The sequence below is a fragment of the Tachyglossus aculeatus genome, chromosome 19 (assembly GCF_015852505.1).
Source record: "Tachyglossus aculeatus isolate mTacAcu1 chromosome 19, mTacAcu1.pri, whole genome shotgun sequence".
Classification (NCBI taxonomy): Eukaryota; Metazoa; Chordata; class Mammalia; order Monotremata; family Tachyglossidae; genus Tachyglossus; species Tachyglossus aculeatus.
The window spans coordinates 20,099,251-20,346,540 of NC_052084.1; the positions used below are offsets into that span (position 1 = coordinate 20,099,251).

General features: G+C 42.8%; 1 protein-coding gene and 1 non-coding gene across 2 annotated transcripts; one reads left to right on the forward strand and one right to left on the reverse strand.

The window, feature by feature from the left end:
* The first annotated feature begins 85,280 nt into the window (after positions 1 to 85,280).
* On the forward strand, positions 85,281 to 243,492 carry LAMA4 (laminin subunit alpha 4). Its single transcript, XM_038761015.1, has 38 exons — positions 85,281 to 85,785; positions 137,340 to 137,441; positions 151,299 to 151,423; positions 156,182 to 156,262; positions 156,876 to 157,090; positions 162,784 to 162,879; positions 164,341 to 164,492; positions 166,629 to 166,739; positions 171,122 to 171,233; positions 175,717 to 175,884; positions 177,888 to 178,081; positions 181,714 to 181,830; positions 182,420 to 182,568; positions 185,863 to 186,004; positions 189,432 to 189,528; positions 192,394 to 192,510; positions 195,675 to 195,854; positions 197,657 to 197,796; positions 199,453 to 199,626; positions 201,921 to 202,066; positions 203,426 to 203,588; positions 206,882 to 207,015; positions 208,366 to 208,537; positions 210,783 to 210,914; positions 213,242 to 213,384; positions 217,788 to 217,926; positions 220,561 to 220,698; positions 223,640 to 223,773; positions 225,708 to 225,872; positions 227,968 to 228,121; positions 229,984 to 230,171; positions 233,017 to 233,206; positions 234,016 to 234,177; positions 235,025 to 235,184; positions 236,239 to 236,369; positions 238,425 to 238,518; positions 239,822 to 239,941; positions 242,913 to 243,492. The coding sequence occupies exons 1-38, from the start codon at positions 85,609 to 85,611 to the stop codon at positions 243,056 to 243,058; spliced, it is 5,460 nt and encodes a 1,819-aa protein (XP_038616943.1). The 5' UTR covers positions 85,281 to 85,608; the 3' UTR covers positions 243,059 to 243,492.
* LOC119941056 lies at positions 208,844 to 208,982 on the reverse strand. Its single transcript, XR_005455094.1, has one exon. It is a non-coding gene; the product is annotated as a small nucleolar RNA SNORA7 (small nucleolar RNA).
* Positions 243,493 to 247,290: the final 3,798 nt, after the last annotated feature.

The following is a 247,290-nucleotide window of genomic DNA, read 5'->3' on the forward strand; positions in this document are numbered from 1 at the left end:
AAACCCTCCTCGGGGGCCCTGAGGCTGTTCGGGGCCCTCCTGGGCCCCTTCCCTCCCCTCTAATTCCACCAGAGTTCCCTGCGGGCGGCCCAGCCCCACTGGGGTTGGAGAGGAGCTAGGATCAGAGACTTGCAAAGCTCTTCAAAGTTCGGCTTTTTTTTTTTTAAATTGGTCACTTTAACAATTGGTTTCATCTATTAAAGTAACCGAACATACAGAGCTCTTTGTAGTTGGCGATGCAGATAGGCAGCATTGCTCCGGTGGGTTTTTAAAGTTCTTCTGGGTTTTCCAGAGGCCGAGGAACACTCTTGAATTCTAAATTCTTCCAAGAGGGTTACGGCCACCTTATCCTCTACCTTCTCTCCGAGGTTCCCCAGTCTGCCTCCCTCCCCCAGCTGCTCACGGGGGACAGAAGGGTACAGCTCAGCCCTGAAATGATGCACTACCAAGGCCTTTCACCCATCAACCCCTCTGGATAATAATACTACTAATAATAGCATTTATTAAGCACTTACTATGTGCAAAGCACTGTTCTAAGCGCTGGGGAGATTACAAGGTGATCAGGTTGTCCCGGGGGGGCTCACAGTCTTAATCCCCATTTTCCAGATAAGGTAACTGAGGCACAAAGAAGTGAAGTGACTTGCCCAAAGTCACACAGCTGACAAGTGGCAGAGCCGGGGTTTGAACCCATGACCTCTGACTCCAAAGCCCATGCTCTTTCCACTGAGCCTCCCGGCCACAGCCTGCCTGGCGTTACACAGAACGATCTGAAACCGTCTCTACACAATCAATCAACCAATCAATCAATCGTATTTATTGAGCGCTTACTGTGTGCAGAGCACTGTACTAAGCACTTGGGAAGTACAAGTTATAGAGACAGTCCCTGCCCAACAGTGGGCTCAGAGTCTAAAAGGGGGAGACAGAGAACAAAACCAAACATACTAACAAAATAAAATAAATAGAATAGGTATGTACAAGTAAAATAAATAAATAGAGTAATAAATATGTACAAACATATATGCATATATGCAGGTGCTGTGGGGAAGGGAAGGAGGTAAGATGGGGGGATGGAGAGGGGGACGAGGGGGAGAGGAAGGAAGGGGCTCAGTCTGGGAAGGCTTCCTGGAGGAGATGAGCTCTCAGTAGGGCCTTGAAGGGAGGAAGAGAGCTAGCTTGGCGGCTGGGCAGAGGGAGGGCATTGCAGGCCCTGGGGATGACGTGGGCCGTACACAAAACTTCTAGAGTTCAGGTTCCCAAACCTTCCTCAACGCGAAAACCAGAAATGCCCATTTTGTGTTTTCACTGCACCGCTCCTCTCTCCCACATTCTGGGGCAGACGCCTTGGGGGGATATGCTTCTGCAATGATACAGTCTACACATTTATTCATTCACTGATTCAACTGTATTTACTGGGCGCTTACTGTGTGGGGGTAGCGCACTGTACTAAGTGCTTGGTCTCCCCCTTCTAGACTGTGAGCCCATTGTTGGGAAGGGACCGTCTCTATATGTTGCCACCTTGTACTTCCCAATCGCTTAGTACAGTGCCCTGCACACAGTAAAGGCTCAATAAATACAACTGAATGAAAAGTGCTTGGGAAAGTACAATACGACAATAAACAATGACATTCCCTGCCCTCAAAGAGTTCATAGTCTTTCCCTGGGAAAGTGCAATACAACAATAAACAGTGACATTCCCTGCCCTCACCGAGCTCACAGTCTTTCCCTGGCAAAAGATCTCTCACTGTAATATTCCCCACCTGTGAAACTGTCACTTGTATGCTGTGTGACCTTGGGCAAGTCACTTCACTTCTCTATGCCTCAGTTCCCTCATCTGTAAAATGGGGATTGAGACTGTGAGCCCCCTGGGGGGACAGAGATTATGTCCAACCTGATTAGCTTGAATCCACCCCAGTGCTTAGTCTGGCACACAGGAGGCTATTAAAAAAACCCACAATTATTGCTGCTATCATTATTATTAACTGTTCTGGACATAACCGCCAAACATCAAACTATTTCCCTGTGCTGTTGTCCCTGTCCCCTCTAGACTGTAGACATCTATGCTGCAAGACTCAGTCAATTGTATTTATTGAGTACTCACTGTGTGCAGACTTTCCTACGAATTGTCACCTTATCACAGCAGGAGAGTTTGCATAAGTTGATGCTTAGAGCTGTGCCATATAGGGTTACCCATAATGGGAAGGTCAAGCCAAATCGTCAGACCAAGTCGATTCACTTGTGCTGAGCAGCAGCGACACAGGAAAGTGTCATAGGCAGATGACCGAGTGATTGAATCGTTGCTCAAAGACCATGTCAGAGACTCAGGTTTTCAATGAGAAGCAGTGTGGCTCAATGGAAAGAGCCCGGGCTTGGGAGTCAGAGGTCATGGGTTCAAATACCGGCTCCACCAATTGTCAGCTGGGTGACTTAACTTCTCTGTGCCTCAGTTCCCTCATCTGTAAAATGGGGATGAAGCCCCACGTGGGACAAACTGATCACCTTGTATCCTCCCCAGCGCTTAGAACAGTGCTTTGCACATAGTAAGCACTTAACAAATGCCATTATTATTATTATAAGTGGCAGAGCTGGGATGAAAATACACTTTTCAGTGTTTCTCACTCTCTAGAATGTAAGTTCCTCCTCCAGACTAAATTCCTTATGGGCAGGGAATGTATCTACCAACTCAGTTGCATTATTATCATCATTTATTATTATTATTATTATAGTTGTTAAGCACTTATTATGTGTCAAGCACTGTTCTTTGTGCTGGAGTGAACACAAATTAATCAAGTCGTACACAACCTCTGTCCTACGTGGAACTCTGTCTAAAACCTTAGTACAATACTCTCTCCAAATTTAATGAGTAAATGCTCAATAAATACTACTGATTAATTGTTTGATTTGCATGTCTGACAGCTTCAGCAGAAGCTCTCAGCTGAAAACAGCACACGACTGGTGGTTTGGGCAATACCAGGTGTTTGTATAGCTTCTCCTTTGGGGATTTAACAGATACGGGTTGAAGGAGTTTGTGGAAGGATAAGGGGCAGGGAGAAAATAACTATGAAAATCCATGGAAATATTCCACATGTTTCTCTAAATAAACCACCACATCTTGAGAGTTTCACTCCATATTAATACTTTATCTCCAACTGCCATGTTGGGTTCAAGAGGTTAGAGAGTGATTCTTAATATGTAAACCCTGCTAATGTGGAGGAAAATATTTGGCCTATGGGGAAAGAAGGATTCTTAGTTGTCAAGACCAAAGACCAAATTTATGATACCCCAGGAATCCTAAATCCCTGAAAGAATTCTAGAACCAAAATAGGCATTTCCTTTCTCTTGTCCAATTCCATTTCTCAGAGGAAAGCAGTCCATTTGCTCTTTTGATGATAGTGTTCAGTGAATTCAGAGAAAAATCTCACTGCATCCTAGAACACATGGATTTCATTTCCAGAGCTATCAGGGAGGCTTAGTGGATAGAGCAGAAGGACCTGGGTTTTAATCCTGGCTCCACCACATGTCTGCTATGTGACCTTGGTCAAGTCACTTCCTTTCTCTGGGCCTCAGTTACCTCATCTGTACAATGGGGATTAAGAGTGAGAGCCCCATGTGGGACAGTAACTGTGTCCAATGTGATTACCTCGTATCTACTCCAGTGCTTAGAACAGTGCCTGACATACAGTAAGCACATAACAAGTACCATAATTATTCATATTATTATTATTAGGAAAAAGATTTTCTGTGGGTCTGGGCATAGGCAAGGGCTGGGGTGGGAATGATTTTCCCCTGGCTCCATCAGGCAGGTGCTGATACAACCGCTGGCTTCCGTCATTTCCGGGAGCATCTCAAATTATTTGTGCATCCCTGCTTAAGTTAAACATTGGTTCATTCATTCATTCAATTGTATTTCTCGAATGCTTACTGTGTGCAGAGCACTGTACTAAGCGCTTGGAAAGAACAATTCGGCAGCAGATAGAGACAATCCCTACCCAACAACGGGCTCACAGTTCAAAGTCAGTTCTGTTGCAGATATGGGTAGCTGCCCCGGAGGACTCAATCAATCCACCAGGTGTTTGTTGACCGCTTATAGTGCTCTGTTTGCAGAAAACTATACAATTAGCTTGGTAGAGTAAAACACACCAAGGTTAGTAGACACAATTCTTCCCATCAAGAAGCTTAATTTCTCTGTGCCTCGGTTTTCTCATCTGCATAATGAGAACTAAATATTTGTTTCCCCTCTCCCTTTGACTGTGAGCCCTATATGAGACAGGGATTATGTTTGTTCTGATAATATTGGTTCTACCCCAGTGGTTTGGGACACAATATTACCCAAAACCCACAATTATCATTATGACTAGTTTATGCCCAAAGGAAAAAGCAGACAATACCACAATTATCATTATTATTATTTCATGTACTGAGTGTATTATGGAGAAGAAAGATCAGAGCTGTCAACAGTGATTAAATAATTCAGCGCTGGAATTTTAATCTGCATTTGGGAGTTTGACCAAGAGGAGAAAGGTGCATTTTTCCATAATTGTAAATGAGTTCCTGTCCAAAAGGCAGAAGGGGAAATAATGATGCCAGTGCTCTTAGCACCCATGGGAATTAATTTGGGATTCATTCAAATGTCAAGAGATCCGAATGTTGAAACGCGTTCATTCCATTTTAAGTCTGAGGTCATTCATTCCTAACTTGAGGGGTTTGGGTTCTAAGAGAAAAGGTCCGAAGCTTTCAAAGATGTTTTGTTCTTTGGAGAACTACAATTACTCTTGTCTAATCATTTTGAATTATGTGCACATAAATCAGAAGTACAGGGATTGGTTTTATCATTATTACTATTTTTATTTTTTCCTTAGAAGAAGAGGAAAGGAAATGCTTTGGTAAAGCATACATTTTGGGTCTTGCAAACCCAAAATGGAAACAGGAACTCAAAACGTGACTGCATTCACCCACATCAGTGGTTAATTATACATGCTAACTTTAGAATTATTAAAACACAGATTCTGGAACCATTTTGAAAAGAGTTGCAAACATAACACTTTTAAGAACTGTGTTGTCTGTCTTGCTTTGACACAAACCTAAAATGTAATTTTCACCCTTTGCAATTTCACTTATGCAAATAGCAATCCCAGTCCAAAAGCATGCAGTTTCAGTGAACCTAGACTGCTACTGGTTAACAAGGCCACAGAATGTCCCAAAGGGAAAATCTGTAATCTTGCAGGTTCTGGATTTGCTGTCTCACAAAGCAACACTAAATTGTTTTTCACTAAGAATCTGCTGAACTTCGAGTTAATTCCCTTAACTCCCCTGTGCCTCAGTTACCTCATCTGCAAAATGGGGATTGAGACAGTGAGCCCCACTTGGGACATGGACTGTTTCCAACCTGATTAGCTTCTATCTACCCCAACGCTTAGTACAGTGCCTGACACATAGTAAGTGTTTTAACAAAAACCATTAAAAATACATAACTAGATGGTATTACTTATTCATTATTATTAATTAATTTGTTATTAAACAAATAATTAACTTATATTAATGCCTGTCTCCCCCTCTAGACTGGAAGTTCCTTGTAGGCAGAGAATATGTCTACCAACCTCTTGTATTGTACTCTCCCAAGAACTTAGAACAGTTCTGTGCACACAGTAAGTGCTCAGTAAAGAGCAGGTCCCAGTTCCTCTGACTCCCAATCCTGTGCTCTTTTCCCTAGGCTACACTGTATCCCATCAGCTCTGTAGAGGAAATATTTACTGAACTCCCACTTGATGTGTGGTATTGAACAAGGCAGATGTAAAACATAGAATAATGAATTGATATGTTCCATGCCCAAAAGGAGCTAACACTTCAAAAGGAAAGACAAACATTAAATGAAGGTAAAATAAATAAATTGCTAGGGTGCATGTACATGAGTGCTGAGGAGGGTGAAAATCAACTCTACAGTTGGCTAGAAGGATGATATATACTAAGGTGATGGGAAATTCATCTGAAAAGCTTGTTGGAGTGAGTTTTTAGGAGGGATCTGAATGTGGGGAAAGCTGCTGTCTATCTAATATTCTACAACCCATTATATTGTACTCTCCCAAGCACTTAGTACAGTGTTCTGCACATAGTGTGTGCTCAATAAATTGATTGATTATTGATTGACGGGGCCTCTGTCTGCTAGCCCTTAAACTCAGTGAGACTAACTTAAACCTAGACCTCCTACTTTTGTGAAATTCAAGTCTATTTTTTTCTTTAGAATATTGTTCTGGGAGTCGTTAAAACTAAAATACCCAGTTGTTTGAAAACAAACCCACCTTAAAGAATTCAAATTTTATAAACTATCCCTATGCTACTAGGTACTCCAATTTCTTTTGACTATACCTTACGTTGGTTTAGCATGCTAACCTCAGAAACTGCACGCTTTTTCACTTTTCAACTAATGCGAAACTACTTGGAACTGGAAAAGCTCAAGGCAGGCTACAGAGTTAAAGTGATTATTTACTGGGAAACAGAATTATGTGATAGGCTGATCCCTTAATAGCAAAATTAGACTAAGAACCAGTTCTTCTTAAAAAGTTAGTATTGGTTTGGCTCCCATCTAGAGAAACCCATCTAATATGGTAGGACAGTTTGGCCCAGGCATCAAAGAGAGAAATACTTGGATTCTTTTTACTCCAAATTTTTTACTTTAAACAGTGGGTTTGTGTGACTGAGCTGTTATGAATACTGATGTATGCAAAAGATCATAACTCTTTCATTCTCTCAATCAATCCATCAACAGTAAGTACTTGGGTGAATACAATCCCTGCCCTTGAGGAGCTCAAAATCTAGTAGGATAAAGAGGATCTAAAGTACATTATAGGTAGGGGAAGGAAACGAGTACAAAAATATGGATGTAAGTGCTGTTGAGGATGAGGGATGGAGTGGGTATTTAAGTATTTGGGAAGTAGAACCTCAGGTGCAGAGTAGTAATACAGAAGGGCGGAAAATAGGGTGGGGAGATGAGTCAGAAAAGCCTCCTGAAGGATCTGTGATTTTAGTAGAGGCTTGAAGATGGGGTGAGCAGGGATCGGTTAGATGTGATGGAGAGAGGTCCAGGCAGGTGGGAGACCGGAAAAAAGGGGTGAGGGAGACGAGACCGAGACCCGCTGAACAGGTTGGTATGAGAGGGAAAAAGTGTGGGGGCTGAGTTGTAGAGGGTGAAGTGTGATTGTTGTAGGATAGTACCTCTTAAAGTGGCTGGAGATGAGTTTTCAGACTAGTAACTCTGAGTCAGAAGAACCTGAGTTCTAATCCTGGCCCCACCATCTGTCCGCTTTGTGACCACGGGCAAGTCACTTAACTTTTCTGTGCTTCAGTTTTCTCCTCTGTAAAATGGGGATTGATTGTGAGCCCTGTGTAGGTCATGGCTGTGTCCAACCTGATTAAGTGGTATCTACCCCAGCACTTAGTACAGTACAGTGTAAGCACTTAACAAATATTGTGAAAAAATTAGTCTCAAGAGGATATCAGTGTTTCAGTGTATCATAAATTTGTCTCGTCTGGAGCCATTTCATTCCAGAATTTAAACTTGATATAGAATCTTTCACACCGGAACTGGTGGCCTCACTCTCCCTCACCTCAAACCAGCTGTGGACAACAGGGCCAGTAGACTCACTGCCCCTCACCTTATGCTGGATGTGGACAATGGGGCCAAGTAACACAGTCAAGGGGAACAGAGTCCCATGAGTTTGCTTGCCCCCCATCTGATGCTTAACTGGGCCTTACTCTGATGTGGTCAACTTACCTGGACTTAATATGTACTAGTGATTGCAAAGTTGGAGATGTTGGTCAGGAAAGTTGACTTTGGAACATGAAACTTGATTCAGAATCTTGGCCATCATGAACAGGCAGTCCCACTGTCCCTCACCTCCTGTTGGATGTGGACAGACCTGGGATTCAGGACACCTAGGTTCTAGTCCTGAATTGGCCACTTCCCTCCTACATCACCATGGGCAAAGAATTTAATTTCTCTGTGCCTCAGTTTTCTGTAAAATGTTGATTCAATCCCCATTCCCCCTTCCTTAGACTGTAAACCCTGTAGGGAACAGGGACTGTGTCCAACCTGCTTATCTTGTGTCTATCCAGGGCTTAGCACAGTGTTTGACACATAGTGAATGCTTAAGCAACTATCATTGTTATTATTCACTCATTCAATCGTATTTATTGAGCACTTACTGTGTGCAGAGCACTGCACTTGGAAAGTATAATTCGGCAACAGAGACAATCCCCACCCAACAACAGGCTCACAGTCTAGAAGGACTATTATTATTGTTATTATATCCTAACTTTTCTGGGCCTCAGTTTCCTCAGCTGCAAAATGGAGATTCAGTAGCTGTTCTCCCTCTTACTTAGACTGTAAACCCCAGGTGGTACAGGGACTGTCTGAAGTGATTGTCTAGTATTTACCCAGCATCCTGTACAGTGCTTGACACAGAGTAAGTGCTGAACTAATACCATGATCATTATTATTATTAAATTGATTCTAGTGATGATGGTTTGGTCATCACCCCTGACACTCCACCCTGACATGCAGAGAAGCAGTAAGTCATAGTAGATAGAGCATGGGGCTGGAAGTAAGAAGGTCATGGGTTCTAATTCTGGCTCTGCCATTTGTCTGCTGTGTGACCTTAGGCAAGTCACTTCATTTCTCTGTGCCTCAGTTACCTCAACTGTAAAATAGGGATCAAGAATGTTAGCCCCATGTGGGACGGGGACCATGTCCAACCTTATTAGCTTGGAGTCCACCCCAGCATTAGTACAGTGGCTGGCACACAATAAGCTCTTAATAAATACAATAATAATGATAATTATTATTATTACTAATAACTCTCTTCCCTACCTTAATTACTAATTTTGGTGTATTTTATTCATATTAATGCCTGTCTCCCCCTCTGGCCTGTATGTTTATTATGGACAGGGAACGAGTCTGCTATTTCTGTCATATTGTACTCTCCCAAGCACTTAGTACAGTGCTGTGCACATGGTAAGTGCTCAATAAATATGATTGATTGATTGATTGATGCCAGATGTGTACCCCCTGGGGCATGGAGAGCCAAGAGTGAACAGGCAAGCAGGGATGCAGGGCTCAAAATGGCTCGTTATGTGCAAAACTTCTTGATGTCCTCAGTGACCACAGCATATTTGCCATGGTCACTGCTGCTATCTTTGCTGCCCACTTTCAATGAATCAATCAAACCATGGCATTTATGAGGACTTACTGTGCACAGAGCACTGTGATGGGCTTGGAGGGGTACACTACAAAAGAGTAGGACTAGATGATCCCTGCCCACAGGGAACTTAGTCTCAGGATTCCCACTCAGACTTTGGAAAATCATACACGAATCTTTAGTCAGAAACTTTTCCCACAGTCAACATCACCCAGGCAAGCAGAACCAAGACCAGGACAGGACTCCCTATCCTCTCACTGGTGCTTTTTATGTTCCACCAATAGTCAGGGCATAATGTTCGTGCATACACACTGACTCCCCTCAAAGACCCCTTATTCTATAAAGAAACAAATAAATACACACAAAACAACATGGCCGAAAAGAAGCAGTGTGTCCCAGAGGATGGAGCACGGGCCTGGGAGTAAATGGACTTGGGTTTTAATCTCGGCTCCAGCAGTGGTCTGTTCTGTGACCTGGGGGAGATCACTTCACTTTTCTGTGCCTCAGTTTCCTTATCTGAAAAATGAAGATTAAATTGTCCTCCCTCCAACTTAGACTGTGAGCCTTTGTGTGACAGGGACTGTGTCCAACCTGATTATTCTCTATCTACCCCAGCACTTAGAACAATACTTGACACATAGTAAGTGATTAGAAGCATGGTGGTTTAGTGGCTAGAGCACAGGCCTGGGAGTCAGAAGGACCTGGGTTCTAATTCCAACTCCGCACTTGTCTGCTGTGTGACCTTGGGCAAGTTACTTCATTTCTCTGTGCCTCAGTGGCCTCAACTGTAGAATGGGGATTAAAACCAAGAGCCCTATTTGGGACAGAGACTGTGTTCAACCCGATTACCTTGTATCTACCCCAGCAGTGAATACAGTGCCCAGTAAATTGTAAGCACTTAACAAATACCACAATTGTCATTATTAACAAATACCATGAAAAAAAATCCAAACCTAAAAGTCCAAACAGGCAGACATAACATACTTTCATTCAGCTAGTTTCGAGCCTGATGTTACCTGAGATCTCTTTTGTTGGGACACTAAGGGGACAAAGTGATAAGAGGACAGAACAAGTCAGAAAGAATCAGGGGGGTCAAAAAGAAGGAATGAAGATCAATGTTACATTATACCTTGACTGTGTAATAATAATAATAACAATGATGGTATTTGGTAAGCGCTATGTTTAGTGTTTGTTTACTATGTGTCACACACTGTTCTAAGCACTGAGGTAGATACAAGGTTATCAGGTTGTCCCAAATGGGGCTTACCGTCTAAATTCCCTTTTCCAGATGAGGTGATGGAGGCACAGAGAAGTAAAGTGACTTGCCCAGAGTCACACAGCTGACAAGTGGTGGAGCCGGGATTATAACCCATGACCTCTGGCTCCCAAGCCCATGCTCTTTCCAGTAAGCCACTTAGTCATCATTTCAAAATCACTTTCACTTCACTAATCTCATCTTTACAATGCCTGAGGGAGGCAGGTAGTACTTGTCCCAATTTACAGATGAGCAGTCTGAGGCACAAAGAGGTTAACTGACTCGTCCAAAGTGACAAAGCAGACGAGTGGAAAGGTGAGGACTGGATCCTGCATCTCCTGGCTCCCAGACTTATGTTCTTGTCCCTAAATGCCACTGCCTCTGTATATCTTCCAGTTTGCATTCATTCAATCATTTGATCGTATTTATTGAGTGCTTACTGTATGCAGAGCACTGTACTGAGCACTTGGGAAACTACAGTACAACAATGAACAGTGACATTCCCGACCCACAACCAGCTTTCCTCTAGGCATGCACACTTGCACGCACACACACATAACTCAGACACACATATCCAGATGCAAACACACACAAATAAAAATCCCCCTGCTGCTGCCCTAAAAATTCCACTTCCAGGAGATGGTCACTGCAGGCCCTGGCCAGGAGACAGTCTGACCATGATAATGAGCCCCCTACTTTCACCTTAACTGGGCCTGAAACCCCTTAAGAACCTTAATATTTACCTCAGTCCCACAGCACTTACGTCCATCTCCTTATATTCTCCTACTTCCTCTATCCGCAATTTATTTTATTGTCTATCTTCCTCACAGAGGGTTAGGTCTCTGTGGATGGGGCTGTGTCTACCAACTCTATTACACTCTTCCAAATACAGCGCTCTGCAGAGCAGCGTGGCCTAGGGATAGAGCACGTCCCTGGGGGCCCGGAAGACTTGGGTTCTAATCACTGCTCCGCCAATTTTTCTGCTGTGTGACCTCGGTGGGCACGTCACTTAACTTCTCTGTGCCTCAGTTACCTCATGGGTAAAATGGGGATTAAGACTGTGAGCCCCATGTGGGTCAGGGACTGTGTCCAACCTGATTAGCTTCTATCTACCCCAGGGCTTAAAACAGTCCTTGGCACATAGCAAGCACTTAACAAATACCCTAAAAAAAATACCATTGATTGATTGATTGCTTATGCTTATTATTACTCTATTTATTTGTTTATTTATTTTATTTGTACATATCTATTCTATTTATTTAATTTTTTTAGTAAGTTTGGTTTTATTCTCTGTCTCCCCCTTTTAGACTGTGAGCCCGCTGTTGGGTAGGGACTGTCTCTATATGTTGCCAATTTGTACTTCCCAAGCGCTTAGTACAGTGCTCTGCACATAGTAAGCGCTCAATAAATACGATTGATGGTGATGATGATGATTATGCTTCAGGCAGGACTCTGAATTCAGTATGGACTCTGAATTAATAAGCATAGTAATAATTATGGTATTTGTTAAGCTATGCGCTAAGCACAGTACTAAGCAAATCAGCTCGGATACAGTCCTGGTCCCACGTGGGGCCCACAGTCTCGATCCCCATTTTGCAGATGAGGTAACAGGCACTGCGAAGTGAAATGACTTGCCCAAGTTGACACAGCAGACAAGAAGCAGAGCCGGAATTAGAAACCACGACCTTCGGACTCCCAGGCCTGAGCTCTATCCACTAGGCCATGCTGCATATCACTACCTGGGCTGGAAGGGGCAGCAGGTAATGGCCAATGAAAGCGTCAACAAATATGACCACCAGGCTGCCGTAAAACTGGCCTTCCCAGGTGGAGAATGGGTTTACACTGTAGCCAGGTGATTTTTTTTTCATTATGTCAGCAAGTCACCTTCCTTGTCTGGAAAGGCCCACTGACGGCTACGACTCTGGCCATCCCAGGAGGGCAGTTCCATCCTTTGCACCCCTAATGCTCTAGGCTGACAGGATGTGGGCAGAAACCCTACAAAGAGAATTGGCTCACTCTGGGGATGGGGGGAGGGCCAGATCCAGCCCAACAAGGTCCCAAATTAAAATTCTCTCATCTCTCATGTTTATACTTTTCAACTGGTGGCCAGGCCAACTAAAACTGGTTTAGCCAATTCTCCCACCAATCAGTAGATTCAGAGGAAGGTGCCACTTGGGTTGGTTCCAAATGGGAAGATCTGACAGTTTCACTTGCCTGTGAAATTGCTTTTTTAACCTACCCTGCTCCTCATAGTCTGATGTTCCTTTTCTGGATTTGGGAGGGCAGAAACCGATTGACAACCTTTGGGTTTTCCTGAAATAGGGTTTAATCATCTCCTAGGTTGGGGATGTGACCTTCAAATATTGCTTCTGATGAATTGAATGAAAATTACCTTCCGTTGGCCCAAATGTAGAGACCAGGAAATACGCGTAAGCAGTCACATCCTAGAGAGAAAACAGGCGGTTTGGCCTCGAAAAGTCAAAATATGCTTATCCCTGGAAGCAACCTGTTCATTATTCCTTGAGGGAGGCAGTCGTAAATTGTCAGGTTGAAAGGGACAGAGAACTGAGCCCTCTTTATGAAAATGGTGAGACGGAACAGTAACTATTAGCTAATTTAAGTTTGCAGCTCTGGAGTACTAAAATTCAGTGGCTTCAAAACCCAGAAACTGCTTAGGGCTGGATCTCAGCTATGAAGATCTCATGGCAAAGAAATCTCAGACCTGGTTTTAAACTATCTGAATTACAGATGCCACCCCTCTAGTTGGGATGGTACCCAATTTTCCATCCTCCGATCTGTACCCTTCTCCTTCCCAAATGGACACCTGGGATAAGAAATGACAGCTCTAAATAATAATAATCACAGTATTTGTTAGGTGTTTACTATGTGCCAAGCACTGTTCCAAGAATTGGGGTAGCTATAACATAATCAGGTGGACAGAGGCCCTGTACCACATGGGGCTCACAGTCTTGATCCCCATTTTACAGGGGATCCATTAGGCCCCTCTGCTTCTTTTCAGATGGCTTGTTGGCATTCTGATCTTGGCAAAAATTTTGCTCAAAGAGAAGAAGACCTTCCTTGGTAACTTCCCTTCAATGACCTTTCAGCCATGTTATTTAAGACTGTGCTTCACTATGCCTTTAAAGTGCAATATATAATAATGATGGTATTTGTTCAGCACTTACTATGTACCAGGCACTCTACTAAGCACCAAGGAGGACACAAGCACTTTGAGATGGACATAGTCCCTGTCCCATGTGGGGCTCACTGTCCCAATCCCCATTTTACAGATGAGGTAACTGAAACCCAGAGATGAGAAGTGATTTACCCAAGGTCACACAGCAGACAAGTGGCAGAGCCAGGATTAGAACCCAGGTCCTTCTGACTCCTAGGCCCATGTTCTATCCACTAGGCCTTGCTCTTTCTTAATGAAAACAGCAATATATATATACATATATTTATATATACATATATGTATATATACATATAAATATATACATACATGTATATATTCAATTGCTTGAGACTGAGTAATCTCTATCAACATTGTTTGATCCAGAGAGCACAATTACAAGATATTAATAATTATTATGGCATTTGTTAAGCACTTACTATATGCCAGGCACTATCCTCACAGTCTCAATCCCCATTTTACAAATGAGGTAACTGAGGCACAAGACAAAGTGACTTCCCAAGGACACACAGCGGACAAGTGGCAGAATCAGGATTAGAACCCATGGCTTTCTGACTTCCAGGCCTGTGCTCTATCCACTAGCCATGCTGCTTCATGTCAAGATGTGACAGTACGCAAAGCAAAGATGTGACAGTAAGCAAAGCAAAACCAAGACAGCACTGTGGGCTAAATACCTTATTGATTTGAAATTACTGTCATCTGTAGACTTTTAGACTGTGAGCCCACTGTTGGGTAGGGACTGTCTCTATATGTTCCCAACTTGTACTTCCCAAGCGCTTAGTACAGTGCTCTGCACACAGTAAGCGCTCAATAAATACGATTGATTGATTGATTGATCTGTCATTTTAAACCATTTCACAAATCGGTGCACTCACCATAAAGAGATGAGTGGATAATTTGCTGTTTTCATTGCTCACGGCCCACTGTGGCTGAGAGCTCATTTTGCCCCAAATGATTGTCATTATGGATCATCTCTCTAAGGGCACTGGTGTCAAAGAATCTCAGAGAAGCAGCATGATCTAGTGGATAGAGCATGAGCCTGGGAATCAGAAAGACATGGATCCTAATCCTGACTCTGCCACTTGTCTGCTGTGTGACCCTGGGCAGGTCATTTCATTTATCTGTGCCTCAGTTGTCTCATCTGTAAAATGGAGATTAAGACTGTGGGCCCCTTGTGGAACAGAGACTGTTTCCAACCTGATTTGCTTGTATCCGTCCCAGGGCTTAGGTCAGGGCCAGGCACATAGAAAGCACTTAACAGATTTATCATTATTATTATTATTATTATTGTTGTTATGATTATTATTATTATTATTATTATTATTATTATTATTATCTACCTCCTACCAGGGGGCCAGTATCCCCACCTGCGGATAATCAGTTCCCACTGTTGAAATTTTTGTTACCGGAGAGTCAAAATGAAAAGAGTTGTTTTCACAGAGCTCTTCCTAGGGGTTTAAGAGGGGTTTGGTTAGTCACTAATCCTTCAATAAAGCATGACATCCCAAAGAACGATCATTCTGGCCTCTTCCCATATTGTACAAGAGAATATATGAATACAGCAAAAAGAGAATTCCCAGAGAAGGCCTGGAAACCCTTCACAAGTTCTGCTTGTGATTCCAAATTACTCCCTGACAGCTGTCCCAAGAAATATCTATAACCTTGAACCAAGGGTACAGGATTATGACAATAAAGCATCCAATTGATTTGGTTTCTCCCTTCCCTATGTAATCCATTACTCATCCTTTCGGCAAGCACGTTTCTTGTTTCTTTTCCAGGCTCTGTTTTAGTTAGCTGAAAGTGCTGGAGTAGCTTCATTAGTGGTATCGCATGTCAGAAAGCACCTCTGAGAGATCTTATGTCACTTGAGGGAGTCTCAAATGGAATGCTATCAGATGCCTGTAGGCTCCATTAAGTTCCCATGGAAAGGAGAAAGCTACAGCCCTGTTGCTTACTGCAATTCTCTGTATTCATGCACCTCCGTCTCACTATGTGACAATTAAAGGGAATGGACAGGGGAGGCATGGTGTCAAACAGAAAATCAGATCTTGTCTCTAGTCTGTGACGATTCTGGACTTCGAAAGGTTTTTGCCATTTCAGAGGGGAAATGAATAAAAACCTGAGCTCGAAGGAAGCATTGCCCATGTAGCATTCTCCCGAAAACACAGATCCTGACAGAAACCAGGCAAAAACCAAAGCAGAGTCTGCTGGGTCCAGGCTTTGAGACCAGACGTTGATGGTCTGCTGGGGTCACTTCATCTGTGAATGAGTGAGTGAGTAAAAAACCCTCTGTCAGCACCTAACCATATACTTCACCTCAGACTGCCTCCTCTCTCACTGCATGCCATGCTCCATCAGTCAATCAGTGGTGTTTATTGAGCGCTTGCTGTGTGCAGAACACTGTATTAAGCACTTGGAAGTGACCACTACAATAGATATGGTAGACATAACCCCTACTCTCAAGGGGCTTATGGTCTACAGGCATAGGAAAATGAGTGGCTGGGGTGAGAGAGTGTGAGTGGCAATCCCTTGGCGGTAGTATTTTAGTGCTTATTGTGTGCAGGGCACTATACTAAGCGCTTGGGGGAGTACAATCCAATAGATTGCATTGTGTATTACAGTAGGTAGACTGTTCTGTTGTATTTTATTCTCCCAAGCGCTTAGTACAATGCTCTGCACACAGTATTGTTGATTGATTGAGTTGATAAACACAATGCCTGCCCACAAGGAACTCACAATCTACAAACTGTAGAAACATGTAGGAATATCTCCTCCAAGAGGCCTTCCCTGACTAAGCCCTCCTTTCCCCTTCTCCCTCTCCCTCTGCATCATTCTGACTTGCCCCCTTCATTCATCCCCCTTCTCAGCCCCAGAGCAGTTAAGTACATATTGGTAATTTATTTATTTACATTAGTGTCTGTCTCCCCTGACCCCTCTACCGTAAGCTTGTTGTGAGAAGGGAATGTGTCTGTTATTGCTACATTGTACTCTCCCAAGTGTTTAGTACAGTGTTCTGCACACAGTAAGTGCTCAATACATATGACTGAATGAATGAATGAACGAATGAATGAGAAAGATAGAGTGGCACTGCCCACTCCCTCAGCACTATAATTAGTTCTTATACACAGGAGTGTCATCTACTCACTTAGCTCTGTACTCTTTAGGCACTTGTATTCCCCACACTCATGCCCAGAGTACTTTTGCACATATCCATAATTTATTTATTTCTATTAATATTTCCCCCTCTAGACTGTAAGCTCCTTGTGGGATAGAGATGACTATGGGCAGGAAGAAATCTCCTAGTTCTGGTGGGCAGGCAATGTGTCTACCAAATGTGTTTTATTGTACTCTCCCAAGTGCTTAGTATAGTACTCTGCACACAGTAAGTGCTCAGTACATACCACTGACTGAGTTTTCTCAGTGGGTAACAACAACCAGACCTAGTATCAATCAGTCAGACATTAACAGTATTTATTGAACACTTACAGTGTACAGAGTGTTCCTGTAATAGTATCAGGGGTTTCAGAACTTGAGAACAGACATAGCCACTTGAAATCTTAAGGAATTGGGGAAAGAGGCATCTAATCGAAACAGCATTGCCCACTGGATAGAGCACGGGCCTGGAAGTCAGAGGACCTGTATTGTAATCCCGCCTCTGCCATTTGTCAGCTGTGTGACCTTGGGCAAATCACTTAACTTCTTTATGCCTCAGTTACCTCATCTGTAAAATGGGGATTAAGACTGTGAGCCCACTGTGAGCCCCATGTGGGACAGGCAAAGTATCCAACCCAATTTGCTTGTATCTACCCCAGCAGTTAGCACAGTGCCTGACGTATAGTAAGAGCTTAGCAAATGTTATCATTATTATTATTATTGTTACCTGATCCTGGACAGGATTCAGGCCAGCTAAATGCCAGACAATATCATTAGAATCGAAAGAATATCCCAACTAGGGTTAGGGTTCATCCAGTAAGTCAGATAAGATGTTAGATCTGAGGAAAAAAGACAGGTCATATCACTCCTCCTCATTTTGAGTCAGAATTTCTGAATTGTGTTGGTGCTGTCTCTTTGCTATTTATTAATCAATCATTTATTGAGCACTCAGTGTGCACAGAGCCCCATTGTAGGAATTTGGGAGAGTACAATGGAATTGGTAAATGTGATCTCTGCTCTCAAGGATCTTACAATTGTGCAGGGGAGACAGACACTAAACTTAATTACAAAAAGAAGGAAGAAGGAAACGAGATATATGCCGTATCTATTTTAAAGGTTCTTCTTAGAAAGGCAGCTCTCTCTGGACATCATTTGTGCTTTTTTAGTTTGAATTGACAGGGTTGTTTTATTTGTAGCTATGTTCATGGTGATGCGATAAGTATAAAGGAAGCTGAAAGTAAAAATGAATTGAATTATCCTCAGAAAAGAACTGGTCATTCCCCTCTGAAATCAGAGGAAGCATTGTATTAAAAGTTGAAAAGCATTACTGCATATAAATGGGAATCTAAGCAGATGAATGATTTGTTTCATCATTTGGAATTTTACTGGGTCACCAGCTTTTGATCTGGTTTCCATTAATAGCCAGAAGAACCTGGGGTCTAATCCCGGACCTGCCATTTGTCTGCTGTGTGACCTTGGGCCAGTCTCTTAACTTCTCTGTGCCTCAGTTCCCTCTTCTGTGAAATGGGGATTAAGACTGCGAGCCCCATGCCATACAATCCTGTACCTGCCCCAGCACTTAGTACACTGCCTGGCACATAGTAAGCACTTTACAAATACCATTAAAAATCGCCAAATTTATTTTTAAAATTACAGATTCTCAGGCATAGGAGAGACTGAGGCATCCATCTATTCCATCCACCCAGGTCATCACTCTGATTTAGTCTAAACAGACAGAGGAAAACCTCTTCGTTTCAAAAGACCTGAAGAGAAGGAAAATCTATAGCCTCTTTAGTAATCTGACCATTTGGGGCTTTATTCTTTGGTTCGAAACTGCTCTCTCTTTAAACATTTCCATTGATTTAGAGTAGTGAAGAGCCCAGAGTAGGTGCTTTCTAAGTGTGAACATCATCATCATCATCATCATCTTCACCATCAACAAGAGCATTTAGTGACTACTTACTGTGGTCAGAATACTGAACAAAGTGTTTGGGGAACACTCCTTAAGATAGCTGCCAGTTTGAGCAGAAAAGACAGGCACACATAAATAGAATTACCTATAGCTGAGAGAGTGAGGAGATATGCATCAATAATAAATGTGGGTGGATAAATAAATCCATAAATCCCAAGATGCTGTACTGCCCGAGACGCGACTAGGAAGGGAGGAGGATTTATTAGGGAATAACACATGGTGGATGTGATTTTTTTTTTCCAGAAAGGCTAGCATTTTCTGTTGGTAGTCAACAATACAGCTTCTTAGGCAAACACCTCAAGACCCAAGCTCCAATTTCTAAGATCAGACTATTTAGGAATTTACTACTGCACTTGCTACATGACAACTAGATTTGTCAGATAGATCCAAAACCCTTCCTGTTGTAGTTGAAGCCTTTTTGCTTATAAAACAGCTCATTTTATGGCTGTTACTGACTCCAGCGCTTAGAACAGTGCTTTGCACATAGTAAGCACTTAATAAATGCCATCATTATTATTATTATCCTTCAGCCACCTTTTCTCAAGTTGGATCTAACCAAATGGCTTTACCTTCCCAACCCTCCAATTGACCTATGTAGAATGCATTTATTTATATTAAAACTTGTCTCCCTCTCTAGACTGTAAGATCTTTATGGGCAGGGAATGTGTCTACCAACTCTGTGTATACAATAAGCATTCAATAAATACACAGCTCTGCACAGAGAATACACAGCTCTGCACAGCTCTGCACACTGTAAATGCTCAATAAATAACACGGACTGACTGATTAGTTGATCATAGTGAATTTTTCAGGACACCCTAATTCACTTTGCAGTGTCGAGATCCCTGACTTGTCGATGTATCAAAATATTGGGTGAGGCCCAAGAACTGAGGTGCTTTGCTATTGCTCTCCATACTATTCCTGTATCTGTCTCTGCAAAATCATATCCGCTCTGCAGTCTTGGGTCTGACACCTGACATTCTTGCCTAAAGTCTGTTCAGAAGGATTTTGCTGCAATGGAAAGCAGAGATAATCTCCCTAGCTTCTGGAGTGAGTGCCTCTTCCTTGTCTCCTTGAAAATGGTGATTCTGGTGGCATATTTGAAGTTTTGCAACATCTCCTGCCTCTTCCATATGTTTATAAAAAGATTATGCAGATATCTGAGGATTAGGGTCCTTTCATGCTTGTAGAGTTCTGATGGAATGTAATGAGATCTGAGTGTGTTTCCATTACTAAGGGGGTGCTCTGATGTTCGGTCAGATTTTCTAGTTGTAGAATCAACAGATCGAGCAAGTAATCCATCAAAAGCATTCATTAACCACACTGAAGAGCACTTGAGAGAGTACAAAACAGTTATTAGACGTGATGCCTGTCCTCAGCAACTTCATGATCTATCAGGGGAGGACACAAAATTATTACAGAGAGGATGAAATAAATAATGGAAAGGTGGCTATTGATCAATCAACAGTATTTATTGAGTGTTTACTATGTGCAAACATGCTAATAAGCACTTGGGAAAGTTCAATAGAGGTAATAGACAAAGCCAACCTGTCCTCATGGAGCTTAAAGTCTTACAGAGGATCAAACGATCAGTCATATTTATTGAGCACTTACTGTGAGCAGAACATTGTACTTGGGAGAGCACATTATAACAGAGTTGGTAGACATGTTCCCTACCCACAACAAGCTTACGGTCCAGAGGGGAAGAAAGATATTAATATAAATAATTTGCAGATATGTGCATAAATCCTATGGGGCTGAGGGTGGGATTGGATAAAGGGTGCAAATCATTCATTCATTCATTCAATCATATTTATTGAGCACTTACTGTGTGCAGAGCACTGTACTAAACACTTGGGAAGTACAAGTCGGCAACATATAGAGGAGGTCCCTACCCAACAACGAGTTCACAGTCTAGAAGGGGGAGACAGACAACAAAACAAAACAGGTAGACAGGTGTCAAAATTGTCAGAACAAGTGCAAGGGTAATGTAGAGCAGAAGGGAGTGGGAGAAGAGGAAATGAGGTCTCTTAGAGGAGATGAGCTTTTTAAATAAGGCTTTAAAGGTGAGGAGAGTGATCGTCCCTCGGATATGAAGGTGGTGAGAGTTCCAGGCCAGTGACAGAGAAACTAAAATCATTTGCAGAGAACAGAAAAGAAGAAAAATGGTGATGTACAAGAGGGCATGCAAGATTTGTCAATAATAAAGAAGCAGCATTGCCTAACAGAGCATGAGGCTGGGAGTCAAAAGGACCCGAGTTCTAAACCAGATCGACCACTTTTCTGTGTCACCTTGGGCAAGTCATTTCATTTCTCTGTGCCTCAGTTACCTCATCTGTAAAATGAGGATTAAGACTGTGAGCCTGATGTGGGACATGGCCCGTGTACCACCTGATTACTTTGTATCTATACCAGTGCTTAGTTCAGTGCCTGGAACATAGTAAGTTTTTAACTAATACCATACAAAAAAAGAGAAAAAAAAAAGGAAGAGTAGTACAGAGTGTGTAGGATCTGAAAGGGAAGGGAGTCCAGGAGGGAGGGAGGGTGTGAAGAAATGGAAAGCAGCAGGAGAGACAAGAATGAGCCAGTGCATTGATTTATTTGAGAGGAAGGAGTATTTCTAACTGAGATGTAGGGGAGAAGAAACCAGGTAGGTAGCAGGGAGAGAAGTTTTAGGGGTTTTTGTATGACACTTGTTAAGCTCTTACTATATACAGGCAATATACTAAGTTCTGGGGAGTCGGTTTTAAGCCCCATTTTACAGATAAAGTGACTGAGGCAAAAGAAGTTAAATGATTTACCCAAGCAGCCTGGTCTAGGTGAAAGTCAGAGGGCCTGTGTTCTAATCATGGCTCCGCCCCATGTCTGCTGTTTGACCTTGGACAAGTCATTTCACTACCTCTGTGCCTCAGTTACCTCATCTGGAAAATGGCGATTAGGCCTGGGAGCCCTATGTGGGCCATGGACTGTGTCCAACCTGGATTATCTTCAATCAACCCCACTGCTTAATACAATACCTGGAACATAGTAAGTACTTAATGGATACTATTTTTTTTAAAAAAAAAAAAGGTTCACAAAGCAGATGCTAGATTAGAGAAGCAGCATGGCTCAGTGGAAAGAGCCCGGGCTTGGGAGTCAGAGGTCATGGGTTCTAATCCCCACTCTGCCACTTATCAGCTGTGTGACTTTGGGCAAGTCACTTTACTTCTCTGTGTCTCAGTTACCTCATCTGTAAAATGAGCATTGAGACTGTGAGTCCCATATGGGACAAGCTGATTACCTTGTATCCCCCCCAGTGCTTAGAACAGTGCTGTGCATATAGTAAGCACTTAACAAATACCATTATTATTATTACTATTATTAGAATTCAAGTCCTCTCACTCCCAGCCCCATGCTCTATCCTTTAGGCCACACTTCTTGAGAGCTGGCTCAGCGCCTTGAAGCCCTGTGGTTAGGATCCTCTGCTTTATGCAGAGGGAGAGAGGATAGGAAGGGGTGGAATTCCGGCTGCTTTGGGCTGAATTTTTCTGCCCTGTAGATCTGCCCATCTGATCTTCAGACCTGGCATCCCCAGTGGGTACAGCTGGGTAGAAGCAGCAGCAAGCGGTAAATGGTCAGTGGCTGGTCATTTGGACCTACCAAACTCAGCCTTTCTGGGATGAACGCAGGAGTTTTGGGCACAAAGCAGAGCAGTCTACGCCAGATGCTCCCGTTCTTAGCCCAGAAAGACAGGGTGTCGATGGTCATGGCACAGACACAGAGTGGTCTCTGACAAGGAGTAGTAAGTGTCCTCCACTGATATGTCTGAAACTGCCACCCAACAAGTGAGAAATTCTGTTTTGCCACTATGCTCTAAATGGGTGACACAAAGCCCCAGAAAAGTGGTTGGCACAAATTATGTGCTTAACAAATACCATGAAAAGGTTTTAGGGGGTTTATTTTTTCTTTAAATCATGATCATTCTCATCTAGTAGTAAAAGCAAGAGCCTGGGAGACAGAGAATGGGTTCTAATCCCATCTCTGCCATGTACCTTCTGTATGACCTTGTGCAAGTCACTTAACTTCTCTGTGACTCAGTTCCCTCGTCTGAAAAATGGGGATTCAGTGTGCTTTAAAAATCAGCGTGGCTTAGTGGAAAAAGCACGGGCTTGGGAGTCAGAGGATGTGGGTTCTAAACCCGGCTCTGCCACTCTTCTGCTGTGTGACCTTGGGCAAGCCACTTCACTTCTCTGCGCCTCAGTTACCTCATCTGTAAAATGGGAATTAAAACTGTGAGCCCTAGGTGGGACAACCTGACTACCCTGTATCTACTCCAGCGCTTAGAACAGTGGTTGGCACATAGTAAGTGCTTAACAAATACCATAATAATACTAATAATAACAATCACCCCCCAAATGAAGAACCCTAAGGAAGCTAGAAGACGGTTATTCCATTTCTGTAACTTGCTTTTTGCTATTGCTGTATTACAGATATCCAACAGCAGAGGTCTCCCTTTTACTCCAAAATAGAATGAAGAAATGTAAAGTAGTAAAAACATTTATTAAGCTCTTATTGGGTGCAAAGCACTGTACTAAGCGCTGGGAGAAAACACACTCATGGGAATTAGACGCGGTCTCTGGCCCCTCATGGGGCTTATAATTATAGTCTCACAGGGCTCAGTACAGTGTTCTGCACATAGTAAGTGCTGAATAAACACAATTACTACTACAGGATAGCCCTTGTGCGATTTCCAAAGCCTTAGTGGTTCTCCATCGAGCCCATTTCAAGGTCTCTGGGACTCAGAATTGCAAATGGTCCTACTTCTAAGCTTGCATCTCCCTGTCTTGCTTGATCTTTGTAACTCAGAGCTACAGCTTGGCCTCATGGGCACTCTTTTCTTAATTTTTTTTAATGGTATCTGTTAGGGTATTCACTCACTGTGAAAGATACAAGTTAATCAGATCAGACACAGTCCCTGTCCCTCATGGAGCTCAGAGTCAAAATAGGAGGGAGAACTGTTGTGGATTCCTCCCTTTCTTCTTCCCCTCCTTCCAGCCCCACAGAATTTATGTACATATCTGTCATTTATTTATATTAATGACTGTCTCCTCCTCCTGCTAGACTGTAAGCTCGTCGTGGGCAGGAAATGTGTCTGTTTACTGTTGCATTGTACTCTCCCAAGTGCTTAGTACAGTGTTCTGCACACAGTAAGTGCTCAATAAATATGACTGACTGACTGACTGAATGACTGAATGACTGACTGAATGAATGAATGAATGAATGGCATAGTGAAAAGAGCATAAGCCTGAGAGTCAAAGGACCTAGGTTCTAATCCCCACTCCAACACTTGCCTGCTGTGTGACCTTAGACAAGACACTCAACTTCACTGTGTCTCAGTTACCTTATCTGTAAAATGGGATTGAAGATTATGAGCCCCATGTAGGGCATGTACTGTTTCCAACCTGATTATCTTGCATCCTCCCCAGCGCTTACTACAGTGTCTGGCACATAGAAAGTGTTTAACAAATATAATTTTTTTAAAAAGTGTGGAATTCCTGTTTTACAGATGAGGAAGCTGAGGCACAGAGAAGTTAAGTGACTCGCCCAAGATCAGACAGAATGCAAGTGTCAAAGGTAAGATTAGAATCCACATCCTCTGACTCCCAGATCTATGATCTCTCCCCTAGACCTTGCAACTCCTCTGGCTCATAACCCACTTCTACTCCCAATTTTGTAGTCACCATCTTCCATAATTTGTTCTCTCCTAAGGAGTGTTCACTACCACACTACTGAATTTCACCATTTGCGTGTCTTCTCCAAATCTTAATTTGCCTTCTGAGGAACTACTGAGCGTTCTAGAAAGTCAAGCAACTCAGTGAGGTCACTAACAGGGCTGATAATTACCAATTCACCCCCAGCTAAATCTTCCTAGCTATCTGCATGAAAGGGAGATAACATGACTAGAAGAAAGACCATGGTCCTGGAAGTCTGAGGACCTGAGTTCTAATCCCAGTTCTGCCACTTGCCTGCTGTGTGACCTTGGGCAAGTCGCTTAACTTCTCCATGCTTCAGTTTCTTCATTTGTAAAATGGGGATTCAATACCTATCTTCCCTCTGGATTAAACTGTGAGTCCCACATGGGACAGGGGACTGTGTCCGATATGATTAACTTGTATCTAACCCTGTGCTTAGTACAATGCTTGGCACATAGTATTGCTCTTTCCAGGCTTTCACCACGGTAGAGCTGTGAGTTTCAGGATGCTTCTACCACAGAGCCCCATGTGAAGAATTTTGCCGTAGCAGTGTATCCCTGGGATGCCACAGCCTTTCCCCGCTTCCCCTCTCTCCTCTCCCTGACATCTCCTTCCCCTCCCCAGCTCCAAACCACAGTGTGGGGAGAGAGATTCAAGCCCCTTTGATGCCTCCATAGCCCAAAGTGGCTCTGCAGCGCTCAGAGGGGGCTCCTACCTATTAACATCATCCCTCGTCACTTCTTGACTTTGGTGCCTGCCGAGGGCCTCAGCCACATCAGAGCCCCTCTGTGGGGTGCAGCTGGGGTCTCTGTGCCTGTCTGAGTTTTTGCCCACCCCCAGCCAGTCCCAGGGCCTTGCTCCACCGTCTGACGGCCTCCCAGGACCCCAGGACTAACGCCTTTTTCCCTCACACCAAATTGTCATGGCGTGTCCCCTGGCCCTGACCTCCAACCCCTGCCTCTCACAGATTGGCTCCTCATCTTTCCCCAGTGCCTTGGTATTTTGGGGGTGCCACCTGTTCTCCCCCTCACACCCTCTTAGGCCACATGACTCCAAGATGGAAGACTGGGGCCCCGAGGTGGAGAACAACGGACCGTTGGAGGAGGAACTAGGAGAGATGAACAGGGACCATTGGAGAAGGGGGAGGCCAACGCCCTGCTAAACCACCAATGAAAAGCCCCGGAACCCGATTGACAGCACCGGGACTTCTGGAGGGCCAATGGGAGCCGAGTGTCTCAGCGGGGGTGGGCTTATGCAAATGAATGGTTGTGTTAAAACCCGCTCCCATGAACGCGCCTGTGCTCAGTACCAGAAGCGGAGGTCATGGTGTGAGTCCTCCTCCAGGAAGGCATGGGATCGAAGGTGTTTGACTTGGAAGAAACTGTTGCCTTTGCGTTTGCCACGCTGCACCTCTCTGGGAGTGGTAGCAGGAAGCGATTAACCAATATCCCCCAGAAGAAAAAGAGCATCGATTATTTGGGCAGCTCTCAGAAGAGGAGAGATCCTGTCATGCCCTCAGAGGGCCAGGCCCATCAGAGGCCACAGAGCCTCGGGCCCTACCACTCCCCACCTCCATCCATTGAAGTCTCTCCTCTTCCCTATTCCTTGCCCTCCCTCTCCCGACCCTACGTGGGAGGAGGGAGGGCCGGTAAGAGAGATGGAAGAAAACTTCCAACCGTTTGGAATGTTGGGAGGAGCCTGATGGTGTGTCCGTTACTGGTCAGGAAACGGAAGGAGTGATTCATCTTAACGAGCAGCACTCGTTTAGATGTCAATCTGTTGTCGTTTATTTTTCTTTCTGTTCGCATTTCTTCTTAGATTGAGCTCTGGTGAACTGATTGCAATAATCCTTAATTCATGTTTTCTGCAAAATCCCCAGATATTTAATGCGACTCTATGTGCATTGTTGGTCGTCAAAAACCAATTCAAAATAAGTGGTGTCTTTCAAAGCTCAATTTGGAGTCCTCCTCTCTTCTTAATCTATGTTTGCTTGCTTTCTATGTGCCAGATTAAACTACCTCTATGTGCAGATGACTCCCAAATACATCTCACTAGCACCGACCTCTTTCCTTTTCCGCAATCTCATATCTGCTCTGCCTCCAGAATACCTCTCCAAAGAAGCACCCCTGGCCCCTCAAACTCAACATGTCCCAAACTGAATCCTTCATCCTCTCTCTGAACTACCTCAACTATCAAAATGAACATCACCGCCACCCTCCCCGTGTCTCCAGCCTCTAACCTTGACATTATATCCTGGACTCTGCCCTCTCTACTGCTGTATTCCGTCTGCCACTGTTTTGGGCTTCTCTACAGCATCACTAGACTCCATCCCTTCCTTTCCACATAAAGCAGTGCCAAGCTAATCCATGTATAATCCCAACTTGGCCACTATATCGGCCTCCTTGCAGACCCCTCTGCCTCCAGTCTCACCCCTCTCCAGTCAGTACTTCACTCGGCTGCCTGTATTGTTTTTTTAAAACATCATTGTTTGTTGCATCTCCTCTCTCCTAAGAAACCTTCAGTGGTTGTCCTCTCTCCACATCAAACACAAATTCCTGATCACCAGATTAAGGCACCAAAATCAGTTCCCTTTCCACTATTTATCTCCTTACTGCTCTTCTTCCAAACTCCAACCTACACGCTTCATTCCTCTCAAGCCAACCTGTGCCTCATTTTGGTCTCTCTCGCTACCAACCTTCCTACTCCAGCACTAAGAACAGTGCTTGGCACATAGTAAGTGCTTTAACAAATACCATCATTAACAAATAGCATCATTACTCCCTGGTCACATCTGACAAGACCACTGCTCTCTCCATCTTCAAGACCATCTGAATTCATATCTCCTCCAGGAAGTTTTCCCTGATTAATTTCTCATCTCCCCACCCATTTCCTCCCCAACTGTCACTTGAGCACTTGTGTGTTACCTAAGAACCTAGGCATTCAAGCCCCACCTTTGTATTTTCCATTTATCTCTATACTTTATTGCTTCCTCTCACCTGTCATTTATTTTATTATCTGTCTCCCCTTCTAGACTGTATGGTCTTTGAAGACAGGGATTATGCCAAAAAATACCCCTACTGTACTCTTCTCTGCACGGAGCAACAAATAATATTGAGTTAAGGGGGTCCAGGAAGTTCAAGGTTATTCATATTCTTGTGGCACATGGGAGGAGTTATTCATCTCAAAATAATGATAATTGGATCTGCTTGACTTGGTGTCTTTCTGACTCTAGGAAACATCTTGGAGTGGAAAAGAAAACTTGTTTTTCATAGACTTAAGTTGGGCTCCCTGGACTTATTTCAAATCCCCGGTTATTTTCATTGGGCTTTGATCAAAGATGGGCTTGAAAACGTCTTTTGAGCCCAGGTTAGAATTCCCTGTATAAAACTGCAATGTGAGGAGGATGGGGGAGTTGTAGTTTGAGGTTGCAACCACAGATTTACCAAGAATAGACCACCAAGGCCAATGGTTAAACAAACAAAGAAAAAAAGCCAGAGAAAACTCAGAGCATACAAAACCCAGCACCCCACAGTATACCCCTTGCCCAAACCAAATTATTGCTCCTGGCTGGGATTCTTGAAATTAGGGTGGGAAAGTGGGGTACAAGGGGTAGAAGCCCCTCAGTTTTGGTCCACTTTAGTCTCCATTGGCTGCTCTAGCTGTGGCCCACCAGCCAACCTCCTCACGCTTCCTGCCACAGACATGCTGAAGGGATCTGAAGACAAAGCAGAGATGTTCATGTCCCAGGAAATAGTCCATATTTCCCATGACCAGCTGCTTCAAAAATCCATACAGGGGTCACCTATTGCCCTTAAGGTGAGGGGAAAATACATTATTTCAGCAACATGAAACCAAACATCTGATGGGAAGAACTGCTCAGCTCCAAGCCTTTGGGGGTGATCAGAGAACCATGAGGGTTGTGGCCAGCCATGGGGAGCAAATCGGGCAATTTGGGGTAACACCACCCTAGGCTCGGGTCTACCTCTTTCACCAGGCCCTCCTTCACCTGTCCCCTACTCTGTCCCAACCCTCCACTTCCAAACATGCCTCAAAGACTTCAGGTCCATGAAGGATGAGATCAACATTTCTTGGTTTCTTGGTTTGTACCATCTCACTGCAGCCAGCCATTTGGGGAAATCGGTGCAGTAAGCGAGCAGACAGAAGTGAAGAAGACTACCAGATGCAAGCAGTCAGTTTGTGTTTACCAAATAAATTTCTGAACAAAGTGACCACACTGCAGAACAGTTTCTGTGCCGTGAAACCCTAAACCAGTAGGGTAACAAGGGAAAGGGGTATGTTAGCAGCCTGAGGAGCCAACGGTGGTCCTCGCCACCAATGGTAGCCAACTATTTTCAGGATTCCTACTGAACCCGTCAATCAATCAATCAATCGTATTTACTGAGCACTTACTCTGTACAGAACACTGCACTAAGCACTTGGGAGCATACACTGTAAGAGAGTTATAGTAGACACGCTCCCTGCCCATAACGAGCTTGCAGTCTAGAGGGGGTTCAGACATAAATACAAAAAATAAATTACAGATATGTACATAAATGCTTTGGGAAACAAGATGACCTCGGGGAGTGCTAAATTTGGAAACCTTTCCCAGTGGCCAGCCATGGGGAGCAAATCAGGCAAAGTGGGGTAACACCACCCTTGGCTCAGTCCACCTCTTTGAAGCTCAGTGAAGCTCAGTGAAGGCATGGCTCTGGGGGGTTTTCCTCCTTTTTTAACTGTCTCACCACCACACCATGGAAAAACATAAAAGCTCCTCGGGAAAGAATGATGAATTTATGTATGTGAAGGAGGGGAAAGGGGCTAATGAATGGGAATGAGCATGAGGGAAGGGGAAAAGGAGGAGAGGAGTAGAAGACACCCTGGTATTGAGGGATATCCATGAAGACGTCCAAATTCCAAAGATTGGAAGCATCTTTGCTATATTGGAAGTTCCATTACTAGGCTGAGAGGTTCTCGAGGGCAACCAACTCTAATGATGGAGGTATTTGTTAAGTACTTACCATGTGCCAGGGTGGGGTGGATATAAGCAAATCGTGTTGGACACAGTCCCTGTGCCACATACGGTTCACAGTCTTAATCCCCATTTTACAGATAGGGGAACCGAGGCACAGACAAGTTAAGTCACTTGCCCAAGATCACCTAGCACACAGAAGTGGCAGAGCCAAAATTAGGACTCCTCCTGGGCCTGTGTTCTATCCACTAGGCCATGCTGTTTCCATGCTGAATACATGGATTGAGTGATTGATCCAAAGAGGACTCAATAGAGAGGAGAGGATGCTAAGAAGGAAGATGGACAGGAAGGTTTAGTTGAGAAGTAAAAGATAAATGAAGAGCAATGGATGTGGAGAGGAGGGAAGAGCAAAAGAGAAAAAGTAAGCAAATCGGGAGAAGCCAAAAACAGGTTAGGGAATAAGGTAAAGGCTGCGCTTTTGTCTTAGCTGAAGCTCTCTAAGAAAACTTCATCGAAAACCTCAATTCTATTAATACCCTTTAAGAACTTTCAGGTTAAGTGTTATCTATGGCAAAGATGATACTAATATAATTTAAAAGGTTTTCAGTACTGTTGTACTGGTCCTCAGGTGACTCAGTGCTTAGTACAGTGCCTCAGTGCTTAGTACAGTGCCTGGCACATAGTAAGAGCTTAACAAATACCATTTTTATTTTTATTATTATTATTAAAGAGAGAAAAGTGAAGATGGTTTAGAGCTCTCACTTCCTCCACCATTACTTACTACAGGCTCACACAATCTTCTCTCTTTCCCCAGATGGCCCCATCTCCTTCACAGCTGTCTGGGTCTGCTGGTGAGAGGTTGTATGCTCTCTCATCCCTCAACTCATTGGCTCTGTCCAGACACAAGATGGAGTCCTAAATTGTGGAAAAAAACTCTACTCCTGACCCTCTCTGCCTCCGTCCACACATGATGAAGAGGTAGCTTGGAAGGAGGACCAGTCTTGAATGAATTTCAAGGGCTCAGTTGTGTTGCCTGTGTGGATACCCAAGCCCATCTTGTCCATTAATGCCCCCCCCCAACCCGTGTCCTCCACAGCCCCCCGTGGACCAGCAACGTCACCCACCAGAAACAGCATGGTACTAGGAGTCCTGAGACTTGGGTCCCAATCCTAGCTCCGCCAATTGCCTGCTTTTAGACTGTGGGCAAGTCACTTTACTCCTCTGAGCCTCAATTTCCTCATCTCTTAAATGGGGACTGCATACCTCTCTCCTCGATTGTGAGCTCCACGCGGCACGGGGACTGGGTCCGATCTGACTAACTCGGCACCCAGCACAGTGCTTCGCATAAAGAAGTGCTTAATAAAAACCGGAATTATCATTGTTGAGGTAAAGGGAGAGAATCGGGGACAGAGCCTCATTGGATTTCACAGCTCCTCTGCCCCAACACAGGGAAAGGAGAATGGCAGGGCCCTCAGATGACAGAGGAAACCCCAGTGAATGACAGAGGCAGCAGTGCCCTGAGAAACAGTGTCTGATGCCTCCCAGACAGAAGTGGCAATCCTGGAGGATCTAGCTAGCGAATGAGTGAACCACTGGGCAGCCATTGGTCTGGGATGGAGGCAGGAGTCTGAACTGGACTGGGCGGCCCGGTCAGCCCAGGTCTCTGAGTGAGAGTCGGTGCTGCTGACGTGTACAGCGGCATAATAGCTGAGGAGTCCTCAGCTCCAGGAGGACAAACCAAAAGGGCTCAGGCACCGGGAAGGGTCAACGTAGGTCTAGGGGAGAGAAAGATGGGGATAAGAGAAGTAGGACTCACTCCGGACAACAGCCATTCCAACTCCTCTTCCTGGATTTGTGCCTGCCCAGGCAGGGAATCAAGGTTTCTCATCACCCCCAGTGGATGGACCCATAGGTCTACTTAGTTTTCCCAGTATCTTCCTGCCCACAGGAACTGGTTCTCCAAGACCCCAGTGGGTACCCCATTCAGCACTGTGGAGAAAGATGAAAGGGCTGATAGAGGGCCTTCTCATACTGGGGTCCCACCCTTGATGGCGGGGGTTGGGAGAGGAGGGAAGAAGTCCGAAGAAACAATGTTCTTGTAATGAAAGAGACTTCAATCTCCCTGGTCCGGGCCGCCACCCTGGCCACCCACATCCATCCACTGCATCCTTCTGCTGCCTGATGGTTGAGGCAACTGGAAGAAGAAGCGGGTTGGCCCTCAAAAGGGAGGAAAGAAAAGATTGGGACCTCTACTACTGAGCCCAGTAGTCTACAGATCTGCCTTCAAGCTGATGGAGCCAAACTCAAGGCTAAGTTTGGCCCTTCCCCCTCCCCCTACTGCAACCCATTCACCCCTTCCATCCAGGACAAGGAAGATGACCACCAAGAGAGAATAAATGAGCTACAGCGGGTTCTTCACAAGCTGACCAACTCAAGCCAAACCCCTCAACTCGCAACCCCATTCAGAAATTCCTCACTTCCTCCACCACTTCACTTCACTCACCATACCACCCTGCAAGTCGAGAGGGCCATAGGAAGCCAAGCAATGCCCTGAATCACAAACCCATTGACACCCAAGGACCCATTTCACATAGGAATCACAAGACAGGAATTGGGATTGGGAGAGGTCATCGGGGGTGATACGTTTGAGTCCCCAGAGCACAGCCCAGTGTTCTGCACCTCCTTGCCCCTCCCCGTCTCCCACAAAATCGGGATAGACTTAGTCCTCCTTTGTCAGCCCATGGCTGATTCTAGCTTCCTTTGCTCTTGAACTGAGTGGAAAATTCTGTGTTACAGTGAAATGATAACGAATATCATACTGAATGACTCCTTGGGTACAGACCTCTTATGGTTGAATGAAACCCCTGGAGTCTCCTTCCACTTTCCCCCCAACCCAGCCAGAAGGCAAATTCAGGATCTAACTTTGGCCCTAGGGGCTGGCAGTTTCAAAGTGTCACTTCTAGATGGCTTAGAATATTGAAACACTTGGGTTACAAGAAGGCCATGAATAACCTAAGCAACAGTACCAAGTCAGGATTAGGGCAGGTGCTAAGTGGGTTGAAGCCCAAGGCCTCAGGTTCAGAGAGTCCCCAGCCGCTCCCCCAAAATCCTGCCTCCCCTCGATCTTAACCAACATGGCCGATGCTTGGGACATAGAGGTGATGGTTTGGAACCATGATATCACAGGGTCAGAGAATGTTTATGCTGACATTGGCTGACAGTCTCCTCCCTCCATTCTGACAATGATGGCATGCACTTGGCCATTTCAGTTTTCTCCACTCTGTTGCAGAGAGGGCAGCTGATGGGGAAGTGGGAGAGTGGGGAGATTCCGCTGCCTCACGTTAAGCACAGTCCAAGGGACAAAGCGGCCCACACTGACCTCTTGCCTTTCTGAAGCCTGTGACTGGCTATTACATGGGATTTGCCCTCATTCCCAGCTTGGAACAGGCTGAGGGTAGGTAGAATTCCCCCTTCAGCCAACTCTCTTTCCCCTACATGGCTGGCCTAGATCTACATCCGTTGTCCAGGATGGCATAGACACCAAAGTTAAAGTCTTATCCTCCCTCCACATCCCGTACCAGACAGTGTTTGGTTCCTTGCAGTTCTCAATCACCCCACTGGGATATTGATGAATTGGGTTGCGAGACCTTTCAGATCTGCTAGCACTATCTCCCCACACACACCTTGTGAGCTGATCCAACAGCTTGTTTCTGAAGAGAAAAATGGGATATGGCATTAGGGACCCCATTCATTTTGCCTTTTATCCTTCAGAGGGCGTGATCCGGGATGGGGTAATCCCAGATATGTCTAAAATAAACAGGTTGGATAGAAACCCATGTCAAAATTGGAAGAGTTCAAGTCCAGCAGTGAAATTATTTGGATGGAGAGCTCTTGGTAAAAAAAAAAAAAAAGCTGTGTTTTTTAACATGTGATTGTTTGAAATCCTATTCTACATTTGGCACATTTTTGTTCCTAGTCAGTCTTAGAAATTAACAGATTGGATTGGGCTTCTTTTGTTTTCAGCCCAGAGGGAGTTTGAAGTGAAAAGACTGTTATTTGGTTGTGAGGGGGTCTGGAAGGAAAAGGGAGTAGTGAGAGAGGGAGAGAGGAACTTTCGGGCCCCAAAGCTCAGGGTCTCAAAGCTGCCAGGGCCCAGTATCTCTGAGCCTACTGCTCCAGTCAAATGGTGCCATTCAGCACTGGGCCCTCCTCCACCACGGTGCATTCCATGTGGCCTCACTTTCCAATGGCATGTGTCCCCGGTTATGTGGCCCAAGGAGCCCTACAGCCTGCTGGGCATTATTGGAACCTTCCCTGCTCTGCTATGGAACAGAGTTAGGGTGGGAACCATGGGTGGCCCCCGAGGAGGAATCAGAAGAGGATCAATGGCAGCTCATTCCAGTCGGTATGTGGCAAGGATTGCACTCGCCCACTGGATCCTCCTTCACCCACCTCCTCCCCTGGGAAGCCTAGGCCCTCTTCCAGCATCTTCTTTGTTCAAGTTCTTCCCCAGTCTGGATCGTTTCTGAACTGCTGCTTTGGTCCAAATCTCGCCTCCCAACACGCTCCACTGACTCCCTTCATCTCTCCACTTCAAAAAAAAAAAACCTCCTCAAAATCAGCTCCGAGGCTGTTCCCTAAACGTGGCTGGCTCACCTGCATTGAGGGCAGTAAGTGATCACCATGCCACTGGCTCTGCAGAACAGACCTAGGAGATGAGCAAAGGAGGATGAGAAACTCGAGCTGAGGTTGCATGGAAAATGGAAAGGGACGCCAAGCCCACCTTTCTAGAGAGACACCGGCCCCAGTTTCATCCAATTTATAGGGTGAACCTATCTGCAAGTCTGCCCTGCTAGGTGATAAAGGGGCACTTGAATATAATGCAAACCCATTATCTCCATCCAAAGATCCCTCTGCCATCTTTGGCCTCTTGCAACTTATCCAATACGTTTCTCAAAAGGTATTGAGCAGTCATTCTGTTGTAGCTTTATTTGAATGGTCACCGCCATGGAAATAGCCAGTGGTTCTGTGAGGTCATCACTGCCCCGTGAGGCACCTGGGTGGATGTTGGAAGTTAGGTCATTTGAGCTAGCATGATAGGATCAGTTCTTTCACATGGGGAATTGGTGTCCCAGAAAGTTTTGGGAGAGCACAGTTCTCGAGGTCTGAGCACTGAAACTCTGTTCTGAGAGGTGGTAGTCCAGTGGCCATTTGTCAGTGAGCTTCCCTGCTCCCAAACACTCAGAAAAGTGCCCCTGGGACTATTCTCCGAGCAGTGCCCTGACTGCTGGGCCTCAGCAAAGCTTCACAAATCAAGAACCAGAAGCTTCTCCTGGGGCCAATGCCCCAACAGGCAAATAAACCCTCTTCCACAAACACTAGAAGAGACAGGAAGTCCCAGGTTTAAGACATTTTGAGTTAAGAGGAACAGTAATTAAAGCATTGTTAAAAACTTCATCCTGTTTCAGCTTCACATCTAATCAGTTTTGACTTTACAACACGCTCCTTTCTCTACCACTAGCTCTTGAAGGTGGGACGTGGGGAGCCGGGGGACGGGAGACAAGGAGATATGAGGAAATGGGTAGACAATTTGAAGAGCTGCAATGGTTAGTGCGAAATTTGCTAACAGAGTAGTAATACCACTGCTGCAAAACACTATACTTAAGGGCTGGAAAATCATCCATGGGTGAGCTTTCTATTCAAGCCCTAGGCCCCAAGGGACCCTGTCCCCTAAGTGTAATGGGGGAATGGTAAACAACAGACACATGAGGAAAGATTAATTGGTAAAAAGAAAAAAAACTCCTATAATGGACAAGGGAAATAATTGAGTCCAACAAAACAAAGATGTAACTTCGGCTAGAGTTTCACGCTCCCATAATCACAGCTGCAAGCCACAGCGACTGTCACTGTCTTCCCAACAGGCTTAAATTCATGGAGGCCTTTCCTGTCACTGGTTAAGGCCCCCATGTCACCAGGATGATGTGATGGGGAGATGGATGGTGAGGGATCCTGGAAAGTTTGCTCGATGGTCTGATGGTGAGGGTGGGGAAGACAAGAGAGGGTTTTTTATTCAATATTGGGGTGGCGTGGGGTGGACTGGAAGAAGCCAGTTGAGGGGGGAGATTAGGTTTACCTCATCAGACACACATCATCATATCTATTTTATTCCCAATAGGGTAAACATTGTCAGTGAACCTGCTGTAGGAACTTTCTGTCTCAAAATAAGATCTGCATTATCTGTTGTTGATGGTGCACATCGATCCTGGGTAATTTTGGTCAAACTAACATAGGCAAACTGGTTTCAAGAATCAATCCCCCATTCATTACATTGTGTAAATGAGAAATTTGGTTCCACTTTATAACATTATTAAAATTAAGATACATTTTCTGGAGTCAGCTGGGTTGTAATTCTGAAGCAGCCTGTACTAGGAAAATAAGCATTGTTGTCAATAAGTCATGAGGGAGAGTGGGCATTTGGAGAACCCAAGATGAAAGGAAGCCCCTGAATATTGGAGTCTATCAAAGTGTATGAAAAGGTAACCTTGACAGCCCACACATTCAGATCCCTGTTACTCTAACACAACAGTCAATTTTTTTTCTTCCTGAGCTCTAAGGAATGTACTCTTTTCTCCATCACTGTACCCCCTCCCATTATGCTTCAAGGGAAGTGTTTAACCCTGAAAATACTTAAGAATTTTCCTCTGCCCTGTAAATTGTGAAGCCACTAATTGTCTTAGAATGGCAGACACGGAGGTTGTAATGGTAGTTATGAGGCTGATAGATAAAGTAGGGGGTCCTGTTGGACCATGAACCCCATGGAGGCCAGGGATTGTGTCCAACATGATTATTTGGTAGAGTAAACAGTTAACAAATATAATAATAATAACAATAATACTCAAGTGGTATGTGTGTGGGGGGAAACACTGGAAGGGCCAGGAGGATGGTAGGGGACAGTTACGGGCAGTTGCAAAGGAATGAAGGAGGCACAAAGGGAAGAGGGATGATGAGATCAGGACAGCAACTGGCGACATTGGCACTGCAAGGAGAATCACAGGGGCCAATCGTCTCCACGAAGGGCATCGAAACCCCGGATGCAAAACAAAGAGGGGAAAGCTGAGAGGGAATGAGCAGCAATTGTGGGGGAATAAGAAGACTCCCCCACCTTGGGGATGATACAAGTCTGAGGACGACCTCAGACCACCCAGAAATGAAGTCAGAGGGAGGAAACTCAGCTCCAGGGAAGGACCGGAGAGGGGTGAGGGATATTGGGAGGGGAAAATAGGGGGATTTGGTTGCTCTAGTCCTTGGTGGGGTTCTCGTGGCCCTGTTGGATGGAGGGGAGCTGTGATCTGGGGGTGCCAGTGGAGGATCCCGGCTCCAATATCTCTGGGCCCAGTAAATGGCATTGCTTCAGCTCCCTTGGCCTCTCAGCTCCCCATTTAGGGTAATGTGCTGGGATATTGGGACCGGGAACTGGTCACAGCTTTTCAAGGGGTTTCCTCTCCCAGGGGCTCCAGTAAGCAGTCAGAAGAGGTGACGAGGTGAGCCTGGTGGTGGGAGGGGAGAGACAGAACTGGGCAAGGCAAGGGCTGATCTGGGCCTCCTTCCCCCACCTCAGCCCTGTCCTGCCTTAGATTAGGCCTCCAGGGGATCTTGGCTTCTCAGAAGAGGGAGTCTGCTCAGGTGAGTGAGGGATTATCTCAGCCACCAAACCCTGAGCTCCACATATTTTCTCTCAACTTTACTCTGCCTGCAATGGGCATCAAAAGCAGCAGAACAACCAGTCGGAGAGAGATGGAGTGAAGCAGCCCACCCTGGTAACTGAGCTGTGATGGAGGCTGAGAGTCTTTCTTGGGCCCGCACTGGGCTCAGCTTTTTGGAAAGATGACCAGACAGGTGCTGAGGAAGGAGATGATTAAATATTTGAATGCCAGATGCAGCTGCTGGATTGAGGGGGTGTAGGGTGTTTCTCTCGAGACTGTGAGCTTGTCATGGGCAGAGAATGTGTCCACCAACTCTGTTGTATTGTACAAGTGCTTAGCACAGTACTCTCTGTATGCAGTAAGCACTCAATAAATAAGATCGATTGATGGATTGACTGGAGTTAATCGGGGAATATTTGCTGAAGGAGATGGGATTTTAGGAGCTCTTTGAATGTGTCTGAGCTGTGGTCTGTCAGATTAATGCGGAAGGGAGTTCCAGACCAGAGAGATATTGGTATATGTGTTTGAGGGAGGGAGTTTGGTCGGCAGTTTGGAAAGACCCTCTGTGAGACACAAGAGGACATGAGAAAAGCGGGTTTGGGGGGCTGCCAGAGACACAAACCAAGAATCCCTCTATGCTCCCTCTTCCCTGCTGCTGCTCCTCTGATCAGAGGGACCCACTAGGCAAATTTTTCCACTAATCAGATCCAGCCTAGATGTGGCAAGCACTCAACAGACCCACCAACCATATCCTTCATGAGGAACCAATCGTCTGGAAGGATGGGTCGCAAGTGACCATAAGCTCGCTATGGGCAGGGAAAGTGTCTATCATATTGTTATATCGCACTCTCCCAAGGAGTTAGTACAGTGTTCTGCACATAGTAAGCATTCAAGAAATACAATTGATTGATCGAGTGAATGTTTTATCAAGGAATCTGAACAAGTGTTCCAATTTGTTGTGTAACTTAACAGGGTGCCAGCCAACTGGGGGCCTGCTGTAGTTTGATGCAGGGAAACACAGGAAGCCTGTGGAGTGGGGCTGCGAGGGCACAGATAGCAGCCATCTTTTTTCAGAGCACAGAGTGGAGTTCTGCTACAATCTCTAGGTAGAGACTAAGCAAGTCTATGTTGGTCCTCAGGCCTCAACCTCATGGAAAACACGCTGCCACTCCTACATAACAATGAGGCTCCCATCAGCCCCTCCTTCAGTCAGGGAAGGACTTTACCAGCAGCAACTATGTCAGCCATCTACCACCGCCCCTACTCCTGACTCCTGGGGCCAGGCAAGCTGAAGGGACACTGCCCCTTCCTCATGACCTCAGAGCTCCCATCAGCCCCTGCTCTGGCCCAGGGGAAGATTCAACCAATGGCAGTGTGAAGCCTCCTCAATCTGATGACAATAAATTTGCCAGGCATCAAGATAAAAGTAAATAATATTAGAACCAGACTGGTGAGAGATGTGGCAAGCAGGCAGGCATTCAGAGAAGAGAAATGGGCATTTCACTACTGCAAGAACACGACTGGAGAGCAAGAGATGGTGAAAAAGTGGCCTATCAGGAGGGGATGACTTTAATAAAGTGAAACAACACAGGAGGGAGGGCGGTAGAAATGTGACTTAGGAACAAGGCTGGGTTAATGCAGGGGCTCATGGGGCTTAAGCCCCAGGCCCTGGGCTCCCCAGGGCCCAGTGGGTTTGGAATGGCCATCCTCCAACGTTCAGGAAAGAAATACTGATACAGCTGGTGCCACAAGAGTGCCCACTTCCACCTTCCACCTGCTACATTCACACCCCATCTCCACCAAGGTCTGGGGGCCCCTTGCTGTGGCTGCCATTGCCATCTTCCACTTCCATCATGCCTAAGGTGCCCTGGATTGTCCCCCTTGCCACTTCTGCTCACTTCTCCCAGATCACTGACACCACCACAGGTTGATAGCATTGCTTCCAGCCACAACCCAGGGAGCCTCTTCCACACTCCCCGATGCTGAAACCACCACTACTGAGAGTGAGTGAGTGAGTGTGTGTGTGTGTATTTATTGTTTCATAAGTTTTTAGAAGCTGTGGAGAGCCTGATGGATTTGAAGGGAAAAGGAGTCACAGGTAAAATGGAGAGTTACAAAATGGCAAGGTGATGAAATCCTTGTGTCTCTTCTCCCACTCCCTCTACTTGGATCTGCTCTCTTTATTCACCCTTCCCTCAGCCCCACAGCACTTATGTATATATCTGGAATTTATTAATTAATATCAATGTCTGTCTCCCCTTCTAGACTGTAAATATATTGTGTGCAAGGAACATGGCTACCAACTTTGTTACACTGTTATATGTTTTTTTCTTTAATGGTATTTGTGAAGTGCTTACTATATGCCAAACACTGTTCTAAGTGATGGGGTAGACACAAGCTTATCAGGTTAGACACAGTCCATGTCCCTCCTGGGGAGAATATTGTATTCTCCTAAGTGCTTTGTACAGTGCTCGGCACACAGTAAGTGCTCAATAAATATGATTGATTGATTATGCAACATGAGTGATTTCATCACACAAAGGTATGTATTACCACACTACCCTAAGGATGATGGGTTATGTAGGGGCTTCGTAAGATGAGCCCGCCTTAAACCCAGCCCTTCCCGAGAGTTGCCTTTCAACAGGCTTGGAGTGGAAAGGAGGAGAAAGGCGGGTAATAAACCTGTGTGTGGGCCCCTTTCTATAGGCCAAAAGCAGGGTCACCTACAGTCAAGACCGCACATTGGTGAGGAGGTGAATGGAGGCAATTTGTCAAAAAACAGGACTCAAAGATACATTTCAAAAGGTCATGCAACTTGGACCAGTTGAACTGACAAAATATTGGTCCAGAAGAGGGTGATAGCCAACAGCTGGATGTGGGAGAGGTTGACAATTCATTTGGCTGTGTGCCCCTAAAGCACTTTGACATTCATTTCAGCTCTGCAGCACTTAGGTAAATATCCTTTTACTCTACTATATCCCCTAACTGTAATTTATTTTAATATCTGTCTCCCCTTATACACTGTGAGTTTCTTGTGGGCAGGGATCATATCTACCAAATTTTGTTATTTTGTACTTACCAAAGTGCTAAGTACAATGCTTTACATAGAGTTAATGCTCAATAAATACCATCGATTGATTAATCGCTGGACAGTGGTGGTTCCATTTGGGAGAAGGGTGTGGAGGAGGGGCACAGACTCTTCATGAGATGTAAAGGTCAAAGAGGTTATAAAAGGATGCTAAAATGGAAGGAGATTTTGTTAAATCACTGAAAGGCGGGAGATTTTAAAGATGGATGTTCGGAAGATCATCTGATGGAGGGCTTTAACAAGGTATTTTAAAGAAAAAAGGAAATATCTGTGGAATAGATTTTAGATGCGATAGCCAATGGCACCAGGACTGGGTAAGACCAATACCAAATAAGAGACCATAGAAAACATCTGAGGAAGGTGTTTGAGGGGAAAATGAAGAGCCAAAAAGTGGAAAGACGGGCAAACGCAGCAGAAGTGCCTCTCACAAACCATATTAGAATGCGCCCAGATGAGCAAGGAGGCCTAGGGAACGGTGTTCTGATGCATTAAGAAGACAGCAGAAGATGAACTGTAAATAAACCCTGAGCATCATTGTGGGTTTTTCTAGAACTTTGTAGGTGAAGTGTGGAAGCTGCCACAGGAGAGGCTAGCATGGCACCTACCCCAAAGTGAACAGGCGGAGAAACTCGAAGAACAGATATCCTAAGGGAAGTGGCTAGTGTGGTAAAGGAGCTAAATAAAGGAGGCACCCCAGGTGCAGATGGCCTGAGGACTTTTAGCAGGAGTGTGGGGAGATATTGGGTGACTTCCACTGGCCACAGCTTTTAGTTTCCTTGGCTGGGAAGGAGGGACGCAGAGGGGAGAATCTCAGCTAATCTCTAATGTCTACTGTGTGACCTTGGGCAAGTTATTTAACTTCTCTGGGCCGCAGTTACCTCATCTGGAAAATAGGGATTAAGATTGGGATGAGAGGACTGTGTCCAACCCGATTAACTTTAATGTACCCCAGTTACCCAGTTCTACCATAGAGAGCCAGGGCAACCACTTAACTGGGGTGTAAGGAGGAAAGGGTGAAATGGCACAGCCCACTGAAACCTTGGGCAAGTACAAGTACTGGAGAGTACTAGTGAAGCCTAGTGGAAAAAGCACTGGCCTGGGATTCCGGAGACCTGGATTCTAATCCCAACTATGCGATTTACCTGTTGGGTGACATCAATCAAGCCACTTAAATTCTCTGTGCCTCATTCTCCTCACCTGTAAAATAGAGATTCAATATCTCTTCTCCCTCCTACTTATATCGTGAATCCCATGTGGGACAAGGGCTATGAGCAACCTGATTAAATTATACCTATCCTAGTAGTTAGCACAGTGGTTGACACACAGTAAGCACTTAAATTCCAAAATAATTGTAATCATTAAAAGCTTGCTATCCACCCACTCTCCTCAGTGCCCCTGGAGTCAGCAGAGTTTTCAACAAGCCTAACAGAAAAGCTGGTAGAATTGGTCTAGAGAAGGCCAATTAAGAAACTGAATGAGGAAATAATAATGTTACTTGCTAAGCATTTACTATGTGGCAAGCACTGTTTTAAATGCTGGGATATATATATATATATATATGATGGCATTGGTTAAGCGCTTACTATGTGCAAAGCACTGTTCTAAGCACTGGGGAGGATATGAAGTGATCAGATTGTCCCACATGGGGCTCACAGTCTTCATCCCCATTTTACAGATGAGGTAACTGAGGCACAGAGAAATTAAGTGACTTGCCCAAAGTCACACAGCAGACAGTTAGCTGAGCTGGTATTTGAACCCATGACTTCTGACTCCCAAGCCCGTGCTCTGTCCATTGAGCCACGCTGCTTCTCTACCTACACGTTAATCAGGTTGGACACAGTCCTTGTCCCAGTCTTAATCCCCATTTCCCAGATGAGGTAATTGAGGCCAGAGAAGTTAAGTGACTTGCCCAAAGTCACATAGCAGACATGGGGCAGAGCCAGGAATAGAAACTAGGTAATTCTGACTCTCAGGTCAGTCATCTATTCAAGGTCAGCAATAGGCAAACCCTTAATCATTGGGTACTTGTCCATACCAATAATAATAACTTTGACATTTGTCAACCACTTTCTATTTGCCAAGCACTGTACTAAGCAATGTGATAAATAAGATAATTAGGACCCACATGGGGCTCACAGTGTAAGTAGGAGAGAGGACAGATGTGAAATCTTTCTCCTCAGAACTCTTTGAGCGAGTTGTCTACACCCTCCGTCTCAAGTTCCTCTCTTCCAATTCTTATCCAAACTGGCTTCTGTCCCCTTCACTCCATAGAAACCACCCTCTCAACAGTCACAAATGTTATCTCGCCTACCTCACCAGTGACCTCTTGCCCACATCCTACCTCTGGCCTGGAACACCCTCCCTCCTTGTATCAGACAGACAATTGCTTTCCCCCACTTCAAAACCTTATTGAAGGCACATCTCCTCCAGGAAGCCTTCCCTGACTGAGCCCTCCTCTCCTCTTCTCCCACTCCCTTCTGTGCTGCTAATACTTGCTCATCCTCGCTCCCTTCCACACAGTATATATGTGTATAGCTGTATATATCTTTAATTTATTTATTTAGTTATCTATTTATTTATTGATATTGATATCTGTCTCCACTTCTAGACTCTGAACTCACTGTGGGCAGGGAATGTATCTGATGTTACACTGTACTCACTCAAGCACTTAGTACAGTGTTTTGCATACAATAAGTGTTCAATAAATAAGATTAATAATAATAAGAAAAATGATCTCCTTTTTGCCAAATCCAATGGCCTCTACTCCATCCTAATCTTCCTCGACCTCTCAGGTGCCTCTGGCACTGTCGACCATCCTCTTCTTCTGGAAATACTACCCACCCTCAGCTTCACTGACACTGTCCATTTCTAGTCCTCCTTGCTACTCATTAATAGTTAATAATAAAAACTGTGGTATTCATCAAGTGTGTTATATTAAGTGCTGGGGTGGATACAAGCAAATTGGGCTGGACTTAGTCTCTGTCCCACGTGGGGCTCAGTCTCAATCCCCATTTTCCAGATGAGGTAACTGAGGCCCCGAGATGTGAAGTGACTTGTCCAAGGTCACAAAACAGACAAGTGGTGGAGTCAGGATTAGAACCCATGACCTTTTGACTCCCAGGCCCATGCTCTATTCCCTACACCTCATTCTCAGTCTCTCATTCACAGGTTCCTCCTCTAACTCCCACCTCCTAACTGTGGGGGTACTTCAAGTTTCCATTCTAGGTCCCTCCATCTATGCCCACTCCCTTGGGGAACTCATTTACTCAGATGATTTCAACTACGACCTCTATGAGGATGATACTCAAATCTACATCACCAGCCCTGATCTCTCTCCCTCTCTTCAGTTTCAAATTTCCACCTGCCTTCAAAACATCTCTACTTGGATGTCCTTCCATCACCTCAAACTTAACATATCTCAAAGAGAACTCCATGTCTTCTCATCACTGTAGGTGGCCCCACCATGCTTCCTGTTTCATGAGCCTGTAACCTTGGCACTATCCTTGACTCCTCTCTCTCACTCAACCCACATATTCAATCCATCACTAAAGCCTGCTAGTTTGACCTGCACGACATTGCTAAAATCCTCCTTTCCTCTCTATCCAAACTGCTACCACATTAATCCAATCACTTATCCTATCCTGCCTCGATAAGTGTATCAGTCTCCTTGCTGATGTCCCAGCCTCCTGTGTCTCCCACCTCCAGTCTCTGCTTCACTCTGCTGTCTGAATCATTTTTCTACAAAAACATCAAGGTCATGTCATCCTGCTCCTCAAAAAACTCCAGTGACTGCCCATCCACCCCGGCTTCAAACAAAAACTCCTCACTATTGGTTTTAAAGCACTCAATCACCTTGACCCCTCCTACCTCACCTCACTACTCCCCTACCACAAACCCAGCCCTCACACTTGGCTCCCCTAATGCCAACCTTTCTCACTGTACCTCAATCTCATCTATCTCACCACCCACCTCTTGCCTACACCCTGCCTCTATACTGAAACACCCCCTCTCCTCATACCTGACAGACAATTACTCTCCTGTACTTCAAAGCCTTACTGAAAGCACATTTCCTCCAAGAGGACTTCCCAGACTAAGCCCTCTTTTCTTCTTCTCCCAGTATCTTCTGCATCACCCTGACTTGCTCCCTTTATTCAACACCTCTCCCAGCCCTACAGTACCTATGTTCATATCTGAAATTTATTCATTTATATTAATGTCAGTGTCCTCCTCTAGATTGTAAGCTTGTTGTGGGCAGGGACTGTGTCTGTTATTGTTATATTGTAATATACTCTCCCAAGCACTTAGGACAGTGCTCTGCACACAGTAAGCGCTCAATAAATACAATTGATTGACTGACTAAATCTCCATTATGCAGATGAAGGATCTGAGGCACAGAGAAGTTAAGTGATTTGCCCAAGGTCATATATTAGCCAAGTGGAGGAGCCAGGATTAGAACCCAGGCCCTCTGACTCCCCAGGCCCATGCTCTTTCTACTACATCTTGCCACTTTCTCTATTTGCTATCTCCGTGTTGCTAGAAGGATAAGGTCAAAGGAAAGATTTCAGGAGAGAGGTAGCTAAAGCTTTGCCCCAGTATACCCCATAATTCTGAGAAGTACCAAAATAATTGTTCATTGACTGGCGGACACATCAAGGGGGTACAGTTCCCAGGAACGCGAGCCAGGAGATCTGAGTTCAAGTTCTGCCTCCACCCCTGGGATACCATGTGACCTTAAGCATGTCACTTATTCTCTCTGGGCCTGAGTTTCTTCATCAGTCAATAAATGATATTTATTGAGCCCTTACTATGTGCAGAGCACTGTATCAAGTGCTTGGGAAAGTAGTGCTTAGAACAGTGCTTAGCACATAGTAAGTGCTTTATTACAACAGAACTTTCAGACATAGTGCCTGCCCATAGTGAGAATAATAATAATAATTATTATTATTATTATGGTATTTGTTAAGTGCTTACTATGTGCCAGACACTGTACTAAACTGGGGTGGATACAAGCCCATCGGGTTGGACACAGTCCCTATCCCACATGGGGCTCACAGTCTGAAGCCCCATTTTACAGATGAGGTAACTGAGGTCCAGAGAAATCAAGTGACTTCTCCAAAGTCATATAGCAGACAAGTGGTGGATCCGGGATTAGAACCCAAGACTTTCTGACTCCCTGACGTGTTCTATCCACTACTCCATGCTGCTTCTCTTTACAGTCTGGTGGGGCGGGGGGGGGGGGGGGGGGGGGACAGACAGTAATATAAATAAAGAATTATCATCTAAAGATATGTACAGAAGTGTTGTGAGATTGGGGGTGAAGCGAGTATCAAAAGTCCAAGTTTCAGAGATCAGAGTGCCTAGACGACGCAGAAGGGAGAGAGAGCTGGGAAAGAGGATGTAATCGGGGAAGGCCTTTCAGAGATTGACCTTAGTAATATTTGGAAGGTGAAGAGAGTGGTGATCTGGTGAAGGAGTGGGAGAGAGATCCAGAAGTTCATTTGTAAAGTTGATTTATGGGACAGGAAATGTGTCTGATTTCATAGCCATGTCCCTAGCATATAGCAGTCGCTTACTGAATGCTATTGTTATTAATAATAATGATGATGGCATTTGTTAAGTGCTTACTATGTGCCAAGCACTGTTCTAAGTGCTGGGTTAGATTCAGGTTAATCAAGTTGTCCCACATGGGGCTCACAGTTTTAATCCCCATTTTACAGATGAGGTAACTGAGGCACAGAGAAGTTAAGTGACTTGCCCAAGGTCACACAGCCAATAAGTGGTGGAGCTGGGATTAGAACTCACAACCTCTGAATCCTAAACCCGGGCTCTTTCCACTGCTGCTTCTTCTAGTTACAGCATCGATATATCGTGATGCTCCAGTTAATCAGTAGTCATTGTCTTTACTATGCACTGGGGTAGATACAAGATCATTTTTATTTTTAATCATTTCCTTACTTAGTTCCTTTAATTATATCCTGCATTTTGTGTAGTCTTTTTAAATATTCCATTCTGGATAACAAACTCAGATTTCTCCAGCCAACGTAAAGCTAACAACTGCTTTGCTTTCCACAGCCTTCTTCAGATACGGTCAGTGCCACAGTCTTCTCAGGGATCTTTGCAATCTGGGATGTGTAATCAAAGAAAGAAAGAAAAAATAATTTGGATCTCAAAATTTTCCCTCCCACCTCTACCCTCGGGACTTTAATATTGTTGACTACACTAAGTACAATAGGACAAGGCCTTGTTACAAATAGCAAATCAATTTGATTAGTGGGATGGGATTAGGACAGGAAAATTAATCTTACTCCATGATGATTTAAACTCTACTGCCAGAGAACAATCACAGCTCACATTTTGCATCTGATTTTAAAGGCAAATAAGAGAAATCTGAGCAAGGAAGTTAAACAAAGAAGCAGCAAGGCCTAGTGGATAAAGCACAGGCCTGGGAGTCAGAAGGACCTGGGCTCTATTCCTGGCTCAGCCACTTGCCTGCTGTGTGGCCTTAGGAAAGTCACTTTTAATTTATCTGTGCTTCAGTAACCTCATCTATAAAATGGGAGTCAAGGCTGTGAGCCCCATGTGGGACATGGACTCTGTTCAAACTGATTACCTTGTATCTACCCCAGCACTTAAAACAGTGTCTGGCACACAGTAAGCACTTAAAAAAAACAATCAATCAATGGTTTTATTGAGTGTTACAGTGGGCAGAGCACAGTACTAAGTGCTTGGGTGGGTGCTGTGCAATAATGGTGGTAAGCAAGATCCCCGCCCTCAAGGAGTTTACAATCCTAGTGAGGAACTGGGATGGCAATTGTTGCCCATCTATTGCCAAATGAATCAGAAACTTCTCACCATCTGCTCTAAGGCACTTAAACAGCTTTCCCCCTCCTACCTCACCTCTCTGATCAATTACCATACACTTCACTCCTCTAATGCCAACCTATCGCTGTGCTTTGATCTTTCATTCATTCATTCACTCAATTGTATTTATTGAGTGCTAACTGTGTGCAGAGCATTGTACTAAGCGCTTATGAAGTACAAGTTGGCAACATATAGAGACGGTCCCTACCCAACAATGGGCTCACAGTCTAGAAGGGGGAGACAGAAAACAAAACAAAACATGTTGGACAGGTGTCAAGTCGTCAGAACAAATAGAATTAAAGCTAAATGCACCTCATTAACAAAATAAATAGAATAGTAAATATGTACAAGTAAAATAAAGAGAGCAATAAATCTGTACAAACATAAATACAGGTGTTGTGGGGAGGGGAAGGAGGTAGGGTGGAAGGGATGGGGAGGGGGAGAGGAAAAAAGGTGCTCAATTTGGGAAGGCCTCTTGGAGGAGTGAGCTCTCAGTAGGGCTTTGAAGGGAGGCAAAGAGCTAGCTTGGCAGATGTGTGGAGGGAGGGCATTCCAGGCCAGGGGGAGGACGTGGGCCGGAGGTCGATGGTGGGATAGGCGAGAACGAGATTCAGTGAGGAGGTTAGCTGCAGAGGAGCGGAGGGTGCGGGCTGGGCTGTAGAAGGAGAGAAGGGAGGTGAGGTAGGAGGGGGCAAGGTGATGGAGAGCCTTGAAGTCGAGAGTGAGGAGTTTTTGCTTGATGCGTAGGTTGACAGGCAGCCACTGGAGATTTTTGTGGAGGGGAGTAACATGCCCAGAGCGTTTCTGCACAAAGATGATCTGGGCAGCAGCGTGAAGTATAGACTGAAGTGGGGAGAGACAGGAGGATGGGAGATCAGAGAGGAGGCTGATGCAGTAATCCAGTCAAGATAAGATGAGAGATTGAACCAGCAAGATCTTGTCTATCTCACCACCAAAACCCTTGTCTATATCCTCCCTCTGGCCTAAAACTCCCTCCTCCTTCATGTTTGACAGACCATCATGCTCTCCATCACGGTCCCCGCCTTCACAACCCTCCTAAAATTACATCTCCTACAAGAAGCCTTCCCTGGTGAACCCTTTGGTTTTTTAATATTTGTTAAGCACTTACTATGTGCCACACACTATACTAAGCACTGGGGTAGATACAAGCTAATCAGCTTGGACAAAGTCCGTGTCCCACGTTGGGCTCCCCGTATTAATCCCCATTTTAGAAATGCAGTAACTGAGGTGCAGAGAAATTAAGTGACTTGTCCAAGGTCATACGGCAGACAAGAGGCATAGCCAAGATTAGAACCGAGATACTTCTAACTTCCAGCCCATGCTCTATGCACTAGGTCTTCTCTTCTAATAATAATAACTGTGGTATTTTTAAAGTGCTTACTATGAGTCAGGCATTGTGATAAGCACTGTGGTGTAGACAAGCAAATCGAGCTGGGTACAGTCCCTGTCCCACATGGGGTTCACCTGTCTCAATCCCCATTTTAAAGTTGAGGTAACCAAGGCCCAGAAAAGTGAAGTGACTTACCGAAGGTCACACAACAGACAAGTGGTGGAGCGGGGATTAGAACCCATGACCATCTGACTCCTATGCCCTGCTTCATTTCCCCTGTTTGCCTTCCCTTCTGCATCACCTCTGTGCTTGGATCTGTTTCCCTTAAGCACTTGATATGTACTCCAACCCCAGGCCCTCAGAACTTATATATGCATCAATCAGTCGATCGATGGCATTTACTGAGTGCTTACTGTGTGCAGAGGACTGTATTAAACACTTGAAAGTTCAATACAAAAGAGTTAGTTGATTCGTTCCTTCCTTCGAGGAGCTTAAAGTTGGGGGGAGACAGACATTAATACAAATAATTAAATTGTGGATATGTAGATTAATTCTTTGGGCCTGAGGGTGGGGTGAATACCAAATGCCCAAAGGGAAAAGGTCCAAGTTCAAAGGGAGTTGGGGGAAAGAGCACTCAATCAGAGAAGGTCCCTTGGAGGAGATGTGACTTTAGTAAGGCTTCGGAGGAGAGGAGAGTGGACGTCTGCCATATATGGAGGGGGAAGATAGGGGCAAGGGGCCGGCAGAGAGAGAGAAAAGATCAAGGTACAGTGAGATAGAGTAAATAAATTGACATTAGAGGAGAAAAAAGTTTATAGCCTTATTCATGTCCACTAGCATGGCTCAGTGGAAAGAGCCCGGGCTTTGGAGTCAGAGGTCATGGGTTCAAATCCCAGCTCTGTCAAATGTCAGCTGTGTGACTTTGGGCAAGTCACTTAGCTTTTCTGTGCCTCAATTACCTCATCTGTAAAATGGGGATTAAGACTGGGAGCCCCCCATGGGACAACCTGATCACCTTGTAACCTCCCTAGTGCTTAGAATTGTGCTTTGCACATAGTAAGCCCTTAATAAATGCCATCATTATTATTCTGTGGGCAGGGAATGTGTCTGTTTATTGTTACATTGTATTCTCCCAAGTACTTAGTACAATGTTTTGCCCACTGTAAGCGCTCAATAAATACGGTTGAATGAATGAGTTCCTGACTATCTGTAATTTATTTGGATGTCTTTCTCCCCCTCTAGACTGTAATCTCCCTGAGAACAGAAATTGCATCCATCAAATACCCTCCTGTGCACTCTTGTAATGATAATGATAATAATAATAATAATAATAATAATAATAATAATAATGGTATTTGTTAAGGGCTTACTATGTGCCAAACAATGTACTAAGCACTGAGATGGATACAAACAAACTGAGTTGGACACAGTCCCTTGTTCCACATGGGGCTCACAATCTCAATCCCCATTTTACAGACGAGATAGCTGAAGCCCAGAGAAGCAAAGTGACTTGCCCAAGGTCACACAGCAGACATGTGGCAGAGCCGGGATTAGAATCTAGGACCTTCTGACTCCCAAGGTACTCTCCCAAGTGCTTAGTACAGTGCTCTGCACACAGTAAGTGTTCAAAAAGTACCACTGATAGATTGAAATCTGGTGATGGAAACATTTCGGTGGGCAAAATACTAAATGTAAACGGCAACCTACATTCTGGCCTATTTAGCCATAACTTAATAAAGCTCTCACCCCTCTGTGCTATTTCACATGTGGATTTCTCTCATGCAACAGTCAACGCAGATTAAAATATTTTGCTTGCACAGAGTTTTCTGCAAGAGTTTCTGAATTCAATATGACCAGAAATAGTTCACCAATGTGTAGTACAGCTGTTTCTGAATAAGCCAAGAATTCAAGATATCCTCTAACTCATTAAACCACAGGATTTTTTGGTGGTGGAATGGTTTTCCATCTTCTTGAATTTTTCCATACAGCCGAGGATCATATAGTTCTGTTCACAGCTAGATTTAATGGAATTATTCTCTGAGTAAGCCACAGAATGGGTTCATTTACTGAGACTCTTTTCTTTAGAATTGATTAATTTAATCCTGACCCCAGTGATTGTAAAAGAGAAGAGAAGCAGAGAACAAGTCATATGAAAAGAGAGAGAAACAGAAACACACAGGTACATGTCATAGTTATTGTGGTATTTGTTAAACACTTGCCATGTGCCAAGCCCTGGGATAGGTATAAGACATACAGATCAGACAGGGTTCCTGTCTTGCAGGAGTTCCACATTCTAAGTGGAAGGGAGAAAGATATTTAATCCTGATTTTGCAGATGAGGAAAACTCGGGTGCAGAGATGTTAAGTGATTTGACCAAGGTCACACAGCAGGCAAGCCTTAGAGCTGGAACCCCCCCACCCTCCTCGGAAGCATAGTGGCCTACTGGAAGGATAAATGGGCCTGGAGTCAGAAGACCTGGGTTCTAATCCCAACTCCACCACTTACCTCCTGTGTGACCTTTGGCAAGTCACTTCTCAGTACCTCCATTCCCTCATCTGCAAAATGAGGATTCAGTCAGACCTGATTATCTTCTGTCAATCTCAGCACTTAGTAAAGTGCTTGGCAGATAGTATGTTCTCAACAAATAGTATTGTTATTATCATCATTATTATTTTTTGGACCTCAATTTTACAACACTGTTCCTAGGAGAAAATTGGTTCCACCTTAGTTTTGATTTTAGGTGCAGTTTTTAGGAATCAGCTGGGGCTGAGAATTTCCCATCTGCAATTGCTAATCCATCACACACTGAGGGCTAGTTTAGATAGTTCTTGGTCGTGCTACAGTTCTCAACTGCCAGCTCCGCATGGGCTGGGAACATTTCCTACCAACTTCACTGTACTGTACTCCAGCAAGAGGCTGGTGTAGTACGCTGCATGCAGTAAGTGCTTAATCAATACAATTGATTGATTGACTAGTTGACACTGTGTTGGCCGCTTGAAGGACCAGTTACTGTTTAAGGAATTTTATCTTTACACCCCATCGTCCTAAAACCTTGCTCAAAGATAGCAGTAGCAGGGAGCAGCAGCAAGAATAGTAGTGGCATTTAGAAGGGTGGCACTTAGGACAGTACTCAGTACATAGAATGGTGTTTGACACAAAGTAACCCTTAAGAAATACCATAATTAATTGCATACTCACATGTTGCAGTGGTACTGAACCAGATACTGCCTTCAAACACGCCCATGTCTCTCCCATCCTAAAAAAAAACCCTCTCTTGACCCCACCTCACCTAGATATCACCCCATCTCCCTCCTACCATTCCTTTCCAAACTCCTTGAACGAGTCGTCTACACGTGCTGCCTTGAATTCCTCAACACCAACTCTCTCCTCAACCCCCTCCAGTCTGGCTTCCGTCCCCTACATTCCACGGAAACTGCCCTCTCAAAGGTCACCAATGACCTCCTGCTTTCCAAATCCAACGGCTCATACTCTATCCTAATCCTCTTCGACCTCTCACCTGCCTTCGACACTGTGGACCACCCCCTTCTCCTCAACACGCTATCCAACTTTGACTTCACAGACTCCGTCCTCTCCTGGTTCTCTTATCTCTCCGGTCGTTCATTCTCAGTCTCTTTTGCAGGCTGCTCCTCCCCCTCCCATCCCCTTACTGTGGGGGTTCCCCAAGGTTCAGTTCTTGGTCCCCTTCGGTTCTCGATCTACACTCACTCCCTTGGTGACCTCATTCGCTCCCATGGCTTCAACTATCATCTCTACGCTGATGACACCCAAATCTACATCTCTGCCCCTGATCTCTCCCCCTCCCTCCAGACTCGCATCTCCTCCTGCCTTCAGGACATCTCCATCTGGATGTCTGCCCACCACCTAAAACTCAACATGTCGAAGACTGAACTCCTTGTCTTCCCTCCCAAACCCTGCCCTTTCCCTGACCTTCCCATCACTGTTGACGGCACTACCATCCTTCCCGTCTCACAAGCCCACAACCTTGGTGTCATCCTCGACTCCGCTCTCTCATTCACCCCTCACATCCAAGCCGTCACCAAAACCTGCCGGTCTCAGCTCTGCAACATTGCCAAGATCTGCCCTTTCCTCTCCATCCACACCGCTACCCTGCTCGTTCAAGCTCTCATCCTATCCCGTCTGGACTACTGCATCAGCCTTCTCTCTGATCTCCCATCCTCATGTCTCTCCCCACTTCAATCCATACTTCATGCTGCTGCCTGGATTGTCTTTGTCCAGAAACGCTCTGGGCATGTTACTTCCCTCCTTAAAAATCTCTGGTGGCTACCAATCAATCTGCGCATCAGACAGAAACTCCTCAACCTCGGCTTCAAGGCTCTCCATCATCTCGCCCCCTCCTACCTCACCTCCCTTCTCTACTTCTACAGCCCAGCCCACACCCTCTGTTCCACTGCCGCTAATCTCCTCACCGTGCCTCGTTCTCGCCTGTTCCGCCGTCAACCCCTGGCCCATGTCATCCCCCTGGCCTTGAATGCCCTCCCTCTGCCCATCCGCCAAGCTAGCTCTCTTCCTCCCTTCAAGGCCCTACTGAGAGCTCATCTTCTCCAGGAGGCCTTCCCTGACTGAGCCCCTTCCTTCCTCTCCCCCTCCTCCCCCGTCCATCCCCCCGTCTTACCTCCTTCCCTTCCCCACAGCACCTGTATATATGTATATATGTTTGTACATATTTATTACTCTATTTATTTATTTTACTTGTACATATCTATTCTATTCATTTTATTTTGTTAATATGTTTGGTTTTGTTCTCTGTCTCCCCCTTCTAGACTGTGAGCCCACTGTTGGGTAGGGACTGTCTCTATATGTTGCCAACTTGTACTTCCCAAGCGCTTAGTACAGTGCTCTGCACACAGTAAGCACTCAATAAATGCGATTGATTGATTGATTGATTGATTGACCTGGGTTCTAATCCCAGCTCAGACACTTGTCTGTTATGTGACCTTGGACAAGTCACTTCACTTCTCAGTTCCTCAGCTACTTCATCTGTAAAATGGGGATTAAGACTTTGAGCCCACAATAAGGATTGTGTCCAACCTGAATATCTTGCATCTACCCCAGCACTTAGAACAGAGCCTGGCATATATTAAGCACTTAACAAATGCCATAAAAACATTTTTATTCTTAGAATATGTGCCCCTTGTGGGTTAGAGGCCTTGTCTAGTTTTCACCCGTGGCTTCTTTCCCAATGCCCTCAACTGTAAGCTCGCTGTGGCCAGGGAATGTGTCTGTTTGTTGCTATATTGTACTCTCTCAAGCACATAGTACAGTGCTCTGCACACAGTAAGCGCTTAACAAATACCATAATTATTATAATTATTTTCTGTCAATCTCTAAATGGCCTGATGACATTCTGCATTCAGTTCTCTAACGTTGTTGTCCAGCGAGCGTAGCAGAATACTTTAGAGCATTCAGTTTGCCAACTTCAAATCAGCAGAATTTCCATGAGTCCTAAGCTCTACAAGCACTCAGTTTTGGGGGGATTTTTTTGTTTTGTATAATATTTGTCAAGCGCTTACTATGTGCCAGGCACTATACTAAGCACTGGGGTAGACACAAGGTAATCGGGTTGAACACTGTCCATGTCCCACATGGGAATCCAAGTCTTAATCCCCATTTTACAGATGAGGTAACTGAGGCACAGAGAAGTGAAGTGAGTTGCTGAAGGTCACACAGCAGACAAGTGATGGAGCCAGGATTAGAACTCAGGTCCTTCGGACTCCCAGGCCCAGGCTCTATCCATTAGGCCACGCTGCTTCTTTCAGTCATTCAATCATATTTATTGAGCACTTATGTGAAGAGCGCATCTAAGCACTTGGGAGAGGAAAATACAACAATAAACAGATATATTCCCTGCCCACAAAGAGCTTACAGTATAGAGGGGCAGGGGAGACAGACATTAATGAAAAAAATAATGTAAAAAACAAATTTCAGATATGTACAGAAGTGCCATGGGGCTAGAGGGATCAAGTCAGGGTAATATAGAAGGAAGTGGAAGAAGAGGAAAGTAGTCAAGGAAGGCCTCCTGGAGGAGATGTGCCTTCCCCCTTCTAAACTGTGAGCCCACTGTTGGGTAGGGACCATCTCTACATGTTGCCAACTTCTACTTCCCAAGTGCTTAGTACAGTGCTCTGCACACAGTAAGCGCTCAATAAATACGATTGATTGATTGATTGATTGATTCAATAAGGCTTTGAAGGAAGGGAAAGTATCTGTCATATTTGAGGAGGGAGGGCATTCCAGGCCAGAGGCGGAATGTGGCCAAGCGGTCAGTGGAGAGATAGGTGAAAATGAGGAACACTGAGAAGGTTAACATAAGGTGAGCAAGGTTTGTGTTTTGGGGTGTAATAGGAGAGCAACAGAGGTGAGGTTTTTGTTTAATGCAGAGGTGGATGGGCAACGCCTGGAGGTTTTTGAGGAGTGGGGTGCCATGTCATAAATGTTTTTGTAGAAAAATGAATGGGCAGCAGAGTGAAGTATGGACTGGAGTGGGAAGAGGCTCATGTGCAGAGAAGTGAAGTGACTTGCCCAAGGTTGCACAGCCGACTTGAGGCAGAATCAGGAATAATAATAATAATAATAATGGCATTTGTTAAGCGCTTACTATGTGCAAAGCACTGTTCTAAGCACTGGGGGGATACAATGGGTTCAAGTTGTCCCACGTGGGGCTCACAGTCTTAATCTGCATTTTACAGGTTAGGTAACTGAGGCTCAAAGAAGTTAAGTGACTTGCCCAAGGTCACACAGCAGACATGTGGCGGAGCCGGGATTCGAACACATGACCTCTGACTCCAAAGCCCGTGCTCTTTCCACTGAGCCACGCTGCTTCTCTAGAATAGAACCCATCATCTTCTAACTCCCAAGCCTGTGCTCTATTCCGTGCTGCTCCCCATGACAGGAGAGAGGGTTCCCCAGGCAGTCTCCACAGGCCTATTCCTTGGAAGAGTTTCCTGAGGGATTGGAAGCCTATTCTAACACCAAAATTGCTGGTCCCTTTTTTATGGCATTTATTAAGCGCTTACTATGTGCAAAGCACTGTTGTATGTGCTGGGGAGGTTACAAGGTGATCAGGTTGTCCCACGGAGGGCTCACAGTCTTAATCCCCATTTTACAGATGAGGTAACAGGCACAGAGAAGTTGTGACTTGCCCGAAGTCACAATTGGTGGAACCTGGATTTGAACGCATGACCTCTGACTCCAAAGCCTGTGCTCTTTCCACTGAGCCACACTACTTCTTCATCCTCAAACCTTCTCTAACTTGCCTGTGCAGAGAACAAGTCGACTGGGACTGGACCTCTCATAGTGCTCTGCTTTACTCCCCTGGATGCAAGAAAAAGATGAGACATGGCCCTAGCAACTCTAATCTGGTTTACCAATCAGTTAATCAACTAATCAATAATGGATATTGAGCGCTCACTATATGCAGAACACTGACCTCTAGTCTATAAGCTCCTTATGGGCAGGGATCATATCTACTGACTCCATTACACTGTACTCTCCTTTGTGTACAATAAATATGGTTGATTCTAGAGCAGCAGCATGGCGTAGTGGATAGAGCACGGGAGTCTGAAGGTCATGGGTTCTAATCCCAACTCCTCCACTTGTCTGCTGTGTGACCTCGAGCAAATCATTTCACTTCTCTGGGCCTCAGTTTCATCATCTGTAAAATGAGGATTGAGATAGTGAGCCCCACGTGGGACAGGGACTGTGTACAGCCCAATTTGTTTGTATCCACCCCAGCATTTGGTACAGTGCCTGACACATAGTAAGTGCTTAACAAGTACCATAATTAGTAGTAGTAGTATTGATTGATTGATTGACAAGTGTTTGGGAAAGAAAAGTTGAGTTGATAGATTTGATCCCCACCCTCACCGTGCTTTATTACCATAGTCTAACCAACTTGGCAAACTTCCCAAGCAACCAAATCTCCTTAGCAATTGCTAGAGATCGATCAATCATAATTATTGAGTGCTTACTGTATGCAGAGTACTATTATACTAAGTGCTGAGATTCAGTAACGGGGTTGGTTGGTTTTATAAATCGGGGAATACACTGTAGAAAACTTGCCTTTAATCCATGCACTTCTTCTTTCTGGTTAGCCCTTGAGAAACTTCAGTACTAGATAAACAACATATTTCACCCGTTTCACATTTTCTTGGTGTCAACGAAGCCTAATGGAATGGAGGAATAGGAGGAAATTGCCAGTTTAGGCATATTCTGTGTCCCACATTGCTTTCAGAGATTTTATATGCTCAAGTGTGGCACAAAGTATTTTACTAGGTTGAAAACAGCTAACATCAGAAGGAAATCTGCATTCATCCCCCATATGGAAATGAAAATCATGAACTCACATGACCAAGCAGTCTTAATTTAGCTATATTTGTTAGTGACTGAACTGAAACCACAAACAAACATGAGCAGAAATATGGGCTGTTTGTTGTTCTAATGCCTTCCTGGAAAGGAATAAAAGGAGATTGTCTTCACATGTGAAAGCCTGGAAGTTTGTTTTCTCCTTGTGGAATGCAACATGGAATTTCTTTTGATGTAGAGAGACATGAAGACAATTTCAAGAAAAGAATTAGGGGAAAAACATTATGCAACAAGGTCACACTCTAAATTCTAAACCAAGTCAAGAATGATTTGTTTGATCTAAATTATTTAATATAATATAAACCTGGCATGATCTAGTTACTTTTAAAGGTCTCTTATGCTTGTGGAAGAGAAGGCGCTTCACCAAAATCTCCAAAGCAGTTCCTGCATCAATCCTACCAGTTATCTGATGGTACAAATTATTGTGTGTTTGTTAAACCTTTTTAATGCCCCAAGCACTGTACTAAGCACTGGGAAAGAGAGAAGATAATCAGATCTGACACAACCTCTATCCCATATGGGGCTCAGAGTCTAAATGGGAGGGAGAATGGGTATTGGATCCCCATTTTACAGATGAGAAATCTGAGGCACAAAAAAGTTGAATGACTTTACATAGATCTCATCTATCCCACCACCTACCTCTAGCCCACTTCCTGCCTCTGGCCTGGAATGCCTTCCTTCTTCACATCTGACAGAAGATTACTGTCCCCTCCTTCAAAGTCTTAATGAAGGCAAATCTTCTCCAAGAGACCTTCCTTGACTAAACACTCTTTTCCTGTTCTTCCTCTCCCTTTTGCGTTGCGCTCACTTGCTCCCTATATTTATCTCCCCTCCCAGCCCCACAGTGCTTAGGTACATATTTGTACTTTATTTATATCAGTGCCTGTCTCCCGTTCTAGACTGTAAGCTCATTGTGCACAGGGATTGTGACTGTTACATGGTTGTACTGTATTTCCCAAGAGCAAAGTGCAGTGCTCTGCACACAGTAAGTGTTCAATAAACATGATTGATTGATTGATTGACAGAGGTGTCTTCTTCAAATACAACAAGAAGAGGAAAGCAGTGTCACCTAGTGTCCTGGGAGTCAGAAGGACATGGGCTCTAATCTTGGCTCCATCACTTGTCTGCTCTGTGACCTTAGACCTCTGTGTCTCTATTACCACATCTATGAAATAGGGATTAAGACTGAGCCCCTTCGGGGACATGGATGATGTCCAATCTGACTATCTTGTATCTACCCTAGTGCTTAATACAGTGCCTGGCACATAATAATAATAATAGTAATAATAATAATAATGGCATTTGTTAAGCGCTTACCTAGTAAGCGCTTAACAAATGCCATTTAAGAAAAATGCAAAGAACAACTATGCCCACCAGACGGGTTTCCTTTAACTCTTTCTAGTGATGGAGGATATAGAAAGAAAACAAAGAGAACACTTTTTTCTAATCTATTCTCTTAAGGAGGATTCTTTCTATAGATTCTAAAAACTCAATAGCACTTTCACCCTTACCAAGCATTTTCTCATGAAACCATCTCTTTCTTGGATTTTAATTTCCTTCCTCAGTTCCACTTGGACATCCATCCCATCATCGAGGTGTCTAGAGTCTGCCACTTGTCTGCTGTGTGACCTTGTGCAAGTCACTTCACTCTCTGGGCCTCAGTTTCCTTATCTGTAAAATAGGGATTGAGACCGTGAACTCCCCATGGGACAGGGACCGGGCCCAAACCAATTTGCTTGTATCCACCCCAGTACTTAGCGTGGCTCAATGGAAAAAGCCAAGTGCTTGGGAGTCAGAGGTCCTGGGTTCTAATCCCGGCTCCATCACCTACCAGCTGTTTAACTTTGGGCAAGTCACTTAAATTCTCTGTGCCTCAGTTACCTCTGTAAAATGGGGATGAAGACTGTGAGCCCCCCGTGGGACAACCTGATTACCTTGTATTCATTAATTCATTCATTCAACTGTATTTACTGGGCACTTACTGTGTGCAGAACACTGTACTAAGCGCTTGGGAAGTACAAGTTGGCAACATACAGAGACGGTTCCTACCCAACAGCAGGCTCACAGTGCACCAGCGCTTAGAACAGTGTTTGGCACATAGTAAGCACTTAACAAGTACTAGCATTATTATTATTATTATTATTATTATTATTATTATTATTATTATTATTACAGTGCCTGACATATGGTAAATGCTTAAAAATTCCACAATTAGAGTTGGTCTGGATGATGGTAATAACTGAATGGTGAACTGTGGAAGTGTGGAATAATCAAAGATAAAATTGTTCACTCCTGCAAAGTCATGGGGTTCGTAATCTGGTGCAGCCAACCTGGAGAGAGTGAGGGGCCAGAGAGAGTGTCTACAGTGCTTAGCACAGTGGCCAAGTGGCCTACCCCGACTGTTTCCATTCATTCAATTGTATTTATTGAGTGCTTACTGTGTACAGAGCATGGTACTAAGCACTTGGAATACAGCAGTACACTGGTCCTTGACAGAGAGGCTGCTCTTAGCCCTTGCCCTCTTGGGAGGGGATATATCTCCACAGCTCAGCTTTTTGGGCAAAGCAATAAAAACTGAGGTATTTATTAAGCACCTGCCCTGTACTACTACTAATAATAATTATAGTATTTATTAAGTGCTTACTATGTATCAAGCACTGTTCTAAGAACTGGGTTACGTACAAGATAATCAGGTTGGACACAGTCCCTGTCCGAACTGGGACCCACAGTCTTAATCCCCACTTTACAGATGATGTAACTGAGGCCCAGAGAAGTCAGTAAAACTAATAATAATTATGGCATTTATTAAGTGCTTACTATGTGCAAAGCACTGTTCTAAGCGCTGGAGAGGTTACAAGGTGATCAGGTTGTCCCACAAGGGGCTCGCAGTCTTCATCCCCATTTTCCAGATGAGGGAACTGAGGCACAGAGAAGTTAAGTGACTTGCCCAAAGTCACACAGCTGACAATTGGCAGAGCCGGGATTTGAACCCACGACCTCTGACTCCAAAGTCCGGGCTCTTTCCACTGAGCCACACTGACTTGCATGAGGTTACACAACAGACAAGTGGTAGAGCAGGGCTTAGAACTCAGGTCCTTCTGACTCTTATGCCCGTGCTCTATCACAAAACCAAGCTGCTTCTCTAAGCACGGGGATAGAAAAAATCCAGTGAGATCAGACATGGTCCTTGTCCCATGAATAGTTTTCTCCTACTTTTTCAGTTCTCTCTCCAGTGATTAATTCAGAGATTAGCACATTATAGTGATGCTTGAATTTGATTATTATTATTATCATCATTATTATATGGGGTTTTGTGGGGCAGGGGTGGTTATGGTATTTGTTAAGTATTACAAACAGTGCCAAACACTGTACTAAGTAAGTACTGGGGTAGATACAAGCTAATCAGGTTGGACACAGTCCAAGTCCTACATGGGACTCACAATCTTAATCTCCATTTTCCAACTGAGATAACTGAGGCACAGAGAAGTTAAATGATTTACCCAAAGTCCATAGCAGACAAGAACATGTCTGTCTGGCTCCCAGGCCCATTCTCTACTCACTAGATCATGCTGTTTCTTATTCGTTAAACTCTTACTGGATGCCAGGTACTGTACTAAGCACTGGAATCGACATAATGATAATAATAATGATGGTATTTGTTAAGCACTTACTATGTTCCAGGCACTGTACTAAGTGCCAGGGTGGATACAGGCAAATTTGGTTGGATACAATCCCTGTCCCGCATAGGGCTCAGATTCTTATTCCCCATTTTATAGATGAGGTAACTGAGGCACAGAGAAGTGAAGTAACTTGCCTAAGGCCACACAGCAGTTGAGCGGTGAACCTGGGATTAGAACGCATGACCTTCTTACTCCCAGGCCCATGCTCTGTCTATTGCACCATGCTGCTTCCCACAGCTGCAAGCTAATCAGGTTGGACACAGTCCCTGTCCCAAATGGTGCTCACAGCCTAAGGAGGAGGGAATGATATATTGACTGTGATGATCACTATGGGAGGAGAGCAAGGAATGGAATTTCCTTCTTTTGAATGAATTTACATAAATTAATATTTTCAGAAAGGTCAGAGATAATTCAGCTTAACTCCCAAAGCTTTCTTCCATCTCCTTCTTCTGCGCTGTTTTTTCTGATCCAGTCTTTCTCCCTTTTATGAACCTGAAACCGTCCCCTTGTGTTATCATTTCAGTGCACAACACAGGAAGAAAAATTAAATAGCCAAACCACAGCTGCTCCTGTTTACAGCTTAGTAAGGATTTTATACACATATTTTATTTATCACTTAACTTTATTATGCACCATAAACCCTAACCTTCCCAAAGACCTTCAAGATAAAAACTATGTGTACTGTAAACTAAGTCATCAAATATTTTCATGTGCTATGTGAACCTTTGGGAACCATTTTCTCCTAGCCTTAATATGAAATAAAAGTTAGCTAAAGAAGAAAAGCCCTAAAAATAATAGCAATTTGGCTAACAGTACTTTCCAAACATTTTTCAGTTAGTTTGTTTCTGCCATAAGAGCTAATCACATTAGCTTAATATGAAAATGTAATAACATTAGGTTTCCCTGTGAAAATTATACTTTCATCTACATTCTTTCCTTCTCTAACTTCTCTCTCTCTCTCTCCCCTCCCCCCCACCTTCCATCCTTATTTTCTTCTCTAGGGGAATCCTCAAATCATTTGGAAATCTGTGTCTCCCTTTACACAAGAGTGGAGTATGTTGATCTCACAAAAGTCTGTTCCATTTCCTTTCTGTTTCACAAAGACCTGAGAATCCATTCCTCATGTGGCTTCAGTTTGCTTTTCTACCAGTCACAAACTAGCTGCTTCTTAAGATGTATCCTGTTGATTGTTTGAATTATACCATTTGATTAAAAATATCTGAATCATGAAATTAGGATCAGCCAACTAGACTGTGTCTGGGCAAATAGGCTTGATGAAATAAACTCCAAAACAGATTTCCCCTAAAGGGGGAGGGGATATCCTTGGATGAGAGGGGATAAAATATTCTTGACCGCAATAAACCGCATTAACATTTACAACAAAACTTCTGACCTTTCCAGTGGATGGCTAACTGTATCCTCAAGGTCAAACCATTTGTTTTTGGCAATTATTTCAGTTTGTTATTTTTATGTGAACAAAGTATTCACTCCCCAAACTAAGTGCCCATCTCTTCAGAAGAAACAACCATTTGTTAAATGACTTTAACACTTCATTTAAAAAAAAGTCTCAACTGAACAGCAGGAGAATCTACAACAGATCTCATTCTGCTGACTGTCAGCAACTAAAAACTTATTACTTTGAGCTTGTGTAACCAAAGATGAGTTTGTGGATAGGAAAAGCCCAATACAACTGGTTTGTGATGATGCTATGTGGCTTTAAATATAAATTGCCGAAATGCTTGAAAAGCATTTTCTTTCCTAGGGTCTCCTTCTATTCTGCATCTATACCCATTTCTTAGAGAACTCATTACTCCCATGGCTTCAACTACCATCTCTACGTGGATGAATCCCAAATCTACATCTCCAGTCCCGACCTCTCTCCCTCATTCCTCCAGCCTGCCAACCCCTCAAACAAAATATTTCCAAAACAGAACTCCTTATCTTCTCACCCAAGCCTTGTCCACCCTGTGCCATTCCCATCACTGAAGACAACAACATTATCCTCCCTGGCAAATCCATTACCTTGGCACTCTCCTTGGTTCATTTCTCATATTCAACCCACATATTCAATCTGTCACCAAGTCCTACCTTCCAAACATTGCTAAAATACACCAATTCCTCTTCATTCAAACTTGCATTATGCAGATCCAAGCACTTATATCCCACCTTTATTACATCAGTCTCCTCTCTAACCTCCCTACTTCCTGCCTCTCCTCACTCCAGTACATAGTTCACTCTTCTGCCTGGATCATTTTTTTTTAATCCACATCTCCCCACTCCTCAAAACCTCCAGTGATTGTCCATTCATCTCGCATCAAACAGAAACTCCTTACATTCGATTTTAAAGCTCTCAATCTGTTTGCCCCCTCTGATCTTACCTCACTGATTTCCTACGACAATAAGCCAGCACACTTCACTCCTCTAATGTCCAGCTACTCATTGTACCTCGATCTTCTCTCTCTCACCACCAACCCCTTGCCCAAATCTTACTTCAGGCCTAGAGCTCCCTTCTCCTTTATACCTGACAAACCACCATTCTCCCCTTCTTCAAAACCTTACTAAATTTATATATTCTCCAAGAGGTCTTCCCCAACTAAACCCCCATTTTCCCTACTCCTTCACCCTTGCATGTCACCTTCGTACTTGGATCTATTAACCTTAGTCACCCCACCCTCAGCTCCACAGCACTTAAGTACACACCACTTTTTATTTTAATATCCATCTCTCCCTGTAGGCTCTAAACTTCTTAAAGGCAGGGAATATGTCTACCAATTCTGTTGTTTCGTACTCTCCAAAGCTCTGAGCATAGTGCTTTGTTCACAGTATGCGCTTAATGAATACGACTAATTAACTGAGTAAATGACTGACTGAAAACTATCTAAAAACCCATTTCATTCCTCCCCTTTTGAAAGGCATATGATTGCACACATTCTCACGTATCTACAGGAGGAAAATGATGACATGTTTGGACTCCATTGAATAATTATCTTTGGTGGTTATAAGCCTGTAAAGCAAACTGTCAGGCACAGATGCGTTTACTTCAGGCCTTTGGTAAAAATCTGATTGTTTCTGGGTTCAGATCCAGGAGACAATGTGACTTCATAAATGAGATGCAAGTGAAAAAGCAAGTCTATTTTAAGAAATCAGAGTAAGATCCTTAAGCGCAGAGTTGGTGTTCTTTATTTCTAAACTCTCCCAAGAGTTTATTGCAGTGCTCTGCTCAACGAATGTTTCTGCTTTTACCAATGGTGTTGAAAGAATATTTTTTTCCCCAACTGGCCTAATTTTCTGTCTCCCTCATCACGTATCAGGTGACAAACAGCAATATTCATTACTAATCTTGGTAAGAAAAAATTGCCTGCTGCAAATTCAAGTACTCTGTATATTAACAGATATCATCTACCACAAAATAAATTTGAAAAACAGTTATCCTTTACCTCAGAAGAATGATTCCTCATGTGCAGATCTGAACTGTGGTACTGTTATTCTTAAATTTTTCATTGTATATCAACATTAAATAAAAGCCTGTCTCAGAAAAATGAAAATTCATACTTGTATAGGGCCTTGATTAATTCATAAATCAAATGACTGTTATAAGAAGATAAAGGTACAGTTCTTAGATCCATTCCAGTCTCTCAAACATTGGAAGTCAGATACTCCCAGAGTTAGTGCTGATTTTCTAACTAGCAGGTGTCTGTTTTCCCATTTAGCAAGACCCAGAATGAAATATTCAGGGGCACAATTATTCATCTTCCTATTATCCTTCTCCCTTCTCCTTTCTCCCTCCTTTCACACCACCTGAGGGCAAAATGTTCAATAAAGATGGAAGTAGAATTCCCTTTTCCCATCCACCTGCCTCTCCACCACCTCCAAAAAAGTTCTCTTTGTGAAGTTTTTTTTTGTGTGTGTATGTCTTAGCTCTTCAGTCTGACCTAGTGCAAAGAGCATGGGCTTGGAACCCAGAGGATCTTGGTTCTAATCCCAGCCCTGCCACTTCTTGCCTTTTAGGTGACCATTTACCTTCTCTGTGCCTCAGTTTCTTCATCAGTAAGATGGGGGTTCAAAACCTGTTCTCCCTCTTACACTGTGAATCATATCTGGGACAGGGACTCGATCCGACCTGATTAACTTGTATCTACTCCAGTGCTTGGCAAAGAATAAGTGCTTAGCAAATATTATTATTACAATCATTATGATAATGATTATCATTATTACTATTGAAAACCCTTCATCTTGACTTTGATTCAACTGGCATTGTTTCCGCAAAGCTGCATTCTTTTTATAAAACTACAACTGATGACTGGTTGTTTGCAAATTTTGGGATAGCGTGTTAAAAAATGAGTTTCAGGAGCTTTTTCCCTGGCAAAAGCTTTATGAAAAGCCGGGCTGAGGAATCTCCATGATTTATTTTTATTGCTTTTTCAAGAAGAGGAGACCTCTCTGCTGTAAGCCTCTACATAAAAATAATAACTGTAGAGTTTGTTAAGTCCTTACTAAATGTCAAACATTGTACTAAAGGTGGGGGTGGATACAGGGTAATCAGATCAGATGCTCATGGTTCACAATCCGAGTAGGAGAGAGGACGACCTCAACCTCATATTCCCATCAGACCCCCGGATCCCAGCCAGGCTCTTAGGTGCAAGAGTAGACCAAGAATCACCTGGGCTGCCCCAAAGACACCTGGGAGTGGTTAACCCCTTTGAAATCAGGCCCCCTCTTGTATTCTCCCTCCCAGTAAGTTGTAAGCAAGGGAGCAACCTAAGCTTTCTGCACTCTCAGAACCCCATGGTTCAAATGGTTGTAGCACTGTGCTAGGCACTGAGATAGATACAAGATAATCAGGTTGGATCCAATCCCTGCCCCACATAGCGCTTACGGTTGAAGAGGGAGGGAGAACATACATTTAACCCCTATTTTACATGACGGGAAACAGAGAGACAGAAAAGTGAAGTGACTTGCCCAAGATCACATAACAAGGAAGAGGCAGAGGCAGGATTAGAAACCAGGTCCTCTGATTCCTTTATCTGTAACCTTTCCACTAGGCCTTGCCGCATCCTGAGGCCTTGCTTTTGTGACTGTTGGACTCTGAACAGCCCTGCATGAACTCCGAATGCCTTGAGTCAGAGCATTATGTATCGCCTATGGTATTTGTCCTCATCCCTGGCCTTTTATGGTGCTTTTCTGCATTTTATTGTTAAATCTTTTCTTGGGCATCCCTTGCCAACCCTCTCACCCTAATTCCTAGATTTTGAGCCTTTTTAGGGCCAGGGATGATGTCTAATTTTCATTTGTTTACTTTCTTCTGATGCTTAGTACAATGCATCGCACACAATAATCAGTCCGTGGTCTTTACTGAGCTCATATAGTGTGCAGAGCATTGTCTAAAACACATGGGAGAGTACAGTACAAAGTTGGTAGACACATTCTCTGTCCACATGGAAATTATAGTGTAGAGGAGACGGACATTAAAATAAATTATGGATATGTACATAAGAACTGTTGGGGCTGAGGTTGGAGTGAATATTAAGCACTGAAAAGGTACCGATCCTTGGGTATGGATGGCTCAGAAAGGAGGGGGTAGGGAAAATGCCGCTTAGTTAGGGAAGGCCTCTTGATGGAGATGCAATTTAAATAAGGCTTGGAAATTGGAAAGGTTGGTGGTCAGTTGGATAAAGAAGGGGAGGGAATTTCAGCCCAGAGGGAGGGTGTAGGTGACGGGTTGGTAGTGAGAGAGACAAGATGAATATAGTGAGTAAGTTGGAGTTAGATGAGCAAAGTGTGAAGGCTGGGTTGTACTAGGAATGAGCTAGGTAAGATAAGAGGGGGCAAGATGATTAATAATAATTATGATGGTATATGTTAAGCACTTACTATGTGCCAAGCACTGTTCTAAGTGCTGGGGCAGATACAAAGTAAACAGTTTGTCCCACATGGGTCTCACGATCTTAATCCCCATTTTACAGATGAGAAAACTGAGGCACAGAGAAATTAGGTGACTTGCCCAAAGCCACACAGGCTGACAAGTGGCAGACATGGGGTTAGAATCCATGACCTCTGACTCCCAAGCCCATGCTCTTCCCACTAAGCTACACTGCTTCTCGTTTTGATTGAGTGTTTTGAGGCCAGAGGTAAGGCATTTCTGTTTGATGTGGAGGTGGATGGGCAACCACTGGAAATTCTTGAGGAGTGTGGAGACAAGGACAGAATGTATTTTTAGAAATCTGATCTGGGCAGTGGAGTGAAGTAGGAATTGGAGTGGGTAGAGACAGTAGGCAGGGAGGTCAGCAAGGAGGCTGATGCAGTAATCCAGGCTAGATCAGATAAGTGCTTGAAATTTAGATTTGGGAATCACCTGTGTAGAGGTGGTAGTTAAAGAATGGGAGCTAATGAGTTCCCCAAGGGAGTGGGTGTAGAGGGAGAATAGAAGGGGACCCAGAACTGGAGTCTTGGGAGACCCCCACAATTAGGGTGTCAGAGGCTGAGGAGGAGCCTGCAAAAAAGACTGTGAATGAGCAGCCATAGAGCTAGGATGAGAAGCAGGAGAGGTCAGTGCAAGTGAAACCAAGGTTAGATCACCTTTCAAGATGAAGAGTGTAGTCCACAGTGTTGAAGACAGTTTAGAGAATGAGGAGGATCAGAATGGAGTACAGGTTACTGTTGGATTTGGTAAACAGGAGCTTATTTGAGACCTTGGAAGGGCTGTTTCTATGGAGTTAAGGGAGCAGGAGACAAATTAGCAGCAGTTCAGGAGAGAATTGAAGGAGCGGAAGTGAAGGTGGTAGGTGTGCTCACTCACTCAAGGAGATTGGAGAGGAATGGTAGGAGGGAGATGGGGAAATAACTGGACGGAGCCGTGGTACATGTTTGAAAGTAGTGGGGAGGAAGCCATTGGAAAGTGAACAGTTAAGGATGGCAGTTGCAAATACAGTAAGTTCCTGATCTCCCACTCTTCCGGGCCATGTATCATTTTCAAGGGGGAAGAGGCCCCAGGTTTAAAGGGAAGTTTTCTCTTTTTCACACTCTTTGTCTGTATAAGTAATTGATTCATCAATTATATTTATTGAGTGCTTACTGTGTGTAGAGCCCTGTACTAAGCACTTGGGAGAGAATGATACAAGAATATTTACACTTGTTCTTTTTTTCACCTCTTTCAAGTCACCCCCTAAACTTTCCACCTCTAATTCTCTGGCTGCTTCACATGATCAGTCCCTTGGAATTTTGTGGAATTTTATTTACTTGGCATTAAGTGCTGGGGAATGAGAAGATCTGTGAGCTATGATAAGATTGTGAGCGACTGAGAAAAGTAGAGGATCAGATGAGATCAGGATGAAAGAGCAAGAGGCAGGGAGAAGAAATAAAGAAAATCATGACATTTAACCCTTGCTTTTAACCTTAAGTGATCCTTTGTCTCATTCCCAAGCAAAGATTGTTGATATTTCTTTGTAACTGAGTAGAAAACTCCACCTCCCTCTGTGTGTTTGTCATGGGGAGATTATCTTTCTATAGTCTCCACCAAATCCACGCTGGAGAATGGAAAGAGCACAGGAATGGAAGTCAGGAGATTGCATTCTAATTCTGCCTGCTGCTCGACATTGGGCAAGACATTTAACTTCTCTGGGCTTCCTCTAGACCATAAGCTCATTGTGGGCAGGGAGTGTGTCTGCTTATTCTCCCAAGTGCTTAGTACAGTAAGTGCTCAATAAATATGAATGAATGAAAGAATAGATTGTGATTCCTAAGTGCGACTGAGACTGTGTCCGACTTGGTTGTCCACCCTAGCTCTTAGTACCGTGCTTAACATATCCTAAGGGCCAGAGAAGTGATGTAATTTCCCCAAGGAGGAGAGGGGACATTTGTAGTTCAGTCAGTCATATTTATTGGACACTTACTATGTGGAAAGCTCTGTGCTAAGCACCTGGGAGTGTACAATATGATGATAAACAGACACATTCCCTGCCCACAGTGAGTTTACAGTCTAGAGAAGCAGCGTGGCTCAGTGGAAAGAGCCCGGGCTTTGGAGTCAGAGGTCAGGGGTTCAAATCCCGGCTCCAGCAATTGTCAGCTGTGTGACTCTGGGCAAGTCACTTAACTTCTCTGGGCCTCAGTTACTTCATCTGTAAAATGGGGATTAAGACTATAAGCCCCCCGTGGGACAACCTGATCACGCTGTAACCTCCCCAGTGCTTAGAACAGTGCTTTGCACTTAGTAAGCGCTTAATAAATGCCATTAGTATTAGAGGAGTGCTAGACATATAAGGAGAGAAAAACGTGAAACAAAGCACTAAGACAACCTAAAGACCAAATCAAAGATCAGAAAGGTGTTGCAGCTAGAGGAGCAGAATTTCTGGCTCCTCATGACTCTGAATCCAGTTACAACTGCCGCACTGGGGTTTCAGCAGAGAACCAGTGGCAGTGACTACCTCCATTCATAAGACCACTCCCTTACTCATCGCTCTGAGAAAGTTACACTAGACATCTCAGAGAGGGGAATACTGACTTTTCAGAATTCCCAGAAAACTATAGCTACCTCAGCTCTATACCCAGGCCTACCTTCAGTAGTACTAAGTACTAAGAGTATTTATTAGGCCCTTACTATGTGCAGAATTCACAGTACTAGAGACTGTAAGCTCACTGTGGACAGGAATTGTGACTGTTTATTGTTGCATTGTACTCTCCCAAGTGCTTAGTCCAGTTCTCTGCACATAGTAAGCACTCAGTAAATATGATTGATTGATTGGATACATAGGTGGGAATTAAACACTGTCCCTGTCCTACAAGGCACTCATAATCTGAGGAGGAAGGAGAACACTTACATATGAGAAGATTGAGGCCCAGAGAAGTTAAGTAACTTGTCCAATAGGGAGAGGAGACTGGAGAGAGAGATATAAAGAGAGAACAAACACTAAACACTAAGGGAAGCAGCATGGCCTGGTGGATATAGCACAGGCCTGGGTGTCAGAAGGACCTGGCTTCTAATCCTGGCTCTACCAGTTGTCTGCTGCATGACACTGGGCCTTAACTTCCCTGTGCCTCAGTTCCCTTATCTGTAAAATGGGGATTAAAACTGTGAGCCCCATGTGGGGCAGGTACTGAACCCACCTGATTAGCTTGTATCTACCCCAGTGTTTAGAACCGTGCCTGGCACATAGTAGGTGCTTAACAAATACCATAAAAAAACTAAGATGACATGAAGACACAAAGATCAGTAGGGTGCTATGGCTAGAGGAGCAGAATTTCAACCACAGTGACTGCTCCAGTAGCAGCCGCCACAGTCTTCCCGAGTACCTGTGGTGGTTTTTCTCTGTCCTGCCGGGATAGTAGGATGTGGATCAGGATGGAGGATTCTGAGGGACATGGAGGAGAGAGGGTGCAGTATCTCAAGGAGGCTGCCCAGCTGGCCAGGAAGGGAGGACTCTGAGGGCCCGAGGAGTCACAGTAGGGTGGGCAAGTCTCAGGAAGAGTCATGTAGCCATCTGGTGAAGAGGTCCAGGGAGCAGTCAGTGGAAGCTTAAGTCTGGGCGGGCAGCCCAGGGGGCACAAGGCTTGCTGGGAGCAGAATGCCATGAGCCATGATGGAGAGGTGGCAGCCGACTGGGCACCATCGGTGGAAAGTTCTCACAGGCACAAACAACCTTCCCACTGGCATTCACCTTGAGGGTGTAAGTATGTGCCAGACAATTCAAACCCCAATGGACCTAAAGTCTTTCCATAAGACACATATTTATTTCCTAAGGATCACAAGCTTTCTGGGATTTAGCAGGCTTTCTAAAATGCTTTGCTTTCCTTGGTGAACTCCCTTTGCTCAGAATTTTTCAGAGCCCTAGAATACTTGGGAAATTCCTAACTTTCTCAACTCACTGTTGTTGGTTATCCATAGAGATTCAAAACAGAAAAAGGCAAACAAAGCACCGTCATAATGAAAATAAATATTACCTCCAGGGGTATAAATTACTGTATGTTCAATGTCAAGCCAGAAAGCTAGGAAAATATTTTAATTGACCTGGAAAGATTAAATAAAGAGTTATTTCATATATTCAGAAAGACTAACTCTTTAACACCCCAGATGAAAGAGTTACTGTCTTTTTGAGTTTTCTGAAATGATTCTCAAGTACTCAGATTAAGTCCAGACAGTTTTCCTGCATTTCTTTCCCCACCCTGCCCCCTCCCCCTTCTCTCTCCACTACCCAGGAATTTAGCAGTGGGGACAGTGTGAAGGAAATGATTTCATCTGGGAGGGGAGGAAACCAAGATGTATTACTGTAGTCTCCCATGGTAAAAACACAATGTAGTGAATGAGAAAACAGCTGTTGGAGAAGCTGAGCCTTCTTGAACAGCAATGTCAAGGTTTGGGAGCATTTCTGAGAAGGCATTATTTTAGAGTGGAGCCTTGAGGGTGAATCAGCCAAGAGTCTTTTACAAGAAGGAGTTTAATGCTCATGATAGTTTTCACTTGTCCAAGATCTTAAGTTGTTATGGGCTTCCTCTTCACCCTGATTAATTAATTATGGTATTTGTTAATTAATGAATTAATTAATGGTGGTTTTTGTTAAGCACTTACTATGTGCCAAGCACTGTTGTAAGTACTGGAGTAGATACAAGGTAATCAGGTTGTCCCCCATGAATTCCCATTTTACAGTTGAGGTAACTGAGGCAGAGAGAAGTTAAGTGACTCACCCAGTCACACAGCTGACAAGTGGCAGAGGCAAGATTAGAACCCATGACCTCTGACTCCCAAGCCCGGGCTCTTTCCTCTAAGCCACGCTGCTTCTCAACATGCTGCTACTACAGAATTGACTAGAAAAAGTCCTTTCTTTTGAGTTTAGAGTCCTAAATATGACAACTTATGACTGTCACATTGTTCTTGGACAAAAATAGAAGATAATAATAATTCTCCAAGGGAGTGGGTAAAGATGCAGACTAGAAGGGGACCCAGAATTGAGTCTTGAGGGACCCCCACAGCTCAGGAGTGGGAAGCAAAGAAGAACCCCACGAAAGAGACAGAGAATGAGTAGCCAGAGAGACAGGAGGAGAACAAGAACCAGGAAAGGACAGTGTCAGTGAAGCCAAGGTTAGATAATGTTTCTAGGAGAAGCGGGTGGTCTGCAAGTGTTGAAAGTAGAAGAAGATTAAAGGAAACAGGAGATCTCCTTTTGAGATATTTCTGGAAAGATGGGAAGGTACAAAAAAGGGTCAGAAGGAGGGAGCGGTTGGAGAGGAGCAGGGGAGATTTTAGGGAGATCATGCCTTCTGGTTTCACTGTTCAATCAGTCAATCAATCAATCAATCACTTTAATTGAGGGCTTATTGTGTGCAGAGCAGGAGGGCAATTGAGCTTGGGAAAAGTTGAAGCCATGGGAGCAAATGATTTCTCCAAGGGAGTGGGTGTACATTTAATGTGGATGTCATTTTCTCTATAATGTACGAAGCCAGGTCAGTAGGAGCAAAAGATGAGGAGGTGCGGGGAGAAGAGGCATGGCTTAGTGGATAGAGTATGGGCCTGAGAGTCAGAAGGACCTGGGTTCTAATCCTGGCTCCGCCACCTGTCTGCTATGTGACCAAGGTCCAGTCACTTCACTTCTCTGTGCCTCAGTTACCTCATGTAAAATCGGGATTAACATTGTGAGCCCCACGTGGAACAGGGTCTGTATCCAATCTGATTTTCTTGTGTCCACCCCACTGCTTAGTATGATGTCTGGTACACAGTAGGAACAAATACTGCAATTATCATTATTATTATTATCAACAATAATAATAAATACCATTGAATGATTGTATGCTAGGGAAGAATATACAAATGCAAATTAAATATGGTTCATAGCCCTTCAGGGCAGGGATGGGGAGGAGACTAAAGGGCAGATCTAGGAAACTTCTTGGAGAAAGAATCTGTATGATTTTTCAGTCTATTAAATGTGAGAGATGAATGACAATAAAGTGACAGTTGAATTTTAGGTTCAGTGGAACTTCCAAGTAGAAATGTCTCGGAGGTAAGAGGAACTAAGATGTTGAATAGCAGGGAAGAAGTCAGGGCTAGAGATACAAATTTAAGATTCCACATAGAGATGGAATCGGAAGGCAGATGAGGGTGAATGAATGTAGAGCACAAAGAGAAGGGAACTCAGAACACAGCCCAGAATTAAAGCATGAGAGATGGAAGAGGAACCAGTGAAAGAAACTGAAGAGCAGCTGGAGAGCTAGGAGGAGGATCAGAAGAGTACTCTGTTGCAAAATCTAAGTTATCAATCCATCGATCACTTAATCGATGGTATTTTTTGAGCTCTTACTGTGTATAAGGCATTAGTAACCTAGCGGATAGAGCCCAGGCCTGGGAGTCAGAAGAGTCATGGGTTCTAATTCCAGTATCTGCCACTTGTCTGCTGTGTGCCTTGGGCAAGTTACTTCACTTCTCTGTGCCTCAGTTCCTTCATCTGTAAAATGGGGATTAAGACTGTGAGCCCCATGTGGGACAACCTGATTACCTTGTATCTACCCCAGCACTCAGAACAGTGTCTGGCACATACTAAGCACTTAACAAATACCATAATTATCATTATTATAGCTTTCCCAAGAGAAGGGAATTGTACCATATTGTGCTTCATCATTTGCCTGCTGCTTCCATTTGCTGCCTCATTATTATTAGTAGTAGTAGCAGTAATATTATTATCATTATTATTAGAGCAACAGCAACCTTGATTCCATCATTACTCAGCATCTTTTCCTCCCTCTCTCCTTCTTTCATGGTAAAGCGATTGTGATTCATTCATTCATTCACTCATTCAATCATATTTATTGAGCGCTTACTGCGTGCAGAGCACTGTACTAAGTGCTTGGAAAGTACAATTCAACAACATAGACAATCCTTACCCAACTAAGGGATCACAGTCCAGAAGGAGTGCAACAGACAACAAAACAAAGCAAGTAGACAGGCATCAATAGCATCAATGTAGATAGAATTATATATAAATAAACATCATTAAAATAAATAGAATAATAAATATGTACATATATACAAAAGTGCTGTGGGGCATGGAGGGGGTGGAGCAGAGGAAGGGAGTCAGGGTGATGGGGAGGGGAGGAGGAGCAGAGGAAAAGGGGGGCTCAGTCTGGGAAGGCTTCCTGGAGGAGGTGAGCTTGTGATGGAGCAGCAGACAATGTCAGATGTGAGTTTGCTCTCCTTGAGTAGTGATGATGGGGATTTCAGGAAACTAAGAAACAGACTTCCAAGTTACAACAGCCATTGCAAGTGGCAAACACTTCAGTACAATAAAAATCACCAGCAAGCAAACAAGAGGAATAGGGACAGTCCTATGAACTCCCCATTCAGGGCGTGGCTTGCGATCTCTTTGTAATTTGATTTTACTCAGATTTGGGAACATGGCTAATTCAATCAAAAATTCAGGGATCCCCCTGAAAAATGAGGTCACTGGAGGGACTCAGTAAATAGCCAGATGTACTGGTGACCCAACTGAACACTTTTCATTTTCACACCTATTACACCTAGTTTTTGTGTTAAGGAGGAAAGGACAGATTCATCCACATTCATTCAGTCATATTTATTGAGCGCTTACTGCATGCAGAACACTGTACTAAGAGCTTGGTAGAATATAATAGAATAATGATAATAATAATAATAATAATAATAATGGCATTTGTTAAGTGCCTACTATGTGCCAAACACTGTTCTAAGCACTGGGGGGGGGGGGGGGAATACAAGGTCACCAGGTTTTCCCATATGGGCTCACAGTCTTAATCCCCATTTTACAGATGAGGCAACTGAGGCCCAGAGAAGTTAAAAGTCTTGCCCAAAGTCACACAGCTGACAAGTGGCAGAGTTGGGAGTAGAACCCATGATCTCTGACTCCCAAGCCCATGCTCTTTCCACTGTCACGCTGCTTCTCTAGCCATGCTGCTTCTCTACATACTCCATAAAACTGAATATTCCTCAGTGTATGTTGACTGAAAAGCTGAGAAATGAATGGTTTGCGTTGGCCTGGTTTAAGAAAAAAAAATTACCATCCCATAGTCATTCCCCTGTCTTGAGAGGGAAGTCCTCCCCAAAAACCCCTATTCATTCAATCATATTTATTGAGCACTTACCATGTGCAGAGCACTGTACTAAGCGCTTGGGAGAGCAAAATGCAACAATGAATAGACACATCCCCTGCCTATAACAAGCTTAAAGTCTGGAGGGGGTGGGGAAGAAGGAAGGATGGACATAAAAACACACACACACACACACGCACAGACACACAAACACACACAGCACAGCCCTGGGCCAGAGGACACATGCTGTGGGCAAACATGTGTGTTTATGCATGTGTATGTATGTGTCTATGCATGTTCCTGTGCTCACTTATGGATCATTCATGAGGCTGAGGAGCTCTGAGATACACACCTGGAGAGGAGTCTCCCCCATCCTCCTGCTGGCTACCCCACACCGCTCAAGACTGTAAGCTCACTGTGGGCAGGGAATGTGTCTGTTATATCGCTATATGTTCTCTCCCAAGTGCTAAGTACAGGGCTCCAAGCACAGTTAGCACTCAATAAATTAAATTGACTGTCTAGACTCTATTAAGATCCATGGCTTTTGCTATCTTTCAGTATCTTCTTTCTGTTCTCCCACAATTTGATTGTGAGTTCCTTTAGGGTAGGGAACAAATGCCTTACCACTGCAGAACTCTCCCAAATGCTTAGTATCTGCACAGAGACAGTGTTTCATAAATACTATGGAGAGGTAGCATTGCCTAGTGGATAGAGCAAGGGCCTGGAAGTCGAAAGGACCTGGGTTCTAATCTCAGCTCTAACTGAGATTGTTAGACTTGTTACACTTGTCTGTTGGCTGACCTTGGGCAAGCGACTTAACTTCTCTGTGCTTCAGTTACCTCATCTGAAAAATGGGGATTAAGACTGTGAGCCCCAAATGGAATATGGACTGTGTCCTACCTGATTAGCTACAGAGAAAACCTGCAAATGCGAAGTGAGAGAAAATTGTTGTCAAAGCTCTGCCAGGGATTTTATTTTTTTTTTTAAATCAAGAGGGCGGGGAAGAAAAGCAGGAATTCCACTTAATCCCACCTAAACAAAACAATTCAAATCCTGCCAAAATAAGCTATTCCTGCCTAAACAGAAATCATTCTCAACTTTGGTTCCTGGATCGAGTCCATCTCATGGAAATATTAGGCTGGAATTTCATATGGGTGCGACAATACTCTCCCATACCAGGCAAATTGTGACCTGCAAAAACAATCCCGTCACTTTACCTTTACAATGCCTTTGGGAGAATTCTGCTCATTTGGCCATTAGGGATGGACAAAACAGTCTAAGGGAAGTGGTGAGAATATTGATTCTAAGAATCGTGCAAACATTGAACTGAAGGAACCGGCCGAGTCTGTGGAGGGAGGGGTTGATGACTTTTCCATCTCCAACTAGCGTGATTCTCTGAGCTGTTGTTCTAAAATGAGAATCATGGTATTGATGGAGTTGCTAATGAGAGAGGTGAACTGGGGTCAGAAGGGAAGACTAATTTCCAAATTCCTTTCCTTATGTGAAGCCAAGCAATTCCATTACTTTCTGGATAACGGTTTTCCATTTGGCTATGATTCTTATTCAATTCTCTTTTCTTCTGGCCTATGGGTCCTAGCAAACAGCTAGAGTTCAGGATGTTGCAGGGAGAGAGAGCTGTGGTTAGGGGAGTGGGAGAAGCAATCTGAGAAAGCCAGTGGGGGATTGAGAAAAACAAGGAAGAAGAAATAGGACCTTCTGCCTTACTTCAGGTGGAGCAATCGTGAATATCAGTGTTCATTCATACATTCATTCATTCAGTCAATCATATTTATTGAGCCTTTACCGTGTACAGACCACTGTACTAAGTACATGAGAAAGTACAATACAAGAATAAACAGATACATTCCCTGGCCACAACGAGCTTATAGTCTAGAGGCGGGAGACAGACATCAATACAAATAAATCAATTACAGATACACATATTAGTGCTTTGGGGATGGGAAGGGGGCAGAGCAATGGGAACAAGTCAGGGTGATGCAGAAGGGAGTGAGAGAAGAGGAAGGCAGGGGTGGGGGTTTAGTCTGGGAAGGCCTCTTGGAGGAAACATGCCTTTAATAAGGCTTTGTAGTGTGGGAGAGTCATTGTCTCTGGGATTTGAGGAGGGAGGGCATTCCAGGCCAGAGGCAGGACATGGGCCAGGGGTCGGTGGCGAGACAGACAATACTGGAGCACAGTGAGAGGACTCACTAGAGGAGAGAAGTGTCCAGGATGGGTTGTAAAAGGAAAGTAGTGAGGTGAGGTAAGAGGGGGCAAAGTGGTGGAGTGCTTTAAAGCCAATGATCAGGAGTTTTTGTTTGTTGCGGAGGTGGATGGGAAACCACTGGAGTTTTTTGAGGAGCAGGGAGACATGTCCTGAATGTTTTTGTAGAAAAATGATCCAGGCAGCAGAGTGAAATATGGACTGGAGTGGGGACAGACAGGAGGCTGGAAGGTCAGCAAGGAGGCTGAAGCAGTAATCCAGGAGGGATAGGATGAGTGATTGTATTATTGTTGTAGCAGTTTGTATGGAGAGGAGAAGGCAGATTTTAGCTATACTGGGAAGTTGGGACTGACAGGATTTAGTGACTGACGGAATATGTGGGTTGAATGAGAGACAGGAGTCAAGGAAAATGCCATTACAGGCTTGCGAGACAGGAAAGATGGTGATGTCTTGTAAAGTGATGGGAAACTCATGGGGAGGACAGGGTTTGGATGGGAATATAAGGAGTTTTGTTTTGAACACGTTAAGCTTGAGGTAACCAGAGGACATCCAAGTGGAGATGTCTTGAAGGTAGGTAGAAATGCAAGACTTCAGAGGGGGGGGCGGTGATCAGGGCAGGAGATGTAGATTTGGGTGTCATCCGCATTAGAGGTGATAGTTGAAGCCATGGGAATGAATGAGTTCTTCAAGGGAGTGGGTGTAGATGGAGAATAGAAGGGGACCCACTGAATCTTGAGATACCCCCACAGTTAGGGGGTGGGAGGCAAGCAGAGGAGAAAGCAAAGAAGGCAGAGGAGAGAAGTCATGCTCTATTCCACTACTTAAAATAGTTCTGGAGAAACAGCGTGGCTCAGTGGAAAGAGCACGGGTTTTGGAGTCAGAGGTCATGGGTTCAAATTCCAGCTCTGCCAACTGTCAGCTGTGTGACTTTGGGCAAGTCACTTAACTTCTCTGGGCCTCAGTTACCTCATCTGTAAAATGGGGATTAAAGCTATGAGCCCCCCATGGGACAACCTGATCACCTTGTAAGCTCCCCAGCGCTTAGAACAGTGCTTTGCACATAATAAGCGTTTAACAAATACCATTATTATTATTATTATTATTATTATTATTATTATTATTATTATTATGGCAGCCCACTGTAAGGCCATGCTTTGGCTTTGGGTGACAGGAGGACAGTATTTTTTTTTTTAATGGGATTTGTTAAGTGCTTATGATTTACCAGGCACAATACTAAGCCCATACTATGCCCTGGGGTAGATACAAGCTAACCAGGTTGGACACAGTCCATGTCCCACAAGTCTTCACAGTCATCTCAGTCTTCATCCCCATTTTAAAACAGGCAAGTGGTAGAGTCAGGATTAGAACTCAGGTCCTCTGTCTCCCAGGCCTGGGTTCTTTCCACTAGCCATGCTGCCTCTTATGGCAATAGTGTGGTAGTAAGGAGGAAGAAAAGAGAATAAAGTAATAATAACCAAGATATTTAATAATAATAATAATAATAATGGCATTTGTTAAGCACTTACTATGTGCAAAGCACCTTTCCAAGTGCTGGGGGGATACAAGGTGATCAGGTTGTCCCACGTGGGGCTCACAGTCATCATCCCCATTTTACAGATGAGGTAATGGAGGCTCCAAGAAGTTAAGTGACTTGCCTAAAGTCACACAGCAGACATGTGGCGCAGCCGGGATTCAAACCCATGACCTCTGACTCCAAAGCCCATGCTCTTTCCACTAAGCCACGCTGCTTCTCTATTTGTTAAGCACTTACTACACGCCAGGCACTGTACTAAGTGCTGGAGTAGATGCAAGCAAATCAGGTTGGCCGCAGTCTCTGTCCCTCGTGAAGCTCACAGTCTCAATCCCCATTTTACAGATGAGGGAACTGAGGTTCAGAGAAGTGAAGTGACTTGCCCAAGGTGGCATAGCAGACAGACAAGTGGCAGAGACAGGATTAAAACTCATGACCTTCTGCCTGCCAGGCCTGTGCTCTATCTGCTACGCCATGCTGCTTCCCAAGAGAAGTTGCTCATTTATTGAGCACTTACTATCTGCAGGGAAGGAGCTTCCAGGTGGACAGTGGGGATAGACTCTAAAGTAAATTTCGGGTAGAAACTCAGTGTCTGACTGCCCCCAGCACTAGACTGTAAACTCCCGGAGGGGCAAGATTCATCATTATCAGTGTGCTTACCATGTGCAAAGAATCCTACTAAGCACTTCATAATCCAACAGAATTGGTAGAACCCACAACCTCTGACTCCCAAGCCTGTGCTCTTTCCACTAAGCCAAGCTACAACCCTCTGTTCTCAGAGGACGGTGCCTGAAGTGCCTTTCATTTTTGTTCTTTAGCTCACTTTCATTCCTTCCTGTTTTAAAAGGTTTCTAGACTGTGAGCCCATTGTTAGACAGGGGTTGTCTCTAATTGTTGCTAAATTGTATTTTCCAAGAGCTTAGTACAGTACTCTGCACGCAATAAGCACTCAATAAATATGATTGAGTGAATGAATGAAAAGGTTCCAACCTCAACACCAAATTATTCCCTTAAACTACTCAAAATACAAGAGCCCCTGAGAACTTGACATGTGCAAGCATATCTTTTTTTTATTATGTGGAAAACCCATTCTGCATTTATTAGGTCAGGGAAAAGCCAATTAAAGTCTGGGTGGGGTTTGATGAGACAGAAGGGGACAACCAGAGAGCAAGAGGAAAAGGGAGGGAGAGAAACATTAATAGATTAATGAGAGAAGTTAAAGATAAACCCATGAGCTCTTTCCCAGTAATTAACAAAACAAGGGACAGAGAAATTCAGAGATAACCTCTGTCTAATAGGAGAGTTGGGCAACACCCATCTGCAGCTGAGAAAAGATAAAGAGCTTTGCTTGTTGTTTAATAACCCTGCTATGGCTTCCTAAATGGGCAAACATGGATACTGAAATTACTGCTTTTCCCATTTAAACTATTACTGAACTCAGAGAAATGCTTATGCACTTCACTCACTTTCTCGGTTCAGAGAAACTCTAAGGCAAGATTCTCCAAAGACATATGCAAAAAAATAATTATTTCTGAGAGGCAAGTGCTCTGAGAAGCTCCATGTGTCTAGAGAAGCAGTGTGGCTCAGTGGAAAGAGCATGGGCTTTGGAGTCAGAGGTCATGGGTTCGAATCCCGGCTCTGCCATATGTCTCCTGTGTGACCTTGGGCAAGTCACTAAACTTCTCTGAGCCTCAGTTACCTCATCTGTAAAATGGGGATGATGACTGTGGGCCCTGCGCAGGACAACCTGATCACCTTGTATCCCCCCAGCGCTTAGAACAGTGCTTTGCACATAGAGAGCTTAACAAATGTCATTATTATTATTAATAATAATAACAATAATTGTCACGGTATTTGTTAAGCACTTATTGTGTGTCAGCCACTGTACTGAGCACTGTATACAAGATCATCAGGTTGAACACAATCCCTGTCTCACAATGCACTCTATGTAAGCCTCACAGTCTCAATCCCCGTTTTACAGATGAGGAAACTGAGGCACAGAGAAGTGTAGTGATTTGCCCAGGGTCACACAAAAGACAAGAGGCAGAGCAGGAATGAAACCCAGGTCCTTCTGATTCCCAGACCCGTGTTCTATCCACTAGGCCAAACTGCTTCTCCAAGATTACCAACTCAGTTGTATTATACTCCCCCAAGCATTTAGTACAGTGCTCTGCACACAATACTCAATAAATAGCACCTGGGGAAGGACAGTGATCAGAGAGTGGTGGAATTGTCCCCCTCCTGTTTGGAATGTGGAGGATTGGTCTGGAATTTTTCTAACTGAGCAAAGCATGGATATTCAAGAAGGAGAAAGAAGAGATACATTGAGAGTTCCATGTTTTGGACACTACATTTAGATGAATTCCATCATATTCCACAATAGAATGGTGGTGTGTTCCTCAAAAATGTACTTAATAATTGTGGTATTTGTTAAGTTCTTACTAGGTTCCAGGTAGATGCAAGATAATTGGGTTGGGCACAGTCCCTGTCCCTCACGGGGCTCACGGTCCAAATCTCCATTTTACAGACGAAGTAACTGAGGCTCAGAGAAGTGAAGTGACTTGTCCATGGTCACACAGCAGACAGGTAGCAGATCTGGGATTAGAACCCAGATTCTCTGACTCCTAGGCCTATGCTCTATCTACAAGACTATGCCCCTTCTCATCTAATGAATGGCTATGTTTTGGGATGTTTATTTCCATAGACTAATTTGGAATGTGTTAGGGTCCATTCTAGAACCGGCCCAGGTATGATGATTGCACCCTACTGGGAAGGAAAAATTATACAGCCAACGGTAAGCAGCATGGCCTAGTGGATAGACCACAGGTCCAAGAACCAGAAGGACCTGGGTTCTAATCCCAGCTCCACCACTTGACTGCTGAGTGACCTTGGGCAAGTCACTTCACTTCTCTGTGCCTCAGTTCCCTCATCTGTAAAATGGGGATTAGGACCGTGAGCCCCAAGTGGGACGGGGTCTGCGTCCAACCTGATTTGCTTGTATCCACCCCTGGACAGGGATGGGGGAAGGTGAGCTCGATCTAGCTGCTCTTGTGGGGGGCTCTGAGGGGTGGCCCCTGGAGCTTTTAGTCATGGCCCTGTGGGCACCTCCTATTTAAAGGGCGGCAAGGGGGTTTCTGTAGCTTTAAGCAGTGCTCTTCTGACTTTCAGCAGCTGCAGAAGCAGAAAGGGTATCCACAGTTTATCTTTTGAGAAGCAGCCTGGGATAGTGAAAAGAGAACAGGCCTGGGAGTCAGAGGTCATGGGTTCTAATCCCTGCTCCGCCGCTTGTCCGCTGTGTGACTTTGTGCAAGTCAATTAACTTCTCTGTACCTCAGTTACCTCATCTGTAAATGGGGGATTAAGAATGTGAGCCCGACGTGGGACAATCTGATTACCTTGCATGTACCCCAGTGCTTAAAACAGTTCTTGGCACACAGTAAGCACTTAACAAATACCATCATTATTATTAGTATTATTAGTTCACTTTTCCTGGCCTCAGTTACCTCAACTGTAAAATGGGGATTAAGACTGTGAGCCCACGTGGGACTGTGTCCAACCTGATTTCCTTGTGCCCATCGTGACGCTTAGTACAATGTCTGACACATAGTAAGCGCTTACCAAATGCCATAATTATTATTATTATTCATCCATGGCAGCAGGGGCTTCCGTGGCTTTGAGTGGGGGTGATGATGGTATTTGTTAAGCACTTTCTATGTGCCAAGCACTGTTCTAAGCACTGAGGTGAGGCCTCCCAGAGTTTTGAGTGGCAGAGGTAAGTGAGATTTAGAGTGGGTTACAGTAAGGACACTAGGCAGGTTGCCAGATTGAAAACAAGGGGAGTGGGGAGAGATAAAAAGGAAGGCAGAGTTCAAGGTGGAGGAACAGAAAATCTGTGAGGGGAGGGAGGTGCAGGGAGGGAATTTGCCTAACTGCAGTGATTGCATGTAACATCATGGGGGAGGCTTAAGAAATCCAGGGTTATATCAGTAGAGTGTTGGGCAAATCTCCAGATTCTAGATGTAGTGGGGTGTTCAGAATTTAGGGTACCTTCAGATAACAATAATAATGGTATTTGTTAAACACTTACTCTGAGCCGAGAACTGTTCTAAACACTGGGATAGATAAAAAGTAATCAGGTTGTCCCACCTGGAACTCACAGTCTTAATCCCCATTTTACAGATGAGGTAACTGAGGCACAGAGAAGTTAAGTGACTTGCCCAAAGTCACACAGCTGACAATTGGCAGAGCCGGGATTCGAACCCATGACCTCTGACTCCAAAGCCCATGCTCTTTCCACTGAGCCAGGATGTGCATTCTAATTCTGCTCTGCCACTTATCTGCTGTGAGACCCTGGGCAAGTCACTTAACATTCCTGTGCCTCAATCATTCCATCCAGTCCCCCGTGGGACAAACTGGTCACCTTGTAACCTCCCCGGTGCTTAGAACAGTGCTTTGTACATAGTAAGCACTTAATAGATGCCATTATTATTATTATTATTCCAAGTCCATGTTCTTGCCACTAGACCATGCTGCTTCCCAGATATGTTCAGAGGTGAGGCAGCAAGTCTTACAAAGGAAATTGTGGTGCGGCGATTTTAGAATCATTCCTCTGGGGCTGAGGTCAGTGTCCTTTGTCAATCAATCAGTCATGTATATTGAGCACTTACTAAGGGCTTGGAAGAATAAAATATAACAATAGAACAGATATATTCCCTACCCATAAGGAGCTTACAGTCTAGAGGGCCAAAGAGGCATACAAAATGGCATCACTCTGAACAGCACAAAATGATGACATCACTACTTAGGCTGCACCTGGAAGTCATGACCACGTCATAACAAAGGCCACTGTGGCCAATGTGGCTTACTCACGTGAAGTTACCCCCATTCTCCACCTCACAACCTGGGCCCGATCTGTCCCTACCCTTAATCGCTGGAACCGAGAAGGAGATCATACTCTCCCAAGAGCTTAGTACAATGCTCTACACACAGCTCAATAAATACAACTGAATGAATGAAATGCCCACATAAATACTAGTGATGGAATGCTTGAGTTACATGATCATACTCAATTAATTTTGGCCTTCGCACTTGAAATGCTAAGAAAAGAGCAATATCGAACGGCAACAGAGATTACGAGCTGAGGTGTGACGTGGGAAATAGAAAGCTGGAAAGCAGTCAATCGAAGGTATTTTTTGAGTGCTTCCTCTAAGCTGAGCACTATTCTAAGTGCTTGGGAGAATACAATACAATGGAGTGGACAGAAAGAAAATGGAGAGCTGGAAATTAATCAATCAGTGGTATTTATGGAGTGCTTCCTTTATGCAGAGCACTATTCAAACTGCTTGGGAGAGTACAGTACAATAGAATGGATAGACATGATCCCTGCTCACACGCAGCTTATGGTCTAGAGAGGAGGAATCCATTTCCCCTTCTATCTGTTTCTATCAATCGATCATATTTATGAGCATTTTCTATATGTACAACACTGTACTTAGAGCTTGGGAGAGTGCAACAAAATTAGCAGACATGTTCTCTGCCCATCTATAAAATGTGCAGATTTTTGGACACTTATCAGGGGTGATGAAAAAATGAGTGACTGTCTGATTGTCAAGAAATTCAAATAGCTAGAAATTCAAATTGTGTAAATATTCATTCTTTCGTTCAAGTGTATTTATTGAGCATTTACTGTGTGCAGAACACTGTACTAAGCACCCGGGAGAGTACAATATAACAATAAACAGATGTTGCATCAAGAGAGTCTGATAATCACTCATTCAGAGAAGCCGCATGGCTCAGTGGAAAGAGCATGGGATTTGGAGTCAGTGGTCATGGGTTCAAATCCTGGCTCTGCCAATTGTCAGCTCTGTGACTTTGGGCAAGTCATTTAACTTCTCTGTGCCTCCGTTACCTCAGCTGCAAAATGGGAATTGACTGTGAGCCCTCCGTAGGACAACCGGATCACCTTGTATCCCCCCAGTGCTTAGAACAGTGCTTTGCACATAGTAAACACTTAATAAATGCCATCATTATTATTCAGGCTTTATGCAGAAGAATTTCAAAGGTTGGGGTATAGGATCAATGAAAAGGAAAATACCGATCACAAGAGGCAACTGCCGACAGTTAACTGGGGTGGACTCGGGTAGAATTGTACCCTAACTTTTTCCAGCAATTTTGGAAAGGTTACATTACTTAGATGTAGTCTTCATGAGATTCTAAGCAAAAACTAAGAGGTCAGCTGCAGGCAGTGTATTTGACAGGCTTTCATACACTGCAGGCCTTGTTCCTAGTGTCTCACAAAGCACCTCTTGAGGAGAAAAACAAAATTCTCTTTGTAAATTAAAGTTCATGCATTTGAGTAATGAAGTCATTTTCTGAGGCTGCAGTGAATGATATTCTTTTTAAATGTGCTGGGAGAGGAAAGGAGTGGCTCCCTGGAGCAAGAAGGATGGCTGGCAAACTTTAAGGGAATAAATTTTAAATATAGCTAAAATGCAATCATGTTTTGAAGACTGCCAGAACTGGAAAAACTGTTTCTCTCTATGATCTATCTCTACTCTCTACCCCTCTCCACTCGCCACCCCCCCCCCCCAACATCCTCTTCTTCCTAGTTTTCCCCTCCCTCAACTACTAGACACCAGTTTGTGGGATTGTGTGTTTTTTGGGTATTTTTCATTTGTTTTAATGCATCAGGCACCTTGCATGATTAAACTGGAGGTGCAAGGAAAGCTATTCCAGGAGTAAAATAATCAACCAGAACTTTGGGACTATCGCCTAATAAGAACAGGGTGAGGAGCCAATTTGGTTTCAGTGATTGAATGGCTAGCTCTAAGTGGGAGGGGTCCCAGAGCCAAAGGTAAAAAAGGGAGGGATGTGATTATGTGAAGGAAGCCAGAGCCACGATTGAGAGTCAGTCTGTATCCTGACCAAGGGAAGATAAGGAGGCTGGGGAGACTGAATCTTCCTGGAATACAATCTGCATTTTGACACTCTCTGTTTAGGCACTGCCCATCTGTATGTATTCAGGCGGAGCCTCTACGGAAAAGAAGAACCAGAGAGAGAGAGAGAGAGAGAGCGCAAGCAAAAGAGAATCTCTTTTTGTATGGGGCTGGATAAACTGCTTGGAAGTACCACATCTGGAAACTGCAAACCGAGAGAAAGTTAAAATAACTGAAGCACCATTAAACCAAGGGGGGTGCTAACTGAAGAAGAGGGTAAACAATCACTAGGAATCTAGAAGAAACGATCACTGCTGGATGTAAGGGAGAATAATGGCTTTGATGTCAATCTGGTCGCCAGTTATTCCTTTACTACTTTTAGGATGCTTCTCCACCTCCAGCAATGCTTCAATGGAGGGTAGCGCTTTTCATTTTGACGTTGAAGGAAACTCAGTAGCCAGCAATCAAGATTCCACTGGAACCAGAGGACAGCAGTCGCCACTAGCTTCCGTAAGTCTGGGAACTCTATCATCAATTTGTCTCAAAGCTTTCTCCTTTTTCATCTGTTTTGTGCTTTTTCTCTGCCCCCCCCCCCCCCCACCACCCATGATGTTGTTTTCACCTACTTATAATTTGCTTTGAATCTTTAACTGAGTGTAGATGGACATCAAATGGAAATGTGCATTTTGTTCAATCTCCAGCAGTATTAGAAATTATCATTATTGAGACTTGAGGATATCTCTATGCCCTGCTTTCTCAGAAAAAGCAGCCGGATTAGTCTGCTACCAAGGACTATCTGCCTTTTTCTAGCCAGCTTTTCCAACATGATTGACCTGTCCCATACACTAAGTAGCTTTTATCAAAGTAAATTGTCCCGACATTTGATATGCATGGCAGATAACCACAAACCTCCCATCGCTCAGATGGGAAACTCACTGTGGCAGAATCGATTCATTTGTCTCTTGTATAACTTTGCAATTGGAAACAGTACTTTGTTTTGCAATAAGGGAAGATAGGAGGCTAAAATGTTAAGGGGTGGGGGTGGAGGGGGGAGTAAAGAAACAAACGAAATCAGAAAACTGCAAGTATACACTTGCCATGGTACAGACACCTTTCAAAAACTAAACTCCAAACTAAGGTGACGCAAACAGAAAGAAAGGCAAAGAACAATGGAATGCTGTTGGTAAATGTTTATAGAAATTTCCCTATGTGTGCAACAATCAATCAAAAGAATTTATTGAGTACTTACTGCATGGAGAGCACTGTACTAAGTGCTTGGGAGAGAACACTACAACAGAGTTTGGTAGACATGTTCCGTGCGTATAATAAGCTTCAGTCTAGTAGGGGAGAGAGACATTAATTTAAATAATTTATAACGTGATTTATAGATATGTACATAAGTGCTGTGAACTAAGCACATATCAAATGCCCCAAGGTCACAAATCCAAGTGCAAAGACAAACGCAGAAGGGAGAGGGACCTGGGGACAATCGCAGAAGCCCACTTGGATGAGGCTTATCTCATCAGATGGTCTTATTTAAGGAAACAACCCAGGTGGAGGAGGAAAGGTGAGGGAAACCAAATTCAAGAGACCGTTATTGCCTATCTCTCTGAGTCAAAGAACAGTATCCAACACAGGAGAGATGCCAAGGAGGTGGTGAATGAAGTCACCCAAGGTCATGGGAAGGGAAGGCAGGATGTCCTAACAAAGCATCATAAAATAAAAAGAAAACAGCCGTGGGAGGGCAATATATCGAGTGTCAAGGAAGCCTGATCGGCCGCACCAACAGACTTAAACCTGAAATAAAGATCCTGCCGGTAGAGCCCCTGAGGGTGAAGGAAAAATACTGTCAGAAGCGGGAACTGTGATCTGCACTGTCATGAGCCGGGATCGACCACCCCATCAGCACTGTGTGATGCGAAACGTGACCTACGTGAGAAAGTAGCAAGCCTGAACTCTGGACAACTCCCCAGGGGGTTGGCTGGAACTTGGCTAGAATCCACCAAGTGGGAAGGGTCCCTCTTCTTCTGAGGCTTGAAATGAACCACTGGGAAACATTATCTCCACCTGTTGCTCACAAAATGGAAAGTCCCTGAATGAAATGTTTGACAAGAAGCAAATGTCCTGCATTTTGGATCTTGCTTCCAAGAACAAATGGAGGGGGAAAAAAAAGCTCTAGAACTTTTATAAAAAAAACCTACCAAAATCATGGTGTCCTGGGCATAATGCAATTGCACAATTAATTAGCTTTGCATAAACAAAATCACTTTTTTTTTAAATGGCATCTGTTAAGTGCTGTTGGAGTGTGTTCAACCTTTACTCGTATCTACCCCTGCACTTACTACAGTGCCTGGCATATAGTAAGTGCTTAACAAACGCAATTAGCAATAACAGCTAAGGGCCAGACACTGTACTAAGTGCTGAGGTAGATTCAAGGTTGAACACGATCTGTGTCCCACATGGGGCTCACGGTCTTATTCCCCATTTTACAGATGAGGTGACTGAGGTACAGAGAAGTTAAGTGACTTGCCCAAGGTCACACAGAAGACAAGTGGCAGAGCCAGGATGCTATTTCAACCTCAGTGGGCCTTACTGCTTTCTTCGAGTCATTTGTTTGTAGCGACTGTTTGTTTTGTTCTGTTGGTCTCTTTCTCACTTACTTTCAACCAGAGAAATCCCTCTAGAAAATTTACTTCAGTATATGTCTCAGTTGATTCCTTTACTTCTTTAAAGGAATGATTCCAAACTCTGGCTAGAGCTCATGGGCTGTCTGGAACAGACAGACTCTGTTAGTCATACCCAACTGAGCCAAATTACACGCTGTATAAAGGGCATGATTGTGGTAATTCTGTTACCGCCACATAGTTTCACATAAGGAATCCTGCTAGTCTGTGATACCACTGAGAAAAGCCAGGTTCCACTCTTAAAATTTACCCACCTCCCCATGCCAGTTGTACGCATCTGATCCCAGGACATTCCTGATGTGTACTAGTGTGAATAATTTGTACTAAAGAAATTGTTTCTCTATAAGTTGTTCATGGAAAAAGGATTTGAATAGTAGATAGTGGAACGGTTCTAGAAAAAGACTCTCTCTCTCTCTCTCTCTCTCTCTCTCTCTCTCTCTCTCTCTCTCTCGATTTACATTAATATGACCTAAAGCCATTCAAATGTGGAAAGTGGAGTGGTGGGAAGCACATGGCATGAATGCCTTTTTCATCCTCCATCTTTTGCTTTTTCCAAGGTTTTTCCCTTGTTAGGAAGGTCTTATCCCTAAGGAGAGATTCTATTAACTAGCCCCAAATTTAGGCCCTTTTGAAAAGAACCCAAGCTTGCATAAAGGTGCACTTCATTGATCGGTAATGTTACATTAATAATAATAATAATAATGCTATTTATTAAGCGCTTACTATGTGCAAAGCACTGTTCTAAGCACTGGGGAGGTTACAAGGTAATCAGGTTGTCCCACAGGGGGCTCACAGTCAATTTCCCCATTTTACAGATGAGGTACCTGAGTCCCAGAGAAGTTAAGTGACTTGCCCAAAGTCACACAGCTGACAATTGGCAGAGCCGAGATTTGAACCTATGACTGTGCTCTTTCCACTGAACCATGCTACTTCTTGTTAATACCTTAAGGACTAGATTAGTCCAGTGTTTTCATCAATAAATATTTATTGAACACCCAAAGTAATATAATACTGCTAAGACCAAGAAAGTCCTACCCCCACAAGGATCTTATTGATCAGGGGCAAAGCAGGCATGTGATCGATAAATTCATAATATGTAAATATTATAAATATATTATTAAATGTATGATGTGTAAATATATGCACATGATATATACATATATTTCACTTGAAAGAACAGGTAGAAGGGGAGTAGTGGGTCTCAAGGATTTGTTCCTACTTTTGGTGGATCCAGTCAAATAGGTGTGTTTGTCAAGCCTGGCACAGGTTTCAGCTCTTTCTAGAGGAAAGATAGGGCCAGAATGCTGGATAACTAGGAGCCATGCATTTCTAATTTCAAATATAAGCACCTAGTACAGTGCAAGCACTTAATACAGAGCTCTGCATACCGTAGGCGCTCAATAAATGTGATTGAGTTGAATGAATGAAATAAGCCCAGCCTCCTAGTTTCCTATATCTTTAGTCACTTTAGAGAACAACTATCTACCCTTGTATGTAGTAGATATCAGTCAATACTGTGGTGTACAAAGCATTGTACCAAGCGCTTGGGAAAGTTCAGTTGAGTGAGTCATCATCTTATTCAAGAAGCAGGAGGGGAAGCACTGTGACCACATGGAAGGAGCAAAGGACTGAGAATCAGCATGGCCTAATAGAGCACAGGCGTGGGGGTCAGAAGGTCATGGGTTCTAATCCTAGCTCTGTCACTTAGTACAGTGTCCAGCCCTTAGTACATGGCCTGGCATATAGTAAGCACTTAACAAATACCATCATTATTATTATTGTTGTCTGCTGTTGGACCTCGGGCAAGTCACTTCACTTCTCTGGGCCTCAGTTACCTCATCTGTAAAACAGGGATTGAAATGGTAAGCCCCACATGGTACAGGGATTATGTCCAACCCAAATTGCTTGTGCCCACCCCAGCACGTAATTCAGTGTCTGGCACATAGTAAGTGCTTAACAAATACCAGAATTATTAATATTATTATTGTTAATATTATTATTATTAATCAAGAGACCTAAGTTCTAAGTCTGGTTCTGCCAGTTCCCTGCCATGTGACCTTGGTCATATCACTTAACTTCTCTGGGCCTCAGTTTCTTCACCTGTAAAATAGGGATTTAATATCTATTCTCCCTTTCCCTTAGACTGCGAGCCCCATGTACATCAGGAATTTTGTCTGATCTGATTACATTATATCTACTCCACCACTTGAAACACAATAAAGATTTAATAAGTATTATTATTATTGTTGTTATTTTTGTCGATTATCATTACTATTATTATTATGTTATAATTATGTAATATTATAGTTGTTGTTGCCCTTAAGGAGTTTACAATCTCACAGGGGAGGCTGACAGACAAAAGCCATCCACAAACAGTTGGAGGAGAAAGAAACAATATGACAGCTTCTTTAAGTAGGACTGTGGAAGGATAAATAAATGTAAATGAATGTAAGCCAAGACTATTCATACCTGCTAAGGGCAAGTGAATACACATTAATGCTTAGGGCAGGTGTTAGACATGACCTGAGAAGGCAGAAATTTAATCCAGAAATGTCTCCTAGAAGAAAGTTTTCCAGAAGCCTTGGTAATCATTAAGAATTCCACCCTACCCTGAATGTCACTGCTTTGAGCTTCTAACCTGGGGTACCTTTCATAAGAAAACCTCATTCTCTAGACTTTGTCATTTTGGGCAGGGAACATATTTATCAAGACTGTTATATTGTACTCTCCTAAGCACTTACTACAGTGCTCAATACACAATAAGCACTCAAATACAATTGCTTCATTTCCTGCACCCACACAATGCCCTCCAGGGTGTGACTGTTCTAGAAAGTGCTACACAGCACTGACCTAAGGTTTGCGGGACAGATGCATGTATTTTGCAGAAACTATCAGTCATGAGTTCTAACCCAGCTCTGCCACTTGTCTGCTGCGTGACCTTGGGCAAGTCACTTCACTTCTCTGGGTCTCAACTTCCTCACCTGTAAAATGGGGATTAAGACTGTGAGCCCCATATGGGACAGGAGCGATGTCCAATCTGATTTGCTTGTATCCATCCCAGTGATTAGTACAGTGCCTGGCACATAGTAAGAGCTTAACAAGTACCATAATTATTATTTTTATCAGTCAACGGAGTGTTTGTGCACAGGTCTTTTAAATAGAGATATGCAATATTGATGGGATGTCTGAGATGGGAATTTATTTGAAGATTTGGCCTTGAAATGTTATGTCTAATAGATGACCATTTGGGGTGAACTGATGACTTTCCATTCCTACCCAACCCAGTGATCTGTCAGCCCATAAACCTTCTATACGATGTAAGTACTTGCTTTTTATGGACCTCATTCATGCTATTTAATAGGGATATATTCATGAAAATGTCACCTACTTTAGAATGCAACCTCCTCAAAGCTAAGGCCAATCAATATCTGACTAATATTCTTTGCCCAGCATTTGACAATGTTCCATAACTAGGTGTTCCCTAAAAATGGGCTATTGCATGATTGAATAAGTAGAAAAAAAGACCAAATTCATCAGCTGGCTGGTGTAATGCATCTGTTTTTATCAGACTTCCTCCTCCATGGAGCAAAAATTTCTAAAGTTGTTTTTTTAAGCATCAAGAATCCCCTCTGTCTAGTGATCTTATAGAGAAGTTGAAGTAGAAGAAATACTTTACTTCCAACCCAGGAAACTCTAGACACTTGGTGGTGAGAATTCCAATTCTCATCACACTGTCCCCCACTTTCTCCTTCTGCCTAAACTTAAGGCAGGGGCCTTGTGAAAGAAGGACATGTTGACATTTCTGAAAAACAGGAGAACTGAATATTCTATTTATTCTTTCAATTGTATTGAGCCCTTACTGTGCAGAGCACTTAATTAAGCACTTCTGAAGTCTCCCACTGTCCCACCCACCCAACCAAAACCCTCTCAGATTGGGGTGGCTTCCACAGCTAAATTGATGTAGTAGGAAACTGGCCGTCTTCCTAGTGATGGAGGTAATTGTATGTTGGAACATAAGCATATTTTGGAATTTATATTCATTCCTTGCCAAATAGTTCTATTGCAGGCACCATTCTCCCCAACTCCCCACAGTTCCTGTCTGGTACCAGATTCATCTGGCCAGCCCACAGTGAAGAATGCAACTTTTTTCAACCCCAAGGAAAAGTGGTATATAAATTTGGAAGTCGTTCAAAAATAATGAAGGCGAAGTCTTGGGTCTCTGTCTCCTTCTTAAACCTGATTTCTTATCAGGGGCCTATGTCAAGAAAACAATTTTTCATTGTCTTATGTGGTTAAAAAAAATACAGCAAAGGCAACAAAACTAATTTGACCCCTTGTCTGATGGAAGGGAGCTTTTAATATCTAGAGTAAAATCTTAACAGTTTTAAAACACTTAGCTCAATCCCCCAGACTTCTGGAATGCCCTAAAAACAATATATTTTCAAAACCAACAAGAGTGATGTGTAATTAGGAGAAATTGTATGCCTTGCCATACATTTGATATCTCCTCATGTATTTATGAAGGGGTAGGGACTTTTCAGCTGCTGTTTTCTGGTGGTGTGGGCAGTTAAATTCTGGGAAATGGTTTTTTGAAGGGAAGTTTAACTGCAGATGTTTGTAATTCCAACTTATGTTTTTCATCAAGGTTCTAATGGATCTCAGCTGCTAGCAGCTCAGCCATGAGCCTTTTTATCATGAGAACATGGAAGAAGTAGCCTCCCTAGGCTTAAGAGTGGTGGGAAAATTTACATATTGAAGACCTTATTGTGAGAGTAGGGAAAAATCATAGTGGAAAAAATTTCAGCCAATGATCCATTAGAGCAACACAAGAAACACTACCCAGGCACCTAGGGAATACTGCACCATGGATTGGATTTCAGTAAAGTCAAAGATCATGTATTTTCCAAGTGGAGAGGAAATAACTGCCTTTATGTCTCCTTGAGCATTAGCTAGCAGAATGTCTCTTGTAATAACTGCAGCTGGTTTTAGGAAAGAATTCTCTCTCGGATTTAGCAAATCTGTACAGTAAACCAAATGGACTCCAAAGTCAGTTATCCACTGTTTATTAGTATTCCATTGTTAAATGGTGTCTTTGGGTTCATAATCAATGGTATTTACTTAAAACTGAAACTGTACTAAGCTCCTGGAAAAGTACAAGACGTTCCCCACCGACAACGAGCTTACCATCAGGACTGGAACTTGTATCTATTCACTCTGCTGTCCTTATTTTTGTAAAAAGTCATTCTGCATTCATCTTCCCATTTCCTAAAAGCCTCCAGTGGTTACCCATTTCTTGCCACCTCAAGCTGAAATGCTTGGCCATTGGCTTTCAGGCCCCTCCTTCCTACTTATCTGCTCTTTTCTACGATTGCTCCTCAGTTCCCACTCCTTGATTCTCTCAACCTAACCTAACCTACTCACTGGGCATCATTTTTATCCTTCTTGCAGCTTACCCTTCACACCTGACAGACTTTTGTCTCCCCATCTTCAAACTCCTTCTGAAATCACATCTCCAGCTGGTCTTGCCTGGTTAATTCCTGATTTTCTTGATTTATATTGCTCCAAGTGCTACGTTGGCATTTCTGTGCCACTTAAGCACTTAAATACTTACAAGCACTTATGTACATATTTTTCATGTCCTATCCCCTAATCACTATCCACAGTTCATATCTTAGCCGAAAAAGCCCGAGCTTGGGAGTCAGAGGTCATGGGTTCCAATCCCGGCTCCACCGCTTGTCAGCTTTGTGACTTTGGGCAAGTCACTTAACTTTTCTGTGCCTCAGTTACCTCATCTTTAAAATGGTGATTAAGACTGTGAGCCCCACGTGGGACTACCCAATTACCTTGTATCTACCCCAGTGCTTAGAACAGTGCTTGGCACATAGTAAGTGCTTAACAAATGCCATTATTATTATTATTATTATTATTGAGCACTTACTGTATGAAGAGAAATGTACTAAGTGCTTACATAGATGGAGAGAGCCCTTGTCCTCTTATCTGTGATAATTTTAATGTCTGACTCCGCCTCCCAAATGTAAACTTCTTGAGGGCAGAGATCCATGTCTAGGAATTCTATTGTGCTCTCCCAAACCTTTAGCATTGTGCTCTGCACCCAATAAGCACTCAATAACTACTATTGACTGAGTAATTGAAACGTACATCTCAGCCCAGTAAAGCTCTTTAAAGAATAATAATATTAATAATAATAATGGCATTTATTAAGCACTTACCATGTGCAAAGCACTGTTCTAAGCACAGGGGAGGTTAGAAGGTGATAAGGTTGTCCCACAGGGGGCTCACAGTCTTAATCCCCATTTTACAGATGAGGTAACTGAGGCCCAGGGAAGTTAAGTGACTTGCCCAAAGTCACACAGCTGACAAGTGGCGGAGCTGGGCTTTGAACCCATGACTTCCGACTCCAAAGCCCATGTTCTTTCCCCTAATACATGCTGCTTCTCATATTAATAATAATCATGGCATTTGTTAAGTGCTTACTATGTGCCAGGCATTGTACTAAGCACTGTGGTGGACACAAGCAAATCAAATTGGACACAGTCCCGGTGCTACACAGTGTTCACAGACTCAATCCCCATTTTTCAAATAAGGTAACTAAGGCACAGAGAAGTGACTTGCCTAAGTTCACATAGCAGACTGAGCCCCCTTTTTCCTCTCCTCCTCCCCATCACCCCCCGCCCTACTTCCATCCCCTCCCCACAGCACTTGTATATATTTGTACAGATTTATTACCCTATTCATTTTACTTGTACATATTTACTACTCTATTTATTTTATTAATGATTTGCATATAGCTATAATTCTATTTATTCTGATGTTTTTGACACCTGTCTACATGTTTTGTTTTGTTGTCTGTCTCCCCCTTCTAGACCGTGAGCCCGTTGTTGGATAGGGACAGTCTCTATATGGTGCCGACTTGTACTTCCCAAGCACTTAGTACAGTGCTCTGCACACAGTAGACACTCAATAAATACGATTGATGAATGAATAAATGAATGAAGTGGCAGCATAGGGGTTAGAATCCAGGACCTTCTGACTCGCAAGCCTGTGCTCTATCCATTATGCCATGCTGCTTCTCCATGGCACAGCATTCAGGAGAATGGCATGCAGGAGATTCTGGGCAATTCAGGATCATGGAGAAAGGAGAAGTAATCACTTTAAATTACTTACTGGCCAATATTCTGTGTTTCACTAGATAATGAACTCATGTGGGTCGAGAGCCTGTCTTACCAATTCTATTGTTTTAGAATTTCCAAGCACTTAGTACTGCTCTCTGCTCACAGTAAGCACTCATTAAATATCATTGATTAATTGAGAATCAGAGGACCTGAGTTCTAATTCTACCCTCTGTCACTGGCTTGCTGTGGGCCCTTGGGCAATTCCCTTAACCTTTCTGTTTCTTGGTAAAATGGAATAAGAAAACTGTTCTCCCTCTTAGTGTGACCTAATGGATAGAACATGGGTCTGGGAGTCAGAAGGGCCTGGGTTCTAATCCCGGCTCTGCCACTTGTCTGGTATGTGACCTTGGGCAAGTCACTTCACTTCTCTGTGCCTTAGTTACTTCTTCTGGAAAATGGGGGTTTGAGAATGTGAGCCTCAGGTGGAACAGGGACTGTGTCAAACCTGGCTTGTATCCACCCCAGTGCTTAATAAAGTGCCTGACATATACTAAGTGCTTTACAAATACTGCACTCATTATTATTATAATTATTATTATCTTCATCATTATTATTATCTTAGATTGGGAGTCCCTCGTGGGGCATAAACAGTGTCTTATCTAGCTATTTCATATCTAGCACAGTGCCTGGCACATAATAAAAGATACAGAAATGTCATTATTATCATTCAGAAACCCTGTCATTATTAAGGCACGGACTTATATTTTTTTTCCTGGAAATCTGCAGATTGCATGTAAACTAACCATCTGAAATAGATTCTGAGCCATCCAGTCTCTGTGTTCTGAAGAGTGGACTAATTGTTCTTTACAGGCGATACTAATCTTGAAAATTTTGTTATCGTCAATCATGAGCAGAATTTTTGAAATGATAAAAAATGTCCCAATGTCCTTTCTACATAAAACAACTAGAGCTTTCAGAGTTCATTTTGCAAATCCTGATACATTACCACTGTGCTATAAAACATATCCTGAAACCCTCTAGCTCAATCAATCAGTGGTAATTACTGAATGTTTACTTTGCGCAGGCAGGGTACAGTATGAAGATCTTGGGAAAGTCGAATAGAACAGATAGACAGGATACCTTCCCTCAGGGATTTGCAATCTAGCTTTTGAGACATTAACATAAATACAGTTTAGCTGTACCCATTTATAGACAAAAGAGTCCAGTGTTCGGTCTCAGTCTGTAGGCTAGTTTGGGAAAATCAATCAGTGATATTCATTGAGCACTTACTATGTGCAGAGAGAACTGTACTAAGTGCTTGTAAAACAGCTGAAGATTGGATCACCTCTCTGAAGCTTGTCCAAATTCCTATGTGTGAAAAATAGAAGCTAGAAATCTTACATGGAAAGAGATATTCCCCAGCTTCCTTTTCCTCATCAGGCTTCTCAGGTACTATTTCTGGGTCTTCCTCCCCTAGGATTTACTATTTAGAAACTTCTGGTCTTGACAATGACCTGAGAGAGAAGAAATATGAACTAGAGAAAAAGCAGCCTTGCATCAGCCTTATAAAAATTGGTCGGAACAACTTAAAAGTTGCCATAATTCTGATTTCTCTCAAGTCAGCACATCACCATCAATAATGCCTTCCTTAACCTGGGACATAAATCAGATCTTCCTCACTCCATTCTGAGCTGGATCAGTAAAGAGAAGCAGCATGGCTCAGTGGAAAGAGCACAGGCTTGGGAGTCAGAGGTCATGGGTTCTAATCCCGGCTCTACCACTTGTCAGCTGTATGACTTTGGGCAAGTCACTTAACTTCTCTGTGCCTCAGTTCCCTCATCTGTAAAATGGGGATAAAGACTGTGATCCCCAAGTGAGACAACTTTGATTCCCTTTTATCCCCCCCAGCGCTTAGAACGGTGCTTGGCACATAGTAAGCACTTAACAAATACCAACATTATTATTATTATCAGTCCCCTCCGACCTCCCCGGAAAAAAACAGTTCATCCCAGCTGTTTCTATAATTTTCTGAGCAGCACTAGTTCCTTGAGGAACACTAGTGGATCACAAATATTAGCTCCCCTTAAACTGCAAGTAGTAATGGTAGTAATAGTCACTATTTACTTAGCTCTTACTGTGTGCATAGCACTGTACTGAACACTGGGAAAGAGAATTAAACATGGAACCTGTCCTTTGGGGGGCTCACAATCTAGGAATAAAGATTGAGGAGAGGACTTAAGACAGACACATTAGGAACAATGGAAAGTTAAAACAGCTTAAGAGACAAATACATGAAATAAAAGTACAAGTCAGAAGGAAGCTCAGTTTCAGGCAACTCTTAATTCAGGAACAATGGCACAGCCATAACAATGGCTTATAGTGAAAAGGGAAGAGGTTCCCATATCCCTGTCCTTTGTCTAGACAGTAGCAGGTGAAACAAAATTAACCCGGATTGTTGTTTTCCCCCCTTACTGCTCAGTGGAAAGAGCATGGGCTTTGGAGTCAGAGGTCATGGGTTCAAATCCCGGCTCCATCAATCATCAGCTGTGTGACTTTGGGCAAGTCACTTCACTTCTCTGTGCCTCAGTTACCTCATCTGTAAAATGGGGATTAAGACTGTAAGCCCCCCGTGGGACAACCTGATCACTTTGTAACCTCCCCAGTGCTTAGAACAGTGCTTTGCATATAGTAAATGCTTAATAAATGCTATCATTATTATTATTATTATTATTATTACCAACCTTTGGATAGTCATTTCAGTCTATGCCCTCTCAAACAGTCATCATTTCTGAAAACAAACAGTTTGGCTTGATTCATTCATTCAGTCATATTTATTAAGTGTTTACTATGTAAGAAGCACTTGATGACAAGGTATTTAAGTGTCCCGCATAATGATATCCTGGTGAAACTTTAATAGTTCAGGAACTCTTAGACACCCCTTTAAAATGGCTTTTCAAATTTCACTTCTCCAGTGAAATGATTATTCATTAATACTCAAAGCTCAGTAGGGTTGGGCAAAGGATTCATTTTTCCCCAAGATGCCTCCTTGTTCTCTGTTCTGTCTGTGTGTTCTAGTTATGTCTTTAAGGTTTCTAACCTTTGTGTCTGCATTTGGAGACTCAAAGAATTGTTTCCGTATATGTCTTGGGTTCCTATGGATTTGTGCTTCAGTACATGATGTTTTCAGGATCCATTAAGCTCCGTTACTTTGAAATAATTTACTCCAAACTAGGGACTTTTGAATGTTTCAGGTTAGAGTTTCTCATCATTTTTACTCCAAGTCAAAATATATATTAAAAGAAAAAGACCTTTTAGAAAATGATAGCTGTACTCCAAAGGAAAAGGATAATAATCAAAAGATGATTGTAAAAGTCCTAAGAAGATTTATATAGTTCTTGCAAACAGATAGTTCACTCATCGGTCCAAAATTCACCTTGGGTAGCTGGTTCCATTTTGCAGTGAGTCAGCTAAGACCCAGGAACTTAGTGCTTTGTACACAGTAAGCCCTTAATAAATGCCATCATTATTATGACTAATAATCAATTGATCAGTAGACTTCATTGAACCTCTATATTATGTACAGCGCTATTCAAAATGCTTTCAAGAGAACAGGAAAGCAGACATGATGCCTGCCCTTTTACACTGCTCTAAAATTATCTCTTCTCCTAGTTCTATCAGGTTATAACCATTTAATTCATTATCTTCTGTTATACAGATGAACTCACTGAAATACTCCTACATATACTCCCCCAGATACTCCTACAGATGAAATTTGCATTTCTCAAACTACTAATACACCGCTTAATTCAGTGCCTGGCACATAGTAAGCACTTTGATCTCCCATCCTCCTGTCTTTCCCCACTTCAATCATACTTCACGCTGCTACCTGGATCATCTTTGTACAGAAACGCTCTGGGCATGTTACTCCCCTCCTCAAAAATCTCCAGTGGCTACCAATCAACCTATGCATCAGGCAAAAAGTCCTCACTCTTGACTTCAAGGCTCTCCATCACCTCACCCCCTCCTACCTCACCTCCCTTCTTTCCTTCTGCAGCCCAGCCCGCACCCTCCGCTCCTCTGCCACTAACCTCCTCACTGTGCCTCGTTCTCACCTGTCCCGCCGTCGACCCCCAGCCCACGTCCTCCCCCTAGCCTGGAATGCCCTCCGTCCCCACATCCGCCAAGCTAGCTCTCTCCTCCCTTCAAAGCCCTACTGAGAGCTCACCTCCTCCAGGAGCCCTTCCCAGACTGAGCCCCCTCCTTCCTCTCTCCCTCCTCCCCCTCCCCATCCCCTCCACCCTACCTCCTTCCCCTCCCCACAGCACCTGTATATATGTTTGTACAGATTTATTACTCTATTTATTTTACTTGTATATATTTACAATTCTATTTATTTTATTTTGTTAACATGTTTTGTTTTGTTGTCTGTCTCCCCCTTCTAGACTGTGAGCCTGCTGTTGGGTAGGGACTGTCTCTATATGTTGCCAACTTGTACTTCCCAAGTGCTTAGTACAGTGCTCTGCACACAGTAAGCGCTCAATAAATATGATTGAATGAAGGAATGAATGACTTCCATCATTATCATTATTGCTAACTATCCTGGCTTCATATGGCCCCAAAGTGTTGTAAAGTTTGAATTCCTTGATTTTCCAAGAAAATCTGTCCCCACTCCACAAAAACTGCAGGCTGCTAATCCTCTTCTCCTTGGAAATGGAAAAATGTGTTCTTTTGTTTTTCCCAGGAACTGGTACATTTAAGACCCCGTCTTCTGGAAAGCATTATTTAATTTCACAAATAATGTCAATTCTTAAAGTTTCCAGTGCACTCAAGGGAATGAAGGGAAATTAGAGTTAAGCCACAGGGAGCTTCACAAACTATAAAGCATTTCATGATGTCACCCTACCACTACTGTGCTTTAAAGTTTGGAGTAAAGTTAGGGCAAAAACAATTCAAGCACATGTCCTACTAGTGGAAACCCTAAATTGAAATCCTCAAAAACATAGTGCTGCACACAGTAAGTGTTCAATAAATATGACTGAAAGAATGAATAATCCTTCCTTCTGAAGGAGAAACAGCATTTGACAGGCCACTTCTTACCCTGAATGTTTAGGCATCGGAAAAAAGTGCCCTGAGATATATTTTAAGGGTACTGTGTGCAAACAGCATGGCCCAGTGGAAAGAACAAGGGGTTGGGAGTCAGAAGAGTTGGGTTCTAATTCTGGCTCTAATTCCGTAATGTCTGCTGCTCATTACGGGCAGGGAATCATTATTATCTGTCAGCTTGTTGTCTAGACTGTAAGCTCGTTGTGGGCAGGGAATGCGTCCATTTATTGTTGTATTGCACTCTCCCAAACGCTTACTACAGTGCTCGGCACACAGCAAGTGCTTAATAAATTCGATTGAATGAGTAATGAATGAAAGTCACTTAATTTATCTGTGCCTCAGTGCTCTCATCTACAAAATGGGAGAGTCAATAACTCTTCTCCCTCCTATTAAGACTGTCAACCCCATGTGACAGTCAGATCTACCCCAGCCACTTAGTACAATGCTTGAGGCATAGGAAGTGCTTAATAAATACCACAATTAAGTGATTTCCACTGAGTGATTTACACATGAATGCCATCTCTACTCCTCACTCCTGAATGTGGGTGTGACTCCCTTCTCAAATCTGTTTACAGCAATCAGTTAATGGTAATTATTGAGCACTTACCCCGTGCCAAGCATAATACTAAGCACTTGGGAAAGGACAATACAACAGTTAATAGATGTGATTCTTCTCAACCAGGGGCTTGCAGTCTACATGGAGAGACAGGTATTAAAATTGATTACACATAGGGGAAGTGTAAAGTATAATAATAATAATAATAATGGTATTTGTTAAGTGCTTACCATGTGCCAGGCACTGTACTAAGCAGTGGAGTGGTTACAAATAAAGTAAGCTCTTTGTGGGCAGGGAATATGTCTGCTTATTATTATAGCATACTCTCCCAAGCATTTTGTACAGTGCTCTGCACACTGTAAGCACTCAATAAATACAACTGAATGAATGAATGAAGTGGGACACTATAATTACGTGTCTTGGGTCTAGGGCATCAATAATAATAATAATAATAATTTTGATATTTGTTAAGTGCTTACTATGTGCAAAGCACTGTTCTAAGCACTGGGGAGGATACAAGCTGATCAGGTTGTCCCATGTGGGGCACACAATCTTAATCCCCATTTTACAGATGAGGTAAATGAGGCACAGAGAAGTTACGTGACTTGCCCAAAGTAACCCAGCTGACAAGTGGCGGAGTGGGGATTTGAACCCATGACCTCTGACTCCCAAGCCCGTGTTCTTTCCACTGAGCCACACTGCTTCTCTACAGTAAGAGGTACACAGCTAACTTCATAGTTGACTCAGAGGAAAGAGCAGATAGGGGAAATACTGCTTAAATCAGTGCTCGGCACATAATAAGCCTTTAACAAATAACATTATTATTTATTAGTTTTATTAACAATAAAAATGATAATGATAAACAAGGGGTTTATTCTGGGAAGGCCTCTTGGAGGAGATGTGCCTTCAATAAGGCTTTGAAGGAGGGGAGAGTAATTGTCTGTCAGATATGAGAGGGGAGGGCATTCCAGGCTGGAGGCAGGAAGTGGGTGAGAAGTTTGTGGCAAGATAGATGAGACTGAGGCACAGCGAGAAGAGCAGAGTGGGCAGGTTTGGTTCAGAGTAGGAGAGCAGCATAGCAAGGTAGGAGTGGGGGGGCGAAGTGATTTAAGGATTTAAAAGCAAGGAAGAAAACCTCCTTCGCTATTCATGCATTCAATCATATCTATTAAGCTTTTACTGTATGCAGAGCACTGTACTAAGCGCTTGGGAAAGTACAGCAGCCCGCTGTACTGTGTGCCTACAAAGTTAGAAGGAGTGCAGGAGGCTGCAGAAGCCTGACATGATTTTATGCTAATTATTAGGGTTCCTGATCAGTCTCCGGAAAGGGAACCGTGTCAGAAGATTCCAGAGACATTAGTCTAATTTCCCTGGACCAACCCCTGCTAGTGTCTGCTGGCTATTTAATAATAATGGTGGTATTTATTAAGCACTTACTATGTGCCAACCACCGAAGGACACTGCCCACCCCCTCGGGCCGGGGACTAGGCCTGTCTTGCCCCCCAACACCAATAAAGGTGAATAACAATCACCAGAGAAGCAGCGTGGCTCAGTGGAAAGAGCCCGGGCTTTGGAGTCAGAGGTCATGGGTTCAAATCCCAGCTCCTCCACTAGTCAGCTGTGTGACTTTGGGCAAGTCACTTCACTTCTCCATGCCTCAGTTCCCTCATCTGTAACATGGGGATTGACTGTGAGCCCCCCGTGGGACAACCTGATCACTTTGTAACCTCCCCAGCGCTTAGAACAGTGCTTTGCACATAGTAAGCACTTAATAAATGCCATTATTATGATGATGATTACACAGATAATCAGGTCAGACATAGTTCTTGTCTGGGCTTGCAGTCTAAGTAGGAGGGAATATGGGTATTTAATCCTCATTTTACAGTAGAGGAAACTGAGGTATAGAGAAGTGACTTACCCAAGTTCATACAGCAGACTAGTGCAAAACCTGGGATTAGGATCTAGGTCCTGAGACTCTTCAGCCCTGGCTCTTTCCACTAGGATATGCTGAACATAAAGGTGAGATTGTCTGAGGCAGTTTTAGGATTCTATCAAACAGGTCGTGATTTGGAACCTAGGGTTGCTTATTAAGGTAAACTGAGATGAGAAGAATTTGGGAAATGAGGCAGAAAACAGTTTTTCATGCCACAGCTGTTTTCAAATAATACATTAAGACAAGCTGGGAAAATGGTTAGCAGTTTGGAGCCATTATTTGGAGAGAATGTCTCATCTGTGTTTCCTGCAGTTCTTTTGCATGATGTCAACAAGTGTTGAGCACTTTTCAAAGAGCAGTATATAAGGATTCCACCCCACTGTCTCTCAGCAGGATCTGTTTATTGTGGTTCAGAAAATCCAAAATTCTTCTTTCCTTTAATGTACGCTGATAAATATTTGGAAATAATTTCTTATCAAAGCCTTAGGCCAACACAGCTTTTCTTAGAGTTCCATTCAAAGTTTCTGAGGAGTTGAAGGTTGCTTTGGACACTTTAGATCACTTCTTCCTCTGGGAAAGGCTACTGAATCTTTGTTTCACCAACTCATTTCTCTCCTGGTAGTCCTCTATCCTCCTTAGCAGTGTTTTCTCCATCTCTTAGCCTTTCTCCTCTTCCGCTATCACCCCCTAACTGTAGGTGTCCTCCCAAGTTCTGGTCTGGGTCAACAATCCTCTCATTTCATCCCCGCTCAGACAGCTCATCCATCTTCAAGGCTCCTGAAACACCACCATACTGATGACTCCAAGTCTTTCTTGCTGTACTCAACTTCTCTTCCCGTCTGTGATCTTCCATTTGATAATAATAACCATAATTGTTACTTAACACTGGGGAAGATAGGAGCTCATCAGACCAGACAAAATCCCTGTCCTACACAGTCTAAGTTGGAGAGAGAGGCAATGAATTCCCATTTTACAGATGAGGGAACTGAGGCACAGAAAAGTGAATTGATTTGCCACAGCCGGCAAGTGGCAGAGTCAGCTTTAGAACTCAGATCTACAAGTCAGTTCACTTCTTTTTGCTTCAGTTACCTCGCCTGTAAAATGGGGATTAAGAGCGTGAGCCCCTTGTGGGACATGGACTGTGTCAAACCTGACTAGCTTGTATTTACCCCGCTGCTTAGTACAGTGCCTGGCACAGAGTAAGCACTTAAGAAATGTCTTAAAAAATGGGATTGAATGAGTTCTCCAAGGGAGTGGGTGTAGATGGAGAATAGAAGGTGACCCAGAACTGAACCTTGAGGAACTCCAACAGTTAGACTCCCAAATAAAGTAAAAAACTCCAACATCTTATCTGCTTCCAAAACCTACAGTGCTTGACACTTTGTTCTACTTCAACTCTCAAATTTAATGCGTTGTCAAATCCTGTCAGTTTTTCCTTCGCAACATTTTCTACATCTGCCTCTCTATCCAAATGGCCACTCTCCCAGTCCAGGAATTTGTCATATCCTGGCTTGACTAATTCATCAGCCTCCTTGCTGATCTTTATGCTTCTGGTCTCTTCCCTCTCCAGGCTACACATCCCTCTGGAGTTTAGGTCACCTTTCTATAATAATAATCATAATGGCATTCATTAAGTGCTTACTATGTGCAAAGCACTGTTCTAAGCATTGGGGAGGCTACAAGGTGATCAAGTCCCATGGGGGGTTCACAGTCTTAATCCCCATTTTACAGATGAGGGAACTGAGGCCCAGAGAAGTTAAGTGACTTGCCCAAAGTCACACAGCTGACAGTCGGTGGAGCCGGGATTTGAACCCATGACCTCTGACTGCAAAGCCTAGGCTCATTCCACTGAGCCATGCTGCTTCTCTGTAATTCACCATTCCTCCCCAACTCACCTCCTTTTCCACTCTTAATTAATTAATGGTACTTACTGAGCATTTACTGTGTTCCTAGCACTATACTAGACACTTGGTTGAGCTGCGGAAGCTGTGACCTTGGACAAGTCATTTCACATCTCTGTGCCTCAGTTCTCCTGTTTTCCCTTTTACTTTGACTGTGAGCCCCAGGCAGGACAGGGACTGTGTCCAACCTAATTGACTTGTATCTACTCCACTGCTTAGAACAGTGTTTGATGCATAGTAAGTGCTGAATAAACACCATAAAGCAAACAAAAACAAAACCACAACTCTTCCCACCTGCAAAGTCCTTCTGAAATCCTACCTCCTCCAGGAGACTTCCCCATTTAATTTTCTTCTTCCAAGGTCCCAATCCCCGAGTATCATCTCTATATTTTTGAACCCACAGCCTCTTGGAAATATCCATACACGTACATGCAATTCTTCTTAGTTGTAAATGATCGCATGACCCTGAGGACAGGGATACAGAAGCAGCGTGGCTCAGTGGAAAGAGCCCGGGCTTGGAAGTTCAGCGGTCATGGGTTTAAATCCCGGATCTGCCACTTGTCAGCTGTGTGACCTTGGGCAAGTCACTTCACTTCTCTGTGCCTCAGTGACCTCATCTGTAAAATGGGGATGAAGGCTGTGAGCCCCACGTGGTAAACACTGATTGCCTTGTATCTACATCAGCACTTAGAACAGTGCTTGGCAATAGTAAGCACTTAACAAATACCAGCGTTATTATGTCTTCCCCCTCTATTGTACTTTCCCCAGCATTTAGTAGGCATACAATAGTTGCTCAACAAATATGACTAATTGAAACCTCAACAAAATTTGGAGTGGGCGTATTTTAGGAAGGTTTGGTGCCACAGTTCCACAGATAATTGGCCTCACCTTCTATGCTAAATTATGGACAATATGGCATTTATGAGCATACTCCAGGCCCACGAATCTGTCCTAGATTTTGACCTAAACTAGCCTCAACTTTGGACCCTTCAGCAGCAACAGGTATTATATTTCCCCACTTTCTCCTCCCAAGCTTTTTGAGTGTTGGCTCTAGATGAGCAAAAATGCCCAACTCCCCCAAGCAAAGTTTATGCACAAATGACATAAATTTCCCCAAGTCCACGCAGTTGACCAAAGAGTCTCCCTATTTTAGCCTGTCCAGACAGCATTTCAAACCCAAAACCAGTCAGTTTGGACACGATACCCAGAGACCTGAAAAAGTTGATACAGCTTCCAGAAGTGTCTCACGTACTATGAGGAAAATCTAGCTCCAAATATCCCCAAGCTTCTCTGTGAAGGGAAGTGAAGAATCTCTGCATACATATCTTTTAAGTCAATAGACCTAAGGCTTAAGGGATACATCCAGCCATTTTCCAAGACATCAAGTGTTTAGTACAGCACTAGGCACACTGCAAGTGCTCAATAAATACCACTAATGGATTAACTAATTGATCATGGAAAACCCAGCCCCAGGCTAACCCGTTGTGAATCTTTACCAGGGAGAACACTTCATTCATTCATTCATTCATTCAATTGTATTTATTAATAATAATAATAATGATGGTATTTTTAAGTGCTTACCATGTGCAAAGCACTGATCTAAGCACTGGGGAGGTTACAAGGTGATCAGGTTGTCCCACGGGGGGGACTCACAGTTTTAATCCCCATTTTACAGATGAGGTAAATGACGCACAGTGCTTACTGTGTGCAGAGCACTGTACTAAGCACTTGGGAAAGTACAATGTAACAACAAGCAGACACATTCCTGCCCACAATGCAATGCACAACTTCAATGGAAGAGCACAGGGAATACCAGGGTCAGAATCAGAGATGAGTGCATCTGGAAGTGTCAGTAGGATGCTTAGGAGAACCATGTGATGATGAGAATATACTGGTGATCCATCCTTTTTCCTTCACCACCTAACATGGTGGGTTTTGTTGGCAGGGGAGCAGACAGGGGGACAGATAGCAGGTGCCAGGGTGACAAAAGTTGTCACCACTCCTAACAGTCACCCCTTTTGGTGTGGAGGTGACTTGGACCTTAAAGAGAAAGACTGCCATGTTGGAAGGGTCATAGACACCTGCTTTAAGCAATTAAGAAATCAGAAAGTATACAGATTCAATTGTTCATTCGTATTTATTGAGCACTTAATGTGTGCACAGCACTGTATTAAGCTTGGGAGAGCACAATATAGCCATAAACAGATGCACTCCCTGCCCACAACTAGCTTACAGTCTAAACAACAAGCCTACAAATAATAATGATGGTATTTTTTAAGCGCTGACTATGTGTCAAGCACTGTTCTAAGCACTAGGGTAGATACAAGTTAATCGGTTTGAACACAGGTCTTGTCCCACATGTGGCTCACAGTCTTTATCCCCATTTTCCAGATGAGGTAACTGAGGCACAGAGATGTGAAGTGACTTGCCCAAGGTCACACAGCAGACGAGTGGTGGGGCTGGGATTAGAACCCAGGTCCTACTGACTGGCAGGCTCATGCTCTATCCATGCTTCTCCCCAGCAGATGCTTCAGTACTCAGGGTTATCCAGAAGAGGCATGTCCTGCAGAATTGGATGTAAGCACAGAACACCCACACTCCACTGACTGATTTACACATCTCCAATGACATGTTTAATCATATATGATGAATAAATTAACATCGCCTCTTTCCTTAACTGCTAGGCTGGAGATCTTTTACTCTTCTCTGTGGCGGAGAATGCCTTTTAAGCTAAGGCTTTGTCTTTCTCACTGTATATGGAAAAATTGACTGTGTACTTTTATGGGAAATGCCTAGCTGAGAAATGTTTATATTGGAACCAACCCCATCTCTAAATCTGGGTCCGTTGCTGAATGGTATTTTGTTTTCCTCTTGGATAAAGGAAGCAGTCTGGAAACATCTGTAACTAAAGAGATTTTCTGAAATCAGCCCAATTTTTTCCCCTCAATTGACAGGTTACAGAATTGCTTTGTATCAGCCATTATCAACTTTCATTAGCCTTTCCCTTTCAAAATACGTGAGTTATTTTGTTGAAATTAGACTGTCAAAGTACACATAACAGACCTTGCGAAAGACACTGACTGTCCCAGGTACCTAAGTCTACTTTTTAATTATTTACTTTTTCAAATGGTAGAAATAATTTTTCTTTAAACAAGATCAGGTTGGTGAGCTGAAGAAGAGTAATAATAATAATAATAATAATTGTATTTGCTAAGTGCTGACTATGTGCAAAGCACTGTTCTAAGTGCTGGGGGGGGATACAAGGTGATCAGGTTGTCCCACATGGGGCTCACAGTCTTAATCCCTATTTTACAGATGAATTAACTGAGGCACAGAGAAATTAAGTGGCTTGCCCAAAGTCATACAGCTGACAAGTGGTGGAGTAGAGGAAATACTTTTAAAGTGCTTCTTAAGACTGGGCCTCCAATGGAAAATTATCCAAAATTTCAGCCCCCTTCCCCCTCTCCATAATAATAATTATAATAATGATGGTATTTCTGAAGTGCGTACTATGTAACAAGCACTGTTCTAAGTTCAGCGGTAGATACAAACTAAGCAGGTGGGACATAGTTCCTGTCCAACATGGGGCTCACCATCTTAATCCCCATTTTACAGATGAAGTAACTGAGGCATAGAGAATTAAAATGACCTGCCCAAGGTCACACAGCAGAAAAGTAGCAGAGCCGGGATTAGAACCCAGCACGGGTCCCAGGCCCATGCTCTATCCACTAGGCTAGGCTGCTTTTCACTTCCCCATGCTCCACAAGCTGCCACCAAACACACACAATGCAAGACTGTAAACTCACTGAGGGCAGGGAATGTGTTTGTTATATTGTTACATTGTACTGTCCCAAGTGCTTAGTATAGTGCTCTTCACATATTAAGGGCTCAATAAATACAACTGACTGACACATGATTGGCATCAATTTCTTGTAATAATAATATCATTATGGCATGTGTTAAGCACTTAACTATGTTCCAGGCACTGTACCAAATGCTGAATAATAATGATGGTATTTGTTAAGCGCTTACTGTGTCCCAAGCACTGTTCTAAGAGCTGGGGTAGATGCAAGGCAATCACATTGTCCCACATAGGGCTCACAGACTTACTCCCCATTATACAGATGAGGTAACTGAAGTATGGAGAAGTTAAGTGATTTGCCCAATGTCACACAGCTGATGCGGCGGAGCTGGGATTAGAACCCACGACCTCTGACTCCGAAGCCTGTGTTCTTTCCATTGAGCCATGCTGGTTGAAAATTAGGTTCAATTGGACAATATTTCACAGGGTGTTCTCTGGCTTGATATCTCTTTTGGAAATAGAGGGGGCAAGAAACCCAATGCAAACTGACATGGGGATGCAAGGAGTCCTGTCCCTTTCTTTATCATTTGAATCATTCTAAGAATATAAAATATTTCTCCTGAATTTATTGGTGAAACAAAGTTCAGAGTGAAGAAATGTTTGGAAAAATCTGAATCTATTGTGAGTTATAATTGTCTTTGGGAAAATTTTTTGCCTTGTTGGTGTCTGGAATCTGACACCAGTTCAATAAATCATCCCTCCAAGTGACTTTAATGATCACTCAACCCTTACATGTTTGTTTATTTATGGAGCATTTGAAAATGATCCCAACTTTAAAATATCTGAGCATACATGTGTATGTATATTCTTTCAGTGTTTACCAGTAGGGCTGGGGACCGTCTCTATATGTTACCAACTTGTACTTCCCAAGCGCTTAGTACAGTGCTCTGCACACAGTAAGCGCCCAATAAATACGATTGAATGAATAAGTGAATGAATGACAATCTACTGTACTCAGTTTTACAGATAAGAAGGTTTGAAGTTTGGGAACTGAGACATGGAGAAGGTAAGTGACTTGCCCAAGGTCACACCAAAGGCAAGTGGCAGAGCTGGGATTAGCGCTCCACTAACTACTAGACTCTTTCCACTAGGCCATGCTAAGGAGAGTTTAAATGAATTAAATGAGAAGCAACCTGGCCTAGTGGGAAAGAGCACAGGCCTGGGAATCAGAGGACCTGGGTTCTGATACCGGCTCCACCACTTGACTGTTGTGTGACCTTGGGCAAGTCACTTAACTTTTCTGTGCTTCAGTTACCTCTTCTAAAATGGGGTTTAAGACTATGAGCCCCATGTGGGGCATGGACTGTGTCAATACCGATTATCTGTATAATCTGCATCTGTACCTAGCACCTAAGTAAGCTCTTAACAAATACCATTAAAAAAATATTCAAATCTACACACAAACATTCAAAAATAGAGTCAGGACTCAAATCCACAGGCTAGTATTTTAATTGCATATCAGCACGTCCTAAAAAAATATACATGGTACTACTAATTCGACCAAGAGCACATAACAAGTATCAGATCCGCTGGCCCTTTTCCCTTCTTTGACATGTGTCTCTCATTTTTCAAAAAGCACTGCTATATCACTGCCAAAGTGTGGTGAGATTACAATCAGGTGAAATGGATCTGTTTTGGATTTGTACTTTGTACAAAATAACTACAATAGTGATGATGAGAAATTTAATTTGCTGCATTTTTCTTCTGAAGAGCTCAAAGCACACTCATAAAAATTCAACTGACCTTACCAAAATCTCTATAAATTGGAGTGAGCTGACTAATAGTCTTTCCTTTTACAGAAAAATATTAAATCCCAGGGAAGTTAAGTTGGCTTGCCTGAGAAGATGTGACAATTGTGCAAGCTTCCAGATTCTCAAGTGGCTCCAAAGCTCAATTCACCAGGTGATAAAGCCTCTTTTCAGGAGGACACATGAGCCTCAGTCAATCAACCAATCAATTGATTGTATTAATAGTGTGCTTACTGTGCACAGGGCACTGTACTAAGCGCTTGGGAGAGTCAACACTAGAGTTCACTGCCTTTCATCTCCCTCCTACCTCTCCTTCACCTCCCTCCACTCCCTCCCTCAAGTTCTCCGCAGTTCTGCGTATCTCAAGATATGCAGGCTGTGTAATAAGCTCCCATCAGGTTGGTTCATGAATGGCCCTCCTCTTGTGGCACTAACCCTGGCTTCTTCAAAGAGTCGAGGCTGTTTTCAACTCTACTCTGGTGATTTCCCAAAATGGTGTTTAGCTGTGGAGAGTTTCCCAAACCTCCCAGATATAATATTCGATGAAATGAATTGGGACGTGATTTACATTTGCAGTGTCATTATTTGGAGATAGTAGTGAGTAAGGAAAGCACTGGGCCCTAGTGGAAAAAGCAGGGGCCTGAGAATCAGAGGACCTGGGTTCTAATCCCAGCTCTGCCACTTGTTGGCTGTGAGGCTTTGGGCAAATCACTTCACTTCTCTATGCCTCTACCTCATCTGTAAAGAGGGATTCGAGACATGTTCTCCCTCCTACTTAGACTGCGAGCCCTATGTGGGACAGGGACTTTATCCAACCTGATCTACCAGAGTTCTTAGAACAGTGCTTGGCACATTATAAGTACTTAACAAATACCACAGCTATTATTATTAAATGAATGTTAGTTTGGGATTATTTTTGTTTCCATTGAAGTTGCTGGCATACCTATTGTTAGCAATAAAATTATGGTATTTGAAAAATACTTGCTATGAACTTAGCACTGGGGTAGTTGCAAGATAATCAAGGTGGACAATCTCTGTCCCACATAGAGCTCCCAGTATAGCAGCGAGGGAAATAGTATTTAATCCTCATTTTCCAGATGAGGAAATGAAGTTAAATGACTTGCCCAAGGTCGCACAGCAAGCTAGTGGCTGGGCAGGAATTAGAGCCAGTTTCTCTGATTCCCAGTCCCCAACTCTTTCAACAAAGCCTTGTCAGAGGTTAAAACTCTATTGTTGCAATTCATGGGTCACCATTTCCCCTGGTGCTTTGGCCCAAGCTGTTACTTCAGAAATGTTTATTGTTCACGTTGTCTGGGCCAACTAGGGTATATAGATCTATTTTTGAAAAAATAGGGGGAAACACCTGAATTAGATCAAGAATTCCCCACACAGGCAGCCTTTTCTAGAACCACTTGCCAAATTCCTGTTGAGACAAAGAGAACTGAAAGCACACAGATACACTGGTCCAGTATCTGATAAGGGTGTCAGCTTTCCTATTTAGAAAATCCAATTCTCCCTTTATTATAGACGAGAGATTGGAGGGTGTCTGGGCTTGCCCAAGAGCAGGAGAACACATCCTTTGATCCATATACAATGAATGATAAATGACATTGATTAAGAACTTACAATGGCAAGACAAGAAATGACAGTTGGCTGAACTGTCAGTCAATCGTATTTATTGAGCTCTTACTGTGTGCAGAGCACTGTACTAAGCATTTGAGAGAGTACAATACAACATGGGTAGGGATCGTCTTTATATGTTGCCAACTTGTACTTCCCAAGCGCTTAGTACAGTGATCTACACACAATAAGCACTCAATAAATACGATTGAATGAATGAATGAATTAATTAATTAATTAACAGACACATTTCCTGCCCACAATGAATTTACAGTCTAGAACTGTGGGTAGCTTCCCCAAGATCCCAGAAATAATAGTTTCCCCTTCAGGATTCTTTCTTGTAAGCCACCTAAGGCTTATATTATTCTGGCCCGTTCTCCTCTTTTCTCAGAACATCTCAGGTTTCAGTTTAACCCCTTACGAGTTCCCTGGGTGCCAAGATTCATGGCTTCCATTCTTCCTGATCTTTTCTCCCAGTCAGGGGTAGAAGCTTTGTAACCTTTGGACCCCAAACTTTCTGGGGGCCCAGAATTTTTCAGAACATCAGTCCCAATTTCACAAATGAGGTCTGGCTTCACTGTTCCACAAAAAGCATTAATTAAGGGATTGTGTATGCTTGGGAAGTAGGGTTGAACAATGAGTTGCACAGTTTGGCTAGTTATAGAGTAGAAAACACCAGCTATGAGGTTCCATTCCTTTACTTAGCAGACAGAATAATAATCGTGGTATTTGTTAAGCACTATGTGCCAAACACTGTACTAAGCACTGGGGTAGATACAAGATAAGTAGGTCTCATGTGGGGCTCACAGTCTAAGTAGGAAGGAGAACCGGTAATAAATCCCCATTTTGCAGATGAGGAAACTGATGCAACTAGTTTAGTGGCTTGCCTAAGTAACACAGCAGGGAAGTGGTGTAGCCAGGATTAGAACCCAGATCCTCTGTCTCCCAGACCTGGTTCTTTCCAGTAGGCCATACTGCTTCTCGCAGTGGCTTCCCACTTCAGTAAAGCCTAAATAGACAAGGCATTTCTGAAGTAATAGTAGGGGTTTTAATGATATTTATTATTTCTTTATAATAATAATGATAATTGTAGCATTTGCTAAGTGCTTATTGTGTGTCAGGCACTGTACATTAGTACAGTGGGGTGAATACAAGTAAATAATAATAATAATGATGGTACTTGGTAAGCGCTTACTATGTGCCAAGCACTGTTCTAAGCACTGGGGTACATACAAGTTAATCAGGTTGGAGACAGTCCCTCTCCCAAATGGGGCTTATACTCTTAATCCCTATTTTACAGATGAGTTACCTGAGGCCCAGGGAAGTTGTTACTTGCCAAAGGTCACACAGCAAATAAGTGGTAGAACCAGGATTAGAGCCCAGGTCAATGCTCTAACCCCTAGGTTATGCTGTTGTTAATGGAGTGCAATACAGTCTGCTAAGCACTTGGGAAAGTATAAAAGAAACATAAGGCATTCTTCCTTCCCCTCGAGTAGCTGACTACCTAATGAGGTAGTCAGCCCCATACTGAGCTCCCTTTTTCCTCTCCTCCTCCCCTTCCCCTCTGCCCTACCTCCTTCCCCTCTCCACAGCACTTGTATATATTTGTACAGATTTATTATTCTATTTATCTTACTTGTACATATTTACTATTCTATTTATTTTGTTAATGATGTGCATATAGCTATAATTTTATTTGTTCTGATGATTTTGACACCTGTCTACATGTTTTATTTTGTTGTCTGTCTCCCCCTTCTAGACTGTGAGCCCGTTGCTAGGTAGGGACCGTCTCTATATGTTGTTGACTTGTACTTTCCAAGCACTTAGTACAGTGCTCTGGAAACAGTAAACGCTCAATAAATACGATTGAATGAATGAATGAGGGAGTCAAAACTTCAAGTAGTCACAAGCTACTGGAATCAGAATAATTGGATTGAATCAGGTGTACATATATGCTCAAGTGCTGGGGATGGGGATAGATAATAAAGTGTCAGAGTCGGTTGTTGGGTTGGGATTTTGGGGTGGCAGTGAATTAGTGAATTAGCACTACAGAAACAGCATGGCTCAGTGGAAAGAGCCCAGGCTTGGGAGTCAGAGGCTGTGGGTTCTAATCCTGACTCTGCCACTTGTCAGCTGTATGACTTTGGGCAAGTCACTTAACACCTCTGTGGCTCAGTTACCTCATCTGTAAAATGGGGATTAAGACTGTGAGCCCCATGTGGGACAACCTGATTACTTTGTATCTATCCCAGAGTTTAGAACAGGGCTTGGCACATAGTAAGTGCTTAACAAATGCTATTATTATTATTAATGGGGGAAAGATTGTTGGGAGGAAATGGGGTGGTAGGAGGGAATTAGAGGTGGGAGGATTGAGGTCTGCTGGTTTGGGGAAGTAGGTAGGCCCAAGCTGTGAAAAAAGCACAAGCAATGTGTTAGAGGTGGGCAAGAACAGAGCAGGAGATAGTTAAGAGGAGGCTTGGAATAGGCAGAGAGCATAAACCAGAGAGTAGTGGGAGAGAAGAGTGGAGAAGCAAAATGGAGCTAGCTGGAAGAGAGCCTGGAAGCTCTGAAATTCTGTATTTTGCTGGTTTTCAGTATTGTGTCACTGATACTAAAAACTCCAATGAACCACTGAATAGAATACATCTAACAGTTACAATGACTAAAATTAGCCTGTGAAAGTCAAAACTAAACTTAAAAGAAAACATTTAAAATCAATTTCCTCAGATGATTTTCAATTATTAGCAGGTAATTTGTTTCCAACATAACCTCTGGCCATTCAAAAGGCTATTGTTTTCTCCTAGAAGAATAGTAACCCTCTGAGTTTTTGAGGACACTCCTAAGTACACAGCTCTGCACTTTGCCCTGAGGGAATTGGCAGAAAAGGGTAGAGATATCATCTCTGTTCTGAGAGGATTACAGTCTAATGAGGATAAAAATAAAAATAAGAAAACCGTTGAAGGAGGGGAATGTGTCTGCCAACTCTGTTTTTTTCTACTCTCTCAAGTGCTTAATACAGTGCTCTGCACATAGTTAGTGAACAGTAATACCAATGATGATGAAAAGAGCCAGAATACTAATAATGATTGTGGTATTTGTTAAGTGCTTACCAAGTGCCAAGCACTGTACTAAACTCTGGGATAGATAGAAAATAATCTAGTCAGACATGGTCCCTATCCCACATGGGGCTCCCAGCCTAAGTAGGAAGGAAAACAGCTTTTAATCTCTATTCTGCAGATAAGGAAACTGAGGAGCAGGGAATAATAATAATAATAATAATGACATTTATTAAGCTCTTACTATGTGCAAAGCACTGTTCCAAGTGCTGGGGAGGTTACAAAGTGATCAGGTTGTCCCATGGGGGCTCACAGTCTTAATCTCCATTTTACAGATGAGGTAACTGAGGCACAGAGAAGTGAAGTGACTTGCAAAAGGTCACACAGCAGACAAGTGTCTGATCTGGGATTAGAACCCACATCCTCTGGCTCCTGGACCTGTGCTATTTCCACTAGGAATAGCTTGTTCTATACTTTCCAAGTGCCTGGAGCAGAGATTTGCTTCCATTAAGGCCTCATTAGCCTACTGTGATTGTAGGATTAAGAAAGAGATATTTCTAGGGTAGAGTAGGCAAGATTTGGTGACAGACTGCATGTGAGGAAAGCAGCAGGGCCTAGTGTCAAAAGTAAGGTTATGGGAATCAGGAGAAGATCTGGGTTCTAATCCCGGCTCAGCCACTTGCCATAGGCAAGTCACTTAACTTCTCTGTGCTTCGGTTTCCTCATCTGTAAAACTGTTTAAATGCCTATTCTCACTCTCCCTTAGACTATGAGCCCTGTGTGGGACAGGAACAGTGTCCAATTTGATTATCCTGAAGTCTAGTGCTTGGCAAAGAGTACATGCTTAAATACAACATCATTATCATTATTATTATCATTATCGTTATTATTAGATGCACGAGGAAGAGAAAAAAACTTGTATGGGAAGATAAGAAATTTCATGTATCAATCAGTGTTATTTACTGAGTGCTTACTGGATGCAGAGCACTGTACTACACACTTGGGAAGCAGCATGGCTTAGTGGATAGAGCACAGGCCTGGAAGGCAGAAAGTCATGGTTTCTAATCCTGCCATATGTCTGCTGTGTGACCTTGAGCAAGTCACTTCACTTCTCAAACCTCAGTTACCTCATCTGGAAAATGTGGATTAAGAGTGTGAGCCTTATGTAGGACAGGGACTGTGTCCAACCTGACTAATTTGTATCTACCCCAGTGTTTAGAACAGTGCTCGGCACATAGTAAGAGCTTAACAAGTACCATAACAAATAGCATACAGTGCAACAGAGTTAGCACAAGTTCCCTACCCACAGCAAGTTTATAATATAGGCAATGATTTTCGGTGATGGTAAAACAGTAAAAAAAAATTAATCTGGAGGACAGGAGATAAGATGGATTTGGAGACATAGATTTGTAAATTATTTGCTTAGAGATGGTGATTGAACTCACATTTGTGGTTATCCCTCCTCATATCTGACAGACAATTACTCTCGCCGCCTTCAAAGCCTTATTGAAGGCCCATCTCCTCCCAGAGGCCTTTCCCCACTAAACCCTCCTTTCCTCTTCTTCCACTCCCTTCTGAGTCCCCCTGACTTGCTGCCTTCATTCATGCCCTGCCTCCCAGCCCCACAGAACTATGTATATAGCTGTAATTTGTGTATTTATATTATCATCTGCCTCCTCCTTCAGACCGTAAGCTCGTTGTGGGCAGGGACTGTATATGTTTATTGTTGTATTGTACTCTCCCAAGAGCTTACTACAGTTCTCTGCACACAGTAAGCACCTGATAAATATGACTGAATGAATGAACGAACAAGAGGGTGAGTATAAAACAAGGGAAGTAAAGGAGAGAGACCTAAACTTTGAGGAAACCTCAGTGGTAAATGGTGCAGGGAGGTGGAAATGAAGCAAGAGGAGAGCCAGTAAGGAAGAAGGAGAAGGATTAGCAAGAGAAACAAGAGAAAACAGATCTCCAAAGGTGGACTGTTGTGGGTGATTTCTTAAATAGCCTCATGCTAAGGAAAGGTCACAGTGGAGTATGCAGGCCACACCTAATTGATTCTTCTGAAATCACCACACATTCCATCCAGACAGATGGGCATGGTAGGGAGGCAGTCCCTTAGCTCCTCTAGCAGAGTTCCTCCCAAAAAGTATAATAAAAAAGATGTGCTAAGTGGGAGTGCTGGTCACCCCAACCAGCCAGCCTCACATTCTGGAGGGGTAGGTGGACAATCAGATGCACTCCTAAGTAACAGTCCCTGAGGGAAAATTAACTGAGCAAATATTATAATCTTATGTGAGAGTAACTTCAGGAAGTAGTGAGGTCAGCGGAAATAGAGAAGCAACATGGCCGAGTGGAAAGAGCATGGGCTTGGGAGTCAGAGGACCTCAGTGCTAATCCCAGCTCCGCCACTTGTCTGCTGTGTGACCTTGGGCAAGTCACTTCACTTATCTTTGCCTCAGTTTCCTCCTTTGCAAAATGGGGATTCAATGCCTGGTCTCCCCTCTACTTGGACTGTGAGCCCCACGTGGGACTTGATTGTCTCCTATCTACCCCAGTACTTAGTACAGTGCTTGGCACATAGTAAGTGCTTAACAAATACGATGATTAAGTATTGGAATGGGGTCTCATAGCTGACATTTTTTAATAATGACAATGATAATTATTGTGGCATTTGTTAAGTGATTTCTACTTCATAATCATCCAAACTGTGCAACCCACAATTGGGTCTGTTCCTGCTTCCTTAGCATACATGATCCCTTAATTAATTCTTTTGCGGGACAATGAAGCCAGACCTCATTTGTGAAATGGGGAATGATTTCTTGAAATTCCTTGTAAAAGTAAAAATCTAGGACAAATTTACATGCCAGGAAAGTCCTGACCGTCTCATAAACTTTGAAAAATGCTATTTCTTAGTGGAGAAATAGAACCAGAACATTTAGCCAACTCTAGACTGTAAATTCTTTATGGGCAGGGAGTATTTTTTGCCAACTCTAATGGATTGTTATCTCCTAAGCCCTAGGTACAGTGCTCTGTATACAGGAATCATTCAATTAATTCCACTGATTGAAATTATTTTAGTTCTAGAGGTTTTTAAACGTGGACTTCTGGAGTGAGGACATTAGCCAGAAGGTCTTAGAAGGACAAATTGATTTTTACATTTTTTTAATGGTATTTGTTAAGCTTGGTATTTGGTATGTGCCAGGCTCTATACTAATAGCTGCAGGTAGATACAAGCTAATCTGGTTGGACACAGTTCATGTCCCACATGGGGCTCACAGCCTTAACCCCCATTTTGCAGATGAGGTAATTAAAACACAGAGACTTATGAACATTGCCTAAGGTCACAAAGCAGAAAAGTGGAAGTTGGGATTAGAACCCAGGTCCTTTTGATTGCCAAGCCCATGCTCTATCCACTAGATCAAGCCGTTTGTTACGAGAACAGTGTTAGGCAAGCATGAAAATAAAGAGAAGCCTTAATTCCCATTCCAGCATTTATTTCTTCAGGTTGCAGTAATCCTGACATGTTACTGAAAATCAATGAAACAGAAAAATTTTAAGTACATTTCTTTTCTTCCTTTGAGATTTCCAGAATTGCATAACTTAAAACTTGACGTAATGAGACAACTAGGATTCCTGTCAAATTTAGTGGATGGGAGTGGCATCTCTAGCCTGAATACAGAACTATCTCAGTTTTCCTTCACTGAACGTTTTTGTGACTTGCAATCAGGAGGCTTTGGCCCTAGTCCCAGCTCTACTACTAGCCTGCACCGTGACCTAAGGCAAGTTACTTAATATCTCTTTCTTTTTTTCTTCAGCTGTAAATGGGATAAAGTACCTTCTCTCCTTCCTGTGAGCCCCATGTGGGACATGAACTTCTCATCCTCCTATCTAAAGCCTGTCCTCCCCCTGGTTTTCCCATCACTGTAGACAATACCACTATCTTCTCGGTCCCACAAGCCAGTAACATTGGCATTATCCTCGACTCATCTCTCTCATTCAATCTACACATTCAATCTGTCACCAAATCCCATCAGTATTACCTTCACAACATAACTAAAATCCCCTCTTTCCTCTCCATCCTAAAGGCTACCACACTGGTTTTAGCCCCTATCCCACCTTGATTAACTAGTTAGTCAATCAATCACATCTACTGAGAATTTACTGTGAGCATAGCACTGTACTAAGTGCTTGAGAGAGTACGATATAATAGAGTTGGTAGACACATTCCCTGCCCACATCGAGTTTACAGTCTAGAGAGGGAATCAGACATTAAGTAAATAAGTTACTGATATGTACACAAGTGCTGTGGGGCTGGGAGGGGGGGATGAATAAAGGGAACAAGCCAGGAAGATGCAGCATGGAATGGGACAAGAGGAGAGGAGGTCTTAATCAGGAACAGTCTCTTGGAGATGTGTCTTCAATAAGGCTTTAAAGGAGGTGAGAGTAATTTTCTGTCGAATGTGAGGAAGGAGGGTTTTCCAAGCCAGAAGCAAGATGTGGGCAAGAGAGCTCAGGGAAGATAGATGAATTCAAGGTACAGTGAGTTGGAAAAGGTTAAACCATATACTGATTGTACTTTTTCTTGGTTTTCCTTCATCTATTCCCATTTGAAAGTAAATACATTCTTCCCAGATAGTACCTTTCGATTTATTTTGTTTTCTATTATCATTGACAGAAAGAAGGGTCTCTGATAAGACACATTTACAATCTGCCCACTTCCTATCCAATTATCCTATTTCCATTAATGAGACAACTGAAATAGCAAACTATTCTGTCACCATGGACTTTATTTTTAAAGTGATTATGGCAAGCATGTACTATTTCTACTACAGAAGAATATTTCTGTCCTCAGAGAGGATGAAAAACTATTCAAAATCTAAACAGAACTCATCTTCTCTCCTAAACTTCCCCTTCCCAGTTTTCCCACTCCTGTCAACTACTCCACTACGCTCCCTGTTCCAGATGCTTGCAATCCTAGTGACAGTTTTTACTTTTCTTTCATTTACCTTCCACATTCATCCTAAGTCTAAATTCTGCCAGTTTTCCTCTAAAATAACTTGGGCCCATGCCCGACCAGTTTCTTTCTCAAGAATTGCTATTTCCTAATTCTTGGACACAACATGCAGAATTTCCCCAGAGGGTAATTTTTTTTGTTTTAACTTACATTTTCCAGAATTGCAAAATCAAAGTATCAAAGTATCTAAGGGCATCAGAGAAAAATTTAATATAAAATCAACAATGTCTACCTCATCTCCACAGAGGCTAATCCATCAATGAAACAACAAATCAGTGGTATTTATTGAGCATTTACTCAGTGCAGAACACTGTACAGAAAGCTTGGGAGAGGTCGAGACTTGTCCATTCTGTCTCCTTTGGTAGGCAATGGGCTTTAGGATATTTAGGATTGTCCAGAGGCATGTGTCAGAATAGGCCTGGTGAATAGGATGAACCATCTGAATTATTTAGGGAAATACCTCTCAACTGTTAGCTCACTGTGGACAGGGCATGTGTCTACCAAGTCTGTTGTACTGTGCTCTCCCAAGTGCTTAGTAGAGTAGCACTTGGGCAGGTACACTGAAAAGGGACATGGTGTAGTGGATAGAACATGGGCCTAGGAGTCATAAGGTCATGGGTTCTAATCCCTGCTCTGTCATTTGCCTGCTGCATGATTTGGGCAAGTCAGTTCACTTCTCTGGGCCTCAGTTACCTCATCTGTAAAATGGGGATTGAGACCGTGAGCCCCATGTGGGACAGGGACTGTGTCCAACACGATTCACTTGTATCCACCCCATTGCCTTAGTATAGTGCCTGGAACATAGTAAGCCCTTAACAAATATTATAATAATAATTATCATTATTACTCTATAGTGATTCAGTCAATAGTATTTCTTGAGCAAGCACTGTACTAAGTGCTTGGGAGAGTACAATGTAATGATAGAATAGACACATTCCCTGCCCAAAACAACCTTGCGTTTAGCATTCAATACATACCATTGATGGTGAAATCTGGAAATTGTTTCCCCCTCTAGCCTGTAAGCTCACTGTGGGCAGGGACCTTCTGTGGGTCCTTCAGGCTACGAGCCAATCAATCAGTAACAATGGCATTTGCATTGTACTCTCCGAAGCACTTAGTACAGTGTTCTGCACATAAGTGCTCAGTAAATACCATTTATTGATCAACTGATTAAGGACTGTGATAGGTACAATGCAAAGAGAGCATACAGAGTCCATGCCCCATAGTTGAAGGGGGAGGAATAGCTGGTGTTGAATCCCCATCCTATAGATGAGGAAACTGAGTCCCAGAGAAGTTGAATGACTTGCACAAGGTCACAGAGCAGGGAAATGGCAGAGCCAGGATTATAATCCACGTCTCCTAGCTCCCAGTTTGTGCTCTTTCCTCTAGGCAACACTAATTTTAATAGCATTATTTGGACACCTATTCTATGGAGAGCACTGACCTTAGCTCTTGGAAGAGTAAAATCATTATTAGACATGATCCCTGCCCTCAGGGAGTATATCATTTATCAGGGGAGACAGGCATTAAACTAATTTGCAGATAGAAAGAACAAGGAAAAGTGGATATGACATAGTGCTGAAATAATAGGTCATCCAAATTATGTACAGTTGGTCATACTTGTTCTTCCTCCTACTTGGACTGTAGGCCCCATGTAGGACAGGGGCTGTGTCCTACGTAATTAATTGGTATCTACACTAGCACTCAGTACAGTGCTTGGCATCTAACCAACATCATTAAAAAACAAAGACAACTGTGTGGTTGTTACAGAACTGGTAGTTGAAGGGAATATAACCTGGGAAGGAAATTAAAATGTTATGCAAATGTTATGACATTCACCCAGGCTTGTGTCCAGATACGTTCATTCCGCATGAAATCTTCCCAGGGAATAGTGTCTTTTTTAATAGACTTCTTGTTACCCCTTTCAACTAATATCAGGGAGGAAAATGATGTGAGAGAAAACAAAAGGCCGAAATCTCTCCATCTGTGGTTTTGGTTTCCTTTCACAGTCAATTGAATAGTAGCATTTTATAATTCAGAACTATTCTCCTTTCCTGCCTTATGTTGTCCACCTTTAACAGCATACACTTGGTAATTTTAGACACAAAGCCCCAAAACCTCTTCCTAAAAGCCCTTACGGCTCAAGCATGAAGCAGGTTGGGGTAAAGGGTGGGGGGAGTTGCAGAAAAAGTTATCTCCAAGGAGATGGGAATTCAGCCTAGTGGCAGTTTAAGCAGGGAGAGAAGTCTCTTAATGAAGACTCTTAATGATGCCACACAGCTGCTCATGACAGATCTCGCTTCTAGAAACTCTTGACTAGCTACAGCCATGCAAAAATAACTACCCAATGTCTGGGAAAGTATTCTATTTACTTTGTTCATTTGTTTTGTGACTAAGGATGAATCCTTTCAAGGGCAGCAACCTGGGAAACTGTGGAAATACGATCGAGTCTCATCTAATTTCCAAGGCCACATTAGTCACATCTTGGAGGTTGTTCAGAGAAAGAATAAAGTATTTTTTTCCCAAACCAGGTCCTGAGGAGCTTCATATCCTGTCCCCAGATATGGCCTAACTCTTCAGGGATTCAGAGGAGGTTGAAATCCTCCTCTCTCTCTCTCTCTGTCTGTCTCTTCTTCCATACTTTGAGCAACAGTCAGATCTGCCATGATAATAATACTAATGATAATTGTGGTCTTTGTTAAGTGCTTATTATCATCAAGCACTGCCCTAATCATTGGGGAAGATACAAGATAATCAATTCAGAATGCCCTTATTCATTCATTCATTCATTCATTCAATCATATTTATTGAGCACTTACTGTGTGCAGAGCACTGTACTAAGCGCTTGGGAAGTACAAGCTGGCAACATATAGAGACGGTCCCTACCCAACAATGGGCTCACAGTCTAGAAGGGACCCGGTTCACAATCTAAGTAGGAGTGAGAATAATGATTGAATCCCCATGGTACAGATGAAGTAACTAAGGCACAGAGAAGTTAAGAGACTTGCCCAAGATTACACATCAGGCATGTAGCAGAGCTGGAATTAGAACCCAGGACCTCTGACTCACAGGCCTGTACTCTTTCCATGTAGCCATGCTGCCGTGATGAATGCATGTGGAAGATAAGGAGAGAAAGGAAATGACCTCCCACAGGGTCAATTTCCAAACTGAATCTTGAGTCATTTTGAGGTTCATAAATAACAGGGCAACATAAAGTGGAAGACACCACCTCTATGCGGATGATAGCCAAATCTACATCTCCATCCCTGATCTTTCTCCCTCTCTGCAGTTTCGCATTTTCTCCTGCTTTCAAGACATCTCTATGTGGAAGTCCTCCTGTCACTTCAAACTTAATATGGCTAAAACTGAACTTCTTATCTTCCCACCCAAACCCTGTCTTCCCCTTCACTTTCCCATCACTGTTGATGACACCACCATACTTTCTGTCTCACAGGCTCGTAACCTTGGCATTATTCTCGTCTCCTCTCTGTCATTCAACCCACATATTCAAGCCATCCCCAAACTCTGTCAGTTCTACCTTCACAACATCACTAAAAACAGCCTCTTCCTCTCCATCCAAATTGCTACCACATTAATATAAGCACTTATCCTATCCCACCTTGATTACTGTATCAGCCTCCTTGCTGACCTCCTTGCCTCCTGTCTTTCCCCAGTCCAGTACATACTCTACTCTGATGCCCAGATCATTTTCCTTCAAAAATGTTCAGACCATGTTCCCCCTCCTCAAGAAACTCCAGTGGGTTGCCCATCCACCTCTGCATCAGTCTAAAACTCCTCATCATTGGCTTCAAAGCACTCAATCACCTTGCCCACTCCTACCTCACCTTGCTACTCTCCTACTACAGCCCAGCCTGCACACTTCATTCATCTAATGCTAACCATCTCACCGTACCTCGATCTCGTCTATCTCACTGTCAACCTCTCGCCCACATCTTGCCTCCTCTAGCCCCGAATGCTCTCCCTCCTCATATTAGACAGATAATTGCTCTCCCTCACTTCATTTACTCATTCATTCAATTGTATTTATTGAGTACTCTGTGTGCAAAGCAGTGTACTAAGGGCTTGGGAGAGTACAGCGTGGCTCAGTGGAAAGAGCACGGGCTTTGGAGTCAGAGGTCATGGGTTCGAATGGCAGCTCTGCCACATGTCTGCTTTGTGACCTTGGACAAGTCACTTAACTTCTCTGAGCCTCAGTTATCTCATCTGTAAAATGGGGATTAAGACTGTGAGCCCCACGTGGGACAACTTGATCACCTTGTATGCCCCCCAGCGCTTAGAACAGTGCTCTGCACATAGTAAGTGCTTAAAAAATGCCACCATTATTATTATTATTATTATTATTATTACAAGTTGGCAACATATGGAGGCGGTCCCTACCCAACAACAGGCTCACAGTCTAGAAGTGGGAGACAGACAACAAAACAAAACATGTGGATAGGTGTCAAGTCCACTTAACTTCTCTGTGCCTCAGTTAACTCATCTGTAAAATGAGGATTAAGACTGTGAGCTCCCCATGGGACAACCTGATCACCTTGTTGCCTCCCCAGTGCTTAGAATAGTGCTTCTCACATAGTAAGTGCTTAACAAATACCATTATTATTATTATTATTATTATTATTATTATTATTATTCTTTGTGCACAATGAGCTCTTGAAAGCCTTACTGAAGGCACATCTCCTCCAAGAAGCTTTCAATCAATCAATCAATCAATTGTATTTATTGAGCGCTTACTGTGTGCAGAGCACTGTACTAAGCGCTTGGGAAGTACAAGTTGGCAACATACAGAGACAGTCCCTACCCAACAGTGGGCTCACAGTCTAAAAGGGCGAGACAGAGAACAAAACCAAACATACTAACAAAATAAAATAAATAGAATAGATATGTACAAGTTAAATAAATAAATAAATAAATAGAGTAATAAATATGTACAAACATATACATATATACAGGTGCTGTGGGGAAGGGAAGGAGGTAAGATGGGGGATGGAGAGGGGGACGAGGGGGAGAGGAAGGAAGGGGCTCAGTCTGGGAAGACCTCTTGGAGGAGGTGAGCTCTCAGTAGGGCCTTGAAGGGAGGAAGAGAGCTAGCTTGGGAGATGGGCAGAGGGAGGGCATTCCAGGCCCGGGGGATGACGTGGGCCGGGGGTCGATAGCGGGACAGGCAAGAACGAGGTACGGTGAGGAGATTAGCGGTAGAGGAGCGGAGGGTGCGGGGTGGGCTGTAGAAGGAGAGAAGGGAGGTGAGGTAGGAGGGGGCGAGGTGATGGACAGCCTTGAAGCCCAGGGTGAGGAGTTTCTTTCCTTAACTTAGCTCTCTTCTCCTCTTCTCCCACTCCCTTCTGCATCACCCTGACTTGTTTCCTTCATTCTTCCTCCCTCCCAAACCCACATCATATATGTAAATAACTATAATTTAATTATTTATTTATTCATTCATTTATTTATATATATCAATAGCTGTCTCCCCTCTAGACTGTGAGCTCATTGTGGGCAGGGAATGTGTCTGTTGTAATAATAATTATGGTATTCGTTAAATACTTACTATGTGCCAGGCACTGTTCTAAGCACTCTCCTAAGTGCTTAGTACAGTGTTTTGCACACAGTAAGTGCTCAAAAATTACGACTAAGTGAGTGAATGAATGAATGAATGAATGAATGAATGAATGAATGCCCTACTTGTTCTTTCTTAGTAGAAAGCTTTATTTAGACTGGTAACAGTGATTGCAGTCAACTGGACTATTTCATATCTATGCTAACACTTATTACCATGCTTGGCACAGAGTAAGTGCTTAACAAATACCACAACTGTTATTAAGAAGCCACATCTGCGTATTTGGAAGCAAACAGGAATCCCAGAACAATTCAGTAGGCTACAGAGAAACTTAGTCATTCCCTTAGATGCATCAAAATGGCAGCCATTTTCTCTCTCCAGCAGTCCAGACTAAGAAAATGAAATGACATTCAAGCCTGGTTATCCAAAGGAAAGACATGTAGCATGATAAGCACTGAGTGGTGGTGGGCGAATGTGACTCAGAATAGAGACGACACAAATACATTCCTATGGAACCACAGCCTTCCTCTAGATAAAGGTCATTAGGGGGCAAGAGTCTCTGACCTCCAATCACCTTATCTTATCATTACTCCCACAGCCCAGATGTCCAATCTGTTCTTCTATGGACTTGGTTTTCAGTAAATGGAATTTTACTAATGAATTTTTCAGATTCATAAACTTTTATATGAACTTGGAAGACAAGTTACCTTATGAATATTGCTACCTTCACAAATTACTAGCATCTACCCTTTCCTCTCCATCCAAACTGCTACTATGCTAGTCCAAGAACTTATCCTATCTCATCTTAACTACTATGCCATCCTGCTCACTGACCTCCCTGCCTCCTGTCTCTCCCCATTCCAGTTCATACTTTCCTCCGCTGCCTGGATCATATTTATTTATTTTATTTGTACATATTTATTCTATTTTGTTAATATGTTTTGCTTTGTTCTCTGTCTCCCCCCTTCTAGACTGTGAGCCCACTGTTGGGTAGGGACTGTCTCTATATGTTGCCAACTTGTACTTCCCAAGCACTTAGTACAGTGCTCTGCACACAGTAAGCACTCAATAAATATGATTGAATGAATTAATGAATATTTCTAAAAATGTGTTCAGTCCATGTCTCTCCACTCCTCCAGAAACTCCAGTGGTTGCCATTCCAACTCCACAACTCTTTACTATCGATTTTAAAGCACTCAATCAGGTCACCCCTTCCTCCTTTACCTCTCTGTTCTCCTACTATAGCCCAGCCTGTACACTCTGCTCCTTGGTGACGGCTTACTCACTGTGTACTGATCTTATCTATCTCTCCATTGGCCCCTTTAATGCATCCTCTGCCTAGCCTGTAACTCCTTCCCCCTTCATATATCATAATAATAATGGCATTTATTAAGCACTTACTATGTGCAAAGCACTGTTCTAAGTGTTGGGGAGGTTACAAGGGGATCAGGTTGTCCCATGGGGGGCTCACAGTCTTAATCCCCATTTTACAGATGAGGTAACTGAGGCACAGAGAAGTTAAGTGACTTGCCCAACAACATCACACAGCTGACAATTGGCAGAGCCAGGATTTGAATTCATGACCTCTGACTCCAAAGCCCGGGCTCTGCCAGACCACCCCTGGCATTTCCACCATCAAAGCATTATTAAGGTCACATTTCCTTCAAGTGCCAATTAAGCACTTACTGTGTGCCAGGCACTGTATTCAATGCTGAGCTGGATACAAGCAAATCAGGTTGGATACAGTTCCTGTCCCGCATGTGGCTCACAGTATGAATCCCTATTTTACAGATGAGGTAACTGAGACACAGAGAAGTGAAGTGACTTGCCCAAGGTCACAGAGCAGAGAAGTGGAGGAGCCAGGATTAGAACCCATGATCTTCTGATTCCCAGGCCCGAGCTCTATCCAATATGCCATGCTGCTCCTTTAAGTCCTCTTTTCCTCACCCCCCTCTCCCTTCTGCCACATCTATGCACTTGGATCTATACCTTTGGGAATTTATTTGCCCCACCCTCAACTCCACAGCACCTATGTACATGTTTTAAAATTATATGTTATAAATTATTTTATTTATATTAATGGCTGTCTCCCCTTCTAAGCTGTAAACTCCTTGAAGGCAGGGAACCTTTTGGCTAACTCTGGTGTACTCTCCTGAGTGCTTAGTGCAGTGTTTAACATAGAAGTGCTCAGTAAATACCACTGATTGATAAATGCCATTGTTTTAAGGCAGGGAGAGGCATTGACAGACCACTGGTATTTTTCAAAGAAACAAAAAAAAAAACCCTGTCTTTTTCTCTTAAATTATATGCATTAAGAATTCACTGTGGGCTAAATGCTGAGGAGAATACTCCATTACCTGGTGCCTGCCTGTTGGTATTTCCTTCTGTCTGTATCTCAGTCTCTTTTTCAGGTGGTCTCTTTTTGTGTCTGACCACCCAGAAATCCTAGGCATTTGATTATCTTCAACCTTTGGCTAATTGACCAATCCTGATAGCGCATATGGAATTGTGTCTTAAGCTGTGGAGTCATCTCCAACCAATAGCAACCCTATGGACACATCTCTCCCAGAATACCCCCTCTCCAACTGCAATTAGAAGCAGTGTTGCTCAGTGGAAAGAGCACAGGCTTGGGAGTCAGATGTCATGGGTTCTAATCCCAACTCTACCACTTGTCAGCTGTGTGACTTTGGGCAAGTCACTTAACTTCTCTGGGCCACAGGTACCTCATCTATAAAATTGGGGTTAAGATTGTGAGCCCCACTTAGGACAACCTGATCACCTTGTATCCCCCCAGTGCTTAAAACGGTGTTTTGCACATAGTAAGCGCTTAACAAATACCATCATTATTAATTATTCTAGCAGTGGATCCACAAAGTTTTCTTGGTAAAAATAAGGAAGTGGTTTACCATTGTCTCTTTCTGCGCAGTAAACCTGCCCTTGACTCTCTCCCATGACACTCCTGCCCAGCATAGGTGAGTTTTGACTTGTAGCAGATTGAATACCAGACTGAAAAATGTTTGACCAAATGCACGTCTCTCACAAACCTGAACGGTTTCTCACTCTTGAGTCACCTTCATGAGAAGAATTTTCTTCTGATACTTTAGGATGTTATTCATCATGGTAGAACTCAAAAACTTGAGCTGATGCAAGTAGGCTTTTTTTTTTCCATGAGCTTACACCATCACGTGTGTTTCCTGATTGGCTGGGAGTATGCCTGATTGGCAGCTGTTGCCAAGGAATTTCAGTGATTTTCACTACACTCACTGAGGAAATGAAGGACAGACTTAGAAGGGAAAATTAGTATTACATGATTCCAATAACATCCATTCTATTTTCACAGTGTAATCCCTGCATATACTAGGACAAGGTTTAAGGTTGTTTGACCCAGGTTGAGTCATTAAAAAAATAGAAATTTCTTCAAGAAATGTCCTTTCCAAAAACATGCTTTGCTCCATCATGACAAGGCTAAAGAGGGCTTTTAGGAATATAGTTTAACTCACTGGCAAATGGTTATAAGAAGACTAGTGGCTTTATCAAGGGCAGGAAATGAACAAATCAGTGAAAACAAATAAAAAATGATTCTAACACTCTAAAAGATGAAAAGCAGGCAATACATTTTCATTTATCATCAGTAGGTCCTAGGAAATATGTTATTTTTCCAGCTAACATGGTGGTGAAATTAAGGCATTGATGGGATTATAATTGTTTTATCCAGAATGTGGCCACCCTAATAACCGACTGAAAAAAAAAACCTATCTTCATTTATATGATACCAATCACAGAAATGTATTTCTTCTTCACTAAAAGCAGCTATATATCTTACACAGGAGGGCTTTTACTTTTGGCAGGATATTCTCCGTCACTCTTGAGAAGAAATAAGTCTTTGTGACTGTAAGAAAATGCTTTGAACTGGATTAACGTCTAAGGAATTTGAAACCACCCTCCCTCCAGTCTCAGGGAGAAAGTTGGGCAAGCAAAGGGAAATTTTCTCTGGGATCCTAAAACCAAACGTGGCCTGTTGAAATGTGTGGAATTTTAACTGGGCAAAATAGAGTTCTGTATGTACTAATCTATAACATGAATGTTCCTTAATTAATCACTTTATTCCTGTGCATCTAAATGCTTATTCTGTACATATCAAAGTCCAGGATTTGGGAGATGAGAGAAGCAGCATGGCTCAGTGGAAAGAGCCCAGGCTTTGGAGTCAGAGGTCATGGGTTCAAATCCCAGCTCTGCCAATTGTCAGCTGTGTGACTTTGGGCAAGTCACTTAACTTATCTGTGCCGCTGTTCCCTCATCTGTAAAACGGGGATTAAGACTGTGAGCCCCATATGGGACAACCTTGATTACCTTGTATCCCCACCCTCCAGTGCTTAGAACAGTGCTTGGCACATAGTAAGCGCTTAACAAATACCAGCATTATTATTATTATTATTATTATTATTATTATCTATTATGTTCTTAATGTTCATTCCATGCCTTCTACTACACCAGATATGTTAGATTTGGTATTTATTAAGTACTTTGTGCCATGCCTTGTGCTAGCCCCTGGAGTAAATATAAATCAATGGTATCTACTAAATGCTTACTGTGTGCAGAGCACGGTACTAATAGCTCGGAGAAGAGACTACAATACAACAGAGTTGGTAGATGTATTCCCTGCCCACAACGAGTTTACAATCTAGAGCTATATCTCAATATTACATTATAAAGATATGTGATAGAACAAATGTAAGAAATAAACAAAGCAGTGTCACATATGCAATCCTTGTTCCACAAGGGGCTGACATGCAGCATAGAATGTATCTGCCAAGATTTGAAGCTGCAATGTAAATCTGGGAACATGTGGACTAATAATCCTCAGTAGAGGGTCAGGAGAATGCTGGTTGGGTTCTAATGAGCTATAGAGAGCAATGAAATGCCACTAACTTGGAAACAATCAATTTGAAATACCACTTGGATCTGTGATTTTTAGACATTTGATATTCACCTCACCCTCAACGCCACTGCACTGAAGCCCATACCTTTAAATTATATATTATAAATTATGTATTTATTTATTTATATTAATGCCTCTCTCCACCTCTAGATTGCAAGCTCCATGTGGGACAAGGACTGTGTCCAACCCGATTTGTTTGTATCCACCCCAGCACCTAGTACAGTGCCTGGCACATAGTAAAGAACTTAATAAATAACACAATTATTATTATTACTCTTGTTATTACTATTATTATTTTCATTATAGGCAGGGAACGGATACGCTAATTCCATTGCATTATGCTCTCCCAAGATCTTAATACAGTGTTCTGCACATAGTAAGCCCTCAAAAAGTATCATTGATTGATTGACTCTTCTTAGGGCCCTTTTCCTATCAGGGAAAGTTGTATATTCCGGATATTCTAGAAGAGAGCTACTGCTCCTTTTTCTGCCACAGAGCAACCTAAGCTATCCTGAGCTGTCTATCCACAGAGGAATTTTGATTCCGTTTTCCCACCTTACATTGGGTTTTTTGTTGGTTTTTTTGCTTGTTTGATTTTGGGGTGGTGGGGGGGTTGGTATTTGTTAAGCTTTGTGCTAGGCAGTATGCTAAGCACCAGGGTAGATACAAGCTAATTGAGTTGGACACAGTCCCTATCCCAGTTTTACATATGAGGTAACTGAGGCACAGAGAAGTTAAGTAAGTCGGCCAAGGTAACAAGCAGGTAAGTGGCAGAGCAGGATTTAGAAACTAGAACCTTCTCACTCCCAGACCCGAGTTCTATCCACTAGGGCATGCTACTTCTCACTGGGTCTTAAGGTTGAGTTGTTTTTTGGCTCTTCTCCCTTTTTGAAGTTTATCAAGATGCTATGACTACTCCTGAAGGACATCAGAATTGGATTAACCATATCAGATCCTTTTCCCATCACCAAGTGAGGAAATTGAAGGGTGTGTCCTAGGTCTATTATTGCTCAACCTATTTTTGCCAGCTCTGTTTGAGAATGCAACCCAGAAGATAGAATGAGAAGACATTCCAATTTCTGGGAAACTCTTTCAACCAAACAGGGTTACAGCATTACCCAAAATCCCCAAATCAGTCCTCTAATCATCATTGTCGGCATTTATTGAGCGCTTACGGTGTGCAAAGCACTGTACTAAGCTCTTGGGAGATTACCACAGAATTGGTAGACATGTTCCCTATACACAACAAGATTACAATCTAGAGGGGGAGACAGACATTAATATGCATAAATAATTTATATCTCCAAGCAAACACCCAAGAAAACATGCATATCCTTTAAGAACTACTTGTCAAAATCACCAAACATCTCCCTCCGGACAGACAGTGAAGCCCCATCTCACCCCCCAGATTTCACTCTCTGAAATCACTATTTACCCAATAGCCAAGTCCAATGGACTCAATCAATCAATCCATTATGATAGTTACAGAACACCTACTGAATTTTAGAACACCCAGGTCTACAGATGGTGTCTCTAGACTGTACGCTCACTGTGGGCAAGAATTATGTCTACCAATTCTGTTATATTGTATTCTCCCAAGCATTTAATAGAGTGTGCTGTAATATGCTCAACAGATGATTGATTGATAATAATAATAATAATATAATTATGGTATTTGTTAAGTGCTTACTATGGGCCAAGCACTGTTCTAAGTGCTGAGGGAGACACAAGGCAATCACCTTCTCCTTCATGGGGCTCACAGTCTTAATCCCCATTTTACAGATGAGGTAACTGAGGCACAGAGAAGTTAAGTGACTTGGCCAAAGTCACACAGCTCTCAAGTGGCAGAGCTGGGATTAGAGCTCACGATCTCTGACCCCTAAGCCTGTGCTTTTTCCACTGAGCCATGCTGCTTCTTGCTTTCAGTGCTTAGTACAGTGCCTGGCACATAGTAAATGCCTAACAAATACCATAATTATTATTATTATTGTTGTGTGAGAGCTATAGGTGTCTTTATGGGAAGGTATGGTAGAATTAGTAGTCAGGATCCCTGACCTCAATAAGTTTACACTCTAAGGAGGAGAGAGGCACTAAAGTTAATTACTTATATAATAATAATAATGATGATGGCATTTGTTAAGTGCTTACTATGTGCAAAGCACTGTTCTAAGCACTGGGGGGATACAAAGTGATCAGGTTGTCCCACATAGGGCTCACAGTCTTAATCCCCATTTTACAGATGAGTTAACTGAGGCACAGAGAAGTTAAGTGACTTGCCCAAGGTCGCACAGCTGACAATTGGTGGAGCCGGGATTTGAACCCATGACCTCTGACTCCCAAGCCCATGCTCTTTCCACTGAGCCATGCTGCTTCTCATGGGGGGAGTATTCTAGTATATAAAAATGTATAATACATGTAGTATATATATATATATATATATATATTATATATATGTAAATATTGTTATATAAAATGCTAGAGGAGACTGGGAGAACTTAAAAGCTTAAGTGGCATAGAAGTGTGGAAATGGCATCATGGAGGAAATAAAGTGTGTGTTGCGGTGAGGAGGGAAATAGGAAGCAAAAAAGGGTATGCCTCAGAAGAGCTTTGAAGTCATGGAGAGCTGCAGTCTGCTGGATGTGAAGGAGCTGGGAGGGTGGGTTTGAGCTAGAGTTTGGCAATGAGAAAGATGAGAATGAATCATAGTATGTTACCTCGAGAGAGCGCAAGCTGGGATGTAGTGGGAGAAGAGAGTGGATAAGTAGAAGGGAGAGAGGTGACTGAGAATGGATTGAGAGATTGAGAGAGCAGAATGGAAGATTTTGAGGAATGGGGAGATGTGTGCAGAATAATGTTATAAGAAAAGGATCCAGGCAGTAGAGTGAAAAAGAGCCTGGAGAGGGGTGAGGCTGGAGGTCGGGATGTCAGCAAGAAGGTTGATGCAGAACTCAAGCTAGGATAAAATAATAACAATCGCGGTATTTGTTAAGCGCTTCCTATGTTCCAGGCACCGTACTAAGCGCTGGGGTGGATACAAGCAAATTGGGTTGGACACAGCCCCCGTCCCACATGGGGCTCACGGTTTCAATCCTCATTTGACAGATGTCAGTCAGGAAATAAGCCATTAGTATTCACTGTTACCTAGACTGTTCTAAGTGCTTGGGAGAGTACAGTAGAGTTAGATCGTTGCCCTCATGGAGCTAATGATGAGATGGATTATCCCCTTAGTGCAACTTTCCTCTTAATCCATACAACCTTTAGGCAGAATGAGAGGTCAAAAGGTCGAGTAGAGTGTGGGGGACCAAGAGTTCAGCTGTTTGTCTAAACGAAGCCCATGATTCAAAGCGTCGCTTGTGTGAATCCCTCTGAAAATAGACATCGATATCCAAAGTGAGCGTTGCCTGGCAACAAGAACAATAAAGACCTTAGTTGGATTCACATTCCCAACTCCCTGGCAGGGAAATGTTTTCAGACTGGGGTGGCATTCTCTTTCTTACTCACAATGTCAAAGAGCAATTGCCAGAATATGTTTCAGTAGAATACAGTGGTCAGGTTTAAGCCTTATGCGTCACTTTTCAAATGAATGTGTAGGATCCCACAGCATTAATAATCATGGTATTTATTTAGTGCTTACTATGTGCCAAGCAGTGTGCTGAGCCTCGGGGAAGATACAGCATAATCAGGTCAAACCCAGTCCCTGTACAACATGGGTTTCATAGTCCAAGAGGGAAAACTAGTATTTCATCCATATTTAACATGACAAAGCTGAGGCACAGAAAGCTTAAGTGATTTTTTTATGGTACTATATACATTTTTATATTGTGCCAAAGACTGTACAAAGCACTGGGATAGGTACAATATAGTCAGATTGGACAAAGTCTCCAGCCCCAACATGGCACTCTGAGTCTTGGTATGAGAGAGTAGGATTTAATCCTCATTTTACAGATGAAGAAATTGAAGCACGGATAAGTGACCTCCCGAAGGTCACACAACAGGCAAGTGGCAGAGCCGGGATTAGAACCTAGATCCTCTGACTCCTAGGCCTGTGCTCTATCCACTAGGCCACATTTCTTACAAAGCTAGAAGAGTTCTCAGAGTGGGAATCCAGTACACAAATATTAAGAGTGGAGGTTGCACTGAATGGGAAATTGTGACAAACAGGGAAGGCTTCCTGAAGGAGGGCTTTAAATATGGGGTGGGTGGTAATTTGATGGATTTGAGCTGCGGAAGGGAGATCCATGCTTGGGGGAACATGGTAATCGAGGGGTTGAAGTTGGGAGGGTCAAAAGCAAGGTCTAGATAGAAAGAGACATGTGGAGGAGCAAAGAGTGAGCTGAGGTGTAATGGGAGAAGAGAGCAAATATTTCAGATGGAGAGAGCCAGTTGATAACCATAAAGCCAATGGTAAGGAATTTCTGCTTGATTCAGAGGGAAATGGGTAACCCTATTTGCTAAATAGAGTATATGAAATGATACTACTAATATGGAAATACTTTGGAAAAGAGAATATTCAATACAAACTCAAGGTATCATTAGTTGTTTTGGGATCAGAGAGAGACAACCATGCGGCCTATTGAGAAACAGTGTTTCCTAGTGGAAAGAATATGGTCTGGGGTGAAAGAGAGCCTGGCCTTTAATCCCAGTTCTGCTGCTTGCTTGCTCTGCGACCTTGGGCATATCACTTGACTTCTATGTGCACCAGTTTTCTCATCTGCAAAATGAGGTGCAATCCTTCTCTCTTCTACTTAGACAATGAGCTCCATGTGGGAACTGGCCTGTGTCTGACTTATTCATCTTGTATCTACCTCACTGCTTAGTATTGTACTTGGCACATAATAATAGTCAGTAGGCCTAATAATTGTATTTGTTGAGTGCTTACTGTGTGCAGAGCCTTTTACAATAAAACTCAGTATAACAGACACATTCCCTGCTCACAGAGACCTTAGAGTCAAGAGGGGGAGACAAACATTACTATAACTAAATATATTACAGATATGTACATAAGTGCTGTAGGGCTGGGAGGGGGGAAGAGCAAAGGGAGTAAGTCAGGCTGATGCAGAAGGGAGTTGAAGAAAAGGAAAAGAGAGCTTAGGGAAGGTGTCTTGGAGGAGATGTGCCTTTAATAAGGGTGTGAAGTGGGGAGAATAATTATCTGTTGGACATGAGGAGGTAGGGCATTCCAGACCAGAGGAAGAGGTCGGCAGCAAGATAGACGAGATTGAGGTACAGTGAGAAGACTAGCAGTAGAGATCAAGGTACAGTGAGGTTATCATTAGAGGAGCAAAGTCTGTAGGAGAGTAGCAACATGAGGTGGGGGGGGGAAAGGTGATTGAGTGCTTTAAAGCCACTGCTGAGGAGTTTTTGTCTGACGTGCAGGTGGATGGGAAAATATGGCCTGAACATTTCTGTAGAAAAATGATTCAAACAGCAGAGTGAAGTATGGACTGAAGTAGGGAGAGACAGGGGGCTCTGGGAGATCAGCAATGAGGCTGATACAGTAATCAAGGTGGGATAGCATAAGTGATTGGATTAACATGATAGCAGTTTGGAAGGAAAGGGCAGATTTTAACGATGCTGTAAAGGTCGAACTGACAAGATTTGGTGATGGATTGAATTTGTGGGTTGAATGAGAGAGAGGATTCAAGGACAAGCCAAGGTTATGGGCTTGTGAGACTGGAAGGATGGTGGTGCCGTCTACAGGGATGGGAAAGTCAGGGGGAGGACAGGGTTGGGGTGGGAATAGCTCATAAATATTATAACGTGAAAAGCACTATATTATTCACTTATTTACAAATAGTATAATCAAGATAAACCATTTAACATACAATTGAATAAACATTTATGCAAATATGCTGAGGTTGGGAATAAGAAAGTTCATAAATGCTAGGGTTTATATGATTTAGAGTGCCGGAAATTATATAGTCATCACTATTACTATATGACAAAATGGTCTATCTACTTAATATTCTGAAAGATCTGAATAGTGTAAATTTATTATTTCATAGGTACCCATGTTTTGGAGACTAGTAATAGCTCATCATTGAGGCGTAATGATCTCATTCAGTCTGAGGGTAAAGCAAAGATTTCTGTGAGTGAAGGAAACCCTCTTTTACCATCTCCACCCCCTCCGTCCCCAACGTTGGTTGCCCCCTGCTTCTATTCAAACTCAGAATGTTGGGATAATGTTCTAGAGGGGAGACCTTGGGAAAAATCAGAGGACCTGGGTTTGAATCCCAGCCTGGCCACTCTGTCTGCTATGTGAACTTGGGAAGGTCATTTCACTTCTCTGTACCTCAACTACCTCATCTGTAAAATGGGAATTTAGACTGTGCCCTCCATGTGGGACATGGACTGTTTCCAAACTGATATCTTGAATCTACCCCAATGCTTAGTACAGTTCCTGGCACGTAGAAAGCTTTTATCAAATACCATAAAAAGGGAGGTGGGGAACAATAGTTCTAAAGGAGAGGCAAGATAAAGACCATAAAGGGAAGAAATTCATTACTATACTTAAACAGCATGTTGCTGATCAATTTCAGTGTGATTTTTTGTTTGTTTGTTTCTTCAGTCTTTCACAGAACCTATTTTGATTTTTTTTTAGACCGTCATATAACTGTGAAGCAGCATGATCTATTGGAAAGAGCTTGGTGTAAAGTCAGAGAATCTGGGTTCTAATTCTGACTTTGGCACGTCCCCGCTGGGAGACCTTGGGCAAACCACTTAATTTCTCTGTGCCTCCATTTCCTCCATTGTAAAATGTGGTTAAAACCTGTTCTCTCCCCTGAACTGTGAGCCCTATGTGGGTTAGGGACTGCGTCCAAACTTATATCTTGTCTACCGCTGCCATAATTTAGTGCAATGCTTGACACATAGTAAGTGATTAACTAATACCTGAATTATTATTATTAAGTTAACCTTTGGAATAATATTGTATTCATTTCAGAAATGCGAAACTGGATATTTTTATTCTACATCTGGAGAATGTTTGCCCTGCAACTGCAACGGGAACTCAGATGATTGCCTGGATGGTTCCGGAATCTGTGTGGTAAGTGGTATTCCCCTTTCCCCAGTGTCCAATTCATCCTTGCTTTTTATTTCAGAGAGCAGGGTTTCATCCTACTCATCTAGTATTGCCTGCTTAAAAATGAGCTCCATAATGAAGTCCTTTGCTTTCCCTTTTCCTGCAGAGCACATCATGCAAACCAACGTGGCTCTTAGCTTATCTCTCCCCTCCTCCAGAAACCTCCAGTGGTTGTCCATCCCTCTCAGCATCAAGCAGAAGTCCCTCCGCCTCAGTTTTAAAGGTTCTAATCCCAGTTCCACCATTTGTCTGCTATGTGACCTCAGGCAAGTCACATCACTTCTCTGTGCATCAGTTACCTCATCTATAAAATGAGGATTGAGATTGTGAGCACCACATGGGACAGGGACTCTGCCCAACCCGATTTCTTGTTTCCACCCCAGGGCTTAATGCAATGTCTGGTACATAATAAGCACTTAACAAATACCATAACTATTATTATTAGACAATCAGCTCGCTTCCTCTAATACCAATTTACACACTGTTCCTCACTGTCCTCCCTCACGCTACTGACCTCTCGATCACACCCTCCTTCTTGCCTAGAACTCCCTCCCTTCTTAATATCTAGCAGACCATTACTCTCCCCATCTTTTCCATGCCCTATGAAAATCACACCTCTTCTAGGGAGCCCTCCCCAACTACTCTCTTAGCTCCCAACTCTGTTATTAAGCTTTTGGGTACTGACTCCATTTTCTCCCCCACACAGTGCTTATGTAAATATCTTTAAACTCCGTTTCTCCCCTACCTGTTATTTGTTCTCAAGGTTTGTCTCCCTGACTAGATTTAAATTCCTTGACATTAATGATTGGAAGTGGTTTCTACTGACTGTGTGGTAATGCTGACTCAGCTCAAAGCTCCTGTTCTGCTTGATGGAAATCTCAAATGAAACCATCTGGGATAATTCATCTGAATTCTATAGCAGTATAATGGTTCTGATCTATGCTCAGCATTATTTCTTATAAACTAATATGAATACTAACTTCCACTGGCCTATTTATCAAAATGAGGCCAGGGGATGAGATGTTACTCAAATGCTGAGGAAAATGTTTTTTTATTTATGTCTGTCTCCCCCTTTAGACAGTAAGCTCGTTGTGGTTGCTGACTCTGTTGTATTGTACTCTCCCAAACGCTCAGTACAGTGTTCTACACATAGTAAGCACTCAAGTGCTCCAGAAGCAGTGTGGTCTACTTGATAGAGCACGGGACTGGAAGTCAGAAGGACCTGGGTTCTAGTCCCGGATCTTCCAGTTGCCTGCTGTGTGACCTTGGGCAAGCCAAAGAATTTTTCTGCACCTTAGTTACCTCATCTGTGAAATGGGGATTAAAACTAGGAGCCTTATGTGAGACAGGGACGGTATCCAACCTGATTAGCTTCTATCTACTCCAGCACTCAGTACAGAGCCTGACAGGTAGTAAGTGCTTAACAAATAAACTAAAAAACTAATTGTAAAGGAAGTTTCACAATTGTCCCTCCCTTGAGACTGAAGTGTTCATGAGCAGCATGACTTTCCTCAGTGAGGTCCAACATAGCATTTACAGAGATCAGAAGAGCTTTAATTATGAAGGACAATGGTGAGCATTTGTTTCTCACAATTCATCAGTAGTTTTTTATTGAACACTCCTTCTGTGCAGAGCCCTGTACTTAGTACTTGGGAGAGCACAATACAGTTAGTACAAACAATCCCTGCCCTCAAGGAGCTTACAATCCAGCTGGGGTGTGAAACACTAAAATAAATTACAGGTAGGGAGAGGATTTTAGAGGGTCTTTAAAGATTAACATGAATCTAATTGTCTCTAAGGAAATATGAATATTCAACCTCCAGTTCACTAATTGAACTCAGAAGCAAGTCAACTGATTCATCTATTTTTATGCTGTAAATCAGTCATTCTCTTGAGTACAGAGGACAAGCAACGGAGCTCTTCCTTCTCCGTCTTCCCTCCTCCTTTTCTCTCTCCCAGCTGCCAATAATATTCCATTCCACACAGGATGCTCTCTGCTATTGTGTAGCCTTATGCAGCTGTCTAAGCCATCCCAATTTAATGCCTCCATCTCCGGTTTCCTGTTCTTTTAATCCTGGTGATTGAAAACAAACCCTCCTGGAAGCCCCGGAGCAAACATATAACTCTGGTAATTGTGCCATTTCAGGGTTATGTGATTTGTAGTTCAGTGAAATTATTGCTATATCAGAGGTCAGTAAGCCCTGGTGAAGGATCACACTCTAACCTGCACAAATATGAATGATCTTCCTCCTCCTCCTTTACCCAACCCCACCCCAGGAAACATCAGGAATGAAACTGGAGAAATGATGCTTCTCTAACCAGGTGCTCTGTCCTGCAGATGGGAAGGACATTTACTCATTCATTCAATCATATTTTTTCAGTGCTTACTGTCTGCAGAATACTGTACTAAGCGCTTGGGAGAGTGCAATATAACAATAAACAGACAGATTCTCTGCCCACAGCAAGCTTAGAGGTAGAGACAGACAATTAATATAAACAAATAAATTACTGACATGTACATAAGCGCTATGGGACTGGTATGGGAGAGGAATGAACAATTATAAAAATAATAATAACTATTACTACTGTTATGATATTTGTTAATTGCTTACTATGTGCCAGACACTGTACTAAACACTGGCATGGATACAGGCTAATCAGGTGGGACACAATCCCCGTCCCACATGGGGCTCACAGTTTCAATCCCCATTTTACTGAAGAGACAACTGAGGAACAGAGAAGTGAAATGACTCGCTTAAGGTCACACAGCCGACAAGTGGTGGAGCCGGGATTAGAACCCATGACCTTCTGACTCCCAAGCCCATGCTCTATCCGCTATGCCATGCTGCTTCCCAAATAAAGGGAACAAGTCAGGACAACACAGAAGGGAGTGGGATAAAAGGAAAGCGGGATTAAGGAGAGGCCTCTTGGAGGAGATGTGACTTCAATAAGGTTTTGAAGAGGGGGAGAGTAATTGTCTGTTGTATTTGAGGAGGGAGGGCTTTCCAGGCCACAGGGAGGATGTGGGCGAGAGGTTGGCAGCAAGACAGGTGAGATGGAGGCACAGTGAGAAGGTTAGCATTAGCAGAGCCAAGTGGGACAGCTGGGTTGTAGTAGGAGAGTAGTGAGGTGAGATAGGAGGGGACAAGGTGACAGTGCTTTAAAGCCAATGGTGAGGAGTTTTTGTTTGAAGCAGAGATGAATGGGCAACCACTGGAGGTTCTTGAGAAATGGGGAAACATGTACTGAATGATTTCGAAAAAAAATGATCTGGCAGCTGAGTGAAGTATGGTTTGGAGTCAGGAGAGACAGGAGGCCAGGAGGTCAGCAAAGAGGCTGATTCAATAATCAAGTGGGGAGAGGATAAGTGACTGTATTAAGTGGTAGCAGTTGGATGGAGCGGGAAGGGCAGATTTTAGCAGATGCACTCTACCTGAGTGCATCACGTAGGACAAATTCTGCCTAAATATAGAATGACTAGTTTCAAAGCAGCTCCACACTACTGGAAGGAGCATGGCTTAGTGGATAGAGCATAGGCATGAGAGTCAGAAGGACTTGGGTTCTAATCTCAGCTCCATCACTTGTCTGCTGTGTGACCTTGGGAAGTCACTTTACTTCTCTGTGCCTCAGTTTCTGCATCTGTAAAATAGTTAAATCCCTGTCTTCCCTCCTACTTAGACTGTGAGTCCCAGTGCTGGAAACCTAGTAAGCACTTAACACATACCATTTTTATTAATATACAAGTTTTTCTGATTTCAAATGTGCTTCCTTACCCAGAGGCACATCCTCTTGAGACAACTATAAAAGAGTTCTTTATGTTTCTATGGCATTTGTTAAGTGCTTACTGTGGGCCAGTATGACTTACTATGGGCCAGGCCCTCTGCCAAGCCCTGGGGTAGATACAAGCTAATCAGATAGGACACACTCCCTGTCCTACAAGGGGTTCACCATCTTAATCCCCATTTTACAGGTGAGAGAACTGTGGCAGAGAGAAGTTAAGTGATTTGCCCAAGGTCACACAGCAGACAAGTCTCAGTGCTAGGATTAGAACTCAGGTCTTTCTAACTTCCAGGTCCATGCTCTATCCACTAGGCTACTCTGCTTCTCACTCTGCTCATTTGAAGATTTTTGTAAATGTCTATGTTCTATGCTGTATTCCCAGAAACTATGAGTGAAAATGTCTAATGTCTTTTACCTGAATAATCCTATGAAGATCAGGACCCAAAGACATCAAGCAGCGAGAAGCAGCATGACTCAGTGGAAAGAGCACAGGCTTTGGAGTCAGAGGTCATGGGTTCGAATCCCAGATCTGCCACTTGTCAGCTGTGGGACCTTGGGCAAGCCACTTAACTTCTCTGTGCCATCTGTAAAATGGGATTAAGACTGTGAGCCCCAGGTGGGACAACCTGATCACCTTGTATCCCCCAGTGCTTAGAAAAGTGCTTTGCACATAGTAAGCACTTAACAAATACCATAATCATCATATCAACATTGTCAGCAGTCAGGAAAGAGGTGGAAGAAGGAGTTCAGTTGACTTCCAACTCAAATGTCTACAGTTCCTTCAATGTGGGAGAGGAAGTTCTTCCAGTATAATGAACTGAATAAGGTTATTTTTTTTCAAAGACAATTAAAGCTATTTGGGCTCCAATTTCCCCAAACATCAGTATTTACTTAATGGTTATGGTTTTCAAAGTGTTTTCATCATTATTTATGAGACAAAAATTGATCCCTTGAAGTCTGTGCCACATGAACTATATCTGATCAGTAAATGAACCCACTCATTAGGTGAGCTGGGACAGGAAATAATTGCTTCTCACAAATTCTTTCCTCTTTAACAGGCAACTCTAAAATTGGAGTAAAGATCAACCATACAACCTTTTCACTGAAACTGGACAGATACTCAGTCTATTGCTAATGTGGAAATACAGATTTTCCATTAGGGGCAGAAGACAAATTCATCTAAGCACAAGTTAAACTTTGACTTCCAAGTTAGAATATAAACCACACTTAGATTTCATGCAAAACTAACTTTAAGGAGGAAATGTCACCCTGGGTCAGATTCATGGGCCAGGTATTCTATCTCCAGCTTAGTCACCAAAAAATTCTTGGAGAGACAGGGTAGTATTCTGGCTGTCCTTTTTATCATCCAAACAATCAATCAATCAGTGGTATTTATTGAGGTCTAATGTGTACAGAGAACTGTTCTAAGCACTGAGGAGTGTAAAATCAACAGATTGGTAGACACATTCCCTGCCCACAACAAGCTTACAGTATAAATAAATTATGTATGTGTGCATAAGTGCTGTGGGGCTGAGGGAGCAATGAATAAAGTGAATAAATAGTCCAATTGCAAGAAGAAGCTAAGAAGCTCCTACTTTGCATTACATGTTTCTGAAAGCATATTCAACTGCAAGGCTCTTTATCTCTTGTGTAACAGACATATACACATTACAATATGCCATCATTCAGGAAGCACTCAGGTTTTGATAAGAATGATTGACTATTCAGTGTGAGATCTCCTCTAAAGTTAGAATTGCCATTTAAATATCCTATTTGCTGTGGAAATCAGCAGCCGGGAGCCATACAATTGAAGAGTAAGGGTAATACTAAAGTGTTTCTCCATTCTGGAAGATTCTTTGACAACTGGCAGACTGAATAGTTTTGCAGTATACTGAAGGAAGAGTCGTTGCATGTAGCCTTTTCTTGCTAGCTTGTACATGACTGCAGAGAATTTGTGGCAGTCTCAGATTTAAAATGTTCTACTGTAGATGACTAGAGTCCATTTTCTGCCCCATTAGTGACAAAATTGGGTAGCACATGTCAACCGATAATCAGCTTCAACCCGGATATTCATTAAGTATATGCATTCAGCAAACATTGTACTAAACCCTGGGGTGAATTCATGGTTATTGATGAAGAAATGGTCTCCAGGCCTACAAAGATAGGTTCTCTACCCTAAATGAGGTCCAGCAGGCTTAGAGAAAATTGAAAGAGAATTATAAGATAATAGGTGAAATTTAAGAGGTCCAAAGCAAACAATACAAGAAAAAAATAGAGCAGATCATTATTGTTTGGCCCTTTGACTCTTTCTCACTCCAGATTGGGCTGTTCATGAGTCAACCATTCAATAAACCAATAGTATTTACCTGGGACATACTAGTTTAATCATAATAATAATTATGGTATTTGTTAAGTGCTTACTACGTGCCAAACACTGTTCTAAGCACTGGGGTAGATACAAGGCAATCAGATTGTCCCACGTGGGGCTCACAGTCTTAATCCCCATTTTACAGATGAGGTAACCAAAGAACAGAAAACTGAAGTGAGTTGCCCAAGGTCACACAAATGGTGGAGCTGGGATCCACATCCTCTGACTCCCAAGCCCGTTCAGGGCATAGCATTGAGAGTATGGGAGAGTACTATAGACAGTTGCAAGAGACACAGCATCAACAATACTGACAATGAGGAGAAGCGTGGAAAGTGCGGAGAGAATATGGTCCAGTGAGTCAGAGGACCTAAGTTCTAATCCCATCTCTGCCGCATTCATTCCTTCATTCAATCATATTTATTGAGAGCTAACTGTGTGCAGAGCACTGTACTAAGCGCTTGGGAAGTACAAGTTGGCAACATATAGAGACGGTCCCTACCCAACAGCGGGCTCACATGTCTGCTTGGTGTCCTCGAGGAAGTTATTTAGCTTCTCTGTGCCTTCGTTTCCACATCTGTAAAATGGGGCTTAAATCCTACTCACTTATACTCCAGGAGGGATAGGGACTGTGTCTGATCTGGGTATCTTGTATCTACCCCAGCACTTAGTACAGTGCTTGGCATATAGTAAGCACTTAACTAGTTATCATAATTATTACTAGGAGGCAGAAAGAATGGGGCAGGTGCCAGTCAAGAATGAAGAGGGGTTTACTAATGGTAGAAATGGCACTCCAATGATTGTGAGTAGGTGGGATTAGAGCGTTAGTGGGTGGAGAGAGAAGGGCATGAAAAGTGGAAACAGGATGCATAGATGTGAGATTCCAGTGGGCATTGTTAGGAATGGGTCATTTGGGATTCCTGCCACAATCTTCTCCATGGTCCAAGAGTTGGATAATAATAATAACTGTGGTATTTGTTAAGGGCCTTCTCTGTGCCAGGCACTGTACTAAGCACTGTACAAGCAAATCGGGTTGGACAGAGTCCCTGTCCCACATAGGGCTCACAGTCCCAGTCCCCATTTTACAGATGAGGTAACTGAGGCACAGAAAAGTGAAGTGACTCTCCCAAGGTCACACAGCAGAGAAGAGGAGGAGTCAGGATCAGAACCCATGACCTTCTGACGAGCAGGCCCAGGCTTTAGCCACTATGCCATGATGGCTTCTGTCCATTTCTACCCTGGTAGACCAGAGGAAATGAACCACGACAGGTCATTAGGACTCACACTGATGGGGTACTTGACTAGGTGATTCTGAATGTCTTAGGTTTAGGTAATTTTTTTATGGTATTTGTTAAGTGCTTACTAAGTGCCAGACACTGTTCTAAGCGCCGGGATAGATACAAGGTAATCCGGTTGTCCCACGTGGGGCTCACACTCGTAATTCCCATTTTATAGATGAGGTAACTAGTGCTCAGAATTTAGAACAGTGCTTTGCACATAGTAAGTGCTTAACAAATACTATTATTATTATTATGCGGCTTGCCCAAGGTCACGCAGCAGACAAGTGGCAGAGCTGGGATTAGAACCCACGTCCTCTTGACCCCCAAGCCCGGGCTCTTGCCACTAAGCCACTCCACTTCTCCCATCATATCATTTGCTGTGAAGCTGATTGGTGATGGTGACACTTGGCTATGTTGTTAGTTATTCCATATCCCTCAAGTGAAAATGTAAACCAATTTCTTGCTATGACGTCTTAGAACTTTGATACCTTAGAGTTGAAACTGAAGAGTCAAGTCTCTTCATAATTGTTGAGAAGTTTTTTAAGGAGCATTAAAATTGTTCCAAGCAGGGACTCTGGGCTAAACCTAATCATTGCAAATATGTTTGCAGAAGGGACCTATCAACATGAGCAGCCGTAGGGTGCATATTTAGCAGGAATAAAATAAGAGATTTTTTTTTTAAAGAGATTTTGGTCTCTTCTACTTGTTGGCTTCCGTATAAGCAGAGTATTAAACCATCCATTCTACAATTAATTTAGAAATCAAGCAGTGGCATTAATTGAGTGTTTATTCTGTGCAGAGCATTGTATAAAGTGCTTGGGAGAGTACAATAAACTAACTAGATGTGATACATCCCCCTCAAGAAGCTTATGATCTAGCCAGGGGGAGGGAGGGGTAGACATTAAAATAACTTACAGAGGGAGGTAATTGGAGGTATTTGAGGATCGGGGAGACAAATGCAAAACAACTTTTTTAGAAAAGAGATATGAGCAGTAGAATGAAGAGGGGAGAGGCTGGAGGCTGGGAGGTCAGAAAGGAGGCTAATGCGATATGTGACAAGGACATGGTCATGATTTGGATGGAATGGAAGGGGTGGATTCTGGAGATGTTATGAATATCAAACTCACATGGTGTGGTGACTGACTGAACATGTGGATAGGAGGAGAGGGATGAGATAATGAGATAATACCAAGGCTGCAGACTTGTGAGACAGGGGTTTAGGGGTGTTCTGAACACTGTAGATTGAGAGGTAGATCTGGGAGACATCTACTTTGAGATGGAAGTTGAAACTCCGGGAGTGGATGATCTCCCCAAGGGAGTAGGAGTAAATGGAGACAAGAAGGGAACCCAGAAAGGAGCATTCAAAGCTCAGATACTTTAATGGCCATATGTTTAGAAACTCTAGGGTGAGTTAATATCTGTAACATCATGGTTCTAGACACAATTCTAGAAAGTTATCCCCTTAAATACTAAGAAACAGAATCCTACCTTGTTCTGTCTTGTCTATATTTACGCTCACATGGAAGAGTTGATTCACTTTACATTTGCCTTAAAGCATTTCAGGGCTTTCTAGATGGTTATCTTTACACAAATAAAGTCTGTTTGACCAAAGGTAGTTTCATTCATGGGGAGAACTCTAATATTTAGAGACTGGAGAGGCAAAACACTCGTGGAGATACTTAGGAGGATATTAAGGCCTCTCAAGGAATCTTCCAGCAAAATTTTTGGTAGGAAGATTTGGGAGGGAAGGGACTTGGTGCTTAGGCATTGAGAAAATCTGAAAACTTGGATGGACTTTTGGTAACTCTATCCTTGAGGGTAATTGTTACAAATGAATATCAAGGCTGTCTTGGAGGTACAGTATGGAATCTATAAACATCCATCAAGCAATAAGGGAAGGGGACAGCTAGTTGGCTGAGTTTTGTAGTTTATTATGTACCCCAGAAATGAAATATGAACCTATATTTTACAATTCTACTTTACAATTGATCTGTTTTCTTCTGCACAGATGGGATTCATTTGTCTGACAATGAAGCAGGCAAATTGGAATCCCTTCTAGCTCCTCTGGCCAACTGCCTTTAGTTCAGTTTAATGGTGAGATGATTCAGACAAAATGTCCTGAGACAACTCTGGGCTGAAAGAGTATCACAAAGTTTGAGCTTTGAGTGGGGTTTCTATTCCCTCTACCTGTGTCCTGGAGTCTGCTATGTGGCCTTGAGCAAGTCATTTCACTTCTCTATGTCAGGGACTAAGGCCAATCTAATTATCTCTAATCATCTTGTGTCTACCCCATTGCTTGGTAACAATAACAGTGTTACCCCATTGCTTAGTACAGTGCTTGGCAGAAAGTAAGTACTTCACAAATGTTGCTATTATCATTATTATTATTATCATTATTATTAAAAACCCATTTTACAGAAGGGAATTTTCAGAGAGAAATGAGAGCACTCAAAAGTTTTCAACCCTCTCTACTGTCTAATCAGAAGGTCATGAGTTCTAATCCCGGCTCTGTCACTTTGCTGTGTGACTTTAGGCGAGTCACTTCACTTCTCTGTGCCTCAGTTACCTCACCTGTAAAATGGGGATTGAGACCCCACGTGGGACAGGGACTATGTCCAACCTGATTTGCTTGTATCCACCCCCGTGCTTAGTACAGTTCCTGGCAGATAGTAAGTGCTTAACAAATACTATTATTATTCATTATCATTACATTTCTACAGCTGGACCTTGTACTATTTTGTGTTTACACATGCTAGTTTGTTCCAAGATGTGTTTCAAGGGGTCAAGGCAACGACCTCTATTTAACAGTGGAGGTTGATTGATGACATTACATCTTGACCCACGATACATTTTGACCCAAGTCCTTAAATAGATTCCTTCACCAAGCATTCCCACTTTGGCCCCTCAGATTATGCTAATTGACCCTCTAAATTTGTATGTTCAAATGTCTTTCCTCCTGCTTTCACCTCTGCTCTTTTGAGTAGGTGACAAGATTATCTGGCTTTTCCTTCCCATCCTGTTGGCTACGCTAGGTCAGAGAAGGGAGTCAACATTCTGCAACTTGGTAATCACACTCTTCTCTTTCTTCATGCATTCATTCATTCATTCAATTGTATTTATTGAGCACTTACTGTGTGCAGAGCACTCTACTAAGAGCTTAGTACAGAAGGCAAGCAGCATGACCTAATGGATAGTGCGTGGGCCTGAGAGTCAGAAGAATCTGGGTTCTAAACCCAGCTCCTCCTCCTGTCTGCTGTGTGAACTGGGGCAAGTCACATAACTTCTCTGTACTTCAGTTACCTCATCTGTAAAATAAGGATTAATACTGTGAGCTCCATGTGGGACACAGACTGTGCTCAAACTAATTAGCTTATACCTAATCTAGGGCAAAGTACAGTGCCTGGCATATAGTAAGCACTTTACAAATACCATAAAAAAATGCAGTTAAGTACAGCAGAGGTATCTGGGCCACATGAGAATTAATAATAATAATGTTGGTATTTGTTAAGCGCTTACATGTGCCAGGCACCGTTCTAAGCAGTGGGGTAGATACAAGGTAATCAGGTTGTCCCACGTGGGACTCACAGTCTTCATCCCTAGATGAGGTAACTGAGGCCCAGAGAAGTTAAGTGACTTGTCCAAGGTCACACAGTTGACAAGTGGCCAGGATTAGAACCCATGACCTCTGACTCCCAAGCCTGTGGTCTTTCCACTTGAATTTAGACTGTAAACTCTTTATGAGCAGGGAACATGTCTACCAACTATGTTATATTGTACTCTCCCAAGCACTTAGTATAGTGTTCTGCACAAAGAAAATGCTCAATTGATACAACTGATTGATTGACTACCAGCTGACCTAGAAGAGATTTACCTCCCATCATCTCAAAAGTACAACCTCACACCTCTAACAAATTTAAATCATATATAGTCAACATTGCCCCAACACAGATAAAATTCTCGCAGGCTGACATAGTGTTCAGGATTAACCCTCCCCACTTTCAAAGCCTGAATGAAGGCACATCTCCTCCAAGAGGCCTTCCCTGACTAAGCCTTCATTTCCTCTTTTCCCACTGTCTTCTGCATCACCCTGACTTGCTCCCTTTGTTCATCCTCCCTCCCAGCCCCACAGCACTTATGTACATATCCTTAATGTATTTCCATTAATATCTGTCTCCTTCTCTAGACTGTATGCTCACTGTGGACAGGAAATGTGTCTGTTACAATAATAATAATAATAATTATGGTATTTGTTAAGCATTTACTTATGTTCTAAGCACTGGTGTAGATAAAAGATTATCAGGTTGTCCCATGTGGGGCTCACATCTTTAATCCCCATTTTACAGATGAGGTAACTGAGGCACAGAGAAGTGAAGTGGCTTGCCCAAGGTCACACAGCAGATAAGTAGCGGAGCCGGGGTTATAACCCACGTCCTCTGCCTCCTAAGCCTGGGCTCTTTCCACTATGCAATGCTACCTCTCATATTCAATTCCTTCAATCATATTTATTAAGCACTCACTGTGTGCAGAGCACTGTACTAAGCACTTGGAATATTGTTGCATTGTACTCACCCAAGCACTTAGTACAGTGCTGTGCACACAGTAACCACTCAATAAATACTGATTGATTAACTCAACCAGAAGTCCCATCAGCAGCAGGAGCTGGATTTATCTGAGTCTCCTCTTTTATCTTCAGCAAATACTGGAATTTGAGATATGCCAAGTCCCTAAACTGAGAAGTTATGAGAGTTGACGTCAGATCGGATCAGATCAGATGAGATCAGTTGATGTTTTAGAGTTGATGTCAGATCAGCTCAATATAACTCTTTCATCCATCTTCTATAGCCAGTATGTACAGACCCTAATATTGAGCCCCAACCTTCCTGCCGTCATTGCACTGGAATGTTCAGATTTATCAATGAGGCAGCAGTGTGACCTAGTGGACAGAGCACTAGTCTGAGAGTCAGAGGTCCTGGGTTTTAATCCTGGCTCTGCCACTTGCTGCCATGTGACCTTAGGTAAATCATTGAACTTTTCTGTTCCTCGGCTTCCTCATTTGTAAAATGGAAGTCAGTAACAGTTCTCCCTCTTACTTGAGTCCGTGTGGGACAGGGACTGTGTCCAATCTGATTATACTCTATCAGGCCCAGTGCTTTGCACATAGCGAGCACTTAAACACAATTGTTATTATCACCTTTGACTCTTTTCTTACCTCAACCCTAACCAAGAGTGAGGAATGTTTGATTTCCAACTCTCCAATCTATTCCATTCCTCCAGACCAGAAAGAAATAAACTCCTAATCCACATCAGTTTCATCTTTCACTCCACGCACAATCCTATACTGAATGAGGTACATTCATTCTTTTTTATATTCTCCAACCGTTCCATAAGCCGCAACTCGGGCAACTTGTTTATTTTTCATTCTCTGGTACCTTCTTTCAGTCAGATCCACAAGGGAATCTTAGAATTTTCAGCCTTACATTTGTATCCCTGTCTCTTGCCTCAAAATCAGATAATTCCAGTCATCATTTGTCACATGTTTTTCATTCCGTGCAAGTAAACTTCAGACTTAGTGAAGACAGCAAACGAGCAGGAATCTAGACATGGGGATTCTAATCCTGACTCTGCCACTTCAATCCAATTAGTGGTATTCAAATGTTTGTCTCGCCCTTCTAGACTCTCCCCCTTCTAGACTGTGAGCCCGTTGTTGGGTAGGAACTGTCTCTATATGTTGCTGATTTGTACTTCCCAAGTGCTTAGTACAGTGCTCTGCACACAGTAAGTGCTCAATAATTACAATTGAATGAATGAATGAATGAATGAATGAATGAATGCAGAACCCTGTGCAGACCACTTACCTGCTGTGTGACCTTGGGCAAGTCATTTATCTTCTCTGGGCCTCAGTTTTCTCCTGTATAAAATGGGGATTAAGTACCTGTTTTCCCACCTCCGTAGACCATGAGCCTCAACTGGAACACAGACCATGCCTCATCTGATTGTGTCGCATCTTTCCCAGCGCTTAGCAGAGTGCTTGGCAAATGCCAACATCTATTATTCATAATAGTAGTATTACCACAAGATCAGATCAATCTGTGTGGTGGCACCTTTCTGAATACGGGCCCCCTGAATGTGTCATCTCCTGCTACCCAGAAGGCCCTTGCACAGATTTTGTGTGGGTTGACTTGTAGGAGAGTAGTGAGGTGAGGTAAGAAGGGGCAAGAGTGCTTCGAAGCCGTGGAGACGAGTTTTTGTTTGGTGCAGAGGTGAATGGGCAACCACTGGAGTTTCTTGAGGAGTGGGGAAACATATCTTTCGTACAGTGTTTGGTACGTAGTTACAGGCATAGCTAGGACTTTGTCAGCAAAGCGTCCCTCTAATACTGGTCATTCTGTCTTTTAGGGCTGCCAGAGGAACACCACTGGAGAGCGTTGTGAAAAATGTCTGGATGGCTTCTTTGGGGATGTCATTCGAGGGGCACCAACCTCGTGCCAACCTTGCCCCTGCCCTTTGCCCTACCTTGCCAAGTAAGTTAAAAGGGAATATCATTTATTTTCCCACTCATTCCTCCTTTGCTCTTTTGTTTGTCCTTTAGGATTTGGGGGGTTTCTTTTGGTGCCAAAAGCAACAGAGCTCATTTGATATCATGAGAGCCCAGAGAGAGAAACCTAAAAGTATTGTCTCTACTTTCTTCTTGTCCTTAATTGCAAATTGACATCAAAATGAAATGTTCTTGTTAGCTTCTGATCTTTCTGTCCACTTATTCTAAGGAAATGGAATATTTAAAGTATCTATCAATCAATCAATCGTATTTATTGAGTGCTTACTGTATGCAGAGCACTGTACCAAGCGCTTGGGAAGTACAAGTTGGCAACACATAGGAATGGTCCCTACCCAACAGTGGGCTCACAGTCTAGAAGGGGGAAACAGAGAACAAAACAAAACATATTAACAAAATAAAATAAATAGAATAGATATGTACAAGTAAAATAAAGAAATAAATAGACTAATAAATACATACAAACATACATACATATATACAGGTGCTGTGGGGAAGGGAAGGAGGCAAGGGGGGAGGGATTGAGAGGGGAAGGAGGGGGAGAGGAAGGAGAGGGCTCAGTCTGGGAAGGCCTCCTGGAGGAGGTGAGCTCTCAGTAGGGCCTTGAAGGGAGGAAGAGAGCTAGCTTGGCAGATGTGGGGAGGGAGGGTCTAAGTATGTGCCTACGTGTGCTTAGCTATATAAGTTCTAGGAACAAATGCCTGAAAATTCCCTGAGGTCACAGGCAACTGGGGAGGTAGAAATGAATGGGTATTATTATCTCCATTCTACAGATGGGGAAACTGAGGGCTTGACAGGTTAAGTGACTTTCCCAAGTCCATACAGCAGGACAGGGGTAGAGCTGGGAATAGAGCCAGTATCCCCTGATTCCTGACTCTGTTCACTCCACTACACCAGGGGATCTCCCATATCAGTATTAAAATTCAATAGGGTTGTCATGAAAGAAAAGAGAGAGCATTACAATGGGTGAACTCTGTAACTGCAGGGCTTAAAGAGAACAAAGGCAGGTGGGAATTTGAAGCAGGGAGGGTAACAGAAATATCTTAAAAATCCAGTGAAGCACAGTTTCCACACAGTGAGGCATGACCATGGCAGTGAGGAAGAGAAGCAGAGTGGCTAGTGGAGAGAGTTAGGCCTGAGAGTCGAAAGGAGCTGCATTCTAATCCCAGCTCCACCTCTTGTTTGCTATGTGACCTTGGGCAATCACCTAACTTTTCTGCGCCTCAGTTACCTATTCTGTAAAATGGGGATGAGGACTGTGAGCCCTGTGTGAGACAGGAACTGTGTACAATCTGATTTATTTCTATCTGCCCCAGCACTTCGTACGGTGCCTGACACACAGCACTTAACAAACACCAAACACCACACACAAAAAATTACATAGCATACAACTGGGACCTCCTTTTTCTTCCTTTATGGTTGGCTTTCATTTCTTCCTACTGGTTTGTTCACCCTGTTAATTCTTAAATCATGTTTCCCGAAGCCTGGAATCGGCCCTCAAACTGACACAGAAACATTCCAATATTCAGACTTGTTTTATGTACATGGCTATCCAACTGGCATTTTGTACCAAGTTAGTTGTTCAAGTCAGCAACGTTGGAAGTACAAAGAAAAATACTATTAGTTTGTTTTTCTCTCGGGTGCCTCAGAAGCTCATAAAAATGGATAGCTCCCATAGAGTAAATGGGGCTTTGTGTAGAATTTGAAATGAGCCAAGTGAGGCCTTCTTAACTGGAGAAATGAATGTCCCTAAAAGGAAAGAAAACAGTGGATTCAAATGCTAGCTATATCCCTGGTCGACAAACATTAAAGTCACATTTCTCAGTGTCTGAGGCCTTTAGTCATATAGTTGTCCCTGGGGTGAGTTTACACAGAACTTTGTTCTTTGGGACTGACCAGACATGTTCCTTGCCTCCTCTGGGAACAATGGTAGTCGTTTCAATTAAGGGAAAAGTCATCTGTTTGAAAGCAGGCAGACAAACGTAAGACAAATTTGTCCAGATGCTAGCAGAGGTTATAAGACTTCAAATCCAAGTGAGTGTATGCCTATATGTGTGTTTGGGGGGGGCTGCATTTGAATAAACTTTGAAAAAAAGATTCAGGATGTTTTTGTTCATGTGTTCTACACCAAAGAAGTATTTCTTAAAGTATATATACGAAAGAGTAAGAACAAGTTAAACAAAGTGTCAAGGTCACAGGATTGTAATGGAGTTGGAATATTCTTACCCAACAGTTCCAGAAGATAAATTGGGGCTATGGCTCTTCACCAGGAATCCCATTTTGCATTCTGCTTGGTTTATAAATGTCTCCAAACAAGGGAAACAAATCCATTTGCTCTCTTTCAAAAGGCATTAACTCAGAAGTCCAGCTGCGAGAATGGTTGGGGGGAACTTTGCAGATACACCGTTGCCTGAGCATTACTTAAGCCAAAAATACTTTTCCTAAAATAACCTAAGAAATATTTCAGTAGTTCTATACTCATCCTTGATGTGTAGACAGTGCTAATTGTTATCCAGAAACAAAGTGGGCGCCACCACCTCCCGACAACCAGTCATATTTCAGATTACAACCCAGCCTGTACATGTCGCTCCTCTAATGCTAACCTTCTCACAGTACCTCAGTATCATCTATCTCGTTGCTGACATGCCTCTGACCTTGAAAGCCCTCCCTCTTCATATCTGACAATTACTCCCCCCTCCTTCAAAGACTTGTGGAAGGCATATCTCCTCTAAAAGGCCTTCCCTGACTAAGCCCTCCTTTCCTCTTCTCCCACTTCTTTCTGCATCACCTTGACTTGCTCCCTTTCTTCATCCCCCGTCCCAACCCCATAGCACTTACTACTTAAATGTAATTAAGTAGTACAAATGTAATTGTATTTATTTATATTAATTATATTATATTAATATCTGTCTCCTCATACTCTGCTGCTTCCCGTCTGTAATTGATTTTAATATCTGTCTCCCCTACTTGATTGTAAGATTCTTGAAGGCAAGAATCATGCCTACTATATTGTATATTGTACTCTCCCAAATGCTTAGTATCATCAACAGCCACATCAATGGTATTTACTGAGACCTTACTATGTGCAGGGCACTGGGTTATGCACTGAGTACAGTGCTCTGCACAGAGTAAGCACTTGGAAGCAACATGGCCTTGTGGAAAGATCACAGGTCCAGGAGTCGGAGCACCTGGCTTTCAATCCCGACTCTGCCAATTGCTAGCTGTGTGACTTTGGGCAAGGCACTTAACTTCTCCGTGCCTCAGTTTCCTCAATTGTAAGATGGGAATTCCATGCCTTTACCCCTCTGACTTGGTCTGTGAGCCCCATGGGGAACAGGGACTGTGTCCAGGCTGAAGAATGTAGCACTTAGAGCAGTGCTTCACCCACAGTGAAGTGCTTAACAAAAATAATAATAATAATTAATAATCACTGATGGATTGATTCTTCCCACCTCGGAGAGGAAAACTGCCACTGAAAAGGCCACCCCTAAGGGCACTGGTTTTACTGGTCTAATTTTTTCAGTGAAGTGTCCTACTGATATCCCACAGATCAAAGTTAACCTGCTATAGCACAATTCAACAAAAAAATCCTTTTCTCAGTAACATTAAACCCAGCCCATTAGCATATCCCAACCAATAATAATGGTGGTATTTGTTAAACACTTACTATGTGCCAGGCACTGTACTAAGCGCTGGGATGGATACAAGCAAACCAGGTTGGATATAGTCCCTGTCCCACATGGGACTCACAATTTCAATCCCGTTTTTGCAGATGAGGTAACCAAGGCACAGAGAAGTGAAGTGACTTGCCCAAGGTCACACAGCAGAGAAGTGGCAGAGTCAGGATTAGAACTCATGACTTGCTGACTCCCAGGCCGGTGCTCTATCTGCTACGCCTTGACTTCTCCCAACTCTTCCCTCAAGTTCCAATCCAATGTGAGGTCTCTGCTTGCCCCCTTCTGTTTGCTACTAAGTTTGGTGCCCAAGATTCAACAAAGTTCAAGCTATTCCCCTCCCCTCAACTTTCCTCCAATCAACAGGCTTTAGAGCTTGTTGTTGCATAGGCTGGAGATCTCCCAGAGCCTCAGACATGAACTTGAACAAGGGATAGTCTTCTTAGGTAACATGTTTCTGTCGGATAGCTCGCTATTCATATCCAAAATTTGTGGAAGGGGAAACTGAGGCATGGAGAGTGAAGTGAATGAGTCACATTCAGGTAGAGGAGTGGGGTTGGCCTAAAAGCAGAAATCTATGTCTCCAGTCAGTGATTTAGTTGGGATTCTCCACCCTGTTTATAATGCCACCCTTCTTTCACTAAGGGCCATGAGATACCCCAACTTATATTACTGGATAATGAATGCAAATTATTAAAGTGTCTTCGCTTACACTTCACAAGTAGCCACTAAAAACCTTTAGATTATAAAAACATCAATTTGATTTGGTTAAATTTAGTTTCCAAAGTTAAAGACCTTCATGCATGACTAAGTTTTAAAAGTAGAAATAAAACTGGACTTAGGTTTATCACTTAAAAGCATAATATTTTCAGTTCTGTAAAGTGGAGACCAATGAAGGATGCATCAGTGTGTGGTTATTTGTAACCATACAAGAAAACTCCTATATGAAATAACATTTATAAATTCACAATATATTGTCATTGGGAGTGTTTGCTATGTCTTTTCCTGTATTTTGTTTATTTTATTCTTATGTTCCATGTTTTCAATTCTAGTTTTGCAGACTCCTGCTACAAGAAAAGTGGTGTGGTGCGTTGTGTCTGTAAAGAAAAATATGCAGGCCCCAACTGTGAAAGGTGAGTTAACATGGATGTTGTTCTGCTAGAATATTTTAGTTTTATCCTAGAAAAATATGGTTTTTACTCATTATTAAATGAACACCTTATTTTCAACCATCACAGCATTTTATACCAACAACATAAAAATACTGGCATTTCTTAAGCACTTGCTATGTGCAAAGCACTGTTCTAGACATTGGGATGATAATAATTGTGGTATTAGTTAAGTGCTCACTATGTGCCGAGCACTGTACCAAGCACTGGGAAGGATGCAAGATGATCGGGTCAGACACGGGGCATGCAGTCTAAGTAAGAGGGAGCTTTTCAGCTGAGGAAATTGTGGCACAGTGAAGATAAATGACTTGCCCCAAGGCACACAGGAGGCGAGTGGCAGGGTCGGTATTAGAATCCAGGTTCTTTTGACTCTATGCACTAGGCAACAGTGCTTCTCATTGGGGCTACTCAGGTCGAAGTACTTGGGGAATTTAGAATCATTCAATCAATCAGTGGAATTTACCAAGTGCTCACGATGTGCAGAGCACTGTACTAAGCACTTGGACGACTACAATATAACAGTACAACGGAACGGACTGAGAGAAAATAATGGTTGTGTCTTGGGTTTTCTTTCCAGGTGTGCCCCTGGTTACTATGGAAACCCCTTACTGGTAGGAAGTACCTGCAAAAAATGTGACTGCAGTGGAAATTCAGACCCCAACCTGATCTTTGAGGACTGCGATGAAGTCACAGGCCAGTGCCGCAACTGTTTGCGCAACACCACGGGATTCAAATGCGAACGCTGTGCCCCTGGTTATTTTGGAGATGCTCGAGTAGCCAAGAACTGTACAGGTACGATAAGAAAATCACCACACTAATCCTATGCTAACATGAACATTATACACATGTGCACTCCGAGAACGCTAAATATAGCATTTAAAATAATCATCTCTCCTTGGGTAGTGCTTCTATTACCACACACTGTTTTCTAGGAAAGGACAATATTTCTGTTAGAGCTTCATGAACCTGTTGGCACGATGAATATTTATGCCAATACTATCTGAGTACCTTAATCGATGATAAGTACCTCAATATCATTTTTCCATATATTTCTCATTACACCACGTTTTTGAAAAAATGAACTTGTCCAAGCATTTGAGAAGCAATATGACCAGCACTTAGAATAGTACTTTGCTCATAGTAAGCGCTTAATAAATGCCATCGTATTATTATTATTATTATTATTATTATCTAGTGGATAGCGTATGGGCCTGGGAATCAAAGGACATGGGTTTTGCTACTTGTCTGCTGTGTGACCTGTTTGTGACAAGTGACAACTTCTTAGGGCTTCATGGTCCTCATCTTTAAAATGAGAATTAAATACCACTCTCCTCCCTATTAGACTGGGAGTTCCTTTTGGGACAGAGACTGTGTACAACCTGATTATCTTGAGGCTCATAGTACAGTGCTTAACACATAGAGAAGCAGCATGGCCTAGGGGATAGAACAAGGGCCTGAGTGTCAAAAAGATCTGGGTTCTAATCCTGGCTCCACCATCTGTATGCTGTCATCAATCATCAATCGTATTTATTGAGCGCTTACTGTGTGCAGAGCACTGTACTAAGCGCTTGGGAAATACAAGTTGGCAACATATAGAGACAGTCCCTACTCAACAGTGGGCTCACAGTGCACTCTGTGTGACCTTGGGCAAGCCCCATACCTTCTCTGTGCCTCAGTTCCCTCATCAGTAAAATGGGGATTAAAGCTCTGAGCCCCAAGTCAGACATAGACTATGTCCAACTCTACCCAGTGCTTAGTAAAGTGCCTGGCACATAGTAAGTGCTTAACAAATACCACAAAAAAAGCACTTAACAAATATCGCTAATATCACTAATTGGTCAATCTCCTTTCAATACTGATCAAAGGGAGAGAGGAGTTAATGTTTGAAAAGGATAAATTTAGAAAACTTTCCTTTAGAACATTAAATTTCAAGTTAAATTGAGGATTGAATGTTGTACTTGAAAGAAATCAAGTATCTCTACTCTGAGAGTTGAACTTCACCTCTTAGCTTTGCCTCATGAACCTTGCCTCTCCAAAGAAAATAATTATTTTTATGGAGACCTGTGAGTGTTATTTCACCTTTTAGCTGTGCGACTTCACTCGTAGAAAGTTCTTAATGCCTAAACAAAGTATTTGGATGAATATTTAGACAGTTTATTCATGAATATTTTATCCATTGTCTGTACAGATTAGGTCTGACTTTTTTTAAGTAAATATAAAGGGAATTCTTAAGGGGCAGAGAGGATAAAGTGCACTGTTTTCATATTTTTTGTTCTTCACTTCTTTTTTGTAACTTCCTAACTTGTAATTCTACCTTCAGAAGTAAAGCCAGGAAGTGAGATAGGAAAGGCTACACCAGAAATACTCAGAATTGACCTATAGAAACCACAATATTGGCAAATAAATGAAAAACCTCCAACAAAAAGATCTTCACAGTCCCCCAGTTGAGAATATAAAGGCCAAGGATTTTCATTATGACTTTTCCCAAAGTAGAGAAGAATGAAAAATTGTCGTGAATACTGGCAGAAGCAAAATTGAAGCCTTAAAGGTTTACTATTAAAATAAATCTAATTTTAAAATCCTTCTGCAGCAATTAAATGTTGTTATTGCTGAATTTTTTCATAAATCCACCCTTCCTGGAACATTAATCAAATAAAAAATAATAAATCCATGCCTCTTTGAAGTAGCTTTGCCAACCTTTCTGTCTGAAAGCAAAGCAATAATTTGCCCTGCTTCTGAAGACAGTTCTACTCTTCTTAACAAAAACCAAAAATACCCCAGCAGATATCTTTACTTTACAAAAAGGTAACATTTAATTTATTATTTTATTTATAATGGTATTTGTTAAGCCCTTACTATGTGCCAAGCACTGTACTAAGCACTGAGCACTGTACTAAGGGCTAAGAATTAAAAGACTCCATTGCAATGAAAGATGACTTATATGAAGTGATTGGATTTTAATGCTACATTTCTCAGGGAGGGAATTCACCCAGATTTATAAATAAGTCTCGTGCCTGTCTAGAAGATGGGTTGGTATGCTTACCCCAGTTTACTGATGAAGAAACTGAACCTGAGAGATTTGCCCAAGCTCGCAAGATGAATGAATTAGGATTAGTCTTGGCAAGCGACCTTAAGTCAAACGTGCTACATCAGCTTTAGGCATTAGTTTGAAAGCTCCTTGAGAGCAGGGATCATACCTACCAACTCTCCCAAGAGCTTAGTACAGCTTAGTACTGCACACAGCACGTTCTCAATAAATACACACAAAGTTCCTACTCTTGTGTGATTTTTTTGAGAGGCCTGAACTTCAATCTGTTGTAGTTAATCAATTGTAGCTAATCAAATCCCATCAATCTCACTGCTGGGAAGCAGTGTGGTCTAGTGGAAAAAGCTTGGGTCCCGGAGTCAGAGATCCTGAGTTCTAATCCCTGCTCCACCATTTACCTGCTGTGTGACCTCGGGCAAGTCACTTAACTTCTCTGTGCCTCAGTTCCCTCATCTGCAGAATGGAGATTCAATACCTGTTCTCCATCCAACTTATTTTGTATCTATCCCAGAGCTTAGTACAGCACTTGGCACATCATAGGCACATAACAAATACCATAATTACTTAGTTATTGGGAAATTACAATATAACAGAGATGATAGACATGTTCCCTGCCCACAAGGACCTTATGGTCTAGAGGGCAAATGTAGCTTTCCAACAGCTTCCAGGTCATTACTGCCTCTTTAACTCTCTTATTCCCTCTACGCTCTACCCTCGGGGTCAAAAGTATTATAAGCTGACCAGGTTCCAGAGTAGCAGAACAAGAAGGAGAAGGCCCAGTGGGAAATGCTGAGGCCTGAGATTCAGAAAAGACAGGTTCTAATTCCAACTTTTCTACTGGCCTGCTGGGTAGCTTTGGACAAGTCACTTACCCTCCAGACCGTAAGTGCACTGTGGGCAGGGAATGTGTCTACCAATTCTGTTGTATTGCACTCTCCCATGTGCTCAGTACAATGCTCTGCAAACAGTAAATGCTCAATAAATCACTTGATTGACTGATTAACCTGATTGTGTCTCAATCTCCTCATTTGTAAAATGAGATGTTATGGGCTCTCAGATTGTAAGCCTCATGTGGAACAGGGACTGTGGTCTGATTATGTTGTAGCTACCTCAGGACTTAGCACAGTGCTTGGCACCTAGCAAATCCTTAACAAATACTATCACCATCCACAATGGTTCAGTCAGCAGCAAAAACTCCCCAGATGCTATGAGAGAAGCAGTAGCGTCGGAGGGAATGCCAAGAGCTGATGTTCTGGATTTTTTGATGGGTTCTGTCCAATTACCCAGTGGACCTTCCAGAGACTGTGCAGTCATAAAAGCACATCACCATGCCTGGGTCTCTTACCCACTGCTACACAGCTTTGCTGCGGATTTGACCTCCCCAGGAGTTGTTCGGCTGAAAACAATCAGACACAAGTGTAGGCATTGAGCTAAGAGATTTTGTAACAAAATTCCTGTTCAGTTTGGAAAATAAATGGCAGATTTTTGTTAAGAAATCAAGTGGGCAAAACATCTCTCTCTCTCCCTCTCTTTCTCTCTCTCTCTGTGTCGCTCTTTGATATACCATATTTGCTCACATTCATTCATTCATTCCTTCAATTGTATTTTTGTATTTATTGAGCACTTACCATGTGCAGAGAGAGCACTGTACTAAGCGCTTGAAAAGTCCAATTACAGCAACAAAGAGAGACAATCCCTGCCCACAAAGAGCTTACAGTCTTGGGTGAGGGGGCTGGGGGGCGGAGGGAGACAGACATCAAAACAAGTAAAAAGGCAATTTGCCCCACATTTTTTTGATAATTGTGGCAACCCTAAAACAGGGGAGACACTTTCATATGAGAAATTAAGCAAAAAGGGGAGGAAGAGCAGGAAAAGAGGAAGGAAGAAGAAAGAGATAGGTAAGCAGGCATTTGAGACCATATCTCCTAATAATAATAATAATAATGATGGCATTTGTTAAGCACTTACTACGTGTGAAGCACTGTTCTAATCGCTGAGGGGGATACAAGGCAATCAGGTTATCCCACATGGGACTCACAGTCTTCATCCCCATTTGACAGATGAGGTAACTGAGGCTCAGAGAAGTTAAGTGACTTGCCCAAGGTCATACAGCAGACATGTGGTGGAGCTGGGATTAGAACCCATGACCTCTGACTCCCAAGCCCGGGCTCTTTCCACTGAGCCACGTTTTATTGCACTCAACCAAGTGGCCGCATATATAAGAACTCAGTTACAGTAATCACCCCAGTTCTTCTCTTTCTATCCCAGAGTGCCTGTATCGGTAGTGTTAATGCAGTTTATTTTCTTACTACTATGGAGTTCGCACTTCTCAGCAAGCCTAAACCCACTGGGATTCTGACGCTAAGCCTCTTCCTGTCCCTGTACATGTCACTGGCACCACTAACAAAGATTATTTCTTCTTTATTTCTTCCCCAAAAATCACAGGGGAAGATATGGGGAGTTACATGGTTAAGAATATTATGCGAGGGAATAGGATATGAGGCAGGATAGGGACAGTCTTCTTAAGAAGGCTTCCTGAGAAGCAGTGTGATTTAGTGCCAAGAGCACAGGACTGAAAGTAGAGAACCTGGGTTCTAATCCCTGCTATGCCACTTGCCTGTTGTGTGACCTTGGACAAGTCACTTAACTTTTGGTCATTTTAACTTCTCTGTGTCTCAGCTTATTCACCTCTTAAGTGGGGATCAAATACCTGCTTGTTTCTTCAGAGGGGTTTTGCTTTTTTTTGTTTTTTAATGGCATTTGTTATGTGCTTACTAAGGCACTGTACTAAGCAGTGGGGTAGATACAAGTTTGGACACAGTCCAGGTCCCTTTCATTCATTCAATCATTCAGTCACATTTATTGAGCACTTACTGTGTGCAAAGCACTGTACTAGCGCTTAGGAGAGAACAGTACAACAGCAAACAGACACATTTCCTGCCCACAATGAAGCTCGTGGTGTAGAGAGAGAGACAGACATTAACATGAATAAATACATAAATCACAGATAAAGAGTATGGATACAGTCCCACATGGAACTCACAGTCTTAATTCCCATTTTCCGGATGAGGAAACTGAGGCACAGAGAAGTTAAGTAACTTGCCAAAGGTCACACAGCAAACAAGTGGCAGAGCCTTGATTAGAACCCAGGTCTTTCTGACTCCATGGCCCAAGCTCTATCCACTAGCCCACCCTGCTTCTCGAAAAGCACCTGTTCTCCCTCCTACAGATTGCATCCAACCTTGGTACAGAGCATGGTATATAGCACTTAACAAACTCCACCATTATTATCAATGAGCTTATTAAGAATGTTGTCCGTTTCGAATGATGAGAAGCGATGTAGGTAAGACGCACTTTTCCACCCAGGGATAGAATGGTGGCTCTTGTTTTCATTAAATAACGAATATTGAATTATTTTCCCCTCTTTTGTTTTTGGTAGTGTGTGACTGCAGAGGAGGCCCTTGTGACAGTCAAACAGGAGAATGTCTGGCTGAAAATTTTGAAGACCCCACAGGAACTGACTGCCCAGCATTAAGTAAGAATAACAAAGCATGATTGATTAACTCCACTTTGCCTAATACCACGCGGGTATGGATTTAAGAGTGAACTCATACAAGCCTCAAGTCTGCCTGAATCCCTAATATTAGCCACATCTGGGCACAGTTCTGTAAAAGCTCATTAAAATAATGATAATAATAATTATGTTATCTATTAAGCGCTCACTATGTGCCAGGCACTGTAAGCAAATGAGCAATACATGGTGACACTCTCCACACGTATTTACAATAAAGCATCCAAAGTTAAAAGTTCAGATTTGAGGAAACAGATTTGCTCAACCTCTCTTTGATTCAGTGTCTTGATTGTCTAGGTAATCCCATTCATAAAAAAAAGATAGTTCAAAGTATTGTAAGTCCCATTACAGTTAAGGTAGATTCTGACTGTTGGAATCCCTGGAGTCAACTTCTTCTTTAGGGCTTCTTCATGCAGTCCAGACATAATCTCACTAATCTTCTAGCTACTTAGGTTGGTAAATATAGCTAAGCTCCTTGTGGGTAGGGAAACACAGCTACCTACTCTTTTATACTTTCCTATGTGCTTAGAATAGTGTAGAACACACAGATAATGCTCAAGAAAAGGCAATTGATGAATTGACTGTATCACCAAGTGGCAGCTGGAGAAATTGAAGTATTCAAATTTCAGTGGTTTCCTCAAGACCTTACCAAGTTTAGTCAAACCAGGAACACAGTTCAGACACTTTAAATCCTAGGTGACTTCACAGTTCAATAATAATAATAATAATGACATTTATTAAGCGCTTACTATATGCAAAGAAATGTTCTAAGCACTGGGGAGGTTACAAGGTGATCAGGTTGTCCCACGGTGGGCTCAGTCTTAATCCCCATTTTACAGATGAGGGAACTGAGGCACAAAGAAGTTAAGTGACTTGCCCAAAGTCACAGAGCTGACAGTTGGTGGAGCCGGGATTTGAACCCATGACCTCTGACTCCAAAGCCTGTGCTCTTTCCATTGAGCCATGCTGCTTCTCAATAGATAACCCCATCACTGAGAATAATTTGAGAGTCACAAGGTAGAAAGTATGCTAGTAAACAAAGGGTTTGTACAGTGCTGTGCACACAGTAAGCACTTAATAAATACAATTGACTGACTGAATTAGTAATGATAATAATAATAATAGTAAATGTGGTACTTGTAAAGTGCTTAGCACTGTATTAAGCCCTGGTGTAGATGATAGATGAAGAAAAGATGATGGCCAATGTTTATCCCAAACTTTCAGGGCTGTCCCCAAGCAGAGAAGATGGTGGCTACTGTGGGAATGTATCAAGGGTCACGAGGAAACGGTGAGCCAGGAAGACTGAGAACCCAATTTGAAACACAGAAGGAGGGTGTTATTAGCGGAGGAATTTAAAAGATGCAGAAAAATGATTTTAGATTGAATTGCAAGAGAGTCAAAGTGACTTTCTCTTCTTATTACCAGACTGCGACAAATGTATCTGGGATCTGACAGACGACCTCCGGTTAGCAGGACTGTCTATCGATGAAAGCAAATCGAACATCTTGACCGTCTCCTCCGGGGTTGCTGCTCACCGACACGTGAATGAAATCAACTCCACTATTTCCTCCCTCAAAGTAAGTAAAGCCAATGTGCCTTTCTGTGCTCTGCAGGGTTGGTTCCTTAGTAACTCCATTGTGGGTTCTGGGTAGCAGATTAACTCCCCCAGTTCATCCCAAACCTAGAAAAGCCAATTTGCTTGCCAAGTGGCTCCCATGGCAGCAATCACAAAGGAAGAATGCAAAAAAAAAAATTAATCCACCCAAGCAATAGAAATGTTTACTTTGAATCCTTTCTGGTAGCTCTGAGTTCAGTGGGGAGGAATTCCTCATACCAGAGGAGTTTCTTGGAATGATTACTTTATCATCCAATGTCCAGGACTATGTAGCATGGGGCTGAGATCCTGGATGTTGGAACCAGTGCTGTCCTACAGAGAGAGAGCGAAAGAGAGCATCTAGTACTAATAGTAATAATGGTGATGGTATTTGTTAAATGTTTACTAGTACCAAGCACTGTCCTAAGTGCTGGGGTTGATACTAGATAATCAGGTTGTCCCACATGGGGCTCATGGTTTTAATCCTCGTTTTACGGATGAGGTAACTGAGGCCCAGAGAAGTTAAGTGGCTTGACCAACGTCACACAGCAAACAAGTGACAGAGCTGGGATATGAACCCACCTCCTTTGACTCCCAAGCCTGGGCTCTTGCCACTAAGTCATGCTGCTTCTCTATTATTAATATTAACAATTAGTAACTACTATTATTACTAAAACTACTACTATTACTACTACTTCTACTACCACCTGTGGAATTTGTCAAGCATTTACTAGTTGCCAAGCACCATGCTAAGTGCAGGGGTAGTTACAAGATAATCACATTAGACACCCTCCCCATTGTACATGGGGATCACAGCCTAAGAGGGAGGAAGAATGGATAGTTTATCCCCATTTTGCAGATGAGGAAGCTGAGGCACAGAAAAGTCAATTGACTTTCTTAAGGTCACATAGCAGGCAAGTGGAGAACCGGCACTAAAAACTAGTCTCCTGGTCTCCTGCCCCGCCCACAGGTCTAGTATTTCCACTCTTCATTCTTCCAACTACGTTTATCACTTAAGATGTTTTAGAAAATGTCTTGAGGTACTTGGTGGAGACAGTGCAAGGGAAGTTTGAGATGGGCAGGTTCCAGAGAAGGCAAAACCTGGGAGAAACTTTGGCCTACCCTTCACATGGTCTCTACTGTTTGATGTTCCTCAGGGTCTTGAACTCTGAAGCAGCATGGCTCAGTGGCAAGAGCCCGGCCTTGGGAGTCAGAGGTCGTGGGTTCTAATCCCGACTCTGCCACCTGTCAGCTGTGTGACTTTAGGCAAGTCACTTAACTTCCCTGTGCCTCAGTTCCCTCAACTGTAAAATGGGAATGAAGACTGTGAGCCCCACGTGGGAAAACCTTAATTACCTTGTATCCCCCCCAGTGCTTAGAACAGTGCTTGGCACATAGTAAGCGCTTAACAAATACCAACATTATTATTATTATTATTTAACTGGCTCTGCTTTTGGTTCAGTGGAACAAACACTGCACCAGGATTCAAGAGATCTGGCTCATGGTCCCCTCCCTGTCTTTAGCTCGCTAGTGTGGCTTAATGCGGCGCAAATTCTTTACACCCTTGCCTCTCTTCTTCTTCTTGACTCGATGAGCACACGAGTATGGAAATGAGACAGTGCGAGTGATGCAGCACATGTCATTAGCATTATAACCCCTTCTTCTGTGTGGTTTCCGGTCCTAAGGACCAAACCCTGTCTTCCGTCCCTGATGGGTGAATCATATTAAATCGATTCTGATAATAATAATAATAATAATAATAATAATAATGGCAATTGTTAAGTGCTTACTATGTGCCAGGCACTGGTCTAAGATAATCAGGTTGGACACAGTCCCTGTCCTACACAGAGCTCACGGACTTAATCCCCATTTTACAGATGAGGGAACTGAGGCACAGAGAAATAAAGTGACTTGCCCAAGATCACACAGCAGACAAGTGGTGGAGCCGGTATTAAAATCCAGTTCCTTCTGAATGCCAGGCCTGTGCTCTATCCACTAGGCTATGCTGTGTTTGTAAAGTGTTTGTGTGTGTGTTGGGCAGTTTGGGGCCAGGGGGAGCATTGTGGGTGTATATTCTAGAATGTATCCATTGAATTAAACAAAAATTATTTCTCCCCAGACAATGCTGTCAGAAAGAGAGAACCGTTACATCCTAAGAAAGATACAGATCAGCAGTGCAGAGAATACAATGAAAATTCTTCTCTCAGATGTGGAGGAACTTACTGAAAAGGTTGGTACCTTAAATTCCTGAGATCAAACTGTGGATTTTAGGTGTGAACAGAGTATTTTGTGAATTAATAATGGTGATATTTGTCTAGCGCTTATTCTGTGCCAAGCACATTGCTAAGCATTGAGGTATATACAATACATACAACATAATCAGGTCAGATATAGTCCCTGACCTTAGGCGATAGATTCTGCCCTCATTCTTTAGTGCCCATTTTGGGCAAAGCATTGTTCTGGGCTCCTGCAGAGAACTATTTGAGGTGCTTAGGAGCATTCCGTTAAAGTAGAGAAGGATCTCAAACCCTAACTGAGGAGACAGGCAGACAGATTGTATACATACAGTCAGAGCAAGAAAGAAATATAGAAGTGGCCCAAAAGTAACTAAAAAATGAATAAGTAAATGAAAGCAATGAACAATACGCATTAAAGTGGTAAGGTGGATGATGGGATGTGGGGATTAGTTGGAGACTCTCTCGTGGAGGAGCTGGTGTTTTAAACTTGGTTTCAAGATGAAAATTGTTTGCTTATTTTAACCCTAGCTAAATGCCCCCCTGGGACTTTTCATGGCATTGTTGTCCCCGTGGCCAGATATTCAGCCATTCAATATTACTGGATTTTACAAAAATACTTCTGAAAAATATTGAAGATGTGATTAAACATGCTAAAAATCACCTAGAAATAATGTGACTAATGCAAGACACAAGTTAAACACAATGCACACACACACACGCACACACACCAGATTCTTATATCTTTTTCTCTTTAGCAGTTAACTGAAATATTTGGAGACCATGGAATCTACCTTTAAAACATAAATTAAATTACAGAAGATTGAAGCAAAATGCAGTGAACCACAGTTCCAGAATATAGTCAAAATTTCTATCCTTAAGGCAAATTACCACTTTTTTCGGCCCAGATATTTGTAGATTGTAAATAAACGTTTCACTTTTATGTGCACTCTATTTTTTTAACCAATACAGCAGCGCCACCTGGTGCTTTTTTAAGTTAAGATATTTACTTAATACATGAGTAAATCATTTTTCACTGTTTCTGTTCAGATTTGCCTGAGCATAACTCTACACTAAAAATACATCAAAAAGGTGAAGGTAGAATTTTTCAAATTTAGGCAAAATCAAAGAAGAAACGCAAGTGAGGGGAAATCGGAATCTGTATACATTAAAAGTTTCTTTCATAAAAATATTCCGAAACCAAAATTTAATCTTTTGGCTTCCACATCAAAAACATGGATCCTGGCAGGCAACCAGGTAAGAAAGTGAAGGGCTAAAAATTGCTTTAGCTTAGGGTATGTCCCTAAGGCATATTTACCCTCTAGACTGTAAGCTCTCTGTGGGCAGGAAATGTGTCTGTCAACTGTTAAATCGAACTCTCAAGTATTTAGTACAGTGTTCTGCATGCAGAGAGCACTAAATACCATTAATTGATTAATTGATTGTCATGGCAAAGCCATTTAAGACTTAAGTAGCAGTATTAATCATAATAATTAAGCACTTACTCTGTGCAGAGTACTGTACTGAGGACTGGCAAAATCCAGATATCAGGCCTACTTTGTCCACTTTAAGTTCATCCTTGCCTGCTTTAATATTAATATTAAAGTAGTAATAATAATATTGAATGGCTGAATACCTGGCCAAGGTGACAACAGTGCCATGAAAAAGTCCCGGTGGGCATTTAGCTGAGTGTTAAAGTCCTTAGTTCTTCTACCTGCTCTCACTTCTGTATTATCCTTGCACTTGGAGTTGTACCCTTAATCACCTTTAACCCCGTAGTACTTATGTACATATCTATAATTTATTTATTCATATTAACGCCTATCTGCACCTCTAGACTGTAAGCTAATTGTGGGCAGGGAATGCGTCTACCCCTTCTGTGATATTGTACTCTCCCAAGAGCTTAGTCCAGTGCTCTGCACACAGTCAGTGCTCAATAAATACGATTTATGGATGGATCTCAGTTCTGCCTTGAGCACAAATGAAGGTGAAAATAAGGTTTCAGAAAGACATAGTAACATTTTCCTTCTCTTTCTACCTGTCCATTTGACCCTCCACCCAGAGGGTATGTATGCTAGAGACAGCTCTGTTTTAACATCATGTTGTAATCCAGCCACCCCCACATGCAGTTCAGGCAGCTCTGGGGGAGGACTGATATGCAGAAGAGCAAACCAAATCCTGCCAATGAATACCACTGCCAAAGGCCAAGCTGATGGCTTCCTCCTCCTGTTTGCTCCTTCAATGAACCAGTGTTTCTGATCCTGAAAGGAAGTGAATTCCATCTACATCACTCAGAACCAAATCCTGTCCAGACTAGAGAAGATTTCCATTTTCCTAAAGCAGTTTCCGATCTCAACAAAGAAACAAAGGCATGCACACACACACACACACACACACACACACACACACACACACACACACACAATCTCACATCCACCTCCCACTGAATTTTTTAGTCAATCAGTCATCCACTCCAAATTCTAGTAATGGTCATCTAACCACCCCCCAGGCCCCGCCTCCAACTTTTTTAATCTTTTTGATCCCTTTCTCACATTCCTGATTTTTTCCATCTTTATAATAGTCCTTGAGGACTTCAGTATCCACATAGATGTTCTTGACAATCTTTCTGCTCCCTGCTTTCTATTGTTTTCGAAAGTAGGGGTCAAAATAAGTTAACCGGTGTAAATCGGCCGCAGGGTTCGAGAACCCAAGGTGGTGACGCAGATAGGAAAAATGACTTGGAGACATGAGTTCATATAGAGCAGTAGAGGTAGGAAAGCTGACTGCTCGCCAGTTCACCTCCCGAGCGGTACGAGTGACAAGCAGCCCCGATCCCAGCCACTTCTTCCCTTTTATTTGGTTCCCCATCATAGCTACACAAAGGATTCCTGCACGTGCGAAACTTTGGCACCTTATTTTCAGGAGATGTTACCAGGAGACATCGCCCACACAGGATGGGTCCTCTCAGACAGGGCGTAGCCTCTTTGATCGGTGCCAGCCCTCCTCCATTACAGAATCTTCCGTGAGGCAGGCACCTATTCCTCACACATCCTGTCATCCTGTTGTTGAGTCTTGCACACAATGGAGTGGTTTATGCTAAGCCTTTAAGGAAAATGCAGTCAATGCCACTTCTGCTGGAGTATACAGCCAGGGTGGACAACACTATCACTCCTCAACTCCTGCGCCACCCCAGCTCTCCAACTCACCAATTTGGACACACACTAGATCTCATTATCTCTGGCCACTGCACAATCCTTTCCCTCACCAACTCTAAAATCCCTCTCTCTGACCAAAACCTCTTCACCTACCTTCTCTCCCATCCACCTCCTCCCTGCAAATCTGTGTTGTTCCCCCATAAAGACCTCGGATCTTTTGACCCCATCCAATTTTCTCAAGTCATCATGCCCCATTTAGCCTTCATGGCCAAACTACCTTCCCTTGGTGACCAATTTGACACTTTCAATGCCACCCTCTCTACTGAACTCAACTTACTCCCTCCCTTATCCCTTCATCGATTTGTACCACTAACCCACACCCATGGATCACATCCACAGTCCCCCTCTTTTGCTCTTGTACACAAGCCACAGAATGTTGCTGGTGGAAATATAGATATCAAACAGACCTTTAAAGTTTTTCCTTAACTCTGCCCTCTCCTCTGCCTGGCAACATTATTTTTCCGTCTTTATTGACACCCATGCCCATTGCCCTCTCCAGTTATTCCAGAAATTTAATTCCCTCCTCAAACTGCCTGCCCCCCCCGCCCCCACCTTCTCCATCACTTTCCCCTTATGACCTGGCCTCCTACTTTATTGAGAAAACTGGAACCATCAGGGGTGTAATTTTATTTATTTCTATTAATGTCTGTGTCCCCCTCTAGACTGTAAACTCATTGTGGGCAGGGAATGTGTCTGTTTTACTGTTATGTTGTACTCTCTCAATCATTTAGTACAGTGCTCTGCACACGATATGCATTCAGTAAATACAATTGGCTGACTATGGATCAGCCACCCATGAGCAACTGAATACTCTTCGAGAGTCAAGCAGTCTGTGCCTTCTCACCTGATTTTTCCACAAACATAACATCAAACTGGTCAATTAGAACTAGCAATTTTCTTGCCTGCCAATCAATTTGAGAAAGATGATTCGTTTTCATTTTCCTGTGACAGATGGCATAGAACGATTAGATCATTTTAATCTGCTAGTTTATGGATTGGGAATTAGTCACCTGAGCAGTGTCTAAGTGTTAGTTTTGAGTCACTTTACACATTGGCTAGACATTCATATTACTAGAAAACTTTAATGCACATGAATACACACATCTGTACATGCAGGTCCAGGATCATAAATGTAAACTTGTGTATCTGTGGATTATTCACAGGGAAGCCAAGCTCAAAGAAAGGGGCAACTGGTCCACAAGGAAACCATGGTGACCAAAAGCCAGGCGACTCTGCTTGTAGAACAAGTCCGTAACATGGTCGATGAAATCCAAGGTAAAGAGATTCACTTCTGCTAAGCTCAGTGTCAAGGAGATGTTGTTGATGCCTTTTTAAATGGAGAAGTATCAATGCACTGCATGAGGGGGTTAGATAACTGTGCAAACTAGTGTTGTAAACACCCAAAGTTCCACGATTAAACATTTTGCGTCTATAATCCGAATTTGAGGTCAGTATGACGAGTGTCTAGGTTGTTTCCTTACATTTCCCCCTTTAGTTAAGAAGGAACATGGTCTAACAGACAGAGCATGGGACTGGGTGTCAGAGGACCTGGGTTCTAATCTCAACTCTGTCACAGACCTGCTGTATGACCTTAGGCAAGACTTAACTTCTCTGTGCCTCATTTCCCTCATCTGCAAAATGGGGATTCGATAACTATTCTTCCTCCCATTTAGACTGTGAGCCCCATGTGGGATTTTATTGTTTTGCATCTACCCCGAACTTGGTAGAGAGCTTGGCACAAAGTAAGAAATTAACGAATATCACAATTATTATTATTGTTTACTTGAAAGTTCTAGGAAGAAACTAAATTGAAATAATAATAATAATAATTATAATTATAATGGTATTTGTTCATTCATTCAATTCATTCAATCATATTTATTGAGCACTTACTGTGTGCAAAGCACTATACTAAGCACTTGTAAGCAATAAAGAGAGATAAGCCCTGCCTACACTGGGTTTGCAGCCTAGAAAACAGACAACAAAACAAGTACATGGGCATCATTATAAAAAAATTGAATTATAAACATATACACATCAAAACAAAGAGACATCGATTAATTAAACAGAATTATAGATATATACATAAGTGCTGTGCGGGAGGGAGAGGGGGTAGAGCAAAGGGAGTGAGTCGAGGCGATGCAGAGGGGAGGAGGAGCTGAGAAAAAGGGGGGCTTAGTCGGGGAGGGCCTCTTGGAGGAGGTGATCCTTCAGTAGGGCTTTGAAGGAGGAAGAGTGATTGGTTGGTGAATTTGAGGAGGGATGGCGTTCCAGGCCAGAGTTAGGTCATGGGCCAGGGGTCGATGGCAGGACAGGTGAAAATGAGGCACAGTGGGAAGGTTAGCACCAGAGGAGCGGAGTGTGTGGGCTGGGATGGAGAAGGAGAGAAGGGAGTTGAGGTTAGAAGGAGCAAAGTGTGGAGAGCTTTAAAGCCAATAGTGAGAAGCTTTTGTTTGATACGGAGGTTGATAGGCAACCACTGGAGATTTTTGAGGAGTGGGGTTAAATGCCCAGAATGTTTCTTTTGTAGAAAGACAATCTGGATAGCAGAGTGAAGTATAGACCAAAGTGGGGAGAGACAGGAGGTTGGGAGGTCAGAAAGGAGACTGATGCAGTAATCCATTCGGGATAGGATGAGTGACTGTACTAACGTGAAAGTGGTTTGGATGCAGAGGAAAGGGCGGATCCTGGCAATGTTGTGAAGGTGAGACCGGCAGACTTTGGTGACGGACTGGATATGTGGGGTGAATGAGAGAGCAGAGTCAAGGATGACATCACTTACTATGTTTCAAGCCTTGTTCTAAGCACTGGAGTAGATCAGTTTGGACAGTCTTCGTGCCCATTTTACAGATGAGGTGACTGAGGCCCAGAGAAGGTAAGTGACTTGATCAAGGTCACACAGCAGACAAGTGACAGAATCAGAATTAGAACCCAGGTCCTTCTGGCTGCTGGCCAGGCCCAGGCTCTGTCCACTAGGCCATGCTGCTATCTTGAAAGCCCTTATCTATCCCAGAGGTAATCAATCAGTGATATTTACTGAAGTTTACTGTGTGCAGAGCACTGTACTAAGTGTTTAGTAAATACTGCTATCCTACCCTTACAACTTTCAAGCACTGGTAGTGCTAGCAGTTGGCTGGAATTAGTCAAGTTTGTCTTTTCCAATATCCACCTCCCAGATTGAGCCTTCCAGCTGTGTGATTGCCTTAGCTTTGTCAGTAGATTTGGCTTCTACTATTCAGATGGTTATTTTGTCTTTATGGTATTTGTTAAGCCTCAACTATGTGTCAAACACCATTCTAAGCACTAGTACTAAGTACCAGTTTATTAGGATGGAAACAGACCCTGTCCTGCGAGGGGTTCACAGTCTAACTAGGAGTGAGAATAGGTATTCCCGTTTTACAGTTTTCTGTTATTTATCTATACACCTAGGCTCAGGGTGTCAATCCATCAATCAGTCAGTGGTATTTTTTCATTCATTCATTCAATCAATTCAATAAATAATAATAATGATAGCATTTGTTAAGCGCTTACTATCTGCAAAGCACTGTTCTAAGTGCTGGGGAGGATACAAGGTGATCATGTTGTCATGCGTGGGGCTCACAGTGTAAATCCCCATTTTGCAGATGAGGGAATTGAGGCACAGAGAAGTTAAGTGACTTGCCCAAGGTCACACAGCTGACAAGCAGCAGAGCCGGGATTTAAATCCACAACCTCTGACTCCCAACCCCGTGCTCTTTCCACTGAGCCAAAATATGATTATATTTATTGAGCACTTACTGTGTGCAAACCATTGTACAAAGTGCTTGGGAGTGTACAATACAACAATAGACAGTCACATTCCCTGCCCACAATCTACAAGAGCCTACAACCTTTCTGAGAACTTACTGCATGAAGAGCACTGTACAAAGTGTTTTTTTTATGGTATTTGTTAAGCGCTTACTATGTGTCAAACACTGTACTAACCCGGGGGAAGACACAAGCTAATCAGGTTGGATGCAGTCCCTGTCCCACGTGGGGCTCACAGTCTTAATCCCCATTTTACAGATGAGGTAACCAAGGCACAGAGAAATTAAGTGACTTGCCCAAGGTCACACAGCAGATGAGTGGTGGAACTGGGATTAGATCCAGGTCCTTCTGACTCCTAGGCCCATGTTTTATCCATTAGGCCATTGTGCTACTCGTTCTTGGGAAAGTACAAGGCAATTAAGTTCATAGACATGATTCCCGTCCTAGAGGAGTTTACAGTGTAGTGGGGGAGACAGACTACATAAATAGATAAATTGCAGATAGGTGAAGCACTAGAGTACAAACATATGCACATTAGAGAAGCAGCATAGCTCAGGGGAAAGACCTCAGTCTTTGGAGTCAGAGGTCATGGGTTCAAATCCTGGCTCCTCCACTTAAGCGGTGTCACTTCACTTATCTGGGCCTCAGTGACCTCATCTGTAAAATGGGGATGGAGACTGTGAGCCCCACGTGGGACAACCTGATCACCTTGTAACCCCCCCACCAGTGCTTAGAATAGTAAGCACTGAATAAATGCCATTATTATTATTCTTATAAGTGTTTTGAGGGTGGGGTAAGGTGAGTGTCAAAGTGTTTAATAGGTACAGACCCAAGAGCATAAGAGACGCAGATGAGACAGGGTGGTGAGATGAGAATCAATAAATACGATTGATGATGATAGTCAGGGAAGGCTTCTTGGAGGAGTTGTGATTTTAATAGGGCTTTGAAAATGGGGAGAGAGGCTATAACCCTCTCATTTCCCCACTTTCTCCCCCAAAAGAAAGCATGCTCTGGGAGCCTTGAAACCACTGGGAGCAAAGTGGAATTGCTCTTCTGAATGGAAAGATCATCCCCTTTTAGTGGTAATACTGGAGGAATACAATATGAAGGGGACCAGAGTTCTGCCTCTAAATCTTTTTCAAGGTCCCTTTCGATCATGTGTTAAAAAGACCCATGTGAGATATTCAATCCTTAATAGAACTGGACATTTTGAATAATGTCTAGCTGATACAAAACCAATAGAAAACCCCACAAATTATATTTATCAGAAGAGGTGAGTGTCTTACAGTGAGTGGGGATTAGAGGTGCCAAATAAATGTCCCTAAGCCATGAATGCCTTTGCCTTCTAAAGAAATATAGCATGGTGAGTCAGATCAAATTTCTCCTATAGTTTCCAAACTGGGGACACTGCAACTGAGATTATAAGAATAATAATAAAATTATAATAAAAACAACAATAATAATAATAATGGTATTTGTTAAGTGCTTACTATGTGCCAGACACTGTACTAAGCAGTGGGGTGGATCACAAGCAAATCAGGTTGGACACAGACCCTGTCCTACATGGGGCTCACAGTCTTAATCCCCATTTTACAGATGAGGGAACTGAGGCACAAAGAAGTTAAATGACTTGCCCAGGGTCACACAGCAGACACAAATGGCGGAGTCGGGTTTAGAACTCGGGTCCTTCTGAGTCCCAGACCCGATCTGGGAGTTTAGAAGTAATTTAGTTTACTCCTAGGCATCTGTGCAGATCATCTCTACTCAGAATTAAGGCCATACTTTATTGGCACCCTGAACAGCTCTCTAAATGGGAATAGTAAAACACCACCCTCACAATAGCCTTTTCACAACAGCAGTTTGCACAGCGCCTTACCCTACCATCCACCCCCCACAACATTCCCTCTACTGAGCAGACTTCCGTGATCGAATTTTACTGTGGCCAACATGAGCTTCTGTTCTTTGCCCCCAGAGATCAACGACAAGCTGGTTTATTACGGAATCGAGCAAGATCTGAGCTCCGAGGACATCGCCACAAAGCTGATGTTGGCTGAAGAGATGCTGGAAGAAATCCGCCTACGCAAACCCTTCCTCTCTCAGCGGGAGCTCGTGGATGAGGAGGCTGATGAGTCTCAAGATTGTAAGGCTTTTGGTTCCCCTGCCGTCCCTCCCCGCCCATCTGTTGGTCTTTCTGTTTGGAGATGAGATAAAGGAAGGTTTGCTGTGCAAATGAAATCATCCGGCAAGTTAGAAATTGCATGGCAATCCATCCCTTTACCTTCTGCTGCATTGATGTGGGTGCCAAAGAGCCAGGGCTGTCCCTGGCTTAAACCCAACAAATCTTAACAAAGCACCTAAAACAGAGCAACATAGGTCCTTGAGACCCCTCCTGTTTTATTTCTATTAAAGCCCGTTTTCATTTGTTACAAATATCTGTTAAATACAAATGTGAAAACAGGAACAAAGTGCTTAATACAGTGCTAAGCGCTTAGTACAGTGCTCTGCACACAATAAGCACTCAATAAATACGATTGAATGAATGAATGAACAAAGAATTTACAAACTAGGGTCACTGCTTTGGAGGATTTTATGATATAAAAGGAATCATGGGATCCTTATTCATTCACTTCATTCATTCAATGACATTTATTGAGTGTTTACTGTGTGCAGAGCACTGTACTAAGTGCTTGGGAAGTACAAATCAGCAACATATAGAGATACAGAAAACCATGATTATTTTCCAGAAGAGCCAGTGCTATGGACAGAGCTAAAGGAGCATTCAACAGGAAAGGGGAATGACCTAAGAGTCCCCTTCCCCTCCCAACCAAGTCCATCCCATCTTTTCTCATCGTGCTGTTTCTTTTAGCTAATCTAAGCAGCTCTTGTTTCAGAAGGGAATACCACTGATTATTATTATTATCATTATAATTATTTGAAACCCACGTCACCCGACCGCCACAACAAGCCCAGTTCATTCATTCAGTCGTATTTATTGAGCACTTACTGTATGCAGAGCACTGTACTAAGCACTTGGAAAGTACAGTTCTTAAGTGGACCTGAAAAAACAGCTGAAAGCCACAGCAAGCAGCTGTGCCAGCCCCAAATCCCCAGCCCAGTATTTCTGCACTTACCATAGACTTCAGGGCTCATCTTTTTTTTCCAGAAGGTTCCAGCACACCTACTATTGTACTTTAATAATAATGATAGCTGTGGTATTTGTTAGGCACTTACTACTATCAAGCACTGTTCTAAGGCAATGGGGAAGATCAAAGATAAACAGTTCAGATACAATCCCTGTCTCACCCAGTCTAAGAAGGAGGAAGAACAGGTTTTGAATCTCCATTTTTCAGATGAGAGAACTGAGGCACAGAGAAGTTATGTGACTTGCCCAAGGTCACACAACAGACACATGGTGGAGTTAGGATTAGAACCCAGGTCCTCTGACTTCCAGGCCCATGCTCTTTCCACTAGACCACATTGCTTCTCACTTTGCTTTCACTTTACTTACAAACCTGGTATTTCTGAAAGCTTCCAGTAGACAGTAGGCACCAAGCTGAAGTTGGGATAGGAGAGAATTGGAAAAATAATATGTTACATTGTAATCTTAAGGGCAGGTGTCATGTTTATTAATTCTACTCTATTTTCCCAAGCTATTAGCTCATTGTGGGCAGAGATTGTCACTGTTTATTGTTGTATTGTACTTTCCCAAGCGCTTAATACAGTGTTCTGCACACAGTAAGCACTTAATAAATGACTGAATGAATGAAGTGCTCTGCAAAGAGTAAGTGTTCAATTAACACAGAGAAGCAGAGAGAAGCTTAGAATTAATAGAGAAGCAGTGTGGCTCAGTGGAAAGAGCCCGGGCTTTGGAATCAGAGGTCATGGGTTCAAATCCCAGCTTCACCACTTGTCAGCTGTGTGACTTTGGGCAAATCACTTAACTTCTCTGGGCCTCAGTTACCTCATCTGTAAAATGACGATGAAGACTGTGATCCCCCCATGGGACAACCTCATCACCTTGTAACCTCCAGTGCTTAGAACAGTGCTTTGCACATAGTAAGCACTTAATAAATGCTATCATTATTATTAATACACTGACCGATGAACTGAGGATGGTTTATCGCTTCCTCCTCTATCTTTCAGTGTTAGAGCAAGCTGAAAATTGGAAAGCATTGTTCAATGACACCAGATCTCTACTTCCCATCGTCTGGGAGCAGCTGGATGACTATGATGCCAAGTTGACAGACCTGCAGGAGTCACTGGATGAGGCCCTGGACCATGTCAGAGATGCAGAGGACACAAACAGAGCCACTGCTGCCAAACTACGGGAAAAAGAGGTACAACCCATCCTGAGAAATGTCTATGTCGAGGAGAAATGTAAAAGTTCTTCCAACAAAAACTCTTGAAAGGGAGTAATACAGTAGAGAATCTACCCTTCACAATCTCCCTTGCTGCAGATGTGGAGATTTCATACCAGTGATGTGCATATTATGGGCCAAACATTGTATTAAATGCTAGGGTAGATAAGCATATAATAATAATAATTGTGGTTATTTGTTAAGCATGTACTATGTGTCAGGCACTTTGCTAAACACTGGGGTAGATAAAAGCAAATCAGGTTGGACACAGTCCCTGTCCCATATGGGGCTCACAGGCTCAATCCATATTCTAGAGGTGAGGGAACTGAAGCCAGAGAAGTGAAGTGACTTGTCCAAGGTTACACAGTAGACAAGCAGTGAAGCTGGGATTAGAACCCATGACCTTCTGACTCCCATGCTCTATCCACTATGCAAAACACAGTCATCATCATCAATCGTATTTATTGAGCGCTTACTGTGTGCAGAGCACTGTACTAAGTGCTTGGGAAGTACAAGTTGGCAACATATAGAGACCGTCCCTACCCAACAGTGGGCTCACAGTCTGAAAGGAGAAGACAGAGAACAAAACCAAACATACTAACAAAATAAAATAAATAGAATAGATATGTACAAGTAAAATAAATAGAGTAACAAATATGTACAAACATATATACATATATACAGGTGCTGTGGGGAAGGGAAGGAGGTAAGATGCGGGGGATGGAGAGGGGGACGAGGCTATCCAATAGGAGGCTAACAGTCTAAGATGGATGGAGAACAGGTATTGAATCCCCATGTTACAGATGAGGAAATTGAGGTACAGAGAAGTTAAATGACTCATCCGAGGTCACCCAGCAGGCAACTATTGAAGCTGGGATTAGAACCCAGGTCCTCTGACTCCCAGGTCCATGTTCTTTCCACTAGGTTATGCTGCTCATCTTCCCTCCTAGATTCTCTCTTCCCCTTAACTTTCCCCTCAGAGTCAACAGCATCCCCATCATACCGGCTTCTGAAATTGCTCTCTTCCAACTTTCACATCAAGCCTGTTGCTAGATCCCGTCAGTTTTTCCTCCACAGCAGCTCTCAGATCTGCCCTCTCTTCTCCATCCAAATGACTACAACCCTGATCACAACACTTGCCATAATCTGGCTTGACTACTGTATCAGTGTCTTCATTTGGCCTCCCTGCCCCTTTCCTTTTTAGTCTATACTTTGCAAATCACCTTTCTAAATTACTTCACTCTGCTTTGCAAATCATCTTTCTAAAATGCATCTCCATTCCTCAAAAACCTGATAATCATCTATTCACTTTGACATCGAACAGCAACTCCTGACCATTGGCTTTAAGGTACTCAATCAACTCTCTCCCTCTCTTTCATTCACTCATTCAATCGTATTTATTGAGCACCTACTGTGTGCAGAGCACTGTACTAAGAGCTTGGAAAGTACAGTTCGGCAACAAATAGAGACAATCCCTACCCAACAACGGGCTCCCTTCTACTACACCTCAGCTGACACTCTCCAGTCCTCCCAACCTTATCATCTCACTGTGATTTTTTTTCTTCAGTCCTCCATCTCTGACCTCGGTTTGGTGATCTTCCTCCTGCCTGACATCTTTCCTCCAACCTCACTCCTAACACTACTTTGTCTTTCCTGTCTCCTCTTGTGACTATATGAACTCCCATGCTACATTCCCCACACTAATTAATTTTGCTATCTGTTGGGCATTTACAAATATGCCAAACACTTTACTAAGCTGCTTAGAAGCAGCATGGTGTAATGAACACAGGCCTGGGAGTCAGGAGGTCATGGGTTCTAATTCTAGCTCCACCACTTGTCTGCTGTGTGGCCTCGGGCACACTTCATTTCTCAGTGTCTCAGTTCCCTCATTTGTAAAATGGGAATTGAAACTGTGAGCCCCACGTGGGACAGGGACTGTGTCCAAACCGATTTGCTTGTATCCACCCCAGCACTTAATACAGTGCCTGGCACATAGTAAGTGCTTAACAAATATCATAATTATTATTATCATTATTATTAAGCACTGGGGTAATTACAAGATAATCAGTCTGGACACAGTTCCTTTTCACAAGGGGCTCACAGTCAAAGTAGGAGGGAGTAGGAATTAATCCCCACTTTGCAGATAAGGAAACTAAGGTGAAGTAAATTCAAGTGACTTGCCCAAGGTCACACAGCAGACAAGTGATGGAGTTGGAATTAGCACACAGGTCCTCTTGCTTCCAAGCCCATGCTGTTTCCACTAGGCCATGCTGCTTCTCTCAGTCTTCTATTTAAGCTCATCAACAGTCCACCTCTTCCACAAAGCCTTCTTTAAATCAGTTAAATGGGGAGGAGATTTCCGCTTTGCATTAAGAACATCTGGAATCCTAACACCTCATTTTGTTCTAAAATCCTGGTGGGTAACAGGGACAGAAGGAAGATAAGGAGAGGATTAGCAAGCAAAGAGAAAAGATACAAAATTGAATAGGAAAATCTTCCTCTACAAAATGTTGCTCATATTGCTTGGTTGTTGGTTCCTAGAGGTCAGTGACTAGGTCTTTCTTAATAATGGCATTTATTAAGCACTTACTATGTGCAAAGCACTGTTCTAAGCAGTGGACAGCATTTAAATCCATTATGGACCCTCAATAAACAATAAAGAATATTGTTTTTAAGGACTACATTGAGTTTCACTTTGAATATGAATGCCTCATATTCCTTAAGCTCCTTGTGGACAGGAATCCAGTCTACCAACTTTGTTGCACTGTACTTTCCCAAGTATTCTGCACACAGTAAGTACAGTGCAGAAGTACAGACTAAGGATGTGACATTTCCCTGCCCATAAAGGGCTTACACTCTAATCGGGGGGCACAGAGGATACAGATATGAAGATATTTACAACTAGAGTAGTCAAAATAAATAACTGAGCAGACTTTTTTATGGTTATTTGTTAACCTATGTGCCAGGCACTGAACTAAATACTGGGATAGATAAATGCCAATCAGGTTGGACACAGTCCATATCCCATATGGGGCTCTCAGTCTTAATCCCCATTTTACAGATGAGGTTACTGAGGTCCAGAGAAGGTAAGTGACTTGCCCAAAGTCACGCAGCAGACAAATGGCAGAACTGGGATTAGATTCCAGGGCCGTCTGACTCCTAGGCCCAAGATCTATGCACTAAGCCATGCTTCTTCTCAGGCATCTATGCAAAAGAGCTAAAGAAAGTGCAGATAAATTCATAGTTATATAGAGGGATGATACAGCTTAGTGTACTGGGAAATTAATAAGGGGAATCTTGATTTTAGGAAGGGTTTGAATGTGGTGAAAGCTGTGCTCTATCTGCTGTAAGGGAAAAGGGAATTTCTAGGTGGGGAGACAACATGGGTAGGGCAACTTGTGTGTAGAGTTTAGAGCAAGTTTCAGCAAGAAGCAATTCTTCATCGTTTTGTAATCTAGCCCCAATTTATGCTTCGGTTGACAGTTTAAAATTGTTATTTGATAAATATCATAGACATTAAAACCTACACTATTCTCTTTCTCTCTCTCTCTCTCTCTCTCTCTCTCTCTCTCTCTCTCTCTCTCTCTCTCTCTCTCTCTCTCTCTCCCCAGAAACAGCATGAAAAAGTATTAGAACAAATGGAACTTGTCAATGTCTCTCTGACAGCATCCTCTGACTCTCTGGAAAACCCACGTGTAACTGTTTCAGAACTGAGTGATGTGATAAAGGTAAGAGTCTGGATAGTGCTTTTTATTAGCTGCTTAAAATGATGAGCTGGTAATTTAAGCTCCAATTAAACTAATTCTATTAGCTACCTGAGTACTGGTAGATATTCCAGTAAAAAATAATCCACTCATAGTCCGGGAAACTTATTATTTGCTCTGACTGTCCCTGACATTCTTTGCTAAGTTGACAAAAGTATTATCCAATCTTTTGCTTTGAATTGCTCAATTCTTTTCTAAACAATTCTCAGTCAACAAGTCAGAATTAGCAGTATGTCTGTCAACCAATCAGTGGTATTTACTGAGGGCTTACGGTGTGCAAAGCACTGTACTAAGAGCTGACCCAGAATTTCCAAGGAAGTTTAGAACAGTAATCCTGTTGCAGAGGAAATAGCAGAACTTTAAGAAACTAGATTCCAGTTTCCAGTTTTCAATTGTGTATTTGATCATCCCAATGTGCCAAAAAAAAGAAAACCTTCCATTGAATTTTGAAAACAATCTAAGTATCTTTCTTACCTTGGGACACCAAAAGCAATTATTTTGAGACGAACTCGGCTTTTTTTCATGATCAATTTTAACCACATTCTTTCATTAGAATGCATCAGGAATCTATGCAGAAATAGATGGAGCCAAAGCAGAATTACAAGAAAAACTGGCCAATTTATCTAACCTCAACCAGGATTTGGTCCAACAGGCTGTGGAGCATGCCAAGGACCTTCAAGATCGTGCTGATGAACTGAGCAGGTAATGTTTACTACACGTTCTTATGGTAGGAGAATGGAAAAAAGAGAAGTACTTCAGCAAACCAAATAATAACAATAATGTATTTACTAAGTTCTTTAAATTAGTGTCAAGTGCTGTACTAAGTGCAGGGGTAGATAAAGGATAATTAGGTCCCAGAAGGAGCTTGCAGTCTAAGGCAGAGGGAAAACAGGTATTGAATTTCCATTTTTCAGATTAGGCAACTGAGACATAGAAAAGTTAAATGATTTGCCCAAAGTCACACAGCAGACAAGTTGCCAAACTGGAATTAGAACCCAGATCCTCTGACTCCCAGGCCCGTGCTCTTTCCACTAGGCCACATTGTTTCTCAAAAGAGTGCTATGAAAAAATATTACCACGGGAGATCAGAGCCCTTTAAAAATATCCCATTTTCACATCCCGTTTTCACACGGCCATGATATGTGTGAAATGCATTACGATCTCCAATTTTGCCAACAGGAAGGCACAGACATGAAACAGTCAGATCTGTATTACCAAGTTGATTCAGAGAAATAGTTCGAGGATTGTGTAGAGAACACAAATTCTAACCAAGCAATCTATCCATTCTACTGACCACCTAAAGCATCAAGTTTATAACTAACCAACCAAAACCATTGATTTTCTTCAGCTTCCAAGAGAAAATAAATTAGCAAATTTCCAAATCTTGTCCTCACAGCATCTGCTTCCGTGGGGTGTACTCACTCGGGGTACTCAATAAATATTAACTGAATCCATTTCCTGGAAGTAATAGCTAATCAGGCCATCTCTTGGTGAGTTGGTGAGAGAGGGAAAAAGCTTATATTATTGCATCTAAGGTCAAGAACCCATTAAACCTATCAACAATGTTACTTGAAAATGATAAACAAGTATTAAAAGTTAGGTTTAAGATGCCCTTAAACAGAAATCTCCTGGTTGCCTGTGGGCCCAATTTTGTGAAAATCCTAACCCGGGTGGAAAATACCATTTAACTCCGTCAATCAGTTAATGGCATTTATTGACACTGTACTTCATGCTTGGAAAAGAACCATGCAACAGGGTTGATAAACACAATCTCTGTCCACAAGTACTTACAATCTACCTCAAGCATCCACATTCGAAGTAAAACTGAAGGTTGTCCTTTAAAACATTATTCCCAATTGTTGTTTATTAAATGCCCATAATGGGCTTAAATACTATTCTGACATAAGAAAGACCTAATCACACCCCACTAATAACCAATGCTGATCACTCTAAATTATTCTTTGTATAAAAAGTTTTTTTTTTAATCTTCCCTTTCCTTGTTATTCCTTCCCTTATCTCCTTTCTTACCCTGTTTCTGGGGGTCAAAGAACAATCTAATCCTGGCCTGCCACTTGCAAATGGGGTTACCTAGGGCAAAGCACTTAATCTCTCTGTGCCTCAGTTTCTACAACTATAAAACTACAAAACATTTACCCATTCTCCCTCCTATTTAGACTGTGAACCCCATTTGAGACCTGATTAACTTGTTTCTATCCTGGCTCTTAGAATAGAGCTTGTTACCTAGTAAGCTCTTAATAAATGTTGTAAAATAAAAATGAAGTGCAATTAACAACTGGATGTTGTTAATGGAAAGTGGAAATCTCCTTCCCATTTAATTGACTAAGAGAAAGTTTTGTGGAAGGCAAGGGTTAGCAATGAGCTTTACAGGGAGACAGACAGAAACAGCAGGGTGGAAAAAGCCTGGAACTGGGAGTCAGGAGACAAGGAAGGTTTCTGACTGATTATCTTATATCTTCCCTAGTGCTTATTACAGTACTTGTTACATAGTATGAGCACTTAAGAAATACCACTATATTAAGTGTCTACATTTCTCCATCGCTGAAAACAGGCATAGAGCAATTCTGAAGGTGGTGAGGAAAGGCTGAATATAGAGTAACTTAAGTGTCAAGTAGAATCATTTCCAAAGGACAGAACTGAGGGAGTCAGAAGGAGGAATTGGGCATTTGCCATTTGGTAACCTGAGATTTTTCCCAACCTAGAGCCTAAGGAATCAAATGAGGAAGCAAGGCCAAAGGGAAAGAGCATAGGCTTGGAAGGCAGGATATATGGGTTCTAGACCCTGATTTCTTGTTTGTTGGGTGACCATGGATAGGTCATTTGTCTTCTCTGTGCCTCAGTTCCCTCATCTGTAAAACAGGGATGATATCCCTGTTCTCCCGCCTTCTCAGACTGTGAGCCCCATATAGAAGAGGATCTGTGCCTCATCCATTTATCTCCTTTTTTATGGTATTTATTAAGTGCTTTCTGTGTGCCACATGCCATACTAAGCACTGGGATGGATAAAAGCTTATCGGGTCAGATACAGTCCCTGTCCCCCTTGGAGCTCACAGTCTCTATCCCCATTTTACAAATGAGGTAAGTGAAGCACAGAAAAGTAAAGTGACTTGCCCAAGTTCACAAAGCAGACAGAGGAGCCAGAATTAGAACCCTCGATCTTCCGACTCCCAGGCCCATTCTCTATCCACTATGCCATGCTACTTCTCCTGTCTGCCCCAATACTTATCACATTGCTTGTCACATAGCAAGCACTTAGTAATAAATGCCATCAATATTATTGTTTGGCTGCCTCCCTCCAACAAGAGGGAGAAGAAAAGAGTTCATTGGAATAGGTGAGGATTCTTACCTGTACCGATATTCCCCAGGGGTTGGAGTCTACGTAATCAATAGACTAAAAAGCCTTGGAAACCAAATCTGTTCAGGGTTTCTGAGGAAGGTTCTATCAAATCTCCCAAGTTTTCCAGTATGCTCCCAGACTAACCCAGATTTCCTGGCCTCTGAGAACACTGAGAAAACAAACCCACGAGGCAAGAGGTGGAAAAAATAATTAAATCTCCTTGAAGTTCCCAGATCCAGGCCTGACTGGAGAAAGTCCTGACCCCAGCAGCCTCGGCAAATGGATGCAAGGCAAATTAAATCCAACCAGAGGCTGAAGATTGAGACTGGAATCAGGGCAGCCCCAATATCACTGTAATAATAATAATTGTGGCATTTTTTAAGTGTTTACCAAGCACCACACCTTGTGCTAAGCAATGGGGTAGATTCAACCTAAATAGATCAAACACAATCCCTGCCCCTCCAGAGACTTGGAAAAATGATAAATGGGCTGGTTTTTGGCTCATCAGGTCTATCTCCTGATGCTTCAGTCATATGGGAATGAGGGGAACCTGGGACTGACATCATTTCACATGGGAGAAAGGAAAAGAAATGATGAGGAATGGAAATCCCTTTTCCAGTTCTTGTCTGTTTTCCTAACAGGAATTTGCATGGTGCTGACGCCAATGGGTTTGTACAAAAGGCTTTGGATGCGTCAAATGTGTATGAAAATATCGCAGATTTTGTCAATGAAGCAAATGAAACAGCTACTCTGGCACTGAACATTACAGACCGAGTAAATGACGTAAGTACTAAGATTCTCATCTTCTTCAAATGCCGTCGAATCATTTCCCATCCGTGGAGACTCTGTGGATACGTCCTCTCCAGAATGTCCCATCTTCTGCCATTAAGTTGTTCTGGTAGGTGTGTACATAGAGTTTTTTGGGGAAAGATAAGGAAGTGGTTTCCTATTGCCTTCTAGCACACAGTAAAAAAACTTGAGTCTCTGCCATGGTCTTTGATTAACATTTTGATCACTTGGTCATCTGCCTTTGATTCTTTCCCATGCTGCTGCTGCCCACAAGTGAATCTGACGCTTCAACTTAGACCTTTCCATTATGGGTAGCCCTGTATGTCATAGCTCTAAGCTTCATCAGCATCCACAAACTCTCCTGCCATGATAAGGCATCGATTCATAAGAGAGAGGATTCTCTAATGTAACATTAATTTCTTGCCTCAAATGCAATTGACTGAAAGATGGAATGGTGAGACTGGAGGGAGGAAGGGAAGGAGAGAGAGAGGGGAGGGTGATATGAAGAGAAGTTTAATTTATTTAAATTTCAAGCTTGAAATAAATACAGGTTTAGCCATTCAGGTGGCTGAAGCAAAGTTAGCAGAGGGCAAATTCCACCGAAACTTGTTTGGCCTATTTCAAGCAATCAATCAGTGGCATTTACTGAGCTTGCACTGTGAGCAGAGTACTGTGTTAAGTGCTTGAGACACTACAATAGACTTGATAGGCAAGATTCCTGCTCCAAAGGATCTTACAGTCTAGAGGGACACAGAATCAAAGTGGTGCTGCATTACTTGTCAAAAACCAAATCTATCAATCGGTCAATTGCATTTATTGAGTGTTTATGGTATGTAGAACACAGTGCAAAGAACTTGGTAGTTGGTAGACACAATCCCTGCCCTTGGGAGCTTACAGTCTAGAGGGGGAGACAGACATTAAAATAGATTACAGATATGTACGTTAATGCTGTGGGGCTGAGGGAGGGGTGAATTTCAAGGGCTTAAAAAGGGTACAAATCCAAGTGCGTGGGTACTGCTGAAGAAGAGCGAGTAGGGGAAATGAAGTCTTAGTGAGGGAAAGCCTCTTGGAGGAGGTGTGATTTTAGTAAAGCTTTGAAGGTGGGGAGAATGATTATCTGTCCGATATGAAGGGGAAGATCGCTACAGGCCAGAGACAGGTCATGGGCAAGGGGTAGGCAGTGAGATAGGTGACATAATGGTACAGTGAGTAGGTCAGCAGTAGAGAATATAATATTAATAATAATAATAATAATAATGGCATTTGTTAAGCACTTACTATGTGCAAAGCACTGTTCTAAGCACTGGGGTGGGGGGACAAGGAGATCAGGTTGTCCCACATAGGGCTCACAGTCACAATCCCCATTTTACAGATGAGGTAACTGAGGCCCAGAGAAGTTAAGTGACTTGCCCAAAGTCACACAGCTGACAAGTGGCAGAGCCAGGATTAGAACCCATGACCTCTGGCTCCCAAGCCCATGCTCTTTCCATTGAGCCACGCAGAGAAGTAAAGCGAGTGCGCTAGGTGGTAGCAGGAAATCAACAAGGGTGCAAGGTGATTAAGTACTTTAAAGCCCAAGGTATTGAGTTTCTGTTTGACAAGGAGGTGGATAGGCATTCTTGAGGAATGGGGAAACACGGACTGAATTTTTTTTAGAAAAATGATCCATCCAGCAGAATGAAATAATGACTGGAGTAAGGTGAGACGGGAGGCCAGAAGATCAGTAAGGAGTACATCACTGAATGCTGTCGGTCCCACCTTCATAACACCTCTAAAATTCACGCTTTCCTCTGCATCCAAGTTGCTACCAGGTTAATACAATCACTCATCTTATCCCACCTGGTTTACTGCATCAGCCTCCTTGCTGACCTCCCCGCAGGCCACCCCCACCCCCCCACCACCACTCCTGGCCCCCGTCTCTTTCCACTCCAGTCCACACTTCACTCTGCTGCCCGGATCATTTTTCTACAAAAACTTTCAGGACAAGTCACCCCGCTTCTCAAATAACTCCAGTGGTTTCACATCCAGCTCCATATGAAAAAAAACTCCTTACCATTGGCTTTAAAGCACTCAATCACCTTTTCCCCCTCCTAATTCACCTCGCCACTCTCCTTCTACAACCCAGTCCGCACACTTCATTCCTCTAACGCCAACCTTCTCCCTGTGTGTCGATCTTGCCTATCTTGCCACCTCCCCTTAACGCATGTCCGGCCTCTTGCCTAGAATGCCCTCCCTCCTAAAATCTGACAATTACTCTCCCTCCTTCAAAGCCTGATTGAGAGCGCCCTTCCTTTCCTCTGCTCCCATTCCCTCTGTGTCACTCTGACTTGCTCCCTTTTTCCCTCCCCCCTCCCTGCCCCGCAGCACTTATGTCCTTATCTGTAATTTATTTATAACAATAATAATAATAATAATAGCGGCATTTATTAAGTGCTTACTATGTGCAAAGCACTGTTCTAAGCACTGGGGAGGTTACAAGATGATGAGGTTGTCCCATGGGGGTGCTCACAATTTTAATCTCCATTTTACAGATGAGGTAACTGAGGCACAGAGAAGTTAAGTGACTTGCCCAAAGTCACACAGCTGACAAGTGGCAGAGTTGGGATTTGAACCCATGACCTCTGACTGCAAAGCCCATGCTCTTTCCACTGAGCCATGCTACTTCTCATTTATCTGTATTGATGTCTGTCTCCCCGCTTCTAGACCGTATGCTTGTTGTGGGCAGTGAATGTATCTGTTTATTGTTGTATTGTACTATCCCAAGTGCTTAGTACAGTGCTCTGCACACAGTAAGCACTCAATAAATACAATTGATTAAATGAATGAGATTGATGATGATTCAAGACAGGATAAGTGCCTGGATCAGCAAAGGAACACTATGGAAAAAGAGAATACACCAGATTTTAGTGACATCATGAAGAGAGACTAAATATTTGGGTTGAATGAGAGATTAATCAAGCATAATGCCAAGGTTATGAGCTACTGAGATAGGGAGGATCGTGGTGCTGTCTATAGTGATGGGAAAGTCAGGGGGAGGACAGTGTTTTGGTGGGAAGATGAGACATTCTGTTTTGGACATGGTAAGTTTGAGTGTTGAGGGACACCCAAGTGGAGAGAGATGTCCTGAAGTCAGGAGGAATTAAGAAACTGTAGAGAGAGAGAGATCAGGGCTGGAGATGTAGATTTGAAAATCATCTGCATAGTGATGGTAGTTGATGCCCTAGGAGCCAATGAGTGCAATGTTCTCCCAGGCAAAATACTTCAAAAAAGCAAATTTGAAAACTCCAGAGAAATTATTTTCTAATACCCACACGACCTCAGTGTAATTTGTGAAGAGGAAGCAGCAGGGATTTTGATCTTGATAAAGTGCCACATTTTAATTGCATTATTCTGACTCCTTCTTTTTCCAATTAATTTGTAGGCTGTAGTTGGGATTGACACTCAGATCATTTACCACAGAGATGAAAGTGAAAACCTTCTCAATCAAGCCAAAGAACTGCAAGAGGCTGCTGATTCAAGTTACTATTTCTTCCTATTTGTTAATCAAATCAACTTCTCAAATAACTGAGTCCTTTTTGCATATGGAAAGATATTTCTTAAGGAAGAAATTATGCTGCTGTAGATTGTTAGGATCACTTCTAGTCAGAGTTCAAGGAGTTAGAAAGACACGATTACTACTTTGAAATACTGGAAACAGGCTTCCAGAGGAGGGTTTTTTTGTTAATGCTAGGAAGATTATAATACCATATTAGTGATAAAAACATAGTCCCCAGCAGGTAAAATCTAGACAGATACACTAGCAGTTCTGTCAATATAGTTTTCCAGGAGGGGCAAAAAAAGTACAATTTTTACCACACACAATTCTGGAGAAGTATAATACATTGTACAAAATGCTAATAAGTACCAGTTGGCCTATGAAACAAAAAAAGAGTTCACCATGTAGGGAAAAGAAGCAGTGTCGCTCGATAGAAAGAGCATGGGCTTGGGAGTCAGAGGACATATGTTCTAATCCCAGCTCTGCCACATGTCTGCTGTGTGACCTTGGGAAAATCATTTAACATCTCTGAACCTCAGTTACCTCATCTGTAAAATGGGGATTAAGACTGTGAGCCCCACGTAGGACAACCTGATCACCTTGTGTCCCCCCCAGCGCTTAGAACAGTGCTTTGCACATAGTGAGCGCTTAACAAATGCCATTATTATTATTATTATTATTATTATTGTTAAAAGGACAAGGAATTAGTTTGAATAAAGCAATCTCAATGAAGCAATCTTCAAAATTATAAATATTTAATAGTCATCTTTACCATTTTTACATTTACAGTCCTACAATATTTTTAACAAGATTCAGCATCTAAACAATGAGAACTTTTGTGTCCCACATATCTTGAACTTTTGTTCTACAGAAATGTTAGTAAAGTGCACTGTACCCAGTGGGCACTTGATAATATCATTATTACTAATAATTATTACTATTACTAGTAATGATTCTGTATCATAATAATGTATTAAAGGTGATATTTACATTATGGGTAGTTATTATCATGTAAACATCACCACATAATATTATTAATTAATTCTGACATTTCTTAAACACTTACTTAGATACAACGTTTTGAGATCAGTCCACCCAGGGCTCACAATTTATCTTATCCACACTCATCTTAGAAATGAGGAAACTGAAGCTCAGAGAAGTTAAGTGATCTGTCCAAGGTTGCACAGAAGACCAGTGGTAGAACTAGAACTCAAACCCGGGTCTCCTTTCTCCCAGCCCTGAGCCCTTTCTTAAGCCTCCCTGCTTCGCTCTTTAAATCTACAAGATTCTGCCTCATTCATTCAATCGTATTTATTGAGCGCTTACTGTGTGCAGAGCACTGTACTAAGTGCTAGGGAAGTACAAGTTGGCAACATATAGAGACAGTCCCTACCCAACAGTGGGCTCACAGCCTCGTTGTTGACCACCTTTTCAAGCATAACACAAAACTAGATGCATTTCCTTGATTTCCATTTAATGGAGGATTTCAACTGCTGGATTTAATTTTATTATTGTATTATCATTTCCTAGTTCTAAGGCTTTGTGGAAACAAGCGCTTTTTAAATTAATCACTTAAGCATATAAAACAAACATCTTTTTACGGGAAAAAAAGCATACCCCTTCATTCTTGTTTACAAACTCTGCTTTGGCTAGTCCTCATACAAAAATTCCAAACCCACCAGATTTTGAACTCAGATGATCTTGTGCTTTCCCGCTCCAGCATCCAAAATTAGGAAGAAAGGAACTCTTTCCATGGTTAAAAAAGCATTTGCTGTAATAGCTTACTGTGCCATTGGGTTCATTTTGAAACAATCTGCCCAAGACAAACCCAAAAGAGACAGTGTAGCCTGGTGGGAAGAGCACAGGACTGGAAACCAAGAGTGCCAGGGTTGAGTCCTCATTCCACCTCCGGTCTAGGCTATGACCTTGGGCAAGTCATTTAACCTCTCTGGGCCTCAGTTTCTTCATCTGTAAAATGACGATAAAATAGATTTTCATTCATTCAGTTGTATTTATTGAGTGCTTACTGTGTGCAGAGCACTGTAGTAAGCACTTGGAAAGTACAATTCAGCAACAGAGACAATCCCTTCCCAACAACGGGCTCACAGTCTAGAAGAGGGGAGACAGACATCAAAACAAGTAAACAGGCATCAACAGCATCAATATAAATAAACAGAATTCCATATATATATATATCATTAATAAAATAGAGTAATAAATATGTACATATATACACAAGTGCTGTGGGGAGGGGAGGGAGGTAGAGCAGAGGGAGGGAGTCGGGGCTATAGGCAGGGGAGGATGAGCAAAGGAAAAGGGGGGCTTAGTCTGGGAAGACCTCCTGGAGAAGGTGAACTTTCAGTAGGGCTTTGAAGGGGGAGAAGTGTGCTAGTTTGGCAGTTGTGAAGAGGGAGGGCATTCCATGCCCGAGGTAGGGAACGGGTCCAGTCTGAAAACTTTGTATCTCTCGGGTTCTCAGCCCACAGTAAGCTCTTAATAAATGTGATCATTATTGCAGTGAACAAAATTTTACAGGAGAATGGAGATTTGAAGTATTGAAACTCTCTTGGAAACAACAGCATGCCTAGAGGATAGAGCACGGGCCTGGAAGAACCTGGGTTCCAATTCCGGCTCTTCCACTGTCTCCTGTGTGACTTTGGGCATGTCACTCAATTTTTCTATGCCCCAGTTACCTCATCTGTAAAATAGGGAATAAGAATGTGAGCCCCATGTGGGACAGGGACTGTGTCTAACCTGATTACCTTGTATCTAACAGCACTTAGAACAGTGATTGACACATAGCACTTAACAAATACTGACGTTATTAACTTCCTTTCCTTCTCCACAGGTAATGACTTGGCTGTAGCTGACACCAGTCGGCGTGTGAGTGGCGCACTGACCAGAAAGAATGCCCTAAAGGACAGGTTAACAGATGCCATTAAGAAGCTACAAGCAGCAGAGAGAGGTGAATGCAGCCATACGAACGCACTGATTTTACGACTCGTAGATGCGGAACAAAACCTAAACAAGCAGGAGGCAGAGTCAGAATGTCACCAGAATGCAAGTGTCTCCCTGGAGCTGTTCATGCCCAAACTTGGCTTTAGGCTTCTCAGCCTTTGACTTCTGTCATGCCTATTCTGACACTTCATCTCATTTCACTGCCCAAGTCTTATCAGCCTAGTGTTTTGGGTCAGGCCCAAAAGCCTGAAGGAGAAAACCAAGCACTTGTGATACTGCAACGATCTCTTAATAGAAGAGGGAAGTGAAGGGTAACAGATGGACAATTCCACGGTTTGCGAGAGTTAAAATATTCCCAATTAGAAGCTTGGGCAGAGCGAAGGTGGAGGTTTTACCTACTAATATCCACTAGGAAGTGTTGATTTTTACAAAAACAAAGCTTGATGGGAATTTTTACATCCAAGATGAATATGCAGAAGTGAGTTCAAGTGCTGAGGTCCGTGCTCAGCACACAGTAAAAGGAGAAGCAGTGTGTCCCAGTGGGTAGAGCACAGGCCTGGAGCAGAAGGACCTGAGATCTCATTCATTCATTTGTTCATTCAGTAGAATTTATTGAGATCTCACTGTGTGCAGACCACAGTACTAAGTGCTTGGAAAGTACAATACAGCAATAAAGAGAGGCAATCCCTGCCCACAGCAGGCTTGCAATCTACAGGGGCTCTAATCCTGGATCTGCCACTTCTCTGCTGTGTGACCTTGGCCAAGTCATTTCACTTTTCTGTGCCTCAGGTAGCTCACCTGTAAAATGGGGATTAGGACTATAATAATGATGGCATTTATTAAGCACTTACTATGTGCAAAGCACTGTTCTAAGCACTGGGTAGGTTACAAGGTGATCAGGTTGTCCCACGGGAGGTCACAGTCTTAATCCCCATTTTACAGATGAGGTAACTGAAACACAGAGAAGTTAAGTGACTTGCCTAAAGTCACATAGCTAATTGGTGGAGCTGGGATTTGAACCCCTGACCTTTGACTCCAAAGCCCGTGCTCTTTCCACTGAGCCATGCTTCTTCTCCATGGGACTATAAGCCCCATGTGGGACAGGGACTATGTCCAACCGGATGACCTTGTATCTGCCTCAGCACTTAGTAGAGAAGCAGCATGGCTCAGTGGAAAGAGCCCGGGCTTTGGAGTAAGTGGTCATGGGTTCAAATCCCAGCTCTGCCAATTGTTAGCTGTGTGACTTTAGGCAAGTCACTTAACTTCTCTGGGCCTCAGTTACCTCATCTATAAAATGGGGATTGACTGTGAGCCCCCTGTGGGACCACCTGATCACCTGATCACCTTGTATCACCCCCCCAGCTTTTAGCACAGTGCTTTGCACGTAGTAAGCGCTTAATAAATGCCATCATTACAGTGCCTAGCACATAAGAACTGCTTAACAAATACCCTTTTAAAATAAGTGTTAAAAAATACCACTGATTGAATGAGAATGGAATTAAATCTGTTTTCTTAAGGCTGAACCCTCATCCCTCTTCCTTTTTCTTTAAAATTGCAATGTTTAAACAATTTAATATTAAATTAATACTCCGTGAATATTGATAAAACCTCATGAGTACCCCTGAAATTTTCCCTAAGATAGTTACGCAGGTGAATACAGTAGGGGAATGTGTACTTTGTCCATTTGTATACTTTTTATTCATTGATGAAGAATTTTGGGGAGGGGTGTTGGAGAGGTTTGGAGCCTTTTCAAGCCACGTGTTTACTAAAATGCTGCAGTTTGCACCTCTGAATCAATCAATCAATCGTATTTATTGAGCACTTACTGTGTGCAGAGCACTGTACTAAGTGCTTGGGAAGTACAAGTTGGCAACAAATAGAGATGGTCCCTACCCAACAGTGGGCTCACAGTCTAGATGGGGGAGACAGAGAACAAAACAAAACATATTAATAAAATAAACTAAATAGAATAGGTATGTACAAGTAGAATAAATAGAGTAATAAATGCAAACAAACATATATACATATATACAGGTGCTGTGGGGAAGGGAAGGAGGTAAGGCGGAGAGGGAGGAGGGGAGAGGAAGGAGGGGGCTCAGTCTAGGAAGGCCTCCTGGAGGAGGTGAGCTTTCAGTAGGGCCTTGAAGGGAGGAAGAGAGCTAGCTTGGCAGATGTGCGGAGAGAGGGCATTCCAGGCCAGGGGGATGACGTGGGCCAGGGGTCGACGGCGGGACAGGCGAGAACAAGGCACAGTGAGGAGATTAGTGGCAGAGGAGCAGAGGGTGTGGGCTGGGCTGTAGAAGGAGAGAAGAGAGGTGAGGTAGGAGGGGGCAAGGTGATGGAGAGCCTTGAAGCCGAAGGTGAGGAGTTTCTGCCTGATGTGTAGGTTGATTGGTAGCCACTGGAGATTTTTGAGGAGGGGAGTAACATGCCCAGAGCGTTTCTGGAGAAAGACAATCCGGGCAGCAGCGTGAAGTATGGATTGAAGTGGGGAGAGACAGGAGGATGGGAAATCGGAGAGGAGGCTGATACAGTAGTCCAGAAGGGATAGGATGAGAGCTTGAATGAGCAGGGTAGCGGTTTGGATGGAGAGTAAAGGGTGGATCTTGGCAATGTTGCGGAGCTGAGACCGGCAGGTTTTGGTGATGGCTTGGATGTGAGGGGTGAATGAGAGAGCGGAGTCAAGGATGACACCAAGGTTCCGGGTTTGTGAGACGGGAAGGATGGTAGTGCCGTCAACAGAGATGGGAAAGTCAGGGAGAGGGCAGGGTTTGGGAGGGAAGACAAGGAGTTCGGTCTTAGACATGTTGAGTTTTAGGTGGCGGGCAGACATCCAGATGGAGATGTCCTGAAGGCAGGAGGAGATGCGAGCCTGGAGGGAGGGGGAGAGAGCAGGGGCAGAGTTGTAGATTTGGGTGTCATCAGCGTAGAGATGATAGTTGAAGCCATGGGAGCGAATGAGGATTCCAAACACTTCATGGATGGTAGCATTCCCATCTTCACAGACTAACCAGGATCCAGATGACAAAGAATCGATCTCAAATCCTGAAAGATAGATGTTTCCTTCAACCTGACTGAGCTGGGCCTGCCTGCCAATCTGCATATTTTCCTGAATGAATGTTTAGTTTCTTTGTGGGATTAGTCACTCTTTACCCCCTGTCTGCTTGTCAGGAGATGCCGAGCAACGTCTAGAGCAGTCCAAGCTGATCACAGAAGAAGCAGAAAAGAGGACCTCGGTAGTTGACGAAGCCACAAAGCCCATGGCGACTAATCTCCACACCTGGTCTCAGAGCCTTCAGGAATTCGACTCCTCCGCCTATGACACAGTGGTGGACTCTGCTAGAGATGCAGGTATCAATATCTGGCTAAAGGGCAGGGATTTTCCAGTTGTAATCTCTGCCTTCAAAAACTGTATCATCTGTGGTGGTGCGTGTCCACTCGAAAGTTGGCTACTTACACCATAAGCATCTTGATATTTGCCCTGGACCTACGGAACTTATGTAAATCAATCACCCAGTCAGTGGTGTTCTTTGAGCACTTACTGCATACCCAGCCCCTTACTATGTGCTTGGGAGAGCTCCATACAACAGAGGCGGTGTGAAAGTAAGCCACTTAACCTCTCTGTCCCTCAGTTGCCTCATGTGTAAACTGGGGATTTAAGACTGTGAACCCCATGTGGGACAAGCCGATTAGTGTGTCTCTACCCCAGCACTTAGAACAGTGCTTAGCAAAGCAGTAAGTGCTTAACAGATGCCATATTATTAATTATTATTATTAGAGTACAACAGAGAGTGTGTGAGAGTATGGTACAACAGAGATGGTAGACACGTTCCCTGCACAAAAGGAGCTTACAGTCTAGAATGTCCTTATGCTCTACTATTTCCCTGAACTCTAGTCTATTTTAATATCTGCCTCCCGCTGTAGCCTGAAAGTTCCTTGTGGGTGGGGATTGTGTCTACCATCTGGCTGTATTACACTCTCCCAAACATTTACTACCATGTTCTGTATGCAGTAAGTGCTCAATAAATACCACTAATTGGGGGATTCATTCATTCAATCACATTTAACAAGTGCTTACTCTGTGCAGAGCACTGTACTAATCTCTTGGGAGAGTACAATACAACACTAAACGGACATGTTCCCTACCCACAATGAGCATACAGTCTACACTGATTTCACATGAATCTATTCAGATCAGTTTCTGAGGTGAGTCCTTAAATGCTTCCTTCCCAGCTCCGCCAACTGTCAGCTGTGTGACTTTGGGCAAGTCACTTAACTTCTCTGTGCCTCAGTTACCTCATCTGTAAAATGGGGATTAAAACTGTGAGCCCCCTGTGGGACAACCTGATCGCCTTATAACCTCCCCAGCACTTAGAACAGTGTTTTGCACATAGTAAGCGCTTAACAAACACCATCATTATTATTATCATTATTATTATGCTTGATTTATGGGGTCATTCATTCATTCATGCAATTATATTTACTGAGCACTTACTGTGTGCAGAGCACTATACTAAGTGATTGGAAAGTACAATTCAGCAGTAAAGAGGAAATCCCTGCCCACACCAGGTTTAGAGTCTAGAGGGGAGGAGACAGACATCAAAACAAACCAGCATCAATATTCATTCATTCATTCAATCGTATTTATTGAGCGCTTACTGTGTGCAGAGCACTACTAAGCACTTGGGAAGTACAAGTCAGCAAAATATAGAGGCGGTCCGTACCCGACAATGGGCTCATAGTCTAGAAAGGGGAGACAGACAACAAAACAAAGCATGTAGACAGGTGTCAAAATCGTCAGAACAAATAGAATTATAGCTATATGCACATCATTACCAAAATAAATAGAATAGTAAATATGTACAAGTAAAATAGAATAATAAATCTGTACAAATATATACAAGTGCTGTGGGGATGGGGAAGGAGGTAGGGTGGGGGGGATAGGGAGGAGGAGAGGAAAAAGGGGGTTTCAGTCTGGGAAGGCCTCCTGGAGGAGGTGAGCTCTCAGTAGGGCTTTGAATAAATAAATAGAATTAAGATCCCTAGGATTGGATCTTGTGTGGTTCCACTCGAAGTGACAATGGGTTGGCTGATTCTTTACTTGAATTTGGACCCAACCATTTAAAGTTTTTTTGGATTGTTTTTAACTGCAGTGAAAAACTTGAGAGAAGTCGTCCCACAGCTCTTGGATCAACTGCGAACAGTAGAGCAGAAGCGACCAGCAAACAACGTTTCTGCCAGCATTCAGCGGATCAGAGAGCTGATTGCGCAGACCAGGAGTGTTGCCAGCAAGGTAAAGAAGCTAGGGGACAGACCAGTCTCCCGAGAAGAGGCGCTTCATTCATTCATTTTCCTTATGCGCAGTTCCAACCCAGACTTTTCAGGCTTAAATCATAGTTGTATTTATTAAGCTCTTACTGTGTGCAGAACACTGTACTACTACTAATAATAGTAATAATAATAATGGTACATGTTACAGGCACTGTACTAAGCGCAAGGGTGGATACAAGCAAACAGGGTTGGACACAGTCCCTTGCCCCATGTGGCTCACAGTCTCAATCTCCATTTTACAGATGAGGGAACTGAGGCACAGAGAAGTTAAATGACTTGCCCAAGGTCACACAATGGACAAGAGGTGGAGCTGGGATTAGAACTCATGACCTTCTGACTCCCAGGCCTGTGCTCTATCCACAATGCCATGCTGCTCTGGGGCAGGTCAGCATTAATTCAACCACCATTTAATCAAGCAATCAATCACTGATATTTATTGAGCACTTACTATGTGGAGAGCACTGTACTAAGCGCTTTGTAGAGTATAATACAGGAGAATTAGCAAACATGTTCCCAGCCCATAATGACCTTACAGTCTGGAGGGGGAGATTCCTCATCCGTAAAATGTGGATGAAATACCTATTCTCCTTTCCACTTAGACTGTGAATGGAAAAACTGATTGTATTGCATCTACCCCAGCCTTTAGTACAGTGCTTGGCACAAAGTGAATGTTTAATAATTATGGTATCTGTTAAACTTTTACTATGTGTCAAGGACTAAGCACTGGGGTAGATACAAAGTAATCAGGTTGTCCCACGTAGGGCTCACAGTCTTAATCCCCATTTTACAGATGAGGAAACTGAGGTACAGTGAAGTTAAGTGGCTTACCCAAGGTAAACATAGCAGACAAGTGGCAGAGCCGGGATTAGAACCTACGTCCTCCGACTCCCAATCCCGTGCTCTTTCCCTAAACCATGCTTATGTTACTGTTGTTATTATTATTTTTATTATTATTGTTTGGATGAGATTAATAATTCATCCTCTCTCTCTCCTCAGCCCCTATAGTCAGGTTGAGGGGACCAGATTAGAGTTAAACACATAAAAATGATAATAAAAATAATTATGATAATAATAATGATAATAATCTGCAGTCTTGCGAGAGGCAAGACAATCTTGCTGAGACTCAGATATGGCCAGGGTTAACTAAAGGGAAAGGAAGGGAAAGGCAAGAAAATAATTTTACCCTTTCAATTCAAAATTAGCACCCTCTAAAGCAGATGCCTCAGTTGGGGAGTATGGTTGAATCAGCCAGAGAGAAGCATAATAATAATGATAATAATGGTATTTGTTAAGCACTTACTATGTGCCAAGCACTGTTCTAAGCACTGGGGAGGAAACAAGGTCATCAGATTTTCCCACATGAGGCTCACAGTCTTAATTTCCATTTGACAAATTAGGCCCGGGGAAGTTAAGTGACTTGCCCAAAGTCACACAGCTGACAAGTGGTGGATCCAAGATAAGAACCCATGACTTCTGACTCCCAAGCCCAGGCTCTTTGCACTGAGTCACACTGCTTCTCGGCTAGCTTATCTAAGCAAATCTGGAGAAAGCTATAGGTGAATTTCCCAAGGGCAAAGGTAGAGGCGGAAATTTTAATATGGTGTTTTTCCAACTCCAGATTCAGGTCTCCATGATGTTCGATGGTGAGGCAGCCGTCGAAGTCAATCCCAAAACACACGTGGACGACTTAAAGGCCTTCACCTCCATGAGCCTGTACATTAAGCCTCCAGTGAAGCCATCAGAACCGACCGGATCGTCGGATAGATTCATCCTGTATCTTGGAAGCAAAAACGTAAGATGCTAATCCCATTTTCAGCTTATTGAAGTCTTAAATTGAGTGGCCAGGTGGGGAGGCGCCCCTGCCTCAGGGAGATAATATGGTCCTTTCACTAGAACTTTCCCAGTTTGGTGTCCTTATGTTCTAGACAAGATCTGAGGGCACATCTCCCCAGTTTTCACGGATGGGTCAGGAGCCCAGAATCAATCGGTGATAATAAGAAGAACTGTGGTATTTGTTAAGCCTTTACTTTGTCCCAGGCACTGTATTAAGCGTTGGGGTGGATACAAGCTAATTGGGTTGACACAGTCCCTGTCCCATTTGGGACTCAAAGTCTCAATCACCATTTTACAGATGAGGTAACTAAGGCTCAGAGAAGCGAAGTGACTTGCCCAAGGTCACACAGCAGACAAGTAGTGGAGCTAGGATTAGAACCCAAGATCTTCTGAATCCGGGGCCCATATTCTATCCATTACACCATGCTCCTCGATCAGTCAAGGGTGTTGATTGAGTGCTAGTACTATGTGCAGAGCACTGTTCTAAACCCTTGGGATAGTATAATACAAGACAATTAGCAGAAATGTTCCCTGATCTTAAAGAGCTTACAGTCTAGAGGGGGAGACGGACATTAATATGAATACACCAGAAGGGAACTGTGGCCTCATTTCTGAGTATTTCTGAATACTAACCTTCTTGCTCTTCCTCAATTTCATCTCTCTCCCCACCGACCTCTCACACACATCCTGCCTCTGGCCTGGAATGCTCTCCCTTCTCATTTCAGACAGATAATTGCTCTCCCCCACTTCAAAGCCTTATTGAAGGCTCATCTCCTCCAGGAAGTCTTCCCTGACTAAGCACTCCTCTCCTTTCTCCCTCTCCTTTCTGCGCCACCCTGACTTGCTCCCTTTATTCATCCTCCCTCCCAGCCCCACACAACATATGTATATATCTGGCATTTATTTATTTATGTATATTAATGTCTGTCTCCTCCTCTAGACTGTGAGCTCGCTGTGGGCAGAGAATGTGTCTGTTTGTTGAATTGTATTCTTCCAAGCACTTTGCTTTGCACACAGTAAGCACTCAATAAATACGATCAAACAAATGAATGAAATGAATGCAAGAGGTAGTGAGAATAGGCGACTAGATATAGTTGGACTGTGGGCCTAGATCTAAACCTGAAAGATTTGTTTTTGATTTGAAACCACAAGTCTTGTTGGTTGGCTGGGCTCCAAATCCAAGACTGACCTTAACCGACAGTGGACTCTTAAAGCATTGCTCTGCTTCTCCCTCCTTTTGCTCTTCAATTGCTGCATGCAAAGCACTGCACTAAGCGCTTGAGAAAGTGCATTACAATAGAGTCGGTAGACACAATCCCAGCCTCAAAGAGTTTCCCATATAGTGGAGGAGCTGATGCTTTAGTTCTTCCCCTCAGACTCCAGCTGATGAAAAAACTTTGCCCAAGTAAGTGAGCAGGGGAGTGGCAAACTGAAAGCAAGGCCAGAGGGAACAAAGACCAGACCCGTTTTCCCAAATGAGACCTCAGTTTCCCTTGGTTGTCCTTTCAGAAATCTAAGTGTCACTCTAACTGTGCCAGAGAGAGTCTAGATTTCCTTTGAACAAGGGGAAAGAGCACTGTTCTTAGAAGCACAGAGAAGTACTTGTTCTTAGAAGCACAGAGAAGTACTGTGGCCTGGGAGAGAGATCGCGGCCCTGGGAATCAAAAGACCCTGGATTAATAATAATAATAATTGTGGCATTTGTAAGTGCTTACTATGTGCCAGGTACTGTATTAAGTGCTGGGGTGGTTACAAAAAAGAAAGGAAGAAGAAAGAAGAAGGAAGAAGAAGAAAGAAGAAAGAAGGAAGAAGGAAGAAGGAAGAAGAAGAAGATGAAGAAGAAGAAGAAGAAGAAGAAGAAGAAGAAGAAGAAGAAGAAGAAGTAGAAGAAGAAGAATTGTGGTATTTGCTAAGCTCTTAGAACAGTGCTTGTAAGTGCGCTATGGAAAGGGAACGTGTCTGCTAATTCTGCCGTATTGTACTCTCCCAAGTGCTTAGTACAGTGCTCTGCACATAGTAAATGCTCAATAAATACCATTGATTGATCGATTGCTTGACACATAAGTGCTTAACAAATGTGATAATAAATAGCACAATGCCAGCAACCATTTAACTCAGTAAATGTCTCAATTTTGTGTTCCCAGGGTGAACATTCAATGATTATGCTTTAAAACAAAAGGAGAGAAGGTTTGCATGGGTTGGTTTTGATTGGCAGACTTGATTTTCCCTAACCCAGATTTTCTGGTGTTTCAGGGAAAAAGTGACTACATGGGACTCGCGATTAAAAATGATAACCTGGTGTACATCTACAACCTGGGGCACAAAGATGTGGAGATACCACTCGACTCCAAACCGTTCAGCTCATGGCCTGCATATTTCAGTAGCATCAAGATAGAAAGGTAAGGGGCAGGGGTGTCTTGGAGGATCATTCCCCGGGACATCTGCATCTAATAATAATAAAAAAAAATTATGGTACGTGTTAAGCTTTTACAATGTGTCAAGCGCTGTAGGTACAAGTTAATCAGTTGGGACATGGTCCCTATCCCAGATGGGGCTCACAGTCTTAATCCCCATTCTACAGATGAGGTAACTGAGGCCCAGAGAAGTGAAGTGACTTGCACAAGGGCTCACAGTAGACATGTGGCGGAGCCGGGATTAGGACCTATGTCCTTCTGACTCCCAAGCCCGTGCTCTATCCATTAAGCCATGCTGCTTCTCAAACGTATTTCTCCAATACCCAATCCTGAATCCTCATCACTATGAAAGACTCCTGCTCCAGTTTTATATGGACATGGTAATATCCTAAATGGAGCACCTACTGTGTAAAATCTTTGTAAGCATGAATCATCTGTGGGGTTTCTGTTGTAGCACATCAATATATATTTTTTTGGTTTTGAAGTATTTTTGGTACAATACCTGTTCTCGTCCCTCTTAAACCATTAGCCCCATGTGGAACAGAGACTGTGACTGAACCCAACTGGTAGTTACCCCAGTGCTTGACCCATATTAATCACTTAGCAAATCCCAAAATTATTATTTCAGTTCAATATTTTCTCATTTTAAAAATAACTGTTAAGTTTTACACTTACTAAGCAATGGAACCTTATGGAAAATAAGTATGGAAACAATGTGGCCTAGTGGGGAAAAACCACGGGCTTGAGAGTGAGAGGACCTGGGCATTAATCCCAGCTCCGTAACTTGCCTGCTGTGTGACCTATGGCAAGTCAATTAATTTCTCTGTGCTTCAGTTTCCCCTTTGGTAAAATGGGGATTCAATCCTGCCTTTCCTCCTTTTTGGACTGTAAATTCTGATTGAGACAAGGACTGTGTTTGACCTGATTATCTTGTTTATACCGTAGCACTTAATACAAGATTTGGCCCATAGTGAATGCTTAGCAAATACCATAATTATGCTTAAATACTCACTATGGGTAAAGCCCTGTACTAAGTGCTAGAGTATTTTCAAGATAATCAGTTTGGACAGTCTCTGTCCCACATGGAGCTCATGGTCTAAGCAGGAGGGAGAACTGGTATTTAATCCCCATTTTATTGATGAGGAAACTGGGGCCCAGAGAAGTAGCTTGCCCAAAGTCACGTGAGAGACTAATGGCAGAGCTGGGGCTAGAATTGGAACCTAGGTGTCCTGATTCCCAGCCTGCACTCTCTCCAGCAGTCCACGCTATTGTCCGACATGTTGGAAACTGCTATTTTTGTGTAGTTGCCAGAAAAATGAAGATAACTTCTTCCTCCTTTTATAGAGTCGGTAAACATGGAAAGGTATTTTTAACAGTGCCAAGTCTCAGTAGCACAGCAGAAGAGAAGTTCATCAAGAAGGGTGAGGTTTCTGGTGACGACTCCCTGCTCGATTTGAAACCTGAAGATACTGTCTTCTATGTTGGGGGAGTGCCTCCAAATTTTAAGGTAACCCCGAAACTGTAGTGTCTATTTTGGTTTAACCTCTCATTGAATGACATATGTTGAAATTGGAAGTCAGGATGGTGGATGCTATTTCTGTTCTGCTACTAACACACTGTGATTTTCATTCATCCATTTAATTCATTCATTCAGTCATATTTATTGAGTGCTTACGGCATGAAAAGAAAGCATTGTACCACATTCTTGGGAGGGCACAATATAACAACAAACAGACACATTCCTGCCCACGAATTGCTCATGGTCTAGAGATGTCACACTACAGCTCTCTAACTCCTAATTAATCAATCAATAATGGTATTCATGGAGCATTTACTGTGTGCAAAGCACTCTACTGAGCACTTGGGAGAGTACAATACAACCAAATTAGCAGACAGGTTTCCTGCCTGTAAAGATTTTATAGACTAAGAGCTTGGGAGATTCCAATATAACAGTGGAGCTCAGAGCCTAGAAAGAGCTCACATCTACTTCCCCCGGCACTAATTCATACACACTGCCCGTCTTCCTTCTCTATCTGGTGACCCCAAAATCTGCTTCTTCCTCCTTCCCCTTGAATGTAGGCCCACAGGTCAGACATGGGAGAGCGTACAAGCCTGAAGGGAACAGTGGCAATCCAAACAATCAATGAATGGTACATCCATGCTCTTAGAAGCATCTCCTGTCTCTGATGGCCTTCAGTATTGTCTGCCAGATCTTCAGAATCTGCTTGGTAATTGTGATAGGTGAGATCCTACTTTCACCCTTGGCCTCTCTCCCCATCCCTGCCACACAAAATGGTGCCAAAGCTTGTACCTATTCAGGCTCTGTGTTTAACAGAACCTGGCCCTCAGCTCAAATATAGAACAGGAGTTGAGCTCTGAAATGGATATTAGAAGATGTAGAGACAATAGTCTCTCCATAACTCTGTTGTATTGTACTCTCCCAAGCACTTAGTATGGCACTCTGCACAAAGTAAGCAAAATATGATTAACTTATTTAATTAATTAATTGTATTAATCCAACTCTAACAATGAGAGCAAAACATGAGTATCACTTCTTACCCCATTGCAAACTACAATTCCCTGGGGAAAGAATTGTGATTTCATTGTCCCTGGGACCTTCTTAACTAACTTCAGTCAGGATTAAGTTATTTGACTAATATGCCAAAACCTCTAAACCATAACAACTGAGTCAACAACCCTACAACAAAGGGATTAAACTCTATTAAGATAGGATGAAGAATGTGACTACATCAGTTGCACAGGTCAAAAGCAAGAATAACAGCTACTCAAGTGGATAAAAATCACAAGTTTATAGCCACTTGGGCACAGGTGGCTATAAATTTAGAATTAATTGAGCTTGTAAATTCCTCTGCTGAGCAAATAAAAGATGCAAGAATACATTTGCTCATTATTTTGTATTCACTTTATTCTTTATGTCACTGTATTTATTTGTCCCTTTCCTTCTTGAATACTTGAAGTACTTGAATATCTCAGAATCCAAACAAAAAATCCAGTCCAAGAGAACTGTCCTATTGTTTTTGCAAAGGAAATGCTTCTTTATGTTCTGCCTGATATAGTTTGTGTCTCTCTTTTATTCTTCAATTTTGAGACTTTTCCATCGGATTTCTCTGAGGCAAATGAAAGTAGAGAGGGCTCAATTGTAAGGTATCAGAAATGACATTGATTTGTGGTAGATGGTAGTAGATAATATAATTTTCTGTTGCTGTTATGGGTTCTTTGGGGATTTTAAAGCCAGCTAATACTCTATTATCTCTGGGCTATTTTATTTGTTTCCAGATCTGCTTTTTTCTCCCTCCAATAACAAAGCAATTTTGATTCAATTTTCAGTGACCGCTTCTGATCACTGCCGTGGAATCCTCAGAGAATTGTTAAAGAAACATTCCCTACAGCCCCAAAATTTACCAGGCTTTAAAATAGAGCACTGCTTTCAGAGCAGGGTGAAACAGCATTGTCAGCTTTCACATCTAGTTTCTACCATTTCTCCAACGCCACGGTGAAGAGGGGGATCTCTTTTCACACTGTTGCTGCTTCCTCCTCTCCTTCCATTTCTGTGTCTTGTGGTCCCCTTTTCAGGGGCTGCAATGTCAGGGCGGTCACAAGTGGATCAGGGTGGAGAACAGCAGAGGAATGGGGTGCAAGATAGAGAGCTTCAGAGCCCCACTCCCTGCTCCTTCCCCCATCTTCTTCCTTTTCCCGATCCACTATGGTAAAACTCTAGCAAAAATTAGAGTTTCAAGAAACAATATTGTGGGGAGTACAAGGAGATAGAAAAGATGGAGGAGGGGTTTGGAGTCAGGGAGGCTAGGAGTCAGCTCTTAATTTAGGTGTTCAGGGAAGAAAGCTCAGGGAGGTGGGGTGGGGATAGCTTCGTAGCTCAAAAGGGAAGAAATCATGTATGTAACTTCCAAGATTCCCTGAGGAGAAAAATTGGCTGCGCTGATGGGTACTTTTACAAACATCAAGCCTCTTCCCTAATACCCAAACTGCCCTGGCTATTGACTATGTTCAGTGAAACTGAGAGAGCATGGACATATGCAATTCAAGAATACCATTTTGGGCTTTACTGAGGGTGGGGAAAGAAATCTGGAGGAAGTGAGGACAAAGCTTCAACTTCAGCATTGGCTGAGCACAGAGAAGACAGCTTCAGCGAGGAATCTGCCATAGAGCAATGAACATGGGACAGAGAAGCATGGGAGCATCTTCAGATAAGAGACTTTAATGGTTTGGAGAGAGAGATGGCATCCAGAGAAACAGTGTGGCTTAGTGGTAAGAGCACGGACTTGGGAGTCAGAGGTCATGGGTTCTAATCCTGACTCCCTCACATGTCAGCTGTGTGACTTTGGGCAAGTCACTTAACTTCTCTGTGCCTCAGTTCCCTCATCTGTAAAATGGGGATTAAGACTGTGAGCACCACATGGGACAACCTGATTACCTTGTATCTACCCCAGTGCTTAGAACTGTGCTTAGCATGTAGTAAGCGCTTAACAAATACCAACATTAATTCATGAGTGGTAAATAGGTAAGTAACCTGTCCCTCACTCTCTTAGAGTCCCACCTCATTGGCTCAGTTATGCTAATTCTTCCAATCTCTTCCAATCTTCTTCAAGGACGTAGTTCAGCACTGTAGCCAGCATTGTTGCAAAGTGCCTCTACTCTGACTTCCTCATGATTGCCTCAGAGATTCTGTCGACTTCAAAATTCACAATGATTGGCCCCACCACCCGGCCCTTCACCATTTTAATCCAACCCCTCCCACCCATTTGTTTCCTTCTGATGTAGCTTCCTCCCAGCTTGAATTTGCCAGGTTTCGTTGGCTGCCTGGAGTTGGCCGCTTTGAACGATGACGTGATCAGCTTATACAATTTCAAGCACATCTTCAACGTGGACTCTACAAAGACAACACCCTGTGCCAGGTATGGCGAAGCGAAGACTTGCTCTATTCATCCATTCAGTCATATTTATTGAGTGCTTACTGTGTGCAGAGCACTGTAGTAAGAGTTTAAAAGAGTACAATACAACAATAAACACATTCCCTGCCCACTGTGAGCTTACAATCTAGAGGTGGGGAGACAGACATTATTATAAATAAATAAATTACAGAGATGTGCGTAAGTGCTGTGCGGCTGGGAAGGCGAGATTAACAAAGGGAGCAAATTTGGGTGATGTAGAAGGGAGTGGGAGAAGAGGAAAGCGGGGTTTAGGCCTCCTGGAGGAGATGCACCCTCAGTGGGGCTTTGAAAGAGAGGAGAGTAATTGTCTGTTGGAATTGAGGAGGCAAGGCATTACAGGAGAGGGTTTGGCAGCTAGATGGTGACCTTGGACAAGTCACTTAACTTCTCTGTGCCTCAGTTACCTCATCTGTAAAATGGGGATTAAGATTGTGAGCCCCACATGGGACAACCTGATCACCTTGTATCCTCCCCAGTGCTTAGAACAGTGCTTTGCACATAGTATGCACTTAACAAATACCAAAATTATTATTATTCTTAAGATACATGAGATCGAGGAACAGTGAGAAGGTTAACACTTAGAGGAGCGCTCTACATACCTAGAGAGAGTCTAAGACAGGGGCGTCCAACTTGTGGCCCCATAGATCTAGCATGGCCTCCTCTTCTGCAGAGTGTAGCCCACCTGAGATACTTAGAATTCTTTTTTCACCTAATTAGCTACACGCATGAGCCACTAGACCAGTAGAGCCTAGTTGGAATTAGAATATACCCTGACCATATTTTTCAGAACCCTAAGTCTGGCAGAGAAGCCAAGGCATCCAGGGGGAAGTATCTTCTAGGGGTTTGGCTTCCAGGGGGGACGTCAAAGATCTTAGCAATATTAGAATTTTTTTTAAAAAAAGCAAAAGACATGCACAAGAGCAGACAAAGCTCACACCACAGAGAAGCAGGCATACCAGGTCAAGAAGACGTAGGTTTACACAGACGAAAAGACACAGAGAGAGACACAAACTTGCATGAACTAAAAGAAAGGCAGATTGAGCCGAGAGAGAGAGAGAGAGAGAGAGAGAGAGAGAGAGAGAGAGAGAGAGAGAGAGAGTTAGGTAATGAAACCAACAAAAACCCAGAGACACCCAGAGAGCAACAGAGTGAGAAAAAAAGACAGGGAAAGGGGAGAAACAGGTAGCCATCCAGCCCCCAAACCCAGATATTGTCGTAATGAAGAGGGAAAGGTCTCTTGTCTCTTAGAAGACAAAATAGAGACTCTCAGTATTCTCAGTATCTTTATTTACTTTTATGTCTTTTATTTCTTAGGGATAAACTGGCCTTCACACAAAGTCGGGCTGCAAGTTACTTTTTTGATGGCTTCAGCTATGCAGTGGTGAGGGATATCACAAGGAGAGGAAAATTTGGCCAAGTGATTCGCTTCGACATAGAAGTCAGAACCCCAACGGACAATGGACTTGTGCTACTGATGGTCAATGGAGTGAGTAATTTCCCTGCATCCCCTCTGACCTCTTCATCCTCATCTTAGACTTCCTGTATTAAAGCCTGAATAATCTAGTCTCATCACGTTTTATGCTGTCGAGTTGTCTCCTACCCATAGCGACACCAGGGGCGCATCCCTCCCAGAATGCCCCACCTCCATCTGCAATCATTCTAGTATTGTATCCAGAGAGTTTTCTTGGTAAAAATCCAGAAGTGGTTTACCATTGCCTCCTTCCGTGCAGTAAACAAGTCTCTGTCTTCGACTCTCTCCCATGCCGCTGCTGCCCATCACAGGGCTGTTTTGACTTGTAGCAAATTGCCTTCCACTCGCTAGCCACTGTCCAAGCTAGGAATGGAATGGGTAGGCCTCTGCTTGACTCTCCCTTCCGTAGTCGAGACTGATAGAGTACTGGAAACTCTCCAGGTGCGACCCTGAGAAGGGGGCCTGAATAATAACTGTGGGATTTTACAGTCTAAGTCTGTGTGTGCCATCAAATTCAACTCTGAGTTTGGAAGGAAATGATGGATTTTTTTTTCCACAGAGAAATAAAGATAGAGGAAAAAAATTCTGGTGGGCACATGCATTCGATATTTGTTGCTAATGAAATATTCCCTTTCACCATTGCTCTGCAATTTAAAATAAGTGGCATGACTTAGTGGAAAGAGGGTGGGGCTGGGAGTAAGAGGACCTGGGTTCTAATCCTGGCTTTACCACTTGTCTACTTTCTGACCTTGGGCAAGTTACTTAACTTAGCTGTGCCACAGTTCCTTCATCTGCTAAACAATAATAATAATGCCATTTATTAAGTGCTTACTATGTGCAAAGCACTGTTCTAAGCACTGGGGAGGTTACAAGGTGATCAGGTTGTCCCACGGGGGGCTCACAGTCTTAATCCCCATTTTACAGATGAGGTAACTGAGGCACAGAGAAGTGAAGTGACTTGCCCAAAGTCACACAGCTGACAAGTGGCAGAGCCAGGATTTGAACCCATGACCTCTGACTCCTAAGCTCATGCTTGCAATATCTGTTCTCCCTCCTACTTACACTGGGAACCTTAAGTGGGACAGGGACTGTGTGCAACTTGATTAACTTGTATCTATCTCCGGACCTAGAACAGTGCTTACCATACAGTAAGCACTTAGCAAATATAATACAATAATAATAATCTCCAACAATGGGAACAACTTTCTCTGATCTGACACCATTTTAAAATATTAGCTAAAAATGCCTCAATTTTAGGTCTATGATCGGACTTATCCAACTCTCAAGAAATTAAAGTAGTCCTCCTAAGCACAGAATCTAAAAACATAAATGCTTTCTAGTCTTAGAAGCAGTGTGGCTTAATGGAAAGAGCATGGGCTTGGGAGTCAGAGGTTGTGCGTTATAATCCTGGCTCCACTATTTGTCAGCTGTGTGACTTTGGGCAAGTCACTTCACTTCTCTGTGCCTCAGTTACCTCATCTGTAAAATGGGGATTAAGACTGTAAGCCCCGTGTGGGACAACCTGATAACCTTGTATCTACCCAAGCACTTAGAACAGTGTTTGGCACATAGGCAGCCCTTAACAAATACCATTATTATTGTTATTATTATTATTATTATTAAAATCAATCTTTAATGTTATTTGTTAAGTGCTTACTATGCGCCAAACACTGTTCTAAGCACTGGGGCAGATAGATACAAAATAATCAGATTGGATGCAGTCTCTGTCCCACATAGGGCTCAAAGTTTTAATCTCCATTTTACAGCTGAGGTAAGACAGAGAATAATAATAGTATTCATTAAGCACTTACTATGTATGAAGTACTGTTCTAAGTGCTTGGTTAGAGACAAGCAAGTCAGTGGGACATAGTTCCTATCCCACATGGGGCCCACAGTCTTAATCCCCATTTTACAAATGCAGTAATTGAGGCACAGAAAGGAGTGACTTGCCCAAGGTCACACGGCAGACAAGTGACGGAGCTGGGATTGGAACCCAGGTCCTTCTGATTCCCAGTCCCATGTTCTTTTCACTATGCCACACTGATTCCTTATTTAGAATAATTAGTGTTTAAAATAATGCCCTTCTGCAAAATTATCAGCATTTTGGAAAGGTTATTTTACTTTCATTTCCAAACCATTTGGTCAATAAATTTCATTAGACGTTAAGGTCCTGAAAGTAAGGTTCCATCAAGATGTAATTATTTACTATATGTCTAGAGTAGCATCTGCTCACTTTTCAACATTGCTTTATCTTCCTCAGACCATGTTCTTTAGCCTGGAAATGCGCAATGGATTTCTGCACGTATTTTATGACTTTGGATTCAGCAGTGGCCCTGTACATCTTGAAGACTCTCTAAAGAAAGCCCCAATTAATGATGCAAAATACCATGAGGTAAGAATGAAACTGAAGGAGTTGTACTTATGTATCTCTGTTCTTTGGATAGATTGTCCAAATGATTCAAATAGGCCATGGGAGTGAATTACGGGGAGTGAATTAGAGAAGTAGGGTGGCTCAGTGGCCAGAACCCGGGCTTGGGAGTCAGAGGTCATGGATTCTAATCCCGGCTCCGCCACTTGTCAGCTGTGTGACTTTGGGCAAGCCACTTCACTTTTCTGAGCCCCAGTTACCTCATCTGTAAAATGGGGATAAAGACTGTGAGCCCCATGTGGGACAACCAAATTACCCTGTGTCTCCCACAGCACTTCAAACAGTGCTTGACACAGAGTAAGCGCTTAACAAATACCATCATTATTATTATTAATTACTTAAGCTGGGTGTCTTGTGCAATCACTGGAACCAATATTATGGTACCAACATTGTACAATTCTAGTGGATGATTAAATGAGAATGGATATTGTTAAGGAAGTTGCTCATTAAGGTTGGGTTTTTTTGTTGAAATATTCTGAATATGCTTAGACTGATAAGAACAAATTCTACATGGATTTATCAATTAACGGAAAGGGCTGGATTTCTAACAACCCTCGTTCTTCTGCAAAGTGGATAGCATCTTTCAATTAGAGGCCCTCCAGTGGCATAGAGGAGGCTATATTGATAAATATAAGCCCTCATTTCCTTTTCTCCCACTTCCTCCTACATCATCCTCACTTGCTCCCTTTACTCATCCCCCATCCCACACCCACAGCACTTACATATCTGTAATTTATTGATTTACATTAAATCTGTCTCCCCCCTAGACTGAAAACTCATCGTGGGCAGGGAATGTATCCACTAATTCTGTTATATTGTCATATTGCACTCTCCCAAGTGCTCAGTACAGTACTCTGCCCATGGTAAGCACTCAATAAGTATGACTGATTGATTGATTGGCTGCAGCCTCTATAAGAGGAAACAAAATAGGTTAAAATTCACCTACCTCTTGTCCAGATAGAAGAGTAATCATGGACCTTATCTCAGTGAAGTCCCCGAAGTTCACCCCCAAAATCCAGAATGACTTGGACTAAGTGGTAGCTTCGATGTCCTAGTCACATGAGAGCAAATTTTAGCTCAACTAATGAGATATGTAGAGCTCTAACAATAACCAGTCTACAGTGTAAAAAATGTAGATTGTTGGCCGTTTTAAGTATGTGATGCTCCTGTGGCAAGTAGATAAAAGTACTCCCCTCTGTGTTTTAAGTTACCCCAAAATATACAGAGCTAGATAAAAGCTAATTTGGAAATAAATGCCCATGTTTCATTTTCTAAGTCCTATTCATTCAGTTGTATTTACTGAGCGTTTACTGTATACAGAGCACTGTATTTAGCACTTGGGAGAGTACAATACAATAATAAACAGATACTTCCCCTGCCCACATTGAGCTTACAGTCTGGGAGGGGATGGGGGAGGAGAGAGGCATTTATGTAAATAAATAAATAAATGTGGCTTTTAATTAAATGGGGAAAATGAAACATTATATTATATCACTAGTAAAAATCCATTAAGAATGTCTAATATCAAAAAAATCAATCAGTGGCATTTACTAAGCACTTACTGTGTGCAGAACACTGCACTAAGCATTTGGGAGAGTACTGTAAGAGTTGGTAGACACCATCAAGGAGCTTACAGTCTAGTGCGGGGAGACAACCATTCAAATAAATTCATTCATTCAGTTGTATTTACCAAGCGCTTACTAGGTGCAGAGCACTGTAATAAGAGCTTGGGAAAGCACAGATTCATCTACACACCAAATATTCTCTTCTCTTCACTTTACGGTCCTAAAAGGCAGTAGTCACACACCCTACTCCCACATTCTCTCATCAAGGGTATTTCTGGTCTTAGAAGGAACTCAGTCTTCCAGTGGCTATGAAGAAGAGTTGTACCTTTTAAGACAAGCAAGAGATTCTGGTGGTGCATTCAGTATTATCCCAACATGCATGTAATTGTCTCCTGTTCTGATCTCCTTCACACCTCTCCCTTAAAAGAAGCTTTAATGCAAGATTGAATGCCAGACCTATGTATTCTTGCACACTGCAAGCTCAGGGAAAGTCATGATTTTCTTTCATTCATTCAATCGTATTTACTGAGTGCTTACTGTGTGCAGAGCACTGAACTAAGCACTTGGGAAAGTACAACAATAAACAACATTCCCCCGCAGAAACAACATACAACATTCCCTGGCAATGCAAATGCTTGCAAGAATACTGAGGGTTAATAACCGGAAAGGAACTAATTCACTTACCTAACTCTTCAGTGAAGACCAACTGTGTGTTATCCCTTTCAGATTTCTGTTATTTACCATAATGAGAAAAAAATGATCTTAGTAGTGGACAGACGCCACGTGAAGAGCATGGATAATGAAAAGATGAAGATACCTTTCACAGATATGTACATTGGAGGTGCTCCTTCAGAGATTTTGCAATCCAGGTGAGTTTCCCAGTTCATATGGTAGCTTAGTTTCCCTCATATGATGCAGAAAGGTGGCTTAGTGATTTGCACCTAGTGGAGAAGCAACATGGCCTAGTGGATAGAGCACGAGCCTGGGAGTCAGAAGGTCCTGGGTTCTAATCATACCTCCACCACTTATCTTCTGTGTGACCTTGGGCAAGTCATTTAATTTCTCTGTGCCTCTGTTACCTCACCCGTGAAGTGGGGATTAAGATTGTGAGCCCTGTGTGGGACAGGGATCGCGTCCAACCTGACAATCTTGTATTTACCCCAGTGCTTAGTTCAGTGCACTGTGTGTTTTGCACATAGTAAGCACTTCATAAATGCCATTATTATTAATAAGCACTTAGCAAATATTAAAAAAAAGGTGTTCCGCTCCAGGCCTACCCATGAGGCCACATTTAATCCTTTCCATATAGGTGACTAGCGGTTGCCGTAGCTAGCTCTGCACACAGAAAGTGCTCAATTAATGTGACCGACTGACTGATTAGTGCTTTTGAAAATCTGCGAACAGTGCTCTGTTTGTCCCAAGAGAAAGGAACTGAGGCTCTAAATAGCATTAGCTGTCTCCCACCGTTGTTACCTCAGGGACAGTGGAAGTGGGTGGGAATGTGGGATAAAGGGGCTAAAGACATCAGTCAATAATATTTATTGAGTGTTTACTGTGTGCTTGGGAGAGTACAATATAATAATAAACAGATACATTCCCTGTCCACAATGAGCTTAGAGTCTAGAGGGGTGGACAGACAACAATATAAATAAATAACTGACAGATATGTACATCAATGCTGTGGGGCTGGGAGGGAGGATGCATAAAGAGAGCAATTCAGGGCAATGCAGAAGGGAATGGTAGAAGAGGAAATAATAATCATGATAATTTTGATATTTGTCAAGGTCTTACTTTGTGCCAGGCACTGTGCTAAGGGCTGCAATGGATACAAGCAAATCAGGTTGGACACAGTCCCTGTCCTACATGGGGTTCACAGTCTCAATCCCCATTTTACAGATGAGGTAACTGAGGCACAGAGAAATTCAGTGAATTGCCCAAAGTCACCCAGCAGACAAATGGCGGAGCCGGGATTAATAATAATAATAATAATAATGATAGTATTTGTTAAGTGCTTCTTGTGTGCAAAGCACTGGTCTAAGCGCTGGGGGGATACAAGGTGATCAAGTTGTCCCACCTGGGGCTCACAATCTTAATCCCCATTTTACAGATGAGGTAACTGAGGCACAGAGAAGTGAAGTGACTTGCCCAAAGTCAGACAGCTGACAAGTGGCGGAGCCGGGATTTGAACCCGTGACCTCTGACTCCAAAGCCCGTGCTCTTTCCACTGAGCCACTCTGCCATGACCTCCTCACTCCCAGGCCCATGCTGTATCCACTATGCCATGCTGGTTCTCAAAGGAGCATTTAGTCAGGGAGGGCTTCTTAGAGGAGATGTGCCTTCAGTAAGGCTTTGAAGTCAGGGGAGAGTAATTGTCTTTTGGATATGAAAAGGAAGGACACTTCTGGCCAGAAGCAGGTTGTGGGTGAGAGGTCAGCAGCGAGATAGCTTCCTGTGGGAAGGCTAGCATTAGAGGATTCATTCATTCATTCAATTGTATTTATTGAGCGCTTACTGTGTGCAGAGCACTGTACTAAGCACTTGGGAAGTACAAGTTGGCAACATATTACAAGTTGGCAACACATGAGGATGAAAGTGTGCAGGCTGGGTTGTAGTAGAAGAGCAGCAAGGTGAGGTAGAAGGGGGGCAAAGTGACCAAATGCCTAAACCTGAAAATCCTGGGAAAAGTACTCTCCAGCCTTGTTCTTTCCTGCAAGCAGCATGGCATGGTGAATAGACTACAGACCTGGAAGTCTATTCTAGTCTAGTCATGGATTCTAATCCTGCCTCCGCCACCTGTCTGCTGTGTGACCTTGGGCAAGTCACTTCACTTCTCTGGACCTCAGTTTCCTCATCTGTAAAATGGAGATTGAGTCTGTGAGCCCCATGTGGGACAGGGATTGTGTCCAACCTGATTACCTTGTGTCTGCCCCTGTCCTTAGAACAGTGTGTGGTATAAGTAAGTGCTTAACAAATATCATTATTATTATTGTTATTATTGTTATTATTATTACTACAAGACATCCCAGTGCTATGCCAGGAGAGGATATGGTTGGGTCCCATAAATCCCTAGAAAGGAGAATAATAATAATAATAATAACAATGTGTTAAGCACTTATGTGGTACTAAGCACTGTGGTAGATACAAGATAATCAGATCCCACATGGGGCTTAGAGTCTAAGTAGGAGGGAGAACAGGTATTGACTCCCCATTTTGCAGGTGAGGGAACTGAGGCACAGAGAGAATAAGTGACTTGCCCAAGGTCAAATAGCACTTACATGACAGAGCTGGGATTAGAGCCCAGGTCTTTTGACTCCCAGGCCTGTGCTCTCCAGCACTTAGAACAGTGCTTGGCACATAGTAAGCGCTTAACAAATACCATCATCATCATCATCATCATCACTGGGCCATGTTGTTTCCATGAGCAGAACCAGAAACTGCAGCACGATTAGAGCAAATAGAAATGAAATACTGAAAAAAACTAGTGCAAGCAATTGAATGGAAGTCGTATATAATGAAGAACAGTGGGAGAAAGAAGGTGCATTTAATGACCTAGAACTGTTTCATCTTGAATATGATCAATAAACTCTAAATGAAAATTCAATCAAAGTAGTTCAATAAGGAATAAGCTCCCCTAGCCAACCTCTCCAGGCATGAATCACACTCTGGGGAAAGCATAGCATGTTTAAAACATGTTTTAACATGTTTAAAGCATGTTAAAACATAACATGATTAATACTTTGGTTTATCAGAGGTAGTCATTTGGATTTATATATTTTTATTGAGCTTATTAATGAATTAATTGTTGTTGACGGAGTCTAGACATATTTATGATTCATTCCATCACTATCTCTTTTGTTCTTAAATCAATGCCTTCTTGGTATGACCTATGGCATTCTGTCATTGGTTTGTTAAATCCTAATGTTGTCAGCTAACTTCTTTCAATTTATACAGGGAAGTGACTAGGGTAATGACCAGTATATTTTATTATTGTGCATATCATTGAGCAGTTTAGTAACAGGACCACAACTCTTCAAGCCTCTCCTTTGCATGGTGTAAGTAGACTACGGAAGGGAGCATATCTAAACCGATTAAGAACAAGAACTGTCACTGCTGCTTCCTTGTATATTCCCCAGCGCTTAGACGAGTGCTTGGCATATAGTAAGCACTTAACAAATACCATTATTATTATTATTATTACCCAAATACCCTGCACCTTGGCCTGTGCTCTTTCCATGAGGCCACACTGCTTAGTTTACAGCTGTAGTCCCTTTGATCCAACAGTGGTGACAGTCATCATGACAGCAGCATTTTCTATTTTTGTCTGCCTCTGCTGTTGCTACTCCCACCTCCCCTTCTCTACTCCCATCCCCATATCCCTAATCCAAAGTTGAACCATTGACAATTCCTCCCATTCCATCCTTGCAAGACCTAAGATTAGTGAGGTACCCAACTCCCTTTGAGATAGCCACAGACCTTTAACTTACCCTTAACTGAATTTGGCTTTGGAAACATTTGTGCTTTACAGTCACCATTTAGTTGCTGCATCACTCAGTTATCTTTTTCTGAAAATCTTTTATCTTTTATCCTATAAGAGTCAGAGGGCCTGGGTTCTACTCCCAGCCCCACCGGTTTTGTTTTTATTTAACGGTATGCATTAAGCACTTATTGTGTGCCAAGCATTGTACTAAGTGCTGGGGTAAATAAGAGATCATCCAACTTGGGCACAGTCTATGTCCCATACGGGGCTCACAGCTCTAATCTCCACTTAACAGATGAGGTAACTGAGTTAGAGTGAAGTTAAGTGACTTTCTCAAAGCCACACAGCGGACCTGTGGCAGAGCCAGGATTAGAACCTAGGTTCTCTGACTCCCAGGTACATGGTTTTTATAACAGGCTATGCTGCCTTTAGACTCTAATCTTGTTGTGGGCAGGGAATGTGTCTATTACAGTATTGTACTCTCCCAAGCACTAAATGGTCAATAAATATGACTGAATGAATTTGTCTGCTGTCCAAACTTGGGCAGGTTGCTTAACTTCTCTGTGCCTCAGTTACCTCATCTGTAAATTGAGAATTCAATCTTGCTCCCTCCTACTTTGATTGTGAGTCCCAAGAGGGACAGGACTTCGTCTAACCTGATTACCTTGCATCTAATCCAGCACTTAGTGCAGTACTTAGCACATAGTTAGCCGTCAACAAGTGCTATTATAAAACCTGCAGAAAAGTCAAGGCACTGGTTTCATAAAAGTAAAATCAGTGGATTTTGTTTTCCAGAACATTAAGAGCACACCTCCCATTAGATATCAACTTCAGAGGCTGCATGAGGGGTTTCCAGTTTCAAAAGAAAGATTTCAATTTGCTGGAGCAGCCTGAAACTCTGGGAATTGGTTATGGATGCCCAGAGGAGACCCTTGTAAGTATCCCATGATCCTTTGACATTAATGCCTTTCCACTGGAGGGAGGAAGGTTCTGAGGAGAGGAGAGTGTTCCTACCCCTGTGGATCCCTAAATTCCTGCCACCATCACACTTAAGAAGCTGCTCAGGTATACGAAGCCACTCTTTCCTCTGCAGGTTCCCCTTCCACCACTGCCAGTGTTTGAGCATCTTCTGTTCTAGCCATTCCCTTCACTGCAGATTACCCTTAGATCCAGCGATGCTGCGATGCCTCTGAAGCTTTCGATACTGTTTGGTGGCTGGCTCAGCCATTGACACCTAGGTGACCAGAGATTTGCAACGTGGGAACTGAAGCGATGTTGAAAAATGTTTTCTGGGCCAAAAAATCCCCGAAAGCCCCCATTTTAGAAAATGCAAAATAGAAAAATTACCCTGGGAGCCCTTCCCTTTCTTCTTCCTTTTCCCCTCTGCCCTGAAGAGTAATCTGAATTTGGGCCAGTACCAGCAGTATTTGCCAAAACTCTGAATAGTTGCTGTGGGAACAAATTTCTGCCTGACAAAAAGCACGTAATGATCCTACTTGTTACAAAGGGAATGAGGTGGCTGGAGAAGAGAACAATGGGGTCACAGTGAAGGTGGTGCCATCAGAACAGAACAAACCACCAAAAGTGCCCCGTTTCCAAAACAGGAACTTCTCCACCTTGATTCAGAGCCACTGAGAGCCCAAATCAATCACAGAGGGTTAGATCCAAGATAACAAATACCACAGTTATTATCATTATTATTATTATCATCTGATCCGACACAGCTTCTGTCCCTCAGGGGGTCCTCAGGCCTTGTCCCACAAGAGGTTTCCAGGCCCTGAAACTCAAGAGGCTCCACGTGCTTGTCCCATGAGGGGCTCCCAATTCCTGTGCAATGTGGGGGACCCAATCCTTGTCCCACAAGGGGCTCCAAATCCCTGTCCTACAAAGGACTCCCAATCCCTGTCCCATGTGGGGCTCCTAGTCCCCTTCCCATAAGGGGCTCCCAGTTCTTGTCCCAAAAGGGGCTCCCAATCCCTGTCCCACAAGGGGTTCTCAATCCCTGTCCCACAAGGGGCTCCCAGTTCCTGTCCCGCAAGGGGCTCCTAATCCCTGTCCCATGTGGGGCTCCCAGTCCCTGTCCCACAAGGGGTCCCAATCCCTGTCCCACAAGGGGCTCCCAGTCCCTGTCCCAAAAGGGGATCCCAGTTGCTGTTCCTTGTGGAGCTCCCAGTCTTTGTCCCAGAAGGGGCTCCCATTCCCTGAGTCACATGGAGCTCCCAGTCTCTGTTCCAGGTTGGGCTCTCTGTCCTTGTCCCACAACAGACTCTCAGTCCCTACCTCATGAGGGGCTTCCAGGCCCTGTCCCCACAAGAGATCCACAACAACAGGCTCTCAGTCCTATCCCACATGGGGCTCCCAGGCCCTGCATCATGTGGAGTTCCCAGATCCATGTGGCTAAGTGGAAAGAGCATGGATCACGTTCTCATCTAGTCTAGTTCTACTCGGCCACTCACCTGTTGTGTAACCTTAACCACGCCACTTAACTATACAGTCTGCTCAGAGCGTGGGTCTGGGAGTCTGAGGGCATGGATTCTAATCCCAGCTCGGCCACTTGTCAGCTCTGTGACTTTGGGAAAGTCACTTCACCTCTCTGTGCCTCAGTTACCTCATCTGTAAAATGGGGATTAAGACTGTGAGCACTACGTGACACAACCTGATTACTTTGTATCTATACCAGCGCTTACAACGGTGCTCGGCACATAGTAAGCACTTAAATACCGTCATTATTATTATTGTTATTGTTATTATTATCTCTAAAATGAGAAGCTGTGGGGCCTAAAGGAAAGAACAGAAACCTGAGAGTCAGAGGACCTGGCTTCTATTCCCGGCTCTGTCACTTTTCTTCATTCAGTCAGTCAGTAGATCAGTCAATCATATTTATTGAGTATTTACTGAGGGCAGAACACTGTACTAAGCACTTGGGAGAGTGCAATATAACAGTAAGCAGATACGTGCCCTGTCCACAATGAGGTTACAGTCTAGAGGGGATGACACCTAGGCGATCAAGTAACTGCCACCCTCCCACTCAGTAGATGGGAAATTGGGGTCCACTGGGGTCCACATCTAGCCTAGCAGCACATCTTGTAGTTCCTTTGTGTGTTTTGATGACACACACAATCAGTGCATGCACTGGGCAAAAAGAACAACTTGGTAACTTCTCATAAACACTCATGCAGTAATCTGTCTTAGAAGTTCCGATATGAGAACATCTAGTCCATATACCTTGTGGACTTATTTTCAAGGATTTATCACAGATGATTGGATTTCCATTTTTCATCCCCATTTTGGATAAGCATATGTTGCCATCAGGCTGGATTCCACTTGAGAAATCAGCAGGTAGAGAAACATTAAAAGGGTTTTGTGCTATTCATTTTACTTGCAGGCAGTTTGGGTGCCCTATGAGCCTTCTAAATCTTCACAACCTTATTGAAAAATGAGAATGTTTCCTACTAAAATGAGCCATGTGGGGAATTTTAAAAATGGAAATGATCTGCCCTGTATTCTATTATTAATGATAATTCAAAATATGCCAGCTCATTTGCCAACTCTCTTGATTGTCATGTAGATGTCCCGCAAAGCATACTTCAACGGACAGAGCTTCATCGCTTCAAGCCAGAAAATATCTTTCTTTGATGGCTTTGAAGGAGGCTTTAATTTCCGGACCTTACAGCCCAATGGACTGCTACTCTATTATGCTTCAGGGGTGAGTATTCATTTTTGACTCGGGAAAACAATCTCATCAGCATTTCTATATCTATCCTAAATGCAAAAGAGCAAATAGAGCTTAAAAAACAGAGAAATATATTCAACTGAATTTTGAAGTGGTGTTATGCATGTTTAGATTGTTTGAATTGCCTGATTTCAAACACCACGCACAGTACATTGTCACATGGAACTTTTTGTTCAGATCTGTAGCATGAGCCCATGTTGTGTGAGTGGTAGAGGGAAATCGTTCTGATTGCTCTTGTCGGTAAGATCCGTACAAGTGATGCTGCTATCTTTCACTACAAAAGACCATTCCATTTTTGTTTGTGACCTCCTCCCATCCCAATTCCAGTCACAATTGAGAAGCAGCTTGGCTTAGTGGAAAGAGCATGGACCTGAATGGAGCATGCAGTATGGAGAGCATGGAGTCAGAGGTCATGGGTTCTAATCCCTTCTCCACCACTTATCAGCTGTGTGACTTTGGGCAAGTCCCTTAATTTCTCTGTGCCTCATCTGTAAAATGGGGATTAAGACTGTGAGCCCCACTGATTACCTTGTATCTACCCCAGTGCTTAGAACAGTGCTTGGCACATAGTAAGCGCTTAACCAATACTATTATTATAATTATAATTATTAATTCCTACCCAATCAATTAATCAGTCAATCAGTGGTGTTTATTGAGTACTTTCTATGGGCACAGCACTGTACTATGTGCTGGGGAAAGTACAATATAATAGAGTTGGTAGACACGATCCCTTCCCACAAGTAATTTACAGTCTACAGGAGGAGACTGACTTTAAAATAAATTACAGTTGGGGGAAATAGTAGACTATAAGCATATGTACATAAGTGTTGTGGAGTTGGAATGAGCATCAAAGTGCTTAAAGGGAACACAGTCAAATGGATAGTCAACGTAGAGAGAAAGACAGTAGGAATAATGAGCTTAGTCAGGGAAGACCTTTATGAAGAGAGGTGATTTTAGGAGGGGTTTGAAAGTGGGGAGGGTGGCATACTGTAGGATATGAAGCGGGAGGGAGTTCCAGGCCCAAGGGAGGATGTGGGCAAGGAGTTGGCTATGAGTTAGATGAGATCAAGGTACAGAGAGTAGGTTAGCGATAGAGGAGTGGAGCGTGTGGGCCGGGTTCTGTTTCTGGTCCTTCCTTCAACCTCCTGTCCCTCACAGGCTTCTGAAGCCCAAATCCACCCCACGCCCTTCTGACAGTTCATCCCATCATGGCTGCCCATCTCTTCCTGGCCGTCTGGTACCAGTCCAGCCCAGTCCAGGGCCCCCCAGAGACGAGGGGAATCCAGAACAGGATTGGGCCCAGTGAGAAATACCTCTCAATCAATCAATCAGTGGTATTTATTGAGCACTTACTATGTGCAGAGCACTGTATTAAGTGCTCAAAAGAGTACAACACAATTAGCAGATGTGTTCCCTGCCCAATATGAGCTTACATTCTGGAGTCTACAGTCTCCTGAATTTATTCCCTTCCCTCACCACCATATGACTTTTTGAGGCACGGCCTGGAAGAGAACTGGATAGCTGAGAAGGTCTAGGAGCAGCTAAAGGAGGTATGAATGCAAGAAACATGTCTACAACTCTGATATATTGTACTCACCCGAGAGCTTAGTACAGTGCTCTGCACATAGTAAGGCTCAATAAATACAATTGATTGATTTACATGTTCTTGGACTTGGTTTGGTTCTTAAAAGATCTCAGGGAGGGTTCAGAGCTCCAGGGCTAATGTGGAAGAGGGTGCAGAGATGTCCCAAGACAGAGGTGGGGGAAGTCAAAGGCCCAATATAGTTTCCATGGTAACCCATGATTCCTTTGAATGAAATAGAAAACTCGGTGCTAAGTATAGACTTTAGACAAAGCACACTGAAAAACATATATTGTTGCCTGTATTCTGATCCACCAAAAGACACTACCGCAGTTTCAAGAATAAAATAAAATCAGAACAACATTGTGAGACAGTAGATTTTTCTTCTCAGGAATACTCCCTATTCATTTAGGGTTCTTATGGCCCACAGTGTGAAAATGCAAAGAAAATTAGGCCCCAAGCATTTAATGTGAACTCCAGGGTTAAACATTCCCAGAGACCTCGGGCACATTTATTGGAAAATAAAGATAAGCAATGTCATCCCAGAGCAGACCCCTGGAGTAGTCAATCCAAAATCTAATATTAGCATCAAAAGACACTTGGTGGAAGCTTGGAAAATTTATCTCTTCAGTTAGGAATGTAATCATTCCTAACATTCCTGGATTTCTTCCTCCACTAAACTATTATGGAGCTATTATTCATGATTGGACTGTGATTGGACTGTGTCCAACCTGATGAACTTGTGTCTGCCCAGTGCTTAGTACAGTGCCTGGCAAATAATAAGTGTTTAGCAAATACCATAAAAAAACACTGTAACCCACAATCTTTTTTGAACTAACTGATATTTTCTACCCCCACTTCTTCCTGTGGTAGTGATTCTAAATAGGTTATGTCTGCTGTGTGAATAATTTTTACATTTATTAAAATTAGCAGGCTCTGGGGATTTATAATAATGATGGCATGTATTAAGTGCTTACTATGTGCAAAACACTGTTCTAAGCACTGGGGAGGTTACAAGGTGAACAAGGTTTATGTTGCTGTTGTTGAAATTATTGTTTTCTTGTAGATATGAATAGGGCGATTTTTGCCCCCTAGATTGTGGAAATGGCATTAAATCAAACCCAGAAAAAATATGTACACTGTTTCCTTCACTAACTTTTCTTGCTCCTTCATTAAACCCTTAAAAAAATCCTAGGAAAATGTTAACGATAAAGTCTCTGATCTGGAAATGGCATTATGTTCAAAGCGAAGATGGATCCTAAATTCTTAAAGCCTTTTTACAAAACTTAGAATATTCAATATCCTAACTTCCTGACTATGCTTCCTTTTCAGTCTGATGTCTTCTCTCTTTCCCTGGATAAGGGTTCTGTGATACTGAGTGTAAAGGGAATAAAAGTTCAATCAACAGATAAACAGTATAATGATGGTCAGCCCCATTTCATCATTACATCTGTCTCACCAACAAGGTATAGTTCTTCAGCCTTTATTTAAAAAAATGCCTAAAATTGCTTTTTTTACTCTGTTATCACTTGCAATGATAATTCCGGCATCATATTGGGTCTTTTGGTTTAGAGGTTAATGCAAAGAAAAGACTTTTGGTCATTAGTTGAAAAAACAATACCAATGTATACAGATTTAACTATTAATTATAGAAGTCTGGCTATGGCTGTTTGAAAATTATGTGTTAATTCAGTTTATATGATTAATTTGAGGATGCCAGAGTTTTCCGATTATTTACATGCATTAATGGTTTCACGATGGCTAACCTAGAGTTGCTCTGCATTCTAAATGTGAATATCCCTGGCTGCATTTTGGCAGCTTGAATGATTTGCTTTGTTTGAAAGGGTAGGCAGCAAAATTTTCTTTTTCACTGAAGAAAAGCATTTAGAATGAGCAGTTGTGACCCCTGATGGGCCACAAAGTCTATAGTGGTGGTACAGTGTAGATTCCTAGGAAACATCACAGAGGTCCTTGTCCGGGGCTTCTCACAAATGTCACCAAAATAATATTATTCTCACCAGAGACTCCTTTGGTTCTGCTCTCCCTAACAGAAATGGTGCTGATGGTCTTTTATGGACCATCAATTCATTCATTCAATCATATTTATTGAGTGCTCACTGTGTACAGAGCACTGTATTAAGAGCTTGGAAAGTACAATTCGACAACAGAAAGAGACAATCCCTCCCAAGAATGGGCTCACCGTCTAGAAGGGGAAGACACACAACAAAACAACTAGAAAGGCATCAGGCATCAGTGTATGTGTATGTTATATTATTGTATTGTATTCTCCCAAGCACTTAGTACAGTGCTCTGCAAACAGAGCACTCAATAAATATAATTGACTGACTGCCATAAATTCCAACCTGCTCACAGTTCTGATGCAAGTCTTGAGTGCACCCCACATTCCCTTGCAAGGCTCTGGCAGGCCAGAGATCAACACCTTGAGGTGCAAACAGCTTGATTCAAATATCCCACTCCAGTTATCCAAGAAATTCCCCTCCAAACTCAAAGCTGCATCATTTTGGGGCCCTGTAGCTTCTCCACTACGTTGCTAGAGCTGTTGGCCTAAGGATAGTTCTACATGAGCCCAGCAGAAACCATCTCCTCTCAAAGCAATTTCCACCCAGGTTTCCCCTTTTGTGGATTTGTCTCATCCCTACTGCTCCGAGTTCGCTGGTTCCCAGCCTGTGACTAGACTGCCCTCCTCCTCCCTACATCCCACACTCAGCCCCGTCTCCTCCTCATTATCCCAGCACCTCTCTTCTATTCTAAGTCTACTGTTTTTAATTGTATTTATTTTATAAACAGCTGTGAGCCCTGCTAGGTTCCAGCAAGGGGAGCTGGGGGAAGAGAGCTAAGAAGGGTAAGTGGGGCAGGGGGAGGAGAGACTGCAGCTTCAAATCTTCTCCCTTGCACCTCCTCCCCCTCTTCCACAGCCGTGATCACTTCTCCTCCCCTCATCCCACCCAAAGCTGGCTCCAGACCTTCAATTTTTGCTGCCAGAGAAGACAGGAGTCAGAAGCTGTAGCAACAAGAACAATGAAACTTTTTATTTAAAATAAATACGAAAAGAGAAGAGAGGGAAGGAGGGGAGACATAAGGGAGAGAGCAGGGTGTAGAGAGGTGGGACAAGAAATAGGAACTGGGGAGGGAAGGGTTTATGTACCTTAATGGGAAAGAGGCTATGTTTCCCCTGAGAGCGACACGACAAGTACCTCATGGACCATTGCAAATGTGGCATAATATTTGACCTACAAATCTTTGTTATGAATGTTTCTTTTACTTATTCAAATATTTTTGAATTCTCTTCTGTAAAAATCCGGTATGTTTAGCCTGTCACAGAAAATCTTTTGTGTAAAAAGTTGAAGTGCAGCTGATAACAAAACTTTTCTCTTTGCAGATATGAACTGATCGTGGATAAAGACAAACTTGGAAAAAAGAATCCAGCCAAAGGAAAAGCAGAGCCGGCTTCCGGGAGTGAAAGCAAGTTTTACTTTGGCGGCTCACCAGTCAGTCCTCAGTTTGCTAATTTCACTGGATGTATAAGCAACGCCTATTTTTCCAGGTGAGTGAAGTATATGAACACCTAACTAGTACATGTGAAAGCTATATCAGAAACTTTCAGTCTTTTAATGGGGAAATGAATCTACTGAGTTCTAAAATGTCTAAATTCTAGAACAGAATAAAATTGAAGCTCAGGGTAGCCTGCAATACCAATACACATTTGATTTTTTTTACTCATCAGTTCAATTAGGTACATGAGGAGGAGAGTAGCACTTCTTTGGTGGTTTTTGTTTTTTGTTTTGTTGTTTTTATCTCCACAACATGTTCTGGATCTGCCCATTTCTCTCCATCCAAATGGCCGTCCCCTGGTTCAGGAACTTGTCATATATTGAATCAGCCTAGTCACTAATCACCCTGATTCCAGTCTTAAAGGGGGAAGTCCTCCCTAATTTGTGCTTCACTCTGATGCCTAGGTCATTATTTCCCACTTAATCTTCAAGGGCTGCCTATTCCTCTTCATATCAAGCAGACCCTCCTAACATGGATTTAAAGCCTTTTGGAGTTAAGGCCTTGATGATGATGATGATGATGGTATTTGTTAACTGCTTACTATGTGCCAAGCACTGTTCGAACCACTGACGTATCCACTCTCTTCTCCCACTGCACTACAAGTTGCTCCCTTCACTCCAACTAACCTACTGCTCGCTCTTGACTTTCCCACTTTCAACCCCTTTTTCACCTCTTTTCTCCGGCCTGGAACTCCTTTCCCTTTCAAATCCCCCAGACTTCCCATCTTCAAAGTCCCTTCAAAAACCACATCTCCTCCAAGAAGCCTTTCAGACTCATTTTTCTTCTCCCCAGATCATATTTGCCCAACTATCACCTCAACAATTCCATGCTAACTAGGCCTTTGGCCCTCACACCCACTGTATTTGCAAAACTCACTCATCCACATATCCATTTGTCTTTTCATCTAGTTCTAAATTATTTTGGGTCTGTCTCCCCATATGTGTGAGCTCTTTGAGGGCAGGAATCATATTCTGTAACTCTTTTGTACTCTCCCAAGTGCTTAGTACAGTGCTCAGCCTACAATAGGTGTTCAGTATAATATGATTGATTGACTAATTGAGAAAGCCTAAAGATGAAAATTCTCCACACACAAAGGGAAGACACAGCTTAGGTCACAGCTTTAGGGTGCCTGCCCCTTAAACTAGAATAAAATTCAGATTTTAGGTCAGGTCAGTGATTAATTTCTTGAAATGACCCACCAAAAGAAACAATAGTTCCACCTATAATAGGGTCTAAGGACTAAGAATTTTGTCATAGTCCTTTCTTAAAATCTTGAGTTGAAGCCACTCTCAGAAGTCTCCTCAGCATAGCTTAGTGGGAAGAGCACAGGCTTGGGAGTCCGAGGATGTGGGTTCTAATCCCTGCTCTGCTACTTGTCTGCTGTGTGACCTTGGGCAAGCCACTTAACTTCTCTGTGCCTCACTTACCTCATCTGCAAAATGGGGAATAAGACTGTGAGCCCCACGTGGGGCAGCCTAATTTCCTTGTATCTGCCCCAGCACTTAGAACAGTGCTTGGCACATAGTAAGCACTTAACAAATACCATAATTATTATTATTATTGTTATTATTACCAAGGGATTCCAAGCAACATCTAAGAAGGACAGTTAGCCCTGTAGCCAGAGTTGCCTTAGCTAAAATTGATGGTTCAAAGTTCCTTGATAAGACCATAGTTTTATGAGCTGCATGCTTTTTACCAGTACATTTGGATATTTGAAAACCTATTCAAGTGGTTTGATTGTCCACTTGGCAACAGTCCAAGAGAAGCATGGAGAAGCAGCGTGGTTCAGTGGAAAGAGCACAGGCTTGGGAGTCAGAGGTCATGGGTTCTAATCCCGGCTCTGCCACGTGTCAGCTGTGTGACTTTGGGCAAGTCATTTAACTTCTCTGTGCCTCAGTTCCCTGATCTGTAAAATGGGGATTAAGACTGTGAGCCCCACGTGGGACAACCTGATTATGTTGTCCCCCCGTCCACCCACCCGCCTCCACCGGTGCTTAGAACAGTGCTTGGCACATAGTAAGAGCTTAACAAATACCGCAATTATTATTATTATTTTTACTGTTATGTTTCTGACTTGCTGCACATAGGCTGGACAGAGACGTGGAAGTTGAGGATTTCCAGCGGTATCCTGAGAAGGTTCAAACTTCCCTCTATGACTGTCCCATTGAGTATCCCCCGGTCTCCCTCCTGCACAAAAAGGAGAAAAATTCCTCCGGACCTAAACACAAGCAAAACATAAAGGTAAGAATTGAAATTAAAAGGTAAGATTTGCTCCAGCTGGCCTCATCTATTATATAGGGCAATAACTGGTCTTTGTCAATTAAGCAATCAAATAACATTGCATTTTGCAGTCATGATCACAACGGAGAATGGTAATCACCTTAAAAAAGAAAAATTTGTAGCACAGATTTTCCAAGATTCTCTCTAGGATAATTACATTTATTTAAAAGAGACTTGTGGGTGTGCTTTATCTAAACTCAGTTTGTAAAAGGGAAAGTGATTATTTCAAAGTCAGCTGTGCAAATTTACTGTCAACCCAAAAGCTAACAACAATTTTTAAAAAAGAGTAACTTGCTCCCTTTATTTACCCTCCCCACCCCCAGCCCCACAGCACTTATGTACCTATCCATAATTTATTTATTTTAATGTCTGTCTCCCCCTCTAGACTGGAAGCTCACTGTGGCCAGGAAATGTCTTTATATTGTTGTGTTGTACTCTCCCAAGTGCTTAGTGCAGTGTTCTATACACAGTAAGCGCTCAAAAAATGCAATTAATAGATTGATTGATAACTAAATTGGTTTTACCTCCCTGGAATAGCTATGAATCATTTTGTTTCATTCTTTTGAATTTTGATTATAGATATTTGCCCCAATTGAATTGAATAATTAATTTCCTGATCACTGTTGCTGTGCTTTGCCACAGTGTTGCAGACACTTAAGAATTAACAACTTTATAGTGTAATTGCTTGTACCACTATATTCAACCAATTGTATTTATTGAGCTATTACTGTGTGCAGAGCACTGTACTAAACATTTGGAAAGTACAATTCAGCCACAAACAGAGACAATCCCTGCCCATAACGGGCTCCCAGTCTAGAAGGGGGGAGACAGATATCAAAACAAGTGGAGGCATCAATAGCATCATTATAAACAAATAGAATTATAATTATTAATATGTACGTATATACACAAGTGCTGTGGGGTGGGGAGAGGGGTAGACCAAAGAGAGTTAGTTGGGTGATGGAGAGCGGAGGGGGAGCAGAGGAAAAGGGCAGGGGGGGGCTTAGTCTTATAAGGTAACTGAGTACATTCCCAGCAGTGTAGTAGGAGCTATCAAAACTCTTCAAATTTGTGCCACCATTCTCTCAGTATGACAATCCCCGATTCAAGTTTTTTACCATTTCTAGCAAAATTGATTTGAAAACTACCAAGGTCCATTAGAAGTATCATGTTAAGAATCACTTTTTCTTCTCTGAGAGCCAGCCCAGCTTTCTAATAAGAACTTATCTTTCACCTTAATATCTCTAACTCAATTTTATTTCAATAATCCAGATGAGAAAAGTCTTTACCATCTCATTACATAAAAAGCTTTTAGAGGGTTTTTGTTAGGTACATTAACATAATAATAAACTCTTTTCAAATGAAAATTTAATTTCTTGGCTGGAAAACACAGTTTTTTTTCTTTATATCTTTTCTTCAGTATCCCAGTTTGGACCTCTTATAATTTTCAAAAATGAAAAAAAAATGTGTCTTTCCAAGCTGGATATCCATGGGTTGAATACTGGAGTTAAGAGAACTGGGGGCATTATCAATCCATCTGTGGCATTTATTGAGCACTTACTATGTACTAAGTGCTTGGGAGAGTTCAATATAGCAAAGTTGGTAGATATGTGCCCTACCCACAACAAGATTAGGGTTAGAGGAGGATACAGACATTAATAGTTGGGGACTAAAGATGGGAAATTTCTAAATTTCCTAGAAAAATATCCTTCCAGACAGTCTGCTTACCAGGACTTAGTCACTAGAATTTGACTGTTGCATTCTCACCCCTCTGCTCATTCTGTGCCTTACACTCTGTGGTTTCTGATTCTCTTTCTGTGTAGGGAGGAAAGAATAAGGAATCCCTTTCCCGGTTTCCAACTGGACTGAAATCTCTAGAGCAAGATGCTCCAAGGGATTCTTACTGCCGCCTATCCAAGAGCCCCCAGGCGATTGCACACGCTTACCAATATGGAGGGACAGCCAACAGTCGCCAGGAGTTTGAATATTTGAAAGGAGATTTTGGAAAAAGGTAAAGTGAAACCCTGGCCCCTCCCTTTCCTGGGACCATCCCTGCTCCTATTCTGCCCATCTTCCAATCATGTCCCTTTCCTATCATCACAGTTATTAAGTGTGCAGTACACTGAAAAGCAGTGTGGCTTAGTGGATAGACCACAGACCTTGGGGTCAGAAGGATCTGGGTTCTAATCCCTGCTCCACCACATGTCTGCTGTGTGACTTTGGGCAAGACACTTAACTTCTCTGGGCCTCAGTTACCTCATCTGTAAATGGGGATTAAGTGTGTGACCCCCTTGTGGGACAACCTGATTGTGGGGACAATCTACTCCAGCACTTAGAACAGTGTTTGGCAAATTATAAGTGCTTAACAAGTACTGTTATTATTGTCATCATCAATACCTGATGGAATTAACAGCACTCTACTTAACAAATGAAATGGCCCAGGCCTCAAGCTTGAATGCCAGCTTAATCGAAGACACAAAGAGGCACATTTTTGTGCCACTGGGGAATTCTAGTGGTGAAGACAATAGCTCACCCCACAATGGCTCCTCAACCAATGATCAATTCACAGAGAATGTGCAGACCAGGCAGGAAACAGGGGAGTTACAGTGGTACATGTTGTATCTGCTAATAACCTCTCACCCCACCATTGCCATGTGGATGGCTACGTTGGAGACAGCCCCGACTGGAAATGCACAGCGTGGAGTGAAACCAAGCCCAGATCTTAGGCCTGCAATCTTCATGGTCATTCTCCATCACCTTCCTCTGAAAGAGATATCCAGCAGCATGGTGTAGTGGATGGAGAACAGACCTGGGAATCAGGAGGTCATGGATTCTAATCCTGGCTCCGCCACTTGTCTGCTGTGTGACCATGGGCAAGTCACTTCTCAGTGCCTCAGTTACCTCATCTGTATAATGGGGATTAAGACTGTGAGCCACCTGGTTACCTTGTATCTGCCCCAGCAATTAGAACAGTGCTTGGCACATAGTAAGCGCTTAACAAATACTATCATTATTATTGCCACTTCCAAAACTGTGCTCACCTCTTTGATGAAGCCTTTCAAGCCTATCTTCAATCAGTCAATAAATGGCATCTGTTGAACACTTTCTGTGTATAAAGCACTGCACTAATCACTCAATCAATAGTATTCATTAAACGCTTACTGTGTGCAGAGCACTGTACTAAGCACTTGGGAAAGTACAATATAACAATGTAACTGACACATTCCCTGCCTACAACGAGCTTACAGTCTAGAGGGGGAGACAGACATTAATATAAATAAATAAATTATGGATATGTGTATAAACGCTGTGGGGCTAAGCACTTGGGAGAACACAACACAATAGACATGATCCCAGTTCTCAAGGAGTCTACAGGCTTAACATTTGAAGCACATTCAAAAATTTAAAATTTTAAAGCGCATTCAAAACATGAATGGACCTGGCTTTGGACAGTGCAATCACTCCGGTGATTCCCAATCAATCAATCGATCAGTCAGTGGTATTTATTGAGTGCCTACTCTGTGAACTGTGTGTCTTCTGAGACACTGAGTGCTTGGGAGAGTACAATACAATAGGGTTGGTAATCATAATCATAATCCTTGTCGTCAAAAAGTTTATCCTCATCCTTTGCCCTGACCTTCTCCTTGACTACTTTAAAACATTTGAGCATATCCCTGGGCTGCTATAGCTCCTAAATATTTAGGTTTGATCTTCACTTCCTGGGTGCTAATGTAGAAAATACAATAAGAAATCAGAAGTTTCACGATAGAAACAGCTTATCACTGAGCATGCTCTCCATCCAAATGCCACTGCATTGCTAATGTGATTTTGGAAGGCTCAATGAGTTTAAAACAATACAGGCAAAATCCACTTTGTCCAAAACCCCAATTAGCCTGGGTTAAGTAAGTTTTGTTTGACAGGGGGCATTCAGCCAAAGTATACATATTCAGCTGGATTACATGTTTTGTAGGTGATATCCTTCAGGGTTCCTTGCAGAGGAATACAATGGTGATTCCACACTTCCTGGCTCTCAGAAGAATTAACCTATACCAAGCTCTCTGATAGCATACAAAACTAAAATTGTATTGGTCCTCCAATCTTCCCATCATTGACTTCAGTCTCCTGGGTTAATGGAGATGGTTTTCTTTTTTCCAACAGGAGGCTTCAGAAAGATCATGAATCCAAAAAGCAGTGTTGAAAACCAGAGTGGCTCAGTGGAAAGAGCACGGGCTTTGGAGTCAGAGGTCATGGGTTCAAATCCCGGCTCTGCCAATTGTCAGCTGTGTGACTCTGGGCAAGTCACTCAACTTCTCTGTGCCTCAGTTGCCTCATCTGTAAAATGGGGATTAGGCCTGTGAGCCCCACATGGGACAACCTGATCACCTTGTAACCTCCCCAGTGGTTAGAACAGTGCTTGACACATAGTGAGCACTTAATAAATGTCATCATCATCATTATTATTATTACTGCAAATAGTAAATTCACATAAAAAAAACAGTTCTTATAGTTTTTCACTGCGGGGAAGGTGTGACACTGACATCGGTCTCTTTGGTCAGATAAGGACACATGATAAAGGACACCATAAATGGCTTTTGAACCCCAAACAAAGGGGTGGATATGGATGGGATAGGTTTAGGGATATATATATATATATATATATATATATATATATATATATATGTGTGTGTGTGTGTGTGTGTGTGTGTGTTTACTGCTAGCTGATAAATTTTCATCGGCTTTCACCAACTCATTACACTTGTCACTGGGAAGCAAGTCAGCATTTGTACTCCGCTTTACAAATTGCAGCCTTTCTTTTTCATTTGACAGATCTCAGTTCTTTCTTTTTCATTTGACAGATCTCAGTTCTCCCTTCGCCTGAAAACTCGTTCGTCCCACGGAATGATCTTCTACATCTCGGATGAAGAGGAGAATGATTTCATGACCCTTTTTGTGGCTCACGGTCGGCTGGTTTTCATGTTCAACATTGGCCACCGGAAAGTAAAGCTCAGATCCCAGGAAAAGTACAATGACGGGCTGTGGCATGATGTAAGTTAAATACAGCCGCCATCACCCTTGGTACCTCATTCCAGGATCTTATCTGACAAGCAGTAAAGAGATTCTTCCTTATGCCTCTCTGAAATCTCCCTTAATTTCAGGTTATTTCCTCAGAGACCTCCCGTCCATCTCTTTAATCACTTTTCTCCCTCCTTCTCTGAACAACTGTTTTCTGGACCCTTTAGCAAGTGGTGGCATGCTAATAAAGTTTTTCTAATGCTAACGATGGCATTTACTAGGCTCTTACTCTGTGCCGAGCACTGAATTAAGTGAACTAATTGAGTGACCGCTCAAGGATTGGATTTTATGTTAAATGTGCCAACAAAATTTTGAAGCAGAAGCAGGTTTTGGAGAGGTGAACTTTAAAACTGAGACTTCTCCAGCCACACTCAAACTAGTTGTTTATCAATCAATCAGTAACATTTATTGAGCACTTTCAGGGTGAAGACACTGTAGTAATAGCTCTCCCCTGCTAAACTTTAAGCTCGTTGCAGGCCGGGAATGTGTCTGATCTTATATTGTACTCTCCCAAGTACTTAGTACAGTGCTTTGCACAAAGTAAGTGCTCAATAAATACAATTGAATGAATGAATAATAGCTATGGAGAGTACAACGGAGTACATAGACATGATCCCTGCCCTCATGAGGTTTTACAGTCTATCAGGGGAGTTTACAATCTAGAGAATCCTAAATTCTCCCGGATTACATTTTACACCCATCATTCTAGCTATTAACACCTTTCTCCCACCAAATGATCACCATGTTTCTGATTTTCCTGGATTTGTGTTTACTCCCTTTAGGTGATATTTGTACGGGGAGTGAGCAGTGGTCGTCTGACAATTGATGGCCTGCGCGTCTTAGAAGAAAGTGTCCCTGTTCCTGCCACTGCCACTGACTGGAAAATCAGAAGTCCTATTTTCTTGGGTGGCGTGGCTCCTGGAAAAGCAGTGAAAAATGTCCAGGTAATGGATTTGGAAGACTGAGATACAGAGAGAAGCCAAAATGCCTGTCTGACTTTGGAAGCAGATGTGTGCACAATGCTGGTTTTTTTTCTTTTCAAAAAAATCTGGGACAATATTAGGAGTTCCAGTCAAATTCTTGCCATGGAAGTGGGTATTGGGGAGAAGAGGAATGGGAAAGGGAGTTTTCAGAATGTGCAGGTTCACAGGAAATAAAGGGGGAAGGATTTCCAGGCCAGAGACAGGACTTGGGTAAGAGGTCAGTGGTGAGATTCATTCCTTCATTCAATCGTATTTGTCGAACGCTTACTGTGTGCAGAGCACTGAACTAAGCGCTTGGGAAGTCCAAGTTGGCAACATATAGAGACGGTCCCTACTCAACAACGGGCTCACAGTCTAGAAGGGGGAGACAGACAACAAAACAAAACATGTGGACAGGTGTCAAGTCATCAGAATAAATAGAAATAAAGCTAGAAGATAGACCAGATCGAGTTACAATCACTTCAGTAGCAGGAGACCCCCGAACACAACTGTTACTTTCTGACTTAAAACATTTGCTTGCTCTATGTTTACTTACCAATCTGCATATAGCATGCAATGGCTAATCATTTTTTTAAAATTCACATACACATCAAATCCCAAGGAGATGGTTTATCCTGACAAAGGTAGTTTTGCAAAAGACTGCTTTGAAAAGGTTTCAAGCATTAGAAGAGTCGAGATAAATAAGGTACTATTAGAGATATTTGGAATCTCTAAAATGAAGACAGAATTTATGGAGAAGGGTGAAGAAGAGAAGAGTGTGAAATTTTATAGTCCTGACATTCATAATTCCTCTCTTTTCTCCTCTCAGATAAACTCAGTTTACAGTTTTAGCGGTTGTCTCAGTGATCTTCAGCTCAACGGGACCTCGGTTACCTCTGCTTCTCAGACGTTCAGCGTGACTCCTTGTTTTGAAGGCCCTATGGAAACTGGAACTTATTTTTCAGTAGAAGGGGGTTATGTGGTTCTGGGTAATGTCATACTAAGTAATCCAATTCACTGTACCTTTCCCCAGTAGCCATCTTCTGTATTCATATTGAACTCATAAGAACGGCATGATTTTCAAGATCTTTTAAAATATCATCTTAAAGTGGTGTGTATCAAGTGCTTTTGTGCTGAACTCTAGTGTAGATATGAGATAATCAGATGGGACACAGTCCCTTTCCCACAAGAGGCTCATTATCTAAGAACAGATACCTTTAGTCCCATTTTGCAAATAGGAAAATGAAGCACAAAGAGGTGAAATGACTTGCCCAAGGTCACTGGAGTAGGCCAGTGGCTGAGCTGGGATTACAGCCCAGATCCACTGACTCCAAGTCCCATGCCCTTACTAGCCTTCCTCCCAAACTTCCATAAACCACCAGATTTTTAAAGAGAAAAGCTAAATTTTCCAAATCTGATCTGGTCTGACCTAAAACTGTTTAGCAATTTCTAGAGTCTACCATTGACAAAATACCAATATGCTTCTTTATTCCAGGTAAATTTGAATTTCTATCAAAAAAGCAAACACTAATTGGAGCTCAAAGCTTCCTGTCGATCACCTTCTCCATGCTACACTGTCGATCTGTTACATATAACCAGCTATCTTCCATGAATCAGAATCCCCTTTGAAATTTTTATCCTCTGAGCAAGAAAAATGCAATTCCATCCCATTTTAACTCTGCCCATGTCCCAGCCTCACCAGGAAAGCTAGCTGTGAAAGTATTGTGCCTAATTCTAATTTTTTTCTCCCATCCTGCCCCACTCCACACACACACCACACACACACACACACACACCCCTGAGAAATACACCCACTTTTCCTCTCCTGATCCTCTCCTTTCTCCTTCCACTTATGCAAACTCATAAAGTCTCAGCATCAAGCCTCTGGAATTTTACACTAATAATTAAAGTATTCTGTTCTAATCACCTGGTCATAGTCTAATGGCCTTAGGTAAAAATATTGCATTAATAGCATAAACAGTATATTGACGATATAGTTGCTTCTACATGTTAAGCAATGGTTTCCAAACTCTCTTTCCCCAGATGAATCATTCAATATTGGCTTGACGTTTGAAATAGCTTTTGAAGTTCGTCCCAGAAGCACTTCAGGAATCCTTTTCCATGGACACAGTGTAAATGGGGAATATCTCAATGTTCACATAAAACAAGGACAGGTACCACAGAAAGTCTTTTTAAACCATTTCCTAACTAAGATTTATCTTCCAAAATCTTTACGACAAACCAGTTGTAAAAACTGGAAAAATGGGGAAGTGAATGTATGAAAGTCAGCCTTGGGAGATATAAAGGTTCTGATAGGATCTTCTCTGGGTTGTTTTGGTTTGAATACCCCCTTTAGGGCAAGAATATGACAGTTAAGGGGAGAGAGGGATTCAGGCAAAGAACAAAAGCAAACATGAATTTTCTTTTTCAACAAAGAATCAGTGTAAGCCTCCAATCACATTGTCAAAATAAAATAACACTAAATTCATAGCCAGGCTTTTTCATCCATTTAAAAACTGAAATTTTGCAATTATGATTGATCAGTACTATCAACTTAAAATAACAGTAAGAGTACATTCAGTTTACATCTGTTTTTCAAATAAGTACTATGTGTTAGCCCTAGATTTTTCTCCCTTCCCTTGCAAAACCGGCTATTGAACGATTACCGGTTATTCACCCTGGATAAATGGAAAAAATGTTTTTGAGGTGCATATGTATTTGTATTTCCTGCAGAAGTTCAAAGACAAATCTAAAACATGGGCACCTTTGAAAATTTAGGTACAGAGTGATATCATTCTGCACTAGAAGATGGGCATTGAAAGCAGTTACCTGACAAAATGGTATGACAGCTCTGATATAAAACTATTGGCTAGCACAAATCCTATCACGATCATGAATCATTGTGAACAAAAGATGAGTTTCAATTCTGAGACTTAAAGACATGAACCTATGAGGAGGAATTGATTCTAGTGTTAGTGGCTTGCACAGAGCCTCTCACACTTTCTCATACCTGCTTGGCATCTTCCCAGTGAGTGCTTGTACCATCCTCCTCAGTCAGCTCCAAGAAGAGAATCCAGGTCACCTAAATCCCAGAACCCTGGAATTGGAAGAGCAGGATTATTCTTGGCATGCAAAGACAGAGAACAGCTGGAAGTGATGATTTCATTTGGTAAACTAAGCTGCTCCCTGTTGAGCCCTGGTCTTAGATTCTAATCCAGTTGTTTTTAAATAGAGAAGGAATAAACTAGTTTCGAAGAGTAAGATGTACTCCATTCTGCTCAGGTGCCAAGATTCCTCCCTGTAGGTTTCTAAAGAACAAAGAAGCTTTTCTGTCATAATCAATCAATCATATTTATTGAGAGCTTACTGTATGCAGAGTGCTCTGCTAAGCATTTGGGAGAGTCCAATATAGCAGAGTTGGTAGACACATTCCCTGACCACAAGGAGCTCAAAGGGGGAATACTCATCTTTGAGTATTTTAATACTTTGGTACCTTCCATGATGGTTTTAATATAGAGTTTAGACTTCAATAGTTAGATTCCTCTGTAACTTCAGAAAAGATGAAAGAAGAATAAGCTTCACTTTTAATAAAATATGAGTTCAGACCACTGACTTGAGTTAGCGTGGTTTCAATTCAGCCTCAACATACCTTCTGTATTTAAAAAAAAATAAAGTCAGCCTATTGTCATTAAACTTAAAGTCTTCCCTTACTGTCCCCTTTTCATTGATTTTTCTACATGCAAGTATTTTCTTCTCATATTTATAAAGATTTACAGCATATTGAAAGGTGTTGTTTTTCTAAAAAGAACTACCAAAGAGTGCCCTCTTGTGTATACGTATAAAATAGTTCTGTTTGTGTTTATTGCTTTTGCTGTGTTTGTGAGTTAAAATATTTTAGTCAGTCAGCCATATTTGTTGAGGGCTTGCTATGTGCAAAGCACTGTACTAAGTGCTTGGTAGGGTACAATATAACAATATTACAGAGGCAATTCCCTGCCCACAGTGGCTTGTAGTCTAGAGGGGAAGACAGGAATTAATGTAAATAAAATTACATATATTCATTCATTCAATCATATTTATTGAGCACTTACTGTGTGCAGAGCACTGTACTAAGCGCTTGGGAAGTACAAGTTGGCAACATATATTCACATCTTTGCCAAGAGTAAAGATGAAGAGAACAGAAATAACAGAAAAATGAAATTCTAAATCTCCAATATCCTGTTTTCCAGGTTATAGTGAAAGTTAACAATGGCGTCAAAGACTTCTCCACCTCAGTGACCCCAAAACAGAGTCTCTGTGATGGCCGGTGGCATAGGATCACAGGTAGGCTTGTTTCCTCGGAAAGAGTGAGTGCTGTCATCATTGTGTGAGTTTTGTCTGAGGGAGAGGAGGCCAAGGCATAGTATTTAAGTCAGGTGCTGGAAATGTGTTCTAAGTGGATAATGAAAGAAGCAGAGATGAGGAGAAGCAGCATGGTCTAGTGGCTAGAGCACGGGCCTGGGAGTCAGAAGGACCTGGGTTCTGATCCTGTCCCTGCCACTTATCTGCTTTGTGACCTTGGGCAAGTAATTTCACTTCTCTGTGCCTCAGTTACCTCATCTGTCAAATGGGGAATAAGCCTGTGAGCCCCATGTGGGACAGGGACTCTGTCCAACCTGCTTTGCTTGTATCGATTCCAGTGTTTAGTACAATGCCTGGCACATAGCGCTAAACCAATACTTTCATTATTTAGGCATTTCTGAATTGTTTGTAGATGCGGAGTGGCTCATCCCTCACTTACTCCTCTTTTCAACCCATTCCACCCCTTCCTACCTTGATTTTGCTAGACCACAACACCTAAGAAAGCTAATCCATGGCGTCTTCCTGCTACTCCACCTGGCCCTGAAAAGCAGAAGAAGGGTTGACTTGATAGATTCAAACAAAGAATTCTGGGTCACTTCAACTGTTTCAATGGAATTAGTATGCAAATCTCCTAACCATCATTTTGGAATAAGTCTGTTGGCATGGCTATTTTCAGTAGAGTAAGAGATGGCCTTTCAGTGTTTCTCAAGTTATTTTTTTTGATTACTGAATGCCCTCAGTGAGATAATAATAATAATAATAGTGATGGTATTTGTTAAGTGCTTAGTATGTGTGAAGGGTTCAGAACTGTATGTTCTTGTGTGTGAAAAGTGTCCATCTTTTCATCGTTTCCAGTTTTCTTCCTGCAGAGGAATAGTGTAGATGTGATTTAAATGGAATTTAATCATTGCTAAGTATTAGTATAGTTGCTTCAGAATTATTCGTTTCAATAGTACTGTGTCTTTAACATTTTAGAACAGATTTGTTTTGTTTCATGAATCAATCAATGGTATTTACTGAGTGCTTAATGTGTGCAGAATAGGCAGGGAACATGTCCACTAATTCTGTTATATTGTACTCTCCCAACACTTAGAACAGTGCTCTCCACATAGTAACCACTCAATAAATACTGTTCAATTGATTGATTAATTACTAAAAGCTTCAGAGAGTGCAGTACAATCAAGTAGGTGGAAGGGGAAGTATCCCGGCAAATGGATAATTTAGGTCCTTTCATAAGAAAATAAAATACAGAGTGCTTATGATGCTTCTTTCTATTGTTTTTCAGTTATTCGACGCTTAAATGTGGTGCAGTTAGATGTCGACTCCGAAGTTAACCATGTGGTAGGACCAATAAATCCCAAACCCACTGACCAGAGAGAGCCTGTGTTTGTTGGAGGTGTTCCAGGTGAGATCTTTTCCCCAGATTTTGGGCAGCACATTCCCAAGTTCAAAAGTGGATTTTTTTTTCATTCAGCTGTTCCTCTGAAACATGACTTCTGTCTTTCTCACAAGGATTTCAAGGGTCTTCGTACAAAGTATCATTTCGCAAATGACCAAACCAAACCTAGCAGATAGAGTAGGTCCTGGGGGAGTCAGAAGGACCTGGGTTCTAATCCCAGCTCTGACCCTTTTCGGCTGTGTGACCTTGGGCAAGTCACTTCACTTCTCTGTGCCTCAGTTACCTCATCTGTAAAATGGGGATTAAGCCTGTGAGGGACAGGGACTATGTCCAACTTGTTATCTTGTATCTCCCCCAGCGCTTAGTACAGTGCCTGGCACATAGTAAGTACTTAAGAAATACCGTAATCCCCACAACCCTCCAAAAAAACTATGAGCAGGAAGTGCGGGGGGCGGGATGTAGAAACGAACACACATAAGTTTGTCACTTTTCCGGAGCCATTGAAAGGTACCCAAGCAAAATCTATGGGATACCCACAAAGAGGATGTAAACATCCTCCCAGGGCAGCTGAAGAGATCAGTCAATCAAACAATTCAATTTATTGAATGTTTACTATGTGCAGAGCACTGTGTTAAGTGCTCAAGGACTACCTGAAAAGATTTAGTTGGGTTATGCCTAGGGTGTCTCTACTACCAGACCTGTCTTGACTTGAACATTCTCTAAGGACTTGGGAACCGCAAGGTAAATAGATTCAGGATCCTTCCTTACTCAAAACCACCCAAAGCCAAACAGAATCCCTTAAAACAGGGCCAGACTGGTTTGGAAAACATTACCAGGAAACCAGTAGAATAGCCCTAGGAATCTTCCCCCAGAATGATCATTTAAGAGCAAAATGGGACCTACTGTTGCTTATTTGTCTCCTGCTTGGATCCAGGCTTCTTTACTTGCTTTAATTCACCCAGTCAATCAGAGTTATTTATTAAGTGCTTACTGAGCACTGAGTGCTGTATGAAGCCCTTGGGTGTGTACAGTACAATAGAGTTGGTAGACACATTTCCTGCCCTCCAAGAGTTTACAGACCTGGGTGGTGAGGATAGATGACAGCTAGGAACATGATATCTCATCCCAGTGAAGTCAAAAAACCTCAGCAGTAATTCTATAACATTATCAGTTGATGCTCAAAGGGTGATGATAGAGAAAGGTATTAATTATGCCATGCATTAAGAAATAGAATAAATTTTTAATTGTCCTCAGATGACATATGAATCAAACATGCCTGCATCTTGCTTTCCTTTAGAATACTTATGGGTTATTATGCCTCTACTTGGTCTCCATCTTGACTGCATGTTTAGCTCTTTCCATTTCCCCCCAGGATGTTCTTCTCTGTTGATTCTATTCTCTAAATCCTCCCAGATTTGCACCTCTAGACCACAGTAGCTCAAGAGGTGTTTCTGTTAAGGGGTCCGGAAGGGGAAAGCGGTAGATCTGGAACGAGGCAGGGAAGTGAGGAGGTCAGAGTGAATATTCTGGTGAATATTCTGGACCTAGGGAGACTTGTGAATGATGTCAATACACGCACATCATGTGTCACTTGGACTTGAATATAAGATAACTGCAATTTAGGGAGAGCATGGAAACATCTCCCCCTCCCTCCCGCCCCTGGGTAGTGCCTGCTCCATTGTCCAAATCAGAGAATTGTTGTTCATCATTATTTATGGTCCATGAACAACTCCCAGGGGATAAATCAGAACCAAGTCCATTTGAATTCATTTTTCCTATCCGCATGTATTATATTATAATAATAACTGTAGTCTTTGTTTAAAGCTTACTGTGTGTCAAGCACTGTACTAAGCATTAGGGATCAATATGAGATAGGCTGGACACAGTCCCTCTCTCACATGGGCTCACAGTTGAGGCTGGAGATAACACAAAGATTTGAAATTGATGATGTAAGCGCTTGGTACAGTGCTCTGCACACAGTTGGTGCTCAATAAATACGATTGAGCGAATGAATGATGGATGCTGTAGAGGAGAAAAACAGGGCTATCATTAGATCTCAGAAAAACACTTTCACTTTGAAGGGGAAAGATCTTCAAGACAAAATTCAGCTTTGCCCCCAAACATTCACATTATTCATTCAATCGTCTTTATTGAGTGCTTACTGTGTGCAGAGCAGTAGTAGCACTACTATTATTGTGTTACTTGTTAAACACTTACTAGGTGCTAAGCACTAGTAGTAAACACTGGGGTAGATACAAGTTAATCAGGTAGGACACAGTCCCAAGTGAAATACGGTCATATGAGATATGACCTCTTTGAAGAAGGCTAGTGAAGATTCCCAGCTACGACTGAATCAATCTATTGTATTTATTGATCACTTACATTGTGCAGAGCACTGTACTAAACACTCAGGAGAATACAATATAACAATACGACAATACATAATGTATAATGTATAATATAATTTCTAGACTGTGAGCCCATTGTTGGGTAGGGACCATCTCTATATGATGCCAACTTGTACTTCCCAAGTGCTTAGTACAGTGCTCTGCACACAGTAAGTGCTCAATAAATATGATTGAATGAATGAATAATATATATATAATATATAATGTATAATATATAACTGTCAGCTCTGGGCTCTAGACTGAAAACTCAATATGGGCAGAGTATGTGTCTGTTCATTGTTATATTGTACTCTGCCAAGTTCTTAGTTCAGTGCTCTGCACACGGTAAGAACTCAATAAATATGATCGACTGACTAGATCCTTAAATGAAAAACTTCAGCCTTGAAGCCAGCTAAGCAACTGAATTATAAACAAGAATCATCAAAATGTCAATATTCATCTGAGTAAACTAACGCATTCTCCAGTGTTTTGGAGCATAGATTTTTGCTCGAATCATTTACCCAGAGTTTCATCATATGACTTCAGTTTGGGGCAGCGTCTTAGCTTTTCGATTTTCTTTTCGCTTACAGAATCTCTACTGACACCTAGCTTGGCTTCCAGCAAGCCGTTCACTGGTTGCATCCGCCACTTTGTGATTGATGAACGACCAGTGAGCTTCAGTAAGGCGGCCCTGGTGAGCGGTGCGGTGAGCATCAATTCCTGTCCAGTAGCTTGATAGAAGTACAGCACTACAGCCAAACTACAAAGTTCTTTTGTGCACTGAAGAAAATTAAATGCACCTATCTAGAAGAACCTGCGTCTTTTTCTATTGCTGGAACCTACCGAGCCACGAAGTACTGAATGGAATCATTTTGATTTAGGAAGTCTTCCCTGAACACTCACCTTGGTTCTAAAACGTTGAAATGAAGAGAAATAAAAAGAAGGCTAAAGTAACGTACATAGACCATATGTTTATATGATGGAGAGGTTCAAAAATTTGCTTTTAAATAAATATTGGCACTCTCAAAGCGTGGATAGATTACAACAATGATTTTACTTGCTGCAGTCTCCTTCCTCTCCTAAACATTATATGCCATAAGCTACTTTTGTTTACCTTGAAGAGATTTGCTAACCTGCATTAAAGAATAAACTTAGACAATAGATCATTCATTGGTAGCAAAGTATTTTGTTCTAGAAAGTAATGTGGAATTTATTATTATTATTATGTGTTAATAATAATAATGATGGCATTTGTTAAGCACTTACTATGTGCGAAGCACTGTTCTAAGCACTAGGGGGGATACAAGGTGATCAGGTTGTCCCATGTGGGGCTCACAGTCTTCATCCCCATTTTACAGATGAGGTAACTGAGGTTCAGAGAAGTTAAATGACTTGTGCAAGGTCACACAGCAGACATGTGACGGAGCCAGGATTAGAACCCATGACCTCTGACTCCCAGGCCCGGGCTCTTTCCACTAAGCCATGCCGCTTCTCTATAATAATGGTATTTGTTAAGCACTTACTATGTGCCAAGCACTGTTCTAAGCACTGGGGTAGATACAAGGTAATCAACTTGTCCCAACATGGGGCTCACATTCTTAATCCCCATTTTACATTTGAGGTAACTGAGGCACAGAGTAGTTAAGTGACCTGCCAAAGTCACACAGCTGATGAGCCGGTCAGAATTTGAACCCACGACCTCTGACACCCAAGCCCAGGCTCTTTCCACTAAGCCCCGCTAAGACTATGTGTCAAGCACAGTTCTAGGCGCTGGGGTAGATACAAGTTAATCAGATCAGACACAGTCCCTGTTCAACACATGACTCACAGTCAAGTAGGAGGGATAAGTGGTATTGAATCCCTATTTTATCACTGAGGAAAGTGAATTTGCCCAAGGTCACTTAGCAAGCAATTGGTAGAGCTGGAATTGATTATATGATTATGGCCAATAAAATTTATTCAATGCCACATGCGACTTGACAAAAGAGTGAAATTAGAAGCTATCCTAACCAAATAAGGAGAGGGACAATCAGAAACATGGAAAAATGTCCAAGTCAATTTTCATTCCACATTCATTTCAGATTTTTATTTTAATGAGAAACAGAGACTGTTGTTGACATTTCTCATTATGAGTATTATCCTAAAAACTAAGAAAATCAGCAGGAAGAAAATTACCATGAAGAAAAGAGGTGTACGTAAAATAAAACAGAATTATAGGAGACCAGTAAGGTTTGTAGATTCATTTATTGTCTCCCCCTTTTAGACGGTGAGCCCACTGTTGGGTAGGGACTGTCTCTATATGTTGCCATCTTGTACTTCCCAAGCGCTTAGTACAGTGCTCTGCACACAGTAAGCACTCAATAAATACGATTGATTGATTGACTGATTGATTTTAGCTGGTTTGTGAGAGAAAGAGCAAACACCTGGTGGACACCAGGAGTTATTCCTTTAGGCCCAGGTGCTTGGCTATCCAGTTCACCTATTCCCTGACCAACTGCTGGCGGGGGGCTATTGTCTGTCCATCCAGGAGTGAGGAGGTTCTCGGTCAGACAGTGATTGCGAATGGGAAATGCTCACAGCTGAAAACACGAGCAGCATCTGCAACTACAGAATCAGAAGAAATGGAAGTGATGGGGAAGAGTCATCTCCTTCAGTGCCCCAATCTTCAGGACAAAGAACAATTATACCACCCCTTGTTACTTTCATAAAAGGATGTTCAGGGATAGAGAATCCATAACTTCCTTTAGAGTTCTTTCAGAGTTTTCTCCCCCTGACATCGCTGTGTCAGCCGCCTTGCTAATCGCCCTGCTTCCAACCTCCCATCTCCAGTTCATATTTCACTCTGCTGCCTGGATCAGCAGAGCGCTTTCTATATGCCAGGCACTGTATTAAGCGGTGGGGTAGATCAATCAATCAATAGTATTTACTGAGCACTGCTTTTGTGCAGAGCACTGTACTAAGTGCTTGGGAGAGAACAATGGAATTAGCAGACATACCCCTTGCCCATAACAAGTTCGATTCAAGATAATCAGGTTCCACAGTCCAGGTGCCACATGGGGCACAGTTTTAATCCCCATTTTACAGATGAGGTAACTGAGGCACAGAGAAGTTAAGTAACTTGTACAAGGTCACACAGCAGACACATGGTGGAGCCGGGGATTACAAACCAGGTCCCCCGACTTCCGGAGCCATGCTCTTTATCATCATCATCATCAATCGTATTTATTGAGCACTTACTGTGTGCAGAGCACTGTACTAAGCACTTGGGAAGTACAAGTTGGCAACATATAGAGACAGTCCCTACCCACCAGTGGGTTCACAGTCTAAAAGGGGGAGACAGAGAACAAAACCAAACATACTAACAAAATAAAATAAAGAGAATAGATATGTACAAGTAAAATAAACAAATAGAGTAACAAATATGTACAAACATATATACAGGTGCTGTGGGGGAAGGAAAGGAGGTAAGATGGGGGGGATGGAGAGGGGGACGAGGGGGAGAGGGAGGAAGGGGCTCAGTCTGGGAAGGCCTCCTGGAGTAGGTGAGCTCTCAGTAGGGCCTTGAAGGGAGGAAGAGAGCTAGCTTGGCGGATGGGCAGAAGGAGGGCATTCCAGGCCTAGGGGATGACATGGGCCGGGGGTCGATGGCGGGACAGGCGAGAACGAGGTACGGTGAGGAGATTTACGGCAGAGGAGCGGAGGGTGCGGGGTGGGCTGTAGAAGGAGAGAAGGGAGGTGAGGTAGGAGGAGGCGAGGTGATGGACAGCCTAGAAGCCCAGGGTGAGGAGTTTCTGCCTGATGCGCAGATTGATTGGTAGCCACTGGAGATTTTTGAGGAGGGGAGTAACATGCCCACTTTACACTAGGCTGTGCTTCTTCTCTAGTCAAGCCTTCCTTTTAATGTCTCATCTCCATTTTGTTTTCCCTCTCTACTGTATCATCCAACCACTTGAGTCCTTAAGCACTTGTCTTACACTCGTCGAGTCATTTCCAACCCATAGCGACATCACGGACGTGTCTCTTCCAGAATGCCCCGCTCTCCATCTGCAATCCTTCTGGTAATAATAATAATAATGATGGCATTTATTAAGCGCTTACTATGTGCAAAGCACTGTTCTAAGTGTTGGTAGTGTATCCATAGAGTTTTCTTGGTAAAAAAACAGAAGTGGTTTACCACTGCCACCTTCCACGTAGTCAACTCGAGTCTCTGCCCTCCACTGACGAGTTTTGACTTGGAGCAGATTGTCTTCCACTCGCTAGCCACTGGCCAAGCTAGGAATGGAATGGGTAGGCCTCCGCTTGACTCTCCCTCCCGTAGTCGAGACTAGTAGGATTGGAAACTCTACAGGTATGACCCTGAGAGGGGTCTTACACACTAAGCACTGGAATACTCACTCCTCACCTCTCTTGGCATTGTCTCCGATGTCCTTTGCGTGTGCCACAGTCTGCTGGTTTAGGGAAAGAGGGAACTGCATGCAATGGAGCACGGGAGGGTTCTGTCTGCATTGGTATATGTATAGCTATCTGGGTGATATTCACTCAGTCATATTTATTGAGCTCTTAATGTGTGCAGAGCACTGTGATAATAATAATAATAATGATGATGACATTTATTAAGCACCTACTATGTGCAAAGCACTGTTCTAAGCGCTTGGGAGGTTACAAAGGTGATCAGGTTGTACCACGTGGGGCTCACAGTCTTCATCCCCATTTTACGGATGAGGGAACTGAGGCACAGAGAAGTAAAGTGACTTGCCCAAAGTCACACGGCTGACAACTGGCAGAGTCTGGATTTGAACCCGTGACCTCTGACTCCAAAGCCCGTGCTCTTTCCCCTGAGCCACCCTGCTTCTCTAGTGATCACTCCGAATAGGTGACCTTCAGGGACTTCTGCTATCCACAAAGTTGCTGGCGTTGCTAGGGATGACTGGGCAAGGTGGAAACTGTTTTGTTGGTAGAAGTAGCATC

What these genes read in the sequence shown, in the direction of transcription:
- LAMA4 (XM_038761015.1), top strand. Translation starts at nt 85,609, where the DNA reads ATGGCTTTGATGTCAATCTGGTCGCCAGTTATTCCTTTACTACTTTTA. An exon ending in CCTTTGCCCTACCTTGCCAA is followed by an intron (nt 151,424 to 156,181) that starts GTAAGTTAAAAG and finishes TTTCAATTCTAG; the next exon opens with TTTTGCAGACTCCTGCTACA. An exon ending in GCTACAAGCAGCAGAGAGAG is followed by an intron (nt 192,511 to 195,674) that starts GTGAATGCAGCC and finishes TCTGCTTGTCAG; the next exon opens with GAGATGCCGAGCAACGTCTA.